This window comes from Phocoena phocoena, chromosome 2 (assembly GCF_963924675.1).
Source record: "Phocoena phocoena chromosome 2, mPhoPho1.1, whole genome shotgun sequence".
Classification (NCBI taxonomy): domain Eukaryota; kingdom Metazoa; phylum Chordata; class Mammalia; order Artiodactyla; family Phocoenidae; genus Phocoena; species Phocoena phocoena.
The window spans coordinates 47,922,413-48,166,205 of record NC_089220.1 but is presented as its reverse complement, the minus strand read 5'-3'; the positions used below and the strand labels follow the sequence as shown (position 1 = coordinate 48,166,205).

At 41.7% G+C, this 243,793-nt stretch overlaps 2 protein-coding genes, 3 non-coding genes and 3 pseudogenes across 6 annotated transcripts; 6 read left to right on the top strand and 2 right to left on the bottom strand.

Annotated features, from left to right (window-relative positions):
- The first annotated feature begins 22,154 nt into the window (after window positions 1–22,154).
- RTRAF (RNA transcription, translation and transport factor) lies at window positions 22,155–38,335 on the top strand. Of its 2 annotated transcripts, none has more exons than XM_065872025.1 (8): window positions 22,155–22,308; window positions 23,918–24,042; window positions 27,296–27,395; window positions 31,709–31,795; window positions 32,696–32,784; window positions 34,990–35,058; window positions 37,859–37,907; window positions 38,020–38,335. In XM_065872025.1, the coding sequence occupies exons 1-8, from the start codon at window positions 22,248–22,250 to the stop codon at window positions 38,172–38,174; spliced, it is 735 nt and encodes a 244-aa protein (XP_065728097.1). In that variant the 5' UTR covers window positions 22,155–22,247; the 3' UTR covers window positions 38,175–38,335. The 2 variants fall into 2 exon arrangements, with proteins under 2 accessions (XP_065728097.1, XP_065728098.1); XM_065872026.1 differs by having other exon boundaries at window positions 22,191–22,308; window positions 23,918–23,992.
- On the top strand, window positions 25,230–25,336 carry LOC136119490 (U6 spliceosomal RNA). Its single transcript, XR_010655490.1, has one exon. It is a non-coding gene; the product is annotated as a U6 spliceosomal RNA (small nuclear RNA).
- Window positions 38,336–39,388: 1,053 nt separating the features above from the next.
- NID2 (nidogen 2) lies at window positions 39,389–117,367 on the bottom strand. The gene is made up of 21 exons (XM_065871673.1): window positions 117,137–117,367; window positions 116,160–116,468; window positions 106,549–106,781; window positions 99,974–100,281; window positions 99,569–99,898; window positions 89,144–89,293; window positions 88,467–88,712; window positions 86,824–87,024; window positions 85,050–85,280; window positions 59,668–59,811; window positions 58,837–58,965; window positions 57,728–57,871; window positions 50,925–51,044; window positions 49,862–50,092; window positions 45,976–46,197; window positions 45,194–45,363; window positions 42,845–42,974; window positions 42,267–42,438; window positions 41,293–41,450; window positions 40,019–40,142; window positions 39,389–39,545 (listed from the first exon to the last, which is right to left on the bottom strand). The coding sequence occupies exons 1-21, from the start codon at window positions 117,365–117,367 to the stop codon at window positions 39,389–39,391; spliced, it is 4,140 nt and encodes a 1,379-aa protein (XP_065727745.1).
- LOC136118191 (ATP synthase subunit a-like) lies at window positions 66,449–67,161 on the top strand (annotated as a pseudogene).
- On the top strand, window positions 68,056–72,243 carry LOC136143145 (NADH-ubiquinone oxidoreductase chain 5-like; annotated as a pseudogene).
- A 33,918-nt stretch (window positions 117,368–151,285) lies between the features above and the next one.
- LOC136119501 (U6 spliceosomal RNA) lies at window positions 151,286–151,389 on the top strand. The gene has a single exon (XR_010655497.1). It is a non-coding gene; the product is annotated as a U6 spliceosomal RNA (small nuclear RNA).
- Window positions 151,390–224,059: 72,670 nt separating this feature from the next.
- LOC136119351 (FUN14 domain-containing protein 1-like) lies at window positions 224,060–224,527 on the bottom strand (annotated as a pseudogene).
- A 2,607-nt stretch (window positions 224,528–227,134) lies between these two features.
- LOC136119763 (U6 spliceosomal RNA) lies at window positions 227,135–227,241 on the top strand. The gene has a single exon (XR_010655722.1). It is a non-coding gene; the product is annotated as a U6 spliceosomal RNA (small nuclear RNA).
- Window positions 227,242–243,793: the final 16,552 nt, after the last annotated feature.

Here is a 243,793-nt window from a genome sequence, read left to right as displayed (position 1 = left end):
GCTTCTCCCCTCTAACTGGTGCCAGCTCCATGTCCCCACGACTTCATTCTCTTTAGCTAGCAGCACCTTGGTCTAGAAGATACCACCACTTTCCAACCTGGAAGTGAGATTTGGGGGCCCCTGTGGGCCCAGGGGCCAGAGGAAATACTGCTAACTGTATCGCCTTAATTTTAGCCCCAGGGAGGGGTCCATTCCACTCTCCACTGAGAACACTTTCTCTAATTGCCCTCCACTGTGTCTACATGTGGCTTTTTTAAAAATTTGAAGTATTGTTGATTTACAATGTTGTGTTGGTTTCAAGTGTAGAGCAAAGTGATTTGGTTATACATACCACACCAACCATAGTTTCAGTGTCCAGTAGCCACGTGCAGCTAGTGACAAGTGTATTGGACGGCAGAGACATAGGACATTCCCATCACTCAGGAAGTTCTATTGGCGAGTGCTACTCCAGAGCACTGGTTAGCAACTTTTTTCCACCCCACACAACTGACAGAATATGCCTTTTCCTTGTACCCAAATTTTGACAACACACACACACACATACACACACAAAGGGAGAAAGTAAAAATACTGTAACAATCCACGATAACCATAACAACTGGCCATAGGTCATGGTAAATGATGGTATGAAAGAGACAGGCTGTAGATTATGTTCATTCCTAGAGTCCTCTACACAGTAAACTTCCCCCGTCTCTCTCATCCAAGAAAGTGCAGTGATAATAATCGTGATGATGATGATAATAAAAACAGCAGCAGCAACAGTAAAGTGAACAACTTATTAGGCACTTAACTATGTGCCAAGCCTGATGCTAAACATTGCATAGACGTCACTGCATTTAATTCTCACAGTAACGCCACGACATGGATATTACTGCTCTCGCGGAGCAAACATCTTTGTTGCCTCATGTCACATCTGGTGACCCACTTCTGATTTCAGCCATAGCAGCAGCAGAGACTCATTCTTGTCCAGAGGGGGGATGGGAGGAGGGGAGAATGAATACCCTCAGGGACAATCCCCAACCAATGAGGGATGAGGCGCCCGCCTTGCAGAGTCTGATTTAGGGGTGTGTTTGGTAGGATTTCTCGGATGGTCTCTGGCAGGCCTGAGTCTTAATTGACCAGAATAAAAACCAGGCAAATAACACATGACATTGGTTTTTTTTCCTCCTTATCTGTTTCATTTTCTTTCCTCCTACATTTCTGCTTTCTGAGATCACCAGCCCCAATGAATTACCTGCATCCAAGTCCTTGATACAGGCTCTGCATTAGGGGACTCAAACGAATTCACCCCCATTTTATAGACGAGGAATTTGAAACTTAGAACGTCTGACATTTCCCCAAGTTCCCACTGCTATTAAGTGGGAAATCGAAGACATGAACCTAAATCTGCCTTGATTCTAAAAACTTAACTCCCAATTACTATCTTATAAATTAGAATGCAAGTGTGTCAGAGGGAGGTGATTAAAAAATTCTGAATCTGTTCTTATCTATAGAATAAGCAGATTGTTTGTAAACTTCAAACCTCCGAATCACTTCTCTGGAATGAAGAAATCAGTGAACTCTTTCTTGTCAATACTTAGCTTTTCTTCACTGTAGTCATTTGGTGCCTAGAAAGTATTCACCTGGCACAGAAAATATATCCTGGTATCGAGAAGCCTGAGCAAGGAAAACCAAGAAGGGTGATTTTTAACAGGGAAGGTCGGAGTGTTTCTTTTCCTTCAGGACTTTCGGGAGGGGAAAAATCCCTTCCCTTTCTAGCAACTGCTCCCCTGCGATCTCAGAGCCCAGTAACCCCCCAAGGGTCAGAAGCAGGGTCTGAGGGGCAGTGTAGGCTTCCAGGGGTTTCACTGGAGAAAAGGGTCAGGGAAGAAGCCCAGGAAAAAGGCTCTTGCAAATGTAGCTTCAAGGTCTCACCCAGTCCCTCTTTGGGAAAGGATGAGAATGGTGCTCATTTCCTTCCCCCGCCCCCAACCCATTTTCTGTCCCCTACTCCAAGGATATGCAGTATCCCACTCAAGCTCGGAATGCAGATCCCAGCACAGATCAACAGAGGTTGCTGCGCTGGCATCCAATGCACGCACACGGGAGGAAAAGCTTTTACTGCTCCAGAGCGCCTGCAAAAGCAAACTGGCACCCTAAGAAAGGGGTCAGCGTGAGGTACTGGTACATCCCATCACCACTCCCACCTGCGGGTTATCTCCATCTACTTTACAACAGCAGGTCTCAAAGAGTGTTCTGGGAATTCCTAAGGGTCCCTGAGATCCTTTCAGGGGGTCTGCTAGGTCAGAATTATTTTTATAATAATACTGGGATGTTAGTTGCCTCTTCTGCTTTCATTCATGAGTGTGTAGAGTGGAGATTTGAGAGGCTACAATGATATCGATGTCACAACAGATCGAATGCAAACACACATGAGAATTCAGCAGCCTTCTATTAAGCTGATCACTAAAAAGATTTGCAAAATTGTAAAACAAAGCCACTCTTCTCGTTATATACATTTTTTGCTTTGGACAACATAGTTATGTGTGTTAACGTGTAATGGGTTTGTTATTGTTATTTTCAATGAATTAATAGATGCATATGTTAAGAAAAATTTTCAGTTTTAATTCCTAATATGGTAAACAGAATACATACGATCCACCTAAACCAGTCTTCATAATTCAAAGAGGTTATCAATAATTTTTAAAAGTGAAAAGGAGTCCTTAGACCATAAAGTTTGAGAAATACTGCTTTATCAATAGTTTTCTAGTCCAACCTCTTCTTTGGCAGGTGGGAAAATTTAAGCGGCATTTAAAATCATGCAGCTATTTTGTGGCAGAGTCGTGTGTAGAATTTGAGGAGAGAAGATGATTTGATTCAAAAGGGGAAGATAGAAGTGTTTTAGGTTGTCCCCTTGAATGCTGTTCAAATGTCTTCTAGGAAAACATTCCTGAATTCAATTTCACAATTAAACAGCGTGTTAGGAGATAATTTTCCACCAAAAAAAAAACCAAACACAGGTGTAAAATAAACACATATCAAAGATTTGATTTAACTCATTGTTGATAAGGAAACCAGGCAAGTGTTACAATAGGTACAAAGCCAAAGTCAAACAGCAGAGACATTTACAGATCAGGAATACTGAAGTGGATTTGCAAATGGATGTAAAACTAGCCTCTTTCACAAAGAGGGAGAGAAGCGAATTGAACCTTCACTAGACAGAACGTAGCTGCTTGTCCAACCAAGAGCTATTTCACAGTGCTATCAGTTATCTACAACTCACAGAGTCATACAGTAGCTCAAAGGCAAGGAAAGGGACAGAGCCCCCAGGAACTAGAACTGAATAACTCAGAGGAGTGTACTTTCCCCTGAAGCACAGGTTTTCCCTACAACTGAGATCCCCTTGGATGCCAAGCACTGAGCTAAACTGAGTAAGAAAAAGATGAACTTGGTGTGTACCCTGCTCTCAAAAGGCTTTTACAATCCATTTCACACCAGAAAAAGTAGTTGTGGTGACCCTTGAGAATCATGTGTTTTTAATAACTTCTGAATTTTCAACAGCTCTGTGCTCAGTAACAGACATAGCAGGACCTCAAAGAGATGTTTGGTTCCTTCATCTTTCTTGGAGGCTGAATATTTCTACATGATCCCAGAGAGAAAAATTTACAAGGATATTCTCTCAAAGAGATATAGAAATTACAGATGGAGTTAAAAGTTTGTGTCGAGAGATAGCTTAGAGTGGGAGTTGGCAAACTGCAGTCCATGGGATAAACCTGGCTGGGTTTTGTATGGTCTATAAGCTAAAAATAATTTTTGCATTTTTAAATGGTTGAAAAAAACAAAAAGAAAAATTGTGACCTGTGAAAGTTATATAAAATCCAAATTTCAGGGTCCCTAAATTAGGTTTCATTAGAATACAGCCACGCCGACTCACTTTGTATTTTCTGTACCGGCTTTTGAGCTACAACAGCAGATTTGAGAAGTTGTGACAGAAACTATATGGCCTGCAAAAGTGAAAATGCCTATTAGTACCAGAAAAAGTTTGCCAACTCTTGGTTCAGAGTGACTTTCTGCTTGAATATTGAGAATAATTTCTCAGGAACCCAGAGTAAGTAGTTCCGAAGGACTTCAGCGTGGCATGACCTAAATGTGGCAGGTTTCAGAATTACTTGGGAGGAAATCCTGTTATTGCAGGAATCTTTAAGAAGGCAAAACCCTACTGGAGGCTTCAAATTCTCATCTGAGTACCACTTTGGGTAGGTTCTTCTGCTGGGTTTCGCGCCTTTGGCACCCCTATCACTCCGTGGCTGTTCTGGTTTATGTCCTGAGGAAGCTCTGCCTGCATTCACCATGAATTACAATAATTAAAATTAAGTGGTGCCTCCTGTGTGGGAATTTTCCAGTCCCTGACAGGAAAAAGCTTCCAAAGGATTCTTCTTTCTCAAGAGCACCCTCTGCTGGTCAGTTCTCAGAAGGCACCTTATCATCACGCTTACAGCTGCAGGCGGGTTTTGATGCCAGGAAGAAGCCAGAGGCGGGTTTTGATCTAGAGACGAAAGCATTTTGGATACTGTCTCCATGCCTGGCCAAGTTTTTCACAGTACATGGGCATTAGCATCTGAAGATATAGAACTTATTCATCGTTGAACTTGGTGAGGGAACAAAACTCTCGTTGAATGCAAACGAACAATCCCTAGTTAGGCAGGAGAGTACACACAGCCTTGTTGAATGAATGCCGGCTTTCAAACCACCCGTTACTATGGCAAAGCTGTGTTCATTGTTTGCCACCCTAAGGAAGGCTGATAGTGTCTTGATAAGGGAAGGGCAAGGTCTGATTAAGACCTGCTTTTCCAAGGTAAGAGTCTCTGGACTAGTAAAGTTATGCTAATTAAAGTGACATAATGTAGACAGGAAGCTGTGGAGGTTAGGAGGGATGCTAGTTTGGGTTCTAGGTTCTGTCGACTGAACCTGAAAGTTCAGTGAATAACCTAAAAGTTAAGAATTATGTTTTACTTGGCTGACAAAACTGAGGACTTAAGCCCGGGACGCAGCCTCTCAGAGAGCTCTAAGGGACTGCTCCAAAGAGGTAAGGGAGAAGCCAGGATAAATTTTTGCAACAAAGACCAGGCAGTTGGAACTTCAAAAGATTATTGTTAATATAAAAACAACCAGGGGCTTCCCTGGTGGCGCAGTGGTTGAGAGTCCGCCTGCCGATGCAGGGGACACGGGTTCGTGCCCCGGTCCGGGAGGATCCCACATGCCGCGGAGCGGCTGAGCCTGTGAGCCATGGCCGCTGAGCCTGCGCGTCCGGAGCCTATGCTCTGCAACGGAAGAGGCCACAACAGTGAGAGGCCCGCGTACCGCAAAAAAAAAACCAAAAAACAAAAAAACCCCAGATATCTCAAGTTAATGAATTTAGCACTTTCCTATGTATGGGAACATGTGAGAACATGTGAGAACATGGGAACATGGGCTCATTGAAATCATTCCTTTGATATGCACCTTAGCTATGTAGGGCCACTATCCTATTCTTTCCCATCCTGAGTCCCCTCAGGGATCACTTTTGGGGTGGCTATATTGGCTTGATGGCTGCCACATCCTTCATTTACTGATACGGCGGGTGGCATTTTTCATTCACACTTCTTAAGATGGTCAGTGTTGTCTAAGAGGTCTAGTGTGGATGGGAGGTGGGCTTAGTGCCCTGGTGACTTCAGACAAAATGTTGGGCCTGCTCTGGACTTCCAGTTTTGTTTGGGGTGAATGGAACTGTGTTAATAACTCTCTGTGTTTGGATGTGGGCACTCTGCAGCTATAGGGGAGCTGGTGAGAGAAACCAGACTATGTCACCCCAAATTATGCCTCTCTGACATAAAAATTATTTTGAGCTGAAGGCAATTAAGAAGCAGCAAATCCAGGAAAACCTCTCCCTATTTTTGCCTAAAGGCAGGAAATAAATTCTCCTTTTACTGGAGATAGACTCTTATCAGCCCAGAGATGGCACCAGAGGAATCTGTAAACAAACCTCGTTAAACGAACACTTACCCTTATTAAGGAAGATAAGGGTTGAGGGAGATAAGGACTACCTTGGCCTAGTTGAACCATCCCTAGCCCACACTCCTTTGTTTTGTCAATTCTTCACAAATGTATTGTTTCTTTGTCTAAGAAATATAAAATTTTCCTGCTCTGGTCACTTCTTTGAGTCTTCATCCTCTTGTGAGGAATCTCACATACATGTAAAAACATTTTTTTAATTCATATGCTTTTCTCCTGTTAATCTGCCTTTGTCAGTTTAGTTTTTAGACCCATTCAGGGACCCTAAGAGGGTCAAGGAAAGCTTTCTCCTTCCCAGCACCTGTCAGGAAGAGGGTTGGTCTCTGTAGGCTGCTGAGTGCTGGTTTCACAGGAGTATATGCATTGGGCCCTGCGGGGGCCAGGGTGAGTGAGAGACCACCCCTCTGCAGAAGCCCTGCCCTCACTGAAGAGATCCTGATGGTGCCGAGGACAGGGCCCAGGCTTGGCTGGATGCAGGGAAAAGTCAAGGAACCTGCACAGGGTTGACATGAGAGCTGGGATTCCAGGGATGGTGGGAAAGGAGAGGCTTCGGGAAGGTCTCCCAGACCAGGAGGCCAGAAAGCTCCCAGCATGTCCAGTGTGCTTTGGGATCAAGGTAGGAAAAGAAGTCTGGGGCCGGGTGCTTGAGGGCCTTATTTGCAAAGGTGTTGAACTTGACCCTGGAGGTGGTACGGAGCCCCTGAGAAAGCTTTAGCAGCAAAGTACTAAATATGCTGGTGATTTTACTTGTTATTTAGAATTCCACTCCAGCCTGGAAAATAACAATAACATATTGAGGGCCTTCACTAAGAAAGTGGCTTCAGGATGGAGAGGAGGAAAGATTCAGGATGAAGAGGTAGAATCCCCCTTAAGAGGTAGAAGACCCCTTAAATGTGGGAGTGAGGAAGAGAGAAGGTTTTCTAGCTTGGATGATACAGTAGACTTTGGTTCCATAAGCTGAGATGGGAAATGCAAGAGAACAGGTGGATTCATCACAGGCAGTGCCCCTTTGGTATATGGATTATTTTGAGCTGATTGTTTTTTAAAACAGCAGATAGCAGATAAACTCTGAAAGTAGAGTACAAGTTACTCTTTCGTATGGGAAATTTATATTTATAAAGGAACTCTCCATTTGTTAAGGGTGTCTCCCTCTCTGTACCAGGAAGAGAAGGGTGACCAGAAATCACAAGACACTCTTGTCCATGGAGAAGGCAGGGACTTAAATCTGCGTAACAAACCACTGTGCTTTCCCTGGTCTTTGCCCCCATGACCGGCCTTCCCCACACCGGTTTTTTGTTTTTAGCGAAGATGGTATTTCAGCCTGAATTCTAAGCCACCTCTTGGAGAGTTATTCATTTTTTCCTGGATGTCTCCCATATACGTATACATGAGGTATACCTGTGAATAAACTTGTTTGTGTTTCTCTCATTAATCAATCTCTTTTGTAACGGGGCCCCAGCTGAGAATTTAGAAGGCTAGAGAGGTTTTCTCCTTCCCCACAAAGGTGAAATGTTCAGCTTTGCAGTTGCTGGCTATGAGGTACAGAGGATGGGGCTAGCCTGGGAAATGCAGAATTAGAGCTTATCTGAGAGGTGGGGATTGGACAGACAGGTTTAGGCTTCACAGCTGAAGCTACAAAATAGCTGAAGTCAGCAAAGAAGAGAGTGCAAGTGGAGAACAGAAGTGAAAAAACCCTGAAGGAAACAGTGGTGCCTCTGCTGTAGTGTCAGGAGCTGAGCAAAGCCAGATCCTTACAAGGTCCTATGCTTCTCCCTCCAGGGACGGAGGCTCTTGTCAAAGGACAAGAAAGTGTCTTAGAGCATCTGTGGACATCTGGGGGCCTCCTACCCCCTGCCCAGTGGTGAGAAGGCCATCAACCACATGGAGGACCAAGCTGGGTCAAAGAGGAACAAGGACTCCCACATCTCACAGGACAGAACGAGGAGGACAGAGAAGGTAATTAGTTTTTATGGAACAGAGGATGTGACCTGTTTCTTCCTCTGAAGTTGATCAACTCAATGCTTGAAAGATTGGGAAACAATAGAAGTGGGAAGGAAATTGTACCAAAAGAAGCTGCCTCTGTGGGAACCCAGCTGTGTGAGCTGCAGGAAAAGCAGGTGTGTGCTCTCATGGTTGTTCCAGTCTCAGTTGTTGAACGGGGACAGATGAATAGCCCTGAAGGAGGCAGGGCTGAGCCGAGGCTTAGGAAAGGGTCTGAGTGAGGGACTCCTGTGTAGAAGCGGTCAGCTCATGACGGCCCAGAAATGTCTCCAACAGCTCTTCTCAATCTTGAGCACGTCACCTGGAGGGCTTGTCAATACACAGATTGCTAGCCTCACCCTCCGAGACTCGGATTCAGTATGTCTGGGCTGGGGCTGGAGAATGTGCATTTCTAATGAGTTCCCAGGGGGTGCTGATGTTACTGGTCCAGGGATCACTCTTTGAGAACCACTGGTCTATGAGATCCCCAAAGGGTAGTGTGCATACCTTTACCCAAGATGACGGTAGACAGTATATAGGGGAACGTTACACACTGAAACAGTTGTGTATATATTTTCGTGTGTATTTAAAAAGTACTACGTGCCTATAAAATTCATGATTTTAAGAATATTCTGGTTTAGAACAAGGCTAAAGTGGGTATAAGCAAAAAGTGATTCAAATTTAAATTTAAAAACTTAGCCAAAGAAGTAGTGTAGGTAAAGTGAGAGTACAGGGTAAATCAGAAAGTGGTATGCAAATGACTAATATTTAGTAAACATGAACATCAAAAGGATGTGACCATACATTTATACTTACTACGTAGTTAGGGGTCAGGGTGGATATTCAAAAATTAACAAATAGAAAGGCATGGACACTGCACAGTCAGAACAGACATGGTCCAAAGCAGTCAGTTCTGCCGTAGAAGGGACTGCAGATAAATATCAACCCAGTCAGGGCAGTTGATTGGGTCTCTGTTTTATAGATGAGAGAACTGAAGTTGCGAGAATTTGTTTCCCAAGATCACAGTCAAATTAGGAGCAAAGCTACAACCAGAGCATATAGAGCATTGCAGAGGTAAGAACAACAGAATGTGCCCAGGATATTCACATGCAAAGCTGGACATACTCCTCTGTTAATGCTGTTCCTTCCACACAACCTCCACCCCCAGAAATAGAGGGGCTTCTTCCTTCGTGCCATGGCCCTACACTGGGCCCTCCTTCCTCTCCTATGGATGACCCAGGCCCTCCACAGGGGTCACTGGCCCATGTGTACATATGTATATACAAGTCCTGCCTATAAGTCATTTTGATTGTTTACACTTTTCAACAAATATTTCTAGAGCACTGCTGGAGCCAGGACACTGTGCTAGATGCAGGATACAAAACAATGAAACACAAACCCTACCCTCAAGGAGCTCACAGTCACTGATGGCAGCAGACTAGAAATGATTACACGGAGTCATGATGCACTGAGGGAAGCTGCACACCACCAGGTGGAAAGAGGGTGGTCCAAGGCACCCCAAAGGTGGTGACCTGACCTGGGTCGTGAAGGCCAGGAGGACTTCCCCAAGTAGAGGAAGGATACTAGGCTGTTCCAGGCTGAGAGGGGAGCAAGTGCAAAGGGGCAGAGAAGAGAGGTCATGGTGCACTGGGGAACCAACATTGGTTCAGTGTGGTTCAAGCACTGAGTGTGGGAGGGCATGATAGGAAAATAGCACAGCGTATGCTATGTGCCAGGCACTGCTGCAAGCACTATGTACACACACACGCACACACACATTCTTTGCATATCAATTCATATATACACATACACGCACAAATGAATTAATATACATGTATACATATAATTAACATATGCACATATCATACATATATGCGATGCATGTGCATTATATGTTGATATATAAATTCATATACACATGTGTATACGTGTGTCATATATGTAATACGTTGTTGATGAATAAAGATAATTTTAATCTTCACAGCCTACCAGGTAAGTACTAATCCCATTTAAAGGACAGGAAACTGGGGCTTTCCCTGGTGGCGCAGTGGTTAAGAACCCGCCTGCCAATGCAGGGGGCACGGGTTCGAGCCCTGGTCCAGGAAGATCCCACATGCCGCAGAGCAACTAAGCCCGTGCGCCACAACTAGTGAGCATGCACTCTAGAGCCTGCGAGCTACAGCTACTGAGCCCTTGTGCCACAACTACTGAAGCCCGTGTGCCTAGAGACTGTGCTCTGCAACAAGAGAAGCCACTGCAATGAGAAGCCCACGCACCACAACAAAGAGTAGACCTTGCTCACTGCAATTAGAGAAAGCCCGCACACAGCAACAAAGACCCAGCACAGCCAAAAATAAATGAATTAATTAAAATTAATTAATTAATAATTTAAAAAAGACAGGAGACTGAGGCACAGAAAGCTTTAATAATTTTCCCAGGGAAAATAATTAGTAAGTAGAAAAAATATTAGTAGTAAAATTATTAGTAATATTCCAATGAAAATTATTAGTAAGTGGCACAGCTGGGATCCCTGAACCCAGGCCATCAGATTATAAAACTTGAACTCTTACCCACTAGACTATACAGGACCCAGGACCAACAGAATGAGGGTGGGAAGAAATGTAGACAGGCTTCAGACATATAGGGCCTCAGACCCCATGCTGAACGGATGGGACTTTAAGACTGCCAGCTTGAAGTGTTTTAAGCAGAGGAGAGACAGGATTCATTTATTCAGTCAGTCAGTCAATACATAATTATTAAGTGCTTACAGCATTCCGGGTACCATATACCAGACCCTGGCAATAGAGCAGCAAACAAGGTAGAAACGATCCATACAGTCAAGGGGCTTATCTGCTATCAGTGGGAACAGTCATAAAAAGAAAAAGTCCACAATTAATTAACTTCTGACCATGGTGGTAAGTAAACAGAATAGCAAGTCAGTTGGATGAAAGTGTGTGGCCAGGGGCCCAGCCTGTTCCAAGGAGTTAGTGGCAGCTTTCCGGAGTAAGGGAAATGCCATCTTAGGGCTGCATAGGCAGGAACTGCATAGGAACAGGAACAGGGAAATGGCGGGGAAAGGTGAGAGGGAGTTCCAGGCTGGGTCTTGTCATGTTCAACTGGATCTGGAGCACAGAATCAGAGATTGGGGAATACGAAAGGAAAAGGAAGAGAGAGTGGGCTTTATTTTTGGAAACACTGAGTTTGAGGCGTCAAGAGGGATGGAAATGTCCAGTGGACATTGGGTACAAAGACTGGATACAAGGATCTGGGCTTCAGGAGAGAGGCCAGACCTGAGGGTATAGATCTGACAGTCGGCAAACATGACAATTCGAACCCTAAGAATGAATGAGATTGTCAGGGAATGTTTGAATAGAGAGAGAAAATGGCTGCAAATGGTTCCCAAGGTAGAATAGGAGGCAAATATCTGAACTCTTTGGGGTAGAAAGGAGGGGAAATCAGCCATAAACCATCAGAAGTGGGTCTTCCTACCACCGACCTCAACCCCCATCCCAGGCCTCATACTCACAAACAGCCTTACATACAGACATTGAGCTAAATTTCCACATGAGGCTACATATGCAGTCTTCTTATCTGTGAGAGAGAGACAGAGAGAGAGAGAGAGAGAGAGAGAGAGTGTGTGTGTGTGTGTGTGTGTGTGTGTGTGTGTGTGTGTGTGCGCGTGCAAAAAGTGTTAATTTGCTGTACCTTAAACATTTAATGTATACCACAATTTTTACAAGGTTTGGTGGTCCTCGATTTTAAAAACATACCTAAAACCTCAAAAACTAGAAATAGTCTGACCTCCCTCAACTTCAAAGAGGCCCTGAAAGGGTAGGCAGGGTTTTCCACATCTTTGCTATCGCTCCCAAGCTGCCTGGTTCCTTCATTGTTCCAGCTCTCCAGGGTGTTCTTTTCCAAGAACAGTCTCTCTGAAGCTGGATGAACTCCTGCCAGCAGCCGCCTTAGTAATGTCCCTTTTGGATTTCTCAGTCCTCTGGAGTCCCTCCCCCGCCCCCTTTTTTTTAAGCTGGAAAGAGAATCAGGAATGACCAAATCTTGGGTGAATGTGAACCAAGGTAAAAGAACATGTGGATTCTAATTCCAGGGACTTTTCATGTGCTTCCTCAAGGTGCCTGAGCCTTCATTCAAATTCAGCAAGACATTCAGATTGTCAAATTTCATTTGGCAATAATAAATAGACCTATGGTTTTCTTCTGTTCACCAGATTTTTCTGTGATGCTCTATAATAGAGATCTCAAGTTTTAAGGCTATATTTCTGAGAATTCTTGAGAATGAAACTAAGAGCCTGAGTTTTGTTCCCACCTCTGCCACTAATGCTATGTGAGCAACCCAGTGGATCTTTGTTTTTTTGTTGTCGTCTTTTGTTTTTTAATTATTTTATTTTAGTTTACTTATTTTTGGCTGCATTGGGTCTTTGTTGCTGTGCGCAGGCTTTCTCTAGTTGCGGTGAGCAGGGGCTACTCTTCGTTGCGGTGCACGGGCTTCTCATTACAGCGGCTTCTCTTGTTGCAGAGCACGGGCTCTAAGTGCGTGGGCTCAGTAGTTGTGGCTTGCAGGCTCTAGAGTGCAGGCTCAGTAGTTGTGGCACATGGGCTTAGTTGCTCCATGGCATGTGGGATCTTCCCGGACCAGGGATCGAACCCATGTCCCCTGCTTTGGCAGGCAGATTTTTAACCACTGAGCCACCAGGGAAGTCCTGGTATCTTTATTTTTTTTAACTGAAGTATCAAATCAGCAAGTATGTGTTGACAGCTTACTAGATACAAGGCTCTGTGTTAGTACCATGGGAAAGAAAGTCCTCAAGCTCAGGAAGTGGAATATCAGGCCAGGGTATAATGACACCAGTACACTATGATCATAATACAATGCCCAAAGGATGACAGTCAATCTGTGTTCCATGGGGGCTCAAAGAGCAGGAAAGATGCCTCCTAGCAGAGATGGCATTTGAAAGGACCTTGGAAGATCAGGAGGTCTTGAGAAGAAGAGCATGGTACTGAAGGCCAGGGAAGGCAGGGAGGGTGGACAGCAATGGGCACAGCATTCAAGGTGGAGGAACAGCATAAGCAAAGGCACAGAAGCAGAGAAATCTGGGAGTTGTTCAGGGCCGTTCTTACAACTGCTACTGATCTACAATGAGTTAAGTAGAGAAACTGAGAGTAAGCATTTAAAAAATTTATATAGTAATTTGAAAGAGTAATTTTCTGTTCAAACTAATACTTTTTTAAAAATTGAGCTTGTGTTTATGTCCTTCTTTTTCATTTACTGTTAAACTCTTTTGTCTTTTACTATTGCAATCAATTGGAAATTTTAAAATTGGTCCTTCGCCACAAATAGTTTAAGAAGCACTGGGGTTCAGGGAATGTCAAGTCTCTAGCTCCATACAGTGTCAAATGTGAAGCAGAACTGGAAAAAGTAAGCTTGAAGTGGTATTTTGAGGCATATTGCAGGGGGTGGCTTTTTAAAGGCGATATAAGTCTATTGGTGGGCTCAGAGAAGGCAAGGAGACAGGAAAGGATGGGAGGAGGATCTGAAATATGTGAAATCTTCTGACTTCTAAGTGTTGGATCTAATTGTAATTTTGTAGTAGTTCAGATGAAACAAAACATATCTGAGGACCACGTGTGGGCCACTGGTTTGCAGTCTGACATAGGCAGATGGGGCTGAGTTACTCAGTGAAACAGGCAGCAGAAGAGGATCAGCGCTGCAGTCCCCTGGGTCCCAGAGGCCATGGAAGTGGAGTTCTGTCACTTAGATGGTGCAAGAGCAGTGAGATGTTCCAGAACAACTGAGGGCAGTACAGCACAGAGAACCTAGAGACTCGGCTGTGGGGATGAAGGGGGCCAGCAGTGACTTGTGCACCAACAACCAAAGACTGGGCAGAAATGAGAACATCCTGGGGTACTGGGGATGGTCTGTGAGGGCACTGATCCACCACCCACTCCTTGGCATTTCTGAATGTCCCGCAAATTCAGGCATAACCCTTGGAAACGAGATCATAATGGACTCATCATATCATAAGTTGACTGTGATTGAGCTTCTACCACAAGTGGAAAGGAGGTTCAAGCAGAAATTTGGTTCACATTTGTGAACTGTTTTATTTCACTTTCTCCAGCAGTGCTTGGATTGGACAGGCTGGCACCTACTTTATTTCCCATGAGCGCTATCAAAGAGGCCCATGGTCAGAAGCAGATCTGTACTTTAAAAAGAAAAAAACAAAACCCAGGGCTTCTCTGGTGGCGCAGTGGTTAAGAGTCCGCCTGCCAATGCAGGGGATACAGGTTCGGGCCCTGGTCCAGGAAGATCCCACATGCCGCGGAGCAACTAAGCCCATGCACCACAACTACTGAGCCTGCACTCTAGAGCCCGCGAGCCACAACTACTGAAGTCTGCGCACTTAGAGCCCGTGCTCCGCAACAAGAGAAGCCACCGCAATGAGAAGCCCACGCACCGCAACGAAGAGTAGCCCCGGCTCGCCGCCAACTAGAGAAAGCCTGCGCACAGCAACGAAGACCCAACGGAGGCAAAAAGAAATAAATAGAATTTATAAAAACAAACAAAAATTCCAAATACTTCCTGACTGTGAGGAAAGAGTGTGAAAAAGGCAGCACTTTAAAAGACACACACTCTGCTGAACTCTGAAGACTAGGGCTGCCAGAAGGTTGGGTTCATTGGGGAAATAGCTCAAACCCTCATTAACAATCTAAATTATTTATTCCTGCATAGTCATTAGTGGGACCAGTGAGGTCAGGTCTCAGGTTCCAACACCACCATTGGGGAGATTTCGTGATGACAGCTGGAGAGGAAAGGATGAGAGAGAATGCCGGTCCCGGAGGCTAACACCCGTGCCCAGCGTGGGATGTTAGGCACTGGACATGGAATTCCCAGGAGGCTGCTGCCGCTGCTCTCATTGGCCAAAGCTAAGTAAGAATGATGCAGCAAACATGAAAAATAAAGAGAAACAGTGTTCAAGTGGGGATGAGAGTGAAGAGCAAAATTTTTCCTCTTTATTATTAAACCCCAATGTAGTAGCACATTTACCATATTTTCCAGGGAGCTTTTTAAAAGAAAAAGCTTTTCCTGAGCCGAGGAGAGGAACTGGGGCCTGCATCTCACTGGAAAATAGGAAAATCTGTTTGAATTAAGAGTCAAAATGGGAGAGCTGAGAAATATGTCTTGACTGACAGGGGCTGTATTTCTCCTTTTCTATCTAATGTGCTCTTGCTGTTTAGAATGTATTTTACTATAAAGGAAAAATTATCCAAATGGCTCTCCAGCTCTTCCAGCAATGCTGAGTAATAAACAGGAGTTATGAGGGTGAATAGTTTATAGGGATGACACTCCATCATCCATAAACATGGCTGAAAAGAGGGGAAAGGGTAATTTGCAATAGCTAATCCCCTCTCATATACATGAAAATATACCAGACAGCCTGCCCTGAAATTCGCCCCTGTTCCCTAATCATTGCAGCAGCCTCCTAACAGGCCTCCCAGTTTCTTATGCTTTACCAGCTACTTTCTGTTCTCCACCCACCCAGCAGCCAGGAGGATCCTAAAGCCCAAGTCGCAGCTTGTCACCCTCTATTTAATATCATCAATGGCTTTCTTTTGCACTTAGAAGAAAATCCAGATTTCTTGGCCTCCAAGGCCCTGCTGACCTGTGTCAAAGATAAACAAAGCCAGACGCTAGTTAAAGTGGTAAGGACAGATTTTAATCAGCAATACATTTTGCAACAAGAAAGAGTCCACCATGAACGGAACTCAACCTGGATTTGCCAAGGAAGTGCAAGATTACAAAGTGCTAGTCAGTATAAGTGCAATTAGGCTAGCTGTGTCTGTTGGCTGGCCACTATGGAAGTTAGGATACTATCTTCCAATAGAGACTGAGAGACAGAGGTCTTATCCTCAGGTCATGGCCAGAACAGACAGCAAATTTTTTGACAGCCTTGAGTTTTCTTAGGTAGGTACTTTAAGCAGGGGGGCGGGGGGCTAGGGTTATCTTAGGGATGTGGCCTTGAGCTGTTAGAAAATATGTTAGTGTTTGTTCAAGTCTTCATAGATCAAGCTTGAGACCTAGTCGAGGAGAGGGCTCCGAGGAGCCTGGCTCAAGGTAGGCTGAGAAGAGAATCTTTATCACCTGCCCTTTCCCTACCATCACTCCCTCCCCACTTAACACAAACATACCCACCACCCACCTTGCTCATGCCTTCCTCCACCCTGCTCTGTCTTCGGTTCCACAGTATCATGTCCTTCCTGCCAAAGAGATTTTTGGTTCATGCTATTTTCTCTGCTTTTTTTCTCATTTGGACATCTAGTAATAACCCATACTTTACGACTCAGCCCGAAGGTCACCACCTTCAAGAGTCCTCTTCTAACTACCCTGTCTAAATCAGAGACCTTTCTGTTTGTCTCTATCTCCTTTGCCTTGTTGCTGTTTTCTGTCTCCCTGTTGGGCTATAAGTTCCATGAAGATAAAGATCAGATCTGTCTTTATCATCAGTATATCTCAAGTATCTAGCATGGTACAGAACAGATGCTCAATAAATATCTGCTGAATGAATGAATGCTCTCCACCCTCCCCCAGGTCTGACTTCTTCCTAGATTGACCCACTGTGAGTTACTTGGGGTTTACCTGTCATTTGAGCACAGAATAGTTCTGCGAGACTTTGAAGTACAAGGTAGAGAATCTTGTGTTCCTGCACCAAAATAAAATTTTACATAAAATGTCCTCGTATCTGAGAGCCAGTGTAGGATTAGGGCAAGTCTGGAGGAGTTCCCCATCTCCTCCCTTCTTTACAGGCTGCAGGCTGAGCTCCAGTGCTGTGGTTTGCAGAGAGGAACCCTGGGAAGTCTGGCTCCAATGTGAAGCCTGCATTTGGAGCCCACTTGTCAGGACAATGCCCTTTACAAGATGATCAAAGGGCCTTTGACAAACCTGACTTCCCAACACTATAGGGAGCCCTGTAGTGGCAGCCCCTGCCCAACTCCTAGTATCCTGGAGAAAGACCAGTTCTCAGAAATTTGAAAAAAGGACGATTTAGCCAGTACTATGCTTAGTGAAATAAGTCAGACAGAGACAGACAAATATCGTATGGTACCACTTAGACGTGGAATCTAAAAAAATAAACTAGTGAATATAACAAAACAGAAACAGACTCATAGAGAACAAACCAGTGGTTACCAGTGGGGAGAGGGAAGAAGGGAAAGGCAAGATAGGGGTAGGGGATTAAAAGGTACAAACTACTATGTATAAAATAAATAAGCTACAAGGATATAGTGTACATCACAGAGAATATAGCCTATATTAAATAATAGCTACAAATGTAGTATAATCTTTAAAAATTGTGAATCACTATGTTATACATCTGAAACATATAATATTGTACTTCAACTACACCTCAATAAAATAATACTAATTAAAAAATATTAGAGGGGGCTTCCCTGGTGGCGCAGTGGTTGAGAGTCCACCTGCCGATGCAGGGGACACGGGTTCGTGCCCCGGTCTGGGAGGATCCCACATGCCACGGAGCGGCTGGGCCCGTGAGCCATGGCTGCTGAGCCTGCGCGTCCGGAGCCTGTGCTCCACAACGGGAGAGGCCACAGCAGTGAGAGGCCCGTGTACCGCAAAAAAAAAAAAAAAATTAGAAAAAAGGGAAATGACTAAGCCTTTGTGGGTGATTCAGAGAGTTAGCAAATCTACCTGAGGGTTCACTGGGGTGCCGAGGAGAGGAAAGAGGGAATAACAGTGTCCACAGGACATCTGGAAAGCAGATTATTTAAATTTATATGTTAATATATGAGATCATAAGCTCTGCCTTATTCATTACCTGCTTTCAAGCATTCGGAATTGGCTCTTCTATAATGTTTAGGGGAAGCTTTGTCAAAATTCTGTCAACGTAAATGTTGATCTCCATTGCCCTGCTCCCAACGCTGCCTCTCCAAACCCTGCCTCTCCAAACCCTTTCCTCGCTGCCTTTTGGGACGTGACATATTCCTGGTTTTCTTTCTCCTTCCAACCATTTTTCTCATGAAAGTCACTTTTCTGTGACTTTCCCTCTTACTCCCACTTAACTATGAATACCGGGTTTTCCTAGGATGCAGTCACCAGCACCCTCTTTTCTTTCCGTGGTTTCTCAGGGAGCCCATCCTCATGGTTCAACTACAGCTTTATACTGACGGCTCCTCAGTTGACATCTCTAGCCTGGACCACTCACTCAGGCTCACTCCTGAATCTCAGGAGTGTTCGCGGGTGTAAGTGAAGAAACATCATAATTCTCCCTCTGCCCTCTGAGTTCTTGGCTGAAACCCCTGTAACGACAACAACAACAAAAACAGGTTAACCAGAGAAAACCAATCCAGTTATTAACACGTGCAGCATGCATCATGCAGGAGAACCTAAACCAAAAGTAACTCAAAATGGCAGCTTAGAATTCCAGCTTACAGAGCATTTTCGACAGAGAACAGTACATTTGTAGAGAAATAACAGGACAGAGCAGTTTTAGTCTTCCAAGGGTAGCCAACTAAGGAGGGAAGATAAATACATGGGAGGAAACTAATGGAGTAAGGTTTGTTTGCAGATTTCTCTGTTGCATCTCTGGGCTGATGAGAGTCTACCTCTAGTAAAAGGAGAATTTATAACCTGCCTTTAGGCAAAAAAAAAAAGGGGGAGCTTTTTCTGGGTTTGTTGCTTCTCAATTGCCTTCAGCTCAAAACAATTTTTATGTCACAGAGGTACACCTATTTGGCAGTGACATATTCTGGTTTCCTTCACATTTACATCAACCATCACCTCAAACTCAGTAGGTCCTGAAATTGATTCCTCATGTTCCCCAGCTGGGTCATTTGTACCAATGTTCCTGCTTCTATGCCTGCATTCACCATTCTTCAATTCTCTGATGTGTGACATTCCCGAGGTCACCTTTAAGCCATCTCCGGCTTATCCCATGCTGAGTCCCACCAGCTCTGGATTGTGTCTTTTGACTCTCTCTGGCCTCTGTCCTCATGTTAAGACTATTTCAATCATAAGTGACAAAACCCTAACCCAACCTGGATCAAGCACCCAAAGGAATTTATGGGCTCATATCTGAAAAGCAAGACATTTTCAGGAATTGTCTTTTTCTACCTCTTGGCTCTGTTTTCTTTGTGTTGCTTTCATTGTCAGGCAAGCTTTTCTCCTGAGTATCAAGTGTGGAAGGTGACTCCTTCATGCTCCCTGTATAGGACTAAGGAAATTCCTATTCATTCCTATTCCACTTCTACCATTAAAATTGAGATTCACTGGCCCGCTTTTTGCTTTTAATGTTAAATCATGAAATTCCAGAGCCTGACCTAAAAAAAAAAAAAAGGTGCAAGTCTTCATAATTAACAGAAGAGTCTCAGAAAGAGATGAAGGAGATGTTCTCTCCCAAGGAAGAATAAAGACCTCTCTGCATTTACATCTTGTTAAAAAAGATCTGATTTAATGGGGCATTAAATTGACAGCATTCATTAGAATATCAAACTTGTCTTTCTATGTGATAGAGACTTGTTACCAACTTATTCTGTTGTCTTCGGAAGAATAATTTGAACAAAGTGGTCTAGTAAAAACTGCTAAGACTTTAAAAAAATGTTGCAAGTTGTGAAAATAACCTCAAAGAGCAACCTGTATCTCTGATTTGTTGTCTGACTTGATAATGCGTTGGCCTGGTAATAATGTTGACATTGCCACCTCTGCATTTCTGAAACCATATGAACTCTTGCAAATATTCTAGGCTCTGTGAGCCATGTGTCTCTGTCATAGCCATTCAGCTCTACGCTTATAGCACCAGAGCAGTCAGTAAGCAAATGGGTGTGGCTGTGTTCCAATACCACTTTATTTAGGGACACAAAATTTGAATTTCATATAATTGTCATGTGTCCTGAAATATTCTTTTGATTTTTCAATTATTTAAAAATATATAAACCTTCCCCATTTCTCGTTTACACTGAGTACTCTACTAGAACTGTCTTCCCCCATTTATTCATGTGGCTAACTCCCTTACCTCCTTATATCTCTACATTTACCTTCTCAATGAGGCCTAACCTGACCATCCTGTTGAAAACTGCAAGCTGCATCGTTTCCCACTGCCTCCACTGTCCCCACCTCCCCTCCTATTCCTCTTATCTTATGACTTTCCCATAGGACTTACTGCCTTCTAAAATATGAAATAATTTACTTATTTATAATTATATTGCTCATCTTCCCTTGCCAGATGGCAAGCTCTCCGAGGGCAGAGGTTTCTGTGTAAAAGTTCACAGGTGCATCCAAAATGCCTAGAAGACTGCCTGGCACACAGACAATATTTAAGAACTTTGTTGAATAATTAAACAGATGGATTAATGACCTATCAACCCCCTGCTCAACTATTAGATTGGAGTTCAGGTCATCTGATAATAAAAGTCGACTTCCCCTTCTTATTTTGGTACGCGGCCCTCTCACTGTTGTGGCCTCTCCCGTTGCGGAGCACAGGCTCTGGACGCGCAGGCTCAGCGGCCATGGCTCACGGGCCCAGCCGCTCCGCGGCATGTGGGATCCTCCCGGACCGGGGCACGAACCCGTGTCCCCTGCATCGGCAGGCAGACTCTCAACCACTGCGCCACCAGGGAAGCCCCTACTTCCCCTTCTTGACGTAAATACATGGAGGGCTCGGTCTTCAGAAATGGAATTGTCTAAGATTCACTTCTTGTTGGACACTTCATTCAAGATAGGCCAAAGGACTCCTTCAAATGCAGGAAAAAAAGACAAAATGGTTTGTAAATAAAAAAGAAGTTGAATGCTTATAATCTGCTATACGTCTTTTCCAAAATTAGCTTTAACCTCTGCTCGAGTCTGGGGGTCCCTGCAGCCTTCTCTGTGTCTGAATCCTCTTCCAATCTTCTCACACCTGGTGGTGATGACCAGTTTCAAGTGGCTGATAACTTTGGGCCTGAAATAGACATGGTTAGGAGCAAACAACTTAGTTTTTTGCACTAAAGAGTCAACTCCAGAAAATAAAATTGAAAAGCTGCTTTCCCCCACTTTTTACCTTAGTGTGGCATGAAAGGTCTTTCTTGATCAGGTCCTTGCCTCTGTCCAAGTCTCATCAGCTGTCGTTCTCTCCTACCCTCCAGCTCCCATAAGCTCTAGCCCCTCTGGGCCGTGCTGCTGCTCACTCCTTCCCTTTGTACATCCTCTTCCCTCAAAACAAGTTACCCTTTTGACTGCAAAAGAGTGTGTCTGTGTGTCTGTTTATTGCTTGTTTTCCCTCAAGGGCCTTTTAAACTTCATGAAAGTAGAAGCTTGGTCTGTCTTGCTCACTGTTGTCTCTCCAGTGTCTGAAAGCAGATGGGACTGGATCCGAAAGGGTGTTAAATAAAAGTTTTGATTATTACTAGAAGGCAACGAGGACCCACTAAAAGATTCTAAGCATTAAACTGTTATGGACAGGTTTTTGTTTTAGAAAATCAGTATCATTGCTGTGTGGGGGAATGGATTGGAGAAGGCAAGACTGGACCTAAGAAATCAGACAATTAGAGTAAGCAAAAATGATGAGGGCCTGATTTGAGGCAGCATCAGTGGGGTTGGGAGAAGATGAGGGATTTGAGAGAGACATGAGAGAGAACAGCAGAAATCAATGAACTAGTGGATGTTGTAACTTCAGTAAGAGGGAGTAAAGGATAAGTCCAGGTTTCTGGCTTCAAGATTCTGGCTGCTGGTGATGTCTGGAACTATCACAGAGTATTACGGTTGTATGTTTACCTGTGGGTCACTCCCAACGAGTCGTAAAGGTACCTTGCTAAAGTCTTTGCATTAGCAGTGTTAGAAGAACACCTATTATGTAGGAGGCATATAATAATTAAATGAATGAATGAATACACTGAAAATAGTAAACAGTTTGTATGATCAAGACGGCGAGGAAAGCAAGAGGTAACTGGCTTCTCAGTTGCTTTCTGCCTATTGTACAACTAGGAGGCTGACAATAAAGTTTATTTGAGCGTCGACGTGCCCCGACGTGGCCCCGCCTTCGCAGCCGGAGCCGCTATTGGTGGGCATTGGCCAGCGGCGGCCGTCCCTAAGCTACGATTGGCTAAGGCCGCCGTCATTTCGGAGCGCCCGGCGCCCGCCCGCCCTCTCGCCGCGTCGCCGGTGTCTGTGCCGCCCGCTCCTCCTCGCCTCTCCTCTCCCGGCCGCAGCCCGGGGGACCGGAGCGAGCAGCGGGCACCATGTTCCGACGCAAACTGACGGCCCTCGACTACCACAACCCTGCCGGCTTCAACTGCAAAGGTGAGGAGGCGGTCCCGGGCCCGCCGCGCGTCAGTGATTCCCCCCCCGACTTCCCCGCCGCCGGGCCGCCGTTCTCTCAGCGCCGACACCTGGGCTCCCCACCCGGACCGTCCGCGGCCTTGTCTCCCCTGGACTCCTCTCCTCCCGGCAGCCAAGCACCTCTGCTTTCCGCCTTTCTTCCCCGGCTTCAGAGCCCCGCCACCCGCTCTTGCCTCGGCATCAGCACTTTCTGCACTTGCTGAACTCCAGACCCCACGCCCACCCCCCTCTCGCCCGCACCCTCAGCGCTCTAGAGGGAAAGTCTTCGCTTTTTGACGTAGCCCTTCAGCCCCGTGGTTTCCGGGTGATTGGGCGATACCTTGAGCACCTGCTGGGGGCCAGCACAGTGCTGGAATCCGAGGAAGATGCTGAGTAACTTGAAGACTCGTTCATTGCCCCTTGGGAACTAAGGGGTGAGGTGGGGGCAGTGGGAGCCCATCCGGCAGTTTGAGCTCGAGATAGAACGAAGTCCAGGACTGACAGTGTCGGGGCAAGCGCGTATAGGAACGAGCTAATGACAGTGTGTGAGTCGTGCAAAAAAAGTTAATAGCAGACGAGCGGGGCGGTTGAATTGTAAATACAAAGGTATTTGGGAATTCACCGCATTAAAATCGTAAAAAGTATTAACATTGCTACCCACTGCTACTCACCTACTACCCACTATTCATTTTCTTCCAGAGTTCTTGGCCTGTGGTAGACTAATAAGTTTGAAAGTGATCAAGCACAACCTGGGATGTTCAGACCATTGTATAAGTCTCAAGACTTCATAAGGGAGGCCTGAATTTGAATTCAAGCTTGAATTTTGTAATTGAAAATAATTTCCAAGCAGGATAGCAGTGTTTTGTTGATCTGTAGAAGCATGTTAATTTATAGAAACTTGTTTTTCTGCTTTGCCTTTTATGTAAGAAAAAAGGTTCAGTGGTAGTAGAGCTTAGATCTGAATTTGAATCTTTGAGCCTCAGGTTTTTTCACTGGTAAAATCGGGATATTACCTACCTGGAAATGGTGTGGGAGGATTAAATGAAACAACATCTGTACTTTTTCATGAATGCGTTTAATGTGCCGTAACAGTAAAAGACAATGGTAGTCAGTATCTTCTTTCTGTTTGCCATTTAATTTCTTGTACATTATGATTGCTGTAAATTTAATCTGGCCCAGTCCTTCCTCCTCTTCCCCATAGGAACTGGAATAATAACTGACACTTAAATAGCAAAACTGTGTGCTAGACACTGTTTTGATCCTTAAATATTTTATTTAATCTTCATAACAACCCTATGAGGTAAGTCTTACTATTACTCCCCATTTTGTAACTCAAGAATCTGAGGCCTGGAAAATTTAGGTAATTAGCCCAATTTCACACAACCACTAAATGTCTGGAGTCAACTTGAATTCAGGCCAGGATATGAACATAAGTCAATCCAAAGTCTGCACTTTCAACTCCTACTTCAAGCAGCTCAAGTAACTTCTAATTTTGGAGTTAAAAAAAAAAGTTCCACAAGACTGTTTGTGAAGGAAGTGTTTTACCTGTTACCTAGTGCTTCTCGTGATTTATATGGTGTTTTTATTGCAGATGAAACAGAATTTAGAAACTTTATTGTTTGGCTCGAAGACCAGAAAATCAGACACTACAAGATTGAAGACAGAGGTAATTTAAGAAACATCCACAGCAGTGACTGGCCCAAGTTCTTTGAAAAGGTAATGAGTTAGAAAGTAAAATAAAACGTACAGAGAACTTGTCTAAAAATTATATGAAGACAGGCAAGCATAAAATTACGTGTTCTTTTAAAATAAATGACACTAATAATGATCAGTGTTAGAAAAGCTAGACTTCAGGGATTTTACTTTTTTCTTACCATGTTTTTTTGTTTTTAAAGCAGATTATATTATCTCTTCCTACCAAGCATTCAGTATTAGATAGAAATAGTATGGTGAATCATTAGGCATGAGGGTGGAGGGGAGTATAGATAGAGTAGGCTGAGGATAGAGGAAAGCTCATGTGCCATAAAGAGTTTGAACTTGACCCAGCTGGGGAGCTGTCACAGTTTTAGATGATATGACTGGACTAGTCTTCCCACTCCTCACCTTTCCCAACCAATTCCTGGTTACTCGAAACTGTCAGCTTTAAGCTTATGTAGCTGGAGAGGAGGTGCTTATCCCCAGTACTTAGATGTGTGCCTGACATACAATAGAGAGACCTGTTTGTTTCATGAATTTATATATTTGTGTGTGTTTATTTGTATACATATATGTGTATGTATGTAAATGAATGATATATGAATATTCATTTCTCCATTTTCTCTATAGCAAAACTTACTCTGTATTCACATCCTTTAGGGCCCTATACCTGACTAGCCCGCTGCCCATTGAAAACTAACTTTATAGACTGTTAACTAATAAAGGTAATGGCACAAGTAGACACTCAAAAAAAAGGGAAGAAATAGTTTTGTCCAGAAACACTGAGACTTCTTAAATAAACAGTGACACGTATTCTCTAAATAGTAAAAATGGCAAAAATTAGAATTTTTACATTACGTTAAAAATAGAGCAGAGATACAGTTAGAGTATTATATTAAAATAAGACATTATTGACACGCTTGAAAACTAAGATTATGTCTTGATTTTGCTTATTTTTAACATACACAGTTGTCCCTTGTTATGTACAATAGAAATAATCCTAAAAAGATCTGCGTGTGTTATCTTATTTTTGTGGCTGGAATAACTTTCCTGTTGACCTAGTTTAATTTTAGTAATGTTTTTGCAGAAAACAGAGTTGTTTTCAAATTAGAATAAAAATTACATTTTACAGTATCATTATTTACATTAAACGTTTTTATTAGCTCTATTACTTTGACGAGATCTCTTTAAGAATATGAAAAGTAATGGTCACTTCAGCAGCACATATACTAAAATTGGAACAACGATATAGAGAGGATTAGCATGGCCACTGCGCAAGGATGACATGCAAATTCGTGAAGTGTTCCATATTTTTAATTGAGTTATTTGTAGTGAGGTGGATGGACCTAGAGACTATCATACAGAGTGAAGTAGGTCAGAAAGGGAAAAACAAATACCATATGCTAACACATATATATGGAATCTAAAAAAAAAAAAAAAAAAGTTCTGATGAACCTAGGGGCAGGACAGGAATAAAGACGCAGACGTAGAGAATGGACTTGAGGACACGGGGAGGGGGAAGGGTAAGCTGGGACGAAGTGAGAAAGTAGCATTGACATATATACACTACCAGATGTAAAATAGATAGCTAGTGGGAAGCAGCTGCATAGCACAGGGAGATCAGCTCAGTGCTTTGTGACCACCTAGAGGGGTGGGATAAGGAGGGTGGGAGGGAGATGCAAGAGGGAGGGGATATGGGGATATATGTATACGTATAGCTGATTCACTTTGTTGTACAGCAGAAACTAACACACCATTGTAAAGCAGTTACACTCCAATAAAAATGTTAAATAAAAGAATATGAAAAGTGACTAAATTTTCATTTACTGGTGTTTAGGTACCTAAGTTTCTAGTTTTATGAATTAGAGGATTGTGTAAGTTACATACTGCCTCTGACAATGGGCAAGTTTATTAACCATTCTGTGGCTCAATATTGTTATCAATAAATGGGAATAACAGTGCTATCTATCTCATAGGAGTGGTATGTATTGTTATTGAAATATACCTATGTACCTTTTCACAGAGGTGCCTGGCCCATAGCAAGTGCTATATGTTTATTAATTTCCCTGCCTCTACTACTATTATTGCTACTACTGGATTATTTTCCTTTGCCCTTCAAGAGTATTTTTGAAAATTTTGATAGCCTTCTTAAGACTTTGAAATATATTGTGAGGATTTTATATTTCTTATATTACATCTGTGGTGGCCCACTCACGTGTACAAGACAATACAGAGTTCCACATGTGGAAGGGTATTGAAGAATATAAAAAACTTTCTGATGAAAAACACCCAGAAATGACAGTAAAGTAGTATAACCTAAAGATAAATATATTGGAACTTACACAGATATTATCTTTCAAGGTGGTTTCTTTGGAATGATGATGTCATTGCCTAAAGCATATTTGGAACTTTTTTTGGAAATACTTTTAGATCAGGAGACATCTTTTGAATATCCTTAATATTGACAGTTTTTTTATACTTTTAACATGGATTTGCTTTTTGCCTCATGACTAAATCTTGTGAATGAGGTGCTTTTTTTTAAAGCAGGGGAATAAAATTTTTGATTAGATAATAAGTGACGGCTAAAAAGTGCTGATTCATTAATTATCCCCCAAAGAATTTCCAAAAAGGAGTTCCAGAAGTTTTGAGTAATGTCATTGTCGGTGGAATTAGATTTTAAGTTCCTAAGAGACTTATTTTAAGGACATACTCATTTGAATATGCAGCTTCTGACATTTATTCAAAACGCTTGTATGTCACATGGCTTACTCTATTCAGAAGCATTTCCACGATATGAAAGCTAAGGTTTAGATAATAATTGGTTTTGTTTTGTTTGGGGTTTTTGGTGTATCCTCCTTTTTAATTAAAGTCCTTTTTATTTACCTGCTCTATGTGTATTGAGACCTGGAATCAGAAAGTTTAGATTCAGCTCCCCGATTTAAGTCGTATAACTGTCAGCAAGTGTTGACCTCTAGGCTTCGGTTTTCTCATCTACAAAATGAAGTTATTCTACATCTAGGCAGTGGTGCCCTATCTGGAATCTGCAAAAGTAAAAATTTCAAAAAGCATGATGGGCCTACTTCATTTTTTTTCCCTGAGTAGTACACTTAAGTGTTTCCTTCCTTTGGGTTATATAATTGCATCAAAGTTTTAGTAATGTAAATGTTATAAGAAATTCTTAGAGATCCAAACCAAGGTCTCTTTCAACTCTACCATTTTTTTATTTTGTGACTTTATAGTAATAATGAAACCAGACTTTTTATTCCCCTCACAGTATCTCAGAGATGTTAACTGTCCTTTCAAGATTCAAGATCGACCAGAAGCAATCGACTGGCTTCTTGGTTTAGCTGTTAGACTTGAATATGGAGATAATGGTATGTTTTGTGGGGAATGTCTGTTTTAAAGAGAGAGAGGAAAGGTGGGAAAGGAGTGTAAAAATGTAGGGAACTTGCCAGTTTGTCTTACATTGTTTTACCTTTGGTTCATTTTAAGTTTTGTACATCCTCATCTCACTTTACAGCATCTGTTTAAAATTTTACTTTTTGTAATTATTCTTCTGTATCCAGCTCCCAAATTGTCTAGGAAAGAATTTTCTCTTCTAAAATTAGAGAGTCTCCTTACTGTCATAATATATTAAAAGCACTGGTTTCCATTGGTATTTAGATTTTTCTTTTAGAATTTGAAGGTGATGTTTTCTGAAGAAGAAGGCTAATTGTTTTCTCACAATGTCACATTACTTTGGTGAATTTGCCATCTTTCAGTCTGTACCTTAGCCTTTCAAGTTCACTTGTTGCTGCTGTCCCAGAATTGATAGGATTTCAAGTGTTGGTTGCAGCAGGTAATTTCACAAGAGACTGAAATATACATCTAATGCAAATTTGCAGTATAGGCCAAAATGTATTTATTATTATTGTTTAATGTTATTTTATTACAGATACTTGTATCATTGGAATGTTTTGAATGTTAGTACCTATAGTAAAAATAGTTTTCCAATAAACTGTTTTCTCTCAGGCCATTTCAGTTTGAAAGGCCTGCTAACATCTGAATGTAAGATCTGATTATCTTACTTTACCTCCATCCCCTGCATTTATGTTGTTCTCTTTCATGGGACTGTCAGTTCCAGTCCTCTTAATGATTTACGTTTGAAGCCTTTTTAATGTCTTTGGCCTCTCCCTTTTCCTCTCATTCTGTTCCATCCTTTTTTCCCTTGTCGTATCTTTCCTTCTCCATCCTCACTGCTGTTGCCCTAATTCAAGCTCTTGCCACTTTTTCCTGAGATTATTGGAATGTCTTTCACACTAGTCTCCCATCTATGTCACCCTCTAGTCTCATCCACATGGCCCACCAAGCTAATTTTTTGAAACATAAATGTTTTAGAATGCTACACTTTGTTTCCAAACGATAGTTCCTTTTACGTATTCAGAAACCATTGCTTTCCCATTTAACCCTATAGCTTTTTGAGTCATTCGCCACTTTCCATTTTGCTTATGTGTTACTTGCGCCACTAAATTGTAAGCTGATACTCAGCTTTGTTTCCTACATGGTACCTCTATTAGTTTCCTGTTGCTGCTGTAACAAATTACCACAAACTCAGTGACTTAAAAGACTGTTTATTATCTTACAGTTTTGGAGGTCAGAAGTCCAACATCTGTATTAGGACTGAAGTCAGTTTGTTGACTGGGTTGGTTCCTTTTGGAGGCTCTAGGGGAAGATGCATTTCTTTGTCTTTTCCATCTTCTAGATGCTGCCTGCATTCTGTGACTCTGGCCCCTTTATCTTCAAATCTAGCAGCATATCATCTACTAAACTCTGTGATTCTGCTCTCATTGTCACATATTCTCTGACTCTGACCTTCCTGCCTCCCTCTTATAAGGATGCTTTGGTTACATTGGGCCCACCTAGGTAATCCAGGATAACCCCTATACCCCCAATTTCAAGGTCCTTAATTTAATCACATCCACAAAGTCCCTTTTGCCATGTAAGATACCATATTCATAAGTTCCAGGGATTGGAATATGGACCTTTTTTTGCGGGGGAGGGAGCAGTCATGATTCTCTCTGCCACAGTACCTGACATAGTTTCTGTGTACAGTAGATGTGCTTATCAACTATAATTGCTTGGTAAATTCAATATATGAATGTTTATACATACTGGTGTGGAGCATCAACCAGCTGTTTTTTTGCTGGTTCTTCAAACTTAAGTTTCAGATGCCTTATGGCAGAAATCTTAAGGAAAGCTCAAAGACTTTTTCTTTACTATGGAGCCTTTAGCAAAATATGCCTGTTCTGGTCTGAGTTGGTGGGAACTCTGTTAGTTAATTTGCAACAAAGTATTCTCCAGCTTTTCAAGTGTTTTTCAGCTATTCCCACATAAAATTATAGTCACATCTCAATTTATTTCTATTTTACCCTTATTTAGTCCATTTGTCCCATTTTTATAATACTTCAACTTAGGTTACCTAGGTTGTACCAAGAACAGTAGATGCCATATGATTGTGTATCCTTGTAGTTGACTGTATTACTGTTAAGTACAGTTATTTCTCAGTGATAGCATGGTCTTCTTTAATGTATTAAAAAAACTGAGTTTGCATGAGACACTGCCCCTTATCTGTAGGAGGCACTGCTGTGCTTTTATGGTTTTACATTAATAAGTTGCATTCTTCTTGACTTTTAAGTTATTTAAAATTTTTATTCTTATTTGATAAAACCATTGTGAATTTTTATTGTTTATGCCTTAACGTGTTTTAAAGCCTTTTGCTAGCTTGTCAATTAAGGTGATTAAAATCTGATTTAAATTCTTTTAACTCTTTTGACATAATTTTAGATTTACAGAAAGATTGCAAGAATAGTAAAAAGAATTTTTCCATACTCAGATTCTGCAGATATTAACAGTTTACTTCATTTGCCTTATCCTTCTCTCTCTATATATATACATACTCCTAATTTTTTTGAAACCATTTGACACTAAGTTGTAAATGATTTCTCTTTTACCCTTATGTGCATTTCCTAAAAAAAGTCATTGTCTTACATAGCTACAGTACATTTATCAAAATCAGGAAATTAACTTTAATTCTTTACTGTTATCTGTACGTGAGATTCACATTTCACCATTTGTCTCAGTGTTCCTTATGGCAAAAACAAGCAAACAAAAACCTCCAAAGCAGTCCTGGATCATGTGTTACATTCATTCTCCTGAGTCTCTTTAGTCTCCTACGGTCTGGAATAGTTACTCAGTGCTTCAGGACACTGACATTTATTTTGTAGAATGTCCTTCAGTTTGAGTGAGTCTGATGTTTCCTCATGATTAGATTCAGGGTTTGTAGTTTTGTTAAGAGTAACACAGAAGTGATGTTGTGTTCTTTTAAGTGCATCATATCAGGAGGCATGTGTTGGTGATATGCCTCAATACTGGTCATGTTATTCTGATCACTTGGTTAAGCTTTCTTCAGTGTAAAAATTACGCATCTTGTGGAGAGATATTAGATGATTTCTATATGCTTCTCCTCTTCAAACCTTAGCTTTAGTATACATTTGATGATTTTTGCCTGAGTCAATTATTATGTTGATTATAAGGTGTTTTTCTAATTCCATCATTCCTCTACATTTATTTTTTTGTCTTTCCACTATAAGGAAGAGCTTTCCCTTCTCACCAGTTTATGTATGTTTGTTTATTCAGATCAGTGTAGATATGTGGATTCTTATTTTACTCAGTGGGTCTTAATCCTTTTTTGTCATCGTGTATTTTGATGTTTACATTGTTCCAGGTTTGGCCAGTAGCTCCTTTAAGCTAACTCCTGCCTGATTTAAATTTTAATCCTTTTATTTTCCCTTTTTTTTTCCATTAGCAAATCATATAAGTACTATAGCCAAAGATGGCATTTTGGGCCTTAAGTTTGGTGAATTACTATTAAATATTTTTATTTGTAAAGTCTTTTAAAATATTATTTAGTATTTTTCGGGTAAGAGTAATAAAATCTCCTTTTGGAATTCTGCATTTTAAGTCTCCATAAAATAAGTTTAGGTTTGTATATGATGGTGTATTTGAAGTGATTTTTTTTTTTTTTTTTTCTTTTTGTGGTACGCGGGCCTCTCCCATTGCGGAGCACAGGCTCCGGATGCGCAGGCTCAGTGGCCATGGCTCACGGGCCTAGCCACTCCACGACATGTGGGATCCTCCCGGGCCAGGGCACGAACCCGTGTCCCCTGCATCGGCAGGCGGACTCTCAACCACTGTGCCACCAGGGAAGCCCTGAAGTGATTTTTTTTAGAAAGCAAGGTTTTTGGTTTTGTATACAGCATTCACAAGATTTGCGAAGAAACTTCTTAGTGTGTTTGTATTTAACCTCATGTGACCTATACTTACCCTTGTCCCATTCTTCTACCCCTACCAAGTTTGACAGGAAGCTGAAAAGCAGATTTTCTCTTCTAAAATTTAGATAGTGTTTGAAATGTTTTACTTTAAGAAATGTTAATGAAAAGATATTTGTGTCTGATAATCATTTCAGCTTAATTAAAAAGCTAGTCACATTGTCTTCTAGTAGATTTTTTATTATAGCATTTTTGTTTTTGAATGCTTGGGTTGTCTTATGCTTATAACCAGTTTGGCTCAGTTAAATTCAGTAAATAAGCAACGTTTGTTTTACCTTAAGTTGAAGCTCTGCAAATTGTATTTTTGCTTATTTTTACAGCTGAAAAATACAAGGACTTGGTACCTGATAATACAAAAAATGCTGACAATGCAGCTAAAAATGCAGAGCCATTGATCAATTTGGATGGTAAGTTTATAAATGCATAAAAATGATCATCAACATTTTTGGTTTCTTAAATGTTTTTTACTTCCTAGAATGAAGTCTGGGTTTATTTGGTTTTAGTAGATTAAGAGTGTTTCATGCAGACAACATTTGTGTTGATATTTTATTCTCTGTGCTGTTTTTTACTGTCAGTTATAGTGTGCTTTCTTCCTCCTCTTGTAGCTGAATATCTGAAACTGAAAATGCTCTTCTTTCATCTGCTCATAGTAACTTGGGGGTTTTGATTTTATTTAATCATGGTGGTGATTGTTTGCCTTCCTGGGTGCAGAAAATATTTTTTCTAATCTAATGACAGTATGAGACAAGTGTTAAAATTTTTCATTGTTTTAAGTCCCAGATGTCTTTAAGTAATTCTTTCTCCTTTTAAAAGTATTAAGATTCTAATTACTTAGATTATAATATGTTAAATATTCTTTCACTGACTGACTGACCTGTAATTTATGAGTTACCCTTAATGAATTAATAAGCTGCTTGGATGCTCTAGAGCTGCTGCTTGGAGAAAAGGTTTTGGGAAAACTGTCCATTGAAGGGAATCTGTGTATTAAAATTAATAGCTTTGGGAAGAAAGGTTAATTAATAGTGTTATATAAATGGGCCTTGCAGAGAAAGTTACAGAACAAACCTCATGTGAGTTAATTTAGTCATTTATTGGATTGTTCACTTTGGTTGATAAGTAGGAAAACCATTGATCTCATCAGTTTACCTAATTTACCCCATACTGCTTTTGTCAGCAGCAATTTTAGAAATTAAAGAGATTTGTTGTTACTAGAAAATAAAAGTATTTTTTTAAGTTTATATGTTTACATATACGTTTGTAATTACATGCTTGCAGAGCTGTAAGTTTCCATTTTTAATCTTTTATAGTAAATAATCCTGATTTTAAGGCTGGTGTAATGGCTTTGGCTAACCTTCTTCAGATTCAGCGTCATGACGATTACCTGGTAATGCTTAAGGTCAGCTTCATATTCTCGATTCTTGACAAAAACTCTGTATATAATTTTAAAAACTTCATTTTCTAAAAATAACTGTGTTTGATATTTAAATCTATGGTAGAATGAGGAAAATGTTAGAGGAATGTGGGACATAAAGCAGATTTCTTGAATTCATTGGTTTTAGCTTGCCTAACAACTAATATCAAAGAGTGTTTACTGTGTGCCTGCCACTGCAGATGACTCATTCAATCCTCCCAGCAATCCTAGAGGTGGATGCTAGTGTCTTTTTAAAATATGTATATGAAGAAACTAGGACTTAAAGATAATAGATAAATAATGTTCAAGCTGACATAGAAAATGATAGTCAGGATTTTAATCTAGGCACTGGACCTTATGCTCCATTCTTTTCTTTTTTGGCCGCATGGCATCTGGGATCTTAGTTCCCTGACCAGGGATCGAACCCACACCCCTTGCATTGGAAGCAGAGTCCTAACCACTGGACCGTCAAGGACGTCCTGGTCCATTTTTTTTTCCTATATCACCCCACTTCTGTTTAATCAGTCCTTTTAAATATTCATGGTCTGTATTCATTAAGATTGTGGAAAATGCCAAACTTGTAATGGTGAATTTGGTCAAAAACATACCCCCAAATCTCTTTGAGGAATGAACGTTTCTGTCCTCCAAGCCCCCCATCCTAGATAGGCCACTCAGTTCATACCTTACAGCAGGGAACCTGATGGCCTAAAAGAGGCCTCTTATTTCTGAGTGGAAAAATATACTTATGCTTCAGAAGATTTATGTTGAGTAATTATGATAGTCTAGTGGGGGGAAGGGGAGGGGCAGGGGAGTGGTACTACCAGACTTGGAAGTTATTTTAGAAATTATTATTGATTTTATGAGAAATTAAAGAGCTTTAAATTACTTTAAACTGCTTTGCAGGAAATTGAATAATTTCACTCTACCCACAAGAGATCATAATTTATTCTCCTTTTTAGAATTGTATTTATTAAATGACAGTTGTAATATGGGAATATTCTTCTATTCCTAGATTATTATAATTCTCTATACTGAATCTGAGTGTTAACTCAGATTTTCTTAACTCAGATTGGACGCCAAGAGACAAAAGTTGTTTTTAGTGAAATTTAGCTCTTTCAAAGGCTTGTTCCTTACTCAGGCAATTATAGAAATTGCTTTGGAACAGTTCTACAGTGGTTATGTCAGCTTTAATCATAAACTGAGTGAGAGGAGAACAGACAATGCTAGCATATTTGGGGTACTAAAGTACAATATAAGTCAGTTATAATCAAAAGCTTTATAAAATTCTAATCCTAGCATGTTTGTCCTTTTGAGTTATTTTAAGAAGCATTCAAACAGTACATGACAATATGGAGAACATCCATATTGCAGCTGTGAGAATCAATACATTAACTGTTTGGCAACTGGACTGTGTAAATACATTTGCAGTTACTGTTAGATTGGTTTAATTCTTTTTCAAATGTAGCATTTGGTTTGTTTTTATTAAAAATAATTTTTCAAATTTTCACACTTATCTTGGGGTTGCAACTGTCATCCACTAATTAAAATTCCATGAAAAATCTTACTGAGTGTGAGCAGGTGCGTGTATGCATTTGTGTCTGCAGTGGTAAAATGCCTTGCTAATGAAAAAAATGTGTCCTTTGAAAGATCTGAAAACATTTTACTGTAATAAAGTGAAGAAAGCAGGGACAGTGTGTATGATATGCTACCCTTTGTATCAAAGGTGCGTGTGTGTGTATGTGTGTGAGTGTGTGTGCGCGCGTGTGCACGTGCACGTGCACGCACTTGCATATACCCCTGAGCGTGCTTGTAATTTGATAGAGGCCTTGTGAGTATACACAAGGATCTGGTAGCAGTAATTGTTTTCTGAAAGTATGGCTGAAGCTTGGATAGAAAGGAGACATACTTTTTCGCCATGTATCCTTCTTTATTTAAAAAAAAATTTTAGCACACACAAATTACCTATTCAAAAAACGTAATTGTTATGAACATCATTCCACATTATTAAATATTAGAAGTGAAAACTTTCATTACAGTAGCTATTTTTTTAATTTTTAATTTGCTGGGGAGTTTGTTAATGAATTAGGTATTTCTAATTTCATTAAATTGGGCATCCTTATTCTGTAGTCTCAGAGAAGAAAAAATAAGACAGCCTATAAAAAGTAAAAATACTATTTTGGGATTTCTTAGGCAATTCGCATTTTGGTCCAGGAGCGCCTGACACAGGATGCAGTTGCTAAAGCAAATCAAACGAAAGAGGTATGCTGTTTTTTTAATTTAAATAAATTCTAAATTAATTATTACTGAAAGTTTCTTTTGGTTGTCATGAGTTTGAACTTTGCCTGAGAATGCTTAAGATATCTATTCTGTGCTAGAACTGCCCAGGGAAAGAATAGCTTACTTCAGTGGAATTGAATTTGATTCTGAAGCAAACTGTATCCAGTCTTTTTTTTTTTTTTTTTTTGTGGTACGCGGACCTCTCACTGCCATGGCCTCTCATGTTGCGGAGCACAGGCTCCGGATGCGCAGGCTCAGCGGCCATGGCTCACGGGCTCAGCCGCTCCACGGCATGTGGGATCTTCCCGGACCGGAGCACGAACCCATGTCCCCTGCATCGGCAAGTGGGCTCTCAGCCACTGCGCCACCCGGGAAGCCCTATCCAGTCATTTTTGAGTGAAAAGTGAACTTCATGTTTATCTCACTTCATTACTTTTAAGAAGCCTCCAATAGCATATCCACAGTCTACCAGTTCAAAACCATGTGCCCAGTTAAAATTTCAAAGAACTTACCCTTGTGAAATTTACTGGGTTATTTTGACTAACTGCTAGAAAACAGGACACACCTTCTCTTTTTTAGTAATTCATTTTCTTTTCTGTTTAAGTCTTTATCTTCACCCTTTTGTTTCTTCAGAGAAATCTCAGTTTATTCTATTTCCTAGCATAAATCATAAAAATGTAACTTGTTAATAAATCTAGGATATTTTTAGATGAGCTGTCCTAGAAACCCAAATGCCCGTGAAGTCCTCTTGACTATGGGTCAGTACAGAGAATGTCCTCAGGGGTTAGCAGCTGCAGGTGTCTGATAATGCCCCTTCCTGCTACACAGATGAAGGTCTTGGGTACAGTCCACATTCTGGACCCTGGTCCTTCTGTTGTGCCTCCTTCACCCTCCAATTCCCCAATGTCTTTTGTCCTCTGATCCCATCTTTATCGAAGCCCAACAGTATTAAGGTTATTAATGCCGGGGCAGTGTAGTCTCCTCTGAAAGACACTCAGTTTCTTTTAAAGGTTCTTATTGGCTTATTAATTATGTATGAATCAGGCCACTGGAAATTGGATTAAAGATCAGTTTATTTCACCCACACTATAGAACAGACAGTAAATTGTTCTGGCATAATAAAATCATTCATCATTCAGCAAAATTATGCTTTTGGTTTGGAAGGCAGTGCAAATAAGGCCATAGCCAAATCTCTTTGCTCTTGTTTGCAAAGTAAAATTCAGTTTATTTTCAATGCTCCAAATCTGAACTTTAATGTCATCTCAAAAGATACTATGCTGGGCTTCCATGGTGGCGCAGTGGTTGAGAGTCTGCCTGCCGATGCAGGGGACACGGGTTCTTGCCCCGGTCCGGGAGGATCCCACATGCCACGGAGCGGCTGGGCCCGTGAGCCATGGCCTCTGAGCCTGCGCATCCGAAGCCTGTGCTCCGCGACGGGAGAGGCCACAACAGTGAGAGGCCCGCGTTCCGCAAAAAAAAAAAAAAAAAGATACTATGCTATAATAATACAGTGGAAGAGTTCTATAGTTGAGTGTTCTTGTTTGCAATCGTTCATAACTAGCATTTGGGACGTGTGGTCATCTTCAGGGGTGCCTGTTCCTAGGTGGTCTGTTGGCAGATGAAGGGAGAACAGAAACTGGTACCAGACTGACACAGAAAGCTACTGAAGTACAATTCCACTCTAGTTTTTTGCTAACAGAATTTTCATACCCATTTGTTTCTTCATGTGTATAATGTATTACTAGTGATTTTAAAGCATTTTGAGTCTGGGTAGATTTGCATTAATAATTAGGCAAGAAGTGAGTAGTGACAGCTTAGCGTTTGTAATGTTGAAAGTATAGTGACTTTTTTTAAAACTGGTAATGATTTTATACAGTATAATCAGCAGAAAGTCTAGACTGCCTGTCCTCGTTTTTATTTGATAGTTATTGTGAACGTTATACAGGTTGGCGCCACCATAGTCACCATCTCTGGTATATCTATGCAGGTGCTGACTGGTTAGCTAAATGGTTTAGATTCTGTTCATTTTCCTAGATGACTTCAAAGTAACTTTTAAATGAACTGTTGAAAGTTAATATAATCTGGTAAACATCATGCTTGCAGAAAAAAAGTTATGTATATTTTAGATTTGTTCAATTCATAAAGGCAAATCAATGTGCTCCGAAGTAAACTTGCTTGAGGAAAGTCATCTGAAGAGTAGTCCTGGGCTTCCTTGGTGGCGCAGTGGTTGAGAGTCCGCCTGCCAATGCAGGGGACGCGGGTTCATGCCCCGGTCTGGGAAGATCCCACATGCCGCGGAGAGGCTGGGCCCATGAGCCATGGCCGCTGGGCCTGTGCGTCCGGAGCCTGTGCTCCGCAACAGGAAAGACCACACAGTGAGAGGCCCACGTACCGCAAAAAAAAAAAAAAAGTCCTATTTGCCCAGTACACTGCTGCTTACTATAACTGAAACGGTGACAGTAGCAGCCCTGCTCAACGTTCCTTCCATAGCAGTAGTGACAGCACTTCTGCAAAAAAGAGCTATTGTTTTATATGCCTGGTCTTAAAGGATTGGATGTGTTATGGGACTAGCTGCCCACTACATGTAAAGGCCATTCTTTCCTAACTAGTTGTAGTAGGAAAAAACTCACTCATAAAAAGGCAAATTTAAAGAGAAAATTCTCAGGCACCTTGCCACTGCAGCTAAAAGGTTAAAATAATAGCTAGCTGCTTTTCAATTTGAGGTGAGAAAATGTGAACGAATAACTATACAGTCTGATTTTTGTCCTTTTTTTTCCTAAAGGGCTTGCCTGTTGCTTTAGACAAGCATATTCTTGGTTTTGACACAGGAGGTAAGTGATTTTGTTTTAATTCAAACTGTTTTAGAGACTTGGTGAATATTTGGGGGAAATGAGTGAATATATGCAAACGTTATTGATTAATGCAGTGTTTCTTATGAAACAGATGCAGTTCTTAATGAAGCTGCTCAAATTCTGCGACTGCTGCATATAGAAGAGCTCAGAGAGCTACAGACAAAGATTAATGAAGCCATAGTAGCCGTTCAGGCGATTATTGCCGATCCAAAGACAGACCACAGACTGGGGAAAGTTGGAAGATGAACATTTTAGGATTTCAGCTTCTCACCTACTTAGTACAGTTGGGAACCATGTACGCTTTGGCATGTGTTTGGAAATGTCATGTCTTCAAGGGAAGAATTCCAGAAAATTGACTAGAGGTATTTACCATCACTGCATTTTCTTTAATAAATTTGGGAAGGTGATTTTTTGTTTTTTGACCATGTGTTATGTTTATGTATTTATATAATTAATTAATCTGCTTCCTCCCTTGTGGTTTAGGTACATGCCACCCCCCCCCCCACTTCATTAGACATATAGACAATACAGATCCTTAAGTAAGTCATAGGAAAACTTAAAATATTTTATTGGAGTAATCTAGAAAATTTGAGAACTGTTACATCTTTTTTATATATAAATGTAATTTCTGTGGGTAATTCTATAGAGGGACTTACAGGATCAGAAAATACAAACTGAAACATTGTAGCACCTTTTAATATAAATAGAAATGCACTTATGCAGAGGTAAAAAAAAAAAAATCTTAGAATAAGTTGGCTCTTTCCCATCAGTTCTGCATAGCCTTCTCTACGTCAAGGTTTATGATCTTTAGGATCATATTTTTATACTGATCACATGTACTTTAATTTCTTGGCCAGGAAGAATCTGTAGCAATAGTCAGATTTAGGGTCTTAACGTGCTCTAATTGGTTCTTAGTTCAATTAATTTGGCCTTTTAAATATGACAAATGTTTATTAAAAGTTGCTTTAATAAGCAACAATTAAAATTGTTACCTTTTTAAACTTGAAATAACTTTTGTTTTTAAAAATACAGTAGTAAAGATTGAGGTATAAACTTTTCACAAAATATACTTAGTCTTTTTGCACTGAAAATGTTCATATGTCCAGAACTTCTAATGGCCAATTGCTTTTTCACTTTCTTCACTTTTGTTCGCAGTAAATGTTCTTCAGGGTCCTGATTCCGATTGTAAACTCCCAAGTCCTTTATAATACCATATTTACTTTCTTCCTGTGGAGGGAGGGGACAGCATGTGAGTATTTTATGTCCAGTTTGCCACAGCAAGTTTTTTAAAGAGGAGATATCCTAATAGACCTTTTTTTGTGTGTATAGTTAAGTTAGGTAGACTTAAGGTAGTAGAATGGTCACCCCTGTGTGTTGGCCATTAGCTTTTCTAGGTCATAGTGGCTCTCACCAGTGGCAGCAGCAGGCCAAGTGTGGTCAGTTACCAGATCTCTCTTTCTCTACCTGGCTGATCCAAAGGAGCCACCTGAGCATGTCCGTTTACCTGTTGGGCAGTAGGGGTAGACTGCAGTTATCCCGTAGAGATGAGATCGCTGCTCTGGGAGATACTCATCGGTAAACTGGCCACTGTCTCTGTTTACTGATATAACACCATCCCTGGTAACAGAAAGGAAGAGTGAATTCATAGGATTTAAGGTTGGATAGAAAAAAGCCAGTTTATCAGGAAGAGAAATCTCTGCCAGACTTCTAGAACACATTTTTAAAAGTCAATTTAAATCACATAACTAAGTAAGACACCTCAGGGTACCACTTAAAGGTAGTCTTTTATTCTCTGAAGATCAGATTCAGAGTAATGTGCTTCCTTCTTGGATAGTTTATTACCAAATAGCTCTGCCCTTTTTAAGCTGCATGTGAGCAATACCATTAAATTTCTGGGTGATGTAAAAGTATGCTTTTAAAAGCAGTAACACTTGAATGATGTTAATCTCTCTGCTAATGAAGAGAGAATGAAATGAAAACTTCAGCAGGAGGGCTTAATAACTAAAGTTGCTTACTAACATTTGGTACAAGCGGTGTGTCCTCCAAAACAGTTTGCCTTTTCAGGCTTGTCCAGAGTGTGTCAGGCTCACCTTCTCCAGTCGGTGTGGTAGAAGTGATCTGCATAGCTCACAATGCTGAAGGGGTAGTTGAGGTTGTTTTGAATAACACGCCGTCCAGTTCCATCAGGTAGTGTACACTCTAGTTTTTTAGTTCCTTTTAAAACATCAAAGAGGGAAAAGAGATCCTCTCATGCGATGGGAAAAAAAAAAAAATCCTTTACCAAAAATAGTGGCAGGTAAATTCATTCTCAAAGGAAACAGAGGTAGAACTAGAATATTCTATCCCCATTGCAATAATACAAATTAAAAACTGTAAAATTTTCCTATTCTATTACCAGTCTTCAGTTTGTTTAAGAGTGTTATAGTTTTTAGTGGAATTTAAACTCTTAATCCTTTTTTGGAAGAAAGGATTGCATTTACAGAAATCTGGCTAAGTTTCTCCCAAAGTAGGACATTAGAGATGAAATTATATCAGTGTTAAAAAAAAGTTTGTATTAGCTCTTAAATTGTTACAAACATAACATTTGGACAAATATTAACACTTGCCCTTTGTAAGCAATGTATAATAATAGCCAAGGCTGCCTTTTAACTAAAATCCTTAATTTTTTTTTTAAAGACTGTATTATTTTCTAGTTAGGAATTAAAAGTTCCATTTTTCAATGTAAATTTTTTAATAGCTAAACGAGGCAAGAATCTCCAAGTTTCACATTTCTCATGGAACCCTGATTTAAATTTCAAATACTTATTAAAAATATAAATGCAGTATAATGAAACAGCATCTTTTCAGTTGTGCTAATAATGAAATCACACAACAGAAAGAGAACCTGGGAATAGGCAACCCAGATTTATTACTGAAGGCAGCCATCCTGCCACATCGCTTTGTCCTCAGCACAATAGCATACTGACTGTTAAAGTAACAGATATTTATAAATGTTGTAATACTGGCAAAAAAGGAAAATAACTCCTGTTCATTTAAGCCTATCGATTCCAACAATGGGTAATATTTATTTTTAACCTAAAAAGTGTGCCAAGTGCTCACATGGAGGAAGGGCAAGCAGTACAAAAGTAGGTTGGACGTAGTACTAGCCCTCAAGCTTACCACCTGATTCAAACACATACATCCAGGACCTCAGGAAGTTCATCACAGGAGTCATCTAAAAGGAGTAGATCATTTGCTGTACTCTTATAAATGTAAGCCAGAAGTCCTAAACGGTGGGATTTGGTTTTACTGTAAAATCTGTTAGAGTGCTCACGCTTACTGAACATGGCAGTGTTCTGTATTTGCATTCCATGAGTAGCAGTACCTGCATCTGCCCAGCAGAGCAATTTGGAGAAGGGGTCAAAGGTTAAACCATTGGGTAATCCAATGTCTTTATTCACTAGAATTCTTCTATTTTCTCCATCTAAAGATGACGATTCAATTTTAGGAGCTTCTCGATTCCAATCTGTCCAGTACAGGTTGCTGTGGATAAATTAAATGGAGAAAGATAATCTTCCTCAATGTATAGAACCCAAATTTCAGAACCATCTTTGAGGCTTTTCACTAAGCATTTGAGTCAAAAACACTTGGCTGAAAATGAAAGCTGAAGGTTATCTTTACTGAATTGAAGGTTTCTCTGGAATTTCATTTGGTAGAAGCCCCATTAAATATGACAAGAGTTTCTCAAGGTATAGAAATCCTCCCCGATTCTAACAAGTCCTACTGAAACACGGACCAAGTTATATGTCCCAGTTGATGACCTTAGCAATTATCATAGACAGGAAACATTGTTCTTTTGACTGTTGCCACTGTGAAAATGAGGCCAGAGAAATAACATGCCTGGTCTGAGTTTTGCTTACTCAACCAGCTAATGCAGGTAACCTCACTGCAGGTTTAACACTGGGATTTCCTAATGTGTTGCTGGAGGAGACCGACTTCATTCCGGTTGAAGTGCTGTCTCAGGCTTGGCCTGATTGTCTGATCCAAAGTGCCCCCCAGTCTCACTCACATACTCTGAATTCTCTGTGTATCACATCACAGGCTTAATAATTTCCTGTTATTCATTAGTTTACTGTCTTATTTCCTCCTAGTAGAACATAAACTCCATGAAAGGACAGACCTTATCTTTGCCTACACAGTACCTGACACCTAGTAGATCCTCAGTGAATACTATTAACTTAATATATTTTGAACTTTTATGCCCATGTTCTGACCCTCCCCTGCAACTGTACTTAGAGCCCAAGGGCTTCAAATGAGGATCTACAGGTAACAGAGGAGAATTAGGGAAGCCCAGCTGACCCTCGGATTGGATCCACAGCGATGGCGCGGGGGTTCACCAGGTCCGTGTGGAAGAGGGCCCTGCGCTCAGAGCCGTCCAGCCTGGCCCTCTCTATCTTATCCAGGCCGCTGTCTGTCCAGTACATCGTTCTACGAAAGTGGTCGATGGCAAGTCCTTCGGGGCTTATCAGACCTGGAATAAAACAAAGGCAGGACTGGAGCAACTGCAGCTATGAAAGGTGAACCTGAAGCAGAGAGCTCTGCTTACTATGTTTGAATAGTTGGGGGAAAAAATTCTTGAGAGTTTCTAAGTCAAAACACACAGAGTCAGTAGAGGAACAGATCCTGCGTTAGTTTTTCTGCCACCTCTAGTACCCTCTAGCCTAACAAGACCTCCCAGCCTGATGGCACCAGGCATCCCCAGGGCTGGGGCCAGGCAGCATCAACTGTAGCCACACCTTGAATTCTTACTGCAAGCCCTTTCTATTCAGAGTCCTATCAGGAAGGTAGAGGGGAGACTTTGGCATAAAAGAGGCAAATAACTTGGACTTGGTAGAATGAAATGGAATGGGAATTGTCTTCTGGGTGAAGCTGCTGACCTGAGTTAATGATGGTCTCGGGCTCTGCTCCCGATTCCAGACGGGCGCGGCTAATTGTCCGTCCAGCAACGTCTGTCCAGTACACCATCCTCTCCCGGCAGTCGTAATCAATTCCCACGACTATGGAGCCCTTTGTGACCAAGACACCGAATTGGAAGAATTAGGATTCCTTGCATTTCACCCGACTTCATGCTCGGCTGCCTCACTCATGCATGGCTGCAGCGAACAACCCTGCATCACATGGTTTTATGGCAGCCAAGCACAGTGGTTAGATGTGTTGGTGATGGAGGCCAACTTCCCAGGGCAGAGCCAGGCTTGGCCACTTGCTAGCTGTGTGACTTTGGTACTGAACTTCTGTATGCCTTTGTCTCCTCATTTGCCAAATGAAGATAACAATACCTACTTCACATGGCTGCTATAAACGTTAATACCATAAGTGCTTATAAAGTATCCTAATCAGTAATTAATATACTGTAAGCTCTCAATAAGCACTATTACTATTGGTGGTAAAAACAAGTGATTTCATGAAAAGATTAGCCCCTTCAGTGATTACAGGACAAATGCTAGTCTCAGCGAAGTAAGTCTTTTAATATTTCACTGGACAAAAACTGACTCTTTCAAACGTTATCAGCACTTTTTCAAAAAGCCTTTCTAAAATTTGCCAATATATAACAAAATCGACCCTCCCCTCCCCTGTGAGATCTTTCTGCTATCTGAGGTGCAGTCACCCTTACCCCCATCTCTGCCTTTTACTCCAAGGCAATCATTTAGTTGTACCCTTGTGTAAAAGAAAGTATACAACTTGATGGGTTAAGGAACTGGAGAATGGTGGTCACCTGACCTCTGGCTAGGGAGCTCTCCCCTCCTTCCTTATTACTAAATAAATGATGCAGTCTTTTTTTAAATGCCGAGTCTGTGATATTCCTTTCCAAAACTCTGCACAGAAGTTGCTTCATTCAATTTCCAACCCAGAGTCCTGCTCTGAGAAGCCTGGCAGACGTGCAGAGCCAACATGCAGGGGCCACCCAGCTATCCCTGAGGTCATGCAAGCTCCCTGCTTGCCTAACAGCCTCCTGGGGCTGTCCTGAACTTAAGCCTCTGGGAGAGGAGTCAGTACAAGAGACTACAAGGCAGGATTAGGCTCCTGTGGAAGAGTGGGCAGTTTATATGGGAGGATCTGAAGGTCAAGTACAATTTTAAAATTTAAAGTCATCTGTCGAGGGCACGGGTGCATGGGCCTCCATTAACCCAGGGAATCATGGGATCCATTAACTCATGTAAATGATTTCAAGGTTTCTTGGAGGAAAAAGTCCCAGTTTAAGTAAGTTTCCACAAGATGTGCTTAGAACCCATATTCCATTTCTCTTTCAGTTCCACCACCATTACCATCAACAACCCTGCCCTCATCAGAGGCAAGTTCAGAAATGCAGTGAAGCCACCCACCTGACTTGGCTAGAATAGACGGTTAGCTTGAGGTGATGACAATTTTCTCTTTTAGAGAAACTTTACAAAACAGCAGCGAGTATTTGGAAACTCATACACAACTCACAGCTTGAAAACAAAAAACCCCACATTGTTCTCTGAACACCGGCTACTTCTAAACTTTTTTGGACCAGATAAGAGGTTATTCATTAACAGAAGTAAATGTAAACATGGACGCTGTATTATTCTTTCTCATAGATGAGCAAGTACGTGGAGCGTGAAGTTTAGAAATGGAATTAGGCGATTTTCCATTGTAAGTGTCAGTGCCCTTCTGGTGAACTCCCTTCTCTTTGCAACATTTTAGAGAAGAAATCCCTTCTCCAAAATGGAGTGCCTTGACCATAGGGAGGCTGCTGGCTCAGGAAGCAGCCAGCATCCCCTGGGGAAAGCCCTGTCCGTTCCTTTCCACAATCACCCACGCTCCCCAAAGTTTCATCTATGACGGAGTCAGAAAAGATAAGAGGCTGGTCAACAGAACCAAATGGGAGGGCAGAGGGCTGCAACGATGAGGCCATCATTAGTCGGCTTCCAGGATCTCTGCAGAGATGTCTGTGGCTTAAAGAGAATGCTGGGGACTTGGGTTTACCTTCTGTCACTTTCCCTTGGATCCCCACATGCCGCCTCAATACGCTGACAACTCTGAAATTCCCTTACCACATATCCGAGACCCCATGAGCCAACTGGAGAAAGCGGCCTTGGTCAGTCAGACGTGACTCCCAGCCACAGAGAGCCCCCTCCTCTTCTGTGTGTCAGGCTCCCGAAGACTGCAGCCCAGAAACCCTCCAGGATCCCCCTCCACCTCAGGCCTTGCCCAGATCTGGAAACCCGATGCAGACCCGCCCCCCCCGGGGGAGAAATCCACTTTACATGCAGCGACAGCAGGGTCTTGGCTGTGTCCTTCTGAAGCCTGGTACCATTGAGGGGCAAGTGGCCGATCTGCTGGCCCTGGGCATAGAGCAAGAAGGTGCCCACAGGTGGAGGGGTCACGTCGGGCCGGGGCGTGGGCCGGGCTGTGGGCGGAGCAAGCGTGGGTATACCTGCCGTGGGGAAGAGGAGGGTATGAGTAGCAGAGAGGGAAGGAAACGGGGTGGGTGGGGGGAGGGGAAGAAAAGTCACTTTCCCACATACCAGAGCCTCCAGAAACATCAAAAGTTTTCACCCTGACAGATGTGCTCCAGATGTTCCTTAAAAGAAATTCTAATTTCTAGGGGTTTTCCCCAAAGATCAATTATGTAAATCACTGCCAATTACTGGGGAGGAAGACAACAAAACATTCCCCTCAGAACAAAGGAGAAAGTTTTCTCTTTTTTTTTTTTTTTTAAGGGAAAAACTCCGGCGCCAGTGTTGTGTCAGCTTCTCTCTGGGGCCCCAGGGTGACACGTGTCCCCTTTCACCCTGGGCTCAGACTAGGGGAAGGGAGGAGGAACTGCATATCGAATTTAGTTCCAGATGTTCTAATTACAGAAACTGTTAATGACAAAACCAAATGTTAAATCTGAATCGGGATCTGGGGCAGACCAGGTTTTAAATCAACACGGCTTATCAGCGACTTCTTCTGTTGGACCTGTTCACCCCTCATTCCCCCACCTTCACCTGCAGCTGGCAGCTTTCCTTCAGGGACACCTCAGATGCTGCCCCTGGGTGCTTACATGCAGGGGTGATGCCTGGCTGGGAGCGGGTGCCCGGCACCTCTCTGCCGTCCTGGTCCACACACCAGCAGAAGTCACTCTTCCCGTGGCACTGCAGGGGCATGAAGTAGCCCAGGTCATCGCACTGGGGCACGTACTGGTCGTCCCTTGGTGTGCCACCGTAGTGCTCCAGCAGGCTTTCCCTCCAGCGCTCACAGACGGTCCGGGGCCTCTGGGTGGGTTCTGAGCAGGTGGGGACAAAAAGCCTTTGATTGTGAACCAAGGACGGAATGTAGCACGTGGCTTAAGATCCCCACTCCTGGCCTCCTGGCCTTCTTCCTCCTCGTGTCCATTAACGACACCTCAGCCAAGCCCCTGGATGCTGGCCCCGAGTAGCAAAGTGCTCTAAGAAGTTCTCCACAGGAATCAGGAAAAGGGGTCGTCCTGATGCTCCTGTCTCCCTAGGCCAGAAGGATTGTCATCAAGGCCCAGCCACATCAGGAAAGAACAAGAGGAGGTAACATCTGGGGTGCAAGGCTCGCTCAGCCTGGGAAGGGGCGTCTGACAGTCCTTGGGGACTCAGGGCCTACCTGATGCTTAAAGCCAATATTTATTCTTTCTCGTTTCAAACTCCAGGACCTGCGTCTGAGAGGGCTGTCTTGACATTGGCCAGCGGCGTGTCTTAGTATTACTGAATGCCCTACTTACATGGCCTTGAGTATCTGTCCATTGGAAAACTATACTGAGTAAAAATAAAACCTACTGTAATTAGTATGTGTGAGCATAGGAGAGTTGGTGGCAAACAACTTGATACTGACTGTGAGACACTGCAGCTCTGTGAAGTCCTTTGGCTGCCCTGCTCTGGGCTTATCTCAAAGCTGAACCTTCTTCTGGAGGCTCCAGCTTCCCACCATGTTGCTCTGTCCCCTCCTTTCTCCAGCTTCCTTCCCCATCCTTCCCCCTGCCCCCCCATGCCCGTATCCCCCTTCCTCACCACCATGCCTAAACTCCTGTTAGCTGCCCTTGCAGAGCAGTTTCTCTGCCTGCAATTTTTTCCCAGACTGCTTCCACAGGGCTGCCAAGGCTCTGTCCCAAACATGGCGGTTCTCTGAGAGGACTGCTTCAGGCAGTTTAACTTGTACAGCCTCCTAAGATAGGATTACCTAAAGGAACTTAGGTAGAAGGTACTTCTTCATTAATTCCTGCAATTCATGCCTATGGTCTGTAGAATCATACAGCCAAGTACCTACTTATACCACCACGTGGATGTGTAACAGAGATCTCGGAGGAGAACAAAATCTGGGCTTTCCGCCATCAAAGCTGCTCTCCCCTAGACTTTTCCATGTCACTAGACAGCACCTCCATTCTTTCCATTGCTCAGGCCCAGTCATCCCCGACTCCCTTCTCTCACTCTCCACGTCTGATATGTCAAAAAACGTCAGCTGTATATCTTCACATCTCACCACACCCACTCCTGTCATCTTATGCCAGGATTACTATGATAGCCTTCTTACTGGTTTCCCTGCTTCCATCATCTTTCCTGCCCACCCTCTCCACCACCCCACAGTAAACTCAACTGGCAGCCAGAAAGAGTCCCTTTAAAAAAACTCATTTCATGTCACTCCTTTGGTCAAAACCTCCAATGGCTTCAAAGAACAGTTGGAAACATTACATTTGGGCTCCAGCAGCTACACTTCCCCTAGGAAAGGATGGTGAATAAAATCTTCAGAGCTCAAACCCAATGAGCACAACTCCAGGACTCACGACGTTTGTGGGAAACGGATGCCCTTCAGGCTGTCTCTATAGCTTATGACCCACAAGAAGCAAAGCTCTTTTTAAAACATCTTGGAGAAGGAGAGACTGACTTCCTCACCCAGATGTGTCTCAAAGGAACCAGAGAAGGAAATGCCACTGCCTCAGACACTCATCATCCATCACAAGGTGGGATTCCCTGGAGAAGTTCCCAGCACTGCCCCAGATCCACATAACAAACTCAGAGGATCGATTCTCAGGGGACCACCCAACGAGGCCCATCTCTTTGTTTGGAATGCGACACATAGCACAGTCAGCTTCTGGGAAAGGGGCACCTCACGTCACCTACACGTGAGCATCCCAATCATTCCTTATTATTTCAAGCTACTTCTTGATCCAACCATGGATTTATTTCTATTTCTGGTTGGCAGGGTTTTAAATATTTTTAAATTTTGGGCACAGAATGTTCTCTCTCCCTTCAAAGCTGACCCCATTATGCAGATGAGACTGGTCAGAAATGGCAGCCGAAGACAAACCAGCACCGAGAGAGAAGCTTGGCTGTGGGAAAGAGTCTGCACAAAGGAACATGTTCTTCTTTTAGTAATTAACTTTTCATTCTCTTGGCTCCCTTCTGGATCACTGTTCTTAACACATGCCTGTCTTAATAAATTTCATAGAATTCTGAACCATTCCCTTAAGGTGCCTCCCAACCATCTGATTTCTTCAAACCCCAGCTGGAGTTAGAACCAAGACCTTTAAAAGACTAGGCATGAGTGAAACAGAATTTCTCTGTATTCCTTTTTTGGGACCTGCAAAATATTTTCCTAAAAATAGGGACAGAGAGGAACTAGGAGTGTCACTGTGGAAGCAAGGGTATATATACATCTAGATCAAGCATTAACACTTTCTACTTATATGAATCTTAGAACCACTAATGTCCTGGCCATCACAATTCATATTATTGAAAGGATCAAAACTTGTAGTAATTCTCCAGTTCTTACTCTCATACGTTAAAAGCCAAGACTAGTACTTATGGAACCCTTTTCAATAGTAAAAATGGATCTTTGGGGGCTTCCCTGGTGGCGCAGTGGTTGAGAGTCCGCCTGCCTATGCAGGGGACACGGGTTCGTGCCCCGGACTGGGAAGATCCCATATGCCGCGGAGCGGCTGGGCCCGTGAGCCATGGCCGCTGAGCCTGCGCGTCTGAAGCCTGTGCTCTGCAACGGGAGAGGCCGCAACGGTGAGAGGCCGGCGTACCACAAAAAAAAAGGACCTTTGAATAGCAAGCTCATGAGTATGTATAGGAATTATTTTGGCTAAAATGATATCAAACCAATTCTATGTTCTTCATAATAAAGTTCTTCTGTATTAAAAGAAAGAGTTCTTCCCGTCTTTGAACAACTCAGTGAGGCGTAGAAACCTGCCTTGGCAACCTGCAGTTGGCATGAACTGTGAGCGCTTGGGAACCACACCTCACACAGGTGGGGGGTGCTCAGACGGTAACAGACAGGTTCATGCGCTGCATCTCAGATCACGCAGGCTAACAAAACGGGTTCCTGCATCTCTTCTAAAGGTGACAGGAGCAAGAGCGATTCCCCATCGACATGCGAGCCTGGCTAGAGAGGGCTGGGGTTACTTGCTTAGAGCAAACTAGCCGCATCCACCTACACGTGTCATACTTATTTTTCCCACTGATACTAAAACAGCCTTCAGACTATTTCCTGCACTCCAGAAGTCAGAGTTAAGTGATACAAAGTTACACGGGAAGGCAGTTTGTTTCCCTTTTGGACAAGAGGCTGGTCTGGCGAGGTCATCAAGCTCTAAGATCTCCCTAAGCTGCAGTAACAGATTTGGGCAGTGACCTCAGCCTGACCTCCACACTCAGTTTCAACTTCTAGTCTTGTACTTGTCTACGAGGCTGGAGTCCAACATGCATGTCACGCATGGGTCTGTGTGTCCCTGTAAGATGAACGTGCACGTAGGTGTGTGCCCACCATTCAAGTGTTCCTAGGAGGAAGGAGGCTGTGCAAGGATGATGATCAGCCCTGAGTCTGCATGGTCTGGGCAGGGCTATAATCTATCCCACAGTAAGCAGCGTTCTGCTGCCCTGCCCCAGGCCTGTGCTGGGACCAGGTATCTTTCCGGACTGGCTTACCTCGTGGTCCGCAGCGAGGCGGGACGGAGCCGGGTGGGGTCCGGGTTCCAGGGACTTCCTGACCATCGGGGTCCACGCACCAGCAGAAGCCAGTGCTGCCGTGACACTGCAGTGGCAGGAAGTGGCCCTGCTCATCACACTGCGGGATGTGGAGCTGGGCAACAGGATGAGTGCGCTGGGCCTGGGCATCGCGCTGCTGGCGCTCACAGGGTCTCAGTCCAGAGGTGGGGTCTTCCGGGACCAGAGCAGAGGAGATACAAAGGAGGAGTAAAAGGCATTGCAACCCATCCACTTTTACCAGCCAGCCTCAAAGTCTCCCGAGGGTTTCTTTTTTTCTATAACTGGAAGACAGGATAACATGGGAAAAATAGCAAGGCGCCGGAATTTTGGAGTCCTGGGTTCTTATTTTAGCTCTGCCACTATCGACCTAATTTCTCCCTAATTCCCGCAGTTTACCCTGTAAGTCCTGGCTGATGATACAGTGAAACAGGCCTCTCCCCTCAGCCCTCAGGGTCCTATTGCTATTTGGGTAAAATGAAGAGCAACCCATGACTTCTGTCCAAACCTCCCAAGAGACTCCAGAGAAAACAATTAAAATTGTGTTCATCCGCTGAGGTCCAGAGCTGAAGTCTGAGAAACTCCAGGTCAAGGGCAGTTGCTAGACTGCACCGTTTTGGCCAAGTTCTACTAGAACAGTCGCCATGGGGGCTAACTCCCCGCTCACTACTGCATGTGCCTCCTGGCCGGTCAGCTCGATCTCAAGGCTTCGTCTAAATTGTGCACTTATCAAAGCAAAGCAGATCACCAAGAGAGTTAACCAGAACTGCTACTAGGTAGGACCATGGATGGGTCATACGTCGGGCCTCCCAGAATGCTAATAACCAGTGAACTATCAGTAAACTAGGCAGCCAGAAATAATGCAGGAAAACATCCAGAGCCTGGAAGATCCACCAACTCAGGCCTCAGACCCGGATAAGTCAAGAGTGGGCTGAGGTGCTGTAGAAAAACAGCATTGAAGGATCTGGGAGTTTTCTGTGCCTGATCTGGCCCCCCCAGACCTTACCAGGTGTGCACTGAAATCCATCCCCATGATATCCGGGTTGGCAACGGCAGGAGAAGGAGCCAGGAGTGTTGAAGCAGGTGGCCGAGGGGTGACATCTCTTTTCCGAGCATTCGTCAACATCTGCAGTGGTCAGGGAGGGAGAGAGAGAGGGGGAGGGGGGGAGGGAGGAAGGGAGGGAGGGAGGGAGGGAGGGAAGGAAGGAAGGAAGGAGCACGACTTCACTGCACACAATCTATGCCACCACATGGCTTTAGTGCACGCGGATCAACCACGAGGGCTCCACTTCAGAAGACCTTGGGCGTGAGCAGAAACACGTCGGCACCTTAAAGACAAGCCTAACTGTCCAAAGTCGAGGGACACGTTCAGTGTAGAAATCAAACATATACTTCCCAGAGAAATATATCCTGGCACTTTTCATCTACAGTGAATTCCAGGAAGTTTTTACCTTTGAACTAGGTCCATAAACCATCCATTCCCTTCCATTGTATTCCATATAATAAATATACGTAACAACAGTTTTTTTGTTTTTCCTTTCCTTATTGGCACCATCTCCCTTTAGCACTGATTTACAGATGCAAAGAGCCCATTGAGGCTCCAAATACTTCTTCAACTAAGTAAGAAGCCCATTCAGTCTTACATAGTCAGAGAGTCCTACTACCTAGAAGGCCCAATTAATCAGAAATTTTCTTTACTTTCCACCTTTAGAAGAAATAGAAAAGTATAGGAAAAATATTATCAGAGATTTTGAAACAACACACAGAAAAGAAAATCTAAATTTGTCTGGCTTATCAGTACAAACAATTCAGGTCCCAACATTCTCCATATGGTACCGTGAGGATTAATTCTCACATTTCTCAAAACTGCAACATCCTGAAACTTCAAACAAAGGCTGACTTACATTCCTTTTATTTACTGAAATCAGCACAGGCTGACAATAGCAAGACACCACCCCCGCTCCACCCTGCTGCCAAAAAATAAATAAATAAAAGTCTGAAAATATAACTGTTGAAACCAATGGCCAGTGGTAGAGATAAGCCATCTTCAGAGACAGGAAGTCTTCCTGAGTAAAAGAAGGATAAAGGGTGCAGATCTGATCAACGCTCAACTGAAAATAAAACAGAGTAGTCACATCTATGTTTTTAAAATGTGTGAACAGGGAAAAATGTGGGACGGGGTGATCGGTGTAAAACCTAGAGAAGAGGAGTCCCAGAAGCAGAGAACTGCATCAGTTCTGTACAGCTCGTGCAAAGACACATCGTACCCTGGAAGCCAGAGACTTACAGCCCTGAATGTGATGTCAGTCAGACGTGGCTCCTCGCCCAGCCTCCGGGACCCACGTGAAATCTCTCCTAGGGCGATCCGTGCCACCCTTGCTGTGACCATGCTTTCACTGAGCCACCTTCTCATGACTAAGGGCCTTTCCCAGGTACCAGTAAGTGGATGTGCTGGATATACAACACAGGCGTTCTGTTCAGGGGAGAGGAATCTCTGACATCGTAATTAGCAATGTAATTACTTATACTGCTTATTCTCAGGCTCAGGGAGTTTACTGCACGTAAATTAGTTTACTCTGAAGTCCAAAACCCCTGAATGCCCGACACAACCAAGCTTAATGCCACCCAGAGAGGCTCTGCCTAGATGAGCAGTGGGCCTGTCTAGTCACCTTCCTTTCACTGACAAAGGCTGGAAAGTGGTTATAAATTCATTTGCAAGGTTAGAATCAAACAAGGTTTGCTGGTTAGCTCCTCAGTTAACCGAAAATAAACCAAATAAAAATAATTACAACAACAAAAAGCTTATCTCCAATCCAATCATCATGGATTCTATAGTGTCCTATTTAATTATCGTTGAGGTTGGCCCTCTGTCTCTTCAGAAGGACAACTCAAATGCCCAGTTGGATGAAGCTGGTGCCCATCCAGATCCTTGGGACTGGAAGATGCTATAAAACCAAAGCTGTAAAAAGTAACGTGGAGCCAAATGCAGGAATTTAAAGCTATTCATACTGCATATGCTAGAAGTACTTCTCTTGGTAACAGGAACCCCAGGCAATGGCAGGAAGCAGGAATTCCTGAGATACGGGGCCTATTTCCAGAAACCACGGATCAGTTGCTTGTGATTATTTTTGAACTAAGAGAAAGAGGACTCCCCCAGAGGTACCGAGTTATGTTCTTAAAGACTATGGCCTAGGGATTCTGACCAGACCCGAAAGAGCAGCCATCCTCCCACAGATACCAAAGTCATGGGGAGACAATAACGGATGAACCACCAACAGGGAGAAGGTCTCTGAAGAGACTGAAAGCATCACAAGTGAATAACAGCTGTCCCCCAAAGCTGGAGAAGTTGAAGACTCCCTGAAGCACAGTGCCCAACACCTCTTTGGAGAACCTTGCACCGTTGACAGGAAACTGGAGCCTCGCCAGCTACTCCGGGGCCTGGGTACGGAGCAGGTTACACCCCTCCTTAGGAGCACCAATCCTGAGGAATGTGTGGGGGAAACCCGAGCTTTTGTGTAAAGGAGAAGTCTTCCCAGTTTCACAGGCGGTCAGGTGTCGAGAGAAAGCGCAGAGAGACTTTTGACCCCTTGGCAAGGGAGGAGCTTCCTGTTACGCCACTGGGGATGGGGGCGTTGCTTAACCTTCACTGTTGGGGTCTTCAAGGACTGGTAGAACACTGAGGTCAATGCAGCGAGGTTCAAGGCAGAGTAGAGCCCCTTACCAGTCAGATAACGCAAGATGGCTTATTCTCAGTGTAATTCTCCATTCTGTCCTCCACCAAGCTGCTAAGAAAACCTGTTTGGAAACTGTATTAAAAATTCTCTATTTTGAGTTCATGCTTTGGTGCTTCAACATTCTTCTCCCTGCCTTACTCCTGAGCCCACACCCAAAAGCAGCTGAAATCCCTTCAAAACAAACCCACCCCCTGGACTCGAGCTCCCCCCTCTCTACCTCCCCTGCTTTGCTTTTGAACCACCCAGTGAAATTTCCTGGCGCCAACTCAAATCGACCCGCCTCCAGACCCCAACAAAGGCTTCGGCCCATGAGTTCTTGTTTCCCACCTACTCGGTCAAGAACCCTGCTGCTGGCTGTGCCCTTTGGATCCTGTGTGGCATGCAGTGACCCGCTCTCTGGGACCTGTGAGTATAATCAGCTTCTTCTCTGCTTCTGCTGTGGCCACGCCAACTTTACTATACCTTACCCAGCATCTACATGCTTCCAATAGAAACCACGAGAGAGGACAGTGTAAGTACCTCTCCTCACAGCCCTTCTCTGGGTAATGGGCCATCTGTAACCCAGTACCTCAACTCACACGTGAGGAAAGGTCCCAGCTCAAAACACTCTGCTTTTCCACCCGGCAGGATCATCAAGACCTACAGGGACAAACATGCCTGAGAAATATCCAGCTCACACCAATGCAGGGCTGAGATCAATCTCCATTGAGGGGAGCTGGAAAGATTTCATTCTAGTTGCACAAAAGTAATTCCTCTTAGTGACTCAGACTAGGTCGAGAACCCAAAGCCAAGTGCAGCCTCCCCGGGGAACCTGGTTTTTAACAAACTGGCTGGAGAAAAACCCACACACCCTTTTAATGCTAGTTTGATGGAGTGAAAACAAATGTGTGTTTCAAGTGTGCACACCTTCCACAAAATAGAGGCTTCATCTCTATTTTTCTCTTTTTTCTCTATCGCTATGGTCACTGGGACACATGCACCCTGTGACATGCCTTTAAAAATGCACACACACACACGTTTATATACTTATCCTGCAAGCCTCCTTCATGATTAGCCCAGCCTGATTTATGCACAGCACAGGTATTTAGGAAAATGACTATTCATTCTCTACCACCCCACAGTCTGGAAGCTTGGACGGCAACCACAGGGTAACTATGGCAGGCAGCCTCTCAGATGGTCCCCAAAGATCCCTTCCTCCCGATATTCAGTGTCTTATGTAATCCCCTTCCTTTGAGTAACTTGCTTCCAACCAAGACACTAAAGCAGTGTTGAGGGGATGTCATTTTTGTGATCACTGCCAACCTGCCGGCAGACCCCCTGCTGAAGGCTTTGATGAAGGAAGCTACTTTGTAGGAGAGGTCCGCGTGGCAAGAAGCTGAAGGTCACCTCCAGGCAACAGCCGGCAGGGACCCGAGGCTCTCAGTCCGATAGTCCTTGGGGAACTGAATCCTGCCAATAACCACGTGAGGCTCTTTCCCCACCTGGGCCTTCAGATGAGGCCCCAGGTCTGGCAGAGACCCCCTGACTAGACCCTATAGAGCATAATAATGTGTATTGTTTTAAGCTGCTATGTTTTGGAGGGGGGGGGGGTTGGCTATGCAGCAGTAGATCACTAACACACTAGGGAAGCAATGGATGGGCTTGGCCAATTTTAAGTTTGTGGGTTCCAGAGAGAATCTCAAAAATAGAGAACCAGAGATAAAACAGGGACAACTGAACATGGCAGAAATCAGCAAGAAGACAGCAATAACAAAGAATGACAACCCTATAAAACTCCCAGCATGGAAAAGTAGCTAATTTCAGGATCCTAATATGACCCCAAAATGTAACCCGAGTCCTACAGGACAGGCAGAAGTTAAAAGAAGGGAGAGAGAATGATTCTAGAAGGGGTTAGGACAAGAAGCAGCTCACCTACATTAACATTCTGATTTTAACAGTCATCACATCTAAGTTGCAATAATCTCAACTTCTTTGTTTTAAACCAAAGACCTAAGGAATGAAATACTTTCAAAACACCATCTCGGCTGGCCTGAGCAGCCAGACGTTTAAACATGAAATTCTACTGACAAGATTTTTTCCTTTGTGCATTCTCGTTTCTGAGAGCCAGTACTGTGTTAAATCGAAATGAAGGATGAGTCCCACGAGGTGGAAAGAGCAGTATTGCCACTGCGGGACTTAGCAAAAACATGAGAAGTTTATGTGCGTCACCTGACACCCCTCCCTCCAGACCTAGAGGGTACCTCTGTCTGTACAAAGTATCTATTACACATGGAGCTCTCTGGCCGGTCAACTGGGACAAGCATCTGTGACTTACAAATCTACCTCATCCTAACTTGAAATGCACCTGAACTCTGTCTAAACCTGGGGGTGGGACTTCCCTGGTGGCTCAGTGGTTAAGAATCCGCCTGCCAATGCAAGGGACACGGGTTTGAGCCCTGGTCCGGGAAGATCCCACATGCCATGAAGCAGCTAAGCCCGTGTGCCACAACTACTGAGCCTGCGCTCTAGAGCCCGTGAGCCACAGATGCTGAGCTTGTGTGCCACAGCTACTGAAGCCTGCGCGCCTAGAGCCCGTGCTCCGCAACGAGAAGCCACCACAATGAGAAGCCCGCGCACCGTAACGAAGAGTAGCCCCCGCTCGCCACAACTACAGAAAGCCCGTGTGCAGCAACGAAGACCCAATGCAGCCAAAAATAAATAAAATTGATTCTTTAAAATTTAATAAGAAATAAATAAACCTGAGGGTGTTTTTAGGGAGAAAAAAAAAAAAACTCAGGGTTGAACTGAGCCACAGCTTTGGGTCATTTCAATATAAACTATGTTTTCAAAAGTCAACCATACAGCTAAGCTTCTGTATAGCAGAAGTGGAAACATTAAAGAGCCAGGTTCAGACAATTCCGAAAAACCCCACATCTGGAAAGGAGTAGAGGGGCTGTGCTGCTCTGACATGTCTATTCTGTCAATAACGTATGGCTTCAGGCTGCTGGTCCACTCAGCCTGTCCTGCTGAAACCAAAGGGAAAAGGAAGGAGGAGGAGAATCAAACATCTAGTGAGGAGGTCAGGGCCAAGCTATTCGATCAGTTAAGAAGCTCCCAGGAGTGACAAGGCTGTTCTTAGCAAATCAGCTCAGTGCGCCCAGGTATATGGGGACAGAGGCAAGAAGCAATTTGATGAGAGAGGGAAAGCCTGCATTTTAGGCTTATATTCCTAAAATCAACCCTTTTCCCACCATCCTCTCATTCCCAGTGTCTCATTTAACCATTATTTGTGTGCATTACTGACTGATGTTTTGAAGATCTTTAGTGATTATGTAGATTTACTGAATGATCTCTATATTAAGGTACTACTAATCCCAGTTTCATGAACATTTATAATCAGTGTTATGCCTAGTTTTTCAGTAGCAACCTCACACATTTCTAAGTTAAATTTGAACAGTTAGTCCTGCTTTCTGGTTTAGTGATTTTATAAAGTTCAGTATGAAGTCCTAAAGATAGTTAGATTTCTGGGAGAAAAGCTTTGAGTACTTAGGTATGCATTAATATCTTTTTATATCTATGGATTTATTTCTTCTCTCTCTCTCTCCTTCTCCCCTTCCAGAGAGAGAGAAGAAAGGGAATAAATTCCACAGAAAGAACTGTATGTATGTTTAGAGATTGCTTAAATTACCACTTCACGCAGGGGAACAGCAACTAAAAATTAAGCAGGACTGGAAGTGCTGAAGTAAGCCATTAGCCAGAGAGATTGAAGGATTGAGACTTCCTCCCAGGAGGATATATGCCTTTCCCCACATCCCTCCTGGCTTCACTAGCTCCAGGGAACAGAAGGCTACAAGCTGGCAGGGTCTCCCCACTGCTCCAGGCACGGCTCTTCCAAGGACCACCATACATGCTCAACAATCTGGTCCCAGGGCAATCACCCTCGGCCTCTCTTTCTGACTCAAAGGACGCCTTTTCTTTCTCTTTCGGCAGTTCCACAGCAGTGTGAGTCAAAGGAAGGGAGAGGCTTCTGAGAGGCCCTGGGGATGTGCATCCAAAGCAACGTTCAGGGTCGCTGAGGCCGCCCACAGTTACTCACCGGTGCACTGGTGCCCGTCGCCGGCATAACCAGGCAGGCAGGCGCAGCTGAACGAGCTGCCTCCGTGGTGAATGCACTGGGCCTGGCTGGCGGGAGCACAGTTGTGACGGCCATCCTCACAGGGGTTGGGAGGTGGGGCGATCACTGAAAAGAGAAGAAGGCAAGGATGTCCAAGAGCCCAGGCCTGCGAATGGGTGAACCCTGCACACCAACAGCATCGGGACATCTGGGGGCTTATAAGGAATGCAGGTTCTCAGGCCCCAGAGCAGAGCCAGTGAATCAGAATAGGAATTTTAACAAAATCCCTAGATGGTTTGTATGCACATTAAAATTTGAGAAGTGCTGATCATGGTTTGTGGCTATAACACTAGGCATGAAGATCAGTCATCAAAAACTGTCCTTGATTAAAGTTTATAACTCCCCAGAGCACTGCTGCTTTGCATGCCTGCATACGTACGTACGTACGTACGTACACACACACACACACACACACACACACACACACACACACACACACAGAGTCTCTGTGATTGCTACTTTTTCATCTCACTGGATTAAAAAGTGGGTTGTCTCTAATATCATCTAGCTCTAACAGTGGGATGAATTTGGAATTCTAGTTCTTTTGGATCCACTCTTTGGTCAAGTATTTTTCTGGAATTCTAGAAAGGCTATATTTATTACAGATGGAGCTCTTTGACCAGTCAAGTGAGACAGGCCTCTATGAATTACAAATCCATTTCATTCTAATTTGAGAAACATTTGACCTCTATCTAGACCTGTTGGTATTAGAGAAGTTCATAGTCTTGTTACATGATTGGGCCAAACATCAAGATACACAGCAGTCTCGACAGAGGTGAACATCCTTCCATAACTTACACCAAAAATATCTATTTAGAGAAAAACAACAACAAAAACACCCAAACAAAAACAAAACCCCAACAAACAGGGTGGAACTGAGCCATAGCTTTGGGTTATTTCCATGTAAATTGTCTGTTTTCTAAAAAACCATCCAACAGAACTTCTGTATAACAGAAGTGGAAACAGTAATGAGTCCAAGAGCAAGGTTCAGCATGATTTTGGCCAAAAAGAGGCACAGTTTTGGCACTCACAGACGCAGGTGTGCCGGTCGTCTGCAAACTCATAACCACTCCGGCACTCACACCTGTAGCTTCCCAGCAAGTTGACACACACAGAGTTGGGGCCACAGCGATGGAAGCCAGTTGCACATTCATTTACATCTAAGAAGGAAATAAGAACAGAAAAAGCTGCTTAAACCAGAGTCCCCACAAGTGGAAGGTCTGCAAACTCAATGTGCGCTCACCCCTAAGAGGTTTCAATGAGACCAACAGTCGGTAGACTCAACAGGGGTTGAAATGTAGGCTAAACAACAGATGTGGATGCATGTTGCAGATCGTCATGAAAATAAATATTTATTTCAAGTCATTCAAGTATGAGCCCCAGGGAGATATGTTTTGAACAAATATTCTGAGAATTCTTTAAACATTTAAACAATTCTGAACATCTAGAAGAGAAACACACAAAGTAACGATTTTTCTTTTAAAATGTAAAGAAATTTCCACTACTGCTTTTGAGATACAGTAAGTGAAAGAAATAGGTGAATGTCTGAAATCTGAAGGTAACCAGAAAATGTACTCTTGAATGAATGTAAAAAATACTCGATTCCGTCTTAAAATGACAACATTTGAGAATGTAAAACACCCAGGCATTACAATAGCCATTTTCAGAGTCCCAGCCCAAAATACCCACCTCCAAACTACCCTCTTAAACCTAACCAGAATATGCTTAGTTTTTAAATAGCTGTATTTAGATGAATAGCTGCTAAACTCATTGATCCATGGAGATGACAAAGCAGACACTTGTCTTCTACGGACATAATGTTGAAGGACTCCGTGAGGGAACACAGAGCATTCGGCTCTTACCCACGCAACTCCGTCCATCTCCCTGGTACCCAGATGCACACTCGCAGGTGTAGTCTACACCTGTCGCCGGATGGCACTGAGCCGTGGTGGCGCATGTGTGACTCCCATCATAGCAAGGATTCACTGGGGTGGGATCTGAGTCCCCTGCATGGGTAGAGAGAAAATAAAAAAACAAAAGCACAATCTGGCTGTCATAAAGAGAACGGCACAGAAGAAAGAAGATCGGCAAGTCCTTGGAACTGGCTGTGGACCTGTCTGTCTGGGGCCCGCCTGGCGACCTTACTAAATTATTAATATCCGAAGCGAGGGTGGATCACCTGCGTCGCAGTTTTCGGTTCCAGAATGGCTTCCCCTCGCCTACTCTGCAGACAACTAACCTTTTCTTGTTTACAGCAGGTTTGTGTCAAGGAACTAAAATATCCAACACATGGCGTCCTTTTATTTAAAAGTGCTTTCATTCTATCTTCTCAGGATAATTCTGTGAGGCAGGCTGTCATTCCTTTTATTGGTACTTTTCACCGATAAGGAAAATAAGCGAGAGACATTGGAAAAATTGCCCAAGCTCACAACGCCAGGAAGTGGTACATCGAGGACTTATACCCAAAATTTCTGCCTCCTAATTGCGCAGTCTCTAACTAAGTGCACTATTCCATGGGTCAAAATTCAATTAATGAGAAAATCTTGCTTTTTAAAAAAAATTTATAAGACCAAATAAATAGGAATGGCTTTCACAGTAGTTACTCTTTAGGATTAACCTTGCCATGACTCCATCCATCCACTGGGTAGTGATGACTGTTAACATCTGAAATCTTCCCTAAAGACCTTTACTTCTAGATCGAGTGTAACAGTAACGTGTATTAAGCACTTATGTGCCTAGCACTGTTCTAAACCCATACATATACCATTCCATTAAATACTCATGTCTATAACGTGAGGAAGGTATCGTCATCATCTTCATTTTACCGCGGCACAGAGAGGTCAAGTAACCTGCCCAAGGTCACACAGCCAGAAGAGGTGGATGCATCAAAAAGCTGGGCAGTCTGGCTGCAGAGCCCACCCATGCTTTCCATCATTTTGCTACAACTACCACCAAAGGAACTTCATAAAGTCATCTAATCGAAGCCAAGAGCACAGAGATGGTGGCGCTGGAGACAGCCCCAGTTGCCCAGACTGGATGAATCCGTTAACTTTGGGCACTTCCATTTACTTCTCCGATTCCTCAGGTGTAAAATGAGAATAAAAATAATGCTTATATCTGCTAGAACTGCTGAAGAAAATAAAGAAAACCCAACTCAATGTATGTGAAAGGAAACTCCGCCACAGGCCAGCCCACACAGCCCCCAGTGACTGCGTTCCTTCTTCCTCACCAGTCAGGCAGAGTTCATTCTCGCTTGAAGTTTTAGCTTCGTCTCAGTCCTGAGAATTAATTCTGACCTTAGATTCAAAAGATTGCATGAGCCTCACCCAAACCTCCCAGGCTCTACCTCAAGCCATCCCTGCTCCTAATGGGGCTCCATCTAAGTCATGATAACTAGACTTCTGTCCCCGGGTTTCTGTCTCGACAGCCAGCTTGGCGCACAAGTCTACCTTGCCCTCCACAGCTGTCTCACTGCCCTAGAAACCAGCAGCTTGGCATCCCTAGACTTTAGCAGTACCACCTCCTCCTGGACTCCCTTTGCTTTCACTCTAGCTCACACATATCTGCCCACCCTCTGACCTCATGCGGGTGGGCCTCAACCACATAATTCCCAGTCTAGATCCAAGTGCTTGCTGCTGTCGCCTACCTCACAGATGGACTTCCCTCTAGTCCTTAGGATGCCTGGCCACTTCCCCAGCGCTAGCCCACCGCCCACGTTACGACTCTTCCAGTTTCCTCTATGGGTCTGCTGTGAATGGGGATGCCTTGGCCGAGTCCCTGATGGGACGCCTTCACTTTCTGGTAAACTCCCATCATCGCTTTATAAGAAACACCATGTGTGGTCCCGCGGCGGAATATTCTCCTATCATTGATTCCCACATTATGGCCTGAAAATAAGGAGGGCCATGGGTTTACCCTCAGTTCACCTCAGTGACATTGGCTGGAGTAACGGAATCTTTGCAAGTAAACGGGACCAACAGTGGCTCTAGCATTTTTAAACCTGAGGAGCTGAAGTACGCCAGCAGAGGCCTCGCTCCCCAAATCACACAGACATCCATGGACGTCCCTCATCCCTCCCCTCTGGTTCTCTTGCCAGACAGGCCCGGGAGCACAGCACTGGGGTTGACTTGATCGTATTGCCCAAGGTCCTGAGTCAGTCCCCTGAGTGTTGCAGTTGAGAAAGACAGGGTTGCATCCTCACTGAAGGCCCCACGTGAGACAAGAACCTGATTGCCCCCCATTATTCTCTCTCCATTTTAGGAGAAGGTTTTGTACCAATTCCTGACGTACCCACTCAAAGGAGGAAGTGAGCTTTGAAATGTTTTCGTTTACAAACACTAGTGGCTTAGCCCTCATGTTCAGTACTTTGCAGTATCAAAACTTCACCGTGGCACACTCCAGCAGACATTAGTGAGTATACGTAATGTCAGGAGTTTACCACCCAGTGAGACACTAAAAGAAAAAACATGCAGCACAAAAGTCGATTGGCAAACTTGGACAGGACACACTAGCGTACCTGAAATTGAGGAGAAAGTGTGCATAATTACATCATGCTGACTTAAAATAGACTTCACTGACAGCACGGCCACATCGTTTGCTGAGCCCAGCGCAAAACAAAAATGTGGGACTCTGTTCAAAAATTATTAAGTTTCAAGATGGTGACAGCACAGCTTTAAACCAAGTGTCAACCCTTTCTGAGCCTGAGGCCCTGTGCTCAGAATTTGGTTTTCAAACACACTATATTCAAAACCCATTTCTAAAAATGTTTGGTTATCCATTCTCTATGGCTAGTTAGCTTTTCTCCTATTATAGTAAATAAAGAAGAGCTGTATCCTTCTCAAGACATTTTCTATTTCACCCTTACCCTCCTGAACAGCTTGACTCTCTGACAGAGGATCTGGAACTAATTTAATCAAGAGGGGAAGAGTGGTTTTCCTTAAAGGAACAGTCCGTTCAGCTTCAATGCATGGCCCTCCGCCCAAAGGCTCCTCAGCTGGAGAGCTGAGCGGGATTGCAAAGGCAGGAAGCGTTCCTGGATCCTGCCCTGTGAACCCACCAATACCAGCCAAGCCGCACGGGAAGCTCAAACTCTCGGGGAGGGCAGGGGGCTGACTGGAGGGTTGTGGAGGTTCTGGACACTCCTTCTAGAACCCGAGACGCTGAACCCGGAGCTCCCATGTCAGGTGGGGCAGCTGTGTTGTTTCGTGCGCATGCCAGCCAGATAAACGCTCCCTCCAGAAAAAGGCAAAGGCTCTTGAGACGATACTGCCATGCACTGCGAGGGGAAAGAAAAAAAAGGTGGTGTTTTGTTTTCCTTTTAATAAATTTTCTTCTTTCTTCCCCATTTTTCTCCTATTCGGGTAGAACGAACAGTATTGCTGTTTTCTGTAGGGGTGGATGAGCAGGGTTAAAACCCAAAGGGTAAATCCCCACGTTCCTTCTTTTAAAGTTTGGTCTATATTACGAGGCAGTTGCGGGGTCTGTGGAGTCGACGTGGAGCCGCAGTGCCGTGAGGGGGAAACAGTGGGCTCTGGAGCTGGCGTTGGGTTCGAGTCCCAGCTCAACACTTCTAGCTGTGACCAGGCAGATGACTTCATGTCTACACCGAAGTCTCTGTAAAATGAGTAATAATTCCCTTACTGGGTAGGGCTGTGGTGGGGATTAAATGAGTTAATTCACGCAAGGTACTTAGAACAGTGCTTGGCATCAGGAAGACTGTCCTTTGCTACTCCTAGCACTACTACTACTTATTATTATTATTTGACCTGGGTAGAAGGGAAAAATCATGCAATTCTAAAGGCAAATTTGCTAATTTTGGTACCTGCCAGTTTGCTGGCTTTCTGACCCTTTGCTACTTCTCCCTTTGGGTGTGTCTCTAGGAAAGATACACCCAGAGATCTGTCTTTTCCTTATGTGATTCCAGAGTCTGAATGAGACCTTGAGGGCTGGGAGGCTCTCCTGATAAACTACTCTTCTTACAGATCAGACGCCTACACTCAGCGAAGGGCTGAACTGGACATTCAAAGGTGAAGGTCATTTTCCCCTGGTGTTTTTGTTGAAATCTCTCCTCGAGATCTTTTCCTTCCTTCTGAGGTACGTGTTCCTGTAAAGTCAGCTGACATTTTTATACTATTAATTCACTACCGTATAATCCCTTCTTCAGACACTCAATGGCTGCGCTCCCCCAACCCAGTTTCTTAAAACCAAACCAACCAACCACACCAACAAGCTCAGGATTCCCGTTTCAAATCACCTCTACATCCTAGGGAGGAGCCCTGTCCTCTTACCTTAATCTCCTGTTATCATACTGCTGAAGTGACTGCTGCACGTCGAGCCCCAGGAGGCTTAAGGGGCCCTCAGCTCCAGTGGTGAAGCACAGACTCTCCAGTTACAGACTCACCTCTCTGAGGTATGGATTCTGGGCTCAGCAGTATCAATACGGAACTGAACAAGGGAAACATTCTTTCTCCTCATGTGCCTCTTCTAGGGGAAGACTGCCTACTGGTTTTGAGAATTAAAATGCTCCCTTGATCTGACAAGGTCATTTCACATCTGTAGAGTTCCCTGACTTCCCAGGCTCATCCTCTGGCTTGCCTAGAACATTTTTTAAAAATTAGCATACTTTAGTTTTTAAAAACAGGTTTAGGTTTACCAAAAAATTGAGCAGAAAGTACAGTTTCCATAGCTACCTCCTACCAATTTGCACAGTTTCCCGTTATTAATATTGTGTATTAGTGTGGTACATTTGTTATAACTGATAAACCAATATTGATATGTTGTTATTAACTAAAATCCATAGTTTACATTGGCATACACTCTTTGTGTGGTCCAGTTCTATAGGTTTTGACAAATGTATAATGATGTGTATCCACCACTATAGTATCATACAGAATAGTTTCACTGCCCTAAAAATCCCCTGTGCTCTACCTATTCATCCCTCGCTCCCTCCCCCCGAGCCCCTGGCAACCACTGATCTAATTACTGTCTCTACAGTTTTACCTTTTCTAGAAAGTCTAGAATCACACAGTACAAGCCTTTTCAGACTGGCTTCTTTCACTTAATAATATGCACTTAAAGTTCCTCATGTCCTGTAGTTCCTTGATAGATCTAGAACATTTGTATCCAGAGCTTCAGTGGCCATGGCTCACGGGCCGAGCCACTCCACGGCATGTGGGATCTTCCCGGACCAGGGCACGAACCCGTGTCCCCTGCATCGGCAGGCGGACTCTCAACCACTGCGCCACCAGGGAAGCTTCACAGGTGAGGCTAATGATGATTGAAGTATAAGAACCACTGCTTTAGAGTTTTTTTTTCCCCACAACTGTTTTTTCAAATTGATATAGTTGTACACATTCCACGCAAATGGAAATGAAAAAACTGCAGAAACATCAAGTGCGCAATTAGTTTTTAATATAGTCACAGAGTTGTGTAACCATCAACCACAATTTAATTTTAGAACATTTTAATTTTAATCCCCCCCCCCAAAAAAGAAACCTTGTACCTTTTAGCAATCAACTCCCTATCCCACTATTATGCCTCCAACCTAGGCAACCACTAATCTACTTTCTGCCTCCGTAGATTTCCCTATCTGGATATTTCGCGTAAGTAGAATCATGTAGTATGTTATCCTTCATGACTCATTACCTTCACTTAGCATAATGCTTTCAGAGCTCATCCATATTGTACCATGTAACAGTGCTTCATTCCTTTTTATGTTTTATGTTTATGTCTCCATGGCGTACCTCTCCACATAGGTTTTCAAGATGCAGCATCACCCATTATAGAAGAACTACTACACTTTCATGATCATACGTTAATAATCATATTTTTAATCAGCTTCTTGGTCCTCTATATTATTTTACTCATATTAGCAACTAAACTAACACATACAAGTACAATAGATGCACAAGAAGTAGAAACCATCTGGACAATCTTACCAGCCATTATCCTAATTCTAATTGCCCTGCCATCATTACAAATGCTTTACATGCTGGACTACATAACCCTTCCCTTACCGTAAAGACTATAGGACACCAATGATACTGAAGCTATGATATACAGACTATGAAGAATTAAATTTTGACTCCTATATAATTCCAACACCAGACCTAAAAACAGGAGAATTATGACTAGTAGAAGTAGACAACGGAGTAGTTTTACCTACAGAAATAACAATCTGAATACTAACCTCCTCAGAAGACATTTTACACTCATGAGCTGTGCCTTTACTAGGCGTAAAAACAGAGGCAATTCCAGGATGCCTAAACCAAACAACTCTCATATCACCACGACCAGGTCTATATTACAGACAATGCTCAGAAATTTGTGGATCAAATCATAGCTTTATACCCATCGTCCTTGAACTAGTACTCCTAAAATACTTTGAAAAATGATCCTCATCAATATTATAAATTCCTTAAGAAGCTAAATAGCATTCACCTTTTTAAGTTAAAGACTGGGAGTTAAAACTCCCTTTCACGATATGCCACAATTCAACACTTCAACATGATTTATTACTATTCTATTAATAATTCTAGTCCTATTTATTGCATTCCAACTAAAAATTTCAAAATATACTTATTATTCAAATCCAGCGTTGATGTCTACCAAAGTACAAAAACAATCTACCCCTTGAGAAACACAATGAACGAAAATCTATTTGCCTCTTTCATTGCCCCAACAATAATAGGACTTCCTATTGTTATCTTAATCATTATATTCCCAGGTATTTTACTCCCAACACCTAATCAACTAATTAACCATTGTATAATTTCAATTCAACAATGATTAGTTCAACTCACATTGAAACAAATAATAGCTATTCACAATCACAAAGGACAGACCTGAGCACTAATACTTAACATCACTTATTTATTCGATCAACAAATCTATTAGGACTATTACCACATTCATTTATACCTACTACACAACTCTCAATAATATTAATAGCAATTTATAATATTAGGAATATAATAATATTAGGAACAGCAGTTTCTCTATGGGCAGGAACTGTAGTTACAGGCTTTCATCACAAAACAAAAGCGTGCTTAGCTCACTTTCTACCACAAGGAACACTCGTTCCTCTTATTCCTATGCTAGCAGTCATCAAAACTATTAGCTTATTCATTCAACCAACAGCTTTAGCCATACTATTAACAGCTAACATCACAGCAGGACCCCTATTGATTCATTTAATTGGAAGAGTGACTCTAGCATTGCTGAGTATTAGCACCAAGACAGCTCTCATTACATTTCCTATCCTTGTCTTACTTACTATCCTCAAATTCACCATTGCAATAATTCTAGTTTATGCATTTAGCTTACTAGCAAATCTTTACCTACATGACAATACATAATGTCCCACCAAACTCAGGCATATCACATAGTAAATCCCAGTCCCTGACCCCTTACAGGAGCTCTCTCAGCCCTTCTAACAACAGCAGACCTAATTATATGATTTCACTTCAACATTATTATCAGCACTAGGCCTACTAACTAATACCTTTATCAATAGCTCAGTGATGACAAGACATCATCCGAGAAAGCACTTTTCAAGGCCATCATACACCAAGTGTTCAAAAAGGACTTTGATATGGAATAATCCTATTTATTATTTCAGAAGTCCTCTTTTTTTTTTTTACCAGTTTCTTTTTGAGCCTTCTACCACTCATGCCTTGCCCCTACACCTGAACTAGGGGGATGCTGACCACCAACAGGCATCTGTCCTCTAAATCCATTAGAAGTACTACTTCTTAATACCTCCGTATTATTAGCCTCTGGGGTATCCACTATCTGACCTCACCACAGCCTCATAGAAGGAAACTGAAAACACATACTCCAAGGTCTTTTTATCACAGTCGCCCTAGGCGTTTATTTTACATTTCTACAGGCCTCAGAATATTACAAAACATCCTTTACAATTTCAGATGGGGTATACAGGTCAACTTTCTTCATAGCTACAGGATTCCACAGACTGCGTGTAACTATTGGCTCTTCCTTATCGTCTGCTTCTTACATCAATTAAAATATCACTTCACGGGGCTTCCCTGGTGGCGCAGTGGTTGAGAGTCCGCCTGCCGATGCAGGGGTCACGGGTTCGTGCCCCGGTCCGGGAGGGTCCCACATGCCGCAGAGCGGCTGGGCCCGTGAGCCATGGCCGCTGAGTCTGCGCGACCGGAGCCTGTGCTCCACAACGGGAGAGGCCACAACAATGAGAGGCCCGCGTACCGCAAAAAAAAAAAAAAATCACTTCACATCTAACCACCATTTCGGCTTCAAAGCTACTGCCTGATGTTGACATTTTGTAGATGGATTATGACTATTCCTTTACGTACCCATTTATTGATAACGATCTTATTATTTTAGTATTAAATAGTACAATTGACTCACAGTCAATTGGCTTCAGTAGAATCCGAAAAAGAATAACTCTAATATCGACATTAATTACAAACATAGCACTAGCCTCACTACTTGTATTTATCACATTCTGACTTCCCCAATTAAATATTTTCACAGAAGAAACAAGTCCTTATGAGTGCGGATTTGACCTTATAGGATCAGCACGTCTACATTTTTCCATACAATCTTTCCTGGTAGCCATTATATTCCTCCTTTTTGATTTAGAAATTGCTCTTTTACCCCCTACCCTGAGCATCTCAGACAAATAATCTAAAAACAATACTCATTATAGCTTTATTCCTAATTTTATTACTAGCAATAAGCCTAGCCTAATGAATGGACCCAAAAAGGACTAGAATGAACTGAATATGGTAATTAAACGAAATGATTTCAACTCATTAGATTATGATTAAGTTCATAATTACCAAGTGCTTTTAGTGTATATATTATTATAACATTTACAGTATCTCTTATAGAATTATTAATATATTGATCTCACCTAATATCTTCACTATCATGCCTTGAAGGCATAATATTATCACTATTCATTAAAGCAACGCTGATAATCCTAAATACACATTTTGCCCTAGCCAGCATAATACCAATTGTTCTGCTAGTATTCTCAGCTCGAGAAGCCACACTCAGACTATCCCTACTAGTAATAGTATCAAACACATATGGCACTGATTATGTACAAAATCTTAATCTCCTCCAATGTTAAAAGTTATTATTCCTACAATTATACTAATACTACTAACATAATTATCAAAGAACAACATAATGTGAATTAATACCACAGTCCATAGCTTATTAGTCTCATAGCCTTTTTCTTCTTAATCAATTTAATGACAATAGCCTCAACTTTTCACTAATTCTTTTTCCCCAGCTCATTAGCACCATTATTAATTTTAACAACATGACTCTTACCATAATTAATAGCCAGCCAATTTCACCTACCTCAAAGAATCATTAACTCGAAAAAAAATTATATATTACCATGCTAATTACATGACAAATATTCCTCATTATAAAATTCACTGCCACAGAATTCATCTTATTTTATTTGAAGCAATACTAGTTCCAACACTTAGTATCATTACCCGATGGGGTAATCAAACAGAATGTCTTAACACAGGACTTTATTTCTTGTTTTATACACTAGTAGGGTCACTTCCACTCTTAGTAGCACTAATATATATTCAAAATGTCACAGGCTCACTAAATTTTCTAATACTTCAATATTGAACACAAACAACAGCCAACTCCTGATCCAACATTTTCATATGACTAGCATGTATGATAGTCTCTATAGTAAAAGTACTCAACGGCCTTCACCTTTGATGACCTGAAGCACATGTAGAAGCCCCCATTGCAGGATCCCTAGTCCTTGCAGCCGTACTACTAAAACTCAGAGGCTATGGTATATTACGAATTACAGCAATACTAAACGCACTAATATATTTCATAACATACCCTTTTCTCATACTCTCCTTATGAGGAATAATCATAACTAGTTCAATGTGTTTATGCCAAACAGATCTAAAATCACCTATCGCGTATTCTTCCGACAGTCACATAGCACTTGTTATTGTAGTCATTCTCATCCAAACACCTTGAAGTTATATCGGGGCCACTGCTCTAATAATTGCCCACTGCCTCACATCATCCATATTATTCTGCCTAGCAAATTCAAATTACAAACGAATTTACAGCAGAACAATAATTGTAGCCCGAGGTCTACAAACATTCCTCCCAATACCAGCATGATGACAACTAGCAAGCTTAACAAACCTAGCTCTACCCCCTAACTATCAATCTAATTGGAGGACTCTTTGTAGTAGTAACAGCCTTTCCATGATCAAATATCACCTTTATCCTCATAGGAATTAACATAGTAATTACCACCTTATACTCACTATACATATTAATCATAACAAAATGAGGCAAATATACCCACCATCATTCACATGAGAAAATGCCCTCATAACCCCTTCACATTTTACATCTCTTACTCCTATCCTTAAACCCCAAAATCATTTTAGGGCCCTTGTACTATAAATATAGTTTCAAAAAAACACTAGATTGTGAATCTAGTAACAGAAGACTAAATATTTTTATTTACTGAAAAAGTATGCAAAAATTGCTAGTTCATGCTTCCATATCTAACAGTATGACTTTTTCAAACTTTTAAAGGATAGCTATCCATTGGTCTTAGGAACCAAAACATTGGTGCAACTCCAAATAAAAGTAATAAACTTATTTACCTCTTTCACACTAGTTATACTATTTATACTAACGATACCAATTATAATAACAAACACCAACATCTACAAAATAACACATATCCATCCTTTGTAAAAAAAAAACCACTATCTCATATGCTTTTATCACCAGCTTAATTCCAACAATAATATTCATTCATACAGGTCAAGAGATAATTATCTTAAACTGACATTGAATTACTACCCAAACCCTTAAATTACCACTTAGCTTCAAAACAGACTATTTCTCAATATTTGTGCCAGTAGCATTATTTGTCACATGATCTATTATGGAATTTTCAACGTGATACATGCACTCAGATGCTAACATTAATCAATTTTTTAAATACTCCTTTTTCTTATCACAATACTAATTCTTATCACTGTTAACAATCTTTTACAACTTTTCATTGGGTGAGAAGGAGTCGGAATTGTATCTTTTCTACTTATCAGGTGACGATATGGACAAGCAGATGCAAATACAGCCGCTCTCCAAGCAATTCTATATAATCGCATTGGAGACATTGGACTTATTATATCAACAGCATGATTTCTATTTAACTTAAACTCATGAGACATACAACAAATCTTTATATTTAACCAAAATCACTCAAACCTACCTCTAATAGGACTTGTGTTGGCTGCAGCTGGAAAATCCACCCAATTTGGCCTCCAGCCATTCCCTCAGCAATAGAAGGCCCTCCTCCCGTTTCAGCTCTATTCACTCAAGCACAAGAGTTATAGCAGGTATTTTCCTACTTATCTGCTTTCACCCTTTAACAGAGAATAAATGTACCCAAACAATAACATTATGTCTGGATAAACATAACTACATTATTTACAGCAATATGTGCTCTCACCCAAAATGACATCAAAAAAATTGTTGCCTTCTCTACTTCAAGCCAATTAGGCCTTATAATAGTAACAATCGGTATTAACCAACCTTATCTAGCATTTCTCCACGTTTGCACACATGCCTTTTTCAAGGCCATCCTGTTTATATGCTCTGGCTCCATTATTCATAGCCTACATGATGAACAAGACATTCGAAAGATAGGAGGTTTATTTAAAGCAATACTTTTACCACAGCGGCCCTCATTATTGGAAGTCTCTCACTGACAGGAATGCCGTTCCTCACAGGTTTCTACTCTAAAGAACTAATTATCGACACCGCTAACATGTTGTACACCAACGCCTGAGCCCAGCAAATAACTCTCGTCACCGCATCCCTTACAGCTGTCTATGGCATTCGCATTATTTTCTCCGCACCATTAGGACAACCTCGCTTTTCTACTTTAACGAAAATAACCCACTGCTAATCAGTTTGTTAAACGTTTATTAGCTGTAAGTATCTTTGCTGGATTCATTACCTCCAGCAAAATTCCCCCAATGACAATCCCACAAATAACAATACCTGAAGCAAACTGCCTTTGCTGTGACCATCCTAGGTTTTATTCTGGCATTTGAAATCAGCCCCGCTACACAAAACTTAAAATTTAAATATCCCTCAAATTTCTTCACATTTTCCAACCTCTTAGGTATCTCCCCATTATTATACACCGCTTCCCACCATACTTAAATTTATCAGCGAGTCAAAAATCAGCATCACGTCTCCTAGATTTAATCTGACTAGAAAGCATCTTACCAAAAACAACTTCCCTTATTCAAATAAAATTTCCTGTACTAGTGTCAGACCAAAAAGGCCTAATCAAATTGTATTTTCTTTCATTCCTCATTACCCTTGCCCTAAGCATAATTCTATTTAATTACCATGAGTAACCTCTATAATAACCACAACACCAATAAGTAATGATCAACCAGTAACAATTACCAATTAAGAACCACAGCTATACAACACTGCAATTCCTATAGGCTCTTCACAAAAAACCCAAAATCACCTGTATCATAAATTACCCAGAGTCCCCTAGTCCATTAAATTTAAATACAATCTCCACTTCCTCATCCTTTAAAACAAAGAATACTATTGAAAATTCTATCATCAACCCCGAAAGAAATATACCTAGAACAGTCTTATTAGAGACTCAAACTTCAGGATACTTCTCAGTGGCCATAGCTGTCATATAACCAAATACTACTAATATTCTCCCTAAATAAATAAAAAATACTATTAAACCCCCAAGTGAACCACCAAAATTCAAAACAATCCCACAACCAACACCACCACCTACAATCAATTCAAGTCCACCATAAATAGGTGAAGGTTTTGAAGAAAAGCCCACAAAACTAATTACAAAAATAGTACCTAAAATAAATACAATGTATATTATCATTATTCTTACATGGAATCTAACCATGGCCAATGAAATGAAAAATCATTTTAATTCAACTGTAAGAACACTAATGACCAACATCCGAAAATCACACCCATTACTAAAAATTATTAACAACGCAATTATTGACCTCCCAGCTCCATCAAACATTTCATCGTGTTGAAATTTTGGTTCCCTTCTGGGCATTTTGTTTAGTTCTACAAATCTTGACAGGTTTATTCCTAGCAATACATATACATCAGACACAATAACTACTTTTTCGTAAGTAACACATGTCTGCCGAGATGTAAACTATGGATGAATTATCCGATATCTACATGCAAATGGAGCCTCCATATTTTTTATTTGCTTATTTATTCATGTGGGACAAGGCTTATATTATGGATCCTATACCTTTTTAGAAACATGAAGCATTGGAATCATTATTTACAGTCACAGCTACAGCATTCATAGGCTATGTCTTACCCTGAGGACAAATACCATTCTGAGGGGCAACAATTATTACTAACCTCCTTTCAGCAATTCCATATATTGGCACAAGCCCTGTCGAATGAATCTGAGGTGGATTTTCAGTAGATAAAGCAACTCTTACACGATTCTTCGCCTTCCATTTTATTCTCCCATTTATCATTGCAGCGCTAGCAGCTGTCCACTTACTATTCCTTCACAAAACAGGATCTAATAACCCCCCACTGGAATCTCAACTGATATAGACAAAATCCCATTTCACCCCTACTGTACAATCAAAGATATCCTAGATGCCTTACTGCTAATTCTAATAATATTAGTGCTATTTTCACCCGACTTACTAGGAACCCAGACAACTACACCCCAACAGACCTTCTCAACACACCACCTCATATCAAGCCAGAGTGATAATTTTCTATTTGCGTATGCAATTCTACGATCAATTCCTAATAAATTAGGAGGAGTAATGGCCTTAATCTTTTCAATCTTAATTCTAGCATTTATCCCAATGCTTCAACACATCCAAACAACGAAGCATAACGTTTCGACCTCTCAGTCAATGCGTATTTTGAGTACTAGTAGCAGACCTATTAACACTAACGTGAATTGGAGGACAACCCATAGAGCACCCCTTCATTATTATCGGACAACTAGCATCCATTCTATATTTCTTTTTAATTCTAGTACTAATGCCAGTAACTAGCATCACTGAAAATAATCTCCTAAAATGAAGAGTCTTTGTAGTATCATTATATCTATTACCCTGGTCTTGTAAACCAGAAAAGGAGAATAACACATCTCCCTAAGACTCAAGGAAGAAGCTCCAGCTCCACCATCAGCACCCAAAGCTGAAATTCTATTTAAACTATTCCCTGAAGATGTGTTATGGGACATTTACAAGATTACTAAGTACAATCTTAGTATTAAAATAACCTATTTTTACCATAAATTACCATGTACTTCATGCATAATGTGTATTACATTAATAAGTACATATACATACCATACATAATACATGATATGTATAATCGTACATTATTTACCCCATGCTTATAAGCATGTACTTTACATAGTACATATTACTGATTGTACACAGTACATTAAGTCAAACCAATCCTAGTCAACATACATATCATATCCACTAGATCACGAGCTCAATCAGCAAAGCTGCGTGAAACTATCAACCCCACTTAGCAGGTGTCCCTCTTCTTCCTCTGGGCCCATAACTTGTGAGGGTTTCTATTAATGAACTTTATCAGACATCTGGTTCTTCAGGACCATCTCACCTAAAATCACCCACTCTTTCCTCTTAAATAAGACATCTCGATGGACTAATGACTAATCAGCCCATGCTCACACATAACTGTGGTTTTATGCATTTGGTATTTTTTAATTTTTATAGGGATACTGGGACTCAGCTATGGCCATGTGAGGTCTTAACACAGTCAAACTGTAGCTGGACTTTAATTGAATATTATTTACCAACATCATCAACCATAAGGTGTTATTCAGTCAATGGCTACAGGACATAAGGAAATTACACACACACACATATACATACACATACACATTGAAGAGGTAGATAACCTGTTTAACAAGCCCTCCTTATGCCCCACTAAATCCCATATTCTACATGCCCATAATGCCCTGCCAAACCCCCCAAACAAGGCAAAAACATATAAATACATAGAATTTAGTTAATCTATCCAACAAACACAAACAATGCTCAAAATAGGATATACCTAGAAAATAAACCCTAATCGTACCAATGAATTACTTAGATATCTACCATTTATATAGACAGGCATCTCCCTAGATCTATGGACCATTTTTATCAAAATTTTAATACTAAATCTAGCATAAATCATACAACTATATACATGTTATTTCACAATATAAAAACAACTTGTTAATGTAGCTTAAAACCTAAAGCAAGGGCTTCCCTGGTGGCGCAGTGGTTGAGAGTCCGCCTGCCGATGCAGGGGACGCGGGTTCGTGCCCCGGTCCGGGAGGATCCCACGTGCCGCGGAGCAGCTGGGCCAGTGAGCTGTGGCCGCTGAGCCTGCGCATCCGGAGCCTGTGCTCCGCAACGGGAGAGGCCACAACAGTGAGAGGCCCGCGTACCGCAAAAAAAAAAAAAAAAAAAAAAAAAAAACCTAAAGCAAGACACTAAAAGTGCCTAGATGAATTTATCAACTCCATAAACACCGAGGTTTGGTCCCAGCCTTTCTACTAGTTTTTAATAAAATTACACATGCATGCATCTGAGCCCCAGTGAGAATGCCCTCTAAATCCTTAAAAGGACCTGGCATCAAGTACACTAAGACTAGTAGCTCATAACACCTTGCTTAACCACACATCCACAGGAAACAGCAGTGATTAAAATTAAGCCATAAACAAAAGTTCAACTAAGTTATATTAACTACAGTTGGTAAATTTCGAGCCAGCCACCACGATCAAACGATTGACCCAAATTAACAGAAATTCAGTGGAAAGCGTGTTAAAGAGTAACATAAAGTTAAATTTTAATTAAGCTGTAAAAAGCCATAGCTAAAATAAAAATAGACTACGAAAGTGACTTTAGTATTTCCTAATTACACAACAGCTAAGACCCAAACTGGGATTAGACACCCCACTATGCTTAGTCCTAAACCCAAATAATTATTATAACAAAATTATTCGCCAGAGTACTACCAGCAGCAGCTTAAAACTCAAAGGTCTTGGCAGTGCTTCACACCCCTCTACAGGAGCCTGTTCTATAATCGATTAACCTCGATACACCTCACCAACCCTGGCTAATTCAGTCTATATGCCGTCTTCAGCAAGCCCTGAAAAGGAGTAAAAGTAAGCATAATTATACATAAAAACATTAGGTCAAGGTGTAACCTATGGAGTGAGAAGAAACGGGCTACATTTTCTATCTCAAGAATGTATTTCTTACTACACACAGGTTTTTATGAAAACTAAAAACCAAAGGAGGATTTAGTAGCAAATTAATAGAGTACTTAACTGAATAAGGACCTGAAGTAAGCACACACTGCCCATCACCTTCCTCAAGTATTACAATAGCTTCCTACAATCTATTACTAAACACTAATTATATGAGAAGAGACAAGTCGTAACAAGGTAAGCACACTGGAAAGTGTGCTTGGATAAATCAAAGCATAGCTTACATAAAAGCACCTAGTTTACCCCTAGGAGATTTCATAATTTATGAACACTTTGAACTAAATCTAGCCAACCCCCCACAAGTTTTACTAATATAAGCAAACTAAGTAAAACATTTACTCCACATTTAAAGTATAGGGGATAGAAATTTAAAATATCCTCTGGCACTACAGAGAACCTACCGTAAGGGAATGATGAAACATTAAAAGTAACAAAAAGCAGTTAACCCCTTGTACATTTTGCATAATGATTTAACTAGTAAACATTTAACAAAGAGAACTTTAACTTAAGTTACATCCTGACACCAGATGAGCTACTTATGAACAGTTTATTAGAACTCATCTATGTAGCAAAATAAGTAGATTTATTATAAGAAGATTTATAAGAAGATTTATAAGTAGAGGTGACAAGCCTAACGTGCCTGGTGATAGCTGGTTGTCTAGGAAAAGAATCTTAGTTCAACTTTAAAAATTACCCAAAAAATTATAAATTTTAATGTACTTTTAAATGTTAATCTTAAAAGGTACAGCTTTTTAGAAATGGATACAACCTTATCTAGAGAGTAGAAACAACACCACAGTTGGCTTAAAAACAGCCACCAATTAAGAAAGCGTTCAAGTCCAACAATAACTTTATCTTAATACCAATAATAATGAGCAAATCAACTCCTAGCTTTATACTGGACTAGTCTATTGACCAATAGAGGCAATAATGTTAATACGAGTAACAAGAAATATTTCTCCTTGCATAAGCTTACATCAGTAACTAATACTATATTGATAATTATCAGCACATGAGCACAATGCAACATTAAATTATTTATTTAGTAAGCTGTTAATCCAACACAGGCATGCATTCAAGAAAAGATTTTAAAAAGTAAAAGGAACTTGGCAAACATAAACCCTGCCTGTTTACCAAAAACATCTCCTCTTGCATAACTAGCTGTAGAGGCACTGCCGGCCCAGTGACAACTGTTAAACGGCCATGGTATCCTGGCCATGCAAAGGTAGCATAATCATTTGTTCTCTAAATAAGGACTTGCATGAATGGACTCATGAGGGTTTTACTGTCTCTTATTTTCAATCAGTGAAATTGACCTTCCCATGAAGAGGCGGAAATCATAAAATAAGATGAGAAGACCCTATGCAGCTTTAATTAACTCCCCAAAAAACTAACTAAACCACTAAGGGATAACAAATTTTTATATGGGTTGACAATTTTTTTTTTTTTTTTTTTTTTTGCGGTACGCGGGCCTCTCACTGTTGTGGCCTCTCCCGTTGCGGAGCACAGCCTCCGGACGCGCAGGCTCAGCGGCCATGGCTCACAGGCCCAGCCACTCCGCGGCACGTGGGATCTTCCCGGACCGAAGCACGAACCCGTGTCCCCTGCATCGGCAGGTGGACTCTCAACCACTGCACCACCAGGGAAGCCCCCTGGGTTCACAATTTTGGTTGGAGTGAGCTCAGAGAACAAAAAAGGCTCTGAGTGATTGAAGTCTAGACTTACTAGTCAAAACATATCATTTCTTGATCCAAAAATTTATCAATGGAACACGTTAGCCTAGGGGTAACAGCTCAATCCTCTTCTAGAGTTCATATCAACAGTAGGGTGTACGATCTCAATGTTGGATCCGGACACCCCAATGGTGTAACCTCTATTAAAGGTTCATTTGTTCAATGATTAAAGTCCTATGTGATCTAAGTTCAGACCGGAGTAATACAGGTCGGTTCTTATCTATTATATATTACCCTCAGTTCAAAAGGACAAGAGAAATAAGGCCCACTTTAAAAAAGCACCTGCTAAACCAGTTAATGATATAATCTTACTTTAATTAATATATACAAAATATTACCCAAGAACAGGGTTTGTTAAGGTGGCAGAGCCCAGTAATTGCGTAAAACTTAAACCTTTGTAACTGGAGGTTCAAATCCTCTCCCTAACAAAATGTTTATAATTAACATCTTAATACTCATTATCCCCATTCTCCTAGCCATGGCATTCCTCACATTAATTGAACGAAAAACCCTAGGTTATATGCAACTTTGAAAAGGACCAAATGTCGTTGGACCATATGGCCTATTACAACCTATTGCTGACACAAATTATTCATTAAAGAACCATTACGACCAGCTACATCCTCCATTTCCATATTTATTATTGCACCAATCCTAGCCCTAACCCTAGCCCTAATCATATGAATTCCTCTACCTATACCTTATCCCCTCATTAATATAAATCTAGGGGTGTTATTTACAATAGCTATGTCAAGCCTCGCTGTATATTCCATCTTATGATCCGGATGGGCCTCCAACTCAAAATATGTATTAATTGCAGCCCCATGAGCAGTAGCACAATTTCATATGAAGTAATACTAGCAACTATTCTTCTATCAGCCCTTTAAATAAATGGAACTTTTACTTTCTCAACCCTCATCACAACGCAAGAACATTTATGAATAATCTTCCCATCATGGCCCCTAGCTGTGATTTATCTCCTCTCTAGCAGAAACTAACCGAGCTCCCTTTGGCCTAACAACAGAAGCAGAATCTGAACTCATATCGGGTTTCAACGTAGAATATGCAGCAGGCCCATTCATTATATTTTTCTTAGAATATGCCATTATAATGAATATTTTCACAACAATCCTCTTTCTAAGAGCATTCCACAACCCCCGCATACTAGAACTATATACAGCCAACTTTATTATAAAAACACTATTATTAACAGTTTTTTCCCTATGATTTTAAGCATCCTACCCTCGATTCCAATAAGATCAGTTAATGCATCTACTGTGAACAAACTTCCTACCACTAACACTAGCCCTATGCATATGGCACGTCTCACTACCTACTATAACATCAAGCATCCCTCCACAAACATAAGAAATACGTCTGATAAAAGAGTTATTTTGATAGAGTAAATAATAGAGGTTTAAGCCTTCTTATTTCTAGAATCACAGGAATTGAACCTATCCTTAAGAATTCAAAGTTCTTTGTGCTACCATATTACACTATATTCTTTTTTTTTTTTTTTTTTTGCGTTACGTGGGCCTCTCACTGCTGTGGCTTCTCCAGTTGAGGAGCACAGGCTCCGGATGCGCAGGCTCAGCGGCCATGGCTCACGGGCGCAGCTGCTCCACGGCATGTGGGATCTTCCCAGACCGGGGCACAAACCCGTGTCCCCTGCATCGGCAGGCTGACTCTCAACCACTGTGCCACCAGGTAAGCCCCTATTACACTATATTCTATACTAAGGTCAGTTAAATGAGCTATTGGCCCCATACCCCAAATATGTTGGTTTATATCCTTCCAGTACTAATAAAACTCCATCATCTTTATCATCATCCTAACAACAGTTCTCTCAGGGACCATAACTGTAATAACCAGCTCTCACTGACTACTTATCTGAATTGGATTCAAAAGAAATATTAGCCATTATCCCCATCATAATAAAAAAGTTCAACCCATGAGCTATAGAAGCGTCCACTAAATATTTTCTAACACAAGCTACTGCATCAATATTACATATAATAGCTTTTATCCTTAACCTATTATATTCCGGCCAATGAACCATTACAAAAATCTTTAATCCAACAGTATCAGTAGTAATAACAATAGCCCTAAACATAAAACTAGGACTATCTCCATTCCACTTCTGAGTGCCTGAAGTTACATAAGGTATTTCATTAATAGCATGCCTAATCTTATTAACATGACAAAAAACTTGCACCCTTATTAGTATTATACCAAATTTCACCATCCATTAACCTAAATTTAATACTATCCTTATCCATACTATCTATTATAATTGGAGAGTTACGACATTCTAAAAATCTATTCATCAGTTGATGGGCATTTGGGTTGTTTCCACCTTTTGGCTATTATGAAGTTTTCATAAGCTTTTCTTTCTTTTCTTTCATATATATATATGGTATATAACTAGGGGTAGAGTTACTCAGTCAAATAGTAACTTCGTGTTTAACTTTTTTGAGAAACTGCTGTTTTCCACAGTTACACCATTTTACACGCATACCAGCAACATGTGAGGGTTTCAGTTTCTCCACATGCCCACCAACATGTGCTATTATCCATTTTTTGACTATAGCCATCCACATGCATATAAAGTAGTATTTCATTATGGTTTTGATTTTTGCATTTTCCTGATGATGAATGATGTTGAGCATTTTTTCATGGGCTCATTGGATGTCTTCTTTAGAGAAATACCTATCCAAATTTTTTGCCTATCTTTTAATTAGATTATTTGTCTCATTGAGTTGTAAAAGTTCATATATTCTAGATACAAGTCTCTTATTAAATATATGATTTGCAAATATTTTCTCCCATTCTGTAGGTTGTATTTCACTTTGTTGATAAAGCCCTCTGAAGCACAAAAGTTTTTATTTTTTTATTTATTTTTTTTGGCCGTGCTGTTGGCTTGCAGGATCTTAGTTCCCCAACCAGGGATTGAACCTGGACCACAGCAGCACTGAATCCTAACAACTGGACCACCAGAGAATTCCCAAAAGTTTTAAATTTTGATGATATCCCATTTATCTATTTTTTTCTTTTGTTGCTTGTACTTTTAACATAATATCAAAGAAACCATTGCCAAATTCAGGGTCACAAAAGTTCACCCTTAAGTTTTTTCTAAAATTTTAAGTACGTTAAGGCCTTTGACCCGTTTTCAGTTAATTTTTGTATATGGTGTGAAGTAGAGGTCCATCTTCATTCTTTTTCTAATGAGTATTATTCAATTTTACTGCAATTCTTGTTTGTCTAGAAATAGATTTATCAATACTTCAATATTTTATAATGCTTTACAATTAGGCAAAACGCTTTCAGGTTTGCATATGCAACGTCTATATATGCAATTTCATTTAATTGAAGTATAGTTGATTTACATTATATAAATTTCAGCTGCAGAACAGTGATTCAATATTTTTATAAATCATACTCCATTTAAAGTTATTATAAACTATCGGCTATATTCCCTGTGCTGTACAGTATATCCTTGTAGGTTATTTATTTTATATATAGTAGTGTATACCTCTTAATCCCCTACCCCTACCTTCTCCCTCCCTCCCCTCCATTCCTCTCCCCACTGGTAACCACTAGTTTGTTCTCCACAGCTGTCTATTTCTGTTTTGTTATATTCATTTCATTCATGTTTGTTTTTTGGATTCCACATATAAGTTACAGTATATAGTATTTGTCTTTCCCTGTCTGACTTATCTTACTAAGCATAAAACCCTCCAAGTCCATCGTGTTATTGCAAATGGCAAAATTTCACTCTTTTTCATGGCCAAATAGTATCCCAGAGTGTGTGTGTGTGTGTGTGTGTGTGTGTGTGTGTGTGTGTGTACGTACCAAGTGTTCTTTATCCATTCATCTGTTGATTGGAACTTGGGTTCCCTTCCATATCTTGGCCATTGTAAATAATTGTGCTATTAACATTGGGGTGCATGTATCTTCTCGAATTTGTTTTTCATTTTCTTCAGATACATACCCAGGAATGGAACTGCTGGATCATATGGTAGTTCTATTTTTAGTTTTTTGAGGAACCTCCAAACTGTTTTCCACAGTGGCTGCACAGATTTACATTCCCACCAACAGTGTACAAGGGTTCCCTTTTCTCCACATCCTTGCCAACACATTTGTGTTCTTTTTGATGATGGCACCTCACATCTGTCAGAATGGCTATCTCATTGTGGTTTTGATTTGCATTTCCCTGATGATTAGCGATGTTGAGCATCTTTTCATGTACCTATTGGCCACCTGCATTTCCTCTTTGGAAAAATTTCTATTCAGTTCTTCTGCCCATTTTTCAATGAGTTGTTTGGGTTTTTTTTGTTGAATTGTATGAGCTATTTATATATGTTGGATATGTTGAGCATCTTTTCACGTGCCTGTTGGCCATCTGTATGTCTATTTTGGAAAAATGTCTATTCAGGTCTTCTGCCCAATTTTTAATTGGGTTATTTAGTTTTTGGTATTGAGTTTTATGATCTGTTTATAAATGTATGGGTTTATTTCTGGGATCTCTATTCTGTTCCATTGATTTATGGGTATGTTTTTATAACAGTACCATACTGTTTCGATTACTGTACTTTTGTAGTATAGCCTGAAGTCTGGGCACATGATACTTCCAGCTTTCTTCTTTTTTCTCAAGATTGCTGTGGCTATTTGGGGTCTTCTGTGGTTCCATATAAATTTTCAGATTATTTGTTCTAATTCAGATTATCTGTTTTCATTCCTGTGGAAAAAAAATGTCCTGGGTATTTTGATAGGGATTGCATTCAATTTGTAGTTTGTTTTCACTAGTATGGACATTTTAACATCAATTCTTCCAGTCCATGAACATGCATATCTTTCCATTTCTTTGTATCATCTTCAATTTTCTTCATAAATGTCTTATACTTTTCAGAGTATGGGTCTTTCACCTCCTTGGCTAAGTTTATTCCTAAGTATTTTATTCTTTTTGATGTGATTCTAAATGGGATTGTTTTCTTGCTTTCTCTTTCTGATAGTTCATTATTAGTGTATAGAAAAGCAAGACTTGTGCACATTAATCTTGTATCTTGCAACTATACTGAATTCATTTATTAGTCATAATAGTTTTTTGGTGGAGACTTTAGGGTTCTCTATATAGTGTCATGTCATCTGTAAATAGTGATAGTTTTACTTCTTCCCTTCCAATCTGGATGTCTTTTCTTTCTCTTGTCTTATTGCTGTGACCATCTTCATCCTTTTGCATGTGGATATCCAGAGTTATCCCAGAACCATTTGTTAAAAGGGCTACTCTTTCTCCTTATTGAGTTGTTTTGGCATCTTTGTCAAAAATCAATTGACTGTAAATGTGAGTGCTTATTTCTGGATTCTCACTTCTATTCCCATTGATCTGTATATCTATCCTTATTCGAGGACCACATTGTATTGATTACTCTTAAGTTTTGAAATCAGGAGGTATGATTCCTCCAACTCTGTTCCTTTTCAAGATTGTTTTGGCTATTCTGGATTCTTTAAATTTTTATATGAATTTTAGGATCAACTTTTCAGTTTCTGCAAAAAAGCCAGGTAATAGGATTGTGTTGAATCTATAAGTCAATTTAGAAAGCACTGCCATCTTAACAATATTATGTCTTCTGCTTGTGGTTTCCAAAGGGGATGGTGGGGAGGGGAAGGGATGGACTGGGAGTTTGGGGTTAGTAGATGCAAACTATTACATTTAGAATGGAAAAACAAGGTCCTACTGTATAACACAGGGAACTATACGGAATCTCCTGGGATAAACCATAATGGAAAAGAAGGATATATATATGTGTATAACTGAGTCACTTTGCTGTACAGCAGAAATTAACACAGTATTGTAAATCAACTATACTTCAATTAAAAAATAATTAAAAAAACACAATATGTCTTCTGATCCATGAACTTAGAATGTTTTTCCATTTATTTAAGCCATCTTTGTTTTCAAAAACATTTATAGATGTCAATGTAAAAGTATTGCACTTCTTCCTAAAAATTTATTCCTAAATATTTTATTTTGGAAATGGAATCATTTTCTTAATTTCCTTTTCAGTTTACCCATTGCTACTTTATAGAAATACAATTAATTTTTGTACACCGATCTTATATCCTGCAACCTTACTGAACTATTAGTTCAAATAGTTTTTTTTTTTTTTTTTTTTTTTTTTATGCGTTACGCGGGCCTCTCACTGTTGTGGCCTCTCCCGTTGCGGAGGACAGGCTCCGGACGCGCAGGCTCAGCGGCCATGGCTCACGGGCCCAGCCGCTCCGCGGCACGTGGGATCCCCCCAGACCGGGGCACGAACCCGCGTCCCCTGCATCGGCAGGTGGACTCCCAACCACTGCGCCACCAGGGAAGCCCCAAATAGTTTTTTTTTTAATTAATGAATTCCTTAGTTTTTCTACAAATAAGATTATGTCAGAGGAGAATACAGATAATTTTACTTCTTCCTTTCCAACCTAGATGGCTTTTTTCCTTCATTTTCTTGCCTAACTGCCCTGGCTAGAACTTCCAGTACAGTGATGAAGTGTCAAGAGCAGGCATCTTCTTTCTGATCTTAGAAGGAAAGCAACCAGTCTTTCCTCATTAATTATGATGCTAATTTGGTTTTTTTCATACATGCAAGTTTTATTTCATTTTGTTCTTTTAGGCACTGGCTCTTTGTCCCACCTTGATTTGGTGCAATCCTTCTCATCTTTTAAGTTTTAGCTGAAATTTCACTTTGTTGGGGACATCATTCCTGAACCTTGCAACTAGGCTCACAGCACCCTGCACTTATCATAATCATAACAAATATTTGTCAGCATCAATCTCCCTCCTAACTTGGCTACACCTTGTTCACAGGTGTATCCCCAACACAGACGGCACACACAACTGGGTGTTGCAGCAAACCAGCCTCATGTATATGCTCTATTCCTGATCTTGGCAAGAACACTATTCTAAAAGTTCCATCTCTACCTCTCAAGGACAGGACCCTGCTTTATTCATCCTTACACCCAGCACCTAACAGAGCCTGGCACTCAGTTACCCTTAGTAACCTATGTGAATCATTCTGAGGCCACTCAAAAGGCATGAAAGAAAGAAGGTTGGATATAATTTTTGCCCAGCAATAACAAAAAAGGGAAACCATACCTTCAACAGGGCCAATCTGATTGGTCACAGCGAATCTGAGCACTTTTTCTTCATCCGTGTACAAGGCAAAGACCCGGTCCACATTCAGCTGCTGGGTGGTGGGGATGACCCGGTGTCTGGGGCCATGCCTGCATGCCTGGTAAGTGATGTTCTGGTGGAGGCGGTAGGACCGTGTTTGGTTGATGGCACCCAACGTGAGAGAGTAGGCTCTGGAACTTGTGGAGGTCACAGCTGCAATAGACATTATTCAGTCAAACGAGGACATTTACAAATACTAAATACAGAGGTTTTTTATGTGAGGTGAGTTTCTCTGCAGTTTTTCATGTAGTTGCTGGAGCATGTCCCCTTGGGAAGTTTGAGTTTATATGGGAAACCTGCAAGGCGGTCCCAAGAACCCACGTAGATGTAAAACCAAAGCACTGAGAGGGAGGAGGTATAATCGCTGCTGTCAATATTCGCAAAGAATGACTTTACTATATGCCAGCCATGCCCAGCACTCTATAAGCAGTGCCTCATTTATTCCTCACAACAGCCAGTGAGGTGGGCCCTGCCATCTTGTGTGGAGAGTCTCACAGAGGTTAGAGAGTTAATTAAGTAGTCTAAGAAGCAAAGCTGGGGGCTTCCCTGGTGGCGCGGTGGTTGAGAGTCCACCTGCCTGTGCAGGGGACACAGGTTCGTGCCCCGGTCCGGGAAGAACCCACATGCCGCGGAGCGGCTGGGCCCGTTAGCCATGGCCTCTGAGCCTGCACGTCCGGAGCCTGTGCTCCGCAACGGGAGAGGCCACAACAGTGAGAGGCCCGCATACCGCAAAAATAAATAAATAAATAAAATAAGAAGCAGAGCCGGAACTGGAACTCAAGTTGGCCTGACTCTACCCCGCTCCCCCCAAGTTTTCAACCAATCCATCCATCAGTGCACAGAAGACTTCCAACACCTTGCACTTAAGTCTGGAGGCTTCTGGGGAAAGGGGCAGGGGTCTTTTATCTCAACCTGAGTGCAGAGTTGGGAGGCCAGGCAGTTTTCTAGCCATCAGCTACCCTGTGCCCAGGCCAGATCTCTGCTGCCCATTCACTTCCCTGTGCCTCTTGCCTGGCTTCCAGCTCTCACACAGCACGAGAAGCAAAGGCACAACTCAAAACAAACCACTGTGCTGCAGGACAGCAACTGAGATTGGGGCAGCATCTCAAAATCAGGGGTGTCTTACAGAACACATCACATGTTACACATATCAACCATGTAAGAGAGACAGAAAAGGGGTGATTATTCTCATTCTAAAGATGAGAAAATAAGCTCTCAGACAGTAAGTGATCTTACTCCCCACATATTTTAAACACATCCGTAAGAATTCCCGTCTTCTGACTCCAAATCTAGTGGTAGTTTTACAACACTGTACGGCATCTCTGATTTCAAAGCAGGCTGAACCAAGGTTACAGAACAAGTATAAATTCCAATAATCAGTATTTTTCCACAGCCCAGAGAGCAGGAGGGTTAAAATCTGTACAAAATTATACCATCCCTCCCCAGCCCATAGACAAGGTTGTTATTATATTATCATCTGCAAATATTGGGTAGGGATGTTGATATTCTTGTGTACAACAGCCATCACTTTTCTCACACTAATAAAATAACAAGAATAGTAAAAACAACACTGAGCTCATTTCATGTGTCACACGCTGTTCTATAAGGACATTCCACGTAGTCACTCACATAATCCTCGCAACTATCTCGTGAGATGCGCACCGTCCCCATTTTACGGAGAACTGGTTGCACGTACCTGAGTCCGAGTAGTGGTAGAGCTCCTTGTAGGGAGCAATGTGGGCTGTGAAGTTTGCTGGGACGTAAGGCACCTGGCCTTGAATGTTGGTTTGAATGCTCAGATAGTTCTCTGGGTCCAGCCCCTCAGCAGTTTGAATGATTCGAACCCTTTCCTCTCCTGGGTAGAAAGTAACTTCCATGTCATGGATAAAGGTAGCACCTGGAGAGGAAAACAAGCCAGCACAGGGATGAAAGGGGGCCTTGCATCTTCCAGCAATAATCACCAGTGCATACTTCCACTTCCCAGTTTCTCCTGCTGTTGGGGATGGTGCCTAAGGAGATCTGATAACCAAGGTTAACTACTACCAGCTGTTGATCTCATCAGTTCCCCGAACTTTCTGTTAAAGAGCATGGTTCCAGGGCTTCCCTGGTGGCTTAGTGGTTGAGAGTCCACCTGCCAATGCAGGGAACACGGGTTCATGCCCCGGTCCGGGAAGATCCCACATGCCGCGGAGCGGCTGGGCCCGTGAGCTACGGCCGCTGAGCCTACACGTCCGGAGCCTGTGCTCTGCAACGGGAGAGTCCACAACAGTGAGAGGCCCGCGTACCGCAAAAAAAAAAAAAAAAAAAAAAAAAAGAGCATGGTTCCATTCTCTCCCATCTCACACTGCTTCTCTTTGTAGGAACTTGTTTTCTGTGAAAAATAAACCCCTAGGAACATCCTTGACCTTTCTCTTTCTATGGCTGTCAGACTTAACAAAAACAATCAAAACCCCCCCAGGACACCCATTTACATTTGAATATCAGATGAATAAAAAACATTTTTAGTATAAGTATGTCCCATACGATATTTGGGGCATACTTACACTAAATTATTCAATTATTAATTGTTTATCTGAAATTCAAATGTAACTAGGTGTACTGTATTTTATTTATCTACTTTTGACTCAAGGTTTTATCAAAACTTGATTAAAAGCAAGATCCTACAAATGCCTATTGAGCTCTACAGCTGGAGGGCCAAGAACTTTTCTCTCACACTTTATGTGCAATAAACGGGTAGTGAGGTGAGAAGCCAGGAAGTATTCTCTACATCCTTGCTATCAAAGGGTGGGCCTTAGACCAGCATTATCGTCTCCTGGAAGCTTGCTAGGAAAACAGGATCACAGACCCCCCAGGCCCGCCACCCCCGGCCTACTGAATCAGAACCTGCACTTTCCCGAGGCCCCAGGTGACGGGTAGGTGGGTTAAAGTCTGAGAAGCACTGTCTATACTATTATAGATCAGAGTCATCAGGGGACAAAGAGGAAAGGCACCCCTCGCCCATGAAGTAAAATCATCTCCAGATGCCCTGGAACTACCACCTGCATCCCTCTTCGGCAGATCTGTGAGTGACTACTGAATTACACGGACTCTGACAAAGCAGCTTCAAGGGTTCTTGAAGGTAAGAGGGCACGAATGCTCCAAATGGGATCATCCTATTTCTCAGAACAACCTGGAGAACCTTTAGAAGAAATCACAGTCCTGCAAGGCCAAACCATCCCCAACTACCTCGGGGCAGAAAAACTACACCTGTGTGGCTCTGAAACATTGCACAACTGACTACTGAATGAAAACCCAAGGCTCCATGCCGCCAAAGCCATGGTGACCTACGGCCCTCCTCACCTGTGAGGCTGAAGCCGTTCTCCCAGCCTGGTTTTTCTAAAGCAAAGAGCCAGCCAAACAGGCCTCCGATCGGCGTGAGCGGGAGAAGGGCCTGGGCGGCGGGCTGCGGGATGTGGCCGATGGCCAGGTAGGCTCTGCCGTCGTCGCCCACCACATAAGCGTGCAGGTCCGCGTCGGTGAAGTGCACGGGCGTGTGGCCCACGCGGAGGTGCCCACTCACCTTCCCATTGACTCGATGAGGTGTCCCTGAGAGACAGCAAACCCCGTCAGCCTTGACCGTTGTCCACATGCACAGATAAGACTATCCCACTGACAACTCCCCACACTCCACCTTCAGCCCTTTTCGCAACTCCCTAACCCAGCCGCTACCCACCTAGGTACAAAACAGACCTGCCTTTGACCTCACTTCTCCCATCCTCCCTCTCTCCTGTCCACTTGCACCCTAAGGAGCTAGCCAAAAGGGAGGAAACATTTCTGTTTAATCCTCAAGTTGGGAAATCAGCTGAAACATGTTCATTTCTCAAACTTTTATGGAACACCTGCAAGTTGCTTAGGCTTTGATTCAAGCAGTACAGACACAAGGTCCATAAACAGAGCTCACAGTGGCAGCTGGAAACAGCAAGCAACAGAAACAGACCCAGAGCAGCCCCCGCCCCAGTCAAGCCAGCACCCCTCACCTTTGGGCAGACAGTGCTTCCCGTTCCCGTAAAACCTGGACTGGCAGTGGCAGCAGAAGCCCGTGGCATAGTCAGTGCAGAAGGCGTGCCGGGAACAGCGCTCGTGGTTGTGTTCGCAGGTCTCCTTGTTGGCAGTGTTGTACATGAAGACTGGAAAGTAAAACAAACTTGCATGTAAAGGACAAAGTGATTCCAGCATCATGGTTGCCAAGGTTCATCACGGACACAGCATCTGCTCCATAAAATCCATTTAGATTGTAATAAACAAATGGGGTTTTAATAATTAAGAGACGGAAATAACATTCAACTCAGGGGAATTAACTTGCTTTGTCTGCTGGCAAGAAGTACTGCTGACTGCTCCCATCTGGTCTCTCTGCAGAGCTGGTGAGCGAGGATGAGACCGCGCCCCTCGGTGCAGTGACAGGAAAGCCAACCAGGAAGTACGTGTTAGGTTGAACTGCCATTTTCTGGGTCAAAAATGGCCAAAGGTCAGCAATCTTATACGGTTCAAACTAATATTAATGAGCTCCCGAGAGGAAGACCGAAAAGAGAAACTAACGAACACGGTCTTATGTCTAACCATTCTTTTACTTTTGGTAACCTTGAACTTGAAGAGAATAACCTATAGCTTGTCTTACTTCCCAGAAAAAAATTTTTTTTTCTGAAAGAGAAGAAGGGCACTGAAGAAAGAACACACATACACACACACACACCCTAAAGAAAGTGTATAGGAGGCAGGTGGAGATGGAGGGGAAGGAAACAGGGAGCCCAGCTGTGAAAGGCTCTGTGCCTTTGCAGGATTTCTCATGGTGGGTGTGGCCCAAGCCGGATGTCAGGGCAGCAGCGGAGAGCCTGGCCATAGTCACCATTCTCTAGGAAGCCATGTGGACCTGGGTAAGCTCAGTGCTCCAGTAGCTGTTCCTTCCAGCTCTCGCTTATCCTGCCCATTAAAAAAAAAGAGAATCATTTGTGCTACCAAGAAACAAAGGAACTGGAGCAGATGCTATTGTCCCTAAAGGGAAATGGCCAAGGAATTGGGGTGTGGCTGGGGGTTGCTGACAGATAAGAGAAAGCTTTGTCCGGGACACGGGGGATGATCCCAATCCCAAGCACGGCCACCAGGAGGCAAAGTGGCCGTGCACACCTCTGCCTCTGCATCCCCCGGAGCAGGAGTTGGGTGGAGACTCCAGGAGCTGACTGAGCAAAGATGGCACAAAACTCTAGTGCTAGACTCCAGTGCTGTTGTGAGGTGCCAGCTCCCAAGGAAGACAGATAACCTGCTCCTGGGAAAAACTGGGTGGCAGTTGTGTTCCACATCTAGGTCTGAAAAGCAGGAAATGGGAAGGGGAAGAAGAAATGGAAAGATCAGTACTTACCCAGTATTCCGGGGAGAACAGAAAACAAACCAACGTTGGGGCAGGGTGGGAACGTAGCACCATAGAAGTAACAATGAAGCCAGCGTAGACTTGTATCAGCAAGTGAGGATATAACAAAGTGAACATTGAAAGAGTGCCTAATATATGCCAGGTACTACGCTATGGACTTTATTAACTCTTTTAATTTGCACAAGAGCAGGGACTTTTTTAATCCCTGTTTTGCAGGTAAACATGCTAGGCAAAGATTAAGGTGACTCTGCTGAAGTCACACAGGCAGTAGGTGGTGGAGATGGGATCTGAACCTAGGAAGTCTGGCTCCAGATTCTTAACAGCTGTACTCAACCACCCTCCGGCAGAGCTCAAGGACATCGATCACGAGAGCCAGGCAAAGGATCTGCTCAGGTGACTGGGGTTAATCAACACAGGCTTCGGACAGTCAGGTTTGAGTCCTACTTTATAAATAAGGCTTAATGGGAGAAGATAGCAGAGATTGTCCAGATGGCTGTCACAGCTGACAGAAAAGCACAGGTAGGAGAACTGAGTAGCAGCAGCAGTGTTAACTTCTGGACAGTATTTAACTGCTGCTTACAGATTCTTGAGAATGAAGTGAGCTGAGGGTTGGCAGGACGGACGATCTTGACTCAAGTGGAATATCTGACTGGGAACAGAGTGAGAGTTAAGTCGGTGACTCAAGATTTGGTACCAGGCCTACACAGCTGAGAAATTCCAGTTCGATAAAAATAGAAAATTAGGCATCACTGTGAACACTTTTTCCCTTTTTTTTTTTTCCGGTACACAGCCCTCTCACTGTTGTGGCCTCTCCCGTTGCGGAGCACAGGCTCCGGACGCGCAGGCTCAGCGGCCATGGCTCACAGGCCCAGCCGCTCCGCGGCATGTGGGATCTTCCCGGACCAGGGCACGAACCCGCGTCGCCTGCATCGGCAGGCGGACTCTCAACCACTGCGCCACCAGGGAAGCCCCCATGAACACTTTTTAAAACAGGAAAGTGACACAAAACTCAAGGCAGAAAAACAGAATGGATAATAAAGAAGATAAGAGGTTGCTGTGAGAAAACGATGTATCATTATCTGTACCATTGGTTTATTAAGGGGGGGAAAATTCCAGTCTGAGTAAAAAATAAATGAATGTAACTTGTCAAAATCTTGGGGTTTTCCAGCACTGAAAAGTCACAAGTATTAAGAAGCAGCCCCTGGAGGGACTGGCACAGTTGTGAGTGTGTTCATGGCATCGGCTGCCATCAGGACTCTCCCTCCAGAACACAAGGGAAGCAGGGGCAGCAGAGGGTCCCAAGTTCTGACGCCCAACAGCAGCCTGACTCAGGTGGCTCTGCAGAAACCACAGAAATGCACTGTGTTTCCTCCTCTCCAAAATCAGGACGACACCCCTTCTCACACCTCATTGCCAGAAATCACGTTATTTCTTAGCGTACTTATGAGCACCAAGGTAAAAAGGCAATTTGATGCAGGGCTAAAAGGTAGTCATTTTCAGGAAATTCAGGTAAAAATAAAACCACATTAACACTGTCCTGCCCTCAAATTAAAGAAATGATGGGTTTGTATTATGTTCCCTCTATTTGTTGTTCTGTGAAGACTTGTTCTTCTGCCCGATCCCTCTTCTAAGAGAGGATTATGAAACAGGGAGAGAAGAACTGGAGGAGGACTACAGATGTGTTGAGTTGGGTTAATTGAACTAAAATACTAGGAGGAGGCATGGCTTTTCTGTGGGTAAAAAAGAGAGGCTCAGCAGTGCAGCCAGCAACTTACAAATGCAACTGTGACAAAGTTTGTAAGTTCATGGACACGCAGACCACATGTTACTAACAAAAAATAAGTTAGGGCCCCATGAAAGGCTATTATGAGACAGAAACTATACTTACGGTGGGTTAAATTAACTATTGGTAAGCTGACTTGGGGATCTTTTTCAACTGTGTGTGTGTGTGTGTGTGTGTGTGTGTGGAGAGCTGCATGCCCAGGATGGGACTTACTGAGCCAAGAACACAAGCTCAGCCTTCCAGCCCACGCCAGTCACACTGGGGAAAGATGGGTGTAATCCTAGACAGAGGAACACCGGGACCCCTTTCCCGTGCCTGCCTTCACATGCAGACGTGCACGTGTAACACTGACAATGTCAGCTTAGATGAAAGGTAACTGCCTGTTACAATTTCATTCTTTCAGTAATTCAAACAAATACTTATCGAGCACTCCCTGTGGGCCCGGCACTGGACTAGGAATTAGGGATACTGCTGAGAACAAAAGAGACAAAAACTCCTGTCCTGGAGCTTACATTCCCCCCTCTAGGCAGCAGTCAACAGACAGGTCAATTATTCAGTAAGGCGGATGGTGTCAAGAACTGTGCAGAAGCTTAAATCGGGGCGGAACAAGAGGGCTGGAGACGGAAGTGACTTTGCTTCTTTTAAATGACACAGCCACGGAGCGCCTGGGGAGAGGATGAGCTTTGGGCAGAGGCCTGGAAGAGGAGAGGATGAGTGAGGGTAAGAGCTCCCGTCAGGCTGGCGGGGCATGTGGGAGGGATGGGGCAGGGAGACAGGAGAAGGCAGGAGAGGTAATCCTGGCCAGTTCTCACCCGTCGGGCCTCACAGGTCAAGGGAAGGATTTGGGCTTTAGTCTGAGTGAGGCGGCAGACGCTGCTGGGGAGAAGAGTGACACGGTCTGACTTACAGAAACCTCAGGAATGAGCCGGTGCCTTGATAGTAGGAGGTCCTGGTGGAGAGGATGAGAAGGGACCAAATCTGGAGTTCTTTGAAGGTGGAGCTGCCGGGGTTTGCTGATGAATTGGATGGAGGGAGAGAAGGAGTCGGGGAAGGGTAGAGAGAGGGAAGGAGAGCAGGGTGGGGAGGACAAGCGGAGAAAGAGAGGGGTCCACAGGGATGTTCATTTCCTGGCGTGGCAACTGGAAGGCTGGAGGTGCCATTTACTGGAGCAGGTCTGTGGCAGATCAGCTCTGGCAATGCCTTTACAGCATCTGGGAAGTCTCACCCCGCCCCCTGACAGGGTCTTATACCCTCAGCACGGCACTACTCAACCATTCAGAGGGACAGCTGCGTTCCTCCCTATGGATTCTGGGAACCACTGCATCAGAATCACCTGGGATGCCAGTTAAAAATGCAAATTCCCAGGGCACACCTTAGACCTACCAATTCAGACTCTCGATGGGCGGATCCCACGAGTCTGTACCTTAGCCACTCCTGGGGTGACTCTTACGTCCAGTAAGGAAAATGTTCAGGATATTTGCAAACTTTCCATTTCTGAGCCAGAGAATCCTGATTAATGTAGTGAATGAATTTCATCTGACCAATTAGCTCCTGGGGGTGGCTGGGACTTCAGGGAATGCTCTAGCATTCATTCCTGGCCTGGCTGAGAAGTGGAACGCTGTGCTTATGGCCCACTTAGGCCAAACCCCCAAGCGGGGCACGTGAAGATCCTTAGTGGACGGAACCGGGAGCCCAGGAGCCATTTCCCTTCCCTGAGAAAGGGGGAGAACAGGACCTAGAAATGTGACCCCACGTGTGGCTCTCTAACCAGGGAAGAAAAGCCAGACGTCTGGTCAACGTGACTTCTCAAATTTCTATGGGAACTGCAGGTAGATTCAAAGATGCTGAATTCCGTGAAGGTGGGGAATCAGTGTCTAAATCCCAGCTGGATGAGATGTGCAGTGAGCAGATGCAAAAACAAAACTTTTTCTTTTTCTGTGGTTGTTTCTATGCCTCTGTACCTCACAGCTTTGAATGTGTTTTCACACACTTCTTCCTATTCTGGTGAGGAGGTGGTATCCCCTCTTTACAGATGACACCAATGAGGCCCACAAAGATTATATGATCTTCTGGCTCTAAATCCCACGCCCCTTCCATTATACCAGTAGTACTCAACTGTGATGGGCTTCAGAATCACCAGGGGACCTGGTTTAAAAAGGCAGATTCTGGGGACTTCCCTGGTGGCCCAGTGGGTAAGACTCCACCCTCCCAATGCAGGGAGCTTGGGCTCCATCCGCACTCAGGGAACTAGATCCCGCAGGCGTGCCGCAGCTGAAAAAAGGATCCCGCCTATCACAGCTGAAGATCCCGTGTGCCCCAACTAAGACCCGGCGCAGCCTAAATAAATAAATATTTAAAAAATAAATAAAAAGGCAGACTCTGGGTCAGAAGGTGGAGGAAGGGTGTGGAATCAGCATTTTAAACCAGGGCCACGGGAGAAATAGCCACAAGTGGACTAGAGCCAAACTTTGAGAAATATAGTTTGCATTCCACAGATTCCTCTCTCCTGAATTTTACCCACTGGGGCAGGCTGTCTTCCAGACCCTCCGGGGACCCACGCTCTGCCTCGCAGCTGCTGTCGCAGAGAGTCAAAAAAACGATAGGGACAAGTCTGCTGGCAGCTCGGGCCCAGCAGGAAGGCAGAGGCCGGCCAGGTTTGAATGAGCTCAGTTTGCAGCAGCTTTGTTAACTGAGGTTAGACTGTTGCTAAAGGAAACTTCACGTGAGGATTTTTAAAATCTCATTTCTTTTTCCCAGTTAATGCTTTTCACTCTTCTCCTATCCTTAAACAGAAAGAAAAATGGGGTAGGGTTAGGAGGCTATGTAAGGGAAAAGAAGCAAGGGTGCTGCCAGGGTACTTGAGACTTGTCCTAATTGGGAGTTTTCCACATAAATGGAAAACTCCTCTGCACTTGTTCTGACCCATCCTTCAGTCTTCATTTCTCCAGAAACACTTAAGCGCTCATCTTCCGCCCTGGCCCGTAGAAGGCCAGCAGGCTCCACAGAGCAGACCGGGTTCATCATGCAAACGGGGACGGAGGGCTTCCTGCGCGGGGCTGCTGCCCCTGGCAGCTGAGCTGTCTTTTACTTTTAACAGATCTTCCTGTCACCTCAAGGAAAAGGACCTACATTTTCACTGCAGGACAGATTTTTCTTAGGTTTCCCACCTCACAGAATGATAGACAAATAAGAAAAACCACATCCAACCGTATAATGAAAAACAGTGGTATGCTTTTCCCTCCAGTTTTCGTCTGTTTTGGGGGTATGTGTGTGGTACATAGTGAAGCTCGTTGGGCAAACAGTTATTAGGACCCTGTTTTTCTGTGGGGGGCGGGTTACATCCACCATCGTGAGACTAGCAGGCTCTCCCGTGCAGGTGTCTTCACAGGTATGGGGGTCCTCTTGTTCACAGTCCCTCAGCAACCTGGGGGTGCACCTGGGAGAGGGGCTTTTGTGCCTGGAAGGCTGGGCTGGGCAGCAGAGCCTGTTCGAATTCATCCCAGGGTAGAAGCTGTTTGAGCAACACATTCCTGAGGCCTCTCCCAAGGCCAGAAGTAGAGTTGGACCAGAAGCTACAGGGAAATCCCTGTTCACACCCTGGGCCTGCCCTGCGTGAATGCCGTCTAAGTACAATCAACAGGATCCCACGGTGGAGTGAGAACACATGAGGTCTCTGAAAGCCAGGTGTCCCTCCCCCTTTCTAATTCATCATGCAGACTGAGGTCAAATTAAGCTTCCCATTGCACCCCCTGGGCAGGTTTAAAAATCTCTACGACCCCTGTGAATCAAGCTTGTCCTGCTGCCTACAACACCGGCAGTCTCTGGTCCTAGGCACCTGGAGCCTCAATGGCAGCTGCCTCTCACATCCCCCGCCCCCAACTCACTCACTCACTCACTCCCTCCCTCTCCATTTCCACCTCACCACCTCCACTCTTGTCACTCCTCTGTCCAGAATATGCCCCACTTTCTCCCTCTCTAAACTGAGACTCTGACCTCATGGCCTGGCTCAAGCCCCCCTCCTCCATGAAGACTTCCCTGATGGCACCACAGGTGAATCTGCCCTGCGCTGTGCTACCTGGCAGCTTGCTCTAATCTTCCATGGCTTCGCTGCAGTACTGGTCTGCCTCTTACGCAGACAAATCACTCAGTATTTTCAGTCTTCAATTTCCTTCTTTGTACTGTGAGAAGGATAATAGTATCTACCCCACAGGGCAATTCTGAGGATCAACTGTGCTAGTGCAATCCAAGCAAAGTTTCCTCTCAGAGTCTGAGTGGACATTTGATAAATACCAGTGAAAACTTCCACTCATGCCCCAGTCAGAGAAGGGCACATGGTAGGTGCTCAGGTAACTTTTGGTTTGACAACAAGCTTCCAGAGCTGCTTGGAGAAGTAAGACCCCTGAGACAGAGAAAGCTTGTGCATCCAATTTACTGCCAGTTCTGTGGTCTATGAAAACAGAACAAAGCAAATAATACGCTCGAGGCTAGAACTAGAGTGGAATTGGGACATTCTTGCCTGGTGCGGACATGATCTAAAAAGAATCTAGATTTCTCAATAAAAAGTCTATAAAAAGAGTCTCTAAGAGGGGAAAAAAAAATTTAAAGAGAAGGGAGAGATATTTGGGGGAGGGCTTTAAATTTTAATTTCTTGGTTTACCAAGCTGACTATGAAGCTTCAAGGGGAAACTAAAATTTACTGGGCACGGTGCTTCCATGCCCAAGTTTAATTCTCGCGACTCTTTGATGAGGTCTACGTCATCTCCATTTTATAGCTGAAGAAAATGAGAGTCAAACAGAGAAAATGTCTTATCCCAAACCACACGGCAGAGCTGGGAATCAAGCTCAACTCCATCAGACACCAAAATCCACACTCCTCCACTGCATCAGTAGGAAAAGCTGGTCAAGATGGCTTGAGGCTGGACAGTTAGCAGGCGCTCTTTGGTGTGAGTCTCTGCCACCCCGCCCACTGGCTTTCCCAGAGGGAGTCCACTTTTGCCTGATGGACCTCTGGGATGCCAATGTTTTGTTTGAAAAAACAAAGTTCACTGCCAAGAAAAACCAAGTAATTAACAATTGCATGGCTCTATACAGTCAGCTCCCCGGTATCTCCGTGGATTCAAGGAACGGCGGATCCTGTGCAATGTTAAGTGCGGTTAGGGGAACCCGCAGGTGGGGGGGCCTGAGGATGCAGAACCGTGGATACGGAGGGCTGACTAAGGGGCTTGAGCATCCGGAGATTTTGGTATCTGCGGGGGGATCCTGGAACGAATTCCCCATGGATACCGAGTCTTCCTACAGCCTGAGGTGAAACCAGAGGTTCACCTATTTTTCCCTTTCTGCTTTCAAGTTTTAAAGCTTTCCCTGTCTGCTAATATGGTGGTTTATTTTTTTTTTTCGAGTTTCAAAAACTTCTAGTTAGATTTATTTTCCTAAATGTTTCACTGTATTAAACAGCTGTTTCGAAGGCGTTTTGCCATTTCTAAGATGTCAGTGGTAGACGTCATCCAGAAGCTGATAAGTATCACAGTCATGCCCCGCGAGGGTTCTCGCTGCTGCCTGTTTTTCTCTATGGCCAGTTCCCTAGACCCCTACAGCTATTAGAGCTTATCCAGCCCCTCACAGTTCAAAGCAGGATGTGCAGTCCCTTCTTCTTAACCCTTTAACAACTCACCCCAGGGATCTGCTTTCTAATATTCCAAGCTCTTCCCAGAGCAGGAAATCACAACCCACAAATGAAAAGACCACATAGGAGCACATCTTTACCTCAAAAATCTCTTTGATCAAAGTGTCTTTGATACTTGGCTTTACATTTTGTTTAGATAGACGGCACTTATGCTGAAAATTCAGGAGACTATCAGAAGGGTGTGAAGGTTCTGAAGCCTTCCAATAAACTTCACATCTTCAACTTGAGAGAAACGTGGTCCTTAGGCGCAAATTAAGGCACAAGCTTTTAACAAGCCCATTCTTCATTCTCTACTACCCCACCCCCATTCCCACCGCTTTAAATCCTCTATAATTAGTAACAGCAGCCACCATTTATTAAGATCCAACTAGTACAGACGCTAGCCTAAGAACTTCGTGATCTCTTTTAATCCTCTCGACAAATTTAGGAGAAACTGGAGGCTTGGGCGCTACTAGCATAAAGTGTCACCCGGACAGCGTGACGGCCAGGATTCAAACCTCCACCAACGTTCTCCCTCTAATCATTACACGATGCTGCCTCAGTCACAGAACAGTTTCGCCTCTCCTGAAAGAAGGGCTTCTTCAAGCAAATTCTTACAGATCAGGACCACAGCAGAGCCACCTGGAAGACCCTCTGCTAGGTCAACCTGTTTTACCATAAAAAGTATGGGAAACAGAAAAGGTGAAGGAAAAAAAAAAACAAAGGTCCTAAAGAATGCTTTCACCTCTGACCTCTCTCCTCCTGTCAGAGGTCAGATGCGCAGTCCCTGGAACAAATGGGATGAATCCGTGGCCAGTTTCCCATTCAGGTGTTTACATCCCTGGCTGGGAAGAAAAGAGCTGACATGACAAGTCTCGCCTTCAGTAGAAGGTGACATGGGCTCCGTGTCTGTATTAATTAACCGTCACCTCCCCTGGGCATTTCTCTGCTGGCCCCTCGCTCTGGTCAGTGAGTCATGAAATGAGGGCAAGGCTCCGGGGAGCTGACTAGCACAGCTGCACAGCCGTGAACCAGAAATGACAAGACACAGGTGGTTCGCAGTTTTCTCTCCCCAGGGGTCCCCTCTCCCACAGCCCACCGCCGTGTCTCTAAGCAAGGGGAGCACCGGGGTCATCCCATCACAGAGGAAGAAGCCGGAATGTTCATCCGAGCCAGCACAACTCGCGGCTTGAAACTAAAGCCTGAAGCCCTCCAGTACCGTAATGTGTGCGAAGCCTCAAAACACTTTACCTTTGCTGAACTTTCAAACTGAAATAACTTCATTCCACGTGAGAGCACAGCTGGCACAAGCAACCCCAGTTCTTCCCCATGGGATTCATGAGGCCCATTTTAAAAATAAATAAATAATAAAACATTAGTAATGGTCAAGAGATTCCAAAAAGAATTTGCCTGCCAAGATTTCTTTGGCAAAGGAAAGATACTCCATCTCCTGAAACAATGGGTTTTAGAAATCAGTCCCAAGCCTCTTTTTGCGAAACTCTTCCTCAACTCGCTTGAGAGAAAATTCACGACTCTCTGGAAGATCAGCATTTTTTCAATGAATTCTTTAGTACCCAGTGTTCAAACCCACTTACCCTCGGTGTTGGAACTGATGTCGTCCTCCACTCCGACCACTTGCCTCCTGCGGCCCAGGGGTGGAGTGTGATCCGGCCCGGGGTAATTTGGAAGAACGGCCTCTCCTCCTGGATGGGCTGGAGGAACATCCCTGTCTGCAGGCTGTGCCCGTCCATCTGGGTAGGGAGGCGGGGCTTGCTGGGAAGGATCCAGTGAATCTCCAGTCTCTGGTGGAGCAGGGACTGTGGTCCCTGGCTGTTCAGAAGACTCAACTCGGCCTTTTAAATCCGGGGCATCTATCTCCCCCTGAGGTCTCCCCTCTTTGGTTTGAGGGTTCAAGGTGGCAGAGTCTGTTTCAGGCCCACCCCTAGATGTTGGCCGTGGCAAAGGGGAGGCCAGGTCAGAATCTGGCGGAGAGATCCCACCTCCTAACGGCCTCGAATCAGCTTTCGAGTGGAAGGAAACATCGACTGTGCTGTGGCCATTCGATGCTTCCTCTGGCTCAGCAGGGGAGGGGTATTCGACGTCCTCCTCGTTCTCATCATAATAATCTAAGTTGTCCTCAGTGTAGTCACCCTCCAGGGCCGCAGCGCGGCTGAAGGAACGTCCCAGGGGAGCCGGAGGGTGGGCTTTGGAAAGGTCTCCTCCAACTGTCGCTGGCCTGACGTTATCCAACGGGGAGGTGCTGCCGATATGAAAAGCCCACACTCCAGGAATCCCCAGGTTGCTGTGTCTAAATAAAACGGAAACAGGACTTTGTCACAAAAGTGTCCGTCCACCACCTTCCCACAAAGGCGAGCGATTTATTTTAAAACTGGAGGACTATTAAGATCAGATTCAGAGTTTTCACTGGCAGGAAACCCAAATAAAACCAGACTTACACGGTAACTAAAGATCATACTGGAATTTTGATGTAAACTACCTCTTATTTAACAATGGGTTTCAAAGGCCATGTGTCTACCGAATGCCAGACCCTCAAATCAGAATTCTGCTCTACACGTTTTATCTCAATGGCTATTCGAAAACAAATAGGGAATGTGGGAATATTTTATCCTTCCTCTACTTTTATTTTTTTTAATTTATTTTGTTTTTTCGGTATGCCGGCCTCTCCCGTTGTGGAGCACAGCCTCCGGACACGCAGGCTCAGCGGCCACGGCTCACGGGCCCAGCCGCTCCGCGGCATGTGGGATCTTCCCGGACCCGGGCACAAACCCATGTCCCCTGCATCGGCAGGTGGACTCTCAACCACTGCGCCACCAGGGAAGCCCTATCCTTCCTCTACTTTTAACAAACTCAAGAAAACATATGCTTAAACATTTTTGCCAAACCCTTAAACAATATTTTTTATTTGAGAGTTAGTTACATGCCAAGTGTTAAACATTCTTCAACACAACTTGCAAGGTAGGGGCAGTGATCATGACCGATTTTTCAGAGGAGAAAACGGGTTTAGAGAGATTAATCGTCTTAAGGTTGCACAATTAATAACTGACAGAGCTTGGACTTGAACTCAGCACCACCACCAAAGCCCGTGTTCTGAACATCCACATTACGTCAGAAAACTAATACACCAGTCAGTGCACATCCTAATTATCTTACTCCACATTACAGAATGTTAGAGACATTTTGCGGTTTAGTCATGTGGATTAATCAATCAACTAATTCACAGAGACTGGTGAACCCATGTCAAAAAATTCAAAGGAATAGAAATGCCTAAGTCTCAAAAATGTTGAGCCAATGTAGAACAAAATTAAGGGGAAAATAAGAAAGCAAGTTAATCAAACTGCCACGGGTCACAGGTGAGAGGTATCCAGAAACATCTGGAGCCAGGGAGCTCACGCGTGTCCCCCACTAGAAAAGAACACGGGCTCCATTCAGCCTTCCAAATATCCCAGCGATCCATTATTTTAGTCAGTGATACATTCCAAAGAGGATAACCCCATACACAATTTCAAAAAAATAAGAAAAAACCTGAAGGAACAAAGGGTCTGGCTGGCTTGAATACACCCATTTCTGTACTCTCTGGCATATGGCCCAAACACCAGGCTCTAAGTCTCTCCTGCTGTGGGATTTCCTCAAAAGTCAGTCCATGAGAAATCAGTTAATGACTAATAACAGGAAATTCACTGAGTCATATAAGGGCGAGAGACTTTTGCTCATTTGGGTTGGTACTCATCATATTCATGTGGATTTCTATAGCAATAATATTTTTAACACAATTCCAAGAATCAATCAATCAATCCCCACCCCCTTGTGTATTGTTGTTGTTGCCACTGCTGCTGTTGTAATTAGTTCAGGGAAACAGGAGCATAGAAAGCAAAACTGTGATCCTTTGTGCGGTACGCTATGTAGACTTGGTAGGTTCTAAGAATTAATGCCAGTGCTTTTTGGCAAGCAAGCAAGGAACCCTAAAGAAGATAAGAGAGAATTCTGAAGATCTGAGGATGTTGAGTTTATTATCACATCAGAGGTGTTGCAGCTGTGAAATTTCTTCTTGAAGTCAGAAACAGAAAACTATAAAAGCTTACAAGAGTAGGAAAATACAAATTATGACAGATAAAAGCTAAATAAAATGATCTTCTAATTAAATATAAATCACGACCCTAGCTTTTGTCATTGGGCGTGACGAGAAAGTAGCCAGTTTGAGTTTATCCTAAAATCCAAGGTCATTTGGAAAGCTTAGCGACAGAAAGAACTTTATTTCCTAGAAAGGAAAACAAGGCTACAAAATGAGATGACAGTGCCTTCCTCCCTGGGTTGTTAGGAGGATTAAGTTAGAAAATCACATAAAATGTTCAGCATGGGGCCCTGCATGTAATAAGTACTTAGTAACTACTGTCTTCCAGGAGATAGAAAAGTATAATCTCAAAAAATACAAATGTGTACATTCATATTTAAATGTGCAGAAGAAGAGTTATGACAAACACACTATGAATTTAGAATTTATGACCTCTGAGCTTATAATTATGAGACAAGTTTGAGGAAGACAACAGTTCCATTGACTAGGAGAATAACTATTTTTTAGAGATGCATACTGAAGCCTTGAGGAGTGAATGGCATGCTGTGTGTCACTTACTTTAAATTACTTATGCAAAAAAGAAAAAATGATGAAGATGGCAAAATGTCAACAGCTTGTAAATCTAGATGACTCCCTCCACTTTTCTGCATATTTTTGAAATTTTAACTAATGAAGGCTAGAGAGGGTGTGGAGAAAAAGGAACCCTCCTATATTGCTGGTGGGAATGTAAATTGATAACAGCCACTATGGAAAACAGTATGGAGGTTCCTTAAAAAACTAAAAATAGAGCTACCATATGATCCTGCAATCCCACTCACTCCTGGGCATATATTCAGAGAAAACTATAATTCAAAAAGATACATGTACCCCAATGTTCGTTGCAGCACTATTTACAATAGCCAAGACATGGAACCAACATAAATGTCCATTGACAGATGAACGGATAAAGAAGATGTGGTACGTATATACAATGGAATACTACTCAACCATAAAAAAGAATGAAATAATGCCATTTGCAGCAACATGGAAGGACCTAGAGATTATCATACTAAGTGAAGTAAGCCAGGCAGAGAAAGACAAATATCAAATGATATCACTTATATGTGGAATCTTAAAAAAAAAATACAACTAAACTTATCCACAAAACAGAAACAGACCCACAGACACAGAAAACAAACTTATAGTTACCAAAGGGGAAAGGCGGGGAGGGATAAATTAGGAGTTTGAGATTAACATATACACACTACTATATATAAAATAGATAACCAATAGGGACCTACTGAATGGCACAGGGAACTATATTCAGTATCTCGTAATACCCTATAATGGCAAAGAATTTGAAAATATATATATATATATCTGAATCACTTTGCTGTACACCTGAAACTAATACAACATTGTAAATCAACTGTAATTCAATAAAGCACACACACACACACCAGATAAATAATAAATAAATAAATAAATGTAAAATAGAAGATTAAATTGAGAAACATTTCTATAATTTGGAGGTAGAGAAGGCCTTTCTAAGAATAATACCAAGACCTGAAATCATAAAGGAAAAGGCCAATAACTTGGACAACCCTAAACTTATACCTTCTAGATCACAACTAACTTTAAAGATGAACAACTGGATAAAAACATTCACAGCATTTGAGAGGAAATATCTTTACTAGGTTTTTCTTATTTGTTAAAGGTCTTTGTAAACACCTCAATAGAAAATAGCAAAGAAATGGCTATTAACCATATGAAAAGGTGTTCAGTTTTACTAGTAATCAAAGAAACTAGAGTGAAAATATGAACATTTTACACCTATCAGATTCACAAATACTAGCCAGATTAGAAGCTTGTAGGAAACAGACACTGTTGATCACAGCCCTCCTTACTGGTGAGAACGTAAGTTGATGCAGGGTTTCTGAAGGGCAGTTGGTTAGCATACATTAAAATGTTACACTGCATATATCCTTTCTCAGCAATTCTACTTTCAAGAATTTATCTTTAAGACAAATGAGCATCTGAGCAATGTGTACTATTTTGTTTACTGAAACAATAATTATAAAAGGAAAAGACAGAAATAAGTTAAATGTTCATCAATAAGTTATTGTCTTAATAATACAGGCTATATATGATGCCATGTTTTATAGCGTTCAAATAATAATATAACAGATATCTTACTGAAAGACACCCATAGACAGTAAATGGGAAGATGCCATATGTATAACAAAAGAACCATTTTGGTTTTGAGAAAGGTTTTGCATAAACCTAAAATTCTGGAATGACTGTTAATAATGGTTATCACTTGAAGTAGTGAGAATGGGTAATTTTTACTTTTATTTCACATTTCTCGGCATTGTTTGTACTTTATTTTCATTTGTTTGTTTGTTTGTTTTTTTGTGGTACGCGGGCCTCTCACTGTTGTGGCCTCTCCCGCCGTGGAGCCCAGGCTCCAGAAGCGCAGGCTCAGCGGCTCCGTGGCATGTGGGATCTTCCCGGACCGGGGCACGAACCCGTGTCCCCTGCATCGGCAGGCGGACTCTCAACCACTGCACCACCAGGGAAGCCCTATTTTAGTTTTTATACTAAATACAGATTCTACTAAAGAAAAATTCCTCTGACGGTCATTTTGGCCCCATATCTTCCACTTTCAATCAAGCAACTCAGAGGTTTCTATGAAGCATGAAAGATAAAGATGAGGTAGGCATGGAGGGAGGTAAATGGAAGTGGTGTATGTGTGTACGTGTGTGCGTGCGTGTGTCTGTGTGAGTTCTTAGAGGCCATTACGGCTATGGTGGGGGGAACACGTCTGCTTTTTCCCTCCGGTTTTTCGGCCCTCACTGCCTCCTGTACCCTGAGGAGGTGTTAGCACTTACTCCCATGCTCTGGAACTGTTGTTTGTCCGTCTACTCTAGGAGAGTGCAGGTTGCTTGCGTGCAGGGCCTGGGCCTTAGACATCTTTCTCTTTCCAGCTCTTGACCCATGGTGAGCTCTCAATAATGTCTGAGAGGCAGAGAACCTATGGGCTCCAGAGTAGAAGAGGAGGGTGGAACCAGGGGAGAGAGAACAAGGATCTAAAGTTTTCTCCAGAGTCAAGACTAAAAGGCCACCTTGGTGGAGCTCAAAAGATGTCCGACATGGCTTCCCTGGTGGCGCAGTGGTTGAGAGTCCGCCTGCCGATGCAGGAGACACGGGTTCGTGCCCCGGTCCGGGAAAATCCCACATGCCGCAGAGCGGCTGGGCCCGTGAGCCATGGCCGCTGAGCCTGCACGTCCGGAGCCTGTGCTCCTCAACGGGAGAGGCCACAACAGTGAGAAGCCCGCGTACTGCAAAAAAAAAAAAAAAAAAAAGATGTCCGACATGAGTCATGAGAAGGGGAAAGCAGGCCAGGATTCAGCATAAAATAAGTAGTTCAGAGCTCCAGACTTGTGGTTGAATTTTGGCTTTGCCACTTCATAACTTTGAGATTATAGGCAATTTAACTTCCCTAAGCTCATGTGTCACATTGAGAAAAGAGAAGAACTCAACCCCTGAGATTCTTGTTGAGTTTTAATTAAGAGAACTTCTGGAAAGTGTGTAGCACAATGTTGGCATACAGTAAGCTCTCAATAAATGTCAGCTCTCAGTAACCCTATTTGGTTGTAGGGCCCGCTCTCTGGTCTCTGAGTAAAGCAGATGGCATGCAAAAGTGTAAGATGTTCCAATACCCAGGAATCATGTAACGAAACTTAGAGGCGTCAAGGGAGGCCAGGTAACCAAAGTATTCTCTGTCTGCCTTCTAGACCAGTATTCAGGGAAGGGATAAAAGCGGAGATTTTTTTTAGAGCCTGGAAATTATTAAATATCAACAGGTGCTAACCCAGATACTGGGCATGATGTGGACTAGCAGAGTGAGCTTGTGTGATGGGACTAAGGAAGTGCTTGGTCCCAGGCATTGCATGGAAAACCCTCAGGACAATTTCAGATAATGAAGCCACTGAGAAATCCTGAGACTTCCAAAAATCTACCAATCTGTTTGTTTGGTTTTCCTTTTTTTTCCCCAAATTACACTACTCTTAACTTTTAACACCTATCTGTCCAAAAGACTAACTCACAACATCTCCGGCTGTGAAACGATTAACCTGGAAAAACCTCAGCCTGGGCAGTTGTATTACTGGGTATTTTTATGTGGTTCCAAGGGCAATGATTTCCATAGCAAGCCTCACTGGCTGTGCTCACACACACACACACACACACACACACACACACACACACACACACACACAGAGTTCTGTTTCCAGTATCTATAGCCAATAGGGCAGGAAAAATAAAAGACTGTTTATATTTTGGTCAATGTGCTCCTCCCAGGGTCTAGCCTATTTCCTGGTTTTGATCTGATCCCTTGCTTAGAAACCACAGATGATATTTAATGAGTAGGGCCACTCAAGTTTAGGTAGCTCCTAAGGGTCTTTACATTCCAACAGGAAAGGGCATAAGCCCCATGTTACTTACTGGTAGAGATTTTTCACAGACTGTTCAGTGCTAGTCAAGCTGAAATATGGTCCCTCTCTCTTCAGGTCACCGACCTCCCCTCTGCAGAAGCCCACCCGGGCTGGAAGCTCGAGCTGGACATTGTAAGATTCTTTGGGGCGGGTTCCAAAGAACTGAAGGCCATTGGCAGGATAAAGAAAGAGGGCGTAGGTGTCAGACTTATCAGATGCCAAAACTGCTTGGAAAGTATTCAGCTGTGAAAAAAAAAAAGAAAATATTCTTAATAAAACAAACAAAAAACAACAAAGAAACCCCAAAGCATTATAAAATGCAAAGGGTTGTCCCCCTTCTCGGGATTTCTCTAAATTGTTTTTACACGTAATATTCTTTTAAATTTCCTCTCCAAATTATAAACATAATTACATCAGCTATATTATTATAATCATCTTTTATCAATTTAGATTAATAGTTGAAATATGCATAGGTAAAAACAAACACTGGTTAAAAAAATAGAACTATTTTTTAAGGTTTCAAACTTCTTTCATCCAAACTTCTTTCAGAGCTGAGAGCAAGTAGCAAAATTAACTTGTACATTCCCACAGCCACTGCCCTAGTTTTCTGCCCTGGGCACTCATCTGGATCATTCATTCATTCATTCATTCACTCATTCACTTATTTATTGAATGCCCATTATGGGCAGGGGTGGTATGAGGCACTGGCTGATCAAAAGGCCTCCTTACTGTTCCCAAAGCCTTACTCTCTATTCTCTTCCATCCACCTTTTTTTTTTATATATAAATTTATTTTATTTATTTATTTTTGGCTGTGTTGGGTCTTCGCTGCTCCGCACAGGCTTTCTTTAGTTACGGCAAGTGGGGGCTACTCTTTGTTGTAGTGTGCCGGCTTCTCATTGCGGTGGCTTCTCTTGTTGAGTGCAGAGCATGGGCTCTAGGCACATGGGCTTCAGTAGTTGTGGCACGCGGGCTCAGTAGTTGTGGTGCATGGGCTTAGTTGCTCCGCGGCATGTGGGATCTTCCTGGACCAGGGCTCGAACCCATGTCCCCTGCATTGGTAGGCAGATTCTTAACCACTGCACCACGAGGGAAGCCCCCATCTACCTTTTGACACCAGCACCAGAGTTACCCTACCCTCATTTCTCAGATGAGGAAACAAAGACATAGGGGCTTAGAGATCTGCTAAGGTCAGGCTACTAGTATGCGGTGGCAGGATGGCCAGGGTCCCTGCCCTGCACCACAAGGCTGTCCCAACCGCTCCTTGGCTGGCCATCTCAGGTGATTTATAAGCTGCAAACTCTCTTCTCAGGCTCAGATCCCCTGCATCTCCACCAGATTATTTAATATTGCCCATTTGCCCCATGTACTTTGATGCTTCTGCACATTTGCTCACGTTTTCCTGTGCCTGGAAACACTCCTGACCTTCTAATGCTGCCCCTCTGAGGGGTTTTGCAATGCCCTGTAGATTTATTGCTGTTCTCTTACCCTCCACAGTATCTTAGTGTTTCAAGTTAGCACTCACCTCGTTTTGCCTGGTTAGCTGCTTACATGTTTGTAAACTCAGTTCATTAATTCATTTGTACATTACTTCAAACAGCCAGGTGCCTATTAAGCACTCGACAGTATGCTTGGCGCAAAGAGGCCAAGGAACAAAGGACGCAGCCACTGCCCAGGACGGTCTCAGAGCTTAGGTCAGGGAAGCAGCCACGGCTGGGATTCTAGGAGAACTGCTGGAGGAGGTAGTGGAGGCCAGAAAGGAGGGTGTGGGCCCAACACCTTAAGGGCTGCGGTGGGGAGGCGTTGCAGAGGCTGCCTGTGAACATTAATAAACACTGCAGAAGCCAAAGCAGACCAGAAAGAGAGGCCAGGAGCCTGAGTTAGCCACAGACTCAGCACCCAGGTCCTTATAGAATCACTCATTAAAGTTCAACTTACTCTCGTATTTTCAACAAGACACATTTTTTTTTTTTTTTTTTTTTTTTCGGTACGTGGGCCTCTCACTGTTGTGGCCTCTCCCGTTGCGGGGCACAGGCTCCGGACGCGCAGGCCCAGCGGCCATGGCTCACGGGTCCAGCCGCTCCGCGGCATGTGGGATCTTCCCGGACCGGGGCACGAACCTGTGTCCCCTGCATCGGCAGGTGGACTCTCAACCACTGCGCCACCAGGGAAGCCCCAACAAGACACATTTTTGCCTTTACCTACATGCAGCTATCTCTCCCACCCAAATGATCAGTTAATGGTGCTTGAGTATCTTAAAAAAGATGTTATATTAAAGTCTCTGAGAACACCTCTCTCACTAAATCCCACTCCTTTTACAATTTAGCAGACAGCAGGGGAGGTATTTATAATACCACCACTTCCTAAATAATGTGGCTCCTAGAAACGTTATTTACTGATAAGTAGCACAGTTTCCCCATTTTGCTAGACAGACAAAATTAGGCAGAGAGAAGCACATCACATTTTACTAAATGAAACAGCAAACAAGAGGCATGGGTCTGCATTTTGTTCTGTCCTGGGTCCTTCCCCGTACGGTGGTCAAGCTCTTTCCTAGTGTTGATTCTTCTTTCCTATGTTTAATTTCAAAGTACAGTTTTGAGGGTTTCCTTACAAGACAAAGAAATTCAGGTGTTAAAATGCTTTTCCAGAAAAAACCCAAAATACTATCCAAACTTTCTTTTAGATCTCCAACACAGAAAAGGTCACCTTGCTTGGCTTGGGTTTTTGCTTTTCTTTCTTTCTTTAAGTTCAGAAACTTAATGATGGGGGGCAGGGGGCAGTGCTCATATATTTGTTACTGTTGTCGTTGTTGATTGCTTTATCCGGAAAGCCTGACTTCCAAAAACAAAAGGCAAGGGATGTTTTCTAGAATTTCCCAAAGCTCGGAAGCCATAACTTCTGCCAAATGTAAACAAAGGCTGTCCTGTATCATGTCTATACAGAGTATATGCTATTCAGTACATCATCGATTAATGGAGATTCAATAACTTCAGTTTTACTTTAGTCCAAATAAAGTTCAACTAGAGAAAGAAAGGTACTTAAGGAAGGAGACAGATTCTGTTTTAAAAAGCAAAGCTTTCAGAGTTCCTGGCATTGATTGCCCACAATAAACGTCAGATAGGAGGAATCCTGGTTCTAAGTCTAGAGAAATTCTATAAGATAAGGAGGTCCCATAGATTGTGAAGGAATTGAAGGGGATGGGAGGGGAGGGAAAAAGTAAACAGAGCTGTGAAGGGGAGAGTCTGGCTTTTTACTGTGGGGTCTGGGTACATAGCACTTTATCTTATTCATTCTTTCAGCCAGTCAGCAAGTTCATTTCGATGAAAATGTATTCAATGTCTTTTAGATGCCATCCTGAGACAAGCACTTATTACAGGTGGCAAGCATTTATTTAATCTACTTGTCTCCACCGAAATAGGCAAATAGAAGAATTTTAAATAGAATATAGGATCCCAGAGACCGGCCAAAAACGTTTGCCTGTTTAAAAACCACCCGCATACCAAATGATCACTTTTAAAGTTCTCTCCGTTCCACAAAATTCTACATCTAATCGCTAAAGAGCCCTCTTCGTGATGTCCTGCAGGGCTCCTCCCCCAGGAGCACGCCTTGACAGGCTTCCAGACCGGAAAGGTCTTCACATTCCTGGAGAAAAGTCTTCTCAAGAACCCCACATGCTCTGTCCCTGAAGCGAAAGCCTCAGATGGGCTGCCAAACCCCACAAAAGGGTCACCAGTTCCCAACGCCCTCAGGATCCCAGGGAGGAGAGAGGGGCCACCACGGGACGAGGAGCAGGGCCAGTGCTGCGGAGCTTCAAGATCTGCCATCCTGTTATCAGAAAGAGAGAAAAGCCAGAGCCCTCGGCAGAAATCAGGCAGCGCTGGGCTCTCCCTCCCAGGTGTGGGACATTGCTAATCAGTGTTGACTTGATGCTTGGCAGAGCCAGGTTCATAAATAGGAAACATGCCCCTCAATGAGCTCCTGATTTTTGCAACTGATTTAATTGATTTCAGCCATCTGGCCAAAAAATCACAGCGGTGCCATCCATGTCCCAAAGGGGTTTGCCTAGAGTGGTTTACAAAACTACAATGAAAATTAAGAAGTAGGGTGTCTCCTACACACGTCACAAAATTCTCTTCCCTGTCTTCTCTAGGGTCACATGCTCTCTACAGTCATAGCATCGTTGACTCCTGGCCTCCAGTGTTCGGTGTGAACAGTAATCTCCATTCCTTAGTGTATTTCTCCATCTCCCGTTACCTATAGGTCACTGTCATATGCAAGATTTTCCCGTGTTCACTTTTTTCTTCCCTAAATCCTACAGATCCTGCCAAAAAAATTCAAAAATAAATGCTCAGTACTATCACATCACTAATATTATAACCTTCCTGACACCTTCCTGAAGTTTAGCAAAACTTCAGCATTTCTTTAACCAATTTCCATATATGTCTCTGTTCTCTATGTCTGCATGGCTATATCTCAGACAGAGGCTAAACTCTTTCAGGTAGACTGTAGACCTCCCCTCTTCTGGACCTCAGCTTCAGAGCTCAAAAAGCCACAACCATGTCCTGCTTTTCTCCCTGGATCCAACCATCTCTGTCAATGACTATCATTCCTTGAAACAAGTCAGCATGCCTCACTCCCCATGGTGAAACCTCCATTGGGAAGTCTTCTGCTCATCTGTTACTGCCCCACATCTACCTTCATCCATTTCTCCAGCCTCAGCTCTCTTGGCCTTCTCCCAGGACACACCCTAGGCCAGAACAATCTGTCCTGCTGCCCCATTCTCAATATCCATTCTTTCAGCCCAACTTAATACAGGTCAACAATGCATTCCCTGTACAATACCACACAGATCTATGTAGCCCAGTTCCCTATCCCCCTTCATCCTTCAAACAACAACAAAACAACAGTCTCACCTACCCCACCCCCGAAAAAAAAAAACACACAGCTAAAGTAAACATATGGGCAGTATGTCTCCTGCCCATAAGTTCTTTGAAGGTCAATACTGTGACTTTGCTCTGTGAAGTACCTATGACAGTTCAAGGAGTCTCAGATTGAGTGAGTTGATAAACACCATTTGGTGATATGTTTTTAGATGCAGTAACACCCTGACATTCCTGCAATATCAGGTACCACATCCTGTCACACCCACCACGAACAACCACGGCGAGAAAGGGCAACATCTGAAATAGTTTTAAATGGTAAAGATGTCATTCCTCTGATATCTTCGTTTCCAGTAACTCTGCAACATGATGTTAGTATGCCAAGGTTTAAGAAGGCCATGTAGAATTCACACAGTCCTTCAAGCAAAGTTGATTATTGCTTGCCAAAATCTATCTCCAAAGAATTATTAAAACGAGAACTCATGTCACAGAGCTCTTTAAAGTATTCAGAAGAAACTTCAATGTGGGTAATTAAAGAAACATCCTCTCTCCAAACAGAATATCTCCTTTCTAAATGAAACAAATTCTGAAGCCAGCTCAGCATATGGCAATGTCTGAAGATTGGTTTTAATTAGAAAAGTAAGAGATGGATTCTACAAATCTTCCCCCACTCTGCCCCCACCATAAAAAGGCCTAGACAGAAGTTGCAATTTAGAAAAGCTTGTATTTAAAGAGTCCTTAAGTAGAGGACTTACATCACAGCATCCTTACAAGACAGAGAAATAGAGAAATAAAAGAACCAGAATCTGGTCCCATCAACCCAATGTAGGGGAACACAGATTGGCTGGGCATATGCACTTGCTAAGTCTAAGGGACCATAATGGCTACTTTAAAATGTCACCTTAGTGAATTCTCACAACAGTCCTGTAAGGTGGGCATTGCTACTTCATTTTACAGATTAGGAAACTAAGACTGAGGCTGGATCATTGCTTCCAAAGTCACTGGATAACCTTTCATAAACCACTTCTTTCAAAATGTCTTTTATTGTCATTATCTTCACATCAGAAGCATTGTTCCCGTGCTACAGATGAAACTGAGAAAAGTAATTAAAGGCACCTTGTCTGTATCATAATTTTCAGTTTCAAATAAGCCCTGATAAAATTGGAATACTAAAGCTCTAGTGTGACCTCATCACCCCAGAGATTCTGTGCAACTGCTCCTCTCTCCGATTCCTCCCACTCAGCTCAACGTTGTCTTTCTCTGTTGAAAAAATAAGATAGATGCAGCTGAATTCACTTAAGAGCACTGGAATACTAATTTGGAAGTAATAAGGAGTCGATAGTGTCCTTGGAAAATTTCATTCCAAATTCATTCTTCCTTTGAATGAAATACGGTTCCAAGGACTCTTCTGGTACAAAGATCACATTGAGACAATAAAAAAAACCTCATTTATTGGAAGTCTTTGGAAAAGGTACAACTATTGTTGTGTCTACCTACATCACTTGTGCCAAGGAAATGGGTCCTGCATGAAAAGTCTGGGTAAAAGCAACAATAACAGAAACCTAAGGATCAAGAAATCTGTATTCTAAACCTGCCTTTGCCTCACTACGTACAGAATTCTAGACAATTGCCTTAACTTACTAGGTAATGGCAAACAATAAGTCTTGCTGTACTTACCTTAAACATGCAGCATTGTTGTGGGAAGACAGCATGATAAAATGTTATTATAAGAATTAACAAGATATCCTGAATAAACAACATATATAATAATTGTCTAAGTAGTCAGTCTTTCCATTGAACCCTACCTTCTCAATACAATCAAAAAGAGCTCTCTTTAAAAAATAAAATAACAGGGTTTCCCTGGTGGCACAGTGGTTGAGAGTCCGCCTGCCGATGCAGGGGACGCGGGTTCGTGCCCCGGTCCGGGAAAATGCCACGTGCCGCGGAGCGGCTGGGCCCATGAGCCATGGCCGCTGAGCCTGCGCGTCCGGAGCCTGTGCTCCGCAACGGGAGGGGCCGCAACAGTGAGGGGCCTGCGTACCGCAAAAAATAAAAAAAATAAAAAAACAACAAAAAACTTCTGTTTAAAATTCTTCAAAAGCTGCCCAATGCCAAAGAACCAAGTCCAAACTCCTAGCATAGCATGATCTGCCCCTGCTCCATGGCCTTCCCAGCCTCATGCCCCACCACCCTTCCTCTTCAGTAATAAGATACCACATGGAATGCCCCAAACACATTATACAATATAGTCCATGGGTGATATGTCATATGCTACCTCTTCTATTGGGAATGTTCTACTCTACTCAACTCAGATGCAAAGACAATTGCTCACTGAAACTCCCAGATCAGGTACCCTAACAAGGGAGGGATAGAGTTAGTCTCCTTAAGTCAAGATGCTACTTCACTTATCATACTGAATAATAATCAATATCCCTATCAAACTATGACATCCTTAGGAGTAAAGAATGTGTCCTTTCACAGTCTCTACATGTCCTGACATACGGTAAGTGCAAAAAAGTTTGTTGGATGAATAAATCTCAACTATGTTTAAATATAAATTACTTATATACACATACATATATGAATATGTCACATATAAGATATATGTTTAGAAAAGAAGATTGGAAGAAAACACAATAAAATACTAGCAGTGGTGACCTCTGGTTAGTAAAATTATAAACGTTATTTTCTAAACTTTGTATTATAGGTACGTTAAACTTTAAATGCTTTTTACACTTATGGACAAAAGTGAATTAATGAATGCAACATACCTTATTCATTTCTCCAACCCTCCACCTAGACCAGTGCCCTGAACAAAGAAGGTGCTCAAAGTCTGTGTCTGTTCCTGTTTTATAAATAAGTTCATTTGTATCATTTTTTTTTTAGATTCCACATATAAGCGATAGCATACGATATTTCTCTTTCTCTGTCTGACTTACTTCACTCAGTGTGACAATCTCTAGGTCCATCCATGTTGCTGCAAATGGCATTATTTCATTCTTTTTAATGGCTGAGTAATATTCCATTGTATAAATGACTTAGAGAACAAGCTTATGGTTACCAGGGGGGAAGGGATAGTTAGGGAGTTTGAGTCTGACATGTACACACTGCTATATTTAAAATGGATAACCAACGAGGACCTACTGTACAGCACAGGGAACTCTGCTCAATGTTATGTGGCAGCCTGGATGGGAGGAGAGTTTGGGGGAGAATGGACACATCTATATGTACGGCTGAGTTGCTTTGCCGTGCACCTGAAACTATCACAACATTGTTAATCAGCTATACTCCAATATAAAATTTAAATTTCTTTTAAAAAGAAGGTGCTCAGTCTATTTATTTGAATTGAATGTACTCTGTTGAACTGAATAACTGAAATGTCAAACCTATGCATTAAAAGATTATGCAATAAACAAAACTAGATGTTGCCTGACCCAAAATAAAATGAATGGCAAAAATCAATTCAAATGATTTTTATTTCTAGATCTTCTTTGCTTAGTAAAGCCTTTAGGAAATATTCCTCTTACTCAGGGAGCACAGAATAAGAATGGCCACCATCTTGAATCACTCACTGAGAGTGGGCAAGCTAGTTAATCTCCCTGAAACTACGGAGGATATGTGCCATCTTTCTATAGCTAAGAATCATTTTGATGAGTTAAAATAGAGATAAACTCAAAGAGTTTCAGCCTTTAGAGTTGACATTTTAGACTCAGGTCTAATTTCATAGGAGGAAGCCCTTACCTACCCCAGGAGTGAGGCAGCTCCCCTTTTGCCAAGCCACCCTGGCGCCACCTGATGTCCATTTGGAGTACCTCAAATGTTGCTGCCAAGCCTAATGACTGGGCGCTTACGTTGTTTCACTTTCTCAGGTAGAGACTATACAAGGAATCAAGGGCAGTCTCCTGTAAAGTACGGAGCATGTGAACTGGTACCTGGAGGGCAGTTTGACAAAGGCTATTAAAACCTTATAAAAAATGCATCACTCTGGCCCACCAATTCTGCTTCCTGGAATGTCAACTAGTGACATGGTACAAAGATTTAGCTTAAGAAAGAAAAAGTGCTTCACAAATTTATAATGATGAAAAATTGGAAATAACCTTGCTGACCACTGGGCACAATGAGAAATCCACTGGATGGAATATATGCAAACATTAACAGTGATGTTGTAGAAGTATATTTATTGACAGCTAAACATATTCGCAATTTACTAATTAGTGAAAAAAAAGTTACAAAGCCGTATGTGCAATGTGTACTCATCATTAATAGACAGTGATAGATACAGATATGGACAGGAAAAAGCTCTGGCAGATGCACACGAAACTGTTTAACAGTGGTTATCTTTGAGTGGCAGGAAAATGAATGGTTGTTCTTTTAAAAATTGCCAGCATTTCCTGATGTTTTCCCTTCAATGAACATATAATTAGAAATAATTCTTGTATATATGAGGTGATTCTAAAAACAATCAAACCATAAACCCCTTCTGCATCTGCACCGGGGCACTCACATCCCTTAAGCAGTTCTCCTTGCAAGAGTGACCTCTCAGACCCTCAGAGAAAGCTTGGAGAAAACAGCCTTCTTTACTCCCGAGCCACTTCAGCCCTGGTGCCGCCAAACTATACATCAAATTTAGCGGGAGAGCAGACTCCGGAAAAATTTCAAGCCAGTCCCTGGGTTCCAGCCCAGAATCCAAGCCCATTTCCTCGGCTGGCACAGAGGCCAAGCAAGCATCCCTAGTCGCTTACCTCTCCCGAGGGCGGGGCCCAGCGCGTGGCCTCCTCGTAGGCGCCCACCTGCTCCCAGGTAGCCAGGAAGGCGTGGGTGGGGGCAAAGTGCGCGCCGGAGCGCGGGAAGCCTGCGCGCACGTAGCGGGCGGCCAGGCCCAGCACCGCCGGGGAGGTGTCCTCGCGGTAAAGGACCCGGCCCCTGCCGTGACTCGTGTCGATGTCGGCCAGGAAAGGGGCGATGGCCGGGAAGTCTGTGGGGAAATCATCGTCCACATACTGGGTCTCCCTGGGGAAGTCCTGGGTGGAGATGATGCCGTTGGTGACCACCTGGGGGACGAGCGGGACAAAAATGTGACGGTCGCGTACGTTGCAGGAAGCCCAAGGAGGACCACCACAGGTCCGGACGCGAGCGCCCACCCTGGCTCCGTAAAGAGGGAAGGGAACCGCCCCGGGCATGAAGCTCCCCCTTCCCCATCGGCTGGGAGCCCGATTCCTCGTTCAGGGCGACCAGCGCAACTTCAACCGGCGTCCCACCCGTCACCCCTACCCCACAAGAGCGGTGCAATAGGTCCAGGAGCCCTAAAACTCGTTCACGTTATCTTCTCATTTCCCGCACAACCCTGGAAAAAAGCTACGGGTCGGAGGAGGGAACACCCAACTCTGCAGAAGTGCACAGCCTCCTCGCTGTCCTAACTGGAAACCCCACTGGCCGGCTTAGCAATCCCACCTTCTTTTCTGCCTGGGACTCTTATGCGGCTGCGAACAATTCTTACCCCCTCCCCCCGCCCCCCTGAAGCAGGGAAAAGCAGTGGGTCCGACAACAGCATCGCTGCAAAGCCAGGTCCCACCCCGAGGGCGCTCGGGGACAGCCGACTGTGCGGACTATTTCCTCCCTTCGAAAGGCAGGGGTTCGCTGAAAGCCGCACTACACTGACGCCTGTTCAGAAGCTGCAAGAAATCTGCAGAATCCCGCACCAGGAAGAAGCTAAACTTACGTAGAGTTCGCTGAATTGGGCTTCATAGAAGCGCAGGGGAAGCGCCAGCTTCACGGCAGCCGAGCTTTCGTCGTCGCCTTCCTGCAGGAGCTGGTCCCCTCGCGACTGCCCGTAGGGGAATAGCTCGCCCGGGTGCAGCGCCGCGGCCCGGGACAGCAGCAGCAGCAGCAGCAGCATCGGCGGCGGCGGCGGCGGCAGCGCGGGCCGCCCGTCCGCCCGGTCCCCCAGCATGCTCTCTCGGCCCTGGGCTGTCCCGCGGCAGAGCGCGTCCCTGCCCCGCCAGCCAGCCCACTAGCCCCGCCGCGCTGGCCTCCAACCTGGATCCCGGCGGGGTCCCGGGCGGGGCGGGACTCCGGGCCCTCCCAGAGCGATGATTGGCTGCGGCCCTGGCCCCGGGACCAATCGCCAGTTCCGAGAAAGTTCGACAGCGGCCACCACATCTGGTTCTCGTTTAAGTTTTCTAAGGCAGTGGTCACCGGACCGGCGGGGCTGGCGGGGTGAAACATCCCGGCCAGGGGTGGTCGGAACCACTTCTCCTCCGCCTCCGCTCGCCGAGAGCTCGCGGGGTCACCCTCACCCTCCTCTCGGGGCTGCCCAGGGGTGCCGGCGACTCCTGCCTCCGGGACCAAATGGCCCGCATGGTCCGAAGGCAGCAGCGCTGCAGGAGATGACCTCAGCGCCAAGGGGGACCTCGCGGCAGCTTGTGCAGCTGCTGGCTGGCGCGAAGTGCCCCGCCAGGCTGGCAAGGCGAGGATGTGCCCTGCCCTGGGGTGCCGGGCGACCCTCGCCCTCGAGGTCTGGCTCTCGGGCCAAGAAGCAAAAGGCACTTTTGCTGTGTCGCAGCCACAGCTTCCTCGGCCTCATCGCTCCACCCAGAGACACTGCGGAGAAGCGCGCCTTTGTATGAAGCCGGGGGTCTGACTCCTAAATTCCGTCCCCCTCCCGAAGGCCGCCTCCCTGGAGAGCTGGACCTCACGGGAGGACTGGGCCACCGGGCCGAAATGCCTGCCAGTTCGGGTCAAGAGCGTTGTTTACCTTCCCCGGGGAAAACCGCACCCGGGGAGGCCATGAAACGCGACAGTGTGTGATCAGCTCTGTTTGGGGCATGGAATGAGGCATCCAGTTTGGACACCAAGCAGAAATGGGTCAGGCGCCACGGTGGAGGGACCCCGGGTCTCTCGCCCGCTCCTCGCGGGCATGGAAGCTGCCCTTGACAGCGTCCACGGAGGTGGTAACCCGAGCTCTCCGCGGGACTGGAAATTGCACAACCTCCAAACCAGCTGCGAGGGTGTTCGGGAACACCCCATCTACCATAAACATCCCCGCTGCGAAGCTCCAGGAGCCCGACGAGATTTTATTACCAATTTTACTATCAAGAGCTTGATATTTCCCAGATAGACTGTTTTCTCTCTCGGGACCCCTATGGGGGTCCTTGGAAGCAAAGGTATTTAAAAAGAAGGGAAAAGCAAACCTTTGGAAATGCCTTAAGGGATGCTCAAAAAACAGATTTCTTTTTGTGGCTGTTTATTCCAGTTATACAAATCCTTACCGGCCCACAGGGACAAGCCCTGAAAACTTTGAAAAGATCAGACTGTGAGACTCACAGAATCAACACAAAATGGAAAATTGCCCCAAAGCAGTTTGCTTCCTCAGACTGTGGAGATTTTGTATATTTGGTGTTACAAAAATGTATTTGTGTTTGCATACATGTTCTTTCTTTTGGAGACAGATATTTTCATTGTACTGAGGAGGAATTAGAAGCTCAAAGACATGAGGTGACTTGACTTGCCCAAGGTCACCTAAAGTTACTCCTTGATATGAAATCCTTCACTGGCTTTCTGTAGCTTTTGCAAATCTCTCAACTGAGAAGAATAATAGTTAACATTTATTTAGTGGTGATAAGCCAAAAGTTAGTGGGTCAGGCAGACCCTACGATGGCCCCCAATGATCCCCAGTGTCTGATGTTCACTCCCTTGCATAATCTCTTCCCCTGCAGTAGTAGGCTGGCCTAGTAACTTCTAAACCAAAGAATGTGGCAATAGGGATAAGAAATCATTTCAATGATTAGGCTAAATCTGTCTTGCTAGCACACACTCTCTCTCTGGCTTTGATGAAGCAAGCCATTATGCTGGAAAGGCCCACATAGCAAGGAACTGAAGGCAGGCTATGGCCAACATCCATAAGGCACTGCCAACAATCATGTAAGTGAGCTTGGAAGTGGATCCTTCCCCAGTCATGTCTTGAGATGGCATATTAGCTCTGGCTGACACTCTGAATGCAGCCTTGTGAGAGAACCTGAAGCAGAGGACCCTCACTAAGCAGGGCTCAGATTCCGGACCCACAGGTACTTGAGAATTTAATAAAGCCGTGTTGTTTTAAGCTGTTATGGTTTGGGATAATTTCTTATGCAGCAACAGATAAGTGATAGAGCTAGACAGACACTGTGCTAAAGAAATCAAGACTTGATTTCTGGGTAAAAAAAAAAAAGAACAGTTACTGCTACATGGCTGGTAAGTATAAGAGCTGTGACTTGAACTCAGTTCTGTCTGATTTCTAAACCTCTGCTCTTTAGCTCTAAATCACACTGCCACAAGGCCCTCTGCAAGGCAGCTCAAGACTACCTCTTTAACTTCAGCTCTGGCCACCACTGGCCTTTCAGCTGGGACTTTAGTTCTCAAATGCAACCTCCTATTATATGGTTTGGAACATCCCCACATGCTAGTCCCTCTACCTATAATGTTTTTTCCAATCAATCTCATCTAGCCAAAAACTTATTCAAGATTTGAATCAAAACTCTTCTCTTCAGGAAGCTTTCCTGGAAACCAGTCTAACATAGAAGCCCCTTCTCTGCTCCACGTGCCCAGCGCTTGTCATTATCGTATCTCCTGCCATCCCTGGTCTCCTCATAGCCCCCTCCCTACCACTACAACACTCGGAGGGAGGGGACTTGATCTCATTCAGGGCCTGCTACAACTCCAGCCTCGCTCGTTGGAAGACCCTTAAAGAAATATTTGTTGAATGAGTGAAGCCAAGCAAGGCAACCTAGGCCTAGGATCCATGTCTGCAGCTCAAATGAAACGGTCTTGTCCCTACACCACCTTTCCTGCTAATCTGACCTGAGTTTTGTAATCCTCTTTACCAGGCTGCCTAGCGACTCACCTACCACTGCTCTCCAGTTTTTGTCATTCTTTCATTCATTCGTCCATTCAGCAACTATTTCCTGGGAGTTTACCACGACAAACACAACTCTGCAAGAAATAACAGAGCTCAAGATGTGACCCTTGACCTTACAGATCTCATAAGCAGTTGCAAAAACAAAGCATAAATATGGGGGGGAAAAGGAGCAATGCTGCAATTCAGCATGCATTTAACAGCAAAACGGGCAAAAAATGCCCTTGAACTGAGAGGCTGTCACTAGGTTTGGATCCGATATTATCTGAATAGGCAGAAGTAGATCCAACAGGGAAGAGGCTGAAATAAGCAGTCCTGACTCCTGTCTGCATTAAAGTGGCCGAATTCTTTTTGGAATATGAAGCTTTGGACAGCTGTGCTTGAGCAGACACTCCTTTGAGCTCTTATTCTAATATTGTTTTTAAAAGACTCTATGGTACCTACAGAGTGGCTTCTCCTTTAAAATGTCACTTCGGGTCTTGGTGAAAAGAAAAAAATCTGTCATAGCTATTTCACTGGTCAAAGTAAATACTGAAAAACATATTTCTCTTGTATCCCCAGCTCCAGAGTAGAATTTCCATGACCTGCCAGACTAGCTAAAGAGGCAGAGGCCCTTCCAGGCTGGAAGTTATAGAGGACTTCTTCTCTAGACATTTTTAGTCCTCTTGGATTGGATCTTCAGAGTAATTGCTTGAGAGGTAAGATTCTCAAGTGTAGGAGTTTTTATCCCAAGCCAGGGATGGTACCAGATGCCTTGCCAACAGACCTCGGCAAGAGTCTCCAAAGTTTTATATATATATACACACTTGTGGTTATATTTCTGTTATAAATACCATGACCTCAAGAATGATGACATTTCCTGTTATTTTAATCAAGAGAATGAAAACACATTTGTTCCATGGTATGGCAAATAGATTTTAGTATTCAAGGCCAAGTTCTATGTATAGCACGGACTGGTGTGTGTACATGTTTGTATTGGAGGTGGCCTTGGCAGAAAACGTTCTGGTTCTTGTTGCACACAGTGATTCTCTACATGACTTTACTCTCCGTTAAATTCCAGGCTGGGCGTTTTAGCAGGTAGAGAAAATAGAGTTGTGCAAATTCGCACATCTCCACAGACTCAGGATTGATTGAAAATTATGTTAGGCCTATGAAAAACCATTCACTACTTAGAAATTCCTAGTGCTTGGGATATATTTGAAGGTCATTACAATGTGGGTGGGATGCCCTACATTTGAATGACCTCCAAATATATCCCAAGCCCTAAGTCTTCACTTGAGTTTTTCATTTATATCCAACTCCCTGCTGAATATCCTCTTGGGATGATACTTCAGACCAACATCTAAGAGAATGAGATCCACTACTCAGAATTTCTGAGTTTTCAGTTTCAGTTAATGGCAACAGTATCCATTCCCTCTCTATTACCACTGCCCTGTTTGGGGTCCTCATTATTTCCCACCTGCTAGCTTTTGTGGCAGAAACTACAGGTTAGCTACATACCATACCTAATAACTACCACTTATTCCCAACCTCCTCCCTTGCCCAAATCTACTACATAAGTAAGAAGGTCACTGATTTCCCAGTTCCTCTTACAGCTAGAGGTGGCCAGCTAGTATAGTCCTAACATGACCACCAGTAGTTTGCTCAAAGTGGTGGTCCCTGGGAGGGCTTTTACACTGGTGATTAAAGGGAAGAGTAGCATCTTTCCCTATTCTTGCGTCCTTAAACACAGATGTGTTGTTTTGAGCTCAGACGGCCATCTTCTGGCCATGAGGTGACAACTGTGAGGACACAAGGATAGCAAAGCAAAAAGACAACACGGATGTCAGTGTCTTAGCCAGTGAGGAACTGCCTACCTCCAGACTTAGAAAACAAACCCTGTTGGCTTAAGCACTGTTCCACACAGCAGTACCCAATCCTAACAGATACTTTGCTAAATCCTTCCTCTATGTGTATCTAAAACACAAATCTGACCATCACATATTCCTGTCTAAGACCCTCTGGTGGCTCTTCCTCACCTTCAGGGTGAATCTTAATCTGGAAGGGCCCTCATGGCTTGGCCTCATCTGTCATCTCCTGCCCCTTCCTGCTTACACCTTTAGCAACACCCAACTGTTTTCTAGTTCCCCGTCCACACAAGTATTTTCCTTCTGGTGTTCCTCTGGTCATGCTGTTTCTGGACTGGAACACCCTGCCCATCTCCTGATGGTCTCTCCTTCCATTCAAGATTCAGTGCAGACATCACATCACATGGGCAGCCTCCCCAAATTCTGGCAGAGAACCTCTCCTCTGCATGGCTGTGACACCTGGGCACACTCCTGTCTTAGCTCCTCACTGAAAATACTGAAATGGCCTTTTAATGTCTGTCCCTTCATCTGGTTGTAATGGCACTCTTCTGTGTTCTTTTTTCTTATGCACTCTAATGTCTATTTCAGACTGTCTTTACCACAAGCCTGAGCACGGAAAGAGAGCTAGGCCTTGACAGTCCCACCTGGCCACTAGAATGTGAACCAGCGCTCGAGGGCAGGATCGGCTCTTCCTCATATTCTAAATCTCATGGGTCTAGCACAGTACCTGCTACAACCCTCTGGGCTGTTTAGTAAACCACTGTTGATTTGAAGGGGGAAAAATTGTTGTAAAGAAATCTTTCTTAACTCCTGTACTTTTTCCCGAACAACCCACTCCCTGCTTCTTCACATATTAATTATATTCTGGATTGTTGCGGGGAAAGTAGAAATTAAAAGGTGTGGCTTTTATGTCGCTAGACAAGATTCCCACTGCTGATTATATTTGAAGGTATTCCGGTTGATGGCATTAGATGCCTATAGAAAGAATAGTGCAGAAAGGCCAATACTGTTCCCTTTCCTCCTGTGACTACCCCAAGTACAAGTTAGCATTTAATTACCATAACATCAGCATGCAGCTCCTTCACAAAGACTTCTCTCCCTACCCAGATGGTAAGTTCCTCAAAGGTCCTGCTTTTCACTTCCTTTAAGACTCCCACAGCTGTCTAACACAATGCTGAATAAATAAGGGCTGGTCAACTTCTAATGAGTTGAGTGACTGCCCGGGAGTGATCTCAGTGTGCGCTGTCTCATTGGGTAGTGGCTGTGGCCGTGTTTCCAGAGGCTGTTGTCCTTGGCTTCATCTGTGCTGCTTTCCTAGACATCCCGTGCTTCTTACAGAATTGAATCACCTTGTTTCTGCCACATGTGACCTACTGGTCATTGTCACTTCCTCTAGAAGTTAGTGCATGAGTCAGACCAATGCTAATAAAGCCAAAGATAATCATGGCAAGCCTTAATTGAACCTTTATAATGTACCAGGTTCTAGTTAAGGACTGGATAAGAATGATTTCATTAATCCATTGTACACGTCCATTTTGCAGATAAAGAAACTGAGGCGAGAGGGATTAAGCAACTTGACCAAAAACTAAGCCAGCAAGGGTTGAAACCAGAATTCAAACCCAGGCAGTCCAACTCCGTTAGTGTTTATCTGTGGCCTCCAGAGCTTTTTTTGATTTGCCACACTGAACATTGCTGTGTCAGGTACCAGGCAGAGAATCTGATCCGAAATTAACCAAAATCCACCCTCAGCAGTAGTTTCCCAGATACATCTGATATTTGAAACACAGCCTACAGGACATATATTCTCTACATTCCTTCACTGTACTAAATTAGGTCATCAGAAAACAATGCAGTAGGGTTATGTTATCTTACTGCTTCCAAAAAATACCTTGAATGAGTTAAGATTTAATTTTATGCTTTCAACTTTTATGGAAGGTCTTTATGAGAAAAATCAACTTGATAAACATTTCAGTATCTTTTTATAAAGCTACACTTAACGATACTATTTTAATGAATTTTCTCATATAAGGTTTACAAGAAAAATGCCTCCTAAAATTCAGGACCAGGAATAAGTAAGTATCTCCAGTCTAATCTGGGGGTCTCTGGGAATCAAACATTGATTAAGGGCTTCCCTGGTGGCGCAGTGGTTGAGAGTCGCCTACTGATGCAGGGGACACGGGTTCATGCCCTGGTCTGGGAAGATCCCACGAGCTGCGGGGCGGCTGGGCCCATGAGCCATGGCCACTGAGCCTGCGCGTCCGGAGCCTGTGCTCCGCAACGGTAGAGGCCACAACAGTGAGAGGCCCGCGTACCGCAAAAAAAAAAAAAAAAGAAACATTGATTAAACTGTACAACTCCACATGGATCACATGGTGCCAGTCACAGAACCCAAGAGTTAATCCTGAGCTCACTTCCTTTCAGGAAAGCATTTTAATTCTATAGCAATTCTCCAAGTTCACTGTGCTGAAAACGAATGTGTTACCTTTCACACCAACCCAGTCCTCCTCCTGCCTCTCATTGCTGTCAACTGTGACGCCATGTCCCCAGACACTCAAGCCGAAACCTCAGCTGCCTCTATTTGACTTCTCGCTTTCCCTTTCCATGTACATCCAATTACTTGACAAATGCCACAGACCACAGATTCACAGAGATCAAGATTTTGTCTTTTTTGCTCACTGGTGTATTCCCTGCCCCTAATGTAATACCTGACACATGGTAAATGTTCCATAAATATTTACTGAACGAATAAAATTCTGTAGATTTATTTCCTGCCTCCCGTTCTCCAGTCTTTTACCCCCTTCCAATCCTCCCTGCCGTCACTCAAGTCCAGGCACTTACCACCTCTCCTTGTCGTTAAACAACACTCTAATCCACCCAGTCTTAGCTCACAAGTTCCAGTCTGTCAGAGTTCAGCTGCTGTTAAGTAAGCTTCCTAAAATACCTGAATATGTGCCTTCCTTGTTCAAAGGCTTCCCTTGACTTACCACTCAAGAGGAGCATTGGATATTATTCTTACATCTGCTTGCAATAATAACTACATGGCATGAGTGAAAAGGGTGGGGGGGAGCAGAGGCCAGACCACGGCAGCTGGGGAGGAAGACGCGGATTAGAACTAAGCACAGGGTCAGGATGAAGACAGATAGCTTTACGCACCTTTCAGGTTGTGGGAATGAAAGGAGGTTATGCAAAGCAGGTAAAAATGATAAAGCGCCACCGACAGTTAATGTTTTATCTATCAGTAATACATGTTCCTGTAGATGTCATCAAAAAAAAAAAAGCAAAGACATGTCAGAGAAACGGATGTATCATTTTAGAAAGACTTCTGTCATAGGTTTTCATTCATTATCTTACTAGGTCCTAACAATCCTTACATCAGCAGAGGAGTTTGTGGTTTACAGTGTACGATTTCACATGCATTATCTCATGTAGTTCATTCCAACATCCCGAGAGGCAAGCATTAGTATCTTCAGGGGAGACCGAGGCTTGGAGAGGTCGGGAGACATGGCCAAAAGTTGCCTAGCTAGTAAATGGTAGTACATGCCCAGTGGCACCGACACTGTGGAATTTGTTTGTGGGCACGTTCTTTGCTTCTGTGTTATCTTGAACTAAAACCCTAGACTTTGTATGCCAAGGCTGGTACCTTAGTCACTCCACCAGTGCCGTCGCACTACCACCATCCACTGCTCTATGTAGTTCTGGAGTATCATTCACTATATACTCTATGTAGTAGTAGCAGCGGTAGTACTGGCAATCTACTTCAAATGTTTCATGATCCAGGCAAGCATGCATTACTTCATTTAATCCTCATGGCAACTCTTTGAGGAAAATATTATTATTTCTTTTTACACCTGATGAATTTTGTTTGTTTGTTTGTTTGTTTTATGGTACGCGGGCCTCTCACTGTTGTGGCCTCTCCCGTTGCAGAGCACAGGCTCCGGATGCGCAGGCTCAGCGGCCGTGGCTCACGGGCGCAGCTGCTCCACGGCATGTGGGATCTTCTCGGACCGGGGCACGAACCCATGTCCCCTGCATCGGCAGGCGGACTCTCAACCACTGCACCACCAGGGAAGCCCTACATCTGATGAATTTTTTACATTCTGATGAGGCCCAGAAAAGCAATTTAGCTAAGGATACACAGCTACCAGGTACCGAGGCTAAAATGCAAACCTGGGCAGACTACCTCAAAAGCTTTAGTATTTAACATCATTATACCATGTGTCCTAGAATTTTAAACATCTCCATCCTTCTAAATTGTCCTTTAATAGGGTCCTTCGTCACCCCTTTGCCACTTCTTTAATTTTTATTCTATATATTCAATGAGCAGTATCCTGATAAACAGGTGAGTTCATGATTCAGGAACAGTCCTGAGCATTATGTATCCTTGAACTCCATTACTGATTTGATCTCATTGGGTTTCATATGTTTTTCTCCTCTTATTTTATAGATTCATAGCCTTTTAGAACTGGAAGGGGCCCAAGAAATCCTGTACTCGAATCCCCTTGCTTTAGTGTGACAAAACTCTGACTTGGAAAGTTTCAGTCTCTCGTTCACACATCGTAGCAGGAAGAGAATCAAGTTTCAAGTTCCCAGGCTAGCAACCATGGAGCCAAAGCTCCAGCCCTTTGTGCCCCACGCAGTGCCGGCAATAAACAGAAATGATGGGAAGAAGCACCCTCTCTCAGATCAGTTCAAAGCACTGGTGATGTACTCTGCTGAACTCTCTGGCTATGATCTCTTCAAAGACAAGGTATACGGGAAGGACTTAATAGACCCCTGTTCCCTTGACTTCAACGTGGAAGCACTCACTTGGTAGTTTCAGTTGGAAAGACCACCTTTTAGCCCTTAATTGAAGCATCTGGCAGCCACAGTAAACAGAATAACAGAATCACATAAGCAGAATGGTAGCTTCCCAATGTTATTTTCCGACGGGGCAGGGGCGGGGGGGGGGAAGGTGTTCTATTCCAAGAAGGGAAATAAAATGATAGGCATTTGGGGAAGGGCGCTTCCTTCAGTTGAGACTCCTGGGTAAGCCGTTCTGTGAAGTGGTGACTTCACTAAAAACATCTGGTGCATCCTAACCATTACTTAGGGTGCCATTTTAAAGACTTACTTACCTGGAATGATCTGTTTTGGCCCTTCTATTTACAACCCAAAGCCTGACTCATTAATAAGCCATGTGAATAGGACAGGCCTCATCTCTACGCTGAGCTGTGAAATGAACGCAACCAAGAAAAATTCATCCTTCTGGCTTCAGGCCAGCAGATTTTCTTGTGTTGTTTTCTCCTTCTCCTCCTCCTCCTTTTTCCTATTTTTTTTAAATTGCCCTTCCATAATACACACAAACTTAAAGGAAAAATGTAATTGAAAACATTGCTTTATATTTGGCAAATACCATGCTAACTGCTAAAGAGATTATTCTCACGCCGCCCACCAAAGCATTTCATTGTACATTTTGGAGCTCAGGCAGATATACACAGTTAGGGTCCATGAAACTGTCACAGGAGAGAGATGAGAACCTTGCTTACTGTGGCCCTCAAGGGCTTCTATACTCATGGTTTTAATAAAAGGAAGAAGGAGCATAGGAATTTAAGACAAGTAGGATGAAACAACCTTTTGCATCTAATTGGTGGGTGGGGGAAAGGCAACCCACAGGCGTGAAGGGGGTTAAAGCCTTAATGGACGTACATCTTCCACATCTGTATCATCCACTCCTGAAGAACTGAGCATTGACCTACACTTCACACAGTTTTCATTTATAAAGAGAGTTTGCAAGTGATGGCTCTGAACTCCCAATCTCTCCTCAAGTAGCAAGAGAATCACAGTTCATTCACACTTGGCAACTGCCTTTGTCAATTTAAAAGCAGTCTCTCTTAACTCTACCCAGAAAATTTACAGGATGAATACAGACTTGTGAAGAAATATATATTTTTCTCATAAAACACTAATTAGATCTTTCTCCTTCGATAACATTTTTCTGTTTTAAAAGTTATTTTAAAACGTACATACAGGGCTTCCCTGGTGGCGCAGTGGTTGAGAGTCCGCCTGCCGATTCAGGGGATACAGGTTCGTGCCCCGGTCCGGGAGGATCCCACATGCCGCGGAGCGGCTGGGCCCGTGAGCCATGGCCGCTGAGCCTGCACGTCCGGAGCCTGTGCTCTGCAACGGGAGAGGCCACAACAGTGAGAGGCCTGCATACGGCAAAAAAACCAACCAACAAACAAAAACGTACATACAGGGGCTTCCCCGGTGGCGCAGTGGTTAAGAATCCACCTGCAGATTCAGGAGACACGGGTTCGTGACCCGGTCCGGGAAGATCCCACATTCCGCGGACCAACTAAGCCCGTGAGCCACAACTACTGAGCCTGCGCATCTGGAGTCTGTGCTCCGCAACGGGAGAGGCCGTGACAGTGAGAGGCTCGCGCATCGCGATGAAGAGTGGCCCCCGCTCGCCGCAACTGAAGAAAGCCCTCGCACAGAAACGAAGACCCAACACAGCCAAAAATAAATAAATAAATAAATTTAAAACGTACGTACAGTAAATGTCGCTTTTTTGGTGTACAGTTCTACGAGTTTCGACAAAAGCTTAGAGCTGTATGATCACTACCACAATCAAGAGACAGAAAGTTCCATCACCCTAAAACATTGCCCAGTGCATCCACTTCCCTCACCCCACCTCTCAGCCCTAGACACCACTAATCTGTTTTCCAAATGTCATATAAATGAAATCACAGAGCTATTTGAGCTGGACTTCTTTCACTTAGCATAATGCATTTCAGATTCATTTATGTTGGTACATGTACCTGTACATTATTCTTTTTTACTGCTGAGAAGTCCATTTTATGGGTGTACTGCAGTTTCTTTATCCACTCACTAGCTGAAGGACATTGAGCTGTTTCCAGATGTTGCTGATTATGAATAAAGCAGCTATAAACATTCATGTACAGGTGTTTGTGTGAAAATAAGTTTCATTCTTTTGTCCTAGGAGTGCAATTTCTGGGTCATATGCTAAGTGTCTGTTTAACTTTAAATCAAACTGTCAAACTGTTTTCCAGAGTTGTGGTACCATTTTACATTCCCATAAGCAATGTCTAAATGATACGGGTTTTCCTCATCCTTTCCAGCGTTTGATGTTGCCACTATTGTTTACTTTAGCCATTGTGATAGATGTGCTGTGGTAGCTCACCGTGGTTTTAATTTGTATTTCTCTAATTATTAACAATGTTGAGCATCTTTTCATATGCTTATCTGCCATCTGTATATACAGATTTTAAAAACAGTCTTTACCTGGTTTCAAATGTGATACATGCTTGTTATAAAAAAATTAAATGTTATAGAAATGTTATATTGAATACAAAAGTTTCCTTTAATAATTTTAGTTTCTAGTCATAGCTACTGTTAACACTTTAGTGTATATTCCTCCATGTATATGCTAACATATACAGTATTTATAGAAGTGCAAAAATGGTGGCATTTTATACGTACTGTTTGAAAACTTGCTTTTACTCAATAATAATCCTGGATAGCTTTCCACATTGTGGTGTTCAATTGTCTTGTGTTATATTTTCTAATAAAATAGAAATTTTTCTGATTTTAAGTCCAAAAAGTCACATTTTGACAATCCCATATTTTTAAACATAATAGCAATTAGTATTTCTACTATATTGTAGTAAAATTTTAAAGTTGTACCAACTTCCTGATGAAATTATACATTACACATTTCCCAGCTTTGAACTGAGAACTTTGTTGCAGCAATAAGGACTATTTTAAGAAGACGTAACCAGTTGAAAAAAATTATGTGGAAATATAAAACAAGGTCCAGTTAATTTCATGTTTGTGTCTTAAGAAACTTGGCATATGGGTAGCTGCTCTATCATAGGGAATAGCAAGACTACAAAGAAATTTATTACATTGTATTATTGCTTACCATGGTTTTCCATATTAAACAAACTGATTTTGGTATGTACTTTTAATTATTTCACTTAAAGGCACTTCCTTTCTGCATCAATCACTCCTATTAACTCATAATATTCTCACGGGGGTTAAATTACTACCAGTGTCCTTTTATGAATGATTTCATAAAGAATAGATATGAAGGCAAGGGAATGTAAATGATTTATTTCTTGTGACTAAAACTGAGACCCCCATGCTTGTTTAAATTTAAGGATATTAGGGGGAAATGCTGACAATATGATTATTCTTAAGTAGAAGAGGTTTTCTTGTTTTGGTTGTGTTTTTTTTTTTAATAGCCATAGATAGGCATATTTAATCTTAGAAGGCTATTGAGAAGTAGGAAAGAAAAAGGAAATATCAGAGACCTTAGTGGGTATTTCCTCTCTCTCTTCTAAGAGTATTTAGTCTTTTGGTTTTCTAAGCAAATCTTTTGCAGCTGCCTAGGCTCTGTTCATGCCAAGGACCCTCTGTTTATACTAACTACACCCAAAGAATTCTTCTTACACAAGTTGTACTACTTAAGCTCTTTTGCAAGTCTCAGACTTTATCGCATACGTGGGGAAACAGAGCCATACTTTTCTTTCTCAACATTCCTTCTCGTCAAAGGAGAATGTACAGGATTTAATTCCTTAAGCATCAGTCTTAACCTAAGACTGCTTGTGACTTGCACGTATCAATGTATGAGAAAATTCTCATAAGCCTTTGGCTAGATATACCTATCATTACCATGCAATGTGAATTTAGGGTGACAGCTCTAAGAAGGGCCCAGGAACAACCATTTAGTCCATTTGGATTCAGGTAGTTTTCTAACCTAAACTTAAAATCAGCAAGAACCAAACAGTCTAAGAAACAGAATAACACAACTAGACCCAGTTCTCCTGGAGAAGACTGGTTCCGGATATTCATTCATAAGTTCACAACTTTTTAATTCCATGAAAAATAGACTTATCTTGGACTTAGTTTTTAAAGCCCTTAAAGATGAAAGAAATTATATATCATCTTTTTATCACTGAACCCCAAATTATACAATAATTGAGCTAATTCTCAACTTTTAACATTTTTCCTGAAAGCTCAAAGGCTGTGAATAAAAGGGAGTTCCTTCTGTCCAGCTGTGTCTGTTCAACCCCCATACTTAATATTATGTAAACATTTGGATCATAAATGCCATTCACTTACATTGTCTCCGTTGATGCCCATTCAACTGTTTTAGAAGTGAGACAGTCAAAGCCAAGAAGGGTCAAGGGACACATCCAAGATCATGTAGCTGATGTGGCTGAAGGTGGACTCAATCAAGACCCTTCAATTCCTCCATATGTTTACTGTACCACAATTGCTTTTTCCCAGATTATCCAGATCATAAAAATGGAAATACAGCCAATCATTCTGATGTTTGCTATCACCCAGATACCAGTGAATGACAGCATTTTTTTTTTCCCATCACATAGATAAAACTTCATCTATGTCCAACCTTGCGTGGCAAACATTACTCTCTCCAACCTCTTATTTATTTCCCTGTTCCTCCCTAAAAGTTCATCAGGATTCATAGACTCAGGTCTAGCCTTAGTCTAGCCACACCTCATGCACTTGTGAGCTGTGTGACCTTCACCAAATTCCTTGAGCACTCTGAGCACCTGTTTCCTCATTTTGTGAAATAAGGAAGACAACAGCAGTCTCCTCAAAATAGCTGTAGGGAAAACTAGGTGAGAAGAGTCTTTAGGGCAGTGTCTGGCCAGGGTAAGTACTCTGTCTCAATGTCCCAAGAAGGCCCCCTCCAAAAATAAATGCAGGGGGTACATGAAGAGTAGAGAGACTGGGGACCTTGTCACTAAATTGTGGGTGATACAAGTTTGCTCCAGGCTCCAAAATGTGTTTGATGACAATATAACATACAAAGTAAGCTGTGGTGTGCTGGAGGCAGCTGATACCAGCAAGAGTCGATTTTATGTATTTCTTCCCAACTCCATGTTTGGTGAGGTCAAGTAGGTAGCTTGAAATCAGCCATGGTTTTGGGTATTTACACTCCAGGAAACTGGCAAACACTATAAAGCAGATCTCCCCTCCCCTCCCAGAGAGCCGGCTGTTGGACACTCGCCAGCATACCACAGATAGACACCAGGCTTTTAAGTCAAACAAATTGACTCTGTAGCCAAACCTAAACTCTGAAGTTTACTAGTTCACCCTGGTATATAGTAGACTCAAGCCATCTGAGTCTCTGCTTCCTCACCTTTGAGTGAGGATAATAGCACTAAGTTTGGAGACTGTTGAAAAAATTAAATGAGATAAAGTATGTGAAACACTTAGAACGGGACCTAAGACCTAGCAAACATTATACATCAAAAAATAGGGCTTCCCTGGTGGAGCAGTGGTTGAGAGTCCGCCTGCCGATGCAGGGGACATGGGTTCGTGCCCCGGTCTGGGAAGATCCCACATGCCATGGAGCAACTAGGCCCGTGAGCCACAACTACTGAGCCTGCGCATCCGGAGCCTGTGCTCCGCAACAGGAGGGGCCACAGCAGTGAGAGGCCCGCGTAGAGCAAAAAAAAAAAAAAAAAAGAGTGGTTGTTATTATTGTTGTAAAGAGTCTGTCAGCCTAGGTTAGGAAAGGCTTTGTTTCATGGAAAAAATTTCTATTCAAGTTCTTTTATTGTCTCTGAGAAAATATTTAGACAAATTTGAACATCTAAACACAGGCAGTTTTAAAGCCAAACGTCTAAGTGCTCTGAGTCTCCTCTGAGCATTTTTCAACAATGTTGGGCCCCAAGCCAGAACACGTTACAACCTTTTCAACCCACCCCAGGCTGCCTGAACAGCAGGCCTCCCCCAGAGAAAAGAATCTGATGCAACACCAGCAAGAGAATCTTCCTCCTTAGACTATCTTAAGTCTTTCATCCTTTTTGTTTAAAAAAAAAAAAGCTAAAAACTTGAGATGCAACAGGCTTCCAAAAATTCAAATGCAGAGAGTCCAGAGAAAGGAATATTCAAAATATAAAAATCTGAGGTTCAGAGGCATATGGATGAAGGGCCTGGGCCTGAGGTCCTCCTTGCCATACTGCAGGAAGAGCCCAGACGCCCACAGATGTCCCCTCTAGCAGGGTAAAATCAAGATTTTCTGTGGACAGCTGCCTCTTTATTCCTATACAGAATTTCCCCAGCACAACAGTACTACGAGCTGTACCACCACTGTCCCATTACCATGCAAGAAGAAAGACAAAGAGAACCTTAAAATTGCACTTTGTTCCACGGACAGGACTCCAAGGGGTGAAATGTTTTTCTACGGTTGAATAGCTTATTAACTGACTGTGTCTAGAGCTCAGATTGTTTTTACTTCCGTCCGAGTGCAATTTTCCCAGTCTGCAACTTTTCAAGTCCAAGACCTTAAACTTCGAGTCTCCTCCTCTGAATTGACTGTTGGAATTCTGCTTCTCAAGCTAACCTTGAACCAAATTCCCACATGGCAATACCCCTCCCCTTCCATTTTTTAGGAACACTGACCTCCTTCTGGATTCACTTCATCCCGTGCAGAGGCTGGACCCCAGGGTCTGACTCTGTAGGCCTCCCAGCATTATCACCCTTCTCTGGATCTCTCCAGCCCTTGCCTTTTCCATTCACAATCTCAGGTTGCCGGGCCTGGCTGTGGTCATACAACATTAGCTGGATCCTAATTGCTACTCAGAACCCTTTCTTCGGTTGCTTATTCCAACATTCACCACTGAGACTGACCTAGGCTTTTCACACTGCCCAGTGCTCCTGCCTCCCCACGACCCCCTCTCTGAAAAGCCTAGAGAAGTGAATCACAGCATACTAAGAATGAGTAGATCCATTAAAGGTTATGTCGGGCTTCCCTGGTGGCGCAGTGGTTGAGAGTCCGCCTGCCGATGCAGGGGACGCGGGTTCATGCCCCGGTCCGGGAAGATCCCACATGCCGCGGAGCAACTGGGCCCGTGAGCCATGGCCGCTGGGCCTGCGCGTCCGGAGCCTGTGCTCCGCAACGGGAGAGGCCACAACAGTGAGAGACCCACATACCATCCCCGGGAAGATCCCACATGCCGCGGAGCGACTGGGCCCGTGAGCCATGGCCGCTGGGCCTGCGCGTCCGGAGCCTGTGCTCCGCAATGGGAGAGGCCACAACAGTGAGAGACCCGCATACCATCCCCTCCGCAAAAAAAAAAAAAAAAAAGGTTATGTCATTCAATGCTCTCATTCTACAGAGAAGGAATCGAGATCACAGATGCTCAGAAATTGAGTACCTCAAGTCCCCTGGCCTACAGCTCGCCTTCAGGTAGGTAAAGTACAATACCATGAGGCGTTAGAGATTCAGATTTGCTCACAGCCCCAGCCTGGCAGATTTTAGAGACACGCCTGTTCCTCTTGACTCCCTGCCTTCAACTTGCCCTCTGACCATACCTCCTTTGCACAACTTTAAAATATCTCTGTCACTTTCTCTCCTCCTTTCATTCAGCAAGTGTCAATTGAGCATATACTCTACAGTCAGCATAAAGGAGGTGCAAGAGCTAAAAAGATAAAGAGGACACACCCCATCTTCCTAAATCTACATCTCCTTCCTAGAAGAACCCAGACTTTAGCCTATCCTGTTTTAAATAAGGAATTTTTCTCATCTCCCCAAATTACAATTTTTATTTATTAAATGTGTTAAATATATTTATTAAATGTCTCCTCTAAACTCTGTATCTCTTTTCTCCATTATTAATTATGAGACTGGGTTTCTCAACCCCATGTTTTATACAAGGAACAGGTAGATTTTAGGTCTAGCTACTCTGCTGGCTTAACCTGAGTTCCCCAGAAAGTAGAGCCCAGAGCTGCTTTCTATGTCCCTACTTTATTAGGGATGCATGGTCAGGAAGCAGGCACGAGAGACAAGGAGAGAGAGGCAGGAGGAAGGAGAGCCAACGGAAGGAAACTTGATAGAGTTTTGTGCCATTAAATTCAACTGATGCTTTGATACGGTCAGGACTGTCCTTATTTAAAAAGCCATGATATAAGCTGTGTGTGGGGTAGGGATAAAGGAGGATGAATTTATCCACCAGTTCCCTTCTTCTAGGTCTAAAGTTCACCCCACGGAGCATTACTGCATTCTGCACTTTCAGGTCTGCATGTGTGAGTACCAAACAGGGCCTGTCCCACACCTCAGCATCAGTAGGGAAGCTAAGGGGCTGGAGACAAGAGGGGTACAACATATAGAGAAGGGGGAGCCCTGGCAGGGGGCCCCTGCATGAAGTCTGCCTGAGCCCACAGCAGTGCTGGTCCCCACAGAGGGGATTGAACGAGACCAGGTAAGGCCTGATGCAGATGTCTGATATGATGGCTATTGACATTGATCCTGCTCTGTTTCCTTATAAAGACAGGAATGACAAAAGTTGCTTCCAGTTGCTTTTGACTGTTCTTTAGCCCATGGTTCTATGGCCACGAGCCTGAAACGGCTAGGTTGAATGAGCCCAATACGAAGCGTCCAGGTAATCATACTCACACAAAACTCATGCCTTAATAGATCCTGAGGGTCAGGGTTGATAAGACTCGTCTTCTAGTTGATCAGATAAACATTGTAGCACTGCAAAAGAGAGATGTTCTATGTCTCCTTCTTTTTAACTTTAATTTTAATGATTAAATGCCTGCTATTAAGAATTAAAACACAGGGCTTCCCTGGTGGCACAGTGGTTGAGGGTCCGCCTGCCGATGCAGGGGATACAGGTTCGTGCCCCGGTCCGGGAGGATCCCACATGCCGCGGAGTGTCTGGGCCCATGAGCCATGGCCGCTGAGCCTGCGCGTCCGGAGCCTGTTGCTCCGCAACGGGAGAGGCCGCGGCAGTGAGAGGCCCGCGTACTGCAGAAAAAAAAAAAAGAATTAAAACACGTATTCTCTATACAAAGGATATGGCTTTACTGCAATGTACTAGGAGTGGTCTTTATAGACTATTAGTCTTGCTAATAGATTTTTGCCAGAAATAATGGCTTAAGAATGAATCTTAATAAAAATGATCAACTTTGGTGTATGTTTCCAATTTTAATCGGATTCTATCCATAATTCTGAATGACAGATGTGGTTGCTCCCCCTTCTTCCTTGTTAGCAGAACCCTGATTTTGTTTTAATAGCCACCTCTCCCCTGGCAGACCCTGGGTTCTTGATGATGTCTTTTAGTCACTAAACTAACCAACTCTGGAGCTGCTCAACCTGTGGGTTTGTTAAATGGGATAATAACTTTATTATTTGGGCCAGTTGAGCCAGGGTCTCTGCTACTTGCAGTTGAAAGTATCCTGATGCAGTAAGTCAAATTAAGTGGTTTAGCTGGGAATTCAATGTACAATTAATTTATTACTGGAGAGCAAACCAGAAAGGTACATGCTTAGAATCAGAAGTTGTATAAGAATTTTATTTAAATTTTTCTATGACTTTGGTGGGAAATGAATATTATCTTCTTTTAAAATTTTGTAATCTAAGATGATTTGTTCCATGCCACAGAAATTCAGAGTCCTGAGTCTTTCTTGCTCATCTATAAGTCAGAGTAGCTTCAAACTTGTTTCCTGAGGATGATTTTGGTTCTGCTGTGGTTCTGTCCAGACAACTCTCCTGGTCAGTCTCCCTAATTTCAATAAGAAGATCATAATTTTAACCTTGGCTCTACTGATTGCCAAGGCATTTGGATTTGGTTTTAAAGAGCAACCCAGAATATCGCAACTCCAAGTTTTTGCTAAATATTGTAAGTTTCAACTCTCTGTGGTCCAGGACTTATCCAAAGCTCAGCTACAAGAATGGAGCTTGCCAAAAGACACATAATCCATCATTCTACTAGAGATTAGAAACTTTGTCCTTGGCTCAAACAGACTGTCCAGCAACCATGGCTGTACTGTTATGCCTCTTTCCCTCTCCCAAGTCACCCATCAGCCATAAAAGTACTTTTTGAAGTTATATTTTCAATCGAAGAATGTTAAAGAAACACCCATCTAAATTCTGTATTATACATAACCCTACTGAAGCAATGGCCCAGAATCTGAGTGGAGTCCTGGTCACAGAAACATAGTTTGGCAACCAAAAAGTAACTTTGAAATAATGAATACTCTTAACATTTGTTTCTTAAATAGAGCAAAGGCAAGACAAAATTCACAGGATATTTCTTAAAATCTCATCTGTAAGTTCACTATCTTGATTGTGGTGATAATTTCATGGGTGTCTACATATATCAAAACATCAAATAGTACACTTTAAATATGTACAGTTTATTGTACGTCAACTCTACCTCAATAAAGTTGTAAAAAGTAATAAATAAAGCTTCCAGAAAAGAAACGCCACCTATGTTCGACAATCATGTCTACACTTCCTACAGAGTCTCTCAACTCCCAAATCCGTAGAGAACTCCTGACTTGTCCTGACCAGCCTACCCCTAGCCCTTCACCATCCTACTCCCTTCCCTGTCAATTCTCATTATGAAACCTCAGAAGAACTGGTCTCCCAAAGGCAGGACCCTGCTTACAAAACAGGGAAGGAGGAAAAACTAATCAGCCAAAGCCCTAATTTTCTATGGGGTGGGATGGAGGTATAGAAAGGAGAGGCTAGGAATACTAATTTTTTGCAGTCCTCACAAAGAAATGTCCTATAATCATGGGACAATCCTAACCATGCAGTGTGAATCTGGCCTATACCACTTCTTGGAGTTGTCTTAAGAAAGGCATTCATCTGTATTGACCTGGAAACCAACAAGTTGCCATTTCTTGAGCCTTCCTGTTTTGTTATTGATGAGGCTACCTTTATTTAGTGAATACACACCAGTACGTTATCCCTTAGTTTGCAACTCTTAGTGGATCAAGTCTTAAGCTTGGCCCCTGTTCCAATGTTTCAAGGCCACCTGTGCTGTTGGTCTAACTGTCAGAGAGAAACTGTGCTCTCAGCTCAGATCTGCAGTGATGTCAGTCTAGCCCAGGGCAGGAGTGCAGCACTTAAGGTCCACCATCCCACCTGGTAGCCTCCCCATATCTCCCCAATGAAACAAGGATCCACAGCCTCCAGTCTCCGAGTAGTGCCAGCATCCATGGAAGAAATGCCAACAACCAGCTGTGATTTCAAAATGAAACAATCCCTGATTAATATTTCTCAAACCTTTGGAAGGAGATTATAACCAACAGTAATGTTTCTTAAAACCATTTTGTTCTCCTTGTGCTTCTTTCATGCCTCATGGCCCCTCCAAGCCGACCTCTCCTCCAGGAACTCCTTAAAGAGTCCTTCTCCCAACCTTAGTTCACATATAGGCCTTGGCTTCCCATCCCTCTCCCTTTCCCCTCAACTAGTCATCCACAAAATCCAGAAAAAAAAAAAAAAAGTCTGCAAAGGCAGAACTGTCTTTACATGTTGGATGAGGAAAAGAAACTGAACGAACAAAGCCAAAATACTCCCTAAAGCAGGGCAGAGGGAAAGGCCAGCAGCATTCATATATTAATGCATTTGCTCCATCACAAATCCCTGTGGGGATCAGGCAGGAGACTACATCAGCTGTTACATCGCTGTGTCCTCTTTCTGTGAACAACAGGGAAACATTCACAGGTCAGTATCATGAAAACCTGTGCTCCTACTAAACAGTAGATTCATTTTCATGGATACTGGGAATCTTCTACTGGTAGTGCTTCTGTCCCTGCACAGGTTACTAAGAAGTCTAGAGCCAAATTTACATTATAAACCTAGTAACATGCAGGGTAGTGTCTACAGTATGTAAACTTATGTGTTAATATCACATCTGGGTTTGATAGTTCCTATGCTTGTTTCTCTCATCTACCAGTTCCCTCATGTACTCATATTCTACGTAATTTTACAAACAGTTTCAGATCCATTGTGGCATGAAATGACAAATGAATGAATGAGAAAGCACATTGATTCCTTTACAAGGTTACAGTTGCCTTTTCCCTTGCCTGTTTTTTTTTTAACTTGAAAATCTGCTATTTTTATTTATTTATTTAAATTTATTTTTTTCCACTTAGGAAATTCTAAGGTTTTTATTCTTCCAGGTTTATTGAGATATAATTGACAGACAGCACTGTATAAGTTTCAAGTATACAGCATAACGATTTGATTTACATACATCATGAAACGATGATCACAATACGTTTAGCAAACATCCATCATCTCATATAGATACAAAATTAAAGAAACAGAAAAAAAAATTCCTTGTCTTTTAAATCTCAGCTCCACCATACTACAAATGTATTTCTGTCCCGGGTTTCCTTCTCTCTCCCAGTGACCCAGGATCAAAAGCTAGACTTCATCTTCACCTGCTCTTGTGCCTCCCCTCACAGACAGTCACTAAGCTCTGCCAGTTCTCACTGCATTGGCCGCTGCACGTCTGTTCCTTCCTTTCCAGTCTCAATGACAGATTCTTGTTTGGGCCCTCATCACCTCATGACTGGACCACCGCGATATGTTCATAACATATGTCCACCACAGACCCTCTCCACTCCATATCATCCTACAAATGCTGCATCGTTATTCCTATCACACCACCTGATACATGTACACTCCTTTTCTTGTCTTTCCTAAATTTAAACCCCCAAATCAAATTTTACTAAAAAACTGTTAATATTCTTTTACATCTAAATTATCTTTGAGGTTTTCCAGATAGTCCCTGGGTAACCAAAAAGATCTATCCCTTCACCTTATGAAAGGAGCAATACTAAAATAATAAGCATGGTTCATGCTCTTCATAGTTTAATTAGCTCTGTCAACTATACAAGTGACTGGAACCATTGTGTCAATGCCCACTTTCTGAATCCTGATGCCAAATGAACCTCTTCTTTTCTTAAGCAAAAACTAGACTAAACCCCTACTTTGAACCTTTCAACCTATGCCAACCTCTTCTCACGCATGGTGCATTCAGGACAAGGTTACATTTTAAGGGTATTAAGGGTACTTATTCAAAACTAGGAGCTTATCATAAGCCCATTGCTTATGTTTTTCTCAACCCCTCATCTAAGGCTTATCCACCTTGTTTATCTGCTAGAGGTAGCCAAACAATAAGCAACACTGTAGGCCATTTGATTATCACCTATAAAATTCTTGTGTTGTCTGCTTCCTACACGCGGTTACATGCTGCTCTGATCTAAACCCAGTAACCCTACCTTTCCTTCCTAATATAAGCAAATCTGCTCTAAGCATACCCGGTTCTGACTGGCTCATGTTTGACCCTGATGACAACCCTAACATGATATTATTTGGTGATCACTACATCTGAAGAATAACCAATGCGTATTTAGTGCTGTATGAATCATAGATTCTAAATATTTGGTTACCAGTAGCTTATTCTCCCCAGAGAGCTCTGACATGAGTATGCCACAATTAAGACAGGGTGAAGTTTACATTGTTCATGATTTTGACATATTATTTTTTTAAAAAGGGCCTTTCTAACTTCTTTGGACACTCCAAAAAAAATTTAAAAAATAAATTCAATTTAAAAAATAAATTATCTACTTATTGTAAACAATCTAACATCTAAAGGAAATCTCAGTAACTCAGACTGAAGCGCATCCTAAAAGAAAACACACCGGCCTGCTATTCTACAAAACAAATAGCCCTTATTGCTGTTACTACCATTAAAAGACAGTTGTTCAATCTGATTTCTGAATAAAATAGACTTACTCAAATATAACAATTTACTCCACTAGGAAAAAAAGATACTATTTCAAAATTTTCTCACATCCTTTCATGCCTTTCCAAGCTACATCTCCAGACCTTTACACTTATGCACCAAAAAACCAACCAAACAAACAAAAAAACCCAAGTGGGAGTGGAGGGTCAAATTGGCTCAGACTTTACAAAATTATGGGTGGTAAAAAATTTACCTGAGAGACTCAACAGGTCATCAAATGTTGCCCTATCTATAACTATCATAATCCAGGGAGAACTGGATGATTTTTTTAAAATGTCACTTTACAGTTAAAATATTTAAAGAAATATTTAAAGAAGCATGTCACTGACACGTCATTCCTGAAACATAAAATGAGTTATTTTATAATCAAAACTATCCCAATTTTCCATTTTAGTGGTATCTGTCAAAATGCCTACAAATTCTCATTGTATAAAATTGTTACATAAAGCCCTGTGAGACTCAACTTGACCCTCCCTCTGACAGATCCCATTTGGAACATTCTGGTCTTGTCAGACACGATCAGGTTGATATGTAGTCATAGGTCTAACGGATGTGAGCTGCAATTCTAAAAGGTGCTTGGTTGAATTCACCACCACATGTTACAGATTTAGGAGGCCAAATATACTCAAACAGACTACAATGAAAGCCAGCCTTCAGACTACACAGAATAGGGCCGTTTCAGGTGTTCTTAACCACAAATAGTGTTCTTAAGTTCCAACACATACATCATAGACATGTTTGCCCATAAACATACTTAGGATCTCCATCTGAATCTTCTAATCTAGACCACTGTATATCTGACCCTAGGCTCACTAAAAGGCCTCCAGAAGCTGACAATTTCTGCAAGTTCTCAGCTTCCTTCCCAACCCTCGATGGATGAAAAAGGTGACATCAAGTATAGACAGTTTCCTTTTAATACATTTGGATGAACATTTATGGTTGGGTCAAAGGCCTTATCATTGAACTTGAAATTTATTGTTTGCCTCTTTCTTCTTTACTTCAATTCTTTTGCTCTCTTAACTTCTTCCTTTCCCATGAATGTCTCTGAACTAAACTTGCCTTTCTCAAAGAATTGAAGTGACCATCAAACTTTCTAAATATTACTTTTGATATACAGTCTCAAAACTCACTAAAATATATATACGTTATATATATATTATATATATATATAAACTCTGACACATCTATATTCTTTAATGGGATTCTAGGTCCCTACCAATTAGCTGCTGTTACTGATATTTCTCAGAAACTCAGAGGGATCCAAGGACATCAGAAAACAAAGAAACACGTGACTAATTATGCAAACTGGTCCAATTATTTTCCCAAAAAGCTAGGCAGAATCATTGCATGATTTTTTTAAACTCTCCCAGGAACTTTGTTCTCCACAATTAGACCAATTAAGATCAAACTGTTATTAGTACCTATTCCCATTAAACAGAACACAATGGCTATTCTTGAGTCTGTTCCTCTTGACTAATGAAACAGCCTTTTTGTCCTTACCATACCAAAATGTGATTTATTCTTTGGAAAATCTAGTCTTTCCAAGTATTCAAAGCCATTCTTTCATTTGCTCATATTTTATCAAGAGTTTTATATGACAACTTACCCAAAATTGCCCAATATAGTGGATTTCATTGGTTTACACAAGGATCCCTGAACTATAATAAAAAGCTCCATAATTTATCTTGACAATGGACTTATTATCAAGTAAAAAAAATGCAAACTTGAGTTGCTCAAGAAGCTAGTATAAATTTGTTGCCTAAAATAGTTCTAAAAAATAAAATTGCCCTAGACTATTTCCTGGCCATCCAAGATGGAGTCTGATAATACTTAATGTATTTTACTGTGCTCGGGTAAGTACACCAAAAAGGACAAAACAATCAAGAAAGGAGAAAAAAGTCACTTGGTTAATTAAAACTGATCAAACCAATCCTTTGAGACTTATTCTCCTGATTGGATCTAGACTGACTAAAAATTGAATACAAAATCAGTTCTAATTTTTTAAAATATTTGTTACTATTCTCATACATGTTTGTCTTTCTCTGCCCTTTACTGATGACACTGCATCAAAAAGCGACTAAAGCCCTCATGGTAAACTGCTTCTTTAGGAGTTTGTTTTTACAAAATTGTGTGCTTGTTTATTGCCTCTCTCCCCCACTAGAAACATAAGTTTCATGAGAAGAGGACTATCCCCTAAGTTCCTAGATTTAATAGTACCTGGCATGTAATAGATGCTCAACAAAAATTTGTTGAGCAAAGTGGTTTCCCTCCCCTGCAAAGATGGAGAAAAATATAGAAGTATTCTCAACCCTAGGAAGGGACAACCCAGCTGTCCTCTTGGTGGTGGCCACATGTATGGCTCTGACGGTTGCCATGCTGGGTGAGCCATGTTCCTCTATCAGAGAGAGACCTCTGAGGGGCTGTCAAGACCAGGAGTGCAGAACCTTGGCTTTGTCACGCACTGTTGCTTCAATTACCAAGGCTGGATCTTAGACACAAGTGTGCATCTCTGGGAACCCCAAGATTTGTTTGGGAAGAAAGATTAGGAGAAATAGGATTTGTAGTCAATTGCCATGAAGACTTGGATATGTGTGTTCATGGAATCACATTTGTATCTACCAGCTTTAGACACTGGGATTACACTTATATTTTCCATTTTGAATATGTATAATTGGCCTCCCTGACTCAACTGTAAATTTCTCAAGGGCAAGTATTCAGTATGAATGGGGAGTTTTATTGGTTGATGATGGAATGAGAATAACCCCTAGAGGTTTGGGGGAAGGGTAAGCTGGGACAAAGTGAGAGAGTGGCATGGACTTATATATACTACCAAATGTAAAATAGATAGCTAGTGGGAAGCAGCCGCATAGCACAGGGAGATCATCTCGGGGCTTTGTGACCACCTAGAGGGGTGGGATAGGGAGGGTGGGAGGGAGACACAAGAGGGAGGAGATATGGGGATATATGTATATGTATAGCTGATTCACTTTGTTATAAAGCAGAAACTAACACACCATTGTAAAGCAATTATACTCCAATAAAGATGTTAAAAAAAAAAAAGTAGGTCAAGACCTTCCTATCTTATACTATGCTCTACTCAGAAGCTCCCTGAAAATAATTTTAAACCATGTGACATTATAAAATGCAGCAATAAGGAGGTTAACTGAATAAATATAATTTAACATCCAGTATGATCTGGTGGTGGTGTCTCCTTAATTATCTTTCAGAATAGCCAAAAATAAACTTGTTTTTTTCTGCTTGTTATTCAGAGAGAGTAGCCCAAAAAGAACCTGACCAAGACTAATGGGGTGAACTTGATTTAGCTACTGACTTGTGTGATTCTGATTCTGACATTTAACTTCCTTCCAACAGTATTTCCTCATCTGTTAAACAAGGATTATATTTGTCTGTGTCTCCCAGAGCTGTTATAAAAGCTTGTATAACATATAAAAGCATTTATAATGTAAACTATTCTATATTAGAAGTGTTTGAGCACTCCTTCAGTCAATGAATACATTTTAAGCAGTATTCATGTTGTAGGCCATTTGCTATCACTGAGAAAAACAGTCCTCTATGGGGCAAATTTATGAAGATAAAAAGGTCACTGCTTTGCAAAAATATATTGAAAGCAGAGTCCTCTGCATAAAGTGGTCCTGAGGGTGAAGCCATTATTTCAGCCCAGAAATGTTCAGTTACACTTTCTGCAGGATTTCCAAAAGTGAAGCAGAAATCAGCATGCTAGGATTATTGGAAGGTACAGCTGGCTCAGGCCAATGGCTTATCTGTTTGCTTTTATTTCAACTCCTGGCTCAGAGCAGGCAGTATCACCTCTGCTGATGCCTACAGACTATACTGTGCACTGCTAACCTCAGCTTCTTGCTAATGCAGAGGAAGCATCACTACATGGGAAGCATTTCTTACAGACTAAGTTAAAAAGTTGAATGGATTAAGCAATAAATGTTAGAAAAAAGAAGTTCTATGCACAGGACATAAGACATTTATAAAGGCTCCCAAAAGTTTCAAATATTTCCTGGTTTTTTTAAAATTTATTAGTACCACGCAATACAGTTTGGTGTTAGACAAATACAAATCTAACTAAGAAAAAGAAACAATATTTTTTCCTGGTGAGTGAAGCAGAGAGAAGCCACGTGGCAGCTTCAAGTCTTTTAATCTCAGGATAATGTGAGAATCAGAGAACCAGGAGATGTTTAGATGGCAGACACTTAAAGATTTTCTATTTTGTCTTAAAAGATTTTGCAAAGATGAATATTCTATTCTCACCTCAAGTGGTCTAATAATGTTTGAGCTCTCTTAGATCAACAGAGAGCTTCTCTTTGCCTGAGCTGTCCCTTGCTTCAAGTTCAGCAAATATTGCATCTTCACTGAGGAAATGGAAAACATCTATCTAGCATTATCCCCTTGACTACTGTTTAATATACAATGCTGTCATATATTTACATATAAATGTGCAAAATCTACACAGCACCTTCATGAGAATGAAAGGGGAAAGATACCTTTTCTGGGTGGGTGTGTGTCCTGGCAAGCAGAAGATGGCTTACTGTGAGAAAAGCATTCTTGTCTTCCTTATGGATTCAGCCTGAGCCAGAGCAGCTTGGCAAGCCCCCATTGGCCTTCTTAGCTGCAACCCTTTGTGTAGTGCACAAATCCAACAACCCTATGGAATAATTCTTCAGGACTCTAGGATAATCACTCTCACAGCCCCGCTTTCTATCAATAACAGTGTCTCACATCTGTTTGTGCTTTAGAATTTACAAAGTTCTTTTAACATTATCTCATCTAATTCCTTCAAGAATCACTTAAGGAGATAGTTCTATTTCATAGATAAGGAAACCTAGATAAAGAAGCTTAGATAGGTTAAAGTACTTGGCTAATAAGTGGCACGGCCAGGCATTGAAGACCAAGCTTTCTGTTTCACATCCAGTCTGTGCTCTACAGCATCAAAGCTATTCCTTCTTCATTCTACAGTTTAAACACACCAGCTTTGGGGGCCATTTTTCATCCATCTATTTCTCCCCACTTACAATTATCTTTGTAGAACCCTCAGTCCCATGTCTTTGTAGAGTTTGGAGCTCCAAAATCCAGATACCAGCATATATATCAGCTCATGAGTCAACAGCCTTTATGGAGTGCATGGTGAGGGGATCCAAAGAACCAAAAAGCTCAGCTCCTGAGCTTGAGGGAAGCATTGTTTTCAAACTGACAGGAATGTCCCTGTTACTAAAGCTTGCCTGTGTTTGCTTCTCTTGAGAATGTGAGTTACTGTTTAACACTACCATTTGACAACGTTCATCAGAATGTTAATGCCATACTTTCCCTCAGGCCTTCCTCATTTTGTACTTGTAGTATTTCATTTTAGATCCTAAGTGCCCACTTCAACATAATCCTTTATCGTATTCATTTTTAATTCTTTTTCTGACATTCAGTGAACAACTTTCTCTTCATCCTGGGCACCTACAAATTTAGCCAATATAGGTCCAACACTTGATTTCAAGTCATGTGGGCCATCTCTCTTAGATCTTCTACTGTTGACAGAACCCCTCGCTAAGCGTGTTAAATTGTGTCAGGCTATGACTCTAAATGCACTAGAGCACAAGTCAGCAAACTTTTTCTGTAAAGGGCCAGAGAGTAAATATTTTCGGTCTTGCAGGCCATATAATCTCTGTCACAACTATTCAACTATGCCCTCATAGCACAAAAGCAATCATTGACAATACATAAGTAAATAGGCATGGCTGTGTTCCAATACAGCTTGATTTATGGACACTAAAGTCTGAATTTCATATAATTTTCACATGTCACAAAATATTATTTTGATTTTTTTCCTGACCATGTAAACATCTAAAAACTCTTCTTAGCTCACAGACTGTACAAAAAGCAGGCTAGGATTTGTCAAGGTTTGCTAGCCCTAATATAGAGATCAATACTTATATTAATATATTGTGAGTTAGCTAAATATATATCTGATAAAGGTTTAATACCCAAAATATATAAAGAACTCATACAATTCAGTAGCAAAAAAAAAAAAATCCAATTAAAAAATGGGCCGAGGAAGTGAATAGACACTTTTCTAAAGAAGAGAAACAGATGGCCAACAGGTATATGAAAAGGTGCTCAACATCACTAAATATCAGGGAAATGCAAACCAAAACCATAATGAGATATCACCTCACACCTGTTAGAATGGCTATCATCAAAAACACGAGTGATAATAAGCATTGTCAAGGATGTGGAGAAAAGGGAACACTTGTACACTGTTGGTGGGAATGTAAATTGGTGCAGCCACTGTGGAAAGCAGTATGGAGGTTCCTCAAAAAAATTAAAAATAGAGCTACATACGATCTAGCAATTCCACTTTTGGGTATTTATCTGAAGGAAATGAAACTACCATATCCAAGAGATATCTGCACCCCGTACAATAGCCAAGACATGGGAACAACGTAAGTGTCCATTGACAGATGAACGGATAAAGAAAATGTGGTATATATACAATATAGAATATTACTCAGCCATAAAAAAGAAGGAAATTCTGCCATTTGCAACAACATGGAGGAACTTGAGGCCATTATAATAAGTGAAACAACTCAGAGAAAGACAAATACTGTATGATCTTACTTGTACATGGAATCTAAAAGAACCAAACTCATAGAAACAGAGGATAAACTGGTGGTTGCCAGGGGCTGGTGGTGGGGTGAGGATGGGGGAAACGAGTGAAGGTGATCAAAAGATATAAAATTCCAGGTATAAGATGAATAAATTCTAAGATGTAAAGTACAGCATGGTGACTAAAGTTAACAATACTGTATCATACATGAAAGGGGCTAAGACAGTAGATCTTAGAAGTTCTCATCATAAGAAAACAAAATTCGTAACTATGTGAGGTGTTGGATGTTAACTAAACTTATTGTGGTGATCATTTCACAATATACACACATATCAAATCATCATGCTGTACATCTAAAACTAATACAATGTTATATGCCAGTCATATTTCAATAAAACTGGGAAAAGAAAAAAGTCCATTATCTTCCTCATATGTTATATTAATTTTATACAAAGGTATATAGCCTACTTGATATATTCTTATGAAAAGCCATTGAAATATAAGTAAATAAAAATATTTCATAAATTTTAGATGCCCATGGTAACTGAGCCTACTCTAAACAGTATCACATATACATTGATAAATATTACATAAATATATAATCACTTATGAAAGAAGTGTTTATTAACTGCTTGCTATGAACTTAGATGAAGGACACATGAAAAAGAAAGATGCACTCACTATCCTTAACATTTTGGTGGGAGAAGCTTATATTAAATACACAAACAAATAAATCTTCTTAGCTCATAGACTGAACAAAAGCAGGCTAGGATTTGGCAAGTTTTGCTAGCCCTGATGCAAAAATCAATACTTATATTAACATACTGTGAGCAAGGAGCAACTAACTATAACTTTCATGCTCCCCCCTCTCAGTTTCCTGGGCAGTAAAATCACTAGAATCAAATCCTAAAGTCCAGAGGTAGAAATTAAGAAAAATACCTTTAAATGAAATAAGTTTCAAATTCAATCTAGAAACAACTGCTCCTGTCAAGTGTGATTACAGATTGCTCTAGCTAAGTATATTCATTTATTCAAATGAGGTTCAGATTTTCATATTTCCCCTTTCCCTCCAAACTTTGGCTTCATGAAGTGTTCAGAGAAAGAAATATATGAAAAGCTGTTTGACTCCACGTTCCCAGTAAACAGCTCCAGGCAGTGAGTGCCAGCCACTCCCCATGGTGCCCTTGGCTTGGAAGTCTGAGCGGCCACCTTGGCCTCTCCTTCCCGTCTTAGGTGATTTTAATTCAGCCTCACAGTCCAGGTTTCGTGGTACCTGTCTTCTAGTTTGGTTACACGCCTCTGCGAGTTAAAAAAACGATTCAGATTCTGGACAGTAGGCTCTGGACAAATCTTTTTCAAGAGGAATTTCAAGGTGGTAGGCTGAACTGGAGAGAAGGAAAAAGAAATGGTGAAATCACCTGTGACGGAAAATGTAAAGTGGCCTCCAAGACTACCAGCCTCATTAGGACATAAAAAAGCTGGATATGAAACTGTAAGTGCAATATGATTCCCACTATTAAAAAGGATATTTGCATAGAAAGCATGGGAAGAAAATACTACAAATAATAGTTACCTTGCTCTTTATACTGTTATGAACTTGATATGTACTATTTCATGTACACTGGTACAATCAGACAGAAAACATATGGAAAGGCTAGTGCGATACTGCTTAGAGAAAAGAACTGAACATAAAGTTACGTGGAAAAAGTGAGTGCAATGATTAAAAAATCAAAAACTTCTACATCAAGAGCATCAAATTTAAATACCAACAGGAGCCAAACAGGCAGCATAAAGAAATAAAAGAAACTGCACTGGGACAATTTTCAAATTGGCAAGCACCTGCTTCTTCTGAGGGGGGCTGCCTCTTCTCAGCTCCTGACATTTGGGAATGAATTTCAATTTTTCAAGAAAAATTCTAAATACGGATTTAATGTGAAATCTCTTCATTTTTGCATGTTAAAATTGAATTTAAATCATAAATATATTGCACAGGCCAAATAAAACACGCCAGAATTTTTTTGGCCCCAAAGCTGCCCATTTGCATCTTCTGCTCTATATCTGAATAAATAGAAGCACACACACAATCAATAGATGTTAGAGACAATCCAACCAAAATGGACCTGAAAACACGACATGTTAGAAAACAAAAGAATCTGTGTCCTGTGGATTTAGCTATTTGGGGCTTTGCTTCCATATAGTCTAAATTTTCTTTAATATGCATGGATGCTTTTATCATGAAAACATTAAAGCATTATTTTTCACTAAAGTACAGAGTTTATCGTTTTTGAAGATTTCTCAGGATCTGGAGATTCTTTTTCTTATTTCTCTCTACATTTTATAGCCATTAAATTAAGCTTTTAATTGTTCTTATAAGGATGTTACAGATGGCACTGCCAGTCATATATACAAGACTTAAAGACACCAGCATGAAAAATGACAACTATGTAAAGTGGACAGTAAGAGACGATGTCATTTCCACGTGGCTGCCTAGTCACTCTCTCTCTCTCCCCACTCCCTTGCCTTCGTCCTACTCTAACCCAATCAGAGGAAGGACTCATGTCCCTTGAACCTACTTTATTACAAAAGTGCAGCCCAGGAGGGGAGGAAATGGGAGGAAAGTAACTACACTTAAGAGAACTTATGATAATGCAGGGAGAGTTGACGACTTAGAAAAAGTGAAAGATTTTACATCCTGCCCTGAATTCTTTTAATAATTCTACTTGGAAAGTTGAGCTGTTTTTCCAGACATTTAAAAAAAGGTAATGAAAAACCATCTGCAATTGTATTCAAGACAGAGCTGCAGATGTTGGAGAAAAAGAATAAAGGAAGTGAGATCTGCTCTTTTACAAATTCAAGTGCCATTAAGGGCCTTTTAATTTCCTTTATATGTTCCTTATAAGATCAAAGGGATAGTTCAAGTTTCACTTTCTGCTCAGAGGTGGCAAGCCCTGTGCATGGCAGGAGTCATATTTTCATTCATTCTTTTGCCTCTCCTTGAGAATGTACCCTGTCTTCAGGCCTGCTCTAAGAGCCCCGGGGAAGCTTCCTGCTTGGCATAACAAGAAAGTGTTTGGGGAGGTGGGTTTTCAGGGACTGCAGTGGGCAGGGGGTGGTGAGACAAAGTGGCTGGGGAAAGGTTTGTATACTTTTGAACTTCAGCCAGGACTGCTTGATATTCTCTGGATTTTCCTCTGGAAGGTTACTGTGGTTTGTCACAGTGATGCGCTGGTAAACCTTTAACAACAAGTTCTCCGAGGAAAAGAGCCCTGATCTATAGCATTTGCTCATTTTGTGGTGTAAATGCTCCCACCATAGCTGATTTCACTAAATGCAGAGCCAGGAAGAGAGACGCACAACGGGCTCCTGCAGCTCACCACAAGTCTGTCTTCTGCATCATCATCAAGCCAGAGAGGACGCTCAGCCTGTAAGAAGTGCCTGTTGTGAAGAAACCCAGCTCTAGCCTCCGCTTTAACCACCTTTGTTTAGACACAGTCTTACTCTGATCTTTCTTAGCTGATCACATTGTTGAACAATTTTATGTTTCTGTTATTTCTCTCTCCCTATAGTTTAGCTTTTCCATTTTATTGATTTTATTTCTTTGCCATCATCTATTTCAGAAGGGAAACACTGAATCTGGAATTGCCCCTTCTCTGAAAAAGGTAGAGAGCTCATGTCACGGTCGACAATAAGAGGTCCTCTTGGGCTTCCCTGGTGGCGCAGTGGTTGGGAGTCCGCCTGCCGATGCAGGGGACCCGGGTTCGTGCCCCGGTCCGGGAGGATCCCGCGTGCTGTGGAGCGGCTGGGCCCGTGGGCCATGGCCGCTGGGCCTGCGCGTCCGGAGCCTGTGCTCCGCAGTGGGAGAGGCCACAGCGGTGAGAGGCCTGCGTACCACAAAAAAAAAAAAAAAAGAGGTCCTCTTGTACTCACTTTGGCAGAGCGGGTGCTAAGATTGGAACGATGCAGAGATTAGCATGGCCCCTGCCCAGGGATGACACACAAAATCATGACGTATTCCATATTTTTTTTCTAGGAACCATCTATCTATATGATGGCGCCGAATGATTCAGACAGATGCTTAGGCTGAGGATGTCTTGTTTCTCCGCTTTGAATTAATTTTGTCAATGCTGCCACCATCATAAGTCTCCTCAGAAATTACTGAGGTGAGACGGGTAGAATATGTATGGTGCTGAAAATCAGCCTGACTTCACCTCTAGCTTCCTGTGTAACCTGCTGCATATCACTTAAGCCTGTTGGGAATTTTATTTTTCCTACATTGATCCTCAAGCAATAAAAGGTTGCTCATTTCTGACTCATGGGGAAAATATAATGAATTGAAAATTCTCTCAGTTGGATCTGTCCCCTCCTCCCCAACCAAGGCTCTACAGTAAAATAACCTACAGGCCTTTGGGGATGGGAAGGTATCAACTTGTGTTGATTTGGACTCCATCAGGAAATGCAAATCCCAAGCTCATTGGTATCTGCTTAACCTTTTATAGGAAGGGCACAGGAGGAAATCCATCTTACCTGTGCTGCCTATATCACTTTGGTAACCTTGCATTTCATGCCCTTTATATATGCATGCCTGGACCTTTACTGTCTTCTTTATGAACGGAACCACCTCCATCATCATCCTTGTCACCTTTGTGTTAAAGCCCAACATTTATTCCCAACCCCTGAGTGTCTACAAAATAAAATAAAAAATTAAAGAGAAAAAAAGAGGAAAAGAAGTCCTCTCAATCCATCTAAAACAGTTGTAAGGGTCAAAATAACAATACATTGGCTTAATTTTTACTGCAAAATTAAAACATTAGGAAATACGGTTAGCAAAGGAGACAAAAAATATAAGCTAAATGAAATTAATAAAAATCACCCATAATTCTAACAACCAGATATAACCACTGTAAATAACTGGCATATATCTTTCTAGACCTATACATGTATTTTGTGTTTACAAAATGAGTTTATACTGTTCATTCTGTTTGGTTAACCCTCTCCTTTCTATGCCACTAAGTAGATTTTTATTGCATCACTTTTAATGATTACAGTGTATTTCATTCTATTGATATACCTTATTTAACCAATCCCCTATAGTTGGTACTTAAGTTGTTTCTTTTTTGTTTTTATTTATTAAAATTTTTTTGTTATTTTTAATTTTTTAATTGAAGTATAGTTGCTGTACAATATTATATGTTACAGGTGTATGATATAGTGATTCACAATATTTAAAGGTTATATTCCATTTATAGCTATTATAAAATATTGGCTATATTCCCCATTTTGTATATGTCCTTGTAGCTTACTTATTTTATACCTAATAGTTTGTACTTCCGAATTCCCTCCCCCATACTGCCCCTCCCCATTTCCTTCCCCACTAGTAATCATTAGTTTGTTCTCTATATCTGTGAGTCTGCTTCTTTTTTGTTATAGTCACTAGTTTGTTGTATTTTTTAGATTCCACATACAAATGATATCATACAGTATTTGTCTTTCTCTGTCTGACTTATTTCACTTAGCATAATGCCCTCCAAGTCCATCCAGGTTGCTGCAAATGGCGAAATTTTGTTCTTGGATTGGAAGAATCAATACTGTTAAAATGACCATACTACCCAAGGCAATCTACAGATTCAGTGCAATCCCTATCAAAATACCAATGACTTTTTTCACAGAATTAGGACTAATAATTGTAAAATTTGTATGGAAACACAAAAGATACCAAAACAATCTTGAGAAAGAACACAGCTAGAGGAATCATGCTTCTTGACTTAAGTTTACACTACAAAGCTACAGTCATCAAAACAGTATGGTACTGGCACAAAAACAGACTTGTAGATCAATGAAACAGAATAGACAGCCCAGAAATAAACCCATGCACTTATGGTCAATTAATCTACAACAAAGGGTCAACAATATAGAGAAAAGACAGTCTCTTCAACAAGTGGTGCTGGGAAAACTGGACAGCTACATGTAAAAGAATGAAATTAGAACATTCTCTAATACCATATACAAAAGTAATCTCAAAATGGATTAAAGACATAAATGTAAGACCAGATACTATAAAACTCCTAGAGGAAAACATAGGCACAACCCTGTTTGACATAAATTACAGCAATAACTTTTTTAATCTGTCTCCTAAAGCAAAGGAGATGAAAGCAAAAATAAATGGGACCTAATTAAACTTAAAGGCTTTTGCACAGCAGAGGAAACCATCAACAGAATGAAAATACAACCTACTGAATGGCAGAACATATTTGCAAATGATATGACCAATAAGGGATTAATACCCAACATATATAAACAGCTCCTACAACTCAACATCAAAACAACAACAACAACAACAACCTGATTGAAAAATGGGCAAAAAGAACTGAATAGACACTTCCCCAAAGAGGAAATGCAGATGGCCAACAGGTACATGAAAAGATGCTCAGCATCACTAATCAACAGGGAAATGCAAATCAAACCACAATGAGATATCACCTCACACATATCAGAATGGCTATCATGAAAAAGTACACAAATAACAAATGTTGGCAAGGATGTGGAGAAAAGGGAACCCTTGTACACTGTTGGTGGGAATGTAAATTGGTGCAGCCACTGTTGAGAGGGGAAGTGTAGTGGGCTGCATCTGGAGTTTAATTGAAGTGGCAAAAATACTATTACAGAAAGTGTAAACAGTGAAATAATTTGTACTTAAAATTATACCCAAGGGGAGAAGAAGAAAAGCAGACACGACCTTAACTCAGAAATGGATTTCCTTAAAAGGTGGAAGCATGCTAAAATGGGAACCTGGAAAGGTGAGGTATCGGGATCTGCTGTCAGGGACCTAGGAAATTTGAGCTTTGGGACTAAGTTTAGCTTCTTCCTGAGAGATAAATGATAATCAGCTCTGCTGCGTGGACTGGGAATGTGCAACTCATAAGTCAGTTCCTGCTGCAATTCTACTATGTTTCTGACAACCCCCATCTCGGTAGCTTAGAATAACAGATATTTATTTCTCACTCATGGTCTGCAGGTCAGCGGCAGCTGCCCCTCTTCAGACTGAATACAGGTTTCAGGATGCAGGTCTGTCCTGCATACCTTCTTCCAGGATGCACGCTGAAGGACCACGGGCTCCTAGAGCTGGATCTAACTTGTGAAGCCCCTGAAGTTGGTGCTCGGAAATATCACGTGGACTTCTCTGTCCAAGTCCCATTGGCCAAAGCAAGTCACATGGCCAAACCCATGTCTGAATTATGGGTAAGTAGACCCTGCGCAACAGGGAAGGGGAGCATAGAAAGGAGTACAATCAATTACAGCAACTCTTGAAGGTATTGTACATTAATGAAGGTGTTGCATGAACTAGTTTCCCCTGGAAGTGCTCCCAAGAAGAAAAAAGTGGACAATAAAAGGGAGGGAAAACCACAAAATGAACAGCTTGCTGTATAAGTCCCTGGAGGAAGTCCCTCAACAAGCTCCTGACCACCTCTAAGTATAGGACAAGGAAAGTAGGTTGAAAGTGTGGCCCTAGGGCAGGGTGGATCCTGGTTTTGAGGGCTTGCAACTTATACATATAACTTGGGGGACTTCCTTTAAGAAAAAATTACAAATATAAAATTATATTTTAAAGTTTTTATTTAAAATTAGAAAATAAACCACAAATCACACATTTTGAAAAAATTGATAATTACCAAAAATATCCCCAAATTCAGAAAAATGATTTTGAATTGACTGACTACCTGACATACCACTATAATAGGTTTTCCTAGATTTTTTGGCTGCAAATATTTCGATAGTCTCTGACAACAATTTTGTAATATCACTTCTGTGGAAAGAATAGATAGAATTAGTCACTCCTTTAGCATGAAAGCTTCTGACTCTATTCCAAACCTGTTTTTCCTCTACAGCTCTCACACTTCTGGCCTCAGGGACCCTGAGCCATGTTCATAGAATAATACCACCACTGGCCCTGGACCTTCATGCTGAATGAGTTAACACACTGGTTAGGAAGAGCATTCCTGGGAACAACCCAAATATCTATCAACTGATGAATGAATGAACAAAATGGAGTACTATTCAGGCACGAAAAGGAATAACATACTGATTCATGCTACAACACGGATGAGCCTTGAAAACACTTTACTAAGTGAAAAATGCCAGGCACAAAAGGCACACATATTGTATGATTCCATTTATATGAAATGTGCCGAATAAGCAAATTCAGAGACAGAAAGTCAATTAGGAGGGGATTTAGAGATTAGGAGTCAGCTGGTGGGGGGCAGGGAGAGAACAGGTAGTGAACTGATGTGGCTTCTTTCGGGAAGTGATGAAAATGTTCTAGAATTAGTTGTGATGGCTGCACCACCTTATGAATATACTAAAATCACTGAATTGTATGCTTTAAAAGGGTCAAGTTTATGATATATGAGTTATAGCTCAATTTAAAACATTTAAGAATTCCTGAGAGCTACTCGTATATTCAAATCACCAGAAATAACTGTACCCAGAGAACCTGCAAACTATACATCACACTGAACCCAAACTCAATGTGTGTCTTTAACACTCCTTTAGCCAGACCCCAAAATATCCCAAAATATCACATGGCTGCCATGTGATATGAAGGGATGGTGATGGAGGGAAGTCAGCATAGAAAGAGACTCTGGTTTTACTCTTGCAAATTTTACAAAACCACGTGACCAGGTGAACACATCATCAGGGCCTAAAACTATCCTTTCCCACCCAGTCACCACCCTACTTCCCTAACCCCACCCCTGTGTAGGTCACACACATTTAAGTTTTAGAAAACGGTCAAGGGGTCCTGGATCTTTTTATACAGCTTCCTGAAGGCAAACAAAGCAATGCTTTCTTTTTTTTTTTTTTTTTTTTTTTGCAGTACGCGGGCCTCTCACTGTTGTGGCCTCTCCCGTTGCGGAGCACAGGCTCCGGACGCGCAGGCTCAGCGGCCATGGCTCATGGGCCAGGCTGCTCCGTGGCATGTGGGATCTTCCCGGACCGGGGCACGAACCCGTGTCCCCTGCATTGGCAGGCAGATTCTTAACCACTGCACCACCAGAGAAGTCTCAGTAGGAGCACTTTAAAAATATTTCTTTATTTTCCCAAATAAAAGCCATTTGGGGGAACTAATTGCATTTGAGTGAGGAAAGGTCCACATATACGGATACCTGCTTCATTTCCTCTGCCCATTATTTTAAAGCAAAGCCAGGTATCTGGTCATTTCATCCATAAACCCCTTCTGAAGAAAGAGGTTTTCATGTGGACTTGGAGAATGGATAGCCCATAGATAGGCAGAGAGGAAGGAGTGTGGAATGAAATGAAAGTACAAGGAAAGGTTTGGACAGGAGATGAAAATTGTACGTACAGAGGCAGGAGGAAATGATTTTGGATGGATGGAAGGTTGGACACATCGGGGGGAAATAATTATGAAAAGTTTCAAATGCCAGCCTGAGGATGTGGGTTTCTACAGGGAAGTTTTAATTAGATAATCATACACGGTTTTAGGGGTGGTATGAGTCAAGCAGTGTTTTAATGAGAATCCTCTGGTGTGAGCGTGGGCCCAGTGGACCCAAGGAAAACAAAATGAATAGAGGGTGGAGGAGCATAGAGGGCCCCGTATTATAATTCAGCCCAACAAGGGCCCAGACCACCTGGTGATGGTAGAAATGGAGAGGAGGGATGAGCTAGGATGCATTTTAAAGATTGAAAGTGCAGAATTCAGTGCCTGGCTCACCATAGGGGTTAAGGAAAGAACTAGAGATGGCTACAAGGCTCCAAGTCTGGGCAGATTGGAGACTGGAAGTGTCATTTACAAAGTTAAAGAAAATGGGAAGAAGAATCTCTTTGGGAGATTATGAGTTTTATTTTGGATTTAATAATGGGACGCCCAATTATAAATATCTGGTAGTCTGTCGGAGATGCAGGATTGGAACCTGGTGAAAGTGATACAGAAGGTTTCCATTTATTCATCTAAAATTGATAGTTGATATTAGTTTTATGTATGGAGAATGGAAAGAGAAAGAGGGAGAGAGGATGGGAAGGGAGAGGAAGGAAAAGGGAGGGGAGAAAAGAACAGGGGAAGGTAGGGGAGAGGAAAAGTGAGGGAAGGAGAGAAAAGGAGAGGAAAAGGAACAAGTCAGGAGGAGGAATCATGGCTAAGGCTGGAAAAAAAAGGTCAAAGTACCAGGATAGTAAAACAATCTCAGAAGTCAAAGAAGAGCGCCTTTCTAAAAAGAAAAATTTTGGTCATCAGTGAGACTCTGGTGGCTGGAAAGTCCACTGAATATGCATGATGTCATTCAGTGTACATTCACAGCACACACAAGGCCACATTCAATCTGCTGGCCTCGAGGGCAGAGCACAAGGAGCATTTGTCCCCCCAGCCCTTGCCTCTGAAGAGAAGAATTCTGTACTGGGAGGGTTTTAATTTTGAATCAGGCTAGTTGTTAGCTGTGTTGTGAAAAAGCTAGTTTTCAGAAAGTGAAATATTCATTTCTGCTTATGGTCACTGTAGTATGTAGATGGTGGGTAACAGGCTTGGGAGAAAAATGGGCCCCTATTTTTGTGTCAGGGATGAAGCCTGGACTCACCAGTGGAGAAGAACCAACCCAGCTTAGGAGGAATGAGTTGTATTGTGACTTGTACTGTGACTCAAACAGGGCTTACTTATGTAACTTAGGTGCCTCCTTCAGTGACTTCTGGAAAAATAAAGCTAAGATATAACCTTGTAAGACAAACTGAAGTCCTGTAAATCATATCAGTCATGGGAAATTTTGTCATGGCCTGGATTAGGTGGCATTACGAATATAAACAGAAGGGAGATAGCTCTAAGAAAAGAGAGGAATTGGGATTTGTCTGTGTATTACTAGAATCATATGGAAGAGAGGTGATTGGGTTCTAGAAAACTTGTTGGTGCCAATATAGGGAGGAATGGAACTATACAGAGGAGATTGTTAATTCATCAGGTTATTTTGTTCATTTAAATATTCTTTTAGAAATGTCCCGTTTCAGACTATGCTTATTAGAGATATCTTAGATTTTATTCACCAACAATTCATGTTTTCCTTAATTTTTAAAACCTTTAATGATAGAAAATTTCAAACTTAGAAGTACAAAGAATAGTATAATGAACTCACATGTACCTATTATCCAGTCTCACCAATTTATCGGCAGTTTCTAAAAACCTATTCTCCTTTCATCACCCCATCTTTTTTTTTTTTTTCTCCTGGAGTATTTTAAAGCAAATCTCAAACCTCATATTTACTCACCTGGAAATACTTCGATATGCGTCTAACTTTTACTATAAAGAAGTTTAAAAAATGGCAACCATACCATTTTGATAATAATACAACTTAAAATAATTCCTTTATAAAACTGAATACTAAGTCCATCTTCAAATTTCCCTGATTATCTCAGATATATTTTACAGTAAGTTTGTGTAAATCAGGATCCAAACAAGGTCCATACATTGGATTTAGTTATTCTATCTTTTAAATATCTTTTAATCTCTAAAAATCAATCCCTCTATTTTTTATGCCATTATTTTTTGGAGAAACTAGCTCATTTGGCTTATAGAATATCTCATTCAGGATTTGATTTATTGCATCTTAGTGGTTTTGTTTAAAATGTTCTTTTCTTGTCTTGTTTTCTGTAAACTGATAGCTAACCTACTGGCTAGATAAGATTCAGGTGATTTTTTTAGGCAAGAATACTTCCTAGGGGGTGGTGTGTTTTTCTTATTGTAGGACATCATTATACAGTCCAGTTGTTTTACCTTTAATGATACCAAGATTGATCAGTGGCTTCAAGTGATAGCAGTCTAATATTTCCATTATGAAGTTCTTCATTGAGTTTAACCTAATTGTTTCAGCAAACATTGATAATTGTTGCCTAGATCCATTATTTTATTAGGGGTTGCAAAATGATGATTTTATAATTCCATCATTCGTTCTGCATTCACTGGTTGAATTATTCTATAAAGAACTTTTCCACATCAACAATTTGGTTACTGTGAAAGACAGTACATACAGGAAAGGCAGAATAAAATCCTTGATATTTCCCTTTTTAATACATTTTTTAGTAATGATTTGGTGCTCTAGCAACCTCCAAAGATAACCAATGACATATTTTTAAAATCACTATAACCTCATGAATTTTTAGTTATCTGATGTGTTCTAATTATTTTTCATGTTCAAACTGCCCCTTCTTTGGCCAGTGAGAGCCTCTTAAGGATGGCTTTTGCAGCCTTTTGATGTGACTCTCTTTGTTTTGAAACACTTCCTGTTTCTTCTTTGACATAAAACTATGTCCCGGACTCACCTTTTAATTCCTGCCCTAGACTTGGAATCAAGCATTTTCCCAAAGAGTTCTGGTTCCTCTTAGTGGGAATGGTATTTAGAGACCATAATCTGAATGCTTGTTGGACTTATTACTACTAAATTCATTGCTTCTAGGCCTTTTTAAGAGACAAAGCAATGAAATATGTTCTTTTTAATTGATTTTAAGAGACAAAAAATGAATTCATACTGATATTTCCTATTCAAATACAAGATTATGGGATTTTTACTTAACTTCTTTGATATTATACTCATGTCAGTAATCTTACTGTTATTAGTAATACTGATGTTTTAGTATCTCTTTTTTTTTTTTTTTTTTTTGCGGTACGCGGGTCTCTCACTGTTGTGGCCTCTCCCGCTGCGGAGCACAGGCTCCGGACGCGCAGGCCCAGCGGCCATGGCTCACGGGCCCAGCCACTCTGTGGCATGTGGGATCTTCCCGGACCAGGGCACGAACCCATGTCCCCTGCATCGGCAGGCGGACTCCCAACCACTGCACCACCAGGGAAGCCCAGTATCTCTTATTTTTGAATCAACGGCCAAGGTGCACCAGATCTTTAAGAAAATGTGAACAGCGAAAACAGAAACAATAAAAGGAATTAAAAATATATCAATGCAAAAAAAACCCCCTATAATTAATATCCTCAGAGACATAAGACATAATATTGCCCCCATGGAATTATTACAAAGAAATCTTAACCTGCATTAAACGTGTTGTAGGAAGATGGTGGAAGAGTAAGACGCAGAGATCGCCTTCCTCCCCACGGATACACCAGAAATACATCTACACATGGAACAACTCCTACAGAACACCTACTGAAGGCTGGCAGAAGACCTCAGACCTCCCAAAAGGCAAGAAACTCCCCACGTACCTGGGTAGGGCAAAAGAAAAAAAGAAAAAACAGAGACAAAAGAATAAGGACGGCACCTGCACCAGTGGGAGGGAGCTGTGAAGGAGGAAAAGTTTCCACACACTAGGAAGCCCCTCCGCGGGCGGAGACTGCGGGAGGTGGACGGGGGAGCTTCGGAACCGCGGAGTAGTGCACAGCGACGGGTGCGGAGGGCAAAGCGGGGAGATTCCTGCACAGAGGATCGGTGCCGACCAGCACTCACCAGCCCGGGCGGGCGGGGCTGCGAGCTCAGGCTCGGGTTTCGGTTTTGGACGCAGCATAGGGAGAGGACTGGGGTTGGCGGCTTAAACATAGCCTGAAGGGGTTAGCGCACCACAACTAGCCGGGATGGAGTTCGGGGAAAAGCCTGCACCTGCCGAAGAGGCAAGAGACTTTTTCTTCCCTCTTTGTTTCCTGGTGCGCGAGGAGAGGGGTTTAAGAGCGCTGCTTAAAGGAACTCCAGAGACTGGCGTGAGCCGCGGCTAAAAGCGCGAACCCCAGAGACGGGCGCGAGCCGCGGCTAAAACCGCGGACCCCAGAGACGGGCGGGAGACGCTAAGGCTGCTGCTGCCGCCACCAAGGGGCCTGTGTGCGAGCACAGGTCACTCTCCACACCCCTCTTCCGCGGAGCCTGTGCAGCCCGCCACTGCCAGGTATCCGGGATCCAGGGACAACTTACCCGGGAGTACGCACGGCGGGCCTCAGGCTGGTGCAACGTCACGCCGGCCTCTGCCGCAACATCATGCCGCCTCTGCAGCCGCAGGCCCGCCCCGCACGCAGTGCCCCTCCTTTCCCCCCCGCCCCCCTCCCCGGCCTGAGTGAGCCGGAGCCGCCAAATCAGCGGCTCCTTTAACCCCATCCTGTCTTAGCAAAAAACAGACGCCCTCCAGCGACCTACACGCAGAGGCAGGGCCAAATCCAAAGCTGAGCTCCTGTGAGCTGTGAGAACAAAGAAGAGAAAGGGAAATCTCTCCCAGCAGCCTCAGAAACAGCGGATTAAAGCTCCACAATCAACTTGATATACCCTGCATCTGTGGAATACCTGAACAGACAAGGAATGATCCCAAATTGAAGAGGTGGAATTTAGGAGCCAGATCTATGATTTTTTTCCCTTTTCCTCTTTTTGTGAATGTGTACGTGTATGCTTCTGTGTGAGATCTTGTCTGTATACTCTTGCTTCCACCATTTGTCCTAGGGCTCTATCCGTCCATGGTTTTTTTAAAAAAATTTTTTTTCTTAATAATTAATTTTAATTGTAATTGTAATAACTTTATTATACTTTACCTTCGTTCTTTCTTTCTTTCTTTCCTTCCTTCCTTCCCTCCTTTAGACAACGAATCACCCCAAATTGAGGAGGTGGTCTCTGAGAGCAAGATTTATGATTTTTCCCCCTTTACCTCTTTTTGTGAAGGTGTATGTGTATGCTTCTGTGTAAGATTTTCTCTGTATAGCTTTGCTTCCAACATTTGTCCTAAGGTTCTATCCGTCCCTTTTTTTTTTCTAAATACTTTTTAATTCAATAACTATATTATACTTTATTTTATTTTTACTGTATCTTCTTTCTTTGTCTTTTTTCCCTCTTTCCCTCCTTCCTTCCTTCCTTCCTCCCTCCCTCCCTCCCTCCTTTCCTTCTTTCTTCCTTCCTTCCTTTCCTCCTTTCCTTCTTTCTTTCCTCATACTTCTACTAATTCTCTCTACTTTTTCTCCCTTTTATTCTGAGCCGTGTGGATGAAAGGCTCTTGGTGCTCCAGCCCAGGAGTCAGGGCTCTGCCTCTGAGGTAGGAGAGCCAACTTCAGGACACTGGTCAACAAGAGACCTCCCAGCTCCACATAATATTAAACGGTGGAAATCTCCCAGAGACCTCCATCTTAACACCAGCACCCAGCTTCACTCAACGACCAGCAAGCCACAGTGCTGGACAACCTATGCCAAACAACTAGCAAAACAGGAACACAACCCCACCCATTAGCAGAGAGGCTACCTAAAATCATAATAAGGCCACAGACACCCCAAAACACACCACCAGACGTGAACCTGCCCACTACAGAGACAAGATCCAGCCTCATCCAGCACAACACAGGCACTAGTCCCCTCCACCAGGAAGCCTACGCAACCCACTGAAACAACCTTAGCCACTGGAGACAGACATCAAAAACAACGGGAACTACGAACGTGCAGCCTGCAAAAAGGAGACCCCAAACACAGTAAGCAAAATGAGAAGACAGAAAAACACACAGCAGATGAAGGAGCAAGATAAAAACCCACCAGACCTAACAAATGAAGAGGAAATAGGCAATCTACCTGAAAAAGAATTCAGAATAATGATAGTAAGGATGATCCGAAATCTTGGAAGCAGAATGGACAAAATGCAAGAAACAGTTAACAAGGACCTAGAAGAAATAAAGATGAAACAAGCAACGATGAACAACGCAATAAATGAAATTAAAAGTACCCTAGATGGGATCAATAGCAGAATAACTGAGGCAGAAGAACGGATAAGTGACCTGGAAGATAAAATAGTGGAAATAACTACTGCAGAGCAGAATAAAGAAAAAAGAATGAAAAGAACTGAGGACAGTCTCAGAGACCTCTGGGACAACATTAAACGCACCAACATTCGAATTATAGGGGTTCCAGAAGAAGAAGAGAAAAAGAAAGGGACTGAGAAAATATTTGAAGAGATTATAGTTGAAAACTTCCCTAATATGGGAAAGGAAATAGTTAATCAAGTCCAGGAAGCACAGAGAGTCCCATACAGGATAAATCCAAGGAGAAATACACCAAGACACATATTAATCAAACTGTCAAAAATTAAATACAAAGAAAGCATATTAAAAGCAGCAAGGGAAAAACAACAAATAACACACAAGGGAATCCCCATAAGGTTAACAGCTGATCTCTCAGCAGAAACCCTACAAGCCAGAAGGGAGTGGCAGGACATACTGAAAGTGATGAAGGAGAAAAACCTGCAACCAAGACTACTCTACCCAGCAAGGATCTCATTCAGATTTGATGGAGAAATTAAAACCTTTACAGACAAGCAAAAGCTGAGAGAGTTCACCACCACCAAACCAGCTTTACAACAAATGCTAAAGGAACTTCTCTAGACAAGAAACACAAGAGAAGGAAAAGACCTATAATAACGAGCCCAAAACAGTATAGAGAATGGGAATAGGAACATACATATCGATAATTACCTTAAATGTAAATGGACTAAATGCTCCCACCAAAAGACACAGATTGGCTGAATGGATACAAAAACAAGACCCTTATATATGCTGTCTACAAGAGACCCACTTCAGACCTAGAGACACATACAGACTGAAAGTAAGGGGATGGAAAAAGATATTCCATGCAAATGGAAACCAAAAGAAAGCTGGAGTAGCAATTCTCATATCAGACAAAATAGACTTTAAAATAAGGACTATTAAAAGAGACAAAGAAGAACACTACATAATGATCAAGGGATTGATCCAAGAAGAAGATATAACAATTGTAAATATTTATGCACCCAACATAGGAGCATCTCAATACATAAGGCAAATACTAACAGTCATAAAAGGGGAGATCGACAGTAACATATTCATAGTAGGGGACTTTAACACCCCACTTTCACCCATGGACAGATCATCCTAAATGAAAATAATAAGGAAACACAAGCTTTAAATGATACATTAAACAAGATGGACTTAATTGATATTTATAGAGCACTCCATCCAAAAACAACAGAATATACATTTTTCTCAAGTGCTCATGGAACATTCTCCAGGATAGATCATGTCTTGGGTCACAAATCAAGCCTTGGTAAATTTAAGAAAACTGAAATTGTATCAAGTATCTTTTCTGACCACAACGCCATGAGACCAGATATCAATTACAGGAAAAGATCTGTAAAAAATACAAACACATGGAGGCTAAACAATACACTACTTAATAATGAAGTGATCACTGAAGAAATCAAAGAGGAAATAAAAAAATACCTAGAAACAAATGACAACAGAGACACAACGACCCAAAACCTATGGGATGCAGCAAAAGCAGTTCTAAGGGGGAAGTTTATAGCAATACAAGCCCACCTTAAGAAGTAGGAAACATCTCAAATAAACAACCTAACCTTGCACCTCAAGCAATTAGAGAAAGAAGAACAAAAAAACCCCAAAGCTAGCAGAAGGAAAGAAATCATAAAAATCAGATCAGAAATAAATGAAAAAGAAATGAAGGAAATGATAGCAAAGATCAATAAAACTAAAAGCTGGTTCTTTGAGAAGATAAACAAAATAGATAAACCACTAGCCAGACTCATCAAGAAAAAAAGGGAGAAGACTCAAATCAATAGAATTAGAAATGAAAAAGGAGAAGTAACAACTGACACTGCAGAAATAAAAAAAATCATGAGAGATTACTACAAGCAACTGTATGCCAATAAAATGGACAATCTGGAAGAAATGGACAAATTCTTAGAAATGCACAACCTGCCAAGACTGAATCAGGAAGAAATAGAAAATATGAACAGACCAATCACAAGCACTGAAATTGAAACTGTGATTAAAAATCTTCCAACAAACAAAAGCCCATGACCAGATGGCTTCACAGGTGAATTCTATCAAACGTTTAGAGAAGAGCTAACACCTATCCTTCTCGAACTCTTCCAAAATATAGCAGAGGGAGGAACACTCCCAAATTCCTTCTACAAGGCCACCATCACCTTGATACCAAAACCAGACAAGGATGTCACAAAGAAAGAAAACTACAGGCCAATATCACTGATGAACATAGATGCAAAAATCCTCAACAAAATACTAGCAAACAGAATCCAACAGCACATTAAAAGGATCATACACCATGATCAAGTGGGGTTTATTCCAGGAATGCAAGGATTCTTCAATATACACAAATCTATCAGTGTGATAAACCATATTAACAAATTGAAGGAGAAAAACCATATGATCATCTCAATAGATGCAGAGAAAGCTTTCGACAAAATTCAACACCCATTTACGATAAAAACCCTCCAGAAAGTAGGCATAGAGGGAACTTACCTCAACATAATAAAGGCCATATATGACAAGCCCACAGCAAACATCATCCTCAATGGTGAAAAACTGAAAGCATTTCCACTAAGATCAGGAACAAGACAAGGTTGCCCACTCTCACCACTCTTATTCAACATAGTTTTGGAAGTTTTAGCCACAGCAATCACAGAAGAAAAGGAAATAAAAGGAATCCAAATCGGAAAAGAAGAAGTAAAGCTGTCACTGTTTGCAGATGATATGATACTATACATAGAAAATCCTAAAGATGCTACCAGAAAACTACTAGAGCTAATCAATGAATTTGGTAAAGTAGCAGGATACAAAATTAATGCACAGAAATCTCTGGCATTCCTATATACTAATGATGAAAAATCTGAAAGTGAAATCAAGAAAACACTCCCATTTACCAATGCAACAAAAAGAATAAAATATCTAGGAATAAACCTACCTAAGGAGACGAAAGACCTGTATGCAGAAAATTATAAGACACTGATGAAAGAAATTAAAGATGATACAAATAGATGGAGAGCTATCCCATGTTCTTGGATGGGAAGAATCAACATTGTGAAAATGACTCTACTACCCAAAGCAATCTACAGATTCAATGCAATCCCTATCAAACTACCACTGGCATTTTTCACAGAACTAGAACAAAAAATTTCGCAATTTGTATGGAAACACAAAAGACCCCGAATAGCCAAAGCAATCTTGAGAACGAAAAAAGGAGCTGGAGGAATCAGGCTCCCTGACTTCAGACTATACTACAAAGCTACAGTAATCAAGACAGTATGGTACTGGCACAAAAACAGAAACATAGATCAATGGAACAGGATAGAAAGCCCAGAGATAAACCCACGCACATATGGACACGTTATCTTTGATAAAGGAGGCAGGAATGTACAGTGGAGAAAGGACAGCCTCTTCAATAAAGGGTGCTGGGAAAACTGAACAGGTACATGGAAAAGTATGAGATTAGATCACTCCCTAACACCATACACAAAAATAAGCTCAAAATGGATTAAAGACCTAAATGTAAGGTCAGAAACTATCAAACTCTTAGAGGAAAACATAGGAAGAACACTCTATGACATAAATCACAGCAAGATCCTTTCTGACCCACCTCCTAGAGTAATGGAAATAAAAGCAAAAATAAATGGGACCTAATGAAACTTCAAAGCTTTTGCACAGCAAAGGAAACCGTAATCAAGACCGAAAGACAACCCTCAGAATGGGAGAAAATATTTGCAAATGAAGCAACTGACAAAGGATTAATCTCCAAAATTTACAAGCAGCTCATGCAGCTCAATAACAAAAAAACAAACAACCCAATCCAAAAATGGGCAGAAGACCTAAATAGACATTTCTCCAAAGAAGATATACAGACTGCCAACAAACACATGAAAGAATGCTCAACATCATTAATCATTAGAGAAATGCAAATCAAAACTACAATGAGATATCATCTCACACCAGTCAGAATGGCCATCATCAAAAAATCTAGAAACAATAAATGCTGGAGAGGGTGTGGAGAAAAGGGAACACTCTTGCACTGCTGGTGGGAATGTGAATTGGTTCAGCCACTATGGAGAACAGTATGGAGGTTCCTTTAAAAACTACAAATAGAATTACCATATGACCCAGCAATCCCACTACTGGGCATATACCCTGAGAAAACCAAAATTCAAAAAGAGTCATGTACCAAAATGTTCATTGCAGCTCTATTTACAATAGCCCGGAGATGGAAACAACCTAAGCGCCCATCATCAGATGAATGGATAAAGAAGATGTGGCACATATACACAATGGAATATTACTCAGCCTTAAAAAGAAATGAAATTGAGCTATTTGTAATGAGGTGGATGGACCTAGAGTCTGTCATACAGAGTGAAGTAAGTCAGAAAGAAAAAGACAAATACCGTATGCTAACACATATATATGGAATTTAAGGGGAAAAAAATGTCATGAAGAACCTAGGGGTAAGACAGGAATAAAGACGCAGACCTACTGGAGAACGGACTTGAGGATATAGGGAGGGGGAAGGGTGAGCTTTGACAGGGCAAGAGAGCGTCATGGACATATACACACTAACAAACGTAGTAAGGTAGATAGCTGGGGGGAAGCAGCCGCAAGGCACAGGGATATTAGCTCGGTGCTTTGTGACAGCCTGGAGGGGTGGGATAGGGAGAGTGGGAGGGAGGGAGACGCAAGAGGGAAGACATATGGGAACATATGTATAATTGATTCACTTTGTTATAAAGCAGAAACTAACACACCATTGTAAAGCAATTATACCCCAATAAAGATGTTAAAAAAAAAACGTGTTGTAAACTAAAGCTAATTAGTAATGATATTAATATCATAGAAACCAAACTGTTCAGCAAGGGAGAAGTGAGATGAAAACACAAAACAAGTAAGTTAAGAAAAAACCCTGTAATCTTAAATTTAAATTGTAAATGTCAGTAAGAACTCAGCTTTTCTATTTTCAAATGTATATATTTTCTCATTGTTTACTCTGAAAAGTCCACAAAACAATGACAATTCAGTAGCAAAGAATAATCCCTCAGGCCCTGATGGTGGTCTCTAAATACCATTTCCCAATAAAAAGGAACTAGGAATCCTTGGAAAAATACCACAAGGATGCAATAGCCAAATCTAGGTTATGAACACTCTATAGAAACATTTGATCAAAATTCTCCTACAAATAAATGGCATGAAAAAAAAAAGAGAGAGGAAATAATGTATGTAGTATGTGGATCTTGTTTGAATCCTATGGTGTAAGAAATATATGGTCTTTGTCCATGGTTATATATTAAAAAATTACTAATTTTATTACATATGATAGTAGTATTATTATGTGGAAAAAAAGAGACCTTACTGCTAACAATGCATTCTCAAGATTTTACAGTTGAAATGATGTATTTGGAATTTGCTCTAATACACCATAGGAAAAAAAAGTGGAGGAGACATAAGTGAAAGAAATTTGGCAAAATACGGATAAATACTGAAGCTGGATTGTGTGGATTCGACATACTTTCCTTTCTATTTTTGGTATGTTTGAAAATGACCATAATAAAAAAAGATTTAAAAAAAAAGACTTTATATAGAAACACTGAAGAAGACCCAAATAAATGGAGAGATATTAGGATGCTTAAAAAGTAATAAACTAATTAAGTTAATTAAAGGAGCACAGGAAGCAAGAGAAAATCCCGCCTAAATCCCATGCCTCGGGGTCCAGCAAGCAGCAGGAGGTGCCTGAAATTCCCCCAAAGCTTCAGTTTACCGCCTGGACTTGGCTCCAGATGTCCCTTGACCCTTGGGCCTCCCTGGCCTAGGGCAGCAGCTCCCCTTCCCAGCCTGCTGGTGGGAGGCCCTTTATATAGTGGGTTGCACGTGCAGCCTCATAATTTGCAGAGCCCTTTTGGACACAGTGAATAGTTGGTTACATTCTCCACATTTTTATGCAGATGACATTGCACAGGGTGGAGACAAGGGACTGAGGCAGCTGATTAGGAAATCATGGAGGGCAGCTCTGGAAAACAATCTCCCTAAGGGACATCACAGGAAACCTGCATAAACTCACATCCCTTTCGGTTTGTTCCTCTGCCATGGTTGCCAGCTTCAGTCATGCTGCAGAGTCCCTTTCTCCAGCTTCCATCTTCCCCACCAGCTGTCGTTTCCCCTCACTCCCTCTGCTCCCACCCAAGGTACAGGAGGACTTCATTCCATTAAGAGAACTCCTGGTGTTTCCTGGCGGCTGGTGATGATTCATTTTTATTCCCTTGAATCTTCTCCGTGGCCAGAGCATTGTTTTCCATATCCTTCCCCCCCACCCCAGGAAAGAACAAAAGGCAATATTTGGTCTTCTGGCTGGAGACTATGCTAGATCATCACATCCCATACATGGCTTGGGCTGTGGGTCCCTCCAGCTCTTAGCTTTCACAAAGCATTTTGAGATAAACTAACAAGAGGATACATTCACTTTCCGGTTGAAGTGATGTATTATATGATTCATCTGTTCCCTAAGATTTCCAGTTACAGTCATGAAATCTGGCCTCTACCCCTAAAGCAAACCCTTGTGTTTATATAAGAAGTAACCCAAGTAACCCACACATTTTCAGAGCTGGAATCATGCTTCCATCCCATGAGGTTGTAAACTCAGCAAGATAAAATTTTCTCTGTTGCAAATCAACCATGCTTGAAAAGTTGGTACAGTTGAAATAAGTTATAAGTAAGACAGGTTTGAATAAGTTCTAATTCAAGAATTTCATTTTCTCACTTCTACCCCAAACTGTGGCCAGATCAATGGGACTTTCAATTGTCTTTTATTTCACGCTGTGATCCCAAAAGGAGCCATACCCATTTTAGAAAGGTGAAGGATACAAAATTGACTCAAGCCATCCAGAATTAGATTTGCAGCAGAAGGTAAATAAGGTTCTTGGAATCAAAGAATATTAGGGGTAGGGCCTTCCCGAGTGGCGCAGTGGTTGGGGGTCCGCCTGCCAATGCAGGGGATGTGGGTTCGTGCCCCGATCCGGGAGGGTCCCGCACGCCGCGGAGCGGCTGGGCCCGTGAGCCGTGGCCGCTGGGCCTGCGCTCCGCGGCGGGAGGGGCCACAACGGTGAGAGGCCCGCGTGCCACAAAAAAAAAAAAAAAGTTAGGGGTAGACAGATGTTAGCCAGCATCTACCCTCTCCTTTTACAGGTGAGAAAACTAAAGTCCAAAAAGAGTCATATTTTGCCTAAGGTCACAGAAGTAGTAAGTGAAAACGGGTCCAAAACCAGGTTTACTACAAAAGACCCCAAACCCACTCTCTCCCTCATGCCAACTTCTGAAGGGTCCTCCTTACTGGGTTCCACGTTCTCACTAGTCTCTTCTCCTCCCTTCTACAGCACCCCTCCGCTCATGTCTTTCCTGGCTCAGAACTGTTATTCTTGGCTGTCCCCAATGACTTGCAGTTGTATCACAATGCACTCCTGTGCCCTTCCCAGACCACATGTAAAAGTAGCTCTTCCCCAAGCAAGCTCTATGCTTGCCTGTATCTTTTCCAATGCAGTTTTCTCTGCCCAGAAGATTCTTCCTCTCTATCTTTACCAGGCAAAATCCTCCTCCCTTTCAGAGGACCAGGTCAGATGCTACTTCCTCCACAACTCCTTCATTAACTCTCCTAAATGAAACCTATTTCTCCCCTCTTTGTCTCCCTGCACTGTATACTGTGGACCTCGAGATTTTCGTAGATATCACATTGCATCTGACGTAATTCTGTAGTTAGTTATGAACATTCGGCTTCCTCCCACTAGTTTATAAGTTCCTGTAAGTCAAGGACCAGATCTCACTTACAGCCCCAGCAGAGTTATTTGCTCAGAGTAAACATTTTTATTAAAATGAATATAACAAAACAGAAACAAAATCACAGATAAAGAGAACAAGCTAGTGGTTACCAGTGGGGAAAGGAAAGGAGAAAGGGGCAAGATAGGGGTAGGGGATTAAGAGGTACAAACTACCATGTATAGCACAGGAAATATAGCCAATACTTTATAACAACTTTAAATGGAGTATAATCTATAAAAATATTGAATCACTATGTTGTACACCTGAAACTAATATTGTAAATTAACTCATTCAATACAAATTTTAAATTTTTAAAAAATTAAATTGGATTGAAATCCATTATTTTTAGAAACCCAACAGCATTTAGACATGCAATTCTAAAGAGCAGAATTTAAGTATTTTATATACTTCTATTCTTGATGCTCTTAGGTACGCTGAAGGGCATTTTTATCTCCTATAATGTGTCTTGGATAAAAATAGGGAGGATTATTTTTCCTTGCTATTTACTTAGATCATGCTCAGCAAAAAAGTTCAACTAAACATATATTTGTTGAACATGTAACAATTGCCAATCGTTCCTGTCTGCTATTAAAGAACGTTACAATAGACTAATAGCTTAAGGAATTACCTTTGATTAGGAATCAGAAGACCTTGGGTCTACTTCAGACTATACCAAATTTCTATCAATGTGACCTTGGACAAATCAGTTAATCTCTATTCATCTTTCCCATCAGTAAAAAGGGCTGCTTATAAAAGGTGGGTTCTTTCGTGGACATGGATGCCACCCATCTAGCAACAAGGTTGTAGACCAATTTTGCAAACATAGAGTATGAGTTAAAGCACTGGTTCTCAAACTGTAGTCCCCAGACCATAGCATCTAGTGGGAATTTGATAGAAAGTCACATTCTCGGGCCCCACCCTAAATGGACTGAGTCAGAAACACCGGTTCCTTGGTCTGGGGAACCTTGGGCTCTGATGCTTCCTCTCCTCCAAGTGGAAGGTGGTGCTGGTCCTATAGGAGGCTGCGTTGGGGCAGTTCCTCTCTATCCTACCAGCTCATAGTTCAGGCAGTCTAGAATGATCTTGTGCATCATGTTTAAACAAGTCTGCTTACCAAAGGCACCATGGGAAAATAACATTTATCCTAACTTTCTTCACAGAGGTAAAGCTCTGTCTGAGGCTCAGAGGACATGATTGTGAAAATACCTTGAAAACTGAGAGGGACCATACAAATGTAAATATTGTTAAAGCTGCCAAGTCTCTGGGGGAGTTGTATGAGGGACGAAAACAGAATAAATGGAAGAGACATGGATGACAGATTATATAAACTACTCAGCTTCTGAAGAAATCATCATTTTGATTGTATACATAGCTTTCCTCCCTTGATTTTTATCCTGCTTGTCTGTTTATACTTGAAATGCAGGCATACCAACTGGATAGAGTGAAGACACAGCAATGTAAAAGGGAGCCCAATACCCCATGACCAGTATCTGGCTACGTCACTTGCTTCTGCAAAGAGAGATTAAAACCTCTAGCGCCCTCTTGAGGGTTCAACTGGAAGGAGCATGGCATTTGATTGTGGAGCAAATACTGTTTCCCCCCTATTTCCACAACTGCCTGTCACTTGAGTAAAGAATCTGAATTGTTTGCACGTAGTTCTGCTCCATCACCTAGCACAGACAAGAACCCCTCTTCAGTTTTGCCTAAGTGAGACAGATTGGGTCTTTTCCAAATGCAGAATTGCTTGCCCTCTTAAATTTTCCCCCTCCCTCCTCTAACAAACCTCCTGTGGGAACTACTTTCCAGAGGGAGCTGTATAATAGGGCAGCTAATGACCTTGAATCATAAAGCCGGAGTTTTAGTTAGGCCTCTGCTATTTACTATATGGCTGTGGGTAAATTCCATCTCTTGACCTCATTTTCCTCAGGGTGTTTAAGTGGACTGTTTGGTATTTGTTAACTACAAAACATTTACAACAGAAGGTGATATAATCGCACTGATGTTAGCAAAGCATAGTAGCCAAGGAAAGTTATCTTGGTCAAGATCTGTTGTTTTCTAAAGAAGATAGTTTGTAGACAGAGAAGGAAGCCATGTTTATCTGCAGAAATTAAATGACAAGGGAACAAATCAAGACACCCATTTCCTTGCATGTCTATTCAAAACACGGTAGAATTAGTTATTAGTGGTTATTGGAGTCTCGTATCTGCTTTTGCATTCAGTCTGCTGTGAGATATTGTTTTGGCTGAAGTATGTGAAGAAAATCCAGCCTCACACAGAGAAGGAGCTGAAAATGAGAGAGGTATTTCAGCAGCTTTTCAGATATGCTGGTGGCTATTGATTTTTGTACTACACCAAACTGCCAAAATGATCGTTTCTTAAAGAGTAGCAACAATATGGAATCTGAAACCATATCAGTGACCTTTTTTGTACTCTGTTACACTAAAATCCACTGAGCAATCTTGTGGTTTGAATAAATCTTTTACTCACGCATAGGGTAATGGTGGTTCACTGAGTTACACAGAACTTCAAAATTTTCACACATTTCACTACGCAATACCAAAATTCATTAACATCACCACCAAATTCATCAGAAAAGTTTTCAAATACAGAGAATTTGTGAAGTTAACTGTGGTAGATACAAGTTTTCCAGATTTCTAATTTTCACTTGAATGCTCAAATTTTATCTTTGGCACAAATACTGATAATTGATTTCCTTAAAGGGATAAGTTCACCTTATTTTTGAGAAAGGATCTGCCAGATACTGAAGTCTGAAAAACCGTAATTTGTCTGCCAGATTTTTTTTTTGAAGTAAAAATGGTGTTCCAAAGAAAAGGGACTCTCGTTCAGGTTATGCAAGTGCTTTCCTTCAAGGTGACCTTCCTACTTTGACATTCAGTAGGACTGCTTAATGGGTATTCCCGTTTTGTCACACTGAATAGTAAAAGGACATGAATCTAAGGGTCAAAATTTAATAAAATTAAGAATTTTACTGTTTGATCAAGGACATTCTTAGGTGAAACTGGTAATTAAAAAAAAAATTATTGCAAATGTGTGATGGTGAAGAATACATTGACTACTAATAGTTTGGTGCCACTATCTTGATTCTTGCTAGGGTGCCAGCAGTTTTAACGACCATCGTTTTTGCACCGTTGGTTCTGACATCAACCCAGGGGAAAAGGCAAATAATGACTTGTTATTTATCTGAAAACAGTTTACTTTATGGGCTGCCTGAAAGAGTCTCAATGACACTCAGGAAACTGGGAACCACACTTTGAGAATCAGTAAGGTAGACAACCTTCCTGCCTCAAAGATTGCACTGTAATTTCCTCTAAAACTTCTCTTGAGAGAGTTAGCCTGAAGTAGATATAGAGAGAAAGCTAGAGAAGAACCAGAGGCCTAATAGTATTGATACTTCAGTAGACCAAGAGGCTTCTGAGGAAAACTTATCCTCTTCTGCTCCCTCGTGGTACACTGTCAATAATGCAACAGATTACACAAAGGAGGAGTATGGTTTCCTTGTGGATGTGTCAGTGGCATTATTTTACAGCCACACTCCCTACATTCACATTCAAGATCTAAGTGTGCTTGAAAGGGAATGTAAAAGAAAAAAAATCCCTTTTAAAATCATATCAAAAAATACTTAGGAATAAACCTGACCAAGGAGGTGAAAGACTTACATGCTGAGAACTATAAAACATTAATAAAGGAAACTGAAGATGATTCAAAGAAATGGAAAGATATCCCATGCTCTTGGATTGGAAGAATTAATATTGTTAAAGTGGCCAAACTACTCAAAGCAATCTACAGGTTTAATGTGATTCCCATCAAATTACCCAAGACATTTTTCACAGAACTAGAACAAAATTTATATGGAACCATAAAAGACCCAGAATAGCCAAAGCCATCCTGAAGAAAAAGAACAAAACAGGAGGCATAACCCTCCCAGACTTTAGACAATATTACAAAGCTACAGTAATCAAAATAGCATGGTATTGGCACAAAAACAGACATATGCACCAATGGACATGAAAAGATGCTCAACATTGCTAATTATTAGAGAAATGCAAATCAAAACTACAATGACATACCACCTCACACCAGTCAGAATGGCCATCATTAAAAAGTCTACAAATAGGGCTTCCCTGGTGGCACAGTGGCTGAGAGTCCGCCTGCCGATGCAGAGGACACAGGTTCGTGCCCCGGTCCGGGGGGATCCCACATGCCGCGGAGCGGCTAGGCCCGTAAGCCACGGCCACTGAGCCTGCGCGTCCAGAGCCTGTGCTCCGCCGCAATGGGAGAGGCCACAACAGTGAGAGGCCCGTGTACCGCAAAAAAAAAAAAAAAAAAAAAAAAAAAAAAGTCTACAAATGACAAATGTTGGAGAGAGTGTGGAGAAAAGGGAACCTTCTTGCACTGTTGGTAGGAATGTAAATTGGTGCAGCCACTATGGAAAATAGTATGGAGTTTCCTCAAAAAACTAAAAATAGAGTTGCCATAAGATCCAGCAATCCAACTCCTGGGCATACACCCAGACAAAACTATAATTCGAAGAGATACATGCACCCCTATGTTCATAGCAGCACTATTTAGAATAGCCAAGACATGGAAACAACCTAAATGTCCATCGACAGATGAATGGATAAAGAAGATGTGGTACGTATATACAATGGGATATTACTTTGCTATAAAAAGAATGAAATAATGCCATTTGCAGCAACACGGATGGACTTAGAGACTATCATACTGAGTGAAGTAAGTCAGAAAGAGAGACAAACACCATATGATGTCACCTATGTGGACTCTAAAATATGACACAAATGAACTTATCTACAAAACAGAGACAGACTCACAGACATAGAGAACAGACTTGTGGTTGCCAAGGGGGAGGAGGGAGGGGAGGGAATGACTGGGAGTTTGGGGTTAGTAAATGCAAACTATTATATATAGGATGGATAGACAACACAGTCCTACTGTATAGCACAGGGAACTACATTCAATATTCTGTGATAAACCACAATGGAAAAGAATATGAAAAAGAATGTATATATGTATAACTGAATCACTTTGCTGTACAGTAGAAATTAACACAACATAAATCAACCATACTTCAATAAATTTTTTTAAAACTTATCAAAAAAAGATCTAAATGTATTTAAGCTTTTAGTGACTAAAACCCAGGAGAATAAATTGTTATCGTGATAAAGGCTGAGGATAGGCTCTCTGGTGAAAATAACTGGCACCCACTTAATTCTCAGGGGTCCTCCTGCCACCCCTTTTCTCCCAGTGGCCCCAAGGCTTGGCTCCCTGTGTCAATGAAAATCTTTGCTACCCACCATTGAAGAACAAATTATTATCCTAGAGTTATTCTCTCTTCTATCCCCAAAGCAATCTTAAAAAAAGAGTTCTAAGGGTCTTCCTGTATAATAAGAATCGGGAGGTGGGCCAGGGATTACAAAGGCTGTCCTCTGTGCCTCATTCTGTTTCCATTAGGCTCTCATAGAGGCGGACAAAATCCACACACAGAGGTTCCAACACGGCCGTCTTCACACTTCGGGATGGAGTCGCAGATATGGATACGTGAGAGAAACCCGAAAGCCAGAGTTACCAGAGGCGTCCATGTATCACAAGAGCTGGTGCGCAAGTGGAAACCTGAGCGGAACTGACGGACGGGGGAGGGGACAGGACCCGGGGCTGGCGGCCCGGGCGGCAGAGAGAGAAGCAGAGCCTGAGGTTTTTACTCCCCCTCCCTCTCCCTTCCCCTCTTGCCCAGCTCCCCCCGTGGCGAGGTGAGAGCTACTGCCAACCAAGCCTCCTGGGCAGAGGCGAGCTGCAGCCTACGCAACTTCGAGAAAGCGAAGATAGAAAAGGGAGGAACAGCCCGGGGATTGGGTGCGGGGCGATTCGCTAGGTGGTCTCCAGGAGGCCGTTTCCGCGAGGTTATCCATTGGCAAGGAACATAGAAGGACGTGGAAACCCAGAACTCTCTGTGAGGCTGAGTTGAGAGAGTAGGGATTAAATAACGAGCTAGAAGAGAGCGACACCCGGAGTCTTTTGTCGCGAGCCTTGAATTCATCTCTGCCGGATTTTACGCCAACGTCTAAGGCAGAGGGTGGGGTCAGGCTCAGAGCTGGGGCCACCCCAGCTCCTTACTGCGCTGTTCCGTGCGGTCTCCAGGTGGTCCCGACGTGTTCTCCTACTGCCCCTCCTGGCTCCAGCCCTCCTGGAAATGCTCTAGCAAACAACCTGCCCCTCCCTCAACCAGTCATCTCGCTAGTCTCCAGGACCGGCCTCCACTGCTCCGCAGCCTCTCAAGAGTGCCCCCTGGTGGCGCTCCCCCCTCTCACCCATCAGATCCCGTCTGAGAGGTTCCCGACCGCCTAAGGCTGCGCCACCCCTACGTTCCCCAGGCGCCCTGCACTTGCTGGAGTTTTACGCGCGTCACTCACTCTACCTTGCATACCCTTGTTGGTCTGTCTATGCCAAACTGTAAGCACTGTGTGGGCGAGGACTCTGTCTACATCCCTGTTGTATTCCGGGTTCCCAGCAGTGTCTGCAGCTAGCAGGCAAACCGTGAAACCTAGGCTCCAGTTTTGACCGTGAACTCTTAGATCACCTGAGGATACATTCTTCTGAGGAATTCTTCTCCTGCTTCAAGACGTAGCTCAACATTTCGCCCTCCTTGAAGTCTTTCTTCCCTGACGTACCACCCCTACTAATACTTGGCCCTTCTTCTGTGTCTGTAGCCCCATTGTTGGTGCTGATAGTAGCATATATCCAACTGGCTTGGAAGAGATTTAGATCACTGTATGTGTATCTTCCCCACTGGAGTTCAAGCTACTTGAAGGCAAATGCCACTCCCAGACCTATTCCTTCATCGTCTACCTCGCATAGAAGTCACTGTAAAATACACATTAATTCCATGTTTCCCAGGAAAGAAAACCAAGTTTTTCTCTCAGAAACAAGAACACTGGTGTGACGTTAGGCAGGTTGAACTTGAGCGATATCATATAAAGCACCACTTCGGGTTGTAATTTTCAAAAAGGATTTGACCCACGAAAGATGTTTAAAGTGGATTTTGCTAAATTAATCTAGTTATTCACTAACTTTCATCATAATGTCAAAGATGCATTCAGATGGAAAACATTGTTACCTCAAGCTGAAGAGGAGGCTTGGTGTAGTAGAAAACTCACAGATTTTACAATCAGACAAACTTGCGTTTGAATCCCACCTCTGCTCCTTATTCCTTGAACAAATCACTTAACCTAATCATTGTTGTCAGGCTGGCAGAGAGATCAGGCATAGGTGGAATTACTGTTATTATTATTTTTTGTAAGCAGTGAACAGACAAAAACTCTTCTGTAAGTAATAAAACACAAAATTGGAGTATACCCAAAACTTAGGGATATATTCAAGTAGCATTTATAACTAGTATACGTGGAGTACTCTTTCAATTACAAAGATGAAAAGTGAATTCAAATAGGTTAAGCAAAAGGGAGAACTATTAAATCAAGTCAGGGGCATCCAGATGTGTGTCCAGTTTCAGGCACATCTGACCAGAGGTTCAAGTGACCTCCTCGGAGCTCTGACTGGCTCTCCACACCTTGGGCAGGCTTTCTCCATAGCATGGGTGAGAATACTGTCAGGAACCCAGCTGCTCATCTTATGAGCTGAGCAAATCCAGAAGGAAACAGAAATGAGTCTCTGTGGCCTGGGATGAGGGACCAGGTCAGAACCCCATGGAATGGGGAAGGGCCATTTCCCAAAGCAAAGCTGGGTGGTTTTACCAGAGGAAGAGAGCAAATGCTGTCTAGGCAAAGGCAAGAGATGCACACTACAACCAGTCTGAATTAACTGGGTTTCAGTTGTTCCCAAGTACTTTATAAGTATTACCTCATTTAATCCTTCCACAGCACAATGACATATGTGGTGTTATTCCCATCTTACAGTCATATAAGGGGAATTGATAAGAGTAATTCACCATCACTCGTATTAACTACATATATATATTTAAAAAATTTTATTGGGGTATAATTGATTTACAATGTTGTGTTAGTTTCAGGTGTACAAATACACCTGAAAGTGAATCTGTTATACAAATACATATATCTACTTTTTTTGGATTCTTTTCCTACATAGGCCATTACAGAGTATTGAGTAGAGTTCCTTGTGCTATACAGTAGGTCCTTATTGGTTATCTATTTTATATATAGTAGTGTGTATGGGTTAATCCCAATCTTCCAATTTATCCCATAGTAACTCTATATTAACTTATACTATCATAGCATCTGCTTTGCTCAAAAACTCTATTTGACATTATGATGAAAGTCAGTGAATAAAGCATGCCCAGAATGTTCTACTTTCTTATCTCCCAAGATCTTGGAGCTCACCAACCCCTTGATGCCTTTCCTAACAAATACACCATTCCTTTGAATTATGGTTATAATGACAAACACGTATTGAAGTTACTATGTGCAAGTGCTGTGCTAAACCCTTTACATAGATTATCTCCTTTCATCCTCCCCACTCTCCTATGAGGAAGTCACTATTATCTCCTGGATTCAGATGAAGACAGAGAAGCACAAAAAAGTGAAGTCAATTGCCCAAGGGGGTGGGGTCAGGATTCTAACCAGGGCTTCCCATGCAAGAGCTCGCCCTCTCGACCACTACCACGCCTGCATGTGACCCCAGGCACATTATACCATTTAGAACTTATTGCACGTACTTCTTTACACACTAGTCTCCAGCATCTAGCAGAGTTGCTGCGCAAGGCAGCTGTGATGGTAGTATAAGTTAAGACAGACTTAATGTAAGTGATGGTGAACTACTTTATCACTTCCCCTTTTATGACTGCAAAATGGCAATAACAAAGCCAGGTATCATATTGTGTTGTGGAAGGATTAAACAAGGCAATATTTGTAAAGTAGTTGGGATAGGGCCTGACACACAGCAAGTTAATGTTATTGTTAGTGGCAGTAGCATCACCATCGCCAAGCTAATCAATTATGCTGAAGCCTGGGGATGGGAGACCTGGATAAGAAGGGGTGTCTGTGTAGAACAAGTCTCTCTTGTATCTATGACAAGAGAGACACCCACATATCTGGTTTTCTGTTTCCCAAGAGAAGGTTCACCACAGCCTGGGTGCTCCAGGAGATGCTAGATGGGTGTTCCAGAAGTGCCAGACCCAAAGGTTGGGGAATCAGGTCTTGCCTGAGGAAGCAGGTGAGCAATATTTTTTTCTCCTATACCTGGTCAGTGCAGTAAGCCATAGGTGAGATTTGAAGGGAAACTTCTACCAGCACAGCCCCTCGCACCTCTGTCTGCCTCACACTGTTTGAAATTCCATCCATTAGTGGCTTATGTGAGTTAGTGAGGAGGAGTTCTAGAGAAGCAGGAGTTAGTTACATCTTGGAGTGGCATCATTAAGTTAGACAATCTACTTAATACAAGGATCCTTAAGCTTTTTGTGCCCTAGCAACTCTGACAGCCTGGTGAAATTTTCTTAGAATACTATTTCTAAATGCATTTTTAAAAACAGAGATTACAAAGGAAAGCAATGACACTGAAATATAGTTAAAAATAATTTTGTAAGTTTTGATACAAAATATGTGCTTCTTTATTAGTTTATAGCTACCATCATTTCAAATTAGTGATAAGGGCTTATGATCTTTCAAGATGTCTGCAACAACTGTAATGTGCTATGAAAATATCTGTGCTTTCTAGGGTAAAGAATCACAGGTCCTGCTATTACTACTGGAGTGTGTTGCCTATGCTCGTAATGGAAGGAAATGCTTGATTTCAGTTTGAGGTTAATGAAAAGAAGTAAATAGTTTCTTATCCAAGTTCAAAGAACTCTTAAATTTTTCTCTCCAAAGAGTCCAGATCCCTAGGCTAAAAACAAACAAACAAAAGATGGTTGCTTTAAGATCTCAAATTAAGAATTTACCTCAAGAGCCTGATGTTAAGAAAATGGGAACTTGGATGGAAAGGGGCAGAGAAAGGGAGAACCCTCAGGCAGTGGTTCTTACATTTTAGAAAGTCAAAGAAACCTGGAAAGCTTATTGATGATGCAGCTTCTCCCTCCAGAGATGGATTCAGCAGGCCTGAGGGTGGCGTCTGGGATTCCTCCCAGGGCCCCTTAGCTAGGAAATGGTTCCACTAGCATCAAACCCAGGTTTATCTGACCCCAGAGCATGGGATTCTAATTAATACGCTCCCCTACTGGAACAAGACAAGGATGCCCACTCTTGCCACTTTTATTCAACATAGTATTGGAAGTTCTAGCCACAGCAATCAGACAAGAAAAAGAAATAAAAGGAATACAAATTGGAAAGGAAGAAATAAAACTGTCACTGTTTGCAGATGACATGATACTAGCTAGACACAGAAAATCCTAAAGATGCCACCAAAAAACTACTAGAGCTCATCAGTGAATTCATTAAAGTTGCAGGATACAGAAGTAATATACATAAATCTGTTGCATTTCTGTACACTAACAACGAACTACAAGGAAGAGAAGTTAAGGAAATAATCACATTTACAATTGCATCAAAAATAATAAAATACTTAGGAATAAACCTATCTAAGGACATAAATGACCTGTACTCTATAAGGAAAACTATAAGACACTGATGAAAGAAATTGAAGACAACATAAACAAATGGAAAGTTATATCGTGTTCATGGATTGGAAGAATTAATATTGTTAAAATGACCATACTACCTGAGGAAATCTACAGATTCAATGCAATCCCTATCAAAATACCAAATGGCATTTTTCACAGAACAAGAGCAAATAATTCTAAAATGTATATAGAAACACCAAAGACCTGAATAGCCAAAACAAACCTGAGAAAGAACAGAGCTGGAGGAATCATTCTCCCTGACTTCAGACTATACTGCAAAGCTGCAGTCATCAAAACAATATGGAACTGGCACAAAAAATGACACTTAGGTCAATGGAAGACAATAGAAAGCCTAGAAACAAACCCATGCACTTATGGTCAATTAATATATGACAAAGGAGGCAAGACATACAATGGAGAAAAGACAGTTTCTTCAATCAGTGATGCTGGGAAAACTGGACAGCTATGTGTAAAAAATGAAATTAGAAATTTGCTAACACCCTATATAAAAATAAACTCAAAATGGATTAAGGACATAAATGTAAGACCAGAAATCATAAAACTCCTAAAAGAAAACAGGTGGAACATTCTTTGACATAAATTAGAGCAAAACCGTTTTGGATCTGTCTCCTAAAGCAAAGGAAACAAAGGCAGAAATAAACAAATGGGACCTAATTAAGCTTAAAAGCTTTTGCACAGCAAAGGAAATTATTGACAAAATGAAAAGACAACCTACTGAATGGGAGAAAATATTTGCAAATGACATGATCAACACAAGGTTAATATCAAAAATATATAAACAGCTCATACAATTCAACATCAAAAAAACAACCCAATTTAAAAATGGGCAGAAGATCTGAATAGACATTTTTCCAAAGAAGATACACAGATGGCCAACAGGCACATGAAAAGATGCTCAACACTGTTAATCATCAGAGAAATGCAAATCAAAACTACAATGAAATATCACCTCACACCTGTCAGAATGGCTATCATCAAAAAGACCACAAATAACAAGTGTTGGCAAAGATGTGGAGAAAAGGGAACCTTCATACACAGTTGGTGGGAATGTAAATTGGTGTAGCCACTGTGGAAACAGTATGGAGGTTTCTCAAAAAACTAACCCAGCGATTCCTCCCCTGGTTATATATCTGAAAAAAATGAAAACACTAATTTGAAAAGATACATGCATCCCAATGTTCATAGCAGTGTTATTTATAATAGCAAAGATATGAAAACAGCCATGCGCCCCTATGTTCATAGCAGCATTATTTATAATAGCAAAGATATGAAAACAACTTATTATTTATAATAGCAAAGATATGATATCACTTATATGTAGAATCTACAAAATAAAACAAACTAGTGAATATAACAAAAAAGAAACAGACTCACAGATATAGAGAACAAACAAGTGGTTACCCGTGGGGAGAGGGAAGGAGGGAGGGGCAAGACAGAGGTAGAGGATTAAGAGGTACAAACTACTATGTATAAAGTAAATAAGATACAAGGATATATTGTACAGCACAGGGAATATAGCCAATATTTTATAATAACTATAAATCAAGTATAACCTTTAAATTTTTTTTATTTTTTAAAATTTTCATTGGAGTATAGTTGAACCTTTAAAAGTTATGAATCATTATGTTGTACACCTGAAACTTATATAATATTATAAATCAACTATATCTCAATAAAAAAAATACACACACACACACATTCCCCTACTAACCAGAGACAGGATCAGGACCAGGATACTACCAAGGAAACCAGTGTTCCAGGACATTGAGAAAATTGTGCAAGACACGGCTAATGTGAAAGCCAGGCTTTGCATCCAGGACTCCAGATTCCTAAGCCCAGAGTGTACCGCCAGAGGGTCATAAAAGGGAGCCCAAAATCGACTGACAGTTTTACAGCCTATTCTATGGCTGACCTGGCCCTGTCTCCTACCAATACCTCCTCCACAGGTCACAGTTGCCCTTCTATCATCAGGCAAGTAGCCCAGCTATTCCTGACCCCATTTGCCCTGCCTCAGAGAAAAACAGGCCTGAGTCTTCACCCAGAAGACCACAGTTCTGCCTGTACTCATTGCTGGCCTCTATCAAATGGATAGCAAAAGACAGAGCCTTTTGCTGGCAGAGCCCTTTAGTTTCCATCTGCTGAAATAAAAGCTCAAATCGCAGCAGTGTTTTCACAGGGAACATTCCTATGCCTTGCTGGTCACATTTTGAGACCCTATTACTAGGCTGTGATGGAAACTAAAGCACATTCTTCACGGGATTCCCAAGGCAGCGAATTCAGTGGCCACTGCCAGTGGGGAGTTCAAGGTCCCATCAGTCATCTCCTGTCTCATTTCATTTCTAAGACCTTACGAGAGCTGATAGACCAACCCTGAGTTCTCTCCTCACCTCTTCTGCTTCATACCCTGGGAATCCAATCGCTGACTGTCCCTTATATGATTTATTTGAGTTGTTAATCTTTTAGCAATGTCATTCCAAGTTTTTATTTATTTATCCCCTCGTGGAAATGAAAGGGGTTGCCAATCCCCTGCTAAGGGCAGATAAGCCTGAAATAATAACCAGGGCCGCTGAAAATTCCCCACTTTCTCTGAGGTCCTCTGCAGTCTAGGAAATGAGCCTTTTAAACCTCTGGGTCTTGAAAGTATATGGCCAGAAGGAAGGGAGGGAGAACTGGGCAGCGTTTCCAGGACCCAGGATGAAGTACCCAGCTGTCCTGCTCATACCTTGGTCCTTGTGTTAAGCCTTAGATGTGGATATTGCTGGAGGATTTCTACTTAAAAGAATACATTCTTTGTCCCACCTTTTCTAATTAGACCAACAGAGACTTTCTCTTTTAATCTTAAAGGTATTTCTCCAAGCCACTTCCTTGAAGAGACAAGCTTTCCCAGTTCTTCAATCATATAAGTTTCAAACATCATATATGGGACTAGTATTGGTGAACACAAAGATTATCTGTTAACCCTTTTCAGAGTTCTCTCTACTTCCTTAACATCAGGTTCTTAAAGTAGTGAATTCCTGCTTCCTCCATCTTCTCACAACCCCCTCACTTCTTTCCTCACAATCCGCCTCTACCTCCATCACAGCAAACTGCTTCCATGAAGGACAATCTCTTCCGATCTTCCACAGTCGTCACCTCTGATTTCTGCAGCATTTGGCATGTTTGACTCTCTATTTCTTGAGGCTCCTAGGTTCCCACACTCGGCCCTGTCCGGGTTCCAATCCTTCCTTACATCTGCTACATCCCCTCTGCAGGCTTCTCCTGCCTCTCCTGCCCACCTGCCAGAATGGCCCATTTCAGTCCTGGCTTCTTTGCTTTCTTGATCTCTGCGTCTCTGAAGCCATAGCTCTGTTCAGGGGACACCTGGCAGGGAACCACAGTGATAAAGAGGAAGCTCCAAGGCCAAGCTCATAGGCCCTAGGGAGGTGACCTCCCTTTCAGAATCACCCTCCTTGCCCAGGAGTTATGTCTGGCCCTGGGGAAATGACAGTGGCCTGGACTGATCAGGAAAGACTATGGCTCGTGGGACAGTCCCCAGACAAGTTATCAGGCTCCTGGTGGCATCTCTGTTATTTTCACAGCAGGAATCTGCCTGGCAACCCTTAAACCAGTGGCCCTTCAGGGTCCTTCTGGATTTGCTGCCCTTCCCACCCAGAACCATGCTACCTTGCAGCCTTTAGATATGTCTCTGTCCTCCCTGACTCTCCTCCCATCCATTCATTTTATGGAGTGGAAAGGATAATGAAATAGAGGCCAGAAATCTGAGGTCTAGCTCTGGATCTACCACCAATGAACTGTTTCCATAGGCCTCAGTTTCTCATCAGTGATATGAGAGGTGGGCCTATGTCATCTCTAAGACCCCTTTAACTCGTGGTCAGGAGGCCTCATCACCTTACCCACCTTGGGAATCAGGAGCTATTAGGGCATATCTCCGGCAGACGTTGGCTAAAGGACGATGGAATTTTGTGGCTGAAGGCCTCCCAATGGAGGAGACTGTAAAGCTGGAAGAGCACTTTTACTGGAGGGCATAAAAGTTCTATAAGCGCTTAGAAAACAAGAGAGTCTGCAGTTAACCAAAAGAGCTGTGGGACCCAAAGAAAAGCTTACCCTCAGCTTTGCCAACAGTGGTGCACTGGTGGAAGCAGTGGGAACAGCTGAGCAAACATAATGACAATCACTTCCAAAGTCTGTACAATAATCATTTATAAGAAGGAAACAGCTCACACCCCTTGGGTCTCTGTGGGTAGAATCTAAGCCTAAGAATTTGATCCTGGATTATATTAAAAAGAACAACTGTAGTTTCAAAGCTTCTGCCAGTTCTTTTTATTTTTTTCATGATAAAGTCATAGAGCAAATAATTCCTTATTTAGCTGACCCCAAAATGAATTCTTATGCTTGCAAAGTCAGGACAAAACCGCATTTGGAATGGTGGGAGAGAACTACAATGCTTTACATGCATTTGGAAGTAGTTCTTAAAATAACTGGGTAGAAAGACGGAGGGAGCAATTCAAACGACATGCAGAAGAGAGTAGATTGCGTCAAAGAGATATTTTCTGGAGCTGGGAAGGTAAATCAGTAAAAAATGTCTTGCAATACTAATGTCTGATATTCAATTCTTTCCTTCCTTGAGCTGCAATTAACCCGCGTTACCTCATTATTTTTGAAAATAGTTGTAACAGGCAACAATCTATTGTGATTGGAACTTTGCGGATGTGAAGAAAGAAGGGTGGTTCCCAATGTGGAATAGGGCACTGCAAGAAAAGGCAGCTGCTGGAGAAGGGATGGTTATGAATAAGAAATAGTTGAGACTTAGGAATTAAAAGGAGGGTGAGGTTGAAGATACAGAAGAGATAGAAAAACTGGTAGAAAAGTTTCCTGAGGAGATGCAGAACCTGTGGTGTTAAAGGAAGTATTCACGGGCTTCCCTGGTGGCGCAGTGGTTGGGAGTCCGCCTGACGATGCAGGGGACACGGGTTCGTGCCCCGGTCCGGGAGGATCCCCCATGCCGCGGAGCCTGAGCGTCCGGAGCCTGTGCTCCACAATGGGAGAGGCCACAACAGTGAGAAGCCCGTGTACTGCAAAAAAAAAAAAAAAAAAAAAAAAAGGAAGTATTCACTTCAGCAATTGGCACTACCAATCTGAATCCATCCCCATTTCCAGGCTGCCACACAGGGCACCCTATCTGGGCACTCCATTTTTCAGACTTTTCCGTTACTATCTGCTCCTCCCCGTTCCTTAGTTAAAACGCCTGTCTCGTGTCCCAGTCTCCCAAAGGCTTTATTTGCTATACTCCACATGCTCTCAAGCAGCTAAAACTAAAGTATCCTGGTACATACTGTGCAATGTGGTAGCTACTGGCTGCACGTGGCCCTTGAGCACTTGAAATGTAGCTAGTCTGAATTGAGGTGTGTCCTAAGTGCAAAATGCACACCAGATTGTGAAATTTTGTATGAAAAAAAAGTGTACAATATCACATTATGAATATATTGACTGGGGCTTCCCTGGTGGCGCAGTGATTGAGAGTCCGCCTGCCGATGCAGGGGACACGGGTTCATGCCCCGGTCCGGGAGGAGCCCATGTGCCGTGGAGCGGCTGGGCCCGTGAGCCGTGGCCGCTGAGCCTGTGCGTCCGAAGCCTGTGCTCCGCAGCGGGAGAGGCCACAACAGTGAGAGGCCCGCGTACCGCAAAAAATAAAAAATAAAATAAAATAAAATGAATATATTGACTAATGCTGAAATGATAATGCCGGGGGTATGTTGGTTTAAATAAAGTATATTATTGAAATTAATTTCACCCATTTATTTTTACTTTTTTAAATGGAGCTACTAGAAAATTTAAATTATGTGTGTTGCTCACTTTATATTTCTACTGGAAAGCAATAATCTAGACGAATGGATAGTGTACTGGACGGACTAGTAACAGTGCCTACCAGACCACAGCCCCTTCCAGGGGAAGGTGCAGAGGGGATTCTAGAGCCTGTAACCCCACACCCTCCGCCCTGGCCACTTCCTCTAACAGCTTCCAGAGGAAGAGCACATGATAGGTGATACTTTTGACTTTTTGCAAACAAAAAGTACCTTTATTTTGCCCTCATGTTTGATTAATGTTAGATAGTTAAATATCCTTTTTCACTCAGAATTTGGAAAGCATTACTGCATTGTCATTTACGCGTCAACACTGGTATTTTGAAGGTCGCTCCTATTTTGATTCCCAGCTCTTGGTGTGTGATGTGTTGTTTTTTGTGGACGTCTTCCACATCTGTTTGAGGCTCTTCTCTTTATCAGTATCACGGTATCGGAGTTTGGTGCAGGCCTTTGGTGTGTGTTTGTGTGTGTGTGTTGGACATTTTACAGGCCATCTCAACCTGGAAACTTATGTCTTTCATTCTCGTATTCTTTGCTGGATAATTTCCTCCCCCTTCATCTTCTCTGTCCTTTTTTTCCTTTGGATATTGAAATTCCTTGATTGAACTTCTATTTTTGCATTTTTGTTTCCTATTGTCCATTTCTTTAACAGTTTATTTTCTATTCTGAAAAAAATTCCTCAGCTTTATCTTCCAACCAATCTATTGAATGTTTAATATTCAGCATATTCCCGTTCTCTAATTGTTCCTTCTTATAGCAGCTATTTCTTATTTCATGGACATTTTATCTTTCTGAAGGTATGAATTATAGATTGGTGGGGTTTTCTAAGTTTTCTTCTGTTCTCAGCATCACTGCATACAAATGTATATAGCAAAATAGAAACAGGCTCATAGACACAGAAAATAAAGTAGAGGTTACCAGTGGAGGGAGGGAAGGAGAGAAGGGCAAGATAAGGGTAGAATTTTCAAGATTGCCTCAAGAAGGCAACACTTTATATTGTAATTTTGAGCCTATAGAGGCCAAAAATGTTAATAGAAACCTGTCAAAATGATTGCTGTGTACTGACAACATTTTCAATAGTTGAATACAAAAGATTTTTTTTTTGACTTGCCTAAGCTATGAATACTAGGTACAAAGTTCCTTCTAGAAAAACTATCAGTTTGGTGAATTTTGGCTCTGCTAGGCTGGAAATGTTACATGCAAAGGTAGTGTGAAGACTTACATTTGTTTAAATAGCTCCTTTAACAGTGAACAGTTTCTAGTTCCATCTTAAATCGACAAGATGAATGAGTACATAGCACGGTAGATTGGATGAAGAAGGCTGACGGAAGTATTCCGCTCTCTTCCTAGTCACAGCTAAGATGTCTGATGCCTTACTCTGTGCTATAATTACTTTCTGAAGGCTGTGAACTGAACATCACATGCTTGCACTTCTTAAATCATCAATCGCCTCCATCGTGGTCGTCACGTTGTCAACGACAATTGTCTGACATTTTAATTCATGAGTTGTCCGTTGTAGAAATGTTTCTTCTTAGATTTACTCTGGATTTAGTTATGTGAGACCCAGAGCTTTCCTGGCAGTCGAGTAAAGTAAAAGCAGAGTTCAGCAATAATTAGCACTCAGCCACCAAGTGGTCACGCGGTACATGTCTGAGTATCCGATACAAAATTCAGAATTAGCACGCTGTAAAATAACACAGAGCAGAATATAATTCAAGAACTCTTTTTCTTTTTGGTAGCCTAGCAGGACCAACATTCATCAGTTTTCAGAGAAAGTAGTCAGCTTCCTGGAGTATGCTGAAGAGGACACCAAACTGCTACGCCTTGAGAGGGTATCCTTTATATGATACCCGTAATAAAGGGCTTTCTATCCCTTGAATCCAGGAAAGATGCTGAAATTAGAGGGCATGCAATGAAAGCCGAGATACAGATGACAATTCAAAGAATTTTTTTAACTTTCAGAGGCAATTACATTGCTCTCGTCACATCTCTAGATGAGGATTTAAGAACACGGTTCTTTTTGGTGATAAACCATTAAATGACTGCCTCTCAGAAAGAAAGAGAGAGAGAGAGGGAGAGGGGGGGAGAGAGGGAGGGAGGGAGGAGGAAGGAAAAAACGAATTAAAAGTCAGTGATATTAAGTCTGTTTCTGAAAATGTTCTTGCATCTTTTCAGGAAGTGGTTTGCTTCAGTGAAAGTGTATCATCACCATCAATCAAGTTTTAATGTGCAGGAATCAAAGAGGAGGTAACTCTTTACGTTAGGCAGTTACTATCAGAAAGTGAGAAGGACTTGATGACTTAGTGAAAACATCACAATCAGCAATAGCGTACACTGGTAGACTAGTCAAAACACCACTAGTACTAGTACTATTACGAGTACTATTGCTACTGCCACTACTTCTACTACTTCTACTACTACTGTTGCTGCTGCTGCTACCACTACTACTAGTAATGCCCCTCCCCCACATCAGTCTTCAGTATCGCGAGTGTGCGATTGTATAGTATAGTGTAGTAGAGTCGAGTATCGTAGAGTGCCCCCAGGGGCCATCTACAGCCTGCAACGCTGAGAAATGTGTTTCCGCACAAGTGTCCAACTTCTAATATTTGACAGCTGACATTTTTATAGTACAATTGAAAGGAAAATTTGATAAAGTTTCACATTTCTTTTTTATCTCAGAAATTCAATAAATGATGATAATATTTGGTGTTGGCCTTGGCTTTGGATGAATACTGATTTTAACATTCAGCCATTTGGCTTCCATATGTGCCGCATATCCACTTTCCTTTTGTCCTTATGGACTTTTACTATTTAAAATTCCTTTACTGTCATTTTAGTGGGATTTTGAAGGGGAGCAAAAATAAATATACATTATTCTTAGGATACATCTTGGGTTTTTTTGTGGGTTTTTTTTGCGGTACGCGGGCCTCTCACTGCTGTGGCCTCTCCCGTTGCGGAGCACAGGCTCCGGTCGCGCAGGCTCAGCGGCCATGGCTCACGGGCCCGGCCGCTCCATGGCACATGGGATCCTCCCAGACCGGGGCACGAACCCACGTCCCCCGCACCGGCAGGCGGACTCTCAACCACTGCGCCACCAGGGAAGCCCAGGACACATCCTGTTTTTAAGCCTCATCAATTTCCTTAAGAAGAAGATCATAATAACAGTTAACACATACATGACCCAGAAACACTTCCACATGCTTTGCATGTAATAACTCTTTTAAACTCTCAGACGAGGAACTTGCCCACTCTCACTCAACTAGTAAGTGGCAGAGCCAGGACTCAGACAAAACATTTAGGCTCTGCAGCCTGTGCTTTGAAGCTTTAGGCTATACTGCTTCCTGACCGACTTTCCTTACCACATTCTTCTGCAACACCATTTTCAGGTACTATTTAGCATTCTGTTGCACGGATAAATAAAAACGTATTTAATAAATCTCCTGTAAGTGGACATCTAGACTATTTCTATTTTTCCTCTATTAAGCAATGCTGAGCTGAATCTAATTATAGCCTATCTTCGTGCCATCTGATGATTTCCTTGAATTAAGGATGTGCATTTTCACCATGGCCACTTAGAACTGTTAGAACATGTAGCACTACTCACCCTCCTACCTTTAGGGCAGACCTCAAAGAAGGCCGCAGTTCCATCTTGCTTTGACATTTCTGCACTGACACCTCCCAAGGTGTTAAATTTCCTGTCTTGAGGTTTCACATCCTGTCCCCTTAAATCACCCACGGTGCTCCACGCTTTGGGGCTCACAACTAAACAATGCATGCGTACACACATAGAGCCCTGGGTCTCAGGCCAACAGACTTCTAATATAGCAGTGGGGGAAGGTGCGGGTAACAAACTAGGTAAATTACAGGTTCATATCACTAACTGATGCTGGCTTGAAGCATTTCTCAGCTTTCCTGGCACTTCTAGTTTTATCTCCTTCAGATGACTTTCCATTACCTGCCCTTAGACAGACACTGTCCTTTTTCTTAGGTTGAACTACAAGGGCCTGCCACTATTCAACCACTTGACCTACAAAAATGGAAATTTCACCTGGTTCCACCTAACAAGGCTGAGATGTTTATTTACCCTTTGGAGAACATGGCAACCATTTGTCATGCTGGGAAGCTGTCGGAAACCTGTGTAAACGCTTCCTCTATTGGGGGAAATTTCCATCTTTTAAATCCTGGGAGACTAAAATACATGAATGTGACCCAGTTTCCTCCAGTCAGTTGCAAGATTTTTGATGTAGCAGAGGACAACAGGAAGAGCCACTCTGCCTCTGATGAGAGGTGGGGACTGGCAGGGGGACAAAACTCTAGGGTGCTTTAGAGTTCTATTACTTGACCAGGGTGGTGGTTATATGGAAGCTTGCTATGTAATAATTCTTTTATGTTTTGTGCATTTTTTGCATGTGTCATTCTTTTTTAAAATTTTATTTTATTTATTCTTTTGCGGTACGCGGGCCTCCCACTGTTGTGGCCCCTCCCGCTGCGGAGCACAGGCTCCGGACGCGCAGGCTCAGCGGCCATGGCTCACGGGCCCAGCCGTTCCGCGGCATGTGGGATCTTCCCAGACCGGGGCACGAACCCGTGTCCCCTGCATCGGCAGGCGGACTCTCAACCACTGCGCCACAAGGAAAGCCCCATTCTTTGTTTTTTAATAAAAGTTTTAAAAACTCAATTGTGGCAAACATAGGGGAGAGACATGGAGCTTCCAGAACGAGGCAGACAGAGGTCCTGGTATCCCGAGCCCTGCATCAGCAGTGTGAGTTGTAGGCCTCATGTCCAGTGCACTCCAAGGGAGCAATGCCTCAGGCAATTTGGGCATAGTTCTTGACATACAGCCTCCAAGACTGTTTCTCTGGCTCTCCTAGTGTTCTGTGATCTACCAAATATCGTTTAATAAATACTCTTCCTCCTCTAACTAGCTGGAGAAAGTTCTTGCTTGTTGACTGATACAAGGAAATTCAGGTTCTTTTCAGGTCAGATCTTGACTTGACACTAAAAATACAGTCCTCAGGGCCACCAGAATGCTAGCTTGGTGGTCCCTCCAGACACTGGGGATTCCTCTGTTTTACAGTCAGAGCATACAGGGTTGACACCATACATATCATGCTCTGCTGCTTTTGAAACCACGGGTAATTATTAGTTAAATCCACTTCACCTGTGATCTGCCTTCACTAATCAAGGTCGTTTTAATTGCTGCTACTAAAGACTCGAAGGTCCTCCAAGCAGCACACAGCCGCAACAATACAATGTTTGTCTGAGTTCTTTTCCAAGAACTTGGAGTCATCTGTGTCTAGCTCGAGTTGAGTGGCTAGGACTGGATAAGACCACCAACCCTCCAACCGGGCATGCACCAGTGTCCACTCAGTGACCTTTTGACATCAGAGGGCTGAAAACTCCACCCTCACGTCATGCTAAGCACCTCCATTTTTGAACATGCAGAGGCCTGTAGCTTAGTTACACCTGTGCAGAATGACGATTACTGCACCTTTTCCCTATTACCTTTCCCCAGCCCCCTCGCCTCAGACTGCCGTGCTTCTTTATTCTTTATCCCATAAATACCCTGAGCCCCTTGCCTCCAGGGAAGCAGACTTGAGACTTGTTCTCCCATCTCCTGCCTTGGCTGCCTTGTGAATAAACTCTCTCTTTGCTGCAAACCTCGGTGTCTCAGCATTTTGGCTTACAAAACTAACCTGGTTCACTAATACTTTCAATTGACTATTATTACCTGCTCTGAAAATCATCAATTTTTCTACATCGGTCTCCACTATTTTTCCTTTCCTCGCTGCTCCCTAGAAAATACATGTAGACACACATACACACCACCACTGCCACCACCGCCAGTGCAACCCAGGATACCCAGGAATGTGTAAAAGCCATGACATACTCATGCAACACTAGAAAGTAAGCTTCATGGGCAGAGAGGTTGTTCTATTTTGTTCAGTGCTCCATCACAGCATTTAGAATGGTGCCCAGCACATATTAAGTACCCAATAAATATCTGTAAAATGAGAGAATACCCTGCCCTAAAATGCATTCATCTGCTAGTTCATCCAACAAAGAACAAGTGCTTATGGAGAGTGCCATGCTCGTGAAGGCACTGGTCTGGGTGTCGGGGAGATGCCATGGTGATTAAGGCACAACTCTGCCCATGAACAGTTCAGAATGAGCTGCTTATTCCAGAAACATTGCTACCAGCCCTCAGAATATATTTTGTCCCCTCTATAAGCCCACTTGGAGCTTCTCTTTAATGAAGATGTGGGACAGTGCAGATAGGAGGTTTTTTAAATCAAGAAGCAATATCTTCCCTCTGTGATCTCAGCTCCAGGCCAAGCAGGAAGGAGTAACAATGCAGAAAGGCAGATGAAATATTCAGGTATGCTGAATATTGGTCCATGCTAGTGCCCTGACTTTGGTCAATGGTTATGAACCAACTTTGACCCTGAATAAGGCAATATCAGGGTGGCGACCTGTAATCAGATCTTATCACTCTCCCCAGGGGCTTTTCTTCGGAATTGGAATTAAGCCACTATCCGATCTGGCCCCTATATGATCCTTACCCTAGATGATCTGGCCTTGCTTGCCTCTCGCCACCCTGCAGTTGCCTTCTCCTCACCAACCCCACTGGCCTCCAGCACAAACTTGTCCCACCCTCGTTCTTTCCTCAATCATTCCCTCTTCTAGGGATGTTCTCTCCACTGATGTTGCTCTTACTGGTTCTTTTTTTAATCACTGAAACTCAAATGTCACCTTGGCCACCCAAACAAAGATAGTCCTCCCACCATTTCTTTCACATTACCTCATTCACTGTGTGGTAATTTGGGATGCTTCCGTATCTGGCATTTTTCTTGTGTTTAACATTTTTCCTCTATCCTTCTTCCCCCTTCTTCTCTCCCTCCCTTTTCGCTTCTTTCCTTCCTTCTCTTTCTCTTTTTTGGTCCCCCTTCTCCTCTAGATTCTTAGTTCCATGAAAGCAGGAGCTTGTGGATCCAATTCACCTGTGTGCCCCCAGTGTCTGAAACAACGCTTCACGTACAACAAACATGCAATACACATTTGCTCAAAGGATACATTCACCTGCATCTTTAAAAGCTGAGGCTGACATCACTCCCTGCCGGGGTAAACTATTACCTGCCACTTGTTAAGCAATTTTGGCAGAATTTTCACAATTGCAGAGAAACCATGCTTAATAACAGCTTCCTGGGAAAAGTGTGTGTTGGTATTATGGTTTGGGTCATCACCGGTGGAAAGAATGTGAAAATAAGAAGTGGCCCAAACAAGAAGTGGCACGAACAAGGTAACAGCTAAAATTCAAGGTGATCAAGAAGTAAGTCAGCATTACATTGTTCAGAGCATCAAATGTATCCCTTGTTAATGTGAAAATTTAAAAAGTTCAACGTCCTTCACACACAGCTCAGGGAACAATCATCGAACAAATGTGCTCCCCTCTCTAAATGTTCTCCCACGCTCTACTGCACTTAACCCTCATAGCAGCCCTATGAGAAGAGCCTATTCCTTTTTCTTTTCAAAGTCTTAATCACAGCAACTTTAATTAATTTATTTTTGGCTGCGTTGGGTCTTCGTTGCTGTGCACAGGCTTTCTCTAGTTGTGGCGAGCGGGGGCTACTCTTCATTGCAGTGCATGGGCTTCTCATTGCGGTGCCTTCTCTTCTTGCAGAGCATGGGCTCTAGGCACGTGGGCTTCAGTAGTTGTGGCACGTGGGCTTCAGTAGCTGTGGTACTCGGGCTCAGTAGTTGTGGCGCACAGGCTTAGTTGCTCTGTGGCATGTGGGATCTTCCCAGACCAGGGCCGAACCCATGTCCCCTGCATTGGCAGGGGGATTCTTAACCACTGCACCAGCAGGGAAGTCCCTAGAAGGGCCTATTCTTTATCCCCATTTTTCAGACGAAGAAACAGCTTAGTGAAATCAGCAATTTGCTCAAAGATGCAGAGCCCAGTCTGCCTTCAGAGCAATTAGGAATTGTTACTGAGCTCAGAAATGAGCAACAATAATAATGCATGTGGGTTAAGAGGAGTCCTTGGGGACATTTTTTTTTTTTTTTTTTTTTTTTTTTAACATTTTTTTATTTTTATTTTTGCGGTATGCGGGCCTCTCACTGTTGTGGCCTCTCCCGTTGCGGAACACAGGCTCCGGACGCGCAGGCTCAGCGGCCATGGCTCACGGGCCCAGCTGCTCCACGGCATGTGGGATCCTCCCAGACCGGGGCACGAACCCATGTCCCCTGCATCGGCAGGCGGACTCTCAACCACTGCGCCACCAGGGAAGCCCGGGGACATTTTTTAAATTGCTTTTGTGTGTGTGTGTGTGTGTGTGTGTGTGTGTGTGTGTGTGTGTGTTTCACAGCACAACTCTAGGAAAACATTCCAAGCCAGGCCAAGGTCAGAAGATGATGTCTCTGTTCCTAGCTCTACAGCTGACCAGCTGTGACAGTGAAAGGGTCACTGAAGGTTATAGATGAGAAAGACTACAGACAATAGGGTAGGAAAGAGTCTGTTTGGCTCAAGATACTTTTCAGCAAAATGATGAATATAATAGCTCTTGGTGCATTCCTGGTTGATTTTCAAACATCAGCCTAATCAAACCAACAGTAGCTGAGCAAGAGGGAAAAAGAGTCTGAGATACTTACAGATGATATAAGAAACATTTCATGACTATGTGGCAGAAAAATAGCTCATATTAGGAAATTTTTAACACACTGTTTGGAATACGTGATCCATTTCCTTGTACGAGAGGTATGGATTCACCATGACCTGAAAAAGCACAGGCACGTTTTTAAAGCCATGTACCCAATTTTGCATATGTTCTATATTTTATCTTAAAGAAAGACGCCACAAAATCCAATCAGTCTGTGCATGCCCCACATGGCAAGAAGAGCTAAAAGTGCAATAGCCCTGAGAACGCTAACAAAATTAGCCCTGCTGAGGGACTGTGCCTTTACGTTCCAAAGCTACTTAATTGTCTTCAGTCATGTTTAGCGTTAGGGTGGGTTGATGGGTTGGTTGGTGTGTTTATTAATTAAGCATAACACAAAAATGTATTTTTAGAGGCTAATTTAGGAGATTATCAAAATGGATTTCAATAGGACAAAAGTGATACTGTACTTTCATTTTAGCTATTAAAGCAATGAATTTGAATATGCTGTCAATCTCAGTTCATCCCCCAGGATTTTGTGATTTGAATTGTGTCTCACATAAAATAAATTCCATTCCTTTTTTTATTCTGTGACTTGGCAATAAATAAAAGAGAAGACTTAAAGGAAACACTATTGTATTATTAAAGTTATTCTAACCGAGGCCATTTTGCACAGAATTTTTTAAATGTTAAGTAATGTTCACACCTAGTTATAAAGGCAATGGATGGGGAGAATTCGCATTCTAATTGTTCCCAGAATGACGGGCACAACGTTGAGCAGGACACACCAAAAAATGACAAGAGAATATTCGCCTTGCCAGTCAGATTAGTAGAAATAGCACATCCAAAGGGTCATCACATCTAACAAAATAATGAATTAATAACTTTAGAGTCTATATTTTCTGAAAGCTTCTGCTGAAGTCAGAGAGTCATCAGAGCTTTATTCCCAGGACACTGGAACAGGGAACTTTGTTTTCCTTCTGGCCAGGCTAAATTGGGGAGTTCTCAGGATCTTAGATTCATGGGTTGCTTTTGTGGGAGCTTAAGAAAGAGAAAAAAGAAAACATACCCTGTGCTCCCAGTACTTTTTCAATTTTGCTATTTCTTCTTAAAACCTGAGTGCTGTGTGCACGTGTGTGTGTGTGTGCACGCGTGCGTGTGGTGGTTGTGGGGTGGGTGGGATGTTCTGTTTGAAGCACAATTTGAATCCCAGATCTCGGTAAGAACTGCCTCATCTCCACCTAATCAAGATCTACATCACACTGCTTCCCTCCCTCCACTTCCCCAACTCACCCAACAAACCCTCCCCCATGCACACCTCACACTGTCTGTGGTTTATCTCTTCTGACCAAAAAAGGGGGAGGAGGATGAAGAGAGAAAGATACATAAGAAATGCTACCACCATGACCATAACCACCAACCAACAGTTGATGCTTCCCCCAATCCTGGGAAGAAAGGCACCCCCAGGGGTAGAGTTGGAGAACATTATCCCTTATTATTATAGATGCAAAAGCCCTTAAAAATATTAGCAAACAGAATTTAGCAATATATAAAAATAATCTACACCATGACCAAGTTGGGTTTCTTCCAGGGATGCAAGCTAGTTTGATGTATGAAAAGCAATCAATTAACCATATTAAGAGGTTAGGGCTTCCCTGGTGGCGCAGTGGTTGAGAATCTGCCTGCCAATGCAGGAGATACAGGTTCGAGCCCTGGTCTGGGAGGATCCCACATGCCACGGAGCAACTGGGCCCGTGAGCCACAACTACTGAGCCTGCGCGTCTGGAGCCTGTGCTCCACAACAAGAGAGGCCACGACAGTGAGAGGCCCGCGCACCACGATGAAGAGCAGCCCCTGCTTGCCACAACTAGAGAAAGCCCTCGCACAGAAATGAGGACCCAACACAGCCAAAACTAAGTGAATAAATAAATAAATTTTTTTAAAAAAAGAGGTTAAAGAAGAAGGAAAAAAATCACATGATGTTATCAGTTGATGCAGAAAAATTATTTGACAAATTTAAAAATCATTTGCTCATTCATGATGTTAAGAAAAAACTCTTAGAAAAAATAGGAGTAGAGAACTTCCTCAACTTGATAAAGAGCATCTCTAAAAAATCTACAGCTAACATCATACTTAATAGTGAAAGACTGAGTGCTTTTTCCCTAAAATCAGGAACTAGGCCAGAATGCTCACTGTCATCAGTCTTATTCAACATAATGCTGAATTCCTACTTAGTGCATTAAGATAAGAAAAGGAAGTGAGATGTATACAGAACAAAGAAGAAATAAAACTGTTCCTATTTGCAGATGACATATGCAGAAAATCCCAAGGAACCTACAACAACAACAGCAAAACCTCCTAGAATTAATAAGTGAGTTCAGCAAGGTTGTAGGATACAAGATAAACATATAAAAATCAATTGTATTGCTGTACACTAGGAATTAACACACAGACACCAGCATGTGTAATCACAAAAAAAAGAAGAAGAAGAAGAAATACTTAGGTGTAAAGCTAACAAAACATGTCTAAGACTTGTATGCTGAAAACTGCACAATGCTGATGAAGGAAGTCAAGGGAATTCAAATAAGCAAAGAGAAATACGTTCATGGATAGGAAGAGTCATTATAGTAAAGACGTCAATTCTCCCAAATTGATATTGAAGTTTAATAAAATTTCTATCAAAAATCTCAAAGAGAGTTTTGTAGATATAGGCAAGATTATCTTAAAATGTATATGGTAAGGAAAATCACTAGAATAACTAAAGCAACTTTGAAAAAGAAGAATAAAGGGAGAGGAATCAGTCTATCCGAGTTCAAGTCTTACTGTATAGCTACAATGGTCAAGACTGTGTGGTACTGAAGGATAAAAACATAGATCAACAGAACACAGTACAGGGGAACCTTCAAGATACCAGAGAAGTAAGACCTGGAGATCACCTTCTCACCACAGATACATCAAAAATACATCTACATGTGGAACAACTCCTACAGAACACCTACTGAACGCTGGCAGAAGACCTCAGATCTCCCAAAAGGCAAGAAAATCTCCATGTAACTGGGTAGGGCAAAAGAAAAAAAAAGAGAGAGATAAAGGAATTGGGACGGGACCTGTGCCTCTGGGAGGGAGCTGAGGAGGAGGAAAAGTTTCTGCACATTAGGAAGCCCCTTCACTGGGGAGGATGGGGGCGGAGCTTCAGAGCCTCAGAGGAGAGCGCAGCAACAGGGGTGCAGAGGGCAAAGCGGAGAGATTCCCGCACAGAGGATCGGTGCCGACCAGCGCTCACCAGCCTGAGATGCTTGTCTGCTCACCCGCCAGGGCAGGTGGGGACTGGATGCTGAGGCTCAGCCTTCAGAGGTCAGACCCCAGGGAGAAGACTGGAGTTGGCTGCATGAAGACAGCCTGAAGGCGCTAGTGCACCACAGATGAGGGAGTCTGGGAAGAAGCCTGGGCCTGCCAGAGAGGCAAGGGACCATTGTTGGGGGGGGTGCGCAAGGAGAGGGGCGGGCCCACCATAGGAGCTTCTTTCTCTGTGCACTCACAGATGGCAGGGAACCACCTACATGAGCTCCAGGGGTGGGCACAAGCCACGGCTGCTATCTCGGTCCCCAGAGGCAGGTCCTCTACCGCTGCCATCGCTGCCACCAAGTGTCCTGTGAGCAAGTGCAAGTCACTGCCCATACCTTCCTGGGAGCCTGTGCAGCCCGCCACTGCCGAGGGTCCTGTGATCCGGGGCCAACTTCCCCAGGAGATCACACAGCATGCCTCAGGCTGTTGCAACTTCCTGCCAGCTTCTGCTGCTGCAGGCACTCCCCGCACCTCCCAACTGTGACTGCCGTATCCCTCCCTCTCCCCGGCCTGAGTGAGCAAGTGAGCCCTAATCAGCTGCTGCTTTCACCCGCTCTTGCCTGGGCAAGGAACAGACTCCTAAGAGTGGCCCACATGCAGAGGCCGGGCCAAAACCAAAGTTGAACCCCAGGGGCAGTGCAAGCAAAGAAGAAGAAGGGAAATCTCTCCATGTAGCTGTAGGAGCAGCGGATTAAATCCTCATAATCGGCTTGGTAACCCTGCGTCGGTGGAATATCTGAATAGACAACAAGTGTTCCCACAATTGAGGCTGTGGACTTTGGGGTCAAATAAGACCAGGTCAGAGTCTGAGCTAGCCCCACAGTACCAACAGCAGGTCCAGAGACCTACCTAGAAGTACTGAAGATGTCCCGGGTAGGCAGGGATTGGTTCACTGTGGGGGCAAGGACACTGACAGCTGAGACTGCAGGAAAATATTATTATCATTACTATTTTTTTGTTTTGTTTTATTTTGTTCTGTTGTTCTTTTTATATAATTCTTTTAACTTTTATTTTTCATGCTTTTATTTTTAATATATATATATTTTTAAACTTCTACTTTTTCATTAGATTGTTTTTACTTATTTTAGTTTTTTTCCTTTGTTTTAATCTTTTTTAACTATATTTTCTATTTTTACTTTACTTTTTTGTTGTTTTGTGTTTTTCCTTTTGTTTTCTTCTTTCTTTTGTTTTTATTCCTTTTTTGGTCATTTCTGTGTGTTTGTTTTATGGTTTCTTTGCCTCTTTTTTAGTTTGCTTTCTGCTTTTGATTTGTTTTTGATTTTTTGTTTTTGTTACTTTAGTTTTTAGTGTTTGTTTTCCTTTTGGGGTTCGTTTATTTGTTTGGTTGCTCTCTTTTGTTTTCTCGTGTGTGTGTGTGTGTGTGTGTGTGTGTGTGTGTGTGTTTATTTGTGTGTTTTTGTTGTTTGGTTTGCTTTTACCATTAGACTTGGGGTTTTGTTTGTCTGTTTGTTTCTTTTTTTTTTCCTTTTCTTCCACACTGTGCAGCTTGCAGGGTCTTGGTGCTCTGGCCAGGGGTCAGGCCTGAGCCTCTAAGCGGGGAGACCTGAGTCCAGAATGTTGGACTGCCAGAGAACTCCCAGCTCTAGGGAATATTAATCAACAAGAGCTCTCCCAGAGGTCTCCATCTCAATACCAAGACCTGGCTCCACCCAATGGCCAGCAAGCTCCAGTGCTGGACCCCTCACACTAGCAAGACAGGAACAAAACCCCACCCATTAGCAGACAGGTTGCCTTAAGTCATACTAAGCTCAAAGACACCCCAAACACACCACCAGCTGTGATCCTGCCCATCAGAGGGGCAGGATCCAGGGCCAACCACCAGAACGCAGGTACCAGGAAGCCTGCACAAGCCACTGGACCACCCTCACCCACTGGCAGCAGACACCCAAAAAAATGGGAACTATGACCCTACAGCCTGGGGAGAGGAGACAACTAACACAGTATGTTAAACAAAATGAGAAGACAGAGAAATATGCTGCAGATGAAGGAGCAAGGTAAAAACCCACAAAACCAAAAAATGAAGAGGAAATAGGCAGTCTACCTGAAAAAGAATTGAGTAATGATAATAAAGATGATCCAAAATCTCAGAAATAGAATGGAGAAACTACAATAAATGTTTGACAAGGACCTAGAAGAACTAAAGAACAAACAAACAGTGATGAGCAACACAATAACTGACATTAAAAATACTCTACAAGGGATCAATAGCAGAATAACTGAGGCAGAAGAACAGGCAAGTGAGCTGGAAGACAGAATGGTGGAAATAACTGCCACAGAGCAGAAAAAGAAAAAAGAATGAAAAGAGTTGAGGACAGTCTCAGAGACCATTGGGACAACATTAAACACACCAACATTCGAATTATAGGGATCCCTGAAGAAGAAGAAGAGAAAAAGAAAGAGTCTGAGAAAATACTGGAAGAGATTATAGTTGAAACCTTCCCTAATATGGGAAAGGAAATAGTCAGTCAAGTCCAGAAAGCACAGCGAGTCCCATACAGGATAAATCCAAGGAGAAACATGCCAAGAAACATATTAATCAAACTATCAAAAATTAAATACAAAGAAAAAGTATTAAAAGCAGCAAGGGAAAAGCAACAAATAACATACAAGGGAATCCTCATAAGGTTATGAGCTGATTTTTCAGCCTAAACTCTGCAGGGCAGAAGGGAGTGGCAGGACATATTTAACGTGATGAAAGGAAAAAGTCTACAACTAAGATTACTCTATCCAGCAAGGATCTCATTCAGATTCGACAGAGAAATTAAAACCTTTACAGACAAGCAAAAGCTAAGAGAATTCAGCATCACCAAACCAGCTTTACAACAAATGCAAAAGGAACTTCTCTAGGCAGGAAACACAAGAGAAGGAAAAGACCTATAATAACAAACCCAAAACAATTAAGAAAATGGTAATAGGAACACAAATATCAATAATTACCTTAAATGTAACTGGATTAAATGCTCCAACCAAAAGACATAGACTGGCTGAATGGATACAAAAACAAGACCCGTATATATGCTGTCTACAAGAGACCCACTTCAGACCTAGGGACACATACAGACTGAAAGTGAGGGGATGGAAAAAGATATTCCATGCAAATGGAAATCAAAAGAAAGGTGGAGTAACAATACTTGTATCAGATAAAATAGACTTAAAAAAAAGACTGCTACAAGAGACAAGGAAGGACACTACATAATGATCATGGGATCAATCCAAGAAGAAGATATAACATTGTAAATATATATGCACCCAACATAGGAGCACTTCAATACATAAGGCAAATGCTAACAGCTATAAAAGGGGAAATCAACAGTAACACAATAATAGTGGGGGACTTTAACACCTCACTTACACCAATGGACAGATCATCCAGAAAGAAAATTAATAAGGAAACACAAGTTTTAAATGACACAATAGACCAGATAGACTTGACATTTATAGGACATTCCATCTGAAAACAGCAGAATATACTTTCTTCTCAAGTGCACAGGGAATATTCTCCAGAATAAATCACAACTTGGATCACAAATCAAGCCTTGGTAAACTGACAAAAATTGAAATTGTATCGAGCATCTTTTCCAACCACAACGCTATGAGATTAGAAATCAATTACAGATTAAAAAACTGTAAAAAACACAAACACATGGAGGCTAGACAATATGCTACTAAATAACCAGGAGACCACTGAAGAAATCAAAGAGGAAAACAAAAAATACCTAGAGACAAATGACAATGAAAACACTATGACCCAAAACCTATGGGATGCAGCAAAAGCGGTTCTAAGAGGGAAGTTTATAGCAATACAATCCTACCTCAAGAAACAACAAACATTTCAAACAGTCTAACCTTACATCTAAAGGAACTAGAGAAAGAAGAACAAACAAAACCCAAAGTTAGCAGAAGGAAAGAAATCATAAAGATCAGAGCAGAAATAAATGCAATAGAAACAAAGAAAACAATAGCAAAGATCAATAAAACTAAAAGCTGGTTCTTTGAGAAGATAAACAAAATTGATAAACCACTAGCCAGACTCATCAAGAAAAAAAGGGAGAAGACTCAAATCAATAGAATTAGAAATGAGAAAGGAGCAGTAACAACTGACACTGCAGAAATACAAAGAATCATGAGAGATTAGTACAAGTAACTGTATGCCAATAAAATGGAAAACCTGGAAGAAATGGACAAAGTCTTAGAAAAGCACAACCTTCTGAGACTGAACCAGGAAGAAATGGAAAATATGAACACACCACTCACAAGCACTGAAATTGAGACTGTGATTAAAAACCTTCCAACAAACAAAAGCCCAGGACCAGATGGCTTCACAGGCGAATTCTATCAAACATTTAGAGAACAGCTACACCTATTCTTCTCAAAGTCTTCCAAAATATAGCAGAGGGAGGAACACTCACAAACTCATTCTATGAGGTCACCATCACCCTGATACCAAAACCAGACAAAGATGTCACAAAGAAAGAAAACTACAGGCCAATATCACTGATGAACATAGATGCAGAACTCCTCAACAAAATACTAGCAAACAGAATGCAACAGCATATTAAAAGGATCACACAACATGATCAAGTGGGGTTTATCCCAGGAATGTAAGGATTCTTCAATATACACAAATCAATCAATGTGATACACCATATTAACAAATTGAAGGAGAAAAACCATATGATCATCTCAATAGATGCAGAAAAAGCTTTTGACAAAAGTCAACACCCATTTATGATAAAAACCCTCCAGAAAGGAGGCATAGAGGGAACTTACCTCAAAATAATAAAGGCCCTATATGACAAACCCACAGCCAACAACGTTTTTTTTTTAAATTTAATTATTTTTCTTATTAGTTATCCATTTTATAATTAAGGAAACATTCCCATTTACCATTGCAACAAAAAGGATAAAATACCTAGGAATTAACCTACCTAAGGAGGCAAAAGACCTGTACTCAGAAAACTGTAAGACACTGATGAAAGAAATCAAAGATGATATAAACAGATGGAGAGATATACCATGTTCTTGGAGTGGAAGAATCAAAATTGTGAAAATGACTATACCATGCAAAGTAATCTACAGATTCAATACAATCCCTATCAAATTACCAATGGCATTTTCCCCAGAACTAGAATAAAAAATCATAAAATCTGTATGGAGACACAAAAGATCCTGAACAGCCAAAGAAATCTTGAGAAAGAAAAACGGAGCTGGAAGAATCAGGCTCTCCAGCTTCAGACTATACTGCAAAGCCACAGTAATCAAGACAGAATGATACTGGCACAAAAACAGAAATATAGATCAATGGAACAGGATAGAAAGCCCAGAGATAAACCTGGGCACCTATGGTCAACTACTCTTTGAAAAGGAGGCAAGAATATACAATGGAGAAAAGACAGCCTCTTCAATAAGTGGTGCTGGGAAAGCTCGACCACTACTTGTTAGAACATTCCCTAACACCATACACAAAAATAAACTCAAAATGGATTAAAGACCTAAATGTAAAACTGGACACTATAAAACTCTTAGAGGAAAACAGGCAGAACACTCTTTGCCTTAAATCACAGCAAGATCTTTTTTGACCCACCTCCTAGAGAAATGAAAATAAAAACAAAAATAAACAAATGGCACCTGATGAAACTTAAGAGCTTTTGCACAGCAAAGGAAACCATAAACAAGATGAAAAGACAACCCTCAGAATGGGAGAAAATAGTTGCAAATGAATCAACTGACAAAGGATTAATCTCCAAAATATACAAACAGCTCATGCAGCTCAACATCAAAAAAACAAACAACCCAATACAAAAATGGGTTGAAGACCTAAATAGACATTTCTCCAAGAAAGACATACAGGTGGCCAACAAACACATGAAAAGCTGCTCAACATCACTAATTATTAGAGAAATGCAAATCTAACTACAATGAGGTATCACCTCACACCAGTCAGAATGGCCATCATCAAAAAATCTACAAACAATAAATGCTGGAGAAGGTGTGGAGAAAAGGGAACCCTCTTGCACTGTTGGTGGGAATGTAAATTGATACAGCCACTATGGAGAACAGTATGGATGTTCCTTAAAACCTAAAAATAGAATTACCATACGACCCAGCAATCCCACTACTGAGCATATACCCAGAGAAAACCATAATTCAAAAAGACACATGCACCCCAATGTTCATTGCAGCTCTGTTTACAACAGGTCATGGAAACAACCTAAATGCCCATTGATAGACAAATGGATCAAGAAGATGTGATACATATATACAATGGAATATTACTCAGCCATAAAAAGGAATGAATTTTTGGGGGTCATTTGTAGAGACGTAGATGGACCTAGAGACTGTTATACAAAGTGACGTAAGTCAGAAAGAGAAAACAAATATCGTATATTAACGCATATATGTGGAATCTAGAGAAATGGTACAGATGAACCTGTTTACAAGGCAGAAATAGAGACACAGATGTAGAGGACAAATGTATGGACACTCAGGGGGTAAAGAGGGGGTGGGATGAATTGGGAGATTGGGATTGACATATAAACACTAATATGTATAAAATAGATAACTAATGAGAATCTGCTGTATAGCACAGGGAACTCCACTTTGCTGTACAGTAGAAACTAACACAACATTGTAAAACAACTATACCCCAATTTAAAAAAAAGAGCAGAAAACCAAGAAATAGACCCACAAAAATGCCCAAATGATTTCTGACAAAAATGAAAAAGCAATTCAATGGAGAAAAGATAGGCTTTTCAAGAAATAGCACTTGAAGAAATTGCACATTGATAGGCAAAAACAGAACAATGACCTAAACTTCACATCTTATTAAAAAATTAACTCAAAATGGGTCATAGGCTTAAATGTTAACATGAAACTATAAAACTTTTAGGAAAAAAAACGTAGGAGAAAATCCTTGAAATCTAGGTGTAGGCAAAGATTTCTTAATTTGACACCAAAAGCAAGATCCATAAAATGAAAAATTGATAAACTGAACTTCATCAAAATTAAACACTTTTATTCTAAGAAAGCTCTGTTAAGAGAATTAAAAGGAAAGCCACATAGTGGGAAAAAATATTTACAAACAAAGAATATATAAGGATAAATAAAGAATTCAAAACTCAACAGGAAAAAAAGCAAACAATCTACAGGCAAAAGACATGAAAAGACATTTCACAAAAGAAGATATACAGATGGAAAGTAAGTACATGAAAAAATGTTAAACATCATTAGCCATGAGGAAAATGCAAATTAAAACCACAATGAGCTATCATTAAAGACCTATCAAAATGGCTAAAATAAAAAATAGTAACACCACCAAATTCTGGAAAGAATGTGGAGAAACCAAATCATTTTTGCATTACTGGTAGGAAGGCAAAATGTACAACTACTCTGGAAAACAGTGTGGCAGTTTCTTTAAAAAATAAAGCATGCCAGTAATCAAAGCAGTGTGGTATTGGCACAAAAACAGACATATAGATCAAAGGAACAGAATAGAGAGCACACAAATAAACCCATACACCTACAGTCAATTAATCTTCAACAAAGGAGGCAGAATATACAATGGAGAAAAGATAGTCTCTTCAGCAAGTAGTGTTGGAAAGCTGGACAGCCTCATATGAATCAATGAAGTTAGAACACTCTTTCAAATCATATATAAAATAAACTCAAAATGGTCTAAAGATATAAATATGACATGACCCCATAAAACTCCTACAAGAGAACACAGGCAAAACATTCTCTGACATAAATCATACCAATAGGTTTTTAGATCAGTCTCCCAAAGCAAAAGAAATAAAAGCAAAAATAAATGGGACCTATTCCAACTTAAATGCTTTTGCACAGCAAAGGAAACCATCAATAAAATAAAAAGACAACTGACAGATTGGAAGAAAATATTTGCAAATGATGTGACTGATAAGAGATTAATTTCTGACATATACAAACAGCACATACAACTCAATATCAAAAAACCAAACAACCCAATCATTAAATGGGCAGAAGACCTAAATAGACACTTCTCCAAAGAAGACATAGAGAGGGCCAACCAGCATATGAAAAGCTCAACACCACTAATTATTAGAGAAATGCAAATCAAAACCACAATGAGATATGACCTCACACCTGTCAGAATGGTTATGGCTACCACCAAAAATTCTACAAATAATAAATTTTGGAAGGGTGTGCAGAAAAGGAAACCCTCCTGAACTGTTGGTGGGAATGTAATGTGGTGCAGCCACTGAGGAAAACAGGAAGGAGTTTCCTTAAAAAACTAAAAATAGAGCTACCATATAATCCTGTAATCCCACTCCTGGGAATACATCTGGAAAAGATGAAAACTCTAATTCGAAAAGATACATGCACCCCAATGTTCACAGCAGCACTATTTACAATAGCGAAGATATGGAAGCAAACTAAATGTCCATCAACAGATGAAAAGGTAAGAAGATGTGGTATATATATATATACAATGGGCTATTACTCAGCCATAAAAAACAATGAAATAATGCAATTTTCAGCAACATGGATGGACCTAGAGATTATCATACTAAGTGAAGTCAGAGAAAGACAAATATTATAGCAGAGACCTTCAAGATGGTGGAAGAGTAAGACATAGAGATCACCTTCTTCCCCACAAATACGTCAAAACTACATCTACATGTGGAATACCTCCTACAAATCACCTACAGAATACTGGCAGAAGACCTCAGACGTCCCAAAAGGCAAGAAACTCCCCAGGTACCTGGGTAGGGCAAAAGAAAAAAGAAAAACCAGAGACTAAAGAATAGGGACAGGACCGCACCTCTGGGAGGGAGCTGTGAAGGAGGAAAGGTTTCCACACACTAGGAAGCCCCTTCATGGGCGGAGACTGCGGATGGCAGAGGGAGTAGTTCGAAGCCATGGAGGAGAGCACAGCAACAGGGGTGCGGAGGGCAAAGCAGAGAGATTCCAGCACAGAGGATCGTTGCCGACCGGCACTCATCAGCCCGAGAGGCTTGTCTGCTCACCCGCCGGGGCGGGCGGGGGCTAGGAGCTGAGGCTCAGGCTTCGGTCGGATCGCAGGGGGAGGACTGTGGTTGGCGGCGTGAACACAGCTTGAAGGGGGTTAGTGCACCACAGCTAGCCGGGAGGGAGTCCCGGAAAAAGTCTGGAGCTGCCTAAGAGGCAAGAGGCTTTTTCTTCCCTCTTTGTTTCCTGGTGCGCGAGGAAAGAGGATTAAAAGTGTCACTTGAAGGAGCTCCAGACACGGGCGCGACCAGCAGCTATCAGCGCAGACCCCGAAGACGGGCATGGGACGCTAAGGCTGCTGCTGCAGCCACCAAGAAGCCTGTGTGCGAGCACAGATCACTACCAACACCTCCCCTCCTGGGAGCCTGTGCAGCCCGCCACTGCCAGGGTCTCGTGATCCAGGGACAACTTACCCGGGAGAACGCACGGCACACATCAGGCTGGTGCAACGTCCCGCCGGCCTCTGCCGCCGTAGGCTCGCCCCGCATTGCACTCTGTGCCCCTCCCTCCCCCCACGGCCTGAGTGAGCCAGAGCCCCCGAATCAGCGGCTCCTTTAACCCCGTCCTGTCTGAGCGAAGAACAGACGCCCTCCGGCGACCTACACGCAGAGGCAGGGCCAAATCCAAAGCTGAGCCCCTGGGAGCTGTGAGAACAAAGAAGAGAAAGGGAAATCTCTCCCAGCAGCCACAGAAGCAGCGGATTAAGTCTCCACAATCAACTTGATGTACCCTGCAACTGTGGAATACCTGAATAGACAACGAATCATCCCAAAATTGAGGCGGTGGACTTGGGGAGCAACAATATATTTTTTTTTTCCTATTTCTCTTTTTGTGAGTGTGTATATGTCTGTTTCTTTGTGTGATTTTGTCTGTATAGCTTTGCTTTTACCATTTGTCCTAGGGTTCTATCTGTCCTTTTTTTTTTTTAAAGTATAGTTTTTAGCACTTGTTATCGTTGGTGGATTTGTTTTTTGGTTTGGTTGCGCTCTTCTTTCTTTTTTTTTCTTCTTTTTTTATTTCTTTTTAATATTTTTATTTTTAATAACTATTTTGTATTTTTATTTTAATAACTTTATTTTAAAATTTATTTTTCTTTCTTTCTTTCTCCCTTTTCTTCTGAGCTGTGTGGTTGACAGTGTCTTGGTGCTCCAGCCAGGTGTCAGGCCAGTGCCTCTGAGGAGGGAGAGCCGCATTCAGGACATTGGTCCACCAGAGACCTCCCGGTTCCACGTAATATCAAATGGTGAAAGCTCTCCCAGAGAGCTCCATCTCAACGCTAAGACCCAGCTCCACTCAATGACCAGCAACCTACAGTGCTGGACACCCTATGCCAAACAACTAGCAAGACAGGAACACAACCTTACCCATTAGCAGAGAGGCTGCCTAAAATCATAATAGGGTCACAGAAACCCCAAAACACAGCACAGGATGTGGTCCTGCCCACCAGAAGGACAAGATCCAGCCTCATCCACCAGAACACAAGCAGTAGTCCCCTCCACCAGGAAGTCTGCACAACCCACTGAACCAACCTTAGGCACTGGAGGCAGACACCAAAAACAATGGGATCTATGAAGCTGCAGCCTGCGAAAAGGAGACCCCAAACACAGTAAGTTAAGCAAATGAGAAGACAGAGAAACACACAGCAGATGAAGGAGCAAGGTAAAAACCCACCAGACCAAACAAATGAAGAGTCTACCTGAAAAAGAATTCAGAGTAACAATAGTAAAGATGATCCAAAATCTTGGAAATAGAATGGAGAAAATACAAGAAACGTTTAACAAGGACCTAGAAGAACTAAAGAGCAACCAAACGATTATGAACAACACAATAAATGAAATTTAAAATTCTCTAGAAGGAATCAATAGCAGAATAACTGAGGCAGAAGAATGGATAAGTGACCTGGAAGACAAAATAGTGGAATTAACTACTACAGAGCAGAATAAAGAAAAAGAATGAAAAGCATTGAGGACAGTCTCAGAGACCTCTGGGGCAACATTAAACACACCAACATTTGAATTATATGGGTCCCAGAAGAAAAAGAGAAAAAGAAAGGGACTGAGAAAATATTTGAAGAGATTATAGTTGAAAACTTCCCAAATATGGGAAAGGAAATTGTTAATCAAGTCCAGGAAGCACAGAGAGTCCCATACAGGATAAATCCAAGGAGAAACACGCCAAGATACATATTAATCAAACTGTCAAAAATTAAATACAAAAAAAACATATTAAAAGCAGCAAAGGCAAAACAACAAATAACATACAAGGGAATCCCCATAAGGTTAACAGTTGATCTTTCAGCAGAAACTCTGCAAGCCAGAAGGGAGTGGCAGGACATATTTAAAGTGATGAAAGGGAAAAACCTACAACCAAGATTATTCTACCCAGCAATGATCTCATTCAGATTCGATGGAGAAATTAAAACCTTTACAGACAAGCAAAAGCTAAGATGATTCAGCATCACCAAACCAGTTTTACAACAAATGCTAAAGGAACTTCTCTAGGCAGGAAACACAAGAGAAGGAAAAGATCTAGAAAAACAAACCCAAAACAATTAAGAAAATGGTAATAGGAACATATATATCGATAATTACCTTAAATGTAAATGGATTAAATGCTCCAACCAAAAGACATAGACTGGCTGAATGGATACAAAAACAAGACCCATATATATGCTGTCTACGAGAGACCTCTTCAGACCTAGGGACACATACAGGCTGAAAGTGAGGTGATGGAAAAAGATATTCCATGCAAAAGGAAATCAAAAGAAAGCTGGGGTAGCAATTCTCATATCAGACAAAATAGACTTTCAAAAAAGACTATTATAAGAGACAAAGAAGGACACTACATAATGATCAAGGGATCAATCCAAGAAGATATAACAATTGTAAATATTTGTGCACACAACATAGGAGCACCTCAATACATAAGGCAAATGCTAACAGCCATAAAAGGAGAAAGTGTCTAACTTAAACATGAGTTTCATCTTTCTTCAGGCAACCTCTGTATAAGGAAAATAATTTTTTAGCAGAGACATTATGGTTTCAAAGCTGTTAAAATTGGTTCAATATCCTGTTTGAATTCTTGTGTCAGATGTCAGAATAGATCAAACCTTTAATGTCATGAGTAATCTCTAGATTGATGAAACAGTAGATTGAATGTTGAGCCACTAAGCAGTAAACTTTAGTTTTGATACTATAGCTTTTACTCATTTGGAAGGAAAAAAATAGCATTTTTAAATGAAAAGGTCTAATGTAAAATACAAGATATGATATTGATCATCAAAGATAAGATTTGTATACATGCATACGTTCATTAAATGTGTATGATATTTTGGTTGAAACTACCCAGAGTTATAATTTCTTAGGGTATTAAGAAGATTTTGCATCTCACACTATGCATGCTCAGACACCAAACACCTGTAGGAAGCAGGGTTCACTTTTCACTTGAAAACTCTATAGGGAATCAAGATGTTAAAGTGTTCCAACCCAGATCTTGTTAACAAGAAAAACAGGGAAGGAATCCACAACAGCTCACAAAGATAACATTTACTGGGGGTAAATATCATGGGTTGAGCCCTGTGCTAAGTGTCTGTTTAATTTTTCCAGTTTTCTACTTCTTGTTTTAACAATGGTTTATTCAGTACTAATAAGTTTTCTATACTTTATTTTATGAGCTCTCACTCCACTTATTCTGCAATTTTTGCTGATCTCTGATTTTGTTCCAAATGCCCCAGATGTTTACTTTAGTGAGCACTTCATTTTATTTATTTACTTATTTATTATTATTATTTTTAACATCTTTATTGGAGTATAATTGCTTTACAATGGTGTGTTAGTTTCTGCTGTATAACAAAGTGAATCAGCTATACATATACATATATCCCCATATCTCCTCCCTCTTGAGTCTCCCTCCCACCCTCCCTATCCCACCCCTCTAGGTGGTCACAAAGCACTTCATTTTAACCATTGATTCCATCCAGCAACATCTAAGAACAATAAGCTGGCCCAATCAAGCTTTTTTTTTTTTCCTCACTTAAAGATGGGAAATGAAGTCATGATGTTTTTCCCATCACTGTGCACTGCAAAGGCCTAAATGGTCAACCTATGGAAATGAGAACAACTAACACTATCAATATCATTTCTCACTAAAAGGAACCTGGACTCTTAAATGGTGGATTCCAGTTCTGAAGCAGGAAATATGCAAGATAAATCTGGAACATCTTGTCACTTCAGAAGAAAGGAAACAATCAAAGAATGTTAGAGACAAATTGAAAAGTTTCCTACTGGTTGAAGATGGGCCAACTAAAGCATCAAAAATAATGCAAGGTTTGAAATACATCATGTTAGATCCCATGCATCCATAATGATACATATTTTTTAAAATCAACGGTCACCTTTGGAGATTACTAGAACACTAATTCATTATACAAAAAATGGTAAATAAAAGGTTACAAGCGTTTATTCTGCCTTTCCTATATGAATGGAATTCCAGCTAATACAGGTAGAAGGAGTGATATAATTAAATTATCGCTCACTAATAACCCCTAATGAAATAATGGATCCTCACTGCTAAAGTTATAAGGTGGAAAGCTGATGAGGAACATTATAATAGATGAATTAATCTAACCCACAGATCAATCTTAACATCACAAAGAGAAAGACAACTGGGCATAATTGCTTCCTGATGTGAAGCAACAGGAAGTACATATAGCACCGCCTACGAACCTAAACCACGAATCCAGAATGTGGGCAATTTTACAGGACAAATGACCTGCAGGGGGAACTGGTATAGATGAAAAGAAATTTTAAGAAACTTATCAACAAAGTGCAATGTGTGGACCTTGTTTGGCTCCTGATTCAAACAAACCAACTATAAAAAGACACTCATGGGCTTCCCTGGTGGCGCAGTGGTTGAGAGTCCGCCTGCCAATGCAGGGGACGCGGGTTCGTGCCCCGTTCCGGGAAGATCCCGCATGCCGCGGAGCGGCTGGGCCCGTGAGCCATGGCCACGGAGCCTGTGCGTCCGGAGCCTGCGCGTCCGGAGCCTGTGCTCCACAACGGGAGAGGCCGCAACAGTGAGAGGCCCGCGTACCGGGAAAAAAAAAAACAAAAAAACAAAAAAACAAACAAAAAAAAGACACTCATGAGACAGTTGGTAAATTTGAACAGTGAATGGATATTAGACAATATGAAGTATAATAGATATTAAGGAAGTTAAGAATATGTTTAATATGTTTATGTTTAGGGAAAATAGCATTGTGCTTATATTAAACAAAAGGGAGCCCTTGTCTTCACAGAGATACACATTGATGTATTAACAGAAGAAATGATATATCTGAGATTTGCTTAAAATAATCTAGTGGGGTATAGAGAATGTGAAGGCAGTTTTTGCATAACATGTGGGTTTATTATACTGCTTTCTCTCTTTTTTGAATATGTTTGATATTTTCCATAATAAAAGCTTTTAAAGACAGGCAAGAGAATTCCCCGGCGATCTAGTGGTTAGGACTCAGTGCTTCCACAGCCGAGTGCCCAGGTTCAATCCCTGGTCAGGGAACTAAGATCCCGCAAGCGATGAGGCCCCAAAAAAAGACAGACAGAATACTGATCCCATTCACTTCTTCTTTTGACACATACTTAAGCGTGCCCTATGTGTAAGGTTCTAAAACTGGTGCTGGACATAACAACAAGATAAAGACTCTGGGCATATTCCCTTCTCTTATGTATCTCACACTTATTTTTGGTAGGGGGAGAAGAATATCGCTAAATAAGGTGATAAAAACAGAGACAAAAATAAAGTGCTACAGGGACACAGACCAAGTAAGTAGTATTATGATGAGTAATGGCTATGTGGGTTCGAAAAAGTTTCTTACAAGAGATAACATTTGAATAGGGCCATGAAAGAGCGGTAGTACTTGAAAAGTTAAATCCTGTCTTGAAACAGTCGAGGGGACATTCCAGGGAGTTTCTCTTTATCTTCTTTTTTATTACATATAATAAAATTCATTTTTTACTGTCAGTTCTACGAATTTGACAAATGTATAAAATTATGCAACCACCATGACAATCAAGATACAGAATAGCTTTATCACCTCAAAAAAAACATCCTCCATGCTACACCTTTGTAGTCATCTCCACATTTAATCACTGAGTAGCACTGATCTCTTCATATCACAATAGTTTTGTCTTTTTCTTAATGTCATACAAATGGAATCATCCAGTGTGTAGCCTTTGGGTCTGGCTGCTTTCACTTAGCACTGAGATTCATTAGATATTGTTGAAAATATCAATGATTCATTCCTTTTTATTGCTGAATAATATTATATTATATGGATGTGCTACCGTGTGTCCATTCTCCAACTGATGGGCATTTGGGTTGTTTCCAGTTTTTGGCCATTGTGAATAAAGTGCTATAAACATTTATTTACAGGTTTTTATTTGAATATAGGTTTCCATTTTACTTGGGTAAATATCTAGAAGTGAAATTGCTAGGTTGTATTGCAAGTATATGTTTAACTTTAAAAGGAACTGCCAAAGTGTTTTCCACAGTGGCTGTGCATCTTAAATATCTACGTATGAGCGTTGCTCTGCATCCTTGCCAGCTCTTGGTATGGCAACTTTGTTTGGTTTTGCCATTCTGATAGGTGGGTAGTGATATCTCTTCGTGGTTTTAATTTGCATTTCCCTAAGGATTAATGCTGTTGGGCCAAGCAGACTGTTACTATAATCACTTTTCTCTCGCTAGTTTCAGAAATCTACACTAGCTATTTCACCAGCCTCCAACTCTGCTCCATTCCCCATCTAGTCACCTAATTCTCCAAGAACATAGAACAGGTGGTTCTATGTAGAATGAAGTCTACAGGTTTCCTCCCTCATACTTCCAAACTTTAAAATCAATTTTTTTTTTTGGTCCCCAAATCTTTTTCAGAGAGGGCGACATCTCTCCTTTCCAAAGCCTGTGCCCTTCCCAGCTCCCATCTCTAGGGATCTCAATATTAACTTCTCTTTCTCTTTCTGTCAGTCTCTCTGCTCTCTGCTGGCCGACTCCCTCTGTGCTAGGCCGTTTTGGTCTTTGTATCCGTGATTCTCAGAATTTCGCATACACCAGAATCACCTGGAGAACTTGTTGAAACATTACTGGGCCCCACCACCCAGGTCTGGGGTGGGGCTGAGAATATGCATCTTTAACAAGTTGACAGGTGATGTTGATGCTGCTGGCCAGGGACTACACTCAGGAAAAGGCTGCTTTAGAGTAACTAAGGAGGTAAGAGTTTCAAGACACCAAGAGAGAAATCAAAGGGTTTCCTTACTATGCCTTTTAACTCTACCCAAGAGAAAGCTATCTTAAGCCCTCTGTTAGCAAGGTGAGAATATTTTGACTGTCTGGAAAGAAGGGTTAGGCACAGATGACTCTGTTGCAACACAAACTCCAAGAGTGATACCAAGTGGGGAGGGCTTCTGACACCTGTTTCCTTCCATGGCCACATCCAATCATAACTCCATCAACTCATTTGAGGCTGGCTCAATGGTCAGCTTCTCTCTAAAGTACCTTAAATCAGGAAAAATGAGCACATCTCATGGGCATTTCCCAAGCATTTGGGTTCTCGTCTCATTGCAATATGTATAATTTGTCTTCCAGAAAAGATGCACACAGGGCTGTATGTGACTTACTTTAAAAAAAAAAGAGAAATCAATGGTTACACTTTGTTCATCTCATTTGTTTTAAAAAAGAAAGGAGGAAGACAGCCTGAGGGGGCTAGTGTGTCACAGCTAGCCGGGACGGAGTCTGGAAGAAAACCTGGGCCAGCTGAAGAAGTAAGAGACCATTGTTTTGGGGTGCATGAGGAGAGGGGATTCCTTCCCCGTGTGCCCACAGAAGGCAGAGCACCAGCTTAAGCAAGCTCCAGAGACGGGCGCGAGCCGCGGCTATCAGCTCCGACCCCAGAGACGGGCATGAATGGGCTAATGCTGCTGCCGCTGCCACCAAGAAGTCTGTGTGCGAGCACAGGTCACTACCCACACCCCCACCACTGGGAGCCTGTGCAGCCCGCCACCGCCAGGGTCCCGGGATCCAGGACAACTTCTCTGGGGGAACACGGCGCCCTCAGGCTGTTGCAACATCATGTCGGCCTCTGCCGCCGCAGGCTCCCCCCACATTTCAATTATGACTACCATACCCCTCCCTCCCCACGGCCTGAGTGAGCCAGAGCGCCCTAATTAGCCGCTGCTTTAACCCCGTCCTGTCCGGGCGGGGAACAGACACTCGAGGGCGACCTCCACACAGAGGCAGGGCCAAAACCAAAGCTGAACTCCAGGAGCTGTGTGAACAAAGAAGAGAAAGGGAAATTTCTCCATGCAGCCTCAGGAGCTGTGGATTAAATCAACTTCATGTAGCCTGCATCTGTGGAATACCTGAATAGACAACAAATCGTCCCAAAATTGAAGCAGTATACTTTGGGAACAACTATAGACTTGGGGTCTGTGGACTGTGACTGAGTTGTTTCTGATTTTTAAGTTTAGCTTAGTTTAGTTTATAGCACTTGTTATCATTGGTGGATTTGTTTATTTTAATAATTTTTTTTGTTTTAAAAAATTTTTACTTTTATTTTTCTTTCTTTTTTCTCCCTTTTCTTCTGAGCCATGTGGCTGACAGGGTCTTGGTGCTCCAGGCTGCTGTCAGGCCTGAGCCTCCAGGGTGGGAGAGCCAAGTTCAGGAAAATGGACCACCAGAGACCTCCCGGCCCCATGCAATATCAATCACTGAGAGCTCTCCCAGAAATCTCTGTCTCAACACTGAGACCGAGCTCCAACCAATGGCCAGCAAGCCAAAGTGCTGCAAGGCCCATGCCAAAAAACTAGCATGCCATATAATAAACAACCCCACCCATTAGCAGAGAGACTGCCTAAAATCATACTAAGTTCACAGGCACTCCAAAACACACCACCGGATGCGGTCCTGCCCACCAGAAAGACAAGATCCAGCCCCACCCAACAGAACACAGGCACCAGTCCCCTCCACCAGGAAGCCTAGACAAGCCACTGAACTAACCTCACCCACTGGGGGCCAGACACCAAAATCAATGGGAACTATGAACCTGCAGCCTGTGAAATGGAGACCCCAAACACAGGAAGTTAAGCAAAATGAGAAGACAGAGAAATATGCTGCAGATGAAGGAGCAAGGTAAAAACCCACCAGACTAAACAAATGAAGAGGAAATAGGAAGTCTACCTGAAAAAGAATTCAGAGTAATGATAGTTAAGATGATCCAAAACCTTGGAAAAAGAATGGAGAAGAAACAAGGACCTAGAAGAACTAAAGAGCAAACAAACAATAACGAACAACACACTAAATGAAATTAAAAGTTCTCTAGAAGGAATCAATAGCAGAATAACTGAGGCAGAAGAATGGATAAGAGACCTGGAAGATAAAATAGTGGAAATAACTACCGCAGAGCAGAATAAAGAAAAAGAACGAAAAGAACTGAGGACAGTCTCAGAGACCACTGGGACAACATTAAATGCACCAAGGGGTCTCAGAAGAAGAAGAGCAAAAGAAAGGGACTGAGAAAATATTTGAAGAGATTATAGTTGAAAACTCCCCTAATATGGGAAAGGAAATAGTCAATCAAGTCCAGGAAGCACAGAGAGTCCCATACAGGGTAAATCCAAGGAGAAACACACCAAGATACATATTTATCAAACTATCAAAAATTAATACAAAGAAAAAATATTAAAAGCAGCAAGGGAAAAGCAACAAATAACATACAAGGGAATCCCCATAAGGTTAACAGCAGATCTTTCAGTAGAAACTCTGCAGGTCAGAAGGGAGTGGCAGGAAATATTTTAAATGATGAAAGGGAAAAACCTACAACCAAGATTACTTTACCCAGCAAGGATCTCATTCAGATTTGATAGAGAAATTAAAAGCACCACCAAACCAGCTATACAACAAATGCTAAAGGAACTTCTCTAGGCAGGAAACACAAGAGAAGGAAAAGACCTACAAAACAAACCCAAAACAATTAAGAAAATGGCAATAGGAATATATATATCGATAATTACCTTAAATGTAAATGGATTAAATGCTCCAAACAAAACACATAAACTGGCTGAATGGATACAAAAACAAGACCCATATATATGCTGTCTACAAGAGACCTACTTCAGACCTAGGAACACATACAGACTGGAAGTGAGGGGATGGAAAAAGGTATTCTATGCAAATGGAAATCAAAAGAAAGCTAGAGTAGCAATACTCATATCAGATAAAATAGACCTTAAAAAAAGGACTGTTACAAGAGACAAGGAAAGACACTACATAATGATCGAGGGATCAATCCAAGAAGAAGATAGAACAATTGTAAATATTTATGCACCCAACATAGGAGCACCTCAATACATAAGGCAAATGCTAACAGCCATAAAAGGGGAAATCAACAGTAACACAATCATAGGAGGGGACTTTAACACCCCACTTTCACCAATGGACAGATCATCCAAAATGAAAATTAATAAGGAACACAAGCTTTAAATGACATATTACACAAGATGGGCTTAATTGATATTTATAGGACATTCCATCCAAAAACAACAGAATACACTTTCTTCTCAAGTGCTCATGGAACATCCTCCAGGATAGATCATATCTTGAGTTGCAAATCAGGCCTTGGTAAATTTAAGAAAATTGAAATCAAAGCAAGAATCTTTTCTGACAACGATGCTGTGAGACTAGATATCAATTAGAGGGAAAAAAACTGTAAAAAATACAAACACATGGAGGCTAAACAATATGCTACTAAATAACCGAGAGATAACTGAAGAAATCAAAGAGGAAATCAAAAAATACCTAGACACAAATGACAATGAAAACACTATGACCCAAAACGTATGGGATGCAGCAAAAGCAGTTCTAAGAGGGAAGTTAGAACTCCGCAAAGGACCACCAACTGAGAAGGTACTGAGAGGTTTCTGAGAGTTGAGATCAGGGCGGATTTTAATCATTCTCTTTGCTACTTTGGGAACTTGTTAGTGAATTTCTCCAAAGAAGATATAGAGATTGCCAACTCATCATTGACATCAGTATATATAATTACATTTAAAAATCTTTATTTAGCCAAGGCTAAAATCCTAATCATCATCACCCAGAGAAAAGCATAACAGACCAAGTTACAGATTAATCAATCTTGAGTTACTGGGAACGCATACCTTACTGAGGTTGTTCTGAAGTTGATCACACTGGGAGGGGAGACCAGAGTGTCCCAAGAAGGCTACTTGGTATCACAACCTAGGCAGGATTCGTGCAAGGAAGACCCAGCCATCAAATTTGGCTGAAAGCCAACCTGGCAGTGCTGAGAGTATTAGTGTACAAGACCAGTAATTATAGATTAAGATGTTGTGGAGAAGGATGGGGAAAATACGATTAAGTAAGGCATTTGGTATTAATCAAGGCTAAAACATAGAGCATCTTTGAATCAGAAGACAGTGGAGAGTTCCCTAATTAGACCTCTCATTGAATCAGGAGGCTCCCGTCCCAGATTCCCCACAGGTGGCTATCTAATCTGAAGACCACAAAACCAATAGGGCACAAGGAATAAGCAACAAATTCTCCTTGTGTCCCTTGAGCTTTTTAAAAAAATTATTTTGTAGATACATCAGTAACAAACATCCAGTATCCTGAGTGTGGCTGAAGAAAATCACCACACTGCACAGATTGGTGCCCCATCAAAACATCTGTCTCTAACCCTTGCTGGGCCCTCAATGCTACATGACCAGCCTTCTTATAGCCTCTTCCCTCTCTCTCTGCTACTCTCCTTGAAACCTTTCTTCAACCTCATTGCTCTTCTAACACCCTCACGTTACTCGCAGCGGATGAACTCAGCTTCCACTGTATACCATCCAATGGGGTGCATCCCAGATTCCTGAGCCCCAACAATCAAGTTTACACAATTGTATCTGGTTTCACCACCCCATCAGCATGGAGGAAGCATTTGCCTTTACAAGTCTGGCTTTTTCACCTCTGCTCTGATTTCCATTCCCTCCCGTCTCCTCAGGAGCCTTCCTTTAGACATCAGCACCTTGTGTCTTTAACGTGTCTTTTCTGCTGGTGTTTCCGTCAGCGTTAAATATGTGCTTTGACCTTCTCATATTTAAAAAACAAATTTGACCTACATTCCACTCTACTTAGCATCATCTCTTTCCCTTCATATCAAGCCTCCTGAAAGCTTTATTTATGCCTGTCTTAACTTCCTCAAGTCTCATTTACTCTTCAGTCTCCTGTGATCCGGACCCAGTCATTCCTTCCTGCCCCCAGCCACTACCACCAAAGCTGCTCTAGCAAAGCAGTTTACTGAGACTCTTCTTGTCGAATCCAATAGTCTTGTTGTTTGTAGCCCTCTTCTTATTTGACCTCCCTGCAGCACTGGTCGTTGTTAAATAATACCTCCTTTTTGAAACTCCATCCTCCAGGGACTTGTATGATTCAACTTCCTCCTGATTTCTTTCCTATCTTTATTGTGCTTATTAAATACATGGGTCCTGATTCAAAGCAACTGTGAAACAAATTACAACATTCATGAGACAACTGAAAATCTGAACACTACTTTTTTTTAATACAAAATACACATACTATGTATTCATATATATGTAGAAAAAATTCCAAAGGCTATGTATCAAAATATGGACAATGATTATCTCTAGGTACATCATATTATCGACATTCTTTATGCTGCTGTATTTTCTATAATAAACGTATTTCATTCATATTGCATTTGAAATAAGAAAATGTTAAAAATCTTTTTTTTTTTTTTTTTTTTTATGCTGTACACGGGCCTCTCACTGTTGCGGCCTCTCCCGTTGCGGAGCACAGGCTCTGGACACGCAGGCTCAGCATCCATGGCTCACGGGCCCAAGACGCTCTGCGGCACATGGGATCTTCCCGGACCGGGGCACGAACCCGTGTCCCCTGCATCGGCAGGCGGACTCTCAACCACTGCGCCACCAGGGAAGCCCTACACATACTCAAGTTTTAACAAATCTTGCAAACAACCTTTATGCCCTCAAACATAAAAGTCCCCATTTTAGACAAAGGCAAGCTATAGGCTTTTCATTCAGGCCAAGCCCCACCAAGTCACTTCTGATGGAGCTTCTGATTCACGGGGCTGCCATACAGAGAAGACTTCCTATAGGTTGACACCAACTCTAGCACAGTCATATGCTTTTCACATACTCATTCACAACATCAGCTGAATACCTATGGTGAGCAAAGCATTACACAGGGTGTGTCACAAGTTATAGATTAATTAACACCACACACGACTGCCTCAAGTAGTGTACTGCCTCAAGTAGTGTTCAACCTCGTGGGGAAACGGCACGGACACGAGGCAGAACAAGGGGCACTAACAGAGAGGAGAGCGTATGGAGAGAACTGATAATATTTTACACTGGTATACAAATATTTTCAAACAAATCAACAAATACTTGGAAATGTATAGGTAAAAAATGAAGTGCTCTTTTTCACTTTTCATTCACGTTTGAACTCTGAAAGTAGTTATCTCTACAACTCATTTGCCACTAAATCGTACGCCAGGTTCTCCTATATTAGTATGTAACTTTTCATATAGGAATATTTAGTCTTTATTTGGGGGCAGATATTTTTGTGCCCCTCACTTTCCCAATGTATCAGACACAGAACAAGCACTATAAATATTTCCAAAGTGAACAAACTGAGCCGGCTCCTAGAGCCCCTCGCAGTAGCCTACCACACTGTATCGGATGAAATGTATCACGCAGATATGGCACACAGAAGCGCGGCCCAGGTTCTGCCTAACATAGAATATTTTTCCCTTTTAAGTGTACAGTCATGAAAAGCTAGGCAAGGCAGAAACAGAGAAAAGCTCAAAGAAGAAAAATGAAGTATTTATAAGCAAAATCACTTCATATTAAGAAAGTCGAGTTTTATTTAGCATTTTATCTGAGGCACTGAGAGTAAAGGGAGAAAATGAAGATCAATCCCACATTCAATTTTAAGGAGTCTTGCAAAAATGAAAGCACACAAACTGTAACAATCTTGAAAGCATGAAATGCCTTATGTTTACAATACACAAAAAATACTACAGGGACTTCCTATCAAAGGAGATAGTCTGGGGCTTCCCTGGTGGCGCAGTGGTAGAGAGTCTACCTGCCAATGCAGGGGACACGGGTTCATGCCCCGGTCCGGGAAGATCCCACATGCCACGGAGCGGCTGGGCCCATGAGCCATGGCCACTGAGCCTGCACGTCCGGAGCCTGTGCTCTGTAATGGGAGAGGCCACAACAGTGAGAGGCCCGCGTAAAGCAAAAAAAAAAAAAAAAAACGGAGATAGTCTTAATATCTGCAAAGTCTTTCCAATCTGAAGATTCCAACACACGTTGTTCTGCTGTTTTTCGCAATTCCAACGTAGAACTCTGGACAAAACAAACAATACAAAAAGCTTTTCTAGGCTCTGAGGGAGTGTGATATCGGCCCCGAGAAACAAGTCAACTGGCCTAGTGTTGGGACCAACATAAAATGCTACCTAAAAAGCTGAAAGCCTCAGCATTTACATCTCAGACTAGATCAAAGAGATGATTCTCTTTAAACTACAATTTCATGATTATATAGAAAATCACTGTTCTTCAGACAATAAATTCATACTATACTACTAAGTATTTTAAGGTGATTTTTACCTCTTTGTAAAGAAGGGGTCAAAATAATAATTAGGATTTTTTTTAATGAAAAACAAGGTTCACTCAAAGTTAATAAAATGAATCAGTGACCCAACTATATGTACCCTCAAAATAATTAATTCTACCCAGGCTGCCAAGATAAACAAATGAATAAAAAAATTAGAAGCTTATATACAAGAAGATACTTTTACAACTATAGACATCAAAAAAAGAAAAAGAGCTTTAGACATGTAGTATTTCCCTAGAAGAGCATTTCCCTAGAAGAGCATTTGCTACAGTTATTACATAGTAAGCAAAGTAAGAATTGCAGGAAAAAACAACCTAAAAGTTGGTATTAAATTTGTTTAATATCTTTAATAATTCTATTATTTGTAAATTCTTCCATAAAAGGGCATTACAGTTCTTCAGTTTACTGCAAACATATCTTTAAAAAAAAGACAGCCCTACTGTTGAAGCTATAATACTAATTTTTAAATTATTGGCACTATACTAAAAAGCACGATGGAGAACATCTTGTTTAAATAAAACGAGGATGATACTTCACTGGGGAATATAGCCAACAGAGTTTTTTCTCTCTCCATATCTACATCCAACGGTGGTGTTTTATAGGCAAATTTTAAGCAAATGCAAGTTTTTAAAAAATAATGAAAGCCATGTTTTGCTCAGGAATACTATTACACACAGATCATATAGATTGTTTTATAGCAGATACTAGTCTGCCAAATTTCAGATGGCGAAATGCTAAGCAGTGAGTTTGGAACTGTCCAGCTAGTTGTTTCTTGTCATCCTGGAGAATCTGTCAATGGGTAATGTTGAGACCATCTTGTCACCACAATTTCTCTTCTCAGAGGTGACTCCACTATGATAGAACATTCATACCCTTAAGATGCAAGGTCTAGCAAAAAGCCTCCCACAAATCCACTGGATATCACAATGTTCTGTTTAACAAATTCTGTTGCTTCTTCTATTATATTGTTGATTTCAGGTGCTGCCTTATTTGCTCATTTCTTAATCTGTCTTTTTGCTTTGTTTACACCTTTTTCAACTCTCTTCCAGCCGATCAGCACATAGCCACTGTGACTGGCAGTCTGAAGGAGAAGAAAGCCACCATCTACTGTAGTTGCTGCAAGTTTTCCAACTTTCTGGAACAAAAATCCTGCACACCAGCCACTCACTCCACCCATTACAATCTGGGTGGCTACTGAGTATTTTTCTACCATAGGTCCAGAACTGTGGCCAAACACTTGATTCCACCAGTGGTATCTTCTTTCATACTCAGTTAAATCCAACACTTTGTAAGAGTCATCATCACTTTCATATTCTTGGGGAGGGGCATTCTGGGTCTCCATGATCTACTTTTTTTTAAAATAATGCAAGCTACTCAAACCCAAGATAATGACTTTTAATATGAGAGTACAAGATTTTTAGTTATAGAACAAAGATGGGGATAAGGGGCCTGAAACAACACCTAGCCCAACTTCCTTCCATCAGACCCATTTTATAGATTAGGAAATGGAGGCACCAAGAAGTTAACTGAATTACCCAAGAACATATAAATAGTATTCACCTCTTACCTTTTATGAACACTTACTCTTTATGTGATTATATTAAGGAATTATTAACTCATTAAAGTATGAAAATGGTATTGTGGCTCTAGTAAAAAATCTTATTTATTGGAGATAAATACTGAAATATTTGTGGATGAAATGATATGATGGTTAATATATGCTTCAAAATAAGATAGAAGTGAGATGATTGAATGAATAGGTATAGATGAAACAAGATTGACCATGAGTTGCTAATTATTGAAGTTGAGTGATCTAGGATTTCATCTCACTCCTCCATCTTCTTTTATATGTGTTTGAAATTTTCAATCATTAAACAACTTTTTAAATAAAAAACTCTATAGTGGATTTTGTTTTTGACTATGATAGACTAAATGGTACCTGTGGTAAACAAGCATAAAACTAGAAAAATATATGAAACAATCATTTCAAATGTTGGACAAGAGGCAGTACAGGATTATGATCCCTGATGGAACGGAAACAAATCATTTAAGTCACACATCACCCTTGTTTTCTGACCAGAGATAATTTTCCTTACCATGATGCAAAGATGGGGAACCCAAACAGAGCTGGTAGTCTCACTGAGCTGAGGAAACATAGTTTAAAGTTCAAAGGTGTTGAGATGAATGGAATTTTCTCAGAAAGGAGGGAGCTTCAGAAAGATACTCTAGAAATCTGCATGAAGTTCCCCTTGTAACTTCTACTGAGTTCTTAGCTGATCTTGCACAGTCCAAGACTCCTGAGGGCCAAGCAGGAAACCATCACAGGGGTCCTGCAGCTTACACAGGGCTGAGATACATGGAGTGCTAACCAGTCGAGAGGAGAGACCTCTGGTACTCAGCTGATAGCCAAGAAAGGCCACACCTTAGTATAATGGATATGCTAGCTCTAAAATAAAGACTAGATCTGCCCTAACCAAGTTAAAAACAAGATTCAAAAGTACTGTGTCAATTCACAAGTAAATTAACTGCCATCAGAACAAAATTCAACACCATCTAAAAGAAGACAATAAAATCTAGACACTTAACAATATACTATACATAATCCAGCATAAAATTTAAAATTATCAGGTAGAAAAAGATCTCTCTGTGCTTTTCATTCAATTTTTCTGTAAGCTGTTCTAAAAAAACACTTGATATTGGGACACCACCAATATCAAGTGATATAGCATATGTGTAATTGGTTTTATAGGACAGAGTGAGAAAGAACTCTATCCTATTAACTATCAACTCTATCCTAATAGCTCTATTATTTGGAGGAATAATGTCCGGTTTTTTTCTTCAAATTTGATGGAAAATATCAGCACACAGCTCTAAGAAATACAACAACAAGAAAGATAATCACAAAGAAAATAACACCAAGACTCATTGTAATTACATTGTTGAAAACTAATGATAAGAGAAAATATTTAAAACAGCCCAAGACGCATTACATACAAGGATCTATGATAAGAATTATTACTGACTTGTCATCAAAACCAACGCAAATCAGGAGACAATGGAATGACATTTTAAAAAATTACTAGAGGGGGAGGAAAAGGGGACCCATCAACATTTATTAACCTGTAATTGCATATCCAGCAAATAGATCCTTTAAAAAATTAAGGTGAAATAAACACATTTTCTTACCAGGAAACCTGCACTGTAAGAAGTGTTGAAGGAAGTTTAGGATGAAGGAAAATGGCATCAGGAAGAAAACTTGGATTTATACAAAGGAATAAAGAGTATGTGAAATGGTAATATATAAAATAGAAAAATCTATTTTTGAGTCTGAAAACATAATACATATCTGAAAAATCCAAATGTAGATATTTTAGGTTGTCAGTATGTCAATGGCCACCGTGGCTTTCCAATTTTGTGCTTTAAAAAAATTACAGCATTGTCCTTCTGCCAAGTGAGATTACAGTGAGAAGATTGTGGTCTATGAGGAAGCAGGTTCTCACTAGACACTGAATTGACCATCACTTTGATCTTGCAAGTCCAGCCTGCAGAACTGTAAGAAATAAATTTCTGTTGTTTATAATCAAAAAGAAAATTTACAGCCTTCATTAGATTGTGTATGAAAAAAACTGGTCATGAAATATAAATACATGGCAGTTACCTAGTGCGATCTCTGCTATACCATGCTTCTCATTTTCTGATTCCTTCGGATAACTTATTAGAATATTATATTAAAATGAAGCAGAAGTATAATAGGTGTATGTTAGCATTTAAATAATATTTTGATAATAATTTCTTCTCTTTTTATAATCTCCTATTGATTTACCTACTATATCATTCTTCCCCACTCCCACCCCCAGCCAACCTGCTGAGTTCACTTTTCCTCATATGTACTTTCAAACTGATAATTAAAAAGAGGGTATAAAAATAGTGTCAAAAAAAAATCTAGAAGGTACTCACTTCAGCAGCACATATACTAAAACTGGAATGATACAGAGAAGATTAGCATGGCCCCTGCCCAAGGATGACATGAAAATTCGTGAAGCATTCCATATTTTTCAAAGAAGACATACAGATGGCCAAAAAGCACATGAAAAGATGCTCAACATCACTAATTATTAGAGAAATGCAAATCAAAACTACAATGAGGTATCACCTCACACCAGTCAGAATGGCCATCATCAAAAAATCTACAAACAATATATGCTGGAGAGGGTGTGGAGAAAAGGGAACCCTCTTGCTGGGAATGTTGGTGGGAATGTAAATTGATACAGCCACTATGGAGAACAGTATGGAGGTGCCTTAAAAAACTAAAAATAGAGCTACCATATGACCCAGCAATCCCACTACTGGGCATATACCCAGAGAAAACCATAATTCAAAAAGATACATGCACCCCAATGTTCAGTGCAGCACTATTTACAATGGCCAGGACATGGAAGCAACCTAAATGTCTATCACAGAGGAATGGGTAAAGAAGATGTGGTACATATATACAATGGAATATTACTCAGCCATAAAAAAGAACAAAGTAATGTCAGTTGCAGCAACATGGATGGACCTAGAGTTGTCATACTGAGTGAAGTAAGTCAGACACAGAAAGACAAATATCATGTGATATCGCTTATATGTGGAATCTCAAAAAAGGTACAATTGAACTTATTTACAAAACAGAAGTAGAGTCACAGATGTAGAAAACAAATTATGGTTACCGGGAGATGGGTGGGGGAGGGATAAATTGGGAGACTGGGACTGATATACACACTACTGTATATAAAATAGATAACTAATAAGAACCTGCTGTATAGCAAAGGGAACTCTACTCAGTACTCTGTGATGGCCCATATGGGAAAAGAATGTAAGAAAAAAAAGAGTGGTTATATGTATATATATAGCTGATTCACTTTGCTGTATACCTGAAACTAACACAACATTGTAAATCAACTATATTCCAATAAAAAAATTTTTAAAAGGTAATTAAGGTAAAATAAGATCATATAGATGGGTCTAATTCAATAAGACTGGTGTCCTTGAAAGAAAAAATTAGGACATAGAGACACACAGAGAAAACAATCATGTGAGACACTGGGAGAAGAGTGCTATCTACAGGCCAAGGAGAGGGGCCTCAGAAGAAATCAGCCCTGCTGACACCTTGATCTTGGACTTGTAGTCTCCAGGATTGTGAGAAAACAAATTTCTGTTAAGCCATCCAGTTTGTGTATTTGTCATGGCAGCCCTAGGAAACTAATACATCCTCTAAGAAAGAAACTAATACACCCTCTAAGAAAGAAACTAATACAAGATAGTACATCAAAGAAAAAAATCTAGAAGGAAGAATCATATGTATTTCTACCTAAGTTCTTTCTGCAATTTGGGTTACAGGCATATATTTTTTAAATTGATGTAATTATGCTATAACTTTGTATCCCACTTTTTTACTTGATACTATACTGTAAATAGTTTCCAGTTTTTTATATACCTGTGTAATATTCCATGTTTCAGCTTTTATTCTTTTATTCATTTTTTTAAGTACTTTATTTCAGTTTGGACATTTTGGTTGAAGAGTGGATACTTTTAATGGATATCTCTGTGTTCATATGTTTTTGGTTTTATTTATTTTTGTGTGAATTGTCTGTTTCTGATATCAGACTGGTACTTGCAATATCTCTTTGCAACTGAACAATCATTCACATCACAGAGGTTTATTTTTTCAACTTTCTCCCTTTTCTTGCATCTCCATCCCCCAAAAGTATAATCTCATCCATCCCACAGGGTCCAGTTCAGATCTTAACCTCTTTACTGAACTTTATCTGAACTTCTTGGATCCTCTGTAGTGCAGGATATATAGTGATAGTCAATAAATACGTGTTGACTTAAAATGAAATTGAATCTGGGACTAGTCATTTATAACTCAATAAAAATCAGTTTAATGACATTATTTTATTGGAAGTTGTGAAGGTTTGAGAAAACTGTAATAATTTAGCCATTAACTTTATTTTCCTTTTTGTGTATGCAAAAGAGTATTATATGTAAAAAAAATCTATCTAAGCCCAATTCTAAATGATTTAAAATTTTAAATTAAATGAAAGCAGTGTAATATAATTTAATTGACATGATTTTTTCATAGTGGTACAAAAATAATCGTATATTTTGTAATCTATAGCATCTTGAATTCAATAAATACACACTTGAGGTCAGATATGGTGGCAAGGAGAGTATATATTCTGGCTACCTGGGAGGTTAGAGAGGAAGACCCAGGGAAAAGGAGAGGAGCACAGAAATGAGGAATTGGAAGATGTCAAAAGCAAATGTCAAAATGTCGTGTCAGGACAGTTCTGTATATTTCAGAGTTAACACTGAATTACATACTCCCTTGCATGATTCCCTCATATTCCTTGTGTGCTGGTTCTGTCTTCCCAACCAGATCATACATTTTGCAAAGGGAAATGTGGTGTAATCTTCTCCCGTAGAGCTGGCAAAGCACTTGAGCTGCAAATCTCTGGTTGGTGTTTAGTGATTGTGCTTTGTTTCATCTAAGCATACACCCATCAGAAAGATATTTCTGTTTTGGACTCTAACCAGAAAATCAAATTATTCTTTTATTTTTCTGGTCTTATGAGTTAATATCAATCAGAATCTTATTAGTATATAAAAGATGCTATTCTTTACTTAAGACCACTCTGCTAACTAGACATCCCACTGACTGCACTCTCATGCTTGTTTATGAATATGGGAATATCACAAAAAGAAACCAACACAACTTTGTTAATGACAATATATAAACTGATGCTAACAAAGAGGAATGGAAATCTTTAAGTTTACCCCTTAATTCTCTTATGGTATATATAATGAAAAAACCTTAGTCTTCCATCTGCCTATGTAGGGAATAACCCAGCTCTTCCTACTGTGTGTTTCTTTCCTATGTGTCTCCCTTACTAGGTCCCACAGAATACTTCACTCTGGTAACCAACCATGTGGAGGTTTTTCCCCACATCAAGGAATTCTCCACGATACCAGCTGGGTGTTCTACAATCTAACTCAGTTCTGACACTGCCTATCTGGACTTAGCATCAGATCCCTCAGGTTAAGGGCTCAGTCCCACAAGATTGCCCCTCCTACCACACTTCAGATGCCAATCACTATTAGGTCCCCAGGTTACCCACAACTTCTGTCTGAGTTTGCCTACAAATCAGAGGTTCCAGTGACCCCCCTCCTCAGGTCTGATTAATTTACTAGAGCTCCCAGAACTCAGGGAAACACTTACTGACATTCACCAATTTCTTAAAGGATATAATAAAGGACAGATGAACAGCCAGAGGAAGAGATACATAGGGCGAGGTCTGGGAGGGTCCCAAGCAAAGGAGTTTCTGTCCCCATGGAGTTGGGGTGCATCAGCCTCCCTCATAGATGTGTTCACCAACCTGGAAGCTCTCCACACCCCATACTTTGGGGATTGTATGGAGACTGTATTACTTAGGCATGATAGATCATTAACTCTATCTTCAGCCCTTCTTTCTTCTCAAGATATTGGAGGGTGGGGCTGAAAATTCCAGGCTTCTAATCATGGCTTGGTCTTTCTGACGGCAAGCCCTCATCCATGAGCCATTTAGCAGTTCACTCAGAGTCACATCATTGGAACAAAAGATGCTCCTAGCAGTCTTAACACTTAGGAACTTACAAGGGTTTTAGAAGCCCTGGTCCAGGAACCAGGAGCAGAGACCAATATATATATTTTCTATTATTTCACAGTATACTATACAGATTTATTTTTAAATTTTTTCAAATATTTTAAAAGATTTTTAAAAACTCAACACATAAATAGGGAAAAATAAATAAACAGGAGTCTGGTGGAAGAGAAAGTAGTACAGGTGAAGAAAGCAAAGAGAGGGCATGATCCTAATGTCTGGTAGTAATGGATCAAGGTTGTTTGTGGATTTGCTCACTATTGACAATTGTAACCATACTAAAACATTTTGCTTTGAACAGAATGAGATTTTGGAGGAAAGGTCAGTCCCCAGATTTCTCATGCACTGGAAGTAGCCTCATTTTCAATTAAACCTTGAAGGCATATTCTGACAATAACACTGTTTTCATTACTCAGTGTACTTTAAAACATGAATGTGACTCAGGAAACAGATGTTATTAAAGTTTTTATATTTATCTGTACTAAAAGTGTCCATCCACTACCGGAGCTTATTTTTAAGCCAATGTTCTCTTCATAGTAAAATATTTTCATTAATTTTTTCAATACAATATTTGCTCTGCAGATTTGGCAAAAGCGCGGAGGCAGATAGGGAGTTGGGAAAGAGATCTCAGAGTATTCAGGGCAGAAAAGGAAATATGTATGATGAAATGGAGGGAAGAAACAAAGCATATGCTCTGTGAATCTCAATTCGAAATGTCCAAAAACTTGATTCATCATCCACTACTACTTCGGTGGAAAGATGAAAAGAAGAGAAAAGTGGGAGAAATATTTAGAAAACTAAATTACCAGAACTTAGAGAAAAATATGGCACCGTGGAGAGGACACAGTCTATGGAATCACACCTGATCTTGAAGACCAGCTCTGCCACTAACCAGCTAATGATGACCCTAGGCAACTTAACCTCTTGGAGACTCTATTTTCTCATCTGCAAAATGTGTACATTTATAATACCTACGTCATTTGGCTGCCAGGAATGTTAAAGAGTTTTCTCTTTTTTGGCCACGCCGCATGCAGGATCTTAGCTCCCTGACCAGGGATCAAACCTGTGCCCCCTGTAGTGGAAGCGCGGAGTCTTAACCACTGGACCGCCAGGGAAGTCCCTAAAGAGCTCTTACTGGACTCTACTGATGATCCCTTTCCTGGGGCTTCAATCTCGTTATCTCTTTAGGCTCCTTTCCTCAGATATTTTTCCAGTCTCATGCTTCTCTTTGTTTTATTGTCCTTCATCTTGGATAACGTGATGCCAAATGCTGATCAGCACTTTCCCAAACGATTTTCATGGAGCCCAAATTCCATAAACGTTAATAGAACAGGATTACTTCCCTGTGGTCAAATAAATCTAGGTAATACTAGGTTAGAAAAAAATTATCAAGGTTCTTTTAGTGAAGAATTTCTCAGTCTTTAATATACTCATCATAAGTCTCCAAGAGAGTGCCTGTGGTTTTTCACACACTTAATTGACATTATGACTCTTTATCTTGAAGAATCATATGATGCTAGTATTACCCCCAAAATATTTTTTGGCAGTGGGACACAATGGCTCAAACTCTCTTAACGGTTACCACATCCTTTTTTTGACTCACTCCCTACTTTTTGGGAAATCCTAGTCTGGAGTTTCTCTCTCCAACTGCCCTCTTGCAATTGTCAACTGGGCTATAATTGGCTGAGTTAAAAAGATGTTCATTTAGTACAAGAAGTCCTGTCACTGATCATTAACAAGGCTGGGATGAAGAAGGTTCATCTAAATGGCAAAGGCTTTAAAAGATCAAACCTTGTTGATTCATAGTCTTGGCAGTAGAAAAACACAAGGATAAATGTACCATTCTTGTGACGGATGTTGCTAATGAGGCTTTGCATAAGTAGGGGTAAAAGGGTACACGGGAAATCCATGCCTTCCACTCAACTTTGCTGTGAACCTAAAATTGTTCTAAAAATAAAGTCTATTTTTAAAAAAACTGAAGAAACATAAAACCAAACATAAGGAGCATTCTGACATTGTGAAAAAGGACCGCTGGTGCTAGTAAATGTCAGATAAACAAAAGTTTTTCTTTATGGATTACTTTTAAATCATTTTAAGATTTCTATAATAACCAAGAATTTATATCATTTCGTTTATACCATTTATACTATTTTACATCATTTATCTACCTCATGACAACTTAATTATCCCAGTGACAGGATTATAAGTTAATACCAGGTGATCAGTTAGAATTTTGAATCTTGTGGTCTAAATCCTGGGTGACTTGAGAGATTAGCTAGCAGAACTATTCCAAGTCTTTAAAATATGATTCTGGGATGACATGAAGGGGGAATTATTTAATATTTTAAGACCGATTTTAGCTATCTTGATGTGATTTTATGATGAGCATTTTATACATGTAAGCATGTTTAACATGTTACAGCAAATTCATTTCACCAACATTTGGATAAGAGAATAGAAGAATTGTTCAACAACTTCCCACACCTCTTAAATAAACAGACTTTAACTAACACCCAAACTCCTGTCATTCTTTACCTCTTCTCTTGATGTCCCTATAAGCATATTCTATCTTCTCTATCTGCAGATTTCTGAGCTAGTTTTTCTGGGCAGATTTCTGGGCGAAAGATTTAACTCTACCATTGTAATAGGTGTCTTAGCTTGACAAGAAGCTGGGACCCAGACTCCCAGGACCCAGGGATTGGGAACACTTCTCTGTGCACCTGGCCTGGGCGGGGGGAAGCTCACAAAGCTCCTCTCTTCTCCTAGTTCCTCTCCCTGTTTTTTTGCACACCAGGGAGAATGAATATGGATCTGGTTTGGTCGGTTGTCAGGGCACTGTTTTGACTAAGTTTTCTAATGGGTACATTCACAGGGTTTAAAAGCCATAAGATTATGCCTCTCTTTCAACTCCTTTCTCCTCTTGGCTGGAGTCCTATGCCAGGGTCTGTTCCCACATGGTAGGAAAAATACTTATCTCCCCCTGCCCCACTCTTCTATACAGCTGCTGTGGCCTCCGCCAGCTCCATGCTGGGGCAAGCACATCTGTGCTATTCCTCTCTGTGGTGTCATCTGACCAGGTGCTGGCAGGTGTCCTTCGCCCAAACATTGGAGGAATATTCAAAGATACTGAGGGCCAACAAAGACTGACACGAGTCAACTCCACAGCTGACACTAGAGCCTCAGTTAATTGGAGACAGAGACAAGATTTGAACCCAGACAATTTGGTTCTCAAGCCTGTATTCTTGCATACTAGAGAATTCTGTCAAGTAAGTGATCTTACCTAGGACCGTCTTCTTGGGCAGAGATGAATAGGACTGAAGAGAGGGACAATTTTATTTGTAACACTTTACATTTTGATTAAAAATATTTGAAGCAAATATGATAAAATATTAAGTTATCCATTTGGAGTTGTGAAATGTATATAAAGTTTTTTTTCCAAAGAAAAGAAGATGGAGGAAAGAAAGAAGAGAGGAGAAAAAGGAGAAGGATGAAAAGGGGGAGAAAAGATGGATCTCAATTTCCAGATAGAAGACAAGAAGAAATTCCTCCCAGATGTCCTGTCTCCATCAAGCCCTTGCACCCAGCTCAGGTGCACAGCTCCCACCTTACGGGAACTCCAGCCCAAACTCATGGTCAGCAGACTTGGTTTTGAACAACTTAATTTCTCTCTGCTTTTCAACCCTGTTCATTCTTGTTCCGTGATGCTTTGCCCTTAGAGCTTGTCATCTTCCTGGTTTCAACCTGGATCTTCCTGATGATGCCCTGTTCTCCTCCCCAGCAGTGCTGTCTCTGCTACTTCTGCCCAGTCTCCCTTCCGCAGCTTCTGTCTACCCAGGTGAGGCATCCACTCTTCTCCCACCAGGTTTGTTTTGGCTCTGAGAGGGAGTGAGATCCAGGCAGTCACCCAGGAAGAGGGACTGACTTGGGGCAGGGTTTTCCCAACACTCCCCTTTGAAGTCACCGCAAATCAGTTGGGAGGTGCTGGCTTTGAATTAAGAATTTTCATCATTGAGGAAAATCCATTTCAGAAGAACATGATTATGGCATATTTGGAATTGGATTGAGTTGTATATTTGCAAAGAGATGAGGTTATTAAATACTCTGAGAGAAAGGGAAATTTAGAACACCAGTGAATTTAGTATTTTCCTGTTTCAATGAAAGTAGACCTCTACTGAGGCTGATGTTATTTTGTAGTACTGAGGAAAAAAATACATATGACTTCTTATGTTTGTCATAATTGTCTTCAATTTAAGCAACAACATGGATTAAATAGGATTTCGTGGGTTAGGGTGGGGAGTTAATCACTCTGTTTAAAATATTCCATGGAAAATTTATTTTCAAATTCCAGAGAAGTGAATCACCAGCTAATTTGTATAATGTACTTTTTACTTTTATCTTATGCTAGATGACCAAGAAAACATACAGCACAGCCCCAATTCTCAGGAAACTTATTTCTGTGTCAAAAATGGACAAAATAGAATTTTTTTAAAGTGTTTTTGAAATGAGGTTGCTTGCTTGCCTTGGGCGTTTGAAATGAAGTCTTCCTGGATTTAAATTAGTCATGTTTCTAAGCAGCCAGTGTGTATGAACAGGGGCATGAACACCGGGTGGATGAGAAATGTTAGGTATGACCTCAGCCCAAGTAAACCTTTGAAAAAGTTGTTGTTTTCAGGCATACAAAAATAAAATAGATACTACTGCAGCTCTTTGATCCCATTTCCCTCTCTCCACCTTCAAAGGTAATCACCATCCAGAATTTGGTGTTCATCATTCCCATGCATGTTTCTACAATCCCGTAACTTATGTGTGTATCCATAGACATTATATGGTACGGCTTTAACGGCTTTAAATTTGATACAAATGGTGTTATACCATATACAGTCCTCTGCGACTTTCTTTTTCCCATTCCCTTATTTGTGCAATTAAGCCATGTTGAGGCATTTATTGTACTGCTATACATTCCTACTATTACTACTAATACTACTTCTATTGCTGTTGTTGCTATTAATAGATTTTACTTCTAGATCACATGGCCAATAAATTAGTATGAAGACATCATCATTTATTTATTCATTCTCCTGCTGATGGACATCAATGTGATTTTCACCTATTTGCCATTACAAATAATGCTGCAGTGAGCAACCTCTATGTGTCTCCTTGTGTACCTGTTCAAGAGTTTCTAGGGTAGACACCTTGAAGTGAAATTGCAGCATTATAGCAAATACGCATTCTCAACTTTACTAAATTTTGCCAAGTTGCTCTAGTGATCATTCTAACTTACTCTCTCCTCTCCCACCCCAGCAATGTTGATCCATATTGTCTCCACCCACTGGGATGGTCAGACTTTTAAATTTTTACCAATATGACAAGTGTGAAACGGTACCTCACTGTGGTTTTCATTTGCATTTCCTTGATTACTCTTAAGGTTAAACCCCCGTTCCTCCATGAATTGCCTATCTATATTCTTTGCCATTTCTATATTGTGTTAACTTTTTTTTTCTTTTTAGGAATCATTTACATATTAAGTACCAATTCTGTGTCCATCGCCTGCACTGTAAATACCTTATCCCAGTCTGTAGTTTAACATTTCCTCCATGCTATCTTCTGTAATACGGAATTTTGAAAAAAATCTAGTCAAATATTCCAATCTTTCATTTATGGTTTGAACTTATTTTGTCTTTTTAAAAAAAAATTTTCACACCCTAACATATAGAAATTTTCTTCAATTTTCCTCCAAAAGAGTTAAAGTTTTGCCTTTGGACGTCAAGGTCTAATTCAGCTTGGGTCACCTCTTGTATGTGGTGAGATATGGAGCTCTAGTTCTATTTTTCCTCCTGTGCTTAACTATTTTCCCCAGAACCATTTCTCACATAGTCCATCTTTCTCCTGCTGATCTGTATGGACATCTCTTTTATTTATTTAGCAAGTTTTCTTACTTGCATGGGTCTGTTCCTGGACTCTCTAATCTGTTCCATATTCCATTTGTCTATCTCTGTACTTACATCACACTGTTTTAATTACTTAACATCATTACAATTTTGATATCTGATAAGGCACGTCTCCCTGCTTATTTAATTTTTCTTGGCCGTTTGTTCTTTTGTACAAAACTTAGAGTCAGCTTATTAAATTCCACAAAAATGGAATTTTTATTGTATTAACATTTATTAATTCAAGATTTGTTGTATTAACATTATTAACTTGGTAAAAATAAACTTTTTCTATTTAATCTACCTATTTACAAAATAGTAATAAACCTTTCCATTTATTTAGGTCTTCTTTAACATCTTCACCTCAAAGATCTGGTACCTATTTTGTGATATTTGCTTCTCAGTGCTTTCTGTTTCTTATCGGTCTTAAAAATGATATTTTTATTTTAAAAAATTACATTGACCTAACTTATTGGTGTAAAGTAATGTAACTGATTTTTTTAAAATAAAGTTATTCATTTATTTATTTATTTTTGGCCGTGTTGGGTCGTTGTGTCTTCATTGCTGCGCACGGGCTTTCTCTAGTTGCGGCGAGTGGGGGCTACTCTTCGTTGCCGTGTGCGGGCTTCTCATTGCAGTGGCTTCTCTTGTTGTGGAGCGTGGGCTCTAGGTGCGTGGGCTTCAGTAGTTGTAGCATGCAGGCTCAGTAGTTGTGGCTCGAGGGTTCTAGAGTGCAGGCTCTGTAGTTGTGGCACACGGGCTTAGTTGCTCGGTGGCATGCGAGATCTTCCTGGACCAGGGCTCGAACACATGTACCCTGCATTGGCAGGCAGATTCTTAACCACTGCACCACTAGGGAAGTCTCTGTAACTGACTTTTGTATAAGGATCATTTATCAAGTAATCTTGATGAATTCCAATAATGTGTCTGTCAATTCTCCTGGATTCTCTTTGTACAGAATTGTTTAATCTGCCATTAGTGACAGCTTTTTTCTTATCTTTTTATTTCTTATATGTTTTATTTGATCAATTGATTGATTGATTGATTGCCTTATTGCAGTGGCCAGGATATCTGCTACCATGACAACAAAATAGTGGTAATGTGATAATCCCTGATTTTTGTTTATTAAGCTAAAAATAATGTGTCTAACTCTTCTCCATTTAGAAAGAAGATTACCATTAGTTTATGGTATATAGACTTCATGAAATTAGGGAAGCTCTCATTTATTCCTTCTTTCCTTAGAGTTTATTTATTTTCTTATTTATTTTAGGTGTTGAATTTTATCAAGTGTTTTTTCTATAACTATTGAAATAAACATGTGATTTTTTCTCTTTTACTGCATTGAAGTAATGAATTACATTAATAGATTTCTCAGATGTTAGACCATTCCTGCATTCTTGGGAGAAACTACTTTAACCTAATATATTTCAATATATGGTTGGGTTTGATTAATATTTTACTTATGATTTCTATGTTAATAAGTGAAAATGGGCCTGTAACTTTCTTTGCTTTTCGTTTCCTTATGCAATTTTGAAAACAAGTGTAAACCAGCCTCATGAAAAGAGCTGGGGCATGTTTTTTGAAACTACTTGCACTAAACAGCATTATCTTGCTGTTTATCCAAACCTCTGTCTATATCTATACCTATGCAACTGTTTAAGCCTGGAGCTTTTAGGGTGACTGGGGGATATCTCTGATGACTATAATTGTAGTTACTTTAATGATTATTGGCCTGTTCAAGTTATTTTTTGTGACAATATTAGCTTTCTATTTTTCTCAGAAATTCACTTTTATAAATTTCAGGTTTATTAGCATATAGTTGTTAAAAAATATTCTTTGTCATATGAAGCACCACTGGGAGGGAGCTGTGAAGGAGGAAACGTTTCCACACACTGGGAAGCCACTTCGCGGGCGGAGACTGCGGGTGGCGGAGTGGGGAGCTTCGGAGCCACGGAGGAGAGCGCAGCAACAGGGGTGCTGAGCACAAAGCGGGGAGAGATTCCAGCATAGAGGATCTGTGCCGACTAGCACTCACCAGCCCGAGAGGCTTGTCTGCTCACCTGCCGGGGCGGGCGGGGCTGGGAGTTGAGGCTCGGGCTTCGGTCGGAGCGCTGGGAGAGGACTGGGGTTGGCGGCGTGAACACAGCCTGCAGGAGATAGTGCGCCACAGCTAGCCGGGAGGGAGCCCAGGGAAAAGTCTGGACCTGCCGAAGAGGCAAGAGACTTTTTCTTCCCTCTTTGTTTCCTGGTGCGCGAGGAGAGGGGTTTAAGAGCGCTGCTTAAAGGAACTCCAGAGACGGGCACGAGCCGCGGCTGAAAGCGCAAACCCCAGAGACGGGCGCGAGCCGCGGCTAAAAGCGCGAACCCCAGGGACGGGTGCGAGCCGCAGCTAAAAGCACGGACCCCAGAGACGGGTGGGAGACACTAAGGCTGCTGCTGCCGCCACCAAGGGGCCTGTGTGCGAGCACAGGTCACTATCCACACCCCCCTTCCGGGGAGCCTGTGCTGCCCGCCACTGCCAGGGTCCCGGGATCCAGGGACAACTTCCCCGGGAGAACGCACGGCGGGCCTCAGGCTGGTGTAACGTCACGCTGGCCTCTGCCGCCGCAGGCCCGCCCCGCACTCCAAGCCCCTCCCTCCCCCTGGCCTGAGTGAGCCAGAGCCCCCGAATTAACGGCTCCTTTAACCCCATCCTGTCTGAGCAAAAAACAGACGCCCGCCAGCGCCCTACACGCAGAGGCGGGGCCAAATCCAAAGCTGAGCCCCTGGGAGCTGTGAGAACAAAGAAGAGAAAGGGAAATCTCTCCCAGCAGCCTCAGAAACAGCGGATTAAAGCTCCACAATCAACTTGATGTACCCTGCATCTGTGGACAGCGAATCACCCCAAATTGAGGAGCTGGGCTTTGAGAGCAAGATCTATAATTTTTTCCCTTTTTCCTCTTTTTGTGAATGTGTATGTGTATGCTTCTGTGTGAGATCTTATCTATATAGCTTTGCTTCCACCATTTGTCCTAGGGTTCTATCCGTCCATTGTTTTTAAATTTTTTTCTTAATAATTAATTTTAATAACTTTATTATACTTTACCTTTTTCTTTTCTTTCTTTCTTTCTTTCTTTCTTTCTTTCTTTCTTTCTTTCTTTCTTTCTTGCTTTCTTTCTTTCTTTCTTTCTTTTCTTCCTTCCTTCCTTGCCTCCTTTAGACAACAAATCATCCCAAATTGAGGAGGTGGACTTTGAGAGCAAGATTTATGATTTTTTCCCCTTTGCCTCTTTTTGTGAGGGTGTATGTGTATGCTTCTGTGTAAGATTTTGTCTGTATAGCTTTGCTTCCACCATTTGTCCTAAGGTTCTATCCGTCCCTTTTTTTTTCTAAATAATTATTTTTTAATTTGATAACTTTATTATACTTTATTTTATTTTACTGTATCTTCTTTCTTTCTGTCTTTTTTCCTTCCTTCCCTCCTTCCTTCCTTCATTCCTCCCTCCCTCCTTTCTTTCCTTCTTGCCTTCTTTTCTTCTTTCTTTCTTTCTTCCTTCCTTCCCTCCTTTCTTTCTTTCTTTCTTTCTTCCTACTTCTACTAATTCTCTCTACTTTTTCTCCCTTTTATTCTGAGCCGTGTGGATGAAAGGCTCTTGGTGCTCCAGCCAGGAGTCAGGGCTCAGCCTCTGAGGTGGGAGAGCCAACTTCAGGACACTGGTCAACAAGGGACCTCCCAGCTCCACGTAATATCAAACGGCGAAAATCTCCCAGAGATCTCCATCTCAACACCAGCACCCAGCTTCACTCAACGACCAGCAAGCTACAGTGCTGGACAACCTATGCCAAACAACTAGCAAAACAGGAACACAACCCCACCCATTAGCAGAGAGGCTGCCTAAAATCATAAGTCCACAGACACTGCAAAACACACTACCAGACGTGGACCTGCCCACTACAGAGACAAGATCCAGCCTCATCCACCACAACACTGGCACTAGTCCCCTCCACCAGGAAGCCTACACAACCCACTAAACCAACCTTAGCCACTGGAGACAGACATCAAAAACAACGGGAACTATGAACCTGCAGCCTGCAGAAAGGAGACCCCAAACACAGTAAGATAAACAAAATGAAAAGACAGAAAAACACACAGCAGACGAAGGAGCAAGATAAAAATGCACCAGACCTAACAAATGAAGAGGAAATAGGCAGTCTACCTGAAAAGCAATTCAGAATAATGATAGTAAAGATGATCCAAAATCTTGGAAATAGAATGGACAAAATGCAAGAAACATTTAACAAGGACCTAGAAGAAATAAAGATGAAACAAGCAACGATGAACAACACAATAAATGAAATTAAAAATACTCTAGATGGGATCAATAGCAGAATAACTGAGGCAGAAGAATGGATGAGTGAACTGGAAGATAAAATAGTGGAAATAACTACTGCAGAGCAAAATAAAGCAAAAAGAATGAAAAGAACTGAGGACAGTCTCAGGGACCTCTGGGACAATATTAAACATACCAACATTCGAATTATAGGGGTTCCAGAAGAAGAAGAGAAAAAGAAAGGGACTGAGAAAATATTTGAAGAGATTATAGTTGAAAACTTCCCTAATATGGGAAAGGAAATTGTTAAGTCCAGGAAGCACAGAGAGTCCCATACAGGAAAAATCCAAGGAAATGTACGCCAAGACACACATTAATCAAACTGTCAAAAATTAAATACAAAGAAAGCATATTAAAAGCAGCAAGGGAAAAACAACAAATAACACACAAGGAAATCCCCATAAGGTTAACAGCTGATCTCTCAGCAGAAACTCTGCAAGCCAGAAGGGAGTGGCAGGACATACTGAAAGTGATGAAGGAGAAAAACCTGCAACCAAGATTACTCTACCCAGCAGGGAACTCATTCAGATTTGATGGAGAAATTAAAACCTTTACAGACAAGCAAAAGCTGAGAGAGTTCACCACCACCAAACCAGCTTTACAACAAATGCTAAAGGAACTTCTCTAGACAAGAAACACAAGAGAAGGAAAAGACCTATAATAACGAACCCAAAACAATTAAGAAAATGGGAATAGGAACATACATATCGATAATTACCATAAATGTAAATGAACTAAATGCTCCCACCAAAAGACACAGATTGGCTGAAATGATACAAAAACAAGACCCATATATATGCTATCTACAAGAGACCCACTTCAGACCTAGAGACACATACAGACTGAAAGTAAGGGGATGGAAAACGATATTCCATGCAAATGGAAACCAAAAGAAAGCTGGAGTAGCAATTCTCATATCAGACAAAATAGACTTTAAAATAAAGACTATTAGAAGAGACAAAGAAGGACACTACATAATGATCAAGGGATCGATCCAAGAAGAAGATATAACAATTTTAAATATTTATGCACCCAACATAGGAGCACCTCAATACATAAGGCAAAAACTAACAGCCATAAAAGGGGAGGTCGACAGTAACGCATTCATAGTAGGGGACTTTAACACCCCACTTTCACGCATGGACAGATCATCCAAAATGAAAATAAATAAGGAAACACAAGCTTTAAATGGTACATTAAACGAGATGGACTTAATTGATATTTATAGGACACTCCATCCAAAAACAACAGAATACACATTCTTCTCAAGTGCTCATGGAACATTCGCCAGGATAGATCGTATCTTGGGTCACAAATCAAGCTTTGGTAAATTTAAGAAAATTGAAATTGTATCAAGTATCTTTTCCGACCACAATGCCATGAGACTAGATATCAATTACAGGAAAAGCTCTATAAAAAATACAAACACATGGAGGCTAAACAATACACTACTTAATAACGAAGTGATCACTGAAGAAATCAAAGAGGAAATTAAAAAAAAACCTAGAAACAAATGACAATGGAGACACAACAACCCAAAACCTATGGGATGCAGCAAAAGCAGTTCTAAGAGGGAAGTTTATAGCAATACAAGCCCACCTTAAGAAGCAGGAAACATCTCGAATAAACAACCTAACCTTGCACCTCAAGCAATTACAGAAAGAAGAACTAAAAAACCCCAAAGTTAGCAGAAGGAAAGAAATCATAAAAATCAGATCAGAAATAAATGAAAAAGAAATGAAGGAAATGATAGCAAAGATCAATAAAACTAAAAGCTGGTTCTTTGAGAAGATAAACAGAATAGATAAACCATTAGCCAGATTCATCAAGAAAAAAAGGGAGAAGACTCAAATCAATAGAATTAGAAATGAAAAAGGAGAAGTAACTGCTGACACTGAAGAAATACAACGGATCATGAGAGACTAGTACAAGCAACTATATGCCTATAAAATGGACAACCTGGAAGAAATGGACAAATTCTTAGGAAAGCACAACCTTCCAAGACTGAACCAGGAAGAAATAGAAAATATTAACAGACCAATCACAAGCACTGAAATTGAGACTGTGATTAAAAATCTTCCATCAGACAAAAGCCCAGGACCAGATGGCCTCACTGGCGAATTCTATCAAATATTTAGAGAAGAGCTAACACCTATCCTTCTCAAACTCTTCCAAAATATACCAGAGGGAGGAACATTCCTAAACTCATTCTATGAGGCCACCATCACCCTGATACCAAAACCAGACAAAGATGTCATGAAAAAGAAAACTACAGGCCAATATCACTAAGGAACATAGATGCAAAAATCCTCAACAAAATACTAGCAAACAGAATCCAACAGCACATTAAAAGGATCATACACCATGATCAAGTGGGGTTTATTCCAGGAATGCAAGGATTCTTCAATATACACAAATCTATCAATGTGATAAACCATATTAACAAATTGAAGGAGAAAAACCATATGATCATCTCAATAGATGCAGAAAAAGCTTTTGACAAAATTCAACACCTATTTATGAAAAAAACCCTCCAGAAAGTAGGCATAGAGGGAACCTACCTCAACATGATAAAGGCCATATATGACAAACCCACAGCGAACATCGTTCTCAATGGTGAAAAACTGAA

Coding starts and splice junctions, on each gene's coding strand:
- NID2 (XM_065871673.1), bottom strand. CDS start 117,367: ATGCTGGGGGACCGGGCGGACGGGCGGCCCGCGCTGCCGCCGCCGCCG. Junction 116,469..117,136: donor CCCAATTCAGCGAACTCTAC/GTAAGTTTAGCT, acceptor CTCGTCCCCCAG/GTGGTCACCAACGGCATCAT. Junction 99,899..99,973: donor TGATTCGAGGCCGTTAGGAG/GTGGGATCTCTC, acceptor GGCCTGAAACAG/ACTCTGCCACCTTGAACCCT.
- RTRAF (XM_065872025.1), top strand. CDS start 22,248: ATGTTCCGACGCAAACTGACGGCCCTCGACTACCACAACCCTGCCGGC. Junction 24,043..27,295: donor GGCCCAAGTTCTTTGAAAAG/GTAATGAGTTAG, acceptor TTCCCCTCACAG/TATCTCAGAGATGTTAACTG. Junction 37,908..38,019: donor TCTTGGTTTTGACACAGGAG/GTAAGTGATTTT, acceptor CTTATGAAACAG/ATGCAGTTCTTAATGAAGCT.